This window comes from Brienomyrus brachyistius, chromosome 23, assembly GCF_023856365.1.
Source record: "Brienomyrus brachyistius isolate T26 chromosome 23, BBRACH_0.4, whole genome shotgun sequence".
NCBI lineage: Eukaryota > Metazoa > Chordata > Actinopteri > Osteoglossiformes > Mormyridae > Brienomyrus > Brienomyrus brachyistius.
In genome coordinates, this window is record NC_064555.1 from 11,683,750 (window position 1) to 11,906,303 (window position 222,554).

Sequence of the window (222,554 nt, forward strand, 5' to 3'; positions counted from 1 at the left end):
GGGCTCACCTCGATGCACAGCTTGGGCTCTGGAACCAGTCTCCTTGAAGGGGGTTGGACCCTTTTCCACTCTGGAGTTGCCCGTGGGAAACCCACCCTTTCTGGAGTCCTTGGAAGGGGTTTGTTGAGCACTCCTCCTGGGGACTCTCTTGTTCTGCTGGGGGACTTCAATGGTCACATTGGCAATGTCAGTGAGACCTGGAGTGGCATGATTGGATACCCTTATGCCTGAACATGATGTTCATTATGGACAATACGTGACGAGCACAGAATTCCAACAACAAAACACCGCTCAGGTTCAGATCGGAGGGGCTCCAACTATTAGGGGATCACACTCCAGAGCTTCCCTGGTCTATTCGGGGGTTCTGGAGAGGAGGGTCCGCCGGATTGTCGAAGCTCGGATTCAGGAGAAGCACTGTGGTTTTCGCCCTGGCTGTGGAACAGCTGACCGGCTCTATACTCTCCGCAGGGTTTTGGAGGGTTCATTGGAGTTTTCCCAACCAGCCTACATGTGTTTTGTGGACTTGGAAAAGGCGGGGAGTCTTGTGGGGGGTGCTCCGGGAGTATGGGGTGCCGGGCTTCCTTTTAAGGGCGGTTTGGTCCCTGTATGACCGGTGCTAGAACCTGGTCAGCATGGGCGGCAATAAGTCGGACTCGTACGATTCCGTCAGGTCTGTCTTTTGTCACCAGTTCTGTTCATAGTTTTTAAGGTTTGGTGACCTCAGGATTAGGTCTCTGCTTTTTGCAGATGATGTGGTTCTGTTGGCTTCATCGGACCGTGACCTTCGGCTCTCACTGGAGCAGTTCGCAGCCGAGCATGAAGCGGCTGGGATGAAAATCAGCACCTCCAAATCCGAGACCATGGTCCTCAGCCGAAAAAGGGTACAATGTTCTCTCCGGGCCCCCCCCCCCCACAAGTGGAGGAGTTTAAGTATCTCAGGGTTCTTAAGTATCTTGTTCATGAGTGAGGGAACGATGGAACGGGAGATCGACAGGCGGATCGGTGCAGCGTCAGCAGTGTTGCGGGCTCTGCATTGGTCTGTCATGGTGAAGAAAGAGCTGAGCCAAAAGGCAAAGCTCTCGATTGACCAGTCGATCTACGTTCCTACCCTCACCTACAGTCACGAGCTGTGGGTAGTGACCGGAAGAACGAGATCGCGAGTGCAAGAGGCAGAAATGAGTTTCCTCCGCAGGGTGGCTGGGCTCTCCCTTAGAGATAGAGTGAGGAGCTCAGTCATTTGGGAGGGACTCAGAGTAGAGCCGCTGCTCCTCCGCATTGAGAGGAGCCAGATGAGGTGGCTCGGGCATCTGATTAGGATGCCTCCTGGACGCCTCCCTGGTGAGGTGTTCCGGGCATGTCCCACTGGGAGGAGGCCCTGGGGAAGACCCAGGACACACTGGAGGGACTATGTCTCTTGGCTGACCTGGGAACACCTCAGGATTCCCCCGGAGGAACTGGATGAAGTGGCTGGGGAGAGGGAAGTCTGGGTTACCCTTTTGAGACTGCTGCCCCCGCGACCCGACCTTGGATCAAGCGCGAGATGATGGATGGATGGATGGATGGATGGATGGACATCAATTGCTGTTTGCAGATTTTATTCTACTCCAAGGCAATAAAAGCAAATACTGTTGTTGGGATTTCTGTGGTTTTAATTTATTGAAAATAATTTTTTTTTATCTTCCTTGGAATCTTGACCCGGGTAAGCATTTAGAAGGTGGATGAAAGGCTTTTCTGATTTTCTGATCTTCGCCTAGTTGCACTGTTCCGTTCTATATCACAATCAGCCCATCGCAGCGCCTACCCAGCCGGCAGACACCGCTAAGAGCGAGCACCCTGAACTCCAGCAGAGTCTCTGCTAAGCTCATTACTTTCTTTACACGCTACAGTTAACCCAGCGCCACTCTGGAAGGTTCTTACTGATTGGATGATCAGCAGTGCTGTAAATGTTGGAGGTGATCATATCCAGCGGTCAAACTATGCAGGCTGCTTGCCTTAAGCCCCGTTAAGATGAATGTCCACATTTATCTTTTACTCTTACATTTATTTATTTGGCAGGTGCTTTTGCCCAATATAATGTAAAAGTGAGGCAGATAATGCATTACCAAGCATGACTTAAATGTACACATAAATGGAATGGGAGCTGCTCTGCTATTTCTCTGCTTGTCGTAAACCATATCACCATAACGCTTTGCTGTAGTTCTTTCCATGACACAATCACCTATGCAAAGTACTGCAATTAACTATGCCTTGTAAATAAGGTAAGCAGCTGCTGATTGAAGTATCTTAAATGGCTAAAGCAGTTGTTTCCTAATAATCATGGGTTCAGCTCGGTCTGTAGTGAGATTTCCTCCTTGTGATCAGCAGGTGATTAAGCAGTGATTAAAGCTTCATAGCATAAAGGTTTCTGATTTAATGTCCAAGAGAGTAGATGCTGCTGTAGAGTTGAGCTAGCCTCAAATATGTTGAATATCTAGCTGCGTGCATCTATAATCTGTGACAGAAATCAAAGGTAAACATATACATATACCTTTGATTGTTACATGGCATTTGAAAGGCTTGATCCTATGGTTGCCAAGGAAATAGCGCAGTTAGAATTCAGGCAGTGTACTGATTGGTGGGTGATGAAAACCTTTGATGTGTTCAAAGGTGTGTACAAATAAACAGGGCAGATCTGAGTGGTTTCTAGTGTAAACCTGGCTCACATTTTGGTGGGAGGCACAGCAGCTCGTTGGGTATCCTCACACCCCAAGACTGGGGGTTTGACTTCTGCTCTGCACTATATGTGGAGCTCTTTGTGTTTCGTGGGTTTCCTTTAGGTACTCTCTTTCCCATTGCAATGGACTGTCATTCCTCACAGGGTGTTTCCAAGCTGATGCGACCTGTATTGTCTGGGATGGGCTCCAGGCAACCCTCTGATAAGCAGTTGGTTGATGGATGGATATAAATTTTGCAACCGCACTGTCAGGAACTTCAGGTGGTTTCAAAGAGTTCCAGACCACAAGCTTGGTTTATGGCTCCCTGGATTTTTATCCCTTGCATTATCATGGAATGTTTATCTGAGCTGTTTTCTGTTCATGCAGGTGAGTAAATCAAAGACTGAATGATGATGTTTGTCTTTTTTAGAAATCCAGGGAAATTATAGCCTGTTTAGAATAGCAATAGCTAAATCTATGGTGCTACCTGGAGCGCTAAAGGAACGCCTTCACTGAGGTGGGAGCGCTCACAGGCTCTGTGCTTCTGTGCTGTTTTTGTTCACTATGCTACTGTCCTGTCATGGCTGTGTCACAGGGCTACAAGGTGGACATCAAGGGCTCTCCCAGAGAGATCCCTACGAGCTGGGGCAGTGGTGGGAAGGGAGTGAAACCTCCCATCTTTCTGCTTCACTTCTCGGCCTTGGAATTGAGGTTCCTGCTTCTATTCAGGTGGAGGTAGTATGAGGATGAGGATGAGAACCCTTTATTGCTGTTGCAATACACCATGTCACTAGTCACAAGTACCAGCGAAAAAACTGGCCATCAACCCGACCATACATATACACAAACATCACAGTAGGGGGTAGACAGGTCGGGAGACAGGGGCAAACAGAGAGAAGAAAAAGAAACAGAATAACATGAGGAGAGAGGAGGAGAATAAAAAAACAGCCCCCAGACTGTACTCCAGTGGGGAGGACATTGTGGAAACTGAAAAAAAAACACCTCAGCAACATAAGCACATGGTCACTACACCTTACAACATAAAAAGACACAACTTGCAACAGGTGAGGGAAATGGGGAGGTGGAGGTAGTCCAGCACAGACAAACAGCCATCCGGTCCTGCAGCCACGAGGGCGCTGGTCACAGACCGGCCTGTTCACGCTGGGGGTATGAAGCGGCAAAGGCGTGGGATGGGGGGAGGGTGCGGTGAGTCCTTGGGATTGGGGGAGAGGAATGCAAGAGAGTCTCACTGCCTTGTTCTTCTGGGGGAGTTGCTAGTTCAGCAGCGGCCTTGGCTGAGGTCAATGCTGATTGGGGGGAGCCAAAACCTGATAGGATAGGGGTGTTTGGGTTTCCGGGCGAGAAGCTGTAATTTCCAGCTCCCCTAATGTCCACGCTGGTCTCCGCCATCCAATAATTTTTCCAAAGCCGTAAGCTTCTCCATGATGTTATCCAATTTGCGATCCATGGTCACAGTGATGTTATCCAGTTTGTGATCAATTGTCACAGTCTGAGTGCTAACAGCTCTGCCCACTCCATCAATCATTCCGGCCAGCCTAGTGGGGTTTTGAGCGGCTGTCACCGTTTTATTCAATCTTTGATAAACCAGGGCAATGACTAATCCAATCAGCATAAAACCTGTAATCATGGTTCCGAATAGGTAGATGTCTTCAATGTCCTCCACGGAAAGAGCTGCCAGGCACACGACCCTCCACTTCTCCCATCCGTCCATCGTGTAGCCAGCTGTGTATGTTCCTGCAGGACAGTCAGGTTCCCCCGAACCTAGGCTTCTCGTCGAGAAGATGGTGTCAATTGCGTTGAGAGGCCAGCTGATCAAATCCATCATTTTACTTAGTATGCTTCCGCTGTGAATTTGAAAAGCCTGGTCTCTTCCATATGGCCTGGAGCGTGAATCGAATGGAGATTGGAGTAGCAAAGCAGCCTGATTTGATTGTCATTGTCCTTTTTTGATCTAAAAAAATGGGATTTTTACTCTTACAGTGGATATGAAAATTCCTGGCATCTCTCTACCCCTAAATTCAGTCAACTGAACTCCTGTCATTTCAAGGTGGTTTTCTACATTTCAAAGCAGGAGCTGTTTTTACAGGAACGTTGGAGTAAATTGCATACTTTTTGATTAATGGCACATAAATACCCCTCCCACACACAGCTATCACAAGTCGTTTGTATTTCACCCACATCTCAGTCACTGAGCCATTGCAGTGTTCAGGTAAAGGTAAATAATGTCCCTCTAATCTAAACATTTTCTTTTAATCACATGTATGTGGAAGTTATTTTTAATAAACCATCCAATGAGCTCTAAGAGACTTCAGTGGTTGCAGAAACACAATTTCTAATAATGGAGGTATTCAAAAGTAACATTTAAGAACATAAGAAAATTACAAACAAGAGGAGGCCATTTGGCCCATCAAGCTCATCCATCCATCCAGCCATTTTCCAAACCACTTATCCTACTGGGTCGCAGAGGGTCCAGAGCCTATCTCGGAATCAATGGGCACGAGGCAGGGAACAACCCAGGATGGGGGGCCAGTCCATCGCAGGGTACACTCACACACCAGTCACTCACACACGCACATTTTAGTAACTCCAATTAGCCTCAGCATGTTTTTGGACTGTGGGGGGAAACCAGAGTACCCGGAGGAAACCCCATGATGATATGGGGAGAACATGCAAACTCCACACACACATGTGACCCAGGCGGAGACTCGAACCTGGGTCCCAGAGGTGTGAGGCAACAGTGCTAACCACTGCACCACCATGCCGCCCCCCCATCAAGCTCATTTAGGGAGAACTCAATTTATAGCTTAAAGTAGTTAAAATCTTATCTAGCTCTGATTTAAATAAACCCAAGGTTTTAGCTTGCAACACACTAACAGGAATAATATTCCATACCCTAACTACACACTGTGTAAAGAAGTGCTTTCTCAAATCCAGTCCAAAATATTCTCCCATTAATTTCCATTTGGTTGAACAGCATCCAGTCCTGTTAGAAACTTATATACCTGGATCATGCCCCCCCTTAGGGTTGTGATATACTTCGTGCGAGGCAATGCATATGCAACGTGATGCGGACACTATATAAACAGCTCAAAACATGTGAATTTTAACACATAGAATATGTGTAGAATACATGTTAACAACATGTAGTTAACGTGTTAATATGCATTCTACGCGTATTTTACTCCTTAAAATTCAAATGTTTTTCAGCCATTTGGCCACTTTTCCATTTTGAATGGGTGAGTATCATTGGCTGCTGAGAACTAGGATCTGACCATTTCTGTAGGCATAAGCGTTGCCTGCCTCTATTTCACATGCTAGGCAATCTCAGTTCTTTGTCCTTTTTGTGGAGCCTATGAAAGTAAATATTTGAATTGCAGTTTTGCGACTGTATTATTAAAATTATTATATTATTAGAGTGTGTGTGTGTGTTGGGGGGGGGGGGGGGGTTACTGCAGTCTCCTTTGCTTGAGGCTGAGCAGATTCAGCTCTGCTAACCTGGCCTCATAAGACATTCCTCACATTCTACACCTGCTTTGAGGTTTCCAGCACCTCCTCCAGCACCAGCTCCTACTTACACCATAGCCTTGTTTGCACCAACGCGGTACCGGTGCTGCTGCCGGACTTTTTCCCAATCTGGCACCAGTTCCACCACAAAAAATGGCCCTGGGCCAGAAAAAACTGCCCCAGCACGGCACCACAGAAAAGCTGGGCTCAGAATGTGGCGCCGTAACGTCAGCGAAAGCGGGACGATATAGTCAGTGTAATAACAGCGGTGCTGGCAGTGAAACAACTTGCCAGCTTATTAGTGGAATAAGGTTACATTGTGCTTTTTATTCTGTGAAAAACATAAAATCAATCTCCTGCCCAGATTTAATAATAAAGTATAAATATGTCACAGGTCGAATAAATAAAATATCGTGGCGTTCAAGTGGCGATGAGATCATCAGGTGGACAGCAAAGTTTAGTTATTACCAGACCCTTTTATTGCATGTTCCTTAAAAGGGCAGCGGTAAAACACACACAGACGGGGAGCTTTTAAGGAGACAAAAGTGGATACAGGTAATAGGGAGTCATACTGTGGAAATGTTTTTGGCTCAGATGAATATATCCAAAAAAAACAAATACAGATTAACCTTTACTCTATTTTCACTTGCGCCTATATAACATTTTGGTTTCATTCTTTTTTGAAACCGGTGGAAACGCAGGCTGGTTCTCAAAAGGCACCAACTGAGAACCATTACCGGCACCAGCACCAGGTCCGTGTTGGTGGTAGCGAAGCCCAGGTTCACACCTGGTATTGGCATGCTTCTTTGGCGGTCCGATCACAAATGGGCAGCGCTAAATACGTCTCTTCACACCTGGCATTAATATGCATCTCTGCATGCGTCTCGACTGACCGCTTTTAATCGGATCTCACTTTCCTGGAACTTACTTAGATAAATAAGCACGTAAATCACTTCCGTATGCAGAATCTGCCAAACATTAAAAGAAGGAGAAAAAGGAATCAAAAGCTATTGGCACATTCCACGGTAACTAAACTGCCTAAGATATTTCTAATGAATGCCATAATACTCAAAGTGAAATAAATAAATATGTCTATAAGTAAGCAAATGAATAAAGAAATATTTCAATAATTAATTTGTCCTTTTATTTTTAAATAATTCCATAAAGGGAATTATATTTTTAATAACATATAATCTTTAAATTGTATTTCGTAATAAGGCTGTGATTTTCATTCGTCAGTTGATCATTATTATAAAGTCTTATTTTGCATAATGCACATGTGATTTCATAAATAATTCAAACTATATTTCACAATAAAGTTCAACTTCTCACATTGCAGTCATGCATTTTTATACTGCGTCAACACGATACAAATATACATGATAAAAAGATCTTTCAGTATTTAGTTTTATACTTTTCTATTCAAAGGCAAAGGGGTCAGTCTGTAATGTTATGTTGGTTCCCATATGATAATATTTCAGCTCATAACCAATCAAGCTCAAATTTCATCGAAGAGGTTCATTGTTTTGTTTGATACACTGAATTATAGACTGCTCAAAAAATTAAAGGAACACTTTAAAAACACATCAGATCTCAATGGGGAAAAAAATCATGCTGGATATCTATACTGATATGAACTGGGTAATGTGTTATGAAGGAAAGGGTGGCAAATTGTTTGATGGAAATTAAAATTATCAACCTACAAAGGGCTGAATTCAAAGACACCCTGAAAAAATTATGTGGCAGCCTAGTCCATTTTGCCGAAATTTCATTGCACCAACTCAAAATCGTACTCAGTAGTTTGTATGGCCCCCAAGTGCTTGTATGCATGCCTGACGTGGGGCATGCCCCTAATGAGACCACGGATGGTGTCCTGGGGGATCTTCTCCCAGATCTGGACCAGGGCATCACTGAGCTCCTGGACAGTCTGAGGTGCAACTTGGTGGCATCGGATGGACTGACACATGATGTCCCAGAGGTATTCTATTTGATTTACGTCAGGGAAGTGTGGGGGCCAGTAAATAGTATCAATTTCTTCATCCTCCAGGAACTGTCTGCATACTCTCCCGCATGAGGCCGGGCATTGTCGTGCACCAGGAGCAACCCAAGACACACTGCACCAGTGTAGGGTCTGGCAACGGGTCCAAGGATTTCATCCCAGTACCTAATGGCAGTCAAGGTGACCTTGTCTAGCCTGTAGAGGTCTGTGCGTCCCTCCATGGATATGGTTCCCCAGACTATCACTGACCAACCATGCTGATGGGTTAAGGACCTTTTATGGCCCTGTCCAGCTCTCCTAGAGTAACTACCTGTCTCCTGGAATCTCCTCCATGCCCTTCAGATTGTGGTGGGAAGCACAGCAAACCTTCTGGACATGGCAGGTATTGATGCGCCATCCTGGAGGGGTTGGACTACCTGTGCAACCGCTGTAGGGTCCAGGTATCGCCTCATGCTACTAGTAGTAACACTGACCGTAGCCAAATGCAAAACTAGTGAAAGAACAGTCAGAAAAGATGAGGGGGAAAAATGCCAGTAGCCTCCACCTGTTAAACTATTAGTGTTTTGGGGGTCGTCTCATTGTTGCCCCTCTAGTTCACCTGTTGTTAAAGCAGCTGAAACTGATTAACAGTCCAATGTTAAACTAACTTTCCAGTAGATTCAAATTTATTTTTTGATGTTGTAAGGAAAAAAGATGGTGTTGTTGTTCACAGTGTATTTTAATACACAATGGCCTACTCTGTACTGACTTAGGTTCTGACATAAATCATATGTCAAATATCACTCGCATGTTTAATGAGTACGTATGTACTTTCGCCCACATGAGGATGTCAGCTGAGCAGGCGGTCCTTCAATGCAGCCCTGGACACATTCGCATTCACACTGCTATAAGAATGTGGCCATATGCGTCCCAGACCACCTCCGAATGTGATCGGATCTCGATGCGTTTTCAATGTGTTTTGGGTGAGTTCACACATGTATTTAGCGCTGTCCACTTACGATTGGATCACCCAGGATGCATGTTAATACCAGGTGTGAACAGGGCCTAAGGTATCAGTGTCCTCTTTAAGGTTATTCTAGGTGGGTTCCTACAAAAGAACTGTATCATCTTAGAATCACCTCCATCCCTGTTAAATCACCAGTGGGTCCCTCACATTATGACTCCCTTGGTCAAGTTACTCTTTGAATATAAGTAAAAATTTTATTTTCATTCATTTATATAGCAAAGTATTTTGCCGACCATTTAGGTTAGTGATTTAGGTTAAGCATCGTCCTTAAAAAGTGAGCTACCCGCAGTCACAACCTTAAGGTCAGCATCCAAGACAGCCAAGCAGCACAAAGGCCGCTATGACACACGCTTAGCACGACAGCCAGAGCTACAGGGCTGGCGTGGGGTAAAAGACCATGAAGGAGCTCTTACAGTGGGCACGCTAGCCCTGAAAGGGACGGGAATGCGGGCCGGTGCAGGAAAAGTGGGGCAGGAGAAGTCAGTGACAGGCTCAGCATATTAAACACGGGAACGGAGGGAGTGCTGATAGATGAAGGCAGGGGCAGGAAGAATGGAGTCTTACTGGAACGCTTTCCACAGAAGGGTGTGGGGCGGGCGGGGGGGGACACGATTAAAATAGCAGCAGCTCAACAACATAAAATATTAAACAATGGAGAGAGGCAGTGAGAGAGGAGCAGGAGTATTTAATCTATAAACAAAAAAAAAACACAATTATATAAATAGCGTGATGGAGTGTTTGCCTAACTTCTACTTTTCTGTTTGGGGAACAAATACAGGTGGATTAGCATCAACATTCTGGCGATTGAACCACATTTTCACTAAAGGATCGTTAAATAAGTGACGAGGGCACAGCATGGGCGTTTTCACGAAAAGGTGAGCTCAACGAAGAAGGTGAAAGACATGCCGCCCCCCCACACCCGCGTGCCTGGTGCAGGTGCCCTGGCAGCAGTGAGCCCTCGTGCTGGTGCTATGATGAAACATTTACAGCTCCGGCACTGATCTGGCTATAAAGCCACAGCTTTGATGCTGAGGTGCTCATTTGGAGAATGTAGCCTGAACACGAGGTTCAGTGGCACTTCTGATCATTAGTCTCGACAAACTGAGAGCCGAGGATGGTCATCGCTCACATGGCTGCGTACTTATTGAAATACAGAGAGCAATTTCTGTTACATGCATCACTCTTACATGCCTTAGAAATGAAATTTTAATCTGCAGAAGCAGGTCTGTTTGGCAACACTCTTGATTGATTGATTACGTCTTCTGGGAGCGGCCACAGCACTGCTGAGTTATTCACCTCCCTCACAAAGCACTGACAGGTGATCGATTGAAGCTGCCTGGACGGCGGCAACCAATATCCCATTTACCCAAAACTTCATTTGCCCCGGCCCGCTGTCATAGATCAGTAGGGCGGAATCTGAGGCTGGTGGTGGTGGGGACCCTTGAATAGCTACATTATTCTTGCATGGCGCGTAAATGTAATGCTAATGTTTCCACAGCTGGGCCTCATGAGTGGCTCTGGGTGGCGGAGAAGAGAGTGATGGCCATGGGTGCTGGCTGCTGCTTCCACACACAACCTGTTTGCGCACTTCAGTGGAAAATGCATCCTCCAGGCAGTGTGCCTGCACACAGATAGCTCTGTGCATCTCACTCTCAACTCCAGTGTTTAAAACAATTCTGCTATTTTACGGAGGTCTGAAGGGCTGCTTCAGGTATCTGAATTCCTGTAAACACAGGTCTCTACAGGATGGTCCGCAAACACAAACTTTCCTCCCCACCAACAACGGGGAGGTGGGGGTGGGGGGCTGTCAGTGCGGAAACAGGCTAACTGACGAAGTGGGACCTTTCTGACAGCCCCCCCCTCCCCAACCACACGCTGATCGAAGCCTTTTGAGGTCACACAGTTGTCGTTCCGTTTTAAACATTTGTGATTGTGTTGGGGCAATTTTTCTGTGCTTCGTGGGGGGGACAGACAGCTGCCTGACCTGATTAGACATTTAGATAATCGCCGAGTGCCCTGGAGGACAAATGTGGCCGGTTTGCTGACCGATGTGAGATTATCGCTGTCTACTCCCCGTGCTCTGCTGGCTGATCGATCCAGAGGCACAGTGTGGCCATCGGAACGCCTTCATAAGGACACTCACTCTTTGATTGCACAAACAGCGGCGGCCATTTACTTCGTTTTAGGTTCTGTTTCTGGGCCTTTTGCTCTCTTTCCTAGGAAATCCTGAATTTTATCATTTCAAAGTTAGCTGCAGAGTAGATTTTATTAACGAAGGATTCTAATTGATCTCCTGACTCACAGCCCGCCCTGCCAAAGGCTATTACCCAAATGAGGAGAGATTACCCTTTCTGATCCACGGCCAAAAGATTGAGCTCCTCCCTTAACGACAAAACAAAAATAGCAATGCTGCCTTTCAGCATCAGATTTGCAGTGGTGCAGCTGGGAAGCACATGCAGGTAAAGGGGCTGGGGGTGAAATATACCAGCAACTGCCATGTGTAATCTGGCCATATGCAGACTGTGTGCAGTTACAGTGGTGCAGAGTGCAGATAAACCAGTAGCTGCTGTGTGCAGCTACAGCCCGAATGGCCCTCAGACAGCGGGGCGCACTGGGTGTGTCCAGGCAAGGAGAACAGTAAGCTCCAGGAAGACTAGAAAGGAAATAAATTTTCCTTTTAAGAAAAAGAAGAAGTTCCCTTCAGGCACAAGAAAAACTTTTTCCTGTACACACAAGAAAAGCCACAAGAGAAACCATATTATTTTTCTGCAGCCCTGACTTCTTCTAAGCCAGAACTATTCAAATCATGGTCCTCAAGGTTCAAGCCTTGCAGATTTCCCAGCCTTCCTTTAGCTGGGAGCCAGGTGTGAAACCTCTGGTCAATCAGAATCAGTGAGAAACATGGGAGAATTGAAAACACAGCCTGGATCTGGAATCGAGGTCCAGATTCAAAGAGCCCTCTTTTAAGCTCACTGTAGACTTTTCTTCCAAAGCCCTCACACCTGATCATAACTGAGCTAGTGAGCCACACCCAGGTATGTATAATGCCTGCAGAGATGCCCCCTGCCTCCAAGTTTAACCAAAGCCAGCCTTGTGACACTGGCAGGACTGGGCTATGTACCATTGTTATCATTATGGTCACCAGCATATATTTCCAGGTAAATGCAGTGTGTATATAGCTGGAGGCATCAGCTGCTACATGTTTTGCATTCCACCTTCTGCCATGGTGATGGGGTTTCACTCATGTTTACAGGTTCCATCTATTTAACCGTGTTCCATCTGGTACAACAAAGAGAATCTATTGGTTAACCCTGAGAAAAAGATATGCTTAGTAATTAGGTTTGATACCTGAAACAGAAATATATAAATAGATTGAAATGTCAGCCTACTGTATTTGACTTTTTAAAGTAGTATAAAATTTCTGTTTTAGGCACAACCCAATTCTTAAAAAAATTCCACCCTGTGTTTATTAGTGATATTAACAGGCGTTATCCAGATTGATGGTAGAACTGCTTTTAAGTGTTTTGTTAAAAAAAAATAGCAAATTGCAATTGCAAATCCCTTCTAAGGGCTGCAACAAGCTGAGATAAGCTGTTGGATAAATGATAAATGTCTAAAAAGCATTATAAATGATGCATATAAGAGATACGATTGGTTATTGCTTTGAATTAGAATAGACATAAAATCAGAAATGATTTTAAAAGAAGGAAGGAGAACAAACTGAGATCCATTCAGCAGCACTGTGAGGTGCTGCCTTGCTCCTGTTAATATGGCTTGTCTGCCAGTATTTTGCTGGCTGAAAAAGAGTTGAGGGTGTGTTTGGGGATTCTCGCCTAAATGCACAGGCATGTTTAATCTGTGACTGCAATTAGAATGAATTCTTGAGTCACCGAGACTTTGTCTTCTATTTAGACCGAAAAGGGGCAGCATGTGTGAGTTTCCTTCAGGTTCTTTGGCTTTTAACATAATCCAAAGATTTAAACTGTTTAGTTGGACTAATAAGCCGTAGTGGAAGAACATGCATAGTTAAATGGGCTACAGTAGGTGGGTATTCAGTCCAGAATGTACAGTTTTCTTTGTCCACAGCCTCCAGTAGAGGCCTTACATGACCACAGCTCTGTTTGATAATGGATACTGAATCCAGACAGAGAATACCTGTTCCTAGTGTCTTTCTCTTTCCAGAAAACCCTAGATTCCTATCACAGCCTTCAAGATTATGGGATAGATATAATAAAAACAAGGTCTGAAAAGCTGCTGTACAATCTCTGTGCTCGAGTGCTGAAGTTCTCTCATGTCCTCTGCTCTCAGAGCCAGCAAAGAACTGGCCCAGAGCCTAAGTGCTGACACATGCACTATAGTCTCACTCCTGAGTAAAGTTCTTACCTTAAGTAGTTGATAAATGGATAAATATAACCTGTGTATGCTGCTTAAATTAAACCACGTCTTCTAATAAAAAATGACATTCTTCTAGAATATACGTAGCCAATACTCCCAAAATGTGAGGATATCAAGCAAGGTCACATGTCATTCAGTCAGTCTTTTATTACCCCCAAAGTCCTGGTATAAATACTGAAGATTATGGGGACTGGAGTGAATGAACGGGAGTGTTTTAGGGGGATTCATTCAGTATGGTGCGCCATCCTTCCACCTTGCTTTGAGATTCATTTAGCTTCCAATGAAATTGAGTCTCCTGTGTTCACATTTACATGGGTGTGGTAACTCAGTTTCAGTGATAAGAAACAAATACATATGAATTTCCTATACAGTGATACAAAGAACAATCAGTCTGTCACACATACACGTCTCAGACTTTATAATGTTTATCAACCAAAACCTTTTTTTTTTGCCACAGTCTGGCTTGTTATCCAGCACTCAACAGTGGTCAATGTCAAATTTCACTGGGAATGATCCAGTGAACCGTTCCAATAACAGCTCTTCAATACAGACACAATAAATCCAGCTCACCAGTTCTGTGAACAATATGCAACAAATCCAGCTTGGTTTTTGGGTGGATGGTGCAGGAAATGTATGAGCTAATCACAGTTACCAGTTACGCAGTTATCAGTTACATTTGGACATTACTGGTCCTTGTTTAGAAGTGTTGTAAGAAGTGTGGAATTGCATTCATGCATTTTTAAAATAAAAAGAACATTTCTTGTTAACACAGAAGTCCTTGCTTATGTCTCACTAACATGGGCCGCCAGTCCCTCATTTTATGAGAAGAATGAGCGACTACCAAAAGAAATGCTTGTGTGTTCTCACATTTTCACCTATGGTTCCTCTCTTCATAAGTCCTCAGTAATAAATGGAGGAATTATCATCACTAGAAAACATAAACAACTTTGGATTCAATTTGCCTTTTGTTCATGGCTCACTACCTTCAGTTTTTCAGATCCCTGCTGGGGAAATATCAGGAGTTAGCACGCAGACCGGGGGGAAATTACTTGAACATGGTCCAACTGTGCAGGCCTATCAACAGACAGCCTAACTCCATCCCCTGATTAGCAAATGCCAGTCAGAGGTCTTGCATACTGGAATGGCAGAGTCAGGATCTTGTTTGTTTATTGGAATGATTTTATATGGACAAAATCAACAATTACAATTGCTGGTTAGTTTGCTTTTGACTTATTTCCCCATAGCCTTGACCAGTATAGGTGGATACAAGACGAATGAATGGATTTATACTTATTTGTTGCAAGCCTGCATTATTACAACCCATTTTTTATTAACGTATGACTTGAGAAAGATTGTTGGCATGATTGTTGATGTTCAGGGCAGGCGGCCGTGCTGAAATTTTAACATGAAGCAAGGAAGTCATACAGAACGAACAGAGAATTGCGAATGAGTGGTTGCTGATGAATGCGAGTGTACTGTAAGTTATTCTATCCTCTGCCTAGTGGAGTGGATATAATAAATAGGAACTTTAAGTATTCCCATTGCAGAGTCTCTTATGTAACTGCATGAAGCTTGATTACTGTTCCTCAGACACAAGCACAGGTCCTTGGTTACTTAACCATATGTTTTTCCTTGATTCATTAAACAATGTATGTTTCATGTATATTTATGTGGGTTAGGGCTATTAGGCACCTAATTGGGCCATGTGGTTTGAGATCCATATTTACCTGAAACCTTTTCAATGATTTCTTGTACCTGTCTTCTATTCATCTTCCAAAGGCTAATTGAATTTAGGGGTATAGGAGGGCCTGGAGCCTATCATAAGCAACACACTCCTGGCTGGGGAACATCCTGAATGGGATACCAGTCTATCACAGGGCACAAGACTGAGGGACACCCTGGATGGGATACCAGACTATCACAGGGCATAAAACTGAGGGACACCCTGGATGGGATACCAGTCTATCACAGGGCATAAAACTGAGGGACACCCTGGATGGGATACCAGTCTATCACAGGGCACAAGGCTGGGCTACACGCTGGATGGGATGCCAGTCTATCACAGGGCACAAGACTGAGGGACACCCTGGATGGGATACCAGTCTATCACAGGGCACAAGGCTGGGCTACACGCTGGATGGGATGCCAGTCTATCACAGGGCACAAGACTGAGGGACACCCTGGATGGGATACCAGTCTATCACAGGGCACAAGGCTGGGCTACACGCTGGATGGGATGCCAGTCTATCACAGGGCACAAGACTGAGGGACACCCTGGATGGGATACCAGTCTATCACTGGGTACATGGCTGGAGTACATCTTGGATGGGATGCCAGTCTAACTCAGGACACCCATAAAATATTTAGTACTTTTTTAAGAAATATCAAGATATCAATATTGAATCTTGTTTCAAGTTATATTTGTAGATAATATTATATTTGGTGATGTAATTGCATCACCTATGCAAAAACAAGAAACAAATTCACTTATTTAACAAAGGAAATTAACCAAGATGCCAATTCCTACTAAGGAAAAAGTTAGGACACCCTGTGCCCTAATAGCTAGTATGGCCCCCCTTGGCTGAAATAACCTCAATAAAATGTTTCCAAAACCATCTATCAATCTCTGAAATCGCTGGCAAAAAATTTTCCCCACTCTCCAATGCAGAATTCCTTAAGCTGTGTGATGTTTGAAAAGTGTCTTGCCTGCACGGCTCATTTCAAATCACCCCACAGCATCGCAGCAAGATTCAGATCCAGGCTTTGACTTGGCTTTTCCAGAACTCTCCATTTCTTTCTTTTTTTCTAAGCCTTTTCTTGGTAGATTTACTGGAATGTTTTGGGTCATTGTCATGTTGCATGGTTCACCCCCACTTCAGCTTCAACTTCTGGGCAGATGATCTCACATTGTCCTCAAGCACCCTCTGATACGATGAAGGATTCATAGTGGATTCTATGATGGTGAGCTGGCCAGGTCCTGTTGCAGCAAAGCAGCCCCAATCCATGACATTTCCACCCCCAAGCTTCACAGCTGGTATGAGGTTCTTTTGCTCTAAATCTGTCTTTGGTTTACACCAAACATGTCCTCTGTTACTGTGTCCTAATTCAATTTTAGATTGATCTGTCCAAAAGTCCTGGTCTTTGTCTAGGTGGTCTCTGGCAAACTTCAGTCTTGCCAGACTCGTATGCATCTACAATCCTCTTTTTGAAGGCCTCAGAGAACATTTTGGACCTCACCATGGTGATACCACTCAAACCAAACTAAATGTCTGTGGTTTAAATAAGACAGGCTCCACTAAAAGACTCTGCAACAATCATCTTCATAATCATTTTCACCTGATTTTGTGCCCCAGAAATAGTAAATATTATTGGATGCGAGGGTGTCCTAACTTTTTCCTCAGTGGAAATTGGCATTCTTGTTAATTTCTTCTGTTAAATAAGTGAATTTGTTTCTTGTTTTTGCATAGGTGATACAATTACATCACCTTTATCTACAGATATGATTTGAAAGAAGATTTAATATTGATATGTTGATATTTATTAATGAAGAACTAAATATTTAATGGGATGTTCTATTTTTTTCACATGACTGTACACACTCACATAGTCACACACTGTGGGCAATTTAAGGACATCAGCTCAGTTGGGTTCTCCTGAAGGAAATCCATCCGTTGCTTCTAACTTCTTGTGTAAATATGAATCTCTGCACTGACATCTCAATTTGACTGAACCCAATCCTCAAAGTACATTACAGGCAGACTGTGGATAATTTAATACAAAGCAAGCCATATGTCCACAGCCACCTCAGATCTGCACCCAGGCATGGACACAGTATTTGAACCACAGCAATGTGGTTGTGGGTATATTTTGCATTCTGTGTACATGTCCAGTGGCTGATACCTAGCAGAAGACAATCTTTACACATCATTAGATATCCTGTAAAAACACACCCCATGGAAGGTTCCAGCTCTAGGCTATTTTTAACCTTGATATTATTTGTGGCATAGCTACAGTACAGGTTTACTTTTCCATGAATGGGCATTAATACTGTATAGCATAATACACATGCACAAGCAAAACACACTCAAGTCAAAGCCTTTCTAGCAGTACATTGCACCCTATTCCATAAATTTGCAATTAACCTTCCGGTACCTGTGAGGTGATGGCGGTCACCTCACCACAAGGCTATATGTTGCTGGAATCATTTTTGTGATTATGCTTATGAGAGGACAGCAGGCGTCAAATATAAACAAAAATGCTACAGTCAGTCATTTACAATAATATGGTTTGCTTTGACGCTAACAAGCTGCCCCCTTCAGTCTGTCTTCAGGAGGCAACACAGCACCAAAACAGCTTATTTTAGCGTAACTAATGACCTGCCCCTGGCTGCTGACGCCGGATTCCTTAGCATTTTAATTCTCCTCGACCTCAGTGCTGCATTTAACACTATTAATCACAGCATAGCATCTGACAGGCTTGAGTCTCTGATTAGTCTCTCTGGTCTCACCCTTTCCCTGTTCAAGCCATACCTCAACTTAAGCAAATGCTATTGTCTGGCATTGGCTCAGGTTTTTCATGGTGTTCCCCACGGACCTCCGCTGAGACCTCTACTATTCTTTAGGACCCATAGCCTGCATTAGCATATCTGTGTTTATGATACTCAGATCCACAGCATTATTTAGCCTTAATCTCTTTCAGTTAGCTGATTGTGTGAGTGGATACATCAAGAGTGCTTACAGGTCTGAACATACCATTTTTGATTTGCATGATTTAAATGTGCACCTGATATTTACTGTGATTAAAGGCTATACTTCATTTGGTTTGATGCATGTTGGCTGCATAAATTCCTGCATCCTCCCAATCTCCACATTCCTCTTACTCTGCTTCTCTGTTGTATCTCAAACTGCGATTGAGGGGTGCAGGACGTGTTTCTCTGTTACTCCCCCTTTGTAGGATACTCTACCTACTGCTATCCATGATGCAGATGCCATTATAAGGATGTAGGCAAAAGCCTTTTCATTCAAGTCCCGGGTCCTTTGCTTGCTTAATTCCCTTCTCATTTAATTGATTTGCTTATCGATCTTCCTTATTTACTTTTTCTGTTTTTCATTTTCTTTGTAAGCTAGGTAAGGTTTTGTTGTCTTATTGTTTAATTAGTTTCATTGTATGTGTGTTTTTTAAAAACACTTTATAAACACAACACATATTATTATTCATCATTATGCATTATACATTAAAGAACACATTATGTGTACTATGTTGCTGGGGACAGCGCATGCTGAGGCACATACACTGTAGACGTCACCAACTGCCTGCAGAGTCAATAGCTGCAGACCTCCAAACTTTGTGTGACCTTCAGATTAGCTCAAGAACAGTGCGTAGGGGATTTCATTGAATGAGTTTCCATGGTCAAGCAGCTACATAAAAGCCTTACATCACCAAGTGCAATGCAAAGCGTCGGATGCTGTGATGTAAGACACGCCGCCACTGGACTCTAGAGCAGCGGTGAAGTGTTCTCTGGAGCGACGAATCATGTTTCTCTGTCTGGCAATCCGATGGACGAGTCTGGGTTTGGTGGTTGCCAGAAGAACAGTATTTCCCTGATTGTATTGTGCGTGTAAAGTTTGGTGGAGGGGGATTATGGTGTGGGGTTGTTTTGGAGGGGTTGGGCTTGGCCCCTTAGTTCCAGTGAAAGGAACTCTTAAAGCCATTTCGGAAAATTTCATATTGCCAACTTTGCGGGGAGAGATTGAGGATGGACCCTTCCTGTTCCAACATGACTGTGTATCAGTGCACAAAGCAAGGTCCATAAGGACATGGATGAGCGAGTCTGGTGTGGAGGAACTTGACTGGCCTGCACAGACCCCTGACCTCAACCCGACAGAACACCTTTGGGATGAATTAGAGCAGAGACTGTGAGCCAGGCCTTCCTGTCCAACATCAGTGCCTGACCTCACAAATGCTCTCCTGGAAGAATGGGCAAAAATTCCCATAAACACACACCTAAACCTTGTGGACAGCTTTCCCAGAAGAGTTGAAGCTGTTATAGCTGCAAAGGGTGGGCCAACTCCATATTAAAGCCTATATATTAAGAATGGGATGTCACAGTTCATGTGTGTGTAAAGGCAGATGTCCCAATACTTTTGGCAATATATCTAAATGTGCATACATACATTTACTAGACGTGGGTCAGGTAGCAACTGATTAGAAACCAGCTTGCTTGCTACATCATACAGTAATATCAGTATTGCCACAGGGGCTTTGATTCCTGTAAAGATAGCATAAATGAAAGCTGGTGTTTTGCTTATTCATGGCCATCTTTAGCGAAGAGCTTTCCTCATTAGGTTAGAGTAAAGCATGAAGCAGGATGGTTGCACTGGAGATTCGTGGCCCTCTTCACAGAGAGCTTTAAACTGGGGTTTGAATCAAAGTAATAAAATATGTGGCTCATTTGAGATAAATAATCAGCTTCCAGCTAGTTAGAGCAGGGGGGTCATGATGACACAGTAGTGATGCTTTTGCCTTAATAGCAGTGAGAGCATTATGGCCAGTGATTCAGGTAATGAAGTGGACTTGAGTCTATCTCTGTGCCGTGCTGGACTCTGCAGGGTTTAAACAGCAGTTTTTTTGTGTCACTTTACAAGACAATGTGGGGGGGGGTGCAGCACAGCAGAGTGCTGAATGCTGATGAACAGACACATGGGGGGCACAGGTTGGAGAGACATATAGGGACAGACACATGGGAGGGCACAGGAAGGACAGATATAGAGGGACAGACATATGGGGAGCACAGAGAGGACAAACAGAGACTGACAGACACATGGGGGATACAGGGAGGACAGACAGAGACTGACAGACACATGGGGGGCACAGAGAGGACAAACAGAGACTGACAAACACATGGGGGCACAGGGAGGACAGACAGAGACTGACAGATACATGGGGGGCACAGGGAGGACAGACAGAGACTGACAAACACATGGGGGCACAGGGAGGACAGACAGAGACTAACAGACACATGGGGGGCACAGGAAGGACAGACAGGGACTGACAGACACATGGGGGGCACAGGGAGGACAGACAGAGACTGACAAACACATGGGGGGCACAGGGAGGACAGACAGAGACTGACAGACACATGGGGGCACAGGGAGGACAGACAGGGACTGACAAACACATGGGGGATACAGGGAGGACAGACAGAGACTGACAGACACATGGGGGGCACAGGGAGGACAGACAGAGACTGACAGACACATGGGGGCACAGGGAGGACAGACAAAGATTGACAGACACATGGGGGCACAGGGAGGACAAACAGAGATGGACAGACACATGGGGAGCATAGGGAGGACAGACAGAGACTGACAGACACATGGGGGCACAGGGAGGACAGACAAAGATTGACAGACACATGGGGGCACAGGGAGGACAAACAGAGATGGACAGACACATGGGGAGCATAGGGAGGACAGACAGAGACTGACAGACACATGGGGGCACAGGGAGGACAGACAAAGATTGACAGACACATGGGGGCACAGGGAGGACAAACAGAGATGGACAGACACATGGGGGGCACAGGAAGGACAAACAGAGATGGACAGACACATGGGGAGCATAGGGAGGACAGACAGAGACTGACAGACACATGGGGGGCACAGGGAGGACAAAAAGATATGGACAGACACATGGGGGCACAGGGAGGACAGACATGGACCATAAGAAGTAAAAGTTGTTCAGTTATATATTGTAATAAAAGGAAATGTATCCTTTTCACATTAGGCTGTTTTGTGATATAATACTCAAAATAACTGTGAGATCCTTGCCGGAATGCATGGAGTGCAGCGCCCTTAAACAAACATATATAAAAGTCTTTTTTTTTGCATTGTGCTATATGCCACAGGATGCTATCCAGGTACAAAGGTGATATGAATAAAGTTACCCAGCATGGCCACTAACTAGCAGTTAGTAAAATAAGCAAAGATGCCTTCTTGTATGGCAATTGATATTAATATTTCACATACTCCTCCTGTCCCATCATCCTAGTTAAGCAAGCTGCTTTTCAGTACCCAGTACTCAAAGACCAGCGATTTGCAGGCCTGGGAGGAAGCATGTGTCTCCAGGATGGGCACATGGTCTGTTTACACCTCACACCTATGTAAATGAAAAGGAACTGGCTGGCAGTGTGCTGGCTGTGTCAGGCTCCATCCGTGGCCGCCTATCAACAAAAAACCTGTATCAGTGTGTGTGTCTGTGTGGCGGATGCATATATATATATATATATATATATATATATATATATATATATATATATATATATATATATATATATATAAAAAATAGAAAAATGAGCTGAGACAAGGCTTGACCCAGATACACTATCATACACGCTGGCCTTCACACAAATCATACACGCTGGTGAAGTAGAGCACTTACACACCTAAGCTACCACAATAATTACAGTAAAATGTTGATTTACATGATTCCATCGACAAATATCTGTTATGGGAGTTGTGCAACCGATTTTAGCAACAACAAAAAAACCTTTAGAAAAGGAGGGAATGAGGGAATTGTGTTTGCAGCCATCTTACTGAAGAGTTTAATTACTTTATATTATCAAGGAAATCCATTATGACCTATTAGAGACACAGACTAAAACCTAAAGATAATCAGTTCATATCCATGGCAAGCAGTAATACCACTGTTGGGCCTTTGAGCAAGGCCTGTATGGACTGGCTGAACCTACATTCATATCTTTACTTGCAACAAAGCATCATCTCCATAGATAAATACAAGGTACGAAAGAAGAAGTTAGTGAAAATCAGTTAAAACCACATAACACCCTGGCGTCCCTGCCGGCAACCTACTCTGCAGAGATCTGAGCCTGAATGAATTAACATAGCTGCTTTCCTTACATCTAGAAGCAGGGCCTGATGAACTTTAGGTCATTAAAAAAGGTAGACAGTGATGCCAAACAATGAGCTGTTTGCGAGTTGTAGCTTCACACATTTTGGTCCAAAGTACCCAAACCATGTTTTCAAGTGCAATGCCTAATGTAAGGGTCGGGTTGGTTTCAGTTCACAGCATCGCTCATTACACTCACACCACACAAACAGTAATGAAACACAAATACCTCACAAATAACACTGATAAACACTTACATCCCAAACTGACTTTAAAAGTGTTTGTTTCCCTTTAAAACAAAGAAGTTCCTTCTATCCTTCGGGGAGTGCAGAAGACACCTGAATCGCATAATTAAATCTATATTCAATGAATATGAATGCATGATTTCAGCTGGCGATAAACAGTACCTCAATAAACAAGTTAGCGGCACGTTTGGCTCTGTTCACAGCCCCAGGTCTCAAGTCTCACCCTGCATAACAAAACAAGGCAAATTTGCTCTATAAAGGCAAACCGATGCTCCCACAGAAAAGGCAGCCCAACAACACTTCATTCTGTCGGAGCAATGCTGTCCAAGCAGCCACAGAGAGCACACAAAAAAAGGAAAAGGATGCGATATTTTCAAATGAGGGAAAACATTACAGAAAGTCTAACTGGTAAATTGGCTAGTTGATGCTAATAAGCATACATGAAATGGGAAAAAAACACCTAGTTAAACCTGCCTGCTTGCATACCCATGTCAAAGTTATTTTTCAGATGCAAAGAAGATCAGTAAACAACACATGTAGGGCTGAACTGCCGGCCTCCTTTCATCATTGAGTTCCAGCAAGGAGCAGCAGGCTGCTCATCAGATCAAGTTCAGTAATTGTGCTGCAAAGTTTTGCAGAAGTCACAACTGGAAGCTGATAAAAGGATTCTTCGACTGGTAGCGAAAATTACCGTTACCATAACCCAAATTAATTTCTGAGAACAGAGGGCAAATACTAAGAAGCACAGGGACAGGGAGGTAAATAGGGAGAACAGTGGCAGATGACATAGAGGCAGGTACAGAAAGACAGGGGAAAGAGGGGGAAGATATAAAGAAATACAGAGATCATGAGAGAGAAGGGAAGACAAATAAAAGGTGCAGAGAAAAAGAGATAGAGGGAAAGAGGCAGATTCAACAAAAACAGGGATAGACTGGCAGATAGAAAGATGGACAGGGACAGCTGGGGAGAAAGAGACTGACAGCAGGGGATAAGGTACAGATACACAGAAAGAAAGAGACCAAGGCATGTAGAAAGAACGGAGAAACAGACAGAAAGGCGAGAAGCATGGGGACAAAAAGAGGCATGGATACAGTAGGAATTACAAAGAGAGGCACTGATAGTGCAGGGCCAATACAGAGAGGCACAGATACCCCAGGGCTGTTACAGAGAGGCACTGATACCCCAGGGCTGTTACAGAGAGGCAGTGATACCCCAGGGCTGTTACAGAGAGGCACTGATGCCCCAGAGCCGATACAGAGAGGCACTGATACCCCAGAGCCGATACAGAGAGGCACTGATACCCCAGGGCTGTTACAGAGAGGCACTGATACCCCAGAGCCGATACATAGAGGCAGTGATACCCCAGGGCTGATACAGAGAGGCACTGATGCCCCAGAGCCGATACAGAGAGGCACTGATACCCCAGAGCCGATACAGAGAGGCACTGATACCCCAGGGCTGTTCCAGAGAGGCACTGATACCCCAGAGCCGATACATAGAGGCAGTGATACCCCAGGACTGATACAAAGAGGCAGTGATACCCCAGGGCTGTTACAGAGAGGCACAGATGCCCCAGAGCCGATACAGAGAGGCACTGATACCCCAGAGCCGATACAGAGAGGCACTGATACCCCAGGGCTGATACAGAGAGGCACAGATACCCCAGGGCTGTTACAGAGAGGCACTGATACCCCAGAGCCAATACAAAGAGGCAGTGATACCCGAGAGCTGATACAGAGAGGCACTGATACCGCAGAGCTGATACAGAGAGGCACTGATACCCCAGAGCTGATACAGAGAGGCATTGAAACTGGAGCATGTAGAAGAGCCTAGGCCAGTGAGTCCGACTGAACGTCTGCATGGAGGAGTAAATCGACTCCCAGTTGCATTATCTGGGTGTCCTAGTCCAACTTCAAAAAAATTCTATTTAGTACATTTTCCTCTGTTGATACAGAGGAAGCACTGATACTGCAGGACTGATACAGAGAGGCATGATACCTCAGGGTTGATACAGAGGAAGCACTGATACTGCTGGACTGATACAGAGAGGCATGATACCTCAGGGTTGATACAGAGGAAGCACTGATACTGCAGGACTGATACAGAGAGGCATGATACCTCAGGGTTGATACAGAGAGGCATAACACCTGCTGCATCAATAAGCAGCACTGATTGCTCACAGCATACAATGAGAAATCAGGTATGGAGGTTGGAAGAGTGGAGAGAATAGGGGACAGGTGGAAAAAAGAGCTGAAAACAGCTGGGGAGAAAGCAGGGAAAACTATGAAAATGGCACAACGTAGGCAGTTAACACGTTGAAGCTGGCGGTACTCGGCTTTGATTCCAAATAAAAGCCCTTCAACGTTAATGAAGCCATTTCCACACAAGGTTGATGAGTCCCTTAAAAATGATGAATGTTTTCCCTCTAGAAAATACCCTGAGCAGGACACTGAAGGATGACCTGGAAAGAGGAGGCTGACTCTCTCCTCTGGGGCTGTCTCACTGTAGAGTGGGCTGTTCGTGATGTGCGTGAAGGGGGGGCTATGCACAGGAACCAGTAAGGATGTGTTTGTCTCGGCTGTCTCACTCCCTCCCTACATGTGTGCCCTTTCTGCTCTTCTTCACAGCCCTTTTGGAGCTCAGCGTAGCCAGGAGTAACAGTCACAGTAAAGTCAGTTACCACACTTATATTTAAGTGACACATCAATATGTACTTTAGTGAAAACTTAGTGTTTTGTCAGGCTTTTTAGTCAATATTGTGATGTGTGTGTGTGTGTGTATTCATGTCATCTATTTTAAAATATCTTGCACACCATTTCCTGTATGGCCTTGAGCACACATTCCTTTTCCATGAGAGACATCATCGTCATCGTCAGCATGCTATAAGGCGTGTTCACCTGCTCCCTCTTTCGGTTTTTTTCCATTCACGTAAAAAGCTCCATCGCGCCCTCCCCAGCTCCCTTTACGCCGTCCTTCGCGGTGAGGTCACCCAGGTGACCCCCCGCAGCGGGTCTGACCCACCAGATGTTTGGGATCTCCCGCCTACTGGCTCATGCTCTGCTGGGGTCGGACGCGAGACTTGCCAAAGCCGCGGACCGCCTGCTTAAGTCCCACCAGATGTCTGGCTCACGGAGCATGAGGCCTCACAGTAAATCTGCATGTGAGATACCTGCCTCTTCCCCATAGTGACTCTCACTTTTCCCTGATTAATACATGCTTTATCCGTAGCTTCCCAGAGCTATTAAAGCCAGCATGCTGCTGAGCCCCACTCAGACTGTGCCCTTAACCACTACGCCACCTGCCAGGCCAGGCTGCACTGCTGACAACACAGCCCCCTCCACGCACAAGCCGTGCCTGGCACACCTCCCAGACAGGGCGGGCAATGGCAGCATTATGGGATGGCTGGGTTGTTTTTAGCGCCCAGCGGGGCTGAATGTGAGCGTGCCAGTGCTCCACGTGGAGGTGGGGGGGAGGGGAGGGGAGGGGGGGCATCAAACAGCCATATGCCTGATGAAAAGCATTGCGCCGCTGCTGGAGGCCGGGAGCTCTCAGCCGACAGGCTCCTCCGGTGTCCCAAGGCTCTGGCAGACACAGGCATGCAGTGCCGCGCAGGCAGACACAGGCATGCAGTGCCGTGCAGGCGGACACAGCTCATTCCTGGCTCTGCCAGCAGGACCATCCGATGGATATTGAGCCCTCAACAAAGAGAGAGATTCACCTGTTAAACACGCTTGTTGATGAGGGTTTACATATAGGCGGGCAAATGGCTGGCGTCCACGTCCAAAACTCAGCCAATCCCGACCCAGGGGGTACAACTTCCCGGGTATTGAGCAACCTAAATGAAACACAACCAATTTGACTGACCAAAATGAAAAGGCAATGAAATAAGCAGAATGCAGTTAGACAAGCGGAATAGGGGGGGGGGGGCAACGACACTCAAGGGACTATCATGGAGAGGGCTGAGCTGTGGCGGAAACGCAGGGCGGGCAGGCCGGGGTTAGGAAGGAGCAGAGCAGGTGCAAAAACAGAAGAATGGAAGGAAAAGTGTGGCAGAGAGGGGGCAGAAGGGCACGCTTTATATGCTGGTCTCTATAGTAACCAACAGGGTAATTTGCGGCAAGTGAGAGAGCTGCAGAGCAAAATGGAAGCCTTATTTACAATCACTGCTGGAGCCCAGAGCTGTAATTACTGAGAGGAAAGGAAGGTAGGGAAGAAACAGGAAGGGAGCCAGTTAGCGGCTACATTAGCATGGCGTGGGCCAGTGGGTGACTGTGACTGTGGCACGGCACCACAGACAGCACTGCACTCCTGCTCATAGCCGGCAGAGGAAAGGAGGCCAAGCGAAGGCTGATGATGGCATTCTCCTTACACGGACGGGTCACACTGGGCCAGGGAGACACAAACACCTGCATTTTCGGCAGGTATTTTAAGGAGGAGCGGTTTACATTACAGCACAAGTCCATGCCGTGGCCCGTAAGCACCGGCCTCTTCCTGCCTTTGGGCTGTTTATAGCTCAAAACACATTTCTGCTCAACATTTTGCAGCTTTTTCCACATTTTCTATGCGCGGCTCATGTGTGATACAGCTGGCTGCAGCGAGCTGAGCTGCGCAGAAGAGAGACCGGCCTGGGAAGCAGACAGCGTGCTTTCAGCCATGCCGAGCCGGCCACATGCTGATGATCCCCTTCCTGCTTTGGGACTTTAATGCTATAACATTATGATATGGTCTCTATGACTATGTCTGTGTATTTCTGGGTTTCCTGCACCCATTTTTCAATCAACTTTCGGCCCTGGTGGATATTAGGAGTCACTGGCCTTTCAGGATTTTCTTTGAGGACACTGAAAGAATTGGACCATTAAGTCATGTGATGTGCTGTGAAACTCACTTTGTTCCAGTCCTCCTGTGAACCACATACACTGACACCATGCCTTTGAGAGGACCATCGTCACCCTGAACAAATTCTTCACTCTTCTTCATCCCAGGGATGCCCTATTGTTCTGCTTTCAGCTACTGAAGGGAAGGTCTGCTGTGCTTGGTCAGGGACAGATAGAGTCAGAACTTATTCCTGATAGGAGTTAGGCTGAGCTGTTCGGTTTAGTTACCCCCCCACGCCTACATACACACTCCCAGCTTCCCAGAATGTCTCTACAAAGGCAGCCCCCTCCCCCCCCATTCCCACTGGAACCTCCATTTGTGTCTGGCAATGTTTACCCAAGAATAGCTGTGTTTGAGCAGCCCTGTTACACACAATAGAACACACAAACCATCTGAATGAGCTTGTCTAACCCCTGGTCTGTGTTTTTAAAAAGATCAATATACAAATGAGCAAGTACAACATACTGTAGATGTGCATTGTGGATGTAAACCAAGGCGATGAGTAACACAGAAATACACTGCAACATTAGGCAGGTATTGCAGCAATGTGAGGAGTGCATGACCTTCAGCGTTAGGAAGGAATTGCAGTGATGCGACATGTGTGCATGATCTCTAACGTTAGGCAGGCATTGCAGTGACGCGATATGTGTGCATGAGCTCTAATGTTAGGCAGGCATTGCAGTGACGCGATATGTGTGCATGAGCTCTAACGTTGGGCAGGCATTTCAGTGACGCGACATGTGTGCATGAGCTCTAACGTTAGGCAAGCATTGCAGTAACACGACATGTGTGCATGAGCTCTAACGTTTGGCAGGCATCTCAGTGACGGGACGTGTGTGCATGAGCTCTAACGTTAGGCAGGCATTGCAGTGACGCGACGTGTGTGCGTGAGCTCTAATGTTAGGCAGGCATTGCAGTGACGCGATATGTGTGCATGAGCTCTAACATTAGACAGGCATTGCAGTGACGTGACGTGTGCATGAGCTCTAACGTTAGGCAGGCATCTCAGTGACGGGACGTGTGCATGAGCTCTAATGTTAGGCAGGCATCACAGTAATGTGACATGTGCATGAGCTCTAACGTTAGGCAGGCATTGCAGTGACAGGACGTGTGTGCATGAGCTCTAACGTTAGGCAGGTATTGCAGTGACGCGAAGTGTGCAGGAGCTCTAATGTTAGGCAGGCATTGCAGTGACGCGACGTGTGTGCGTGAGCTCTAACGTTAGGCAGGCATTGCAGTGATGCGACGTGTGCAGGAGCTCTAATGTTAGGCAAGCATTGCAGTGATGCGACATGTGTGCATGAGCTCTAACGTTAGGCAGGTATTGCAGTGACGCGAAGTGTGCAGGAGCTCTAATGTTAGGCAGGCATTGCAGTGACGCGACGTGTGTGCATGAGCTCTAACGTTAGGCAGGCATTGCAGTGATGCGACGTGTGCAGGAGCTCTAATGTTAGGCAAGCATTGCAGTGATGCGACATGTGTGCATGAGCTCTAACGTTAGGCAGGCATTGCAGTGATGCAACGTGTGTGCATGAGCTCTAACGTTAGGCAGGCATTGCAGTGATGCGACATGTGTGCATGAGCTCTAACGTTAGGCAGGCATTGCAGTGACGCAACGTGTGTGCATGAGCTCTAACGTTAGGCAGGCATTGCAGTGACGCGACGTGTGCAGGAGCTCTAATGTTAGGCAGGCATTGCAGTGACGCGACGTGTGTGCGTGAGCTCTAACGTTAGGCAGGTATTGCAGTGACGGGACGTGTGTGCATGAGCTCTAACGTTAGGCAGGCATTGCAATGATGCAACATGTGCAGGAGCTCTAATGTTAGGCAAGCATTGCAGTGATGCAACATGTGTGCATGAGCTCTAACGTTAGGCAGGCATTGCAGTGACGCGACGTGTGTGCATGAGCTCTAACGTTAGGCAGTAGGAGTGTGACGGTAACATATTCATACTGAAAATTTTCGATACAGGTCTTACGGTTTGGTACACAAATGTACCGAACAGATGCAGCAGATGCAGAACTTTTGTGTGTTTCCTCCAAGCTACATTTAGAAAGGGGCAGGTGAAGTTGCGACACTACACACACGCGCATACCTCTAGCTGGAAGTAGTTAATGTGAATACAAGTATAGCGCAGGTACTTTTTAAATGCTGCACCATAATGGATATTTATTCCGTTATTCTTCGCATTTTTGAGGCAATACTTGTATTTGCACAGTTCTAATATGAAGCTGAAAGCTGCTAATGTGAATAACGTACTGATCAGGTGCAGTTAATTTTCTTAATGTGCAACTTAATAGATATTTATTTTATTTTTATTTACTTGTGAGAACATTTGATTTACTTTAAAGTAAATTTTAGTTTTTTATTAATAGGTTCCAGTAATATTGACAGAGACTTTTTATTTAATAAAGACAGTCATGCTTTGTTCAGTAAATCACTGTTTAATAAAGAAAAAAGAAGCCATTTACGTTTTGTTTCATTTAGCCTCGTTGTAATGAAAACGTACCGAATCGTGACTTCAAATCCGAGGTGCGTACCAAACCGTGATTTTCCTGTACCGTTACACCCCTATTAGACAGTGCAGTGATGCAACATCTGTGCAAGAGCTGAAATATTAGGCAGGCATTACAGCAATGGGAGGTGCACAGGAGCTGCAACGTTCAGCAAGCATTGCAGCAATGCAAGGTGTGCATGAGTTGCATGTCTTCTGCTTGCCAGTGAGACACACAACCGAGCCTCCTGGTAGAGTTACAACAACCCTGATGACGTCTGCTGTGAGGAGACGCTGTGACCAAAAGGTGTGGCGTTTCTTTCTGAAAACCCCTTTTTTCAGTGAATTCATCAACATCTGTGGCTCCAGATACTATTAATGTTGACACCAAGTGACTACTCTGAAGATCCTGAACGAAACGCAGGGCACTGCAGCCTGCTAGCTCACAGTTTTTCGCTGGCATTTTCTGGCCACACCTACAAGTCCCTAAACGTACCTCACTTGTTGCTGAGCAGCTTCAGAACGTTCTGATTTTTTTAAGGTTCATCATGCTCCCGTAAATAATGGCGAAGAATGAAAATCACTGGGAAAACCTAAAAACTGCTGTGAAGTGCTAAAAGCTATTTAAGGGCACGTGGAAGAATCTGGCAAGCAAGGGTAGCCAAAAATTCTGTATATGTGTTGGAATTACCCTACAATGCTTCCATCAAGTTTTGCATATCGAGAATATGAACACTTACACAATCAATAAGCTACTGAATTAATTCAATTTTCTCTGCTGAGCTTTTACAGCCATAACTTTCAGCTTGAGTGAGTTGCACTGTGGCTCAGTGGACAGCACTGTTACCTCACATCTCCAGGGCCTTACTCCAGTCTTTGCCCTGGGTGTGTGGCGTCATGGTTGATTTGTATCACGTAAGCTTCCCCCTATAGTCAAAAGACCACAAGTTTGGGTCATTGGTGCCTCCAAATCAGTGTTTCTCAAACCAGTCCTCGCGGACCCCTAGATGATCCACATTTTTATTTTCTCCCGATTCCCTTAGAGTTAGGAGGAAGCAAAAATGTGGACTATCTAGGGATCCCAGAGGACTGGTTTGATAAACACTGCTCTACATTGCCTGTTGAACATGAGCATGCTTTGGGATGAACTGGCATCCCAGCACTGTGCTCAGTGATGGTTAAAACAGATCAAACTGACCCTGAGCCATTAGATGATAGATGGAGTTACTGTCAGGAAACCCTTACAAGTCTTTAGCTCGAGCATTTGAATTTTAAATAAAACATATAACTACGAAAAAATATATGCACTCTTTATGTCATATTGCTACTGAAATAGATGTCTACAGTACTCACAGAAGAACAGAAATACTCTGTCTTACCAAAGCTACAGGTCATGTAGACCAGACATGCTGTGGCCTGCCCTTGATGTCAGCTTTACGCGCAAGATGATCTGCTAATTTCTAACCAAAAGCTCACGCCTCTGTGCTCCACTCCCTGTGCTACTGAGCCCCACATTACACCATCCTTGACCTCCATCCAGCTTTTGGGTGCAGTTCCTGTCATAGCTGCTCTGTGCTGTTAGGACACTTTCTAATCGTCACAACCACTTAGCTGTAATTCATGTCATTAGCAGTACTATGGCAGATATCGGTATATATTTTATGTAAGGCACATGAAATTAGATAATAAGCAGGTTGTAATTAATGCTGACAGGACTCTGTGGAATATTTCAGTTTTTTGTAATATTGTATACAGTATTGTTGAAAATGAATTATTTATGATTAAAGAAAGACTGTCCTTCTTTTTGTATTTTTACATATAGAAAGTTACAACACAAATCTTAAAAAGGTGCCACAAAGCCTAAAACATCCGTTAATGTCCACATGCAATTACGCACAATTGTACACGGGAACATTTTGTAGAGGAACTGGTGAACTAACAATGTAAGTGACATTGCACATGATCAGAGAAAATTATGGCTGAATGAATTCTTAATTTTCGATCCAAGAAACCAAACAGCATCCTTGATTTCAGGTCTGTGCAGGTGTGGACAGTGAATCGGTTAATATCATGCTTTGGTTCAAAGCTCCTCCCTGCAAAAACACAGAGAAGACACAAATTGCCTAGAGGGGACAGGAGGCTTAAAGGATTCCTCAGTATAAATCCCAGATTTTAGTTTTCCTCATGTGTCTCCTGTCAGCAATTCTCCCTTAATTACAATGATCCCTCCCCCTCTACACGTCACTGCCCAGTGGTTTGTGCAAAGCCATGAGCCCAGTCCGCTCTCACACCAAGGTTGGCTAATTCCCCTCTCGTTTACCCAGACAGTAATCACCTCCTCTTTGTAATGCTCCGCTTCAAAGGGAACTCAAATGAATAGACTTATTACGGATGACCGGAATCTCAAAATTTTAGTCATTATATCTACTGACACTGCAATCGGAGACTGGACAGGTTCATTAAAGTTTCAGCAAATGAAGATGGGAGTCAGCAGTGGCTAGATGCAGATAGGAACAAATCGGGCATTTTTAATCGTCACGAAAATGGTTTTTTGCATGTTATTCATTAGTCTTATTACTCACGTGGCTCCAGTTAATTACCATTAATATTATTATATAACTGATCATTAAATAGCCATCAAAAACAGCTCTGATTTTTTGTGAACTACTAGTGCTGAAATAGGTTTGTTTGCGTTAATGGTACATTTCAGAGATTGTCTTGGTGACCTTGGCCCGTAGCTGTAATATTGGTAAACCACATGTTCAGATCCCAATGGGAACATTACTGGGGTTACAATGAAAAAAGTAATTAAACTAAAATGGCTTTAGGGAATTTATAGAGGTAAACACAAGTAGTAACAGTTATGTAGGTTGCTCAGGACAAAGAGGACACTGTCCTGAACAATGATTGGTTAATAGGAGAAGGGGCGGGGTCTGCCCCCTACTCCAGCTGGGGATTCCAGTCCGTGTGGAGCACCTACACCTTCTCGGTGTCTGGCACAGGGAGCGTCAACAAATCCCCCTCCCAGCGCATCCTGTACCCCTCTCTGCTCCTGCACCCCCTCCCCCAGCAAGATCCCTCCCAGCCCGATGGAGAGGAAGGAGAAAGATGGAAGCAGTGTTGGCAGTGTGCCAGACAGACGCCGTGGGGGCATGCAGTGCCTCACCGAGGGGCTAATGGCCAAGGCTCAGAGAAGCTAAATGCTGTGCATTAATAATACCGTCCCGGACAGGCAGCACACGTGAAATATGTGACTGCGGGGACTCTGGGGTGGAGGTGGGGGGCGTCTGGTGGCAGGTCCAGATAAACGAGAACTGTGACCTAAGCTAGACCAGGGAGGGGCACAAAATTACCGAAAGGAGGTAAAACATGACCTTTTGGTGACACCGGGGATTAATTTAGACTTGTCCAGATTACTTAATTGAATGCTTAGTCTGATTACTCACTGACAAATTGGCTCGCTGCTCTTCAGGCCGTGACGGCCCAGGTAGCGACATCCAGGTGGGCAAAGTCACGCCAATGCCATTTGCTTCACACAGCTTGGCTGTTCTGCAGCTCAGTCGCAGTTAATTATCCTGCTGATCCATGATGCAGTCCAAAGAGGAGCCGCCTCGCCTCTGTAGACACTGCCGGCTTGATCACATCTCTGCCTGCAAGGAGTTTGAATGCTGTTGGCATGTTAATGACATTTCCCCTTTTAAATTTGCTGTCCTGCAGTTGTAGGTGATCGTCTTATGATCCTCAGGATAGGATAGATTCATGACCATGACTGGATAAGCACTTAGTGAAAATTGAGGGATTGAAGCTGGGAGTCACATTTTAGACGTTATATTTAACATCTACACGCCTGCTATAATTCCCATTACGTTACTTTCTGGGCAGACGACTAACACAGAATTGTACTTACTAATTAGCGCAGTGGTGTATGAACTGAGGCTTTCGTGACCAGGGCTGTGTTTATAAATGTATTTAACGTAAATTCCTTCGGAAATGTGTTTCATTATGTCATTTCAAAAGCTCAGAATATGCGTATGGTTAAAGGGAACAGCTACATATAAAACCTGCAGCAGATGCCTCCGTTTTCACTTTACGCCTGGTGTAGGTTTTGCAGTGATTGTTGTGAATCTTGATCGTTTCACGTCCGTCTGCTCCCACCTACTATCCCAGTGCCTTTACTTCGACTTCCTAATAAAGTCATTAAAGGTTGTTTTGATTTTATTTTTTACAACGCATGTTGGTGTGCAAAACAACTGGACACTCCACAGATTCCCGACTATTTCATTCGCCGGCAGAATAATGCGGAAAATATCTATGGCAGTACCAGTCTAAGACTATAATTTTCCCAAAAAAGAAAAAAAAAAAAAAAACTCAACCAGACTAGAAGTCAAAACAAGTGAATCAAGCAGTTACTGTAACGAAAAAAAGTATATATATAAAATTTAAAAAAAGAAAAAAACGGTAGTTTTTTATACATAGTCCAAGTTTACTTTGGTATATTTTACAAACGTGACGGCAACTCACAGGTCTCACTCTTTAAAGCAGCACTGCCTACCCCGCCCCTCTCCCCGAGGGTGAAGGCACTTTTGCCAGTTTTTTTGGGGGGACCAGTCAGAAAAAAAGTATCATAACATTCAAGAAGATTGCCTCAGTTTATGTACAATTCTTCAGCCTCGCAATGATTATTTTACTTCAAAGTTACGAACGCTACATGTATGGTTAACTAACACATACAATGCGGGCAACTTGACAGCGCTGAATAACCTTTGAGCTAGAGAAAGACGGAAGTATTTGTCCTTTTCGGCTTTTTAACGCGCAAACCCGCTGAAGCCCCGCAGACGTCGCCTGTCCCGGCACTATGGGTCGGCCGCCCTGGCGCAGATCGCCCGCCACCCTGAGGATCGCCGTCTTGCTGCTCCAAACCGTGTCCTCGGCGTTATCGAGGAGACACGTTGTCTACTGGAACAGCACCAATACAAGGTAGGAAAGCAGGGAGAGGAGCCGCGATAAGGAAGGGCATCATGAAGCCGTGTTTGCAAGCCATTACCCCCGGGTACTGAACTTAAAGAGCACTTCGGGAATTTTATCCACTGATGAGTTTTCAGATCCCGGTATTTCTAAAAGACACTATCACAGTTTCCAATGGCACAGTTTGGTAGGAAGGTTTTGAAATTCAGAACGAACCATTGCGTGGAAAAAGTTTAGGAAAACTTGGGTAGATACTGTAAGAGAGGCTGCGTCTTTCCCTTTCTAAACTTCATTTACTCACCAAACTCAGAACAGTTACACTGCAGTCTATGATGCATGTTTTTATATTTTACATACATTTTACAGTTCTAATTAATTGTTGTGTGCTTTTATTGCGTTGGTAATACATTTGATTAGTAAACCCGATGATGAGTTTAGACTTAGAGAAACATAAAAACACAGTTGCCTTATTTACCAGTTTTTACTTCTTTAGCAGTGTTCATTATTTACTAGGGATTTCAAACTCGATCAAGCCACTAACATCTTAAATATTAATACTTAAATGAACGGGATTAATCTCGAGTCAAGTAATGAAGGTGGGGCAATTCCTAATGCTCGAACTTCCAAGATTGCTGCCCCCCTCCCCGTTTTTGATGGCGCAACAAGCTTTAATACAGCTAATAGGGTGCATTGGTGTGTAATTGTACTGCCACGCAGGAAGAGTTGCTTTTTAGTAGTTTTTCAGATCCAGATGTGATTTTGAGTCCACCACCTCCATGGTAATTACTTGGAATGTACATCCCCACAGTTCCAAGTGTACATTTGGGAGTATAGTATGTAATTGACATAAGAAGTGAATGTATAGGCTAAATTGAATCATAAGTGACTTGTCTTTCTGTCCCATCACGGATGCGATGCACCCTGCCGGAAGTGATACTGAAGCCGGACCCCCCTTTTGGGAGTAGTTGATTGACTATGATGAATGAAAGGCAGCTTCTTTTGAAGTTGTCAGCGGGGGGGAAATGGTGGTTTCCACACCCTGTACACTACAGGGTGCCATTGAAGCAGACTTGCGCTTTAAAAGTACTTCAGAGTCTTGGCAGAAGCTGTTTTACTTACCCACTTTTGATACATTATCAGACCTGGCTTACAGTCACTGTTACTGGCAGAAGTAATGCTATTTAACACTTTCAAGGCATTACAGGAATCTTTGTTACTGAACACTGCTTCTGGAAAACTGCATGACCTTACAGTTCCAAGCACTGCTACTGCCTCTCCCTAACCTTCACTGATAATCTTTTTGAGGTATCACAGTTAGTCTTGGGCGTTATATAGATCAAATTTTTTGCAACGGCCACAGATCGCAATAAACAGTATTTTGATGTTATTTTAAAAGTACTGCTATTCTGGTATATTTAATTCTTAGTAAAAAAAAAAAAAAAAAAAAGATGTTGTGTGGGGGGGGGGGGGGGGGGTTGCATTCTACAGTCTTATCATGATAAAACCCACACCCACTCATTTAATTTTGTTGCAGAGGCGATTGTAGTCCTAATTTCACCCAAGCTTGTATCAGAGATTGGTCTACGGAGCACTAACAGAAACACGATTAAAACTGATTTTTTAAATCTGTACAGCTTGTGTCCATATCTCTCATTTTTATAACCCTTATTTATATTGAAAATGGGAAAGAGAGACATCAGTGATTAGTTTATGACTGTAGGTGGCCATATTATATCAAGTTCATTTTGCTTAATTTTAATAATGCTCCAAAATAAGGAGCTGTCAGTTATAGATTTATAGATTAAGTACTGATTAAAAGAAATAAAACCTTCATTGCCGCACTGTGTAATATACATATTCATATTCAGGGGCAAATCACTAGACTCTGCACAAAGTACTATGAACTGACTTTATTTTAGTATGCTGCTGGATAACAAAAATTTGCCCTGGAATTAGTATATTTTCTGTTTTATTCTACATCTGGATTTTATAAAATACTCCCAATGTCCTTATCAAGCTTTTTCATGTCTATAAATGTTTTATGTGTAGTTAAAGTAGGAGAAACGAATAGAAAGAGAATTAAATCATCCATGAAAAGGTGCAGTAGAGAACTAAGAGGTAAAAGCTTTAAACACGATATTTCAGTATCATGCAGTTAAAAATTCTCAATGTGTATTTCATGCATATTCTGGTTTTCCATCCTTCTACAAATAACTAACAATTTTAACTAACAATCAGAATGAGCACTTAATTGCTTTAAAGTCTGTGTACCTACTGGTCCACCAGCTCTAGTCTTGTTGTAAGGTTTTTGCAAATAGTTTATCATTGGATCTAAGGTCCAGCTGCGACATTGAGGAGCCAAACCTTTTCCAGAGCATTAACTTCAATGGCTTCTAGAATGACAAAAGCCAGGTATCTTTCACTGATATTGGGTGCAGTAGCTGCAGCCATCCATTGTTAAACGGTCTACACGTCCCCGGGCCGTCTGCCGTATTATACTGCACAGTTATTCCTCTCCTGTCTCTTCCTCTCCCCATCAAATTTGACTTTGGGAGCAGCTGTAGATGCACAAAGGTCGTCTCTACGCTTTAATGCCGCCCCTCCCTGACAGTATAGCGAAAGGAAAAAAAACAGACTGAAAGAAGCTGCCAACATCTCTGTGTTCCTGCATCGCTGAAGACTGGCTCTACAAGTTGGGACGCATTTGCAGCATTCAGTAGATGCCAGGTGGCCATTCCTTTCTTCATCTTTCCCTTTGTCTTATTCGGTGTATAAGGCCAAGCCACAATGTTCAAACTGACTCCACATGAAAATGTCGCTGCCACTTTCCCTTCTCTTCTCGCTGCCGTATTCTCATACAACCTCTTACTGGGTAGTAAAACAGAACCTCGCTTTAATCTGGCGTGCTCTGCTCTTCTGCCTTTCTTAAAATCTTTCTAATCCGTTGAGGTTAAACAATCAGGTGCCACCTAACACCTCAATAAGCAGAAAATACACTTAAAGATATTCAAAAGTGAAAAGGCTGTTCATTTAAGAATTAACTACAAAATTTGTGCGATCACTAAGGTTTCTTAATTCATAATATGTTAGTTTTTTTTTCTTACTGCTAATTATTCAGCAGTTCATTTATGATTATAAGCAGATCTTGGCACATACAGTGCCTTCAACGGCAGGCAGGTACTTGTACAGAAAAACAGTGGTTAGTCCCTACAGGGAGAGCCACTGCTGCCAGTTCTAGTCCTCAAAGCTGTATTAGCTGCCAAACAAGATGCAGAAGGATGGTAGGATATGTCATGCTGAAGGTATCCTCGCCATTCCTCCTGCTCACAGAGATCTGCGACGTCACATATTCCTAGATGGAAAGATCGATAGATATTTACTCCACTCACTCTCCCAGAGCAGCAAATAGACAAGGGAACATAGTCATTAATCTTCTTAAACAAAATACAAAATAAAGTAGAAATTGGTAATTAAAATATGAGTAGAATTTAAGAGTTACTGTGTATACCGAATGATTAATGTATATAAATAATAATATATATAAATATATTTATAAATATATAAATTCCTCTCCTCTAGCACCTGTGTAATTTTTGTTCTTGGGCAAAGGCTGGGAGAACTTTACGCTGAGCTGCAGTAGAATGTGAAATAAATACATAACATGTAAATAACTTCATAGAAGTGTTTGTATTGATCAGGTTTGAGTATTAGAGGTACCTTTTGATGCAAACTTGAGGCCGCGGCTACAAAGCCCTCCTTGTGTCGGATGAGAAACTTTCCCAATCTTACTTTTCCCTCCCTGCCGTGTCAGATCTGTGTTTCGTTGCTGGTCTCCAAGGTATCTGTGTGCAGCCACTCTGCTGTTTCTCCTCTGACCAGAAAATGACAGCCTGCTTGGGATAAGTGCCATTTCTCACCCAAACACCAGGCACTGCTTACTCCAGGGGAATAGAGGGAAATGGCCAAAAGATTAACCTCCTCCTAATCCACTCCATTATGAACATCCCCTTGGATACACACATAAATGTGGCAGTTTAAATTATCCTTTGCAGTTAAAGGAGGCTCGGTTATCAAGGTATAGAAGCCAATATAACAATATTATAACATTACCTGGATTTGTGTATTTTTTTTTTTTTATTATTTTTAGGCAAGGTACCTAAAAACAACTGTCCAGGGTACATAGTTTAACCACAGACTTCCTCATGGACTTGGCAAACACTCAGCTATGTAAATAAGTGCCTAAATTCTTTTAAACTCAAGTTCACAAAATGTTTATATCCAGAAGAGAACAGTTCTGGAATTTATACATGGAAGATGAAAACATCTATTCTGGATGTGTTGCTTAAACACCCAGAGTCAACAAATCAAGCTTACAATTAGTAGTAACTACTCTTAACTGACGTTGACTGCGACCTCAGGGACTGGTATAATTAACAGTTTCTCTGTTAATGAAGAGCAGTAGTCAGGGGCGCCGCTAGCAATTTTGGGCCCTATGACAAAATATGAGGTTGGGCCCCCCTACCACACCCATTCAGATCTCTGGGGGCCCCTAAAGGGCGTGGGCCCTTAGAATTGTCCCAACTTTCCCCCCCTTAGCGGCGCCCCTGGCAGTAGTTAGTCATGGGGATTGCAGGTCTGATGCTGCTGGTAGGGGTTGCGACATGCATTGCGACATGTGAACTTCTGCATGCATTTCCAAATGGAGCCTGCAACATTCAGGGATGGATCTGACTTTGTTTCTATAGAAACTTTAGTCATCCATACAAATTATCGTTGTTTTGATCCACAGGGTAAGCTGGCAGAATGTAGTACGTGCTCCTGACTTTTTAATAAGAGGTTTAATATATCTGCAAGACCTCACACAATTCCAAGATTAGCATTAATTGAGGAGTTTTACACAGATAATGTGTCTAGTCATATTTCAGAGTGTGTTATATGTGTGTGTTTTGCACACTGGTAATTATATATACAAAGCTTTGTAATTTCTTCTTGGATAATGTGAGAATTTAGTGTCACATTTTCGATTTAAAAATTTTATTCTAGTTGGGAACATTGTTCCAGATGCTATAAAGCATGTCAAGGTATTACAATTTAAAACGTTTTAAAACTATTATATACTTAGTGAAGTCAAAAATCAATTATATTTAATGCATACAAGTAGGTCATTGAAATTGTTGTAATGGAATAATCTGTGAATAATTAGGGTATTTTTTTATTTTTCAAATCTGACCACATTAAGGGAATTGCCTTGTACCTTTTTGCATAAAGAGTTATTTTAACTACTCAAAATGTAAGCAGTTTTTAATATGGTTTGGGGTATAATGGGCAATGGCGTGACCCATTTCTGATACTGATTAGGGTCTGGGGGTGAGGACATGTGCTGTTTTTAATGCAGGTTGGCATCTCGGAGGTAAAGATTTTTTTTTACCATTTCTGATATGGGTTGGGACCTCTGGGGTGGGGGCGCAGGGGAGCAGACTGTCAAAATGTATCTGTGCTTAGCCGCTCCAGCACTGACAATGAGGCACTGAGAATATTACTGCATATTAAAAAGCTACAGTGGAAATCAGGTTATAGCTGCAAGGAATTTGACATGCCGGCATTTCCTGGAATGCTTAGACAGCTGTCCGATCTGCCAAAATTCACACACTAGCAAGAATTTGCTCTTGAAATGTACTGATGAAACTAAGGGTCATTGTGGCCCAGTTACAGTATGAACGTCGACCGTCCTCCCAGCCGATGTTAACTGCAGTCAGCGAACCGTGAAACGTGTAGGTGGCCGGGGGTTAGTGCTGGATATGACTTGGAACCCCATAGCAAGTGGGAGTGGTCCAGTGCAGTCCTCTGCTACCTGGTTATTGCAATGGGAAGCAAGGCACCTGATGATTGACATTGCAGTACAACCCTTTTTGTGTTTTTCCTGTGTAATCGGAGGGACCTTAACACTCCATCTTGTACTTCTATGTCACTAAAATGGGTCATTCCATGTCAAATCATAACACTTTCAAACCTCATCGTTGCAGATTTTAACTAAACTTGCCATGCTGATTTGGTCACATGAGTAACTCATGAAAATGAAATTGGGTGAGTCTGGGACCAATATTGAGGGAGATTTAAGCGAACAAAGTTTAAACTTTTTTGGGGGGGAACTATGACTTTGACTGGCTATATTTACCTTAATATAAGCTGCATAAAAATGGTCCTTATATTGTTTTAAAGCTATTGTCCAGCTCTATATATTGAATGCCATTCCCATATGAATAATTGCTATGTAATAACTGATCAAAATATTAAAAATTCAATAACAAAACAACCTATATTTCAGAATTGATCAGTTTCTTACTAAAGCTAGTTCATAATGTCATGAACATCTCCAGAAAATTTGGTCTTTGGTTTTTAAGGTGTTGCTGAGATATCTTGACTTAAATGTTATGTCACATGGTTTCATATCACTAATGGGCCTTTTTAATGGCAGCCAAACTGACATGATATAGTATAACAAGCACAGGTGTAAGTAATAACATTGTTACAAACATGCTACAGTGAAATTTAATGGAAGCTTCATTAATGTCATTGCAGACACCTGTACTTGCCATACTACTGAAAAGGCCCACATGGGTAGTAAATATGGTTAATTAAAGTTAAAACTGTTCGCTTAAATCTCCCTCAATATTAATTCAAGTCTCGCCTAATTTCAGTTTCATGAGTTACTCATGTGACCAAATCAGCATGCCAAGTTTCGTTAAAATGCGTGACGGTGAGGTCTGAAAGTGTGATGATTTGACATGGAATCACCCAAATCCTTTGTTCACATGTTCTTCGTGTAGAGTGTGTCTTAAGAGGCCAGGACAGCATTTGGGTGTGAGGCTTCAAAAAGTCCATCTTAAAATTTGCCTTGTTTCCTACTTGCAATAATAAAAAAACAACTATTCTGTGTTATTTACTCAGCCTTGGAGTGGGCCAATGTTTAATTAGCGGAATCGGGCAAATCCTGACCCCCTCTGCTGAAAAATCAGTATTATTAGTGGTATGTATTTCAGTGTGTGTTGGCCTCAGCGAATGTGAAAAAGTGCTTATCTGGAAGAGCCAAGGGCCCTTTAATTCAGAGCATGCTTCTGACCTGAGTCATGCCTGGATCTGTTAGGGATTACAGGATTGGTAGATATCTGGTGTGAGGACAGCACTATTCTGTCCTGAATACGGTGTGCGTGATGCATTTCTACTTTCTGAAGGTTTAAAGGGTGCTTTTCCACCGTACCAGGCACCGTACTATCAGTACTTCGAGAAAATACCAAACGTACAGTACTTAGGGTGTTGGTTTTCCATTGGTGTAAAAACTAGTACCGGCCATGAATGACATCATAACGTGAGGTAGGGTATTTTCTACTAAATTTGACAAATGGCTGTAGTGTATTATAGGGCTGGAAAATGTAATACCGACATCGCATGCAATTCTTACATCGCCAGTCACTAGATTAAGGTCAGGCTTTTTCTTACTTTCAATTCTATACGAACATTATAGCACAGGGAGTTTTAAAGTTCGCTTTTTACTATCATAGAAAAAAAAAACTTAGCTAGCTTTGCAATTTTAATTATTATTCCCTTTATAGATTAAACTGATTTTTAAACATATATTAGATAAAGTTTACCTCCGCTGCCTTTGCAGGAGCTCTGCATGGGTTCTCAGAGACAATCATAATCATTTTCACCCTTGCTGGTTAAATCACTCTAAATGGGTTTGTGAGAAATTTATGAACAACTTTTTGCTTTATAAATACCCCAATATGTTTTACAACATAATCACACTGCTAGGATCGTAGTATATTTAAACGCATCCTAGTATATTAAACAAAATACTTTAATTTCTTTTCATTCCATCTGGATCTTTTTGTTGTATCTGTTCTTCGGCCAGATCTGTGTGTGTGTGTGTGTGTGTGTGTGTGTGTGTGTGTGTGTGTGTGTGTGTGTGTGTGTTGTTTATCATTGTTTTTTGAATTTGTAACTGTTTTCAAGTTGGCTTTTGTTTTGTGTTTCAGAGGTTATTTGCATAATCAATCGACAAAGAAAGCATTTCAAGTTCCACCCCAAAGACGTATCCCAGTACTGTTGCTCGACTGGAAGTCAATGGAAAAGCGAAAGTACAAAATGTATGGTACCTGGTGCAGTTAAAAGCTCCCTCAATAAACACGTGTGCTGTCTGCGTGGTGTCGAATGGGGGAGGGGGGATGCCATGGCTTTCACGTGTGTGCTGCGCTATTACAGACAGCCAAGCATGTGAGGAATGAATCACAGCTTCCATGAAACTAAGGCAAAGAAATGGCGATGGTAGGAAGTCATTGACCACGATTCTGCTGGTTTTTAATTAGATAGCAAAGCACACCATGTTTTAACGAGTACAGATTGCAGCACGTGTAATTAGAGGTAATTGCTATGGTGAAAGAAAACAGAATGAGCTAATTATCTCTGATTACTGCAGCGGGGCTGGTGATGGTACCTTGATGATGAGAGTGTAGAAGGGCTGAATGTGACAGAGGTTGGGGCAGCTTCAGTCTCCATAAAGTCTCGCACCTCACGCTCTAGCCAGCCAATCAGCACACCTGAAATAAGCATTTAAACCAGTTTGGTTATAGACCTAACGTGTAGATGTTGAGCCCTTTATAGCCTTTGAGCTCAACACTTGGACCTTTGGCATGTATTTTGAATGTGAAGTGAGCTTGAACCAGTCTGATGTAAAAATGACCTTAAATTGAAGTTGGTGTGGCAATTAGCCCTATAGCATCACACCGTGTGTGTGTGTGTGTGTGTGTGTGTGTGTGTGTGTGTGTGTGTGTGTGTGTGTGTGTGTGTGTGTGTGTGGTGTGGTGTTGCTTTCCTCACAAAGTTTTGTTGGGTTTCTTTGTACTACTGTGATAGGTCATTGCTACAACTTAATGGACACACAGTTACTGAAAATAAATGTATGGCTGGATCAGTCCGGAAGAAGCATAAAATGATGTTCTGCACTGCAGAGTAATCAGTAACTGTATAGCCTCACTTATGAAGTGCTAAGCCCTGGTCATCCCACCTAGGGCCCATACGTCTGCTTCATGCTGCTGCTTACACCACGCCGTTGGGCTTCTCAAATAATGCGACTGTGGGGGGATCCCCGGGGTACAGACATCCGGCCAGCAGTCGAGTGGGGGGCCCAGATGGGGCAGGACTTCAGCAGAGCGGCCCTCTTCCTCCTTTGGGCAGCCAACCTTTAACCTTTAAAGACGTTCAGAAAAGCTGAACAGCAAAGAATGTGGTTTTTGTTTTACTCCGCTTGACATATGTACCACATGTCTGAAGGTGAGCCTGACGAGTAGGGAATGAACAAACGAAAAACCCCAGCGGTATCTCATAGATGCCACTCTCCCAGTATCACAAAGGCCCCACCCACTCTATACCCCACCCACTTTTTACTTATATCGGATCCTGAATGGTGCCACCAAGCCCCAACCAGATTCTGGTTGTAACATAGGCTCCTCCCACACTTCCATCACCATATGACACTGCAGTGGATGGATAAAAGTTAATTCTCTGGTTTTTATTAAAAAGAACAAACTCCATAGATTCAAGTACCTGCTACCCTTGGAAAAAAAATGGACAAAAGCAACAATGCTTCCTGATCCCTTGGGAAATATCAGAAATGAACACACAGTGAACAAGAATGCCTTTCCTCAGAGCTCCATATTTTGCCAGGATTCAAGCTGTCTGAAAGCCAATGGGCCACATAAGAGCAAGAAAAACTGGAGTAAAAAAGCCGAGAGCAGCAGCGACCACAAGGGCCGTGTTTTACAGTATCGCCCAAGCCGAGGCATGCCAAAGTCCCCCCCCCCCCCCCCGGACACAAATAAAATACTGCACAAACTGGAGGGACTGGAAGCCAAGTTCTGAGGATCAGCAGGGGGTCAAAGTTCCGGAATCATCCAGCCTTTCAGGACGTATTTGCTGCAGGGCACTGTAGAGCGTCTCTTATTGTGTGCGATGGAACTTTGGCACTTAACGCAGATTCCTCATACTGTTCCTGTGAGGAACAGGCATGGTTTGTCCTCACCGGGTTGATTCTTCTAGGGCGCTGATTTTGATTATTTATTAGGTACGCCCCTATGCTGTGGTGCCTGTCTTAACAGAGCCTTCTTCAGGGTGACGGGAGGAGTCGATGGCATAGAGGCAGGCCGGGCTTTTGGCCGACAGGCCCGGGAGGTGGCTGAGGAAACTGGGGGAACTCTGGAGCTGCTACTGAAGCTTTCACCACAGCTGTGGGTTTCCATGGTTACCAAGAATACCATGATTTGTGAGTTGCTGCAGATTTAGCTAATTAGACCCCTGATTCTGGTCAGTTCAGATTAACGCAGGCTGAAGACAGGCAAGCTGGTAGATCATGGCTCACTGAGATGACTGTGCTGTGTAAGAATCAGCTTAACGGCAGGGTTAAGTGGCTCTCAGGTTAAGTAGCTGGAAGCCTCTACATTTCATTTACAACAGAATGAGCAATTTCTGACCTACTTAGTCTTGTAAATGTCCTGGCCCATCCCACCATTAAGGCATCACTTTTATATTTGATAAAGGATCCGTCGCTTAATATTTTCATTTGCAGTCTGATTAAAGCCCACCCCCTGGTACAGAGAAGCTCCTTAATACCCCCACCAGCAAACCATGCGATTGTGAGTCATTAGTGAGGTGTGATTAGTAGTGGAAACAGAGGTGTACCTGCAGGCTGGGAACGACGCGGATGGCAGCAGTCGACGAGCCATAAGGGCAGGGCTGTCAGCCCAGTTGCCATACAGCCCTCACCTCGCCTGGCATCGCCCATCAGAGCAGGCGGCAGCGGTGGTATCTTTCCCTGCTGGCTTTGCAGCTGTGAGTTACGGCCAGCCTGCAGGAACACCGTACGGCCTGGCCTGACAGATTGGATGTGGTTCAGCAGTCACCAGACACAGCTTACTGGCAGCCCAAAGAGGGTGTGATGGCCCTGGGCCCTAGCCAGCTTAAAGGGCACCGGCCCTCTCGAGCTCCTCATGCCTCTCTGCAGTCCCCTCTGTAGTTAATAGAGATGTAATTGATAAGTCTCCGGTTTAGTGTGCTGAAATTGTATGGATCGCCTCTGCTTTAAAGCCACACGTGAGGGAGTCCATCAGTCTCGTCAGGTTTATTGATGGTTCACACGGCCATGAATCTGCGTTTCTGCCACCATGCAGCGCTGACTCTGCTCCTCTACACTTCCTTGCCTTCTTCCTTTTCACTTCTCTCCCCATCTTATGTTCTTGACTTCGACACTGTGAACATGTCCAGTGCTTAACCCCGCCTTGTAACGTTCTCTCCTGTTTCTGACCAGACTGATGCAGGAAGGCTACACCATCCATGTGGACCTGAACGATTACCTGGACATCTACTGCCCTCACTACCCCTCCGGCTCACCCACGCAGAGCCCCGTCGAAATCCTGACCCTGTATCAGGTCCTGGAAGAGCATTTCCGTGGCTGCGTGGAGACCAAGCGCGCTATCAAGCGCTGGGAGTGTAACCGGCCCCATGCCCCCTTTGGCCCGGTGCGCTTCTCTGAGAAGATCCAGAAGTTCTCGCCCTTCTCTGTGGGCCTGGAGTTCCGGCCTGGGCACCACTACTACTACAGCTGTGAGTCACAGGCTGTCCTGCAGCTAATCTGTCTTCTCCACTCTCTCTTTCTGGAGCTGTCTATCTTACATCTCTGCTACAGTCCCTTCAGCTTTCTGTTCATCATAATTCAGTCTCATTATTCATCACCATATTCTGCTTTTCCATTGCCTCTATTCTGCAGCCTACGTCAGGGCACCTCAAACAGGGCTGCACAGAGGACCACTCGTATTGCATAATCGAGAAATGTTTGTGTCTGTTGAACCCAGAGTAGACAGTAACTGTTAGCGTTTAACGAGCTTTCATTCTCCTGTTCTTGTACCTCTTTCTGTTTTGTGAGTGATTTTTGCCCTGAGGTGAAGGATGCCCACTGCAGCAGTGGAACTACAGTCATTTAGTTTATCACTTGAAATAATAACTGTAGCTGAATCAGTTTTTTACCCAAAGGTTCTCTTAACACAGTTTTGGTAATAAGATGTACACCAGAGTAATGAATGACTGTCTGTCTGTCCCTTCAGCGCTGTCTGGGACGGGTGGGCCGCCCCTACCCTGCCTGAAACTCAGGGTCTCCGTTTGCTGTGAATCTGGTGAGTCCCCTTGTCTCTCCCCCAACGCTGGCTTCACATACCACATGCATAGTGGTATTTTTGACTATGGAATGTCTCCTCTTCTCAGTCCATTATCTGTCTGTCTGTCTCTCCCCTCTGAACTCTATGTTCTACAGCCTGGCTGTAACCATTTTGCACTAAGGGACAATGTGCCTGTTTTCTTTGGACATGTTTAGTTTCTCTGTCACCTCTCTTGCTCGAGGCTCCGATGCGCACTGTGTAGTTTGCTGACTGGCCTGCATGAATCTGCACAGCTCTGCTGAAGGCTTAAGTGCCTCGGCTACCTGCTCAGTGTGGGGTTCTCGGCTACTCCGCAGGGTACAAGCGCCCAGCTTATTCCACTGGAAAAGGCTCTCTCAGCACAGAGCGATGGAAAATACCTGAAATAATAAATAAAATGCCATATTGGCAGAGGATGATAATCAAGTCTCACACAGATCAGCGAAGTGAATACATTTTGTTGTTTATCCCTAAGTTCTTTATTTACAGTTCAAAGCTATTTTATTATTGTCACACATGGATAAAACCTATGAAATAGCGAATAATATAATGCATTAATGTTTAAATACAGCAGATGTATAGGCATTCACCTGGGAAGCACAAAGGTTTATTTTTAACCAGGATAATGTGGCAAAATAAAGAATGACACCCTAGAGATAAGGAAAACAAAGAAATGGCTACCAACATTAGAAATGTATACTCAAACAATATATTAGTGTTATGAGTCTTAAGGAATGGAGATAAGTGCTAGGAGTAGAAATTAGGAAAGAAGGTGACCGTATGTTACTGTGCTCGGTGATACTTGGCTGACATGTTAAAGGGACAGTGTGCAGTACAGGCAGCCCCAAGTCACTAATGACATCCCTTCCCCCTTAGTCCATCTTTAAGATGAATTTGTAGGTAAGTGGGAATGATAATACAGGGCATAACAATACAATAATAACCCAATAATAATGAAAGTAACTATATTTGTTACTGTACCGTACCTCAAGCCGATGAACCGCGGAAGCCGCATCATGTTTTTAGGATCCATCTGTAAGTACAAGTTGTCCACCATGGTAAATGGTCTGCATTTATATAGCGCTTTTCTACTCCTACGAGCACTCAAAGCGCTTTACAATTCATGACTCACATTCACCCATCCACACACACATTCACACACTGTTGGCAGAGGCTGCCATGCAAGGCACCAACCTGCACACCGGGAGAATTTGGGGTTCAGTGTCTTGTTCAAGGGCACCTTGTTGGGGTCAGGATCCTCCCCTATGCCCTACACATTCCATTATACTGTTCCCGTATGCCCTACACATTCCATTATACTATTCCCTTATGCCCTACACATTCCATTATACTATTCCCGTATGCCCTACACATTCCATTATACTATTCCCTTATGCCCTACACATTCCATTATACTATTCCCTTATGCCCTACACATTCCATTATACTATTCCCGTATGCCCTACACATTCCATTATACTATTCCCGTATGCCCTACACATTCCATTATACTATTCCCTTATGCCCTACACATTCCATTATACTATTCCCATATGCCCTACACATTCCCTTGTACTATTCCCGTATGCCCTACACATTCCATTATACTATTCCCGTATGCCCTACACATTCCATTATACTATTCCCGTATGCCCTACACATTCCATTATACTATTCCCGTATGCCCTACACATTCCATTATACTATTCCCTTATGCCCTACACATTCCATTATACTATTCCCGTATGCCCTACACATTCCTTTGTACTATTCCCCTATGCAATGCAGACGTTCTTAACCATCTGACTACTTTTACTAATTGACCAGTCTTTCTTTATATTGGACTTCTTGAAGATTTTAAGACCAATGTTAACAAGTTTTGCTGAAAAGCCCCCCCCCCCCCCCCCCCCACATGTCCCACGTTGCTCTGATGGTCCCCCCCACTCTGGTTCCTCCTCCCCCATGACCGTGTTCTGGATAGGCTGATGGGTAACTTATTGTATTAAGGCATACTATTCACCCTTCAGGCATTCATACAGTACAGAGTCGTGACCCAAGGCAGGGGTAAACCTGGGCAGGATGCCAGTCCTTTGCAGGGCACAGACATGGGGTGTTTCTCAATTCCAAGATCACAAAGATCATATTTGTGGTCTTGGCAAGAGCGATCTTGCTAACTTGCCTCCAAAATATGAACTTGTGGCAAAATGAATCATGGGATTGGTTTTGTTTGGTAAGGATGCAACTGATGCATCCTTGATATTTGGGGGCTCTGTACTTCTGTTCTTAATATTGTAACCGGTCTTCGGCAATGGAAGATGATATAAAATGGGTACGTGACAAAACAAGTACGCCGATTGAGAAACGGCCATTTTGTGGAGAGTTTAGCGACACCGGTTCATATGGAGAAATCCAGCGTCCCATGGGAAGAACAAGCAAACCTCACACACACATTCAAACCCACATCTCTGAAGCCCGGGGCGGTTATGCTGCCCAGGGAGCCACCCAGGACGGCCGTTTACGCTGCTATGATTACTGTGCGTCAGTCGTTTTATGAGAGTTCGGCTCTTTGCAAAGCACAGGATAGCATTTTAATGGCTGTGTATGTGTAGGTTTTTTTTTTTTATTAACTTGTGTTGGTCTGGAACAAGTAATGATTTTTCCTACAAGATATGATCCAGAATAATGTTGATTTACAGATATTCCTCTTCCAAACCAATTTTAGGGAAGGAATTAGATTCATAAATCAAAGGATGGGCGAACCCTGTGAGCATGTGCATTTTTATCTTATGATGGTGAATCCCGCCATGATTTCAGCAGCAATGCGTTAGGCAAATGGGTTGTACCACCCTCTGATTTGAGTATATGCAGAATCTTGCCGAAGCCAAGATTATTTAAACATATATCTCTTATATTTGGGTTTTCAAAAAGTTTGAGGAAGCCATGCGAAACAGATTAGGCTGTACTTTCCAAAGACGGAAGGATCAGGGGACCTAGAGACAGCAATAAGACGGCGCCTTGCTATGTGAACGACATGGCAAGTCCCTTGTTTAACGGTCTGATGATTGCTGATGCCTGCTGATGAATCTTTTTAGATTATTGTCATCAAAGTTTAAAGGATCTGCCTCCTTCTGTTTTAATGTTATGCTCCCTGAAAATGCTGCTGCTGCTTTTCTTAAATGCTCACCCATTCCTCCTCCTCTCAGCCCCTGTTTCTACACTAATCCCCGCTAATGTCCTGGGTCCTTCTCAGCTTTGTCTTTCCTGAAGACCCTGTAATCTTCCCTGCTCTCTTTTTCCATCTCCGCTCTCCTGTCTCTCATTCCTGCGATCTGTCACCAGAGCAAACCTAATCTCCTTTATATCCCGTTACCACCTTTGATCGCTTTTCTCTCACTCTCCACTTCTCTCTCCATCTCCAGACTACAGCCCCACTGTTACATTGGCAGTTTTTATATAAAACAAACAGTATAGCAGAGGAATGTAAAGCTGAGGAGGACAGGGAAGCCCCATGCTATTACAGAGTTTGTCTCTGCAGATAAAACATGCATCTTGTTTCCTGTCAGTTATAATCCCCCAGCCCCTGCCTGTCCCTCATGTCGCCGCGACAAACATTCCCCCTTCTCTCCTATTGGGAATGGCTCTCTCTCTCTCAATCTGTGCATCTCCCTATCTGTCTGTCTGTCTGTCTCTGTTATTCACTTACTGATCTCAGGACACATCGGACAGTATTTTGGTTGTCATTTGGTGTTTCGAGTTCTAGTCTGTCAGGCTTCTTCTGATTTTCTGTCGTCACTCTCCTTAAAGTACGGCTGCTCCATCATGGCAAAAATCAAAATCATGATTATTTTAGTCTGTAGTGAGATCACGATTATTTAACACTATTACGATTATTTTTGTCCCAGTTGGTGACGTAATTTTGTTTTTCTCTTTAGTTGACACTAGCTGATCGTCTGTTTGTGTTTTTAGGGTCATAGAATCAGTGACCTTGGCATCCAATCTAGCGATCCATGGCTTTTTAGGGTTTTCTAAGGTTGGTTGTTTTTTTTTTAATAGATCTAAATAGATCTATTACACATCATCCTTTATGGATGATTCCTTAATGATCCATTAATTCCTCTTGTGCTACATTAGCTTGATCACTTTTGATTATCTACATTTTTGGTGAACAACTCCCCATTTTTAAATGTGATTTTCAGACTGCATGTTTGGCTGCTGAATGGAATATTTGAGCCATATGGAGTTATTTCCAAACGCCTTCTCTCTTCACGTACTGCCAAGCTATTGTTTCCTGCTGGGTTTATTTTTCAAACCTGGATATCTGTAGCTGCCTATTCCCTGTTGGTGAAGTCAGCTTGCAGCCCACGCATGAAAATGTTTCTCCTTGATGGTGATGATGACAATGATATTTTAACATTGTGAGCTTGACTTAGTAATCACTGCATCAAAGGTTCGAATCCTCATTCATTACACCACCTGCTGGTCAGAGACATGCTCTACTCAACAGCTGCTCTGGTGCTCTGCATACTAGCCTTCTCATCTTAATTCACAGCAGGAGAGGAAATTGAAGTGTCAATTGTTTTTAAAATAATTAGCAGTAGCATATTAAAATAAGGCAGTATAAGCCATTGTCACGTATGTCATTCGTAAATGGAAATTTTCTATGGCACACGCACTGTTGTATTTACCTTCTGAAAACAGCTGCAGGTGTTCAGTAAGGGAGGATTTATGCTCCCTTCATGTGAAAATTAGAAAGCCCTACTTCCTACTTGTGAAGCTGGAATTACGAGTGTCATTCAAGCACTTTGTTGTCAGAGCAAAATGGAAAAAATGGAGGAAGCTAAATTTTAGCAAACGTGAGCTTTGATAATTTTGCACACTTGCTAGTTCATTTCCTATAGATAAACCGATAAATGGCATTGTTCTATATCAAGTATACTGATTTAAATATGTACACAAGCAACAGCCAATGATAGTTGTATTGCTAATGGTAAACAATTATATACCTTCCACAGGCTGAAAGCTTCCTTTTCTGTGCTACATTGAAAGGTTGAAGTTCATCCCAACTCAGACTCTGTTATTAAGATTCTGAATTTCCCTCTTGAAACTATGATTTGAGAGGGCATTTCATGTGCAGCTTTCAAGTTGTCAGTTTATATTTACCATAATTGAAGGCAGCATTGGAGTTGGCAAATGCCAATATATATCAAACCACATTGTCAAATGTTTGCTTTTTTGTTTAAACTGCTTTTTCAGTATCTGGGTGAGGTTATTAAACATCATGCTTTTTAAAGATAAATATACATAATAATAAAAATGATATATTTTATTGCAGCTTTGAATTTTTTTCCCTAGCTGAAAATCTGTGATGGTGTGCATGTCCTTTACAAACTATGGATCCAGATTAATGCAGAAGCTTTTTCAGGTTGTTAATAATACCTCAGGTAATGAATCATTGATCTCAGAGGGAACCACAGTTAGAGCCGATAAAAATGAATGAAATTGGCCAGACCTTTATCCCCTCAGATGAAGTACATTTATATACACCTGCTAAGCAGACAATTATCCCAGTTGTGATCTGACTTTTGCCCATTAATAGAGTTAGATATTTTACTGGTGTAATTCAGGTGAAGCATCTTGGCTGACACCCCCCCCCCCCCCCACAAGTCTGTCATTAATTGCTGCACCACCTGTAGTCAACCCTTAGTCCTTGTGTTGAAAATGTGTAGTTGCAGACTTGGCCTGAAAGCTCTATGATGAACAAATAACAGGCACCCTTTAGAACTGTGTTATATCTGATGTGGCGTGGAGGCCTGGGCTGCCAGTTGGGCAGGGCCCCTTCCCCTCACCACAACCCCCCAGCGTCACCCCTCCCCCCGGTATGCCCCCTAGCATCAGGCAGGCAACCCCTTTCCCCAGTGACCCGTGTCTGCAACCCAGAGGCTGAATCAATGAAATAACACTGGGGTAAATCATTAATTTTCCTGATTCCAAAAAGTCGAGCCCTGTTTATTTGTCCATTGTGTGGGGTAATGGAAACTGCCGGAACAGTGGTGATTATAAGGCTTTCCTTGTGTTCCCAGGGTGGTTTAAATAACAGCAAAGAACAGACCATTTTTTAATCACTCACTCTCACCCAGTCAAAAAATTAGTAGCCAGTAAGTGACCTAGGGCTATACTAGACTGCAGTGGCCATTAAATTTGTGGCCGTGCATTCACGAAATTGTACTACAATGGGAATGTCGTCGTGCATTCATCAAACTGGACTGCAGTGGGAATGGGGCCGTGCATTCATCAAACTGGACTGCAGTGGGAATGGGGCCGTGCATTCATCAAACTGGACTGCAGTGGGAATGGGGCCGTGCATTCACTAAACTGTACTGCAGTGAGAATGTGGCCGTGCATTCATCAAACTGGACTGCAGTGGGAATGTGGCCATGCATTCATTAAACTGGAATGCACTGGGAATGGGGCCGTGCATTATTGAACTGCACTGCAGTGGGAATGTGGCCGTGCATTCATCAAAATTAACTGCAGTGGGAATGTGGCCGTGCATTCATTAAGCTGGGCTGCAGTGGCAATGTGGCAGTGCTGTAGGATTGATACTATCCTTATGGAGCATGCAATTGAAACACAGAAGTTACATCCAAATGAACTGACTTTTAATGTGTTTCTCTATGCAGTACGAGTTATTTTTAAAGCAGTTGATAATTTGTTTTCAAAGCCACTGGCTGCCATGGTCCAGAGACTCACATTTGCTGGCTACACTAGCATCTCTGATTTTTGTTTTTTTTTCTTCTTTCTGAATTGTCCTGAAAAACTTCTAGAAATTATCTGGAGACAATTTTTAAGGAGTGACTTAATACCCTAGTCTGAGTTGGGATGAACTTCGGCCTTTCAACATGGCAGAGAAAAGGGAATAAATGTTTGTACTGTATTCCTCAAATAGACAGTTATGCTTTTTCTAGTTTTGATTCTCTTTATAAAGCAGTGAACAATGTTGGTGAAAATGTGCTGTTTTAAACTAAATCAGAGTGGCTGAACATGCTGCTGCTGTATCCGTAGGCACTCTGGGGTAGACATGCTCAGAATTGGGGCAAAGTGAATAATGTTTTTAAGAGTAAATTGAGAATGTGGATAAAATCTACGACTGCCGTAGGGATACAGGCTGTCTGTAAGGTCTGGTGGATGGGGGGGAATTCAGCGAGGAGTCTGCAGGATGGAGCCTCTGTAACGTCTGAAGATTAACCAGCAGGGAAGCATGACGGGGGGGGGGGGGGTCCGCTGATCACTCACATCAGCAGGGCGCCTCACCACGAGGACTGGAAGTGGGGCAGGGAGACACCAGGGAGCCCCCCCCGCCCCATGCAGACTGGGTGAAAGCCTCCCTCTGACTCTTGCGTGAAAGTTTCAGTGCTCGGCACTGGCGCAGGACTGGGGGGGAGGGTGGGGGGGCAGCTGGGACTGGTGCTTTGTAAAGGCGTGACACACACATCACTCAAGCAGACGGGGGCTCTGGCTGTGCAGGCTGATGTCTTGTTGCTGCTCCTCTCTCTCTGTCCCTCACCACTGTTTCAGTGCCAGCTGCTTAAAATGTATTGGAAGGAGCAAAGGCGAGGATTAACAGCCCCCCCCCCCCCCTAAACACAAGCACACTGTATAAATACATTCACCTACACTATATCTATAAGCTCACATGTATACATAGAATTTATGTATAGTATCAGTGTCAGATATTATATATCTGAGGTTTGTTTTTGCATACAAACTACTGACAAACCTCAGGACTTTTCTGCAGCCCTGTGGGGGGCTTCAAATCACTTTTCTGCTCTGCCTGACCCTTATAATGGCATCACAGGGGAGGCTTGCTGTGATAGGTCACTCTGACTGGAGCAAGCGTCTGGTGTGGGATACGGACAGAGATGTGGGGCAGCCTGGGAATATGGCGTCCGGACGTGTGACTGCACTGAACTGCATGTCAGATAGCAGCTCTGCCCCAGCATGCAAAGAAACATGTAGCAGTGTGAAAGGCATGATGTAATGCACGTAAGAGGCTGCATTAGAAGGTGCCAGTCGATTCTGGCCCCAAAGGTAGACGGGTCGATCCGGGTCCGACCTTCAGTCAATGGAACCGATGTGTAGTCCTGATGTGGATTTGCCTAAGCGATCGAAGAAGAGGCTTTGCAAGGTTCATTTGGTGGCCTCAGGTGAAACCCTCTGGCAGCTTACAGGACGCTCCTACCAGATCGCAGCTGAGAGAGCTCATTTTAGGCACCTTTTATCAGCATAATGTGTAATGCATGCTATTTATACAGGCTATAGGAAATGGCCTGGCATGTAGCCCTGCGCTAAATGCAAGTTAATCAATGCTTTCGGCGGCATTAGTGAAATATTAAAGTGAACGCTGTGCTTCAGCCTCCACTGCCTCCCAGTCTCCCAGATATCAGCCCCCACACCCAGCTCCCGCTAACTTTCTGTACCAAGCACTGGTTTATACTGGGTGTTTGTCCTTTGCTGGCTATGGCTTCCTCTGCATGAATGCAGGGGGGAGGAAGCATGGAATTTGGATTCATTCATTCCCCTAGTAAATAGACCTTTGTATTTAAATGATAAAATATAATGCTTTCTGTGAGTATATGTGTGTGGCTGTGTTATGGAGATAGAAACTGCTTCACTGCTTTTCATACTGAGGGAGGGTTGGCACCATGCCCCCCAGAACAGTTAAAAAATGGAATGGTTAAATTTATTAAATCTGATCACCAAGGCACCTTAGATAATCCTGTGGCCCACCCAGCGATTCAGAGTTGGAGCTATAATCCCTCCAGCATCTCGGGCCTTCCTCAGCGGGATGTGCCTGGATTGGCTCCCTTATAAGAGCTTGATCCCAAGGAGCAGCGGATCTATTTCGAGGTCCCTCTGGATCTCCAGGCTCCTCAGCCTATCACAGAGAGAGAGAGCTCCTCCTTCCCAAAGCCAAGGCCTAATCCGCCTGGGTCCTCCCCATTCGTTCCGGCCACCTGTTGGCATCGCACCCGGCCCCTGCCATTCGTCCCACAGGTGCTTAGTCCACAAAGCAGCCCCGCTTCCCAGTACCACTGTTCCCTGCGGGGTGCACTTGTTCTTTTTCAGCTTCCACCCATTGGGGGTCTTTGAAAGATTGTGGCTTGCCCCCCACAACTCCCCCCCCCCCCCCAACAGACCACGAGCACCAGATAACATTGCTATGTGTATCATTAAGGCATATAGACCCCCCACCATGCTAAGGCCGCGCCCCTCAAAGGGGAAATTGGGAATCATATACTGTATTATGGAGTCAGTTTGAGGGCCCTGTAGTGATGGGTAAATGTGTGTACACATGTGGATTATGTTTATATAACATTTTGGGGACCAAATGTTCCCCGCAATGTAATAAAGACCTGTTGTTTTGATATTGTGTGGACCATTTTTCAGGTCCTCACAAAGATCTGTGAATCCATTTTAAAAAACTAAAAATGCTGAAAGTCTCGTAATTTATGTGGCTACTTATGGTCAAGGTTGTGACGGGGTAGGGCCTAAAGTTGTCACAATTGTGATTAGAGTTATTTCCTCAGAAATGAATGGAGATTCCACAAAAAAATATGACTATGTGGGCTGTGCATGTGTGTGTCCAGCAGTGCTGACGGTGTCTCTCCCCCCAGGTGCTGAGCCCACCCAGAGTGCGGTACACAGCCCAGCAGCGGCCACCATCAGCCTGTCCTCGTTGCTCCCCTTCTTCCTGCTGCTCCTTCTTTCAGCCATCTGACATGGCTTGTTAACACAGCTCATTAAGACCACATCTTTCCCTCAATCTGCCCTGACCTACTTGCAGTCCTTTGGAGGCCCTCGCTGTCTCAAACGTGTCTTCATGTGAAGTTCCGACTGCAGTCCAGCCCCCGCTGATTCCACCATGGTGGCCAGCACCCCTGGGGGGCCCTTTTTTAGCTGACCACTGTCTCCGAAGCGGGTGGCATCTGTCTCCTGCTTTTGTGTCATGTTAGCCCCACCCGCCACACTGAGCTGAGACAGAGGGACACTAATCTCTCATCAAGAGCTTATTGCTACCCAAGAGGACAAGAGGCTGGCAGTCACTGGGCAAAGAAGCTGGACCACAGCAGTCAATATAATTACACGGGGTTTTACAGACAATCAGCCGGCGAGCGCCTTGAAGATAACCGAAGAATAATTCCTATAAGAAACCCGGAACCAAATCTGGCACACATCGGGTTTCCAGTGCACCACGGTGACCAGTGAAGGTGCTGGATATTTGCAGTCATCAGTTGCCTCTTCAACTTCTAAAACTTGAAGAAACACACACACACACACATATATCAACCAAAACTGGCAGTTCTGGCGAGTTGTATTTTTACGGCCTCAATCAAAGCGAGATTGTAGCAGTGATTGAGTAAGGTATGCACTTCTGCCTTATGGGCAAACCTGTGTCCCTGAATTGCCATGTCAGCTGAATTTGTATTACACCCCTTCCTCCTGACCTTCTGGTCCAATTAGTGGCTAATCTGTATGATTTATACCTGAAATTACAACACGGTTTCTCATGTAAAATCTGTATGTAGATCGTAATCCTTCGTGTGTGCTTTGGCATTTTAGTTAAGTTTTATTAGACAACTGAGTAAAAGAAGCCTAGTCCAGACTGAATTTGAGGGCATTTTCTCATTATGAAAAGTCCCTGGTTTGCATTGGGAAGAAAGATTCGAATGTCGATGTGCTTTGGACCCCAGCGGAGTTCAGATTCCTGTGTTTGCCGGCTTTTATTCCAACTGACCTAATAAATTAGGCTTCATTGCTCTCATGATTGAATTCTGACCCGATTTGTCCTCTATACCCATTAATAAATTCTGAGATGGTACTTTTTTAACTGATAAAAGCTATAAGGAAATATTTCATTTTTGCCTCTTAAAATAATAATACCGTGCCAAATCTAATTATGGTTAATTAAATATTAAACTACATAGATTACTTAATAGTTCATAGCCTTTGAACAATTCAATAACTGAATTAATCCTAATTAAGTTGAATAGTAATGTTGCATCATACTTGTAAATGAACTTGAAGGTCCATTCTATTGATTTATTTGGTATCTATAACACTGTTTCTGCTTTAGCTGCAGTTTGTAACTTACTAGACAAAGCAGAGAGATTAATACAATGTAATCAATCCTGAATACTGTGACTGACTAGAGGTTGCCTGGATCAAAAACCAGTATACACAGAGCTAGTATGGAACCAGGGTTGTACCCAACTCGTTTTGAATATGAGTACTGTTGAATTCATTGTGGTAATAAACACCAGAGATTTTGATTACTGCGGAATGAATTGTTGTGATAAACATAATTGACTTGGATTAAAATAACATGCATTGTATTACAGTATTTACTGCTTATGCTAATTATGACAGCCGTCCCTAGTTATGGTAGTGATTATGTAGTGCATATGGTTTCCCAGGGGCCAGAGGTGTTTTTCTATTTGTAATTTTAGCTTGTAATTTCCCTTAACCTCCGTTTTTCTGGTGTCAGCACAGCATATCTGTCGATACGGAATATGGTTGTAAGTTCCTTTTGGAAACTGCTCCAGATAAAGGTGTCCATTCAATGATAAATGATGAGAAAAGGCGAGCAAAGAGCACTTTGAATTGTGGGTCTGGAACCAGAATTCACACTTGATTCAGATCGAGCAGCAGGGATGATCAGGGTACTCGCATTTATTCTTTTACAATGTTCTCTTGTTCCAAGTTCTGTCATTTGGGGGGGGGGGGGGAGACAGATTTTTGTTTTGTACCTTTTCACATTTTTGTGAATTTTGTGCATCTTCTATGAAGACCTGAATTTTACCATTTTTAATCAGGCTAATAAACTCAATAAATATAATTTGAATAGGTGTATGCTGCAGTGATTGTCCAACTCTGTGACTGAATGTATTGCTAGTTCCTATTGTATGTTGGTAGTGTCTCACTGCTCAATGAAGCAGTTTGCAGCACTGCCCTCCCCTTACGGTTGACTGCGGAAACCAGTAACCAATATGGAGATAAACATTCTGGCCTCCTTTCTTGAACACCTACTTACTTTACGTGTTGCAGAGATCTCGTCTCTGGCAGCTCCATCATTGTGGGCTGCACCTGGAGCAGCCATCAGTAGGTCCCTGTTGGAGAAGATGTTGATGTTCCAGCCAGTTAACACAAGGTGATGTTCCTGTGTTGGGTAGTTCCAGGTTAATGATGTTTGGCAGCCCTACTCCACCCCACAAGTAGGTCAGGGAAAAATTCATCAGTCTGAACAGGTGATCAAAGTTGACACTTTGAACTACATAACAGTTCACCATTTTTGTACTTTACAGTTCACTTTTTTTTAGTTTTGTGTATTTATGAAAAGAACTTAACTAGGATTTAACATTTTGATACTGAAATAGTCTGAACGCCCACAAAAGCTGTGAATTTATGTATATTGTCAGAATAAATGAATTTCGACCTCTGTCTCTAGAGGTTTTGTAAAATATTGATATGGGCCATTTCTTTTCAAAATGATAAATTTTTGTATCGCACTGAACATTGTTGTAACCAATTATCCACATAGTAGCCATCAATATATTACATTTCAGCAAATAGTCATAGCTGTTTCGAATCCAAAGGAAACCATGGTTCCACAGGTGCGACACGACAATCTGTGGCAACAAAGCAAAGGCTGTTACCTCACATTTCTAAGTACAAAGTCTTTCAGTCTGACCCCACAGAGGCGTTCTTTAATTCTGGAAATTCTAACCCCATGTGAATGTGTTCCTGCTCTGCCCAGCACTAATGAAACCTTGCTGCATATCCTCTAGGTGGCACTTCAGGACAAACTGCGTGCAGAATGTGTGCTTCTCGCTTTACCAGCAACATTGCTGGAATTCTCCACTTAACAGGATTACTGGTTTAGTACATGGCTCAGATAGCATGGGAACAGTGTGAATGTATCTCATTCCGTAATTTTTTTGAATGTTATTTTAAAGCAAAATGCTCAAAATTGGATTTCTAAGGGCAAGAGTTTCTGCTGACAGTCACTTAAGCTGAAGAAAAAAATACATACAGAAACTGCATTAGTATTCAGAGCCCCAAACTCATATGGTGTGAGCACTTTTGGGAGCAATTACAGCAGCAAAAGTCTTTCTTACCAAGTACGACCAAATTCGCACACCAGGTTGTGGGCAGTTATTGTGGGTTTCTCTCCTCAGATGTTGCCCAGCTTCGTTACATAGCAACTGTGTACAGACAGTATTTCCCAGATTTTCAGTTGGATTCAACTCAGAAGTTGACAAACACAACCGGGCAAAGAAAATGATTACTGGGACCACTGTGAGGACATGATGCAATTATAACACTGGTGATCTCAAGCATTCGAGGCTACTGGGCCCAGTACTTACAAGTCTACATGTTATGGAACTGAGAGGAGAAGCATAGTAAAGCAGGAATCTGCAGTTTCAAATACATACTGCAGTGCTAAAGTGATATTTGGTATCTTAACCCCTTCAAGGTTACTCTCAGAAAAAAAGCAAAGGGCTCCATCCATCTCCTAAATGCACCTATACAACATAAGGTTAGAGTCCGAAGGCACCAACAGAAAACACAGGACACTTGGGCCAAAAGTCACCCTGGATGAGACATTGGCTTCTTACAGGCTACACACACATACATCATACCATACATACTATGAAACACATATACATATAACTACCCTGGCAGAAACATTCACCTTATCCCATTTAAGTATGGGGGTGATGAGGGCATCCAGAGAGAAGACACAGCCCTGGTGGGGCTGCAAAGATACCATCTGCCAACCGCCATGACAACCCAACTCGCCTTTCTTACAGTAAAAGGCAAAACTCCACACATTCAGAATAGTGGGAAAAATTGTAAAATTAAAAAAAAAAAAATTAGCACATAACTAAACTTCTGTATAAACATGACTTCAGACTCCAGTCTTTATTATGAATCAAACAAGAAACACTGGCAAAGGTTAATCACTGCAGTTCATCCAATGGAAAAAATACAATAAAAATACTTGTGTGTTATTTCAATTACACAAAATGTAAACAAACATCATATTACACGTTCATCAGTGCTCAAATGATCCAGGTAAGCAGCATCCCTCCAATGGCTAAACAATGCCCAGGTCTTTCAGCAGAGTAAACCGTGGGTCAAATGCTGTTTCCACCTCACTAACACCCAGCATTAGCACAAGTGCTTGGGGTTTAGCTGGCTTCCTGGAATGGGTTTGGGGAAATGGCCTGGGTCAAGACAAAGCCGACACGTCTGGGTACGCCCCACAGCACTGTGATTCCACAGGCCTGTCCCATCCACCTCGCTTACACTTGGGCCGCATGTCGGTTTCCTGTCGTGCATCACTGTGAGGCCACAGGCGGTCGAGGGCGTCTGAATAGCAGGATGTGGGGCTCTGCGCAAAGGGGCCAAAACAGGGAAGGAGGACACAGAGAGATCAGGCAGCCAGGCAAATATAGCACCAGCGGACAAAGTATCAAGGCACAATACAAATCACAGACATACAAAATGTACTTAGTTCAGCACCTGGCCCTTTAGTGTATAAGAAAAAGCATGTTACAAACAATTATTGCAAATGTAATAAGTGTGAATGAGGGGAAAAAAAACGTTTAAGTCAGCATGGACCTCTCTGCTCAAGGTAGCTTGGCAGCACTCCAAACACCATGTATTACTTGACAGTAAAAGAATGTATAATCATAATGGCTGATCTGTTCACAATGTATTAAGAACCTACTACATAATAGGTTAGCAGCTGAAAACTTAGTGAGCAATTGTCAATAAGGAATAGTCAGACCATCAGAATATAACATTTAATTATTTATTTAAATGACCCAAACAAAGCATTGGTACTGACCAGGCTGGTGAATCATGTAGTGCACCCAGCCCTGACTCTGCTGGACACCGAGGTTCCTCCACTCTGTTTCCGACATTAGGTGCGTCTTCGGAACGCGCTTGGCTATATCCTTGGGCAGCATCACGTGCCTGGGGGAGGGGCGCGCGCGCACACACGCGCAACATAGTCGCATTTCTGAATTAATAATGTACCTAGTACAGCAGAAGTTTTAAGCATTTACTGTAACTTATAGTCATGACATAACCACGTTATGTATATTTATTTAGTCCAAGCTCGCTACTCACCTGTACTCGAACTTTTCATCGTCGTATTTATCCGAGTAGTAAATCTGCTTCTGTGACATGACTAAACCACTGAATAAAGTTACACGTCGGTTTGTCAAAAAGAGACACTCCCCAGTCAAGCTAATGTCATGGTTGCAACGAAATACGCAAGTATGGTAAAGGGTAATTTGAAACTTAATAATTTGTTCGTTCAAAGGTATACCTTGGAGTGCTGCCGAGTCCTTCTTCATAAGACGGAAGAAGACAGATTATCCCTCAAGCCTATGCAGTATCCAAAATTACGTATTTGTATAACGATTGATGAGATATAATTTGATTATTCTTTCATTTATTCGTTTAGCTCGCTTTTACAAGTATTTCGGTTCCTTGCCACCACTCTATCCCTTTCTAGCTCTGTGGCTTCGAAGATTCCGCCCTTGAATTTTCAAACCATCTGACCAATCCAGTCAGCAGATTGACTAACCCATGTGACACTAAGGTGATCTGTTATTGGTTGAGCTGTGTAAGCGGGCAACCACCGTGACGTCATTTGGCCCACTCGAATATAGTAGCTAAGATTCTTAGATGCTTTGAATTTTGTTGAAATTTGAAAGACGAACTATTTAAGCGTGTATATAAGCAACGTAAGGCTAATTTATTATATTGAATTAATTAATGCGTAATCACGTAATACTTAAAGCATTATGAGCAGCTTTCATATTTCTTTATTTGCCTCAGTCATCCAGTCTCCAATATTAGCTCTTCACGGCGTGAACCACCCAGGGTTGTTGCAACTATAGATTTGAAAAGGTGATACAGAAATCAGTTGCTATGCTTTTATGGTTGAAGTTTTCTGTTCTGGATATAGAACTTTTGATGCCTAAGTGCAAAATTTCTCACCCTAAGCAGAACCTGTGTCCTCAAAATACCTGTGCAGTCTCTTGGCAAGAGAAAAGATTAACTTGAAAGACTAAGACCCAAGCTTCCAGCTGGGGAACCAATTGAGCATTTGTTGTTACTCCAGGGGGTGCTGTAATCATCATAGCAGATTCAGACATGCTCAGTGAGCATCACCACACTCTTACCTTTATAAAAACACCTGCAACCACAAAATAAGTAACATCTGCACGCCCACCCTATATCTGTTATACTGGCCCTCTCATGTGTAAGCTCTCCACAGTGGGATCTGTTTACTTATGGGAGGTCACATGATCAGTGGGCATGCAGTCTGCTTCACTGCTGCTCCCCACCCTACACCAGCATGTGTAGGCTTAAATTATGAACTATAATTACATTTACTTGGAGAAATAACTAATTGCACTGAGGTCCCCACAGCAACAGCAAGACCATAGTGACAACAGAGAAGGATATATCTGTATTATATTTTTCTCTAGCAGTTTCGCACCCTGAAAAGAAAAATCATCCTTGCAGAGATACACGTACACAGAAATACACTAGAGTGTGCTACATTATTATGAGTCTGTGTTATTACAATAACAGTACACGGTTATAAGTATGCTTACATTAATTTATTTAGATCACTTCTATCCAAAGCAACGTGCAATTGAGATAGCAGGGTCAGTCAGTCCCTTGGAGCAATTAAGGTTTAAGGGCCTTGCTCAAGGGCCCAACAGTGAAATTACTCGGCCGGTCATGGGACAAGTACAGTTACAATTGTCATGCTTTGGGATTTGCAGGATAAAGGTCAAGTGTCTCAGCAGGGCAGGAGTCTGTTAGCTCATTTCCACCAAAACTCCTGCCACCTCTGATGACAAGGAAAATTATGAAGAACGGCAAGCTGAACTGACAAAGGAAGGGGGGATGGAACGTGAAAGGTGACATTTCAGGTAAGATTGACTGAATGTGGATAAATACGAATGCACTTGTATTAGAAGTAACATGGTAATACACATTTGTACTCTAGCAATGGAAACACTGCAATACAGCAACACAGTGACATGTTTACATGCAGCACCAGGGATATTTATATACTGTCGTAATGGGGAAATCAATATGTTGCAACTGTAAATTGCAATGTGTCAACATGTTTAAATACCCTGATATTGATCTGTAATTTTGTTTCAGTTAAAAACAGAGCTCTAGCTTTATAACATAATCCACACAGCCTTCTCTCTCTGGCGAGATGACGGGGTGTGTGGGAGTGTTAATGTGGGAAATTCAGTAGAGAATTGAGGGAACCGAAATAAGTGGGATGAAGGTGTCACAGTGGCTCAAGGGCAATGCTTCTGTATGCCTTTGGGGTTCAGATTAAAACGTGGTACTGGCTTAGCATGGGGTCTCCTCTTGCAGTCCAAATATATGCAGTTCTGGTGAACTAATGACTTCCAGCCTTACCTTCGTGTACATTAGTCTTTGGGCGTTATGAGCTGGTGTCCCCTGCAATCACAGGTCCTGCATCACTGCATCCTTGATTAGACGGCTGCTTATTGAACATGGATGGTGTGTGAGGAGCCACAGTAATTCACATCACAGTACACATCTCAGCAAATGGGGGCAAACAAACATGGAAGAGGAAGACAAATGACCAAACACTGCTTGACAGCTACATAATAAAGAGCAACAGAGGATGAGCAGGAAAACAAAAGCATTGCAGAGGGGCAGGACTTCCAGTGGTGATCGAGTGAGCAGGATTGCTTGTAATGGGAGAGAGATAGGGGTCGCAGAGAGAGCAGGGTGGGGGTGGGGGGGGCAGAAGTGCTTCTGATTTAAACAGGTTTGTTCGGATTTCTCAAAGTGGAGATGATATTTGTAGGAACGAATAATTTAAGAAAAAAAAAGACTTGCAGCAGGCTTGATCACACAGTGCGCCAGAGTAAGAAAGTGCTATAGGTGTACAATGAATCAGAGTCATGTGACCTGAGCTTTGGAGGACAGATCTGGGACTTGATTTGTATACAGGAGGGGAGATGAGTTTAACTAAAGAGTGGAGAAGAAAGTAAATGAGAGACAGTTGAAGCACACAAGAAAACAGATGGGCATTGTGTGCTGGGATGGGCTCTCTGCTCAGCCATCAAAGAAAGGTGACAGCATCAAAACACAACAAATCTTCCATACCTGAGAATCAGGCACAGGAACAGTGATGATTTGGTCAATTAAATCTGTAATGATCTACAACTGTCTTTCTCAACCTAGTCCTCAGGGACCTGCAGACAGTGCATATTTTTGCTCCCTCCCAGCTCCCAAAAATGTGGACTGTCTGACAGGGAGTTGGGAGGGAGCAAAAACATGGGACCGAATATAATTTCTTGTCCTGCAATGGTTCATCAGCCATAATATTGAACAGAATGCTGGTCCTCTAATCTGCCATGGGAGAATGAGAGAGAGGGTTTAAGCCAGCCAGGGTGAATGACTAGACAGTGCAGAGGTGTGGCAATAATTGAGTCTCATAAAATTGGAAAGAACCTAAAAATTATAAAGGAAAAATGATGGGTTAAAAATGTGAAAAATCTCAGTGATCATGATTTAATCCCTGATGTGCAGCTGTGTAGCAGTGAACACTGCACACATTGAAACACTGACTGGCATGTGAGCATCCAAGCATAAGTTGGGGTACAGTACAGATAGAGAGTATTAGACTGAGTTCCACAGCACATAGAACAGAGAATGATTCTATGACAGCCTCTGGTTTCTCATTTATCTTTTTTCAAAAGCAGGCCTAGAGACAGACAGTGAGATAGCAAAGAGGAACACCCAATCAGAAAGGAGTCAGCCCTAAGATCTCAATCCATTTGTTATTTGTTAGACAAGAACAAAGCAATAAAATTTCTTTCTATTTTTGGCCCAAATTAAACATTATTACTAACACATTTTTTGCGTGTTGATTTAATATTATTATTTCTATTTAATAATCATTGTTTTATTTCCCAAAGACAAAGCATTGTTTGTATATTTTCCACCTCAAAACCTTTCTTGGTGCATTATATGCCTTCTGAGGGTCTGCTGCTTTGTGAGAGCAGCTGTGCATGGCGTTTGTGCCTCAGTATAAATGAGAGGCGGTGCCTAGGGCAGCCTCCGGGGGGCCTCCCTTAGCATTTATGCAGAGCTTGGAGCACCGGGCCAACACACACACCCCCAGGGAGCCCTATTCCTCAGCATCTGTCACCTATGCCTTTTCAAATCCTTGATAGTTTCCTTGCATTTCCATCCATCTTCCATGACTGCTTATCCAGTACAGGACCATTTTTAGCACAACCCACCCTGGACAGGATGCCATTCCTTCACAGGGCACCAGGCAGGGACACCCTGGACCACCATCCAGGGATATCATCTAGTTTTATTGCTTGGGTGAAATATTGTGCTGATACTGTGTTTTATGGACATTAGGTGTGTTTCCTACATCACACACTTACAAATAGAAGTTCACACAGAGGCGTATACCCACTGACTATACATACACAAATACAAGCAGCATACATGATCGGATTTACTGAGCATATGGGGCATGTTTGTGTGTCTCCGTTTGTTTAGTTTCTGTACAATATTTATCGGTTTTACAAACCTGATATGGTCAACTTTCCCATTCAGCTTCCAGTCACAGGGAAGCCTGCCCTGTGCAGTCGCCAAATTGCCCATAGGTGTGCATGTGTGAGTGACTGGTGTGTGAGTGAATGGTGTGCGAGTGAATGGTGTGCGAGTGACTGGAGTGCGAGTGACTGGTGTGCGAGTGAATGGTGTGCGAGTGAATGGTGTGTGAGTGACTGGTGTGCGAGTGAATGGTGTGTGAGTGAATGGTGTGTGAGTGAATGGTGTGTGAGTGACTGGTGTGTGAGTGAATGGTGTGCGAGTGACTGGTGTGCGAGTGAATGGTGTGCGAGTGAATGGTGTGCGAGTGACTGGTGTGCGAGTGAATGGTGTGCGAGTGACTGGTGTGCGAGTGAATGGTGTGCGAGTGACTGGTGTGCGAGTGAATGGTGTGCGAGTGAATGGTGTGCGAGTGACTGGAGTGCGAGTGACTGGTGTGCGAGTGAATGGTGTGCGAGTGACTGGTGTGCGAGTGAATGGTGTGTGAGTGAATGGTGTGTGAGTGACTGGTGTGCGAGTGAATGGTGTGCGAGTGACTGGTGTGCGAGTGAATGGTGTGTGAGTGAATGGTGTGTGAGTGACTGGTGTGTGAGTGAATGGTGTGTGAGTGACTGGTGTGCGAGTGACTGGTGTGCGAGTGAATGGTGTGCGAGTGAATGGTGTGCGAGTGACTGGAGTGCGAGTGACTGGTGTGCGAGTGAATGGTGTGTGAGTGACTGGTGTGGAGTGAATGGTGTGCGAGTGAATGGTGTGTGAGTGACTGGTGTGTGAGTGAATGGTGTGTGAGTGACTGGTGTGCGAGTGAATGGTGTGCGAGTGAATGGTGTGTGAGTGACTGGTGTGTGAGTGAATGGTGTGTGAGTGACTGGTGTGTGAGTGAATGGTGTGCGAGTGAATGGTGTGCGAGTGACTGGTGTGCGAGTGAATGGTGTGCGAGTGAATGGTGTGCGAGTGACTGGTGTGCGAGTGAATGGTGTGCGAGTGAATGGTGTGCGAGTGAATGGTGTGCGAGTGACTGGAGTGCGAGTGACTGGTGTGCGAGTGAATGGTGTGCGAGTGACTGGTGTGCGAGTGAATGGTGTGTGAGTGAATGGTGTGTGAGTGACTGGTGTGTGAGTGAATGGTGTGCGAGTGACTGGTGTGCGAGTGAATGGTGTGTGAGTGAATGGTGTGTGAGTGACTGGTGTGTGAGTGAATGGTGTGTGAGTGACTGGTGTGCGAGTGAATGGTGTGCGAGTGAATGGTGTGTGAGTGACTGGAGTGCGAGTGACTGGTGTGCGAGTGAATGGTGTGTGAGTGACTGGTGTGGAGTGAATGGTGTGCGAGTGAATGGTGTGTGAGTGACTGGTGTGTGAGTGAATGGTGTGTGAGTGACTGGTGTGCGAGTGAATGGTGTGCGAGTGAATGGTGTGTGAGTGACTGGTGTGTGAGTGAATGGTGTGTGAGTGACTGGTGTGTGAGTGACTGGTGTGTGAGTGACTGGTGTGTGAGTGACTGGTGTGTGAGTGTGCCCTGCAATGGCTTGGTGGCCCATCCTGGGTTCTCTGCCTTGCACCCGTAGCTTCTGCAATAGGCTTCAGACCCCCCACAAACCTGCAAAGGACAAGTGGTTTCAGAAAATTGATGGACAGACAAGTGCCAAGGAAACAATGATCCCGACTGCTGTGGGTTTCTGAGCGCTGCCTGAAAAATTTTCCTTAATGAAGCCCATCTGATTCTGATTGGGCTGATTTTCTCTTTAGGGAAAAGTTGTTTTTGAACGTGGACACCCTGTTGCTGCTGCCACATTTACCTCACAGCCCACAACCTGCCCATATATCCACATACATACCAAATAAATAAACGTACAGACAAAAAGAAGACAGTGGTGAAGTGTGTTTTAGGCCACTAAAATCCACATTTGCTGTGTAAGGTACTTGAATTTCTATTTACCCAAGGACTGTCAAGAAACATGATGCAGTAGAATACAGCTAACATCCCACTTAAATTATTATTTAATTATTTAAAAGCTTAACTGGAATGACAACTAATATGAAAACCATGCTTCAAAGCTAGTGAGAACACACACACACAGACCTGTACTTATATCATTTCTAGGGGCAAAACCATAATCCCAACAATGACACCCTTAAGCCCTTAACCTTACCCATACATAACCAAGAAAATATAAATGCTTTTGGCGTTTTACTAAGAAAATTTCCCCACAAAGGTTAAAATAACAGATCTGCTCAATGTAAGGTATACATGATCTCTCTCTCTCTCTCTCTCTCTCTCTCTCTCTCTCTCACACACACACACACACACACACACACAGTGCAGGACAAGATTTGAATCCCCAACCACAGAGGTGAGAGGTGATAGCACTGCCCACAGAGCCACCATGTCAAACCACAGTCTTTTGGTCACATGTGTGTATCATTTGCTGCATTATACTATCACAATTATTTAAGAAGTTTAAGCAATATTTTCACGATGCCTGTTTCATACTCCTGCCAGAGGAAGACACCCTTACTAGGAAAACAACATCAAAATAGGCTTGTGGGATGTTCTGTGTAGTTATAGGCTGCTGTAAAGAAATGGTTTAGAAGATTAAAGGATGGTGAATTGACAACGAGGTGGTGATGGTCATAGAGTTTGGTTATTCAAATTCCGGCAATTCTAAGTGTCATGTTAAAATTGAAAGTGGTTACATAACTACTAGGTTGTGATTGTTCTTTTTTCCCAGAGTGGGACAGGCAGTAAAAAGGGATATTTCTGGATGGAATGAATGAAAGAGAGAAAGACATGGGATCATGTGGGATTAGGATAAACAGCGCAGGCATTTATGTGCAGAGTCATGCTAGATGGAGAGTAACAGAACATGCTGGAAAGGTGGCTGAGGGCAGCCTCATTAGTCTGGCTCTAAACCTTCAACCAAGCGGGGGATAATTGGCCTGGGGGGGCAACTGCTCCTATGGTATCTTCCAGACTAGTGTAAAAAGCCAAAGGGTATAAAACGTGTCAGTGGAAATCAGAAAGACAAGGAGCAGACGCTGAAGGCTGCAGACGTGGGGCTGAGGTCAGAAGGAAGAGAAGCGGGAGGAAAATCTATGATCAGGGAGCACATGTTCTACCCTGAGCTTGCTGCAGTGCCAGGACACCTTAAGGTAACCCCCTCCCAGCTGACTGACGCTGCGGCTGGGTCACTGTGCCCCCCGTGATGCATGCCCGGGCTATACCTTACTCATGGGGGCAGAATCTCCGCAATGCTGCCCTTGGCATAGCAAGGGGCAAGAATTTCTTGGGGAGTAGCTTTGCATACAGCTTCTTCCAATGGCTGAAGGATTGCCTATACCTCTTGCTCTGTTGCTGGTGCATCAAGGAGGTCCTGGACTGAGCATCTTACGTACACGTCTAAGCAAAGGTAAGCGTGGTTAGCTTAGGCTTACTGCATCATCATCATACTGCGTGCGACCATCAGCCACCAGGCTTGTTAGGGATGGTCCTGGTATTTGTCTCTAGACCTGGGATGCCGACACAAGCCACAGGCAAGACAGGCAATGTCCCTGTCTGTGTCTATGATATGTAATAATAAGATGTGTATTTACGTAACCAAGTTTGCCTTTCCATCCAACTACATCAGTGTTCTCTACATATAAGGCAAGAGCTGTCTACATATGAGGCAAGACTCTACGGTAGACAGTCAATGCTATCTCACACACAGTGTACTGCCAGACCTTTCTGCTTTTCCTATCTTCCAGTGAGCCTGATTAGTGGAGTCCAGTTTGTCAGTGAGGCTGTGGTGCATGTCCCACTCCAAGCTTGCAGTGCAGTTGCAAAGCCCGACATCATTGCAGGGGGGGGGGCGTGGCCTCCCAGGTCGGCTTACACTGAATATCCTGGATCCTTCAGTCCTTTGGAGGGCATGCGGCCAAACGCTGGAGACACGCAACCACATATTGAAACTGGATTTCACCAAGAAAAAAGTGATGTAGTGGGAAGACAAGCACATGATGTGAATTGTAAAGCGCTTGCCAAAAAAGAATTGGCTCACTGATTCTACCAGTGCAGTGCAGAGAAAGCTTTTTTGTTTCTTTTATTTTCCATTCAAAACATAAATCTACAGCCGAAACTGAACTCTTTTAAGAATTATGGCAGAAATCAGAGCTGTGGTGACTGGTGTATTTGTGCCCCTCCACCCCATGACCAAACCACCAGCGAGCATGATCACTAAAGGTGTGTGTGTCTTTTTCACGGATCCAGCACCCTTAGTATGTGTGTGTCTCATTAGATTATCCAGAACCCATTAGTAGCTGCTCTTTGTTCTAGAACAATACGTATCACATAATTGTCTTTGTTTTGCTGTGGTTTTGCTGCCAAACTTGTATTTTCACATCACAAGATTCTTCCCATTCTAGTCTACCATCTTGTGGATAGATGGAGAACTGCACTGGTTTAATTAGTTAACTTTTGCAGTCCAACAGCTCATAGAAGTATGTTACAGAGTGAAGGACATTTTATTTGCTTCTCTAACAAGTTGTCTGATAATCCAGAAATGTGAAAAATGTGAATTTTATGTTGCTGGTTAATCAAGCTCAAGGCTTTAATAATTTGATTGCCCTTCATAACCCTACATATTATATTTTACTTTTAAGACTAGAAAAGAATTGCTGACATTAGCTTTTCAATGAAAAAATAACAGAAACCAAATAAAATTATGAAATGTTTTGGAAATAAGTGTGCTGATTTTTCATTCATGAATTTATTTTCTGTGGTGTCTTTGTCCATCCTACTGACTAATGTATTATCTGGAACTTAAATTAATCCATCCATCTTCCAACCTCTTAACCTGGTCAGAGTTTGAATCGAGGGCAGCACAGGGCACAAGTATGGGGTACACGCTGGATGGGATGCCAGTCTATCTCAGGGCACAAGGCTGGGCTACACGCTGGATGGGATGCCAGTCTATCTCAGGGCACAAGGCTGGGCTACACGCTGGATGGGATGCCAGTCTATCTCAGGGCACAAGGCTGGGCTACACGCTGGATGGGATGCCAGTCTATCTCAGGGCACAAGGCTGGGCTACACGCTGGATGGGATGCCAGTCTATCTCAGGGCACAAGGCTGGGCTACACGCTGGATGGGATGCCAGTCTATCTCAGGGCACAAGGCTGGGCTACACGCTGGATGGGATGCCAGTCTATCTCAGGGTGCAAGGCTGGGCTACACGCTGGATGGGATGCCAGTCTATCTCAGGGCACAAGACTGGGCTACACCCTGAATGGGATGCAAGTCTATCACAGGGCACAAGCCTGGGGTACACGCTGGATGGGATGCCAGTCTATCACAGGACAAACAGCTGGGGTACATCCTGGATGGGATGCCAGTCTATCACAGGGCACAAGCCTGGGGTACACCATTTAGAAATTAGCCTAAACAAAGTGTTTAATTAAACAGTGAGTGATTACTGAGCCAGTAGGGGTAAAAACAATCAGTAAGCACAACTGTTCAGTTTGATCAATGGTAAGTGTTCAGCAGGTTATTGCCATGATACACATTGTTTTTCCGAAAGCATTGGGACACCTCCCTTTACACATACATCAAATTTAATGACATCCCATTCTTAATACATAGGCTTTAATATGGAGTTGGCCCACCCTTTGCAGCTAGAAGATCTTCAACTCTTCTGGGAAGGTTGTCTACAAGGTTTAAGCATATCTTTATGGGAATTTTTGCCCATTCTTCTAGGAGAGCATTTGTGAGGTCAGGCTCTGATGTTGGATGAGAAGGACTGGCTCGCAGTCTCCGCTCCAATTCATCCCAAAGGTGTTCTGTCGAATTGAGGTCAGGGCTCTGTGTAGGCCAGTCAAGATCCTCCACACCAGACTCACTCATCCATGTCCTTATGGACCTTGCTTTGTGCAGTGGTGTGCAGTTATGTTGGAACAGGAAGGGTCCATCCCCAAACTTTGTCACAAAGTTGGGAGCATGAAATTATCCAAAATGACTTTGAATGCTAAAGCATTGAGTTCATTTCACTGGAACTAAGGGGCCAAGCCCAACCCCTGAAAAACACCATAATCCCCCTCCACCAAACTTTACACATAATGGCGCAATGCAGTCAGGAAGTACCGTCCTCCTGGTAACTGCCAAACCCAGACTCGTCCATCAGATTGCCAGACAGAGAGGCGTGATTTGTCACTCCATTTTGTTATAATACCACTAACAGTTGACTGTGGAATATTTATTAGCAAGGAAACTTCACGAATGGACTTATTGCACAAGTGGCATCCTATCACGGTACCACGCTTGAATTCACTGAGCTCCTGAGAGCGACCCATTCTTTTGCTAATGTTTATATAAGCAGTCTGCATGCCTAGGTGCCTGATTTTATACACCTGTGGCTATGGAAGTGATTGGAACACCTGAATTCAATGATTTGGAGGGGTGTCCCAATACTTTTGTCAATATAATGTATATACTTAGTTAAACCCAATCAGATCAGGTCAGTTTGGGGAGTATGTGTTGATGCAGCGCGTTGCCGCACCCACCACACCACGAAACTCTTTGGGATCCCAACCGGCCACCCCCCAGGTAGACACACGATCCAGTCCCACCCTCCCGGAAATGACCATACATCTGCTGCAGCCAGGTGTTACGTGGCCGTCCCCTTGGCCTGGTCCAACATTTCGTGTGGTGCAGTGATTAGAGAGTGAACAGTGGCCACATACTGCAAAAGCTGTGGTCTGAAATGGGGTGGTGTGTGTTTCTCCCCACAAAAACTTGTTATTTTGACCTTGTGTGGACCATTTTTTTTCTTTCTTTTTTTTCAATTTGATAAAAATCTGTGACTGCAATGAAATACTAAAAATGCCAAAAAACTTGTACTTTGCTTGGTTTGTTAAGGTTAAGGTTAGGGCTGGATAGGGGATAGGGCTATCCTTGAGTGGGATTAGGTTTGTGCCCATAAAAATGAATGGACGGTCTCCACACAGATGAGTACACGTGTGTGTGTATGTGTGTGTTTTTACATGGATGTTAGCTGCATTCTACTGCTTCGTGTTTCTGGACACTCCTTGGGTAAATGGAAATTCAAGTACCTTACACAGCAAACAAGGATTTTAGGGGCCTATTGAACATTTCCGTAAAAAGACCCAGAGTTTCAGCGCAAAATAATTAATATACAACTGAATTACTAAAACACACTTCACCACTGTCTTCTTTTTGTCTGTACATTTATTTATTTGGTATGTACGTGGATATATGGGCAGGTTGTGGGCTGTGAGGTAAATGGAGCAGCAGCAACAGGGTGTCCAGGTTCAAAAACAACTTTTCCCTAAAGATAAAATCAGCCCAATCAGAGTCAGGTGGGCTTCATTAAGGCAACTTTGTCAGGTAGAGATGGGAAGAATGACACTCAGAAACCCACAGCGGGCAGGATCATCATCCCCTGTCGATCACTGCCTGCTTGCTGCTCTGCTTACTGGTTACCTTATCAGTTTCCTGCAGGCTTACACATGCCGTGTCTGATTTGAAGCCTCATTTCTCCCATCACTAACACATTGTCACAGACCTGGTGATCAATTGCCATGGCAACGTGAAATCGCTGAAGCCCAGCTCCATGCAGATCCTTCACCTCCTGCCAGCACATAGTACGTCAGCATCAGGTAAGATTCTCAAGGGGCCGGCCGGCTACTCACAATCACTGCAGCCGAGAGGGGCAGGCCACATACACACATGCACAGCAGTCAAGGGGCAGGCTGGGTACACAGCTGTACCGCAGATGAGGGGCAGGCCTCGTATACACACATATGGTAGTCGAGGGGCAGGCCAGGTACACACTCGTATGACAGCAAAGGGGCAGCCCGGGTACACATGTGTATGACAGCCGAGGAGCAGGCCGGGTTTACACGCAAACCACTGCCAAGGGGCAGGCCAGGTACACACACGTACCACTGCCGAGGGGCAGGCCAGGTACAGACACGTACCACTGTCGAGCGGCAGGCCGCGTACACATGCATTCAGCATCAAAGTAGCAAGCCTGGTACACACATGTACAGGAGCCAAGGTTTGGCCGGATAGACATACATGCAGCAGCCGAAGGGCAGGCCAGGTACACACTCATACGACAGCCAAGAGGCAGGCTGGGTACTCACACACAGAGCACCCAAGGGGCAGGCCGGGTACAGATGCATACTGCAGCTGAGGGGTAGGCCGGGTACAAAGGCGTACTGCAGTCGAGGGGCAGGTCAGCTACACACTACACATCTTAATCAGCCTTTTGCTGCTGCATCTTTGTAAAAGGTAGCTTTTCTAATTCAGTACAATTTAGTAAAATATCCAGCTGGGTAAAAAAACTGTAAATATGTTTTTTATTTTTGAGGAAAATGTCCACTAAAATGAATTACATCCGTTTTCCGTGATGTGTGGGAGCCTTGCTGTCTTCCTTGACAGTTGCAAATGCTAGCCTGCTGGCCTTTTTAGGTCTACCTGGCCACACTTAGAATTTTATGCTTCTTTATAAAAATGACACTTTATTGATCGCCATAGGGAAATCCTCTTTTCACTTACACCATTTTGCTCTCCATGACGCACATGCACACAAGAGCAGGCTTGGCAGCCATCTGCAGCAGTGTCCATTCATCTGCAGGTTAAGGACCTTGCTCAAGGACACACACACATGACTATTCTGCAAGGGCTGGGCTTAAACTACTGTAGCAACTTTCATATCAGAGGCACAGAGGCTTAGCCCACTGAGCCACGCTGCCTCATTTGAGTGCCATTAGCTCTTAATAGTATTGGGCTCCCATGTTGTACAATATGTGACGCAGAATTATTCAGATTAACATATTAGAGTTCTATCCCCATTTCTGTTCCCTACAGCAGTGTTTAAGCAGAGGCGTGTAATATTCTCCCTATAGATGAGCTTATATGCTGTCAGGGTGAAAGCAGAATTTTCTCTATCCAGCATCAATGCTTTTAAAGGTTGTCATAGTAACCAGAACAGAATTATGATCACCCATCGCATTCCAAGCACATAATTGCTAAAATTTGCATATAAATTATGTTATCATCAAGCACAATGTACTCAAATACCAGGTATGCATTAAAGTGTGATGAGACAAGGATTAAATGATACCAAAACCTCTAGTGGATGATGGAAGACACTGGAGTTCTGACCCCTAATGACCTTACTCTTTCATGACTAAGCTGTAACTGATTTCGTTATTCCAATTATTAAACGCAGCCGAACATGATAATTGCGTAGATGCATTTCTGAGCAGTGAAAAAGGCGCTAAAATGTGCCTGCATGGTATGTTGAAACTCTGCTATGCTGCCTGCAGTCTTTTCATTTCTCCACCTCAGCTGATTATCTCCATTGATTTTCACTGCATGTTTCTTCAAAGATGACATTTTTTCTTTTATATTTTATGTCTGTCTTTGAGCGTATAGAATCAGAAGGGTGTGAGTAATAACTTGTCTAACCAGAAAGGTCTGAATAATGTGGATTGTGAGAGGAAAGATAAACATTTATGTGACCAGTTTAATTAATTAATTAGTTTGTTTATTTTGTCAGAAAAGTAACAAGTTGGGTCACTGATACATGTGTGTAACTCATCCACACATTAAAGTATTCGCATGTTTGTATTTGTCACCTTGAGTGATTATTAGTTAGGCAGTCTGTCCTCTCGCCTTTTCTGTGCTTTCTATGCATTACAGTGTTCAGTCTTTTTTTTGCCTTCGTTTTACTTTTTCCTCATTCCAACATAGAAATAGCTTGTCAGATGGAGTGACTGGGTCAGGATCAGGGGTCAGGAGGTAAGAGGGCAACAGGAACACAGAAGACAGAAAAGTTTGGTGATAAAGGATGAACTCAGATGACAAGAAATAAAAAGATGAAGTGGGAGATACCACAGAGACTGGAAGAGGTAGAAGAACAGCAAGGAACAGGAAAGTATAGACAATAACATTGACAACAACATTGTACAATCTCCAGAGTGAAAAACCAGAGTCCCCTCTGGTGGACCATAGAGGTACTGCAGAATGTACCAAAATTGAAAGGATGGATCTCACTGGGATGGTTCGGCTGATATTGTCTGACTTATGACCATTGGGGATGTTATGTTCACTTTGTTGCACATGTTTACAAATTCAACATGATGATATGAAGTTAGCAGGTGTAGTAAATGGGGATGCAAGAACCCATGGCAATGCCCGAACTCCTGTGTTGTCATGGTGAGTAAGCACTAACCCTGAGCTAATATGTAAAAGCCCGGGATATAAAGTTGAGGTATTTACATATATGCTTTTGTGTTTGTGATAGGCATTTCATTATTTTATGGCTGTGAGTGTGTTTTTTATGGGAAGGGCTTATCTGCATACTATGCTGAGTGTTGGTAATGTGGTCAGTACTCTTACCTGTAACCTGGATAGGAAAAGGGAAAGTAAAGCATTTGATGGGAAAAGAGGAATAAGGAAGAGGCAGCGAGGAAAATGAGGAAGAGTAATGAGGATGAGGCGGCGAGTAAACTGAGGAAGAATAATGAGGATGAGGCACTGAGTAAAATGCGGATGAATGATAAGAAAGAGGCAGCGAGGAAAATGAGGAAGAGTGATGTGGATGAAGCATTGAGTAAAATGAGGAAGAGTGATAAGGAAGAGGCTGAGAGTAAAACGAGTAATGAGGATGAGGCAGTGAGTAAAATGAGGAAGAGTATGAGGATGAGGCAGTGAGTAAAATGAGGAAGCGTAATGAGGAAGAGGCTGAGAATATAGTAATGACTTCCAACAAGAAATCTCAGCTTTAGGTGGGTTTGTCTGAATTTCTGTGCTTCAAAACTCATTTTCATGTCTTTCTGTTTAGGCATTATAACATATTATGCTACATTTCTTTGCCTTTTCAAAAACATAATATGTAATCCCGTCCATGGTGTCCCCTGCCTTATGTCCTGTCTTTAGTGGCATCACTTATAGGCTCTCAGCGCTGGGTAGATATTTATAATAAATGGAATGAAATAAGGCTGGCAATCCAGAGAAGAAAAAGTAGCTGGAAGACTCTCTTATTGAAATGAAAATTGTTATTTTTCCACTGCTTCCATGCAAATCAGACCAAAAATGTGATATTATACTACAGTGATGCTGTAATTCTCAGAAAGTGCACTGGCAGTGTATTCTGGCAATGTGCTCCTTTGCATATAAAATGTTTTGGATAAGGGAAAAATCAATAATAAAAGAAATAGCCATTTTGCAGCAGCCCTGTGGCCATCTGGACTTCATCTGGAGAATAGGCTCCACCCAGCTGAATGAGATTCACAACATTGAGCCTTAGGATTCCACCAGCTTTAACAGTTTGTGCTAATGGCCCTTTGATTCCAAAGGCTTTGAAGTATGGAGTCTATGCTACAATGTTTATAGTGTCAGCCAAGGCTGGAGGCTGGAGGGATACATAAGGATAGAAAAGCCGTCTCAGCCTTGAGATCAGTTCTCCACATCACTACACAGGACAGTGAGCCCTGCTAGCAACCGAGGCTTCTTTGCTCATGTTCAAGAATAAAACATATAAATTATGATTATATAAATTATGTAACAACGCACCTATTTTAGGTACTTTAAACCCTCAGTAACAAATACATACAAATATCACTTTGGTACAACATCCATGGTTCTCATATGACCCACATTCATTATCACTTCTACCCCCATTTAGATTTAAAAAGTGATCTTTCTGACTTGCTGGTTGCAATTTTAATGTATATTAGTGAATGGAGTATATTACCCTGCAGCAAGACATTTAGTTTGACCTTGAAATTTCCTGGATTTATACAGCTGAAAACTTAAAAAAATGTATAGTACTGCCGTTGGCCTCTAGGTCTAGCCAGCATTATGCAGAGGTTCTCTTGAGGTTTTACCAGTGGTGCAAAGCCAGTGATTCTGGGAAACTACACAGAGCTGATGTTCCTAGAGATCTAGATGTTAATAGTTTCATGCTGAACCACAGAATATGCTGCTATTTGTGTTACCATGGTATCTCTGATATCAGTTGAAATTATTCACAATGTTCCAAATAGGTTTTCATCTTTGAAATGAATGGGGTGTAGGTTCCAGCAGGTTCTGAACACTCTTTGACTCTTATGGTACTTTTCCACTGCCACCAAGAACCGAGCCGTAACCAAGCTGTACTGCGAAAACACGGTTTTCCACTGTAAATTATGCGAGTCATAACCATGCCGTAATTGTGCTGAAATGACAGAAGCGTGACCAAGCCACGCTGGTTGTGTCACCACCATCTGATTGGTTGAAATGCACGGAGATACCAGTGATCTGCATCACATTCATGGATAATCTGAAGCATATTCTATATGTTAATCCATCCATCCATTTTCCAAACCGCTTATCCTACTGGGTCGCAGGGGGCTATATGTTAATGATTTTTGGTAGTAATATCACACATCGCAATGTATTGATGCATTTCTGGTAACTTGAAAATTCGCCGCCTCTTATTTAAGCAAGTACTATAGAACTGCTATATACCTAGATCCAGTTTTGGTAGCTGACGATTGGTCCGCTAAGGCCCCTGCCTTTGACTTCCACCTGATCTACATTACACCCGACCCCCACAGCTCCTCTTGCAGGTGGTGGGCGCACAGCAGGGAGGACCCATGTTATTTCTTTGGGCTTTTCCCTGCAGGAAGCCATTGGTGCAGGGCCTGCCACCAGGTCTTCCAGCTTCCACCCCAGGCCTGGCTGTAGGGCAGGGTCTCAGTTTCCCCAATCCAGGCAAGGTAACATTGTCCCTTGTTTTATTTTTCTTCATGCTCTGAATCGCACTTAGTCTCGTCACTCACCTGGAACAAATTTGCCCACCAGGGCTAACTGCCCCGAACAACATATCCCGTAGGATCGTGGAGGCACACAAACCCCTCCACCACGATAAGGTGGCGATTCATGGAGGGGGAAAGATATGTCATGATTCATAAAAGATGACATCAGTATTTCTTTTGTGTTATTCATTACTTGTTCCTTAGTATTTCCTTCAAAAGTTCCTGCAAGGACTACAGACTATAGAATTGACAGATATAGTAACAAATATAGTAATTGCTTGGGATAAATGATGCATGACATTTCATTAACAATGAACAAACATGACATCAGTTTGTAACTAACCCTTCATTTGTGGTTAATTAATACACAACAGCACAAATACTACATTATTTGTCTGTTAAACATCACTGTCGCTTTCCAAACCCGGCAACACCTTTACCAAAATGACCCTTCTGCAGTTGAAAAGCAAAGCTAGCTGGAACTGCACTGTAGATAGTTTCTCTTTGCATTACGGGTCGGGTACAACCTGCTTCAAATTTTAATAATTGTCCCTTTTATTCATAAGAAATGATGATACAACAATTCACGTAGAATCCCCCCTCCCCAAGTCGGCAAATTTGACTGACACTCCTTCCTCCAGCCACTGTGAGTTGAGTCTTCACTATGTAGCGAGCTGAGCAACATTGTATTCCTATTCCCGGGCCCAGTGTGAACTGAGGCTTTGCTCAGTTAAACTTAAACTTAAACACAGCACATATATTTAATCTAAAACTACTACATCACTGCCCGGAGACCATTCAGGGGTGATTAAAAAACCTGGGAAGGCAGAGAAGCTGAGTGCAGCATGGACTGTCAATCACTGACTGCTTTCAGCTATTTGTAATCAATAATGGAGTGAAAGTAGTAGGTGATTGACAGCATGTAATAACCACCACAAGCTTGAGAAGGCACAGAGGCTGATGCTGTGTTCCATTTGAACTCAGGAGTCGGAATTTCTGAATTCCTAGTGAGAGATTTCAACTAGGAAGCCCGCTGAAGTTGCAATTATAACTTGGACGTCAGAGTAACCTCTACAACCCCAACCTCAGAATTCAAGATGGCTGCACCCTTAATCAACAGAAGTGAAAGCTATGGTTTATGCTGTTTATTAGCACCAACGTCTTATTTGTAGCTCAATAAATCAGTCGTACTCACTGTACCATCTAACTGCTATTTGTGGACATGTTGCTGCGATATTGTTATAGGCAAAATACTGTGCAATGTGTTATCAACTGAAATTGCTAACATTGGCTAATAATAAACCTGGCTGGAACTACAGTGTTTCCAAAAACAGGATTTCTTGCATAACCGGATAACTTGCCAAATTTAAGGTAGCCTGGGCTAAATGTAAGTGAACAAAGATAAAGGTCATTTAAACTGAGGTACCTTAAATCCAACAAGTTATCCGGCTAAGCAAGAAATCCTGCTTTTTGAAACAGATCCCTGGTATTGCTAAATGGCTTTCCGAGTTGTACTGGAATGTGGTTAACTTGGGTGTGATGTCATTCCCAGCTCCGACCTCTGAAGTAAATGGAACACAGTATGAGTGCATCATGCACTGTCAATCACTGACTGCTTCCTTCCATTCAGAATCGATAGTGGAGTTAAAGCAGTTGATGATTGGCAGTTCATAATAACCCCGCCCACCACATGTTTGAAAGCTTCATTTTTCCCATTACTGATATTCAGGTCTAAGATTGGCTTATGAGCACAGGTGTCAACCTCAGGCCCTTCTGGGCATGTTGGGTTCCAGTGTGAAATGTGTCCCCTCAGCAAAGACCATGAAACTGGGGTAATAATCATGGCCCACTTGGTCAGTACCTCAGTCATCACAATAAAATTTGCTGTTTTACAAACAATCATGTCTGAGTCTGGTGAGGGAAAGCCATGATCAGACACAAGCAACAAAGGGTGGAAGCCAGCTATAACTATTCTGACATTAGTGTATGTGAGAGTAACAAAGGCAAGCATATAAACAGGCTAGTTTACTTGAAACGAGTCTTCAATGGATAACAGTAGAATTTCAACAGGATACGTTAGAAAGACTGTAACGGCCAAATTGCTTATAACAAAGAACCTGTAATTAAAGAAGCATAAACACAGAGTTGCTTTATTACTGCCACACCCACCCATAATAAATCACTCATATACAGAAAATGCTTCACAGAAAGAGACTGTGGTGGTTAATAAGTATTTATTAGATTACGTCTTTTATTGAGATACAGTGTTTTCTGTGTCAGTCCCTTAAGCTGTGTGCAGATTTAGTCCTGGGTAAATACAGGACTCGGGTTTTAATCACACTGCTCTTGTCAGCAGACGTGTCCCTTACAGCCATGCTGAGGAGCTGCTGAGAGCTGCAATGTGCAGTGTGATATGGCTGACAACTCCTCTTCAACCCTGTTCTGGACACACTGACAGGGAAAGATGCTGCACCAGCCAGGAGAGCTTGATAGCAGCTTGTGTTGATTGAGTGATCAGTCCCATCCCCCACTTCCTTCCTACAGAGGACTGCCTGCTGTCACATAATGTCAGTATCAGTGTAACACACACCTTGCAACCTGTAGATGAACACTGAGGGATTTGTTATCAATTCTGGATAAATACATTATGGTGGAAGAATGATTTCACAAACCTTCCGAAACCATGAGAACTGCATGGAAATCCAGCTCACTGACATCAGCACACAGCCTTAGAAGCAGTGCGGACTAAAGCTTTTTTCGTTTCTTTTCTTTTTTTAGAAAAGAAAGGGTTGGCTGTCTGTCCTATCCCACTGCAGCCTGTATTGACATGCCTCTCTCCTTACAGTCCCTGCCTTCTATCCGTTGGGTCCTATCAACCCGTTGAACATTCCAACTTATTTAACAAAAGTTTAAAACTACACTTTACGGGCCCTTGTCCTAAACAATCGGCTTTGTAATCATACACACAATAAAGGCAAAGCGGTTGTGCGGCCCATGTTAAAAAAGATAAGGTCTCTGTGTGTCATTTTATTTTCTTCTGCTTTTCACTCTTCCAGGTACACGCCCTTATGACTTGTCGGAGAAAAGTTAGGGGAATAACGAAATCGCGGAAGAAATTCCTAAGGGCGTCTAGGCTGGCAAGTTGCTCCATTCCAGGGAGGGAAACTGGAGAGAAGGGAAGGCAGAAAGCAGCTCTAAAAATATTTTAGATTGCATCGTTTTTCCGATCTTTGTCGGTCATATTTATAGGGTAAGTTTTTTTTTATCATATAACTAACCACTACTAAAATCCATCAAGAACACGCAACTCGATTCGCAAGTTTAAGACACATTGCTGAATGAAATCAAGATGCAACCAAATGTTTATTGACTGCGTCTAATAATAAGATTATGTTAACATTACGTTAAGTTTGGTAATCTGACAAATCACGGGAGGCTGTTGTCTGCATTTGAAAGTTTTATTTCTTTCGTAACGAAAGTGCATTTAAAAAAAGATATGCCGCGTAAATATGACTTATGTAGTAATCATGTAATACGGCTTTATATAGGCCTATGTTAATATAATAGCGTACAAAGGGGATATATAAAAATATATTTAAAAAAAGAACGTGTGTATCCTGCTTGGGCCAACACTATACCATGCCGTAGCAGAACGCACCACAACACGCCCTTTTAATGGCCTCTGCTCGGAGCAGCCCGACACGAAGCGCCTTCTGGCATTAAGCACCGAGCCTTGTGTTGTTGACAGTGATCAATATTATGTGCACCGCTGCGTGTATCGCCTTCCTTGAAACTTCGCGAAAAAAACGGAATTAAAAATGTAGACCAATTTAGTGCAGTTAATATATCTGCCTAACTTGTTCCTCTGTTAATGTTTTATGGTATACGAGCGCCGGTATTGTTTTCGCTCCGGTAGGGTACATATCACATTCATTCCTCACGGTAACCGAACTCTGGGTATCTTAAAAGGTAGAAGGAAAACGGACACCGCCAGTCTATTCATATAACAATTTGCTATATTGTTTTTTTGTTTTACTTCAAGTGAACGAGCTAGTGATCTATTGGTCAGAGTGATGAAACGGTTAGACACAAGTTATCTGATGGCTCAGAGATATTACTGCTGAAACGCTACTTGATGTGAGCGTGGTAATGGATAATTAGCCCATCGATAAGATAGACAAGACATCCCAGTGCTGCTCACTTTAAAACCTACAGAGGACAGATAACGTAGGCCCAGATATTTCAGGCAAATACACTGTTAATAAGGAAGTGAGTCACACCCGGTGTTGGGCGTACCTGTGAATTTGTGTGCAGCCTTGCCTCACTGGGTGGCTGCCTCACCTCTCTAACAAATAGGCTGCCTACTTTCTCAGCAAATACTGTCGAAATCAGCGTGATCTAGCCAATCAGCAAAGACACAGTGACATTTTGTTCTTGGGAACAACAGCAGACTGTTAAGACAGCAAATGACCGTTAAAACAATAATTGGAAAAACTCCCTCATCATAATTAGCAATGTTGGATAGAAATGCTTCCACAGAGAAATCATGCTAAAATGAAGGCTTCCCTTTCAGCTGGATGATATTTGAGTGCTTACAATGCACACTTTTCACGTATAGGTTATTGGTTCAAGTGCAGTGAAGTGTTCTACAAGTAATTTGATTTTTTTTTTCCTAGTAACACATCCAGTTCTATAAATTAGTTTGTAAAAATGTAAAAAAAAAAAAAATTATAATAAAATGAAAAGAAGAATGAGGAGTCTCTTTGGATTAAAAGCCTGTGTGACATCTACACAGTGTGTGTGAGGCCGTTTGTGTTTGCGGGAGAGTGGCAGGTTGGTGGCAGATACTGGCGTAACATGAACACCCCCAGCTGATCAAATAACCTATCAAAGATCAGACCTTGCATTCTGTATAACAGGCGATGTCTCTATTTCTGTCGGGAGGCTCTCCTCTCGCACCCTCTACAGCATTCTCACATCACACCCAGCCAACCCCCCCACCGCCGCCACTTACAGACACACTGCTTACATTATTTACTCTCCCACATTATACCTTTCTTCTAATACTGCAAGTTTGTTTATAAATTTGCCAGTAGAGCTCCCCTCACATGTGCACATTCTGGGCTATCAGCATCAGTGTTGATTCAGATTTACTTTACCCAACGCTAGTGCTGTTATCCAAGGTGACAGATTGGTCTCACTCCCACCTCATTCCCTCTTTTTCACCTTTGCGACACAGAGAGAGATGGAATCGGCCATTAAGACGTTGGTGAGCGTCTACATAAAATCAGCCAAGGGCAAGGACAGCCTGGGAGAGAAGGACTTCCAGAACCTTGTGAAGAACAAGCTGAGCAACATCATGACGGTGACTGCAGTTTCTGCTCAGTGAATGTCATTAGTGCTAAACTGTGATCAAAGGCAAGCTTAAGAAGATTGCCACTGCTGGGGTAACATTGACATTCACCGAAGGAACCACCATTCACACTGGAAGGAATGAATGCTTACTTTATATGCAGTGGCAGTGTATCCATACTAGACAGCACTGAATCACAGATTATTTAAAAAATGTGTTGGCGACCACTCTTTATATTGAATTTTAAATCCTAAGGCTGAATTTTATTAGTAAGGAGTATCAAAACAATCTGGAGCTGGTTTTTTTTTGGTAACTAAAAACTTGGTATGAACTCAGAAGTCCTAATAGAGCTCAAATTTGTCTGTAAATCAAAACAAGCATAAAATTTTTAAAAATGAATTCGGTTAACAGTGTGTTTCAAAACTGGGGTCCTGGTTTGTGTGTATCTGGTACTGATATTGACAGAAACTATTAGAGTGTACCGAGGCCAAAAACTCACCTTTTGCCCTTCTCAGGACACGGACAGCAAGGACGCCATTAAGGAGATGCGCCAAGGGCTGGATAGCGATGCAGACGGCAAGGTCGGTTTCCAGGAATACCTGACCCTGGTGGGCTACCTTGCTAACACTCTGAGCGAGCAACGCACCGCCACCAAGGAGACACCAGCGGCAGAAGGAGAGCAAGAAGAAGCATCATAGATTCCCTCAACTGGCTTTATCCATGCACAGCATACCACCCTGTTAGTACACATCATGTGACTGCACCTCACACTATACATACCATGTGACCGAACCTTCACATCATACACACCATGTGACCGAACCTTCACATCATACACACCATGTGACCGCACCTTCACATCATACACACCATTGCACCCACACAGCAGTGTACACCATGTGACCGCACCCTCACAGCAGCGTACACCATGTGACCGCACCCTCACAGCAGCATACGCCATGTGACCGCACCCTCACAGCAGCATACGCCATGTGACCGCACCCTCACAGCAGCATACACCATGTGACCGCACCCTCACAGCAGCATACGCCATGTGACCGCACCCTCACAGCAGCGTACACCATGTGACCGCACCCTCACAGCAGCATACACCATGTGACATCGCCAGGTCATAAGCACACACCACTACTGTCCTGAATTACCATCATACAAGTGCACCCATAAAACATTATATGCCATCATATATTCACTGACACACAACAAATAGCAATCCTGTCTAACATAATACAAACCACTTAGCAAACATACACTACAGCATTGTGCATAATATTAATATATGTTTAATCCATCTCTTTGCTTTGACTTAAACTTGCATGCTTGTACGTTCTTAAAATCTCAAACGCACTGGTATTTAATACTTGTACGGATGTTGCAGCATGCTGACAGCACTAGTATTTAATACTTGTATGGATACTGCATCATGCTGACAGCACTAGTATTTAATACTTGTATGGATACTGCATCATGCTGACAGTACTATTATTTAATACCTGTATGGATACTGCAGCATCCTGGCAGCACTATTATTTAATACTCGTGTGGCTGCATCCACATGCTGACAGCATTAGTGTTCGGTACCTGTGCACACATTTACACGACAGTCTACTCTTTGCACACTTTTTAAACGCCTTTCAATTAGCAACAGATAAAGACTTGGAATATCAGGTGTATGACATCCCATCCATGTAAGGAACGGGGGTGAATTATTTAAAGGCGAGATGGAATGAACACCAGAAAGCCAGTGCCCTGGACACCTGGAGGCCTGGCGTGGGTGGCGGGGGTGTGTGTGACCAGCCCCACCGCGCTGGCTGGTATGCCCACCTTACACCTCGATGCCCCCACTAGTACTTCATCACAATACTGTGTATGTAGAGGTAGCATTAGGCAGTGTAAATCCCGGAAACACGGTGGGCTCCTCCCACGTATGTGAAAAGCTCCACACATAGACTGCTTCCTGTAAAAATGGATACATGTAAAATAATGACGTTTTAAGTTGTGTTCCTATAAAGCATCTACCAGGGAAATAAATAATTGAAATAACTTTATGCTTCTTTATTTTCTCGTTTATGTGTACTAATGATGCTGCTCATTAAACATAATTATAATTTCAAATCGATTAGTGTGACAGGCTAATTCAACACCTGCCTATATTCCTGCTGCTTACTCAGTAGAGGGCTGCATGGCTAATTAAATATGCAACTGATATATGTACATGTCAGGCTTTCTGACAGAAGACTCTCAGCATTCACAGACATTTGTGTTGTATTCCTTTGAATCTGAAGCGATGAGTAGCTAAAATATGGCCCTGTGGCTCAGAGTTGGCACGTTACACGTCTTGGGATGGGAGACAGGATTTGGGCCCTGATTCCACAGCTGCACTTTGCATTTACTCCCCGCTTCTGTGGGTGTCCTCCAGCTACTTCGGTGTTTTCCCTAAGATCAAATAAATGTTTTAAGGCAAATTGGTTTCTGAACTGGCTGTCATATGTGAGTGTTTGCACTGTGATGGTCTGGCGCATTTCCATGGAGTCCTCTACCCCTCCTGGGATGACCTCCAGGCCCATGGTGGTTCTGTACTGAATAAGCAGTTGGAAGGATAAGGATTACACCAGAGAGAAAGTTGCATGCATTAAAAGAGCATGATAATACAGTATGTATGCTGTGCATCCCTGTACATGATTGCATGCAATACGATGCTGTATATGTGCGACAAGATCAGGCGACTTGTGTTTGCACTGATGCATTGTGGGTCTGTATCAGGATGCTTCACTTAGAACTTTACAAAGGTTTCATAATTACTGACACGATATGATTGTTGTTGTGAAAAAATAGCAAACCTGGTTTGCTGAGATGGACGAGCTGAGCTCATCTGAGTAACATAGGTCCTGGAGGACAGTGAAGAACGAGTCTGGAATGTTTCACTTAGCCCCAGTATGGAACATGTTTTCATGTCACTTTCTCAAGCTGGATTTCTCAAACAGGTAAATGTATTCAAGCATTCTAGTTTCTTTAAACACTTGCTGCTTTTAATATGTCTTTCTTGCCCATTTGGCAACCACATTCTCACCATGTACCTGCAAGTGAACATACACTATATGGACAAAAATATTGGGACACCTAAGGTTTACACCTACAGGAAATTTTATGACATCCCATTCTAAATCCATAGACATCGATATGGAGCTGGTCCCCCCTTTGCAGCTAACCCTAACCCTAACCCTTCTGGGAAGGCTCTCTATAAGTTTATGGAGTGTGTGGGAAGTTTTGCCCTCTCATCCTGAAGAGCATTTGTGAGGTCAGGTTCTAATGCTGGACATGAAGACCTGCCTCACAATCACCATTCTAGTTCATTCTAACAGTGTTTGTTGGGTTGAGGTCATGGCTCTGTGTGGGCCAGTCAGTTTCTTCCACACCAAGCTCACCCAACCATGTTTCTATGGATCTTGTTTTGTGCACTGGAGCACAGTTAATGCTGGAGCAGAAAAGGTCCTTCCCCAAACTGCTCCCACAAAGCTGGAAGCATAGAATTGTCCAAAATGTCTTTGTTTTTTTAGTTCTAAGAGTTTCACTGGAACTAAGGGGCCTAGCCCAACCCCTGAAAAACAACCCCATACCATTATCCTTCCTCCACCAAACATTACAGTTGGCACAATGCAATCAGGTAGGTAACGTTCTCCTGGCATCCACCAGACCCAGACTCATCCATCAGACTGCCAGAGAGAGAAGTGTAACTCATCACTCCACTGAACACATTTCTACTGAGTCTAGTGGCAGTATGCTTTGCAACACTTCATCTAATGCCTGTGCTTGGTGATGTAAGACTTGCATGCAGATGCTCCACCAGAGACCCCCATCCCATGAAGCTCCCATCACACAGTTTTTGTGCTTGGGTTAATGTCAAAGGAAGTTTGTAACTCTGTTATTGAGTCAACAGAGCATTGGCACCTTCTACACGCTATGCATCTCAGCATTTGGCAACCCAGCTCTTACTTTATGTGCTCTGCCACTTCATGGCTGAAGTTGCACTTTGCAATAATACCACTTAACAACTGACTGTGGAATATCTAGCTGGGAAGAAATTTCATGAACTGAATTATTGCAAAAGTGGTATCCTGTGACACTGCCATGCTTGAATTCACTGCGTTCTTCAGAGTGACCCATTCTTTCACAAATGTTTATAAACCTGCATGACTAGTTGCTTGATTTAATACACCTGTGGCAATGGGTTATTCTGAATTCAATAATAAAGATACATATAGTGTATCTGTAAGTGTACATCCTCACTGTAAAGGTCACCTTACTGTAGTTGAGTACCGTTTAGTAGGCTGCTGCACTGCAGAGCTGTTCCAGTGTTTGTAGGGTAGCTCTATGTAGGCCACAACACTGGTACACTGGTTCTCACAAACTCAGACAAAATGCCCTGGCATGCTTCCACCAGAGCTAAAGTCTTCGCCCAACCAGAACACCATGGTGTTGGCTTCACCTTCCCAGCTTCAGTGGACAGAGCCGGGGTCACATCGCCACATGCCTAATAATGAGGTAATGAAGGAGCAGGAAAATGCCCAGGACATCCCCCCACCTGATACATGACCCCCAGTGTGTCTCAGTTGGGTTGTTGCGTCACCAAAAGGAGAAAGGTAGACCAGGGGGAAAGGACAAGTGGGGATGGTAATGGAGATTTGGAGGCTGAGGCGAGGTGGGGGGGGAGTTGATATTTAAGCCACGGACAGATTCTCCCCTTCATCAGTCTTCCTCTCTCTCTCTCTCTCTCTCTCGGCGACAAACAAAGGCATTGCTCCCTCACCAGCCAGGTAAGAACGTGAGGGGGGCCGCGGTGCCCATCCTCCACCGGCTTTTACCCTTGTCTGCTGATCCAAGAATTTCTATTCCTTTTCCTTACTGCTTTTTCTAATACTGAGGTAGAGAAACGGACAGCTGTCAAAGCTGAGACATGCTGAAAGACATGAACCAAGCTTAACTGTCTAGCTGGACACACACATGACACAATCCTTTAACTGGTTTTGCAGTTAATCACTGAGCTACATTTAATGTATTTTTTATACGAATCTATGAAATATAAACATTAAAAGAAGGTGCAAGTGACGATTGTGTTTTTTTTTTTATTCTTGGTGCAGTACCTTAATATTCTTTGTGGGCATTGCAGTATGTTGTATTATGTTTATTTGCTACCCTTGTTGTCATTGTGTAGCATACTGTTTTTGTGTTACCTGTAGTATTACTTTTTCTCCATTGTATGTGTTTGGGAATAGAAAGTTTTTTAGTTTTTTTTTTAAAAAAAAAGCTCTTGAAAGCTTCCTAGGAAACTTGGCACGGACAAAAAAGCGTTGTGAATTTGGGATTACCATGACAACAACTAAAACACTGACAACAGCATACATCCAATGGGGTCAAGGATGTGAAACGTGAAAGGTGTCTGCGGTTGTACTTCTGGTTCTCTTCTTCATAATCATTTGATAGTGAAGATGCTGGTTTTTTTCCTGGTGCGCACAAGAAAATTCACCATTAGAGACAATGCTTTTCTTCATTTATTACATGATGACTGCATTACAAACCCAGCTGTAGTATTTTTTAGCATGGGTCCCTGTGACTAGAAGGAGGTGTTTTTATGGATAGTTGAAGAATAAAAAAAATACAAGATTTTTTTGTTAATATGCTTGATTGGTTAAGTTGGGTTAGCTAAGTAGCTGTGTGGTCAGGCATGAGTAAGTTACTGATAGGCCCAGTAAGCAACGCCACTTCTTTTACTTGCTGCATGATCTATGATAGGATCTGCGAGTGTCCATAGCTGCATTTGATTTTCATTTTATTGTCTGCATTGTTCCTCCCAAACTCCTGCCCAGCATGTCCAGCACAGAGCCCACCACCAGCCTGGAGAATGCAATGCAGCTGATGATCCAGACTTTCCACAAGTACTCAGGGAATGAGGGGGACAAGTTCACCCTGAGCAGGGGAGAGCTGAAGGAGCTTCTCACAGCGGAGCTGGGCAACTACCTGGGGGTGAGTGACCTCACAGACACACATAAGCGTATTAACATGGGGCACACAGCTAATGCTAATACGCGCCAATGCACATCGTTCATCACTCACTGGCACACTCACACCTCAGCTCTGCCCATCCATCCCCAGAATGCCCAGGACAAGGACGCAGTGGACAAAGTGATGAAGGACCTGGACGCCAACAATGACGGTGAGGTGGACTTCACAGAATTCGTCATCCTGGTGGGCGCGCTCACCGTGGCCTGCAATGACTTCTTCCAGGACAAGCCTGAAAAGAAGGAGTGAAGGGGCGGGGCTTGGAGGGGAGGAGAGGCTGGATAGGTCGTCTGGGCTACACTTAAATATGTCAATCAGAAAACTGTACGAGAAGGAGGTGGAGAAGCACCACGTTTCCACAAGGACTCACCCCTCTGGCAATTGATATTAGGGGAATGAGGAGGAGAGTGTAGGGGAAGATGCCTCACAAATCCAGTCATTCCCAAAGAAGACCCCCCCCCCCCCCCCCCACCATTCCTACGAAATCTGAATCTTCAAGCTGGCTGGAAACACAACTGGAGTAGCATCAGCACATTAGCACAAGAAACAGGAATGTTTGGAGATCCATCAAAATAGTATTCAGTTGTATTTTTTTTTTGCTAAATCTGTCACGGTCATTTCTGTTTATTTAAAATGCTATAGCCTTGTACGAAATCATCCAGCTGTTTCTCCTCATTAGAATAAACATGGATTTTAACCAACTTGCTTTATTACACTGTTCTGATCATTTGATCCAATTTATCTTTATTTATACATGCTCCTAACTTCCTTTTTTTGGGCAACATAACATTAATATGCAAATATCCCATAATGACAATGGACTAACTTCATAGGTGTACCATAGGCATCAACTTAGCATGAACAGGTATTAAATTAATATGGATTTGCAATCTGCAGAAGTGAAAATCCAGTTACGAAGAAACAAATTTGATATAACTGCAGTGAGATCAGTATCCAGAGACAGATATTTGTTGTGAACGAACATAAAAGCAATATTAGCTGACATGAAACACATAAAAACATTATGGTCAATATGGACACAAAAGCTTAAGTGTATGATGACGTGGATTAATGTGAAACTGAAGTAAATGTAGGTGCCCATCAGTAATAGGATTGGTGACTGGAGAGGTGCTAAGTGACAGAAATGGAGGAGAGATGTATGAAGGGAAGAGGGGATGGAGAAGAAAGTAGGAGTGAGCTGGAGCTGGCAAAGCAGAGTGGACTAAAATGAGCCAAAAGATGGTGAGAGAGCAGAAGAGCAAGTCAGCAATCAGTGGAGACTAATAAAGTATGAGAAGAGCTAAGAAGCGTTCTGATATGTGACCGGAAGGTGTGTTCAAAATGCTGGTTTAAAAGTACATCAAACTGCCAAATGTCGGCTGTTTGACCTGTGTCAATGTCCATGTGATGTCTGTGAGTGTATGTTTGGTACAGACACTATTTTGTTAACCTGCAATATACCATAATCATATGCTAAAAACATAGATATGACAACAGAAATGCCCTACTGATACACCAAACTACACTAATCCAATGATGCTTATCTGTCTGCTTACACTCTTTTTGCTCTCATAGGTGTCAGTCCAGAAAGACAGGATGGTAACTATTAGAGTGGGGTGTATATTTTTGTTAAAGGGTGTGCATAGAAAGAAGTGATTTTCTGACGTCATGAAAGCAGTATTCCTGTTTGGCTTGTGATCTTTTTTTTTTTTTTAAAAAGACAGCTTAAAGTATAGGATATTTTGAAACACGCTACTTTCATTAGTAAAACTAAATAGTTCCTAAAGTTTATATAAATTTACTAACTTTTTCATCAAACAAAATCATCTGAATATGACTGGCAATCAGTCCAGTTCTACAGGACTTCTTCCAGGACTTCCAACCCCCACTCCAGCAGGCATTGGTCATTAGCTGTGTCCATCTGTGTGCCATGGCTTGTATTGGTCAGCCGGGCAAGTGGGGGAGAGTCTTGGTGGTGTAGTTCTGCAGGAGAGGCTGCACGAACATGCCGATGGTGCCGAAGATGCAAACGAACACAAAGATCCAGAGGAAAAGGCGGTCGATGACCATGGCAACATACTTCCAGTCCTCACTGACCTGTGGATGGCAGGAGAGGTAAGACACAGAGATGTGTGCAATTACAGAGAGGTTAGGTCAGGAAAAGATCACTGGCCACTCATACATCAACAGAGATAAACATATACAAGCTGTTAAAACAAATGATTATTTACTGTACAACAATAACTCAAAATAATTCAAAACAGGAAAATGCTGTTTATCAGTTAGGGTTTCAGTTGTCTCACTGGCCTATTCACCATAAACAATCTTCTGACAGCTAACATTTCTCTGTTTGACATTCAGTACACAGCTATGGATGTCTGGAAGGACATATGGCTCATAGCACGGCCAGAAATCCCGCTTGGTCAATTACACTGTGACAGGATGCAGGATTTATTTTCACGCCATCAATCGAGCTGCTTGGCTCCGGCCTGTTTCTCGTTAGAGTAGACTTTCGTGGTTCTCTCTAACTCCACATAGACCTGCACCAAACATCTGCTCTTGTTCTTGTGCAGCCTTTACAAAAATTGAGATACAAGAATCATGAATTTGCTTTAGAAAGACTACAAAAACATGTGATTTCTCGGAAAACCCTCTTCCCTTCCTAATACTTTTGATAATGACCTGAGGATTAAAACTGAATCCATGATTGTACTTCAATATTCAGAAACCAGAAAATAACATTGGTTATGGTGAAATCTAGGAACAAACAGATGTCTTTGGCCAAAGATGTAACACTAAGATAGACCAAATTTAGGTGTTCTCAATTCCCTCAAAACATAAACTTAAAACTCAGTGGAATGATATTATATATTACCACTATGGAATCTTGTACTTCGAATCAATAGTCTCCAGACCAATCAATTCCTAACCAATTATAGTGGTCAGGATTGAAGGGGGGGCTGGAGCTTATCCCAAGCAGCATAAGGTTGGGGTTGCCAAGCTATTGATCGCCATAGACTGGTTTATGTTGTGGAAAAATTTCACAGATCAGTAAAACTTGTCAGCTGGGGGATTGCTGCTGGCAATGGATAAATTAGCAGGCCAGATTAACCTTTTCCATCCGCACAATAAATTGCCAATTTATGCTAGGTCGTCAGATCACTGTACTGTTCACACTACACAACCTGATGTCTTGTAATCGGGAATCTTGTAGACATTGTGGTTTTCATGCTACATGATTGATCAGTGTCAGGTGGTAACAAATTACATGATGTTTCACCAGGAGGAATCCCCAACAAAGCTGTTGGGGTCCAAAGCAGGTCCAGATATTTAGCGTGCTCGATACTTAATGGGCATCTGTGACGCGTCACTGAGTCTGTTCGGTCGCTTCTTTGAACAGTTCATAAACAGTAATCAAGCACCATATAAAACTCCAGGGCCAGTCTGGGAGTGCCTGGGTATCCCCCTGGAGGAGCCTGAGGAGAGGGAGGTCTGGACATTGCTTGGTTGCCTAAGGGACCAAGACTCAGATAAGATGCAATCAGAATATGCAAATGCCAGGGGTCATAAAAGAAGGCTTGGCTTCACAATACATAGTTTATTTTTTGGAAATTAACCAACCACCCTCCTCAAAACCCCCAGATTCCTTGTGGTAGAATATTGGCTAAGGACTGGTGGGTTGGGAACCTCTGGCATAGGGCACATGACTGGGGTACGTCCTGTATATCAGTTCTTCACACAGCTAATACACGCATATACACTCTATGGGCATCCCTAGAAGTGTCAGCATCAGTGAGCCATCATTCTACCCCTCTGAGTTATAATTTGAGGATTCACCAATGATAAAAGAGTGCTTCTTGGGCCTAGATCACAGGTGAGTGTGAAGGGTCATTGCAACCTATTCCACTGCCTTAGGGTGTCCTTACACTAGGCGATCTGTACCTTGCCTGAGCACATTTGACCCCCAAAGTCTAATTTGTTTGACTAGTGTGATCCCATGCCCATGCCCACTTGAAGTGGTGGGTCTGGTTACGGTTCAACTGGACTCAGATACGGTGCATAGTGCATAGTGTGATCGCTAACCGTGTCCGGTTATGGAACACAGACATGACATCAATGATGATGTCAATAATGGCGCACTTACGCACACATGTACACTATATGAACTGAACCCATAAGGGACAGATTGGGTAGGTTGTACGGATCAGACAGCGACAACAATTTAACAAACATTTTTGCAAAGGGATCACTTTGTTCATTGGAGTTTTCTGGAAATTTGGGCTGATAGAGTATACAGGAAAAACTGGGTGCAACATAAAAACTCAAAAAGATTTGGTAAAATATGAGTTTGGATGAAAAATTTGGTAGAGAAGATTTGATAAAATCTGCAGCACGATTAAATGAAATTCACTGACTTGCATACTCGATAAGGCAACTGGGCCAAGTATGAGCACACCTATATTGTGCTCTTTCTATGATCTTGAGTCTGGCTAATTGAATAGTTCGAGTCTCAGTCACACAACAGATTACATGGTCAGACTGTGAATTGTAAAGTGAACTGAGTGAATTCTTTAACAGCATGATTGTGTAAGGACTGGTCTGAACAGGAGGAAGCATGAAAGTCTGGTAAGTAGAAGTAGGAGAAGGACAGGAGGTAGAAAAGGAAAAAAAGACAGTATGTGTATGAAGGATTGGAGAGATAAGGTGGAGGATCTAAGGTGATGCAAGGGGATAAGAGGAAGAAGAGGTGAAAAGCACAGAATTATAATAAATACAGGGGACATAAAAGGGGGGGTACAGGAAAAACTGGAGACACAGAAGCGGCACCTTACACTCTGATCGTCGTCCTCACTCTTCATGTGACTGGCGATGAACCTCACTCCCTCCACCGCCTCGTCCAACCCAGGGCATGCGCGTGTCAGCAGTGTGTGCCCAAGGATGTGGGGCGGCTTCCCTGGAGTGGGGGCCACAGAGATGCTGTCTGCCCCTGGCCTTAGCCCATTCAGCCCACCTGCCCCTGCCTCTCCACCAAGCTGCTTTACTGAGGCCTGGTTGACATAACAAGTGCAAGATTCACTATCCTCTGTAGCAAGGCCCCTGCCCTCTGTGGGCGGCCCTGTACCCAGCCGCGCCTGCTCCTGGGCCCGGCGAGCCTGGCGAAGCTTCAGCCGTTTGCAGGTCCTGCGGGGTTGCTGCATAAATAGCAAGGAGGGTAGCTTGTCCAGGAAGATTAGGCGCACCCAGGGGGGCATAGTGTGAGTGGTGGGGGAACGATGGTGCACATTGAGCACACACACGCTGGTGACAATGGAGAAGGTGACCAGCACCATGGTGAACATCAGGTACTTGCCCACCAGTGGCACATCCAGGGAGGTGGGCGGCACAATCTTGGAGATGAGGAGCAGGAAGACAGTGAGGGCCAAGAGGACAGAGATGCAGAGGGTCATCTTCTCTCCACAGTCGGATGGCAGATAGAAGACCAGGATGGCGAGCGAGGTGATGAGCACGCAGGGAATTATCAGGTTGATGGTATAGAAAAGGGGCTTACGCCGAATGATAAAGTCATAGGTGATATCCACGTAGGCAGCATTCTCATTGCGCCGGCCTGGCAGGGCGATGATATCCCACTCACCACTGGGCGTGAAGTCATCCATGCTGGCCACATCTGACCTGAGCACCAGGTCTATCTCAGTGCGGTCATAGGTCCAGGATCGGAAGCGCATTGTGCAGTTCTGCTGGTCAAATGGGAAGTGTTTGACCTCGATCTTGCAGGCGCTCTTGTAAATGGCTGGCGGAAGCCAGAAGACGCTGCCATCATAGGAGACCAAGGCGTTGGAGTAGAAAGACACCTCATACATACCATCAGCACTGCAACAACAAGAGTGGCACATGTAAAGAAGATACACCTCCAGCTCTCAGATATCACACGTGGCTTTGTACGAAAAACAGACATAGCAGAGCCCTGGGATATCCAGAATGACCACAAATGCCTGAAGTAGTCTGACAAATATAACAACTCTAAGGATGCATGTTTCATAACTTTGCAAGAATAACCCTTTTGATTCTCTCATTGAAGTTGTTACAGTTTTTCTGAATTGTTGAAACACTAAAGGTCATTCTTGGAACAAAACTGCTAATTGCCAAAACTGAATCAGTCGCTCATTTGGTGGAACTTTGAACATTGAGCCATGCGGCCGACGGGGAGCAAGGGAAACACTACAACCTAGGTCACTGGGACAACAGGAAAAAGGACATAGACTGGGACAACAGGACCTGACCCTTAGTTGGACACAATTTGCAGATCCGAGTCACTATTTTTGCAAAACAGAAAACACAGGCCACAAAAGCTAAGCACACCCAGGGTTTTGTGAGTGCAGCTTGAAATTTAGGGTTTCTGCTTAGTGTTTTGATTAAAAGAAAGGTGATTTTAAGAAATGCATTTTAGCAATTCAGAAAAACTGTAATTGGGTAGTAGGACACCTGTGCTGGTGTTTCAGGTGTCATTCAGGGTGCTAATTAAAATGCATTTGTACAGTTTTTATTGAGTACTTCGGAGCATTTCTCAAATGACAATTAACAGTTGCAAAACAGAAAACACTGGGAACACTACAGTACAAAAATAAAGGACCACGAGGGGTCAAAAGTAAACAGGAAATCAACAAAGACTAATTACAAATGGGTTGGGGCAGGCAGGAAGGCAGGCAGAACATACATCTAACATTAAGTAATATCCAACATACAATAGAGGGGTTAACAGATAGCCGCACGCTCAGCTCAATGAGCCATGCGGCCGACGGGGAGCAAGGGAAACACTACAGGCTAGGTCACTAGGACAACGGGGAAAAGGACATAGACTGGGACAACAGGAGCTGACCCTGACAAACAGGTTGTTTCCTATAGTAATAATATTACACCCAAAACCATATATGTATGTGATCATCGTGTAAGGCACCTCATGCAAAACAGTTCAGCAAATTTTCTGAATAATTAAAAAATATATTCTATAAATTGCAGTGATGCAGCATTGTTGTTTCTGGTTCCCACAGTTCTTGTTTTGCCATTTTGCAGTTTCTCTGTTACACTGCACTATGTGACTTTTTTCGCTATGATCCTATATCTAGAGAACTTGTACAAGTTACATGTGCACCTGAGTGCTTTCTCTTACCAGTGAACTTTACATACTGTAATGTAGAGCTTTGTAATGATGAAATTGCTGGTGTCTTTGACATAAATAAGTATCAGTTTGCTAAAGAAGAATGATCAAAGAACAATGAGAAAGCAGCAAATGACTATCATTCAGAATTGTGTAATATTTATGTTGACATACTGACAATATATCAGCTTTTTGACTGGTTAAAATGATGCTGATTGTACGTTTCATTTTGGTGGCACTGACTAATTCACGGGTGAAATTATTTGCTTTTGAGATAGAAGTTAATTGTTTTAATTGTGTAAGTTATGATCTTTTGCAACATGACCATACTGTTATGCTATATGCATGAGCTGTTTTTAGAAGTGCTCTTATAGTTCTGAGAATGTTAAGTATGTTTCAACTGTGAAGCAGCAGGAGTGCGGACTTCCTGGAAGAGCTGGGTATCCCGGGCCTGCTGGATCACTGCCCTGGGTAGGAGCACATGGGCAATGCTGCAGCTCAGACAGGCATACATAGCTGAAGTAGGGCAGGAAGGACGCCTGGGATACACAGGGGAGCTAGGGTGACAGAGATGTGCCGATTAGTCTGCAGCGAAGGGGCGGGGCCAGACGCCATGTCCACGGCTTGCGTCAGAGTGGTCAGATGCTCATGGAGATAAGAGACCATATCCACTGTACTCCTTCAGGCAACACACACCCCCGCGGACAGATACATAGCAAACACAGTGTTCGTGTCAATACTGAATCTGCCCCCCTCTCCCGATAAGTGGGTCAAGGATGGCAGGTCATGGCCCCCGGGCGCGGCAGACGGGTGATGTCAGCATGGTGGAACGAGGCAGATAGGATGACAGGTGTCAGCCTGACAGACTGCAGGCGACGCTGCCGGTTCCTTTTCAGTCACCTACAGGCCTAATGCGCTGTATTACCTTACACTGCCTTTACAGTAACGCCTAAATACCTGCCAGTAAAGCCTCATTATATTACAAAGGATGCTGCAAGGCCTGTCAATATCATTCACCACCTTCATCGTTACTACCCAGAGCTTGTTAGGCAGCATTCCTTTAACATTGAGTTTCCCTGCTGGCTTGTTTCAGCCTACCTTTAGCCCCGAAAATAGCCACACCCAAAATATCTACCTTGAGAGCAACGAAAGTCTTAAAATCAGCCTTATGCAAAGCAAACCTCCAACATGCGCTTCATTTTGCACTACAGTCTCCATTATACCCTCCAGTACCATGTGTTTCTCTTAAGGGCTGCAGTCAATTTCAGGGCTCCTTAAATGTGCATTTTTCCCCTTAATCCTTAAGGATTCGTCACACCAGAGCAAAAAATATCCAGTGTCTTTGTTGCAGACTTGAGCGAAAGTTAGAATGACTGGATAATACAGTGATACTGTAGCCAGTCATTGAGCAAATGTAACTGTGGGGACCCTCCCCAGCAAGGTAGTGCGATATCATTGCTGACAGACAGACAGACAGACAGACAGACAGACAGACAGACAGACAGACAGACAGACAGACAGACAGACAGACAGACAGACAGACAGACAGACAGATAGATAGATAGATAGATAGATAGATAGATAGATAGATAGATAGATAGATAGATAGGTGAGTTTTTGTATTAGTGTGACTGTACCTTCAATGACATTGTTTTACTCCCAGAAATACAGAAAACAAATTATAATGCAATGAACGGCACTAAGAACCCAGACATCTTGGGACTGTGTCGCCACTTTGACAGAATCCCTCACACAGGGAGTCCACACAGAGCACTCACTTGTTGTAGAGCACCACATCGGGCAGCCAGATGTGTTTAGAGGGCAGCCTGACCTTCAGCATCCCATCATATTCCTCTGGGTTCCATGTCAGCCTGTAGTCTTGCCACTCCTGCAGAGTGACTGAATGTTAGCGAACGACAGGCTGCTGGGTGTTACCACAGTGGGGAATGTGGGTATGCAGTGAGTGGTGCTACGGTTACCGAAGAGCTAGAGGCGAACATAGTGGGTGAAATGTGCTTATGGTGCCATAGTTCCATAGCTCTGTACTGAATAATTAGCTCAAGCTCTTCCTGGGGTTGAACAAGGCAGAATAGTGAGGAAGCCCGAAAAAAGGCAGTCATGAGAATCTTATTAAGCAGTCGCTTGAAGCAGAAGAAAATGTGTAGTTTATTTAAAACAGAAGGCTTGTACTATAAGAATCCACTACTACAAAAACAGCTGCTGTGAGGCTGCACACAAACCCAGGGCTCCGTATGGGCCTTGTTCTCCCTCCCTGCACCATTATCCAGCATACAGGCAAACAGCAGCCATGTCTGCTGCTATTTAGTTATGCGGATGGTCACATGACTACAATACTGTGACACACCTAGCAGCCCGTGCCAGGAGTCTGAGCTGTGACAGGGAGGAAGAGCTTGCCTGTAGGCTGGATCACCCAGAGCAGCTGTAACTTGGTGTGGGCACTAGGTGGTGCTGTGGGACACATCATGCCCAATTATTGTACAATGGGCTCTCAAGATGGCAGTTTACTGGGAAATAGAAGTAACCTAACACTCACCTGTGTTAACCAGACATTTGTAGTCATGATCTGTTCCCTTTCATGCTGTAATGAGGATAAACAGTACGACAATCAAAGATTGCACCAGGTTAACACAGACAGCTAAACCTCAATGGGAGAGGTGGAGAATGAGATAAAACACATCATAAACTACCTCACAGTTAAAGACCGAAAGTCTAGAACGTTACATTGCTGCAGTAGCCTGATATTTACCCTAGAGGGCAGCAGAGAGTAAACACAGCAGCTTGGCTCGCAGAACACCAACAGGGTGAATCAACCATTCACTTACCACACTGATTAGCTGTGCCAGGGACACCGTTAGCTGCACCGTTACCAGTTCTGACCTATTGGTTGCCGGGCGAATCAGTTTGTTGTAATGGGCAGGATTAAGGAGATGCTCGACCAACCGCTCCTCTGTGTCTGCTGCCAGGATTCCTGAGTACAGAGGGACAGGTACTAAACAACATATTCCTCTTGTTTCATAAAAGAATAGTACATAAGTTACAGATTGAGCATGGTTGGGTAGCACCAACACAAGCACAGCAAATGTATGTGTTTAAATCTATAAATCGAAACTCTGAATAAATCCTGGAATTAAGCAGCATCAACCTTGATGAGCACAACATCCGGTCAAACCCATTGAAGTGTGAAAAATCAAGTGGAAAAACTCCCTCTCTCACTTTCTGGGCATCTTTTCTATCTGCACCATCTCAACCACTCAGGTCCACCACTTGACAACCCTAACTGATGGTTTCAGGGTCTGGATCAGCAAGGACCTTTGCCCCATGACATGAGCCCCCCACCACTCTCTCACATAAACCAAACATAAAATCACTGATGATCATTACAGTCCTGTCTCTGCCATCCTGACCTCTCTATGAGAATCTGCATACCGTCACTCTAAAAATGTTTCTAGGAGATAGTATGTAGCACTTAAAATAAAGATGTTACTCTTTACATTGGTTACATCATCCCACCTTAGTTAAGAACGTATTTTTATAAGTTGGTCAAAATAAAAAAATAAAGAACACGCTGTCAACTTAGTCATATACGTATCTTGAACAAATATTTTTGCCCTCCCTTAACATCTGAAAAATTCTAAGTATCTCAACTTTTGAAGTGAGTTTCATCTGCGCAGCTTTGGGCGTTTTTCTACCGCACCAGGTACCGTACTTTTGATACGGTACTTTCTGTGTTTTCCCTTTTCCATTGACTTATTGTTTCCGGACAGAATTTAAAGTAAGAACAAGCCTTATCTGGTTAATCTAACTGACTAGCGATGTAAGAATTGTTTCACACATCGTCCATCGCACATCGTCCAGCCCGATATTATTGTATCGTCAGTGAGTTGCGCTGAGCATGCTGGGACATTGTATATAGCCCCCGTTTGATAATGTTAATATTTGCTGTATTTCCCAGTTGTCTTGTGTGTTTAGCCATGTTTTACGTGAACGTCGAAAGATCCTCACACGTCTTTAGGGTTGTATAAATTACTCATAGTGTGTGTACTTCACTGTCCAGCGTCAGACCTCCCCGTGTTTCCCAGTTGTGTGGGGTTTATTGAGTTTTTGTGTTACTCCTATTAAGAACTCAATAGAAAGACTTCGATCTTCCCCGCGAGCGACATAAGTAGTTATTAATATTCAGCTGCCGTGTATTTTTTATGATAATAAAATCCCACACTTTCTGGTCTGCTTTGGCGTAGAGCGGCCGTAAGATGGAAATAAAATAAAGACGGAAAAACAGTGAAGCTAAAATAATGAGTTATATCCATTCATAAGCTGTAGTGATATAAGTTGTTTTAACTTAATTAGATTTGAAGTCGTAAAGGCAAATCGTTTTGGCTGTACTTAAATATTTAAGTTAGTCTAACTTTAAAATACTCATATAGTTTACTCAGTAATTGAAACCGGGAAATCTTAAAAAGCATGCAATTTTTTTTTAAGTTGAGCCAACGATTTTTAAGAGTGTAATAGGTCCGGACAAGCTCATAACTTAAAAACGCGCTGTAGGCTTGAAGCATTTGGGGGCTCTGGTTTTATGAAGCTTCATAAATAATTGTCCTACATCATCTGCAAGGTGCCTAAATTAGTGGCAGCCATTAGTGGCTGTGTGAGAAAATTATTAGCCGGAGATGCGGCATTAAAAAACTATGAATATTTAATGTGTGCTGCTTGTTTTAGCCTTGCTGCATCTAATGCTCTGCCCTTAACTTCACCCAGCACAGATCCACTACAATCACAAAGTGGATATGTACTACGCCCAGAAGACAAGTACTGATGTCTCACTACATTACACCCAATGAAGATCCTCTAAGCTCAGGAGGTCTACATTACAGCATGGGGAGGGTGTGGATATTTTGGGAGGGGGCATGGCTGGGGGTGAGGGCAGGTAACTGATTATGGTAAGAGGATAAGAATTTGAAAGAGCAACAAGCAGGCAGTATTAGGGTCAAACTTGTAGCAACAACCAAGTTCTTAAACTAAACCTGAAATAAATTCACTCATTTAAGAGCAAAACTGTTTTTGATGCTGAGGTTGCTTCACATGAAAAAAATCTATGACATTTCACGCAGCAAAGATCCACTAGTCCCAGCAGAACAATAGCCTAGTGGAGAGCTACTAATCCTGCAGACTTCTCAACGCCACTACAGCCACACTAGTCGCAGTAGGTCCAATAATAATGTGCAGCGGGAAACACCAATACAGCTCCAGTAAATCCAGCACAAAGCTAACATTCAGCAGCATTAAACACACAGGTAGACTGAGAGGATACACTACAAGAAAACACTGTCAAGCAAACCGACTCATCCTGTTAACAAGTGCCATTGTTCAATACATGCATGAAGGAGCATGACAAAGAACCTGGGGGGTGGGGGTATGCACCAAGCTGAAAAATATTAACCCTTAAAAGTGAACTTGCCTTGAGGCGGCTGCTTGACTCTGGTATACAGGTGATCTGTTTGTGTCACGATGAAAAAACGACAAAAAAAAATCAATAATACAACAATTGAGAAAACAAACGGAAAATCAGTGGTGGCCAATTTGGATGAATCAGGCGCAATTAATCAAAAATGGGAGCCATCACCTGCATGCACGGCTTGACAGTGAAAGGATGGTGGATGGAAGAAGTGCCTTGACATTTTGGAGCACTGTGTTGCAGGGCCCTACCAGTGTAACACGAGTAGCCATGGGAACATTGGCTATAGGACCTCATAGTATCTGCACAGCACACAGCTAGTAACATTTCCCCAAGCCACCTTCAGACACAGCTTCCATTCAGCCACAGAGATTTAAAGGGTCATAGGTAATTGTTCTTCGCATAAGACTTGCTTGGTACTGCAGGTATCTGACACGGGAACATAAAACTGAAAATAAATCCAACTAAAATGTATTTCTGAATACTAATACTAATATCATGAATACTGAATTCTGAATACTGAAGTACTAATATCATGCTCTATCGTAGGGTGGTTATGCTCTGTATTGGGTACACAATAATTTGCCTTTACCGAAACACAACTTGAAGCAAATATTATCAGTGCCGGACAAGTTATTAGTTATTTCGTGTTATGAGCTTTTTGTTTTACCCGTTATCATTTACACAATTAATCATTTTCCCATCCTTTGGGTGTCAGCCTTAAACCTTGGGGCTATCAGCCGGACAGCGGTAAAGCTATTAGAGGTAGAAGCGACCCCCTGCCCACGACTGACGGACGGCCGACCTGCCAGCTGATTCCGCTAATTCATGTGCAGTAAGTGCGGTAATAAATCGTTCTTTAAAAAGGGAGACGCCTCATTAAACGGCATTAAAACACGACCGGTGCCCATGAGCCGGGGAAGTCGTTTGCTTATATCCGTAAATGCGCTTTCATCTTTTTTTTTGCGATTGAGGGTTTGCGTGTGTGTGTTTGTGGATTAAGGTACACTAGATGGTACTGATATGGAGAAAACAGAGAAAGAATCTGGCCGCATTTTTTTGAATTACTATAGGCCTAGTACAACCCTCCAGTTTAAACGTCTAACGAAACCATACTGTGTTCTGTCTATAATTAGGTTATAGAACTGTAAATATAACACTCACCTTTATCCCCTTTATATACAACACAGCGTGATTACTAAGTGAGATTTACACTAGCAATAATTCTGTTTCATCTGAAGAAAAAATATAGGCTATACGTTTTGCTTTACAACTGCTGTAATATCAAATAAATGAAGCAGGTTATATAAACATCAAAACGTGCACTAATTAACCGGTGTAAAGACGAGCAGAGCTGTATTCCAATAAATCCGCATGACACAACGCTGCACAGCCCGGGGTGCTTCGCGTTTAGTTTTATCAGTACATAATTACCATTTTCATCATAAAGCAGCCATAAAACATGTTCGTAAAGGTGTCTTCTTGCTCTTCTGGTTTGCGTACCTGTCCATTTACCTATCTGTCCCTATTACCAACCTTGGCAGCAAGCCTAGAGGCCACGGAGAGATAGGTGAAACAAATAAATACGTCTTCTGATATGTCAACAAATTCCCTTAAATCCAAACGATCGAGAGGTTACTCACTTTTCGCAATGGCGAGAAGGTACATCAGCATCCACGGACCCATCGCTGCACTGGGGAAAGCCCATTCGCAGTGCTGTATATGTGTGAAAGGATGCTATCCAGGATGATCGATAGTGAGCTCGTGTCGGCTTATTTATAGCAACCCACTAAAGCTCGCCGCGGCCGGGCCACCGGTTTCCCGTACCTTTGGGCAAATGTCCGAAATCTGAAATAAATCAAGTGCAAATCGGAGTACGCTGGCAACGCTACGCAACAGAGGTGGTGATGATACTGGGGGGCGGGGGAGGGGGCTATTGGTATTCACTGTAGAGGTTAGCACTTTTTTTTTACCAAAGCTATCAACATTGTGACTAAATCGCACTGAGTGACTCTTGCTGAAATATGTTAAAATTATATTAAAATTGAGAACATTTTGGAATAAAAGCAAAACATTTCAAATTTCTACACTGATTATAATGAAGTTTATTTATGATTTAGTGAGATTTTCTCACAACCACAACAGAACAATCGCTTAATTATTTGTTTAGGTAGGAGGAGGGGGTAGAGGTGTTCCGCTATGCTAGCTGTGCTTTTAAGAGTATCGGCGGACCAGCAAACACGTAATTCATCACCAAGATCAAAGACTCTGTCACTGTTGTATGTGGACCCCGTGTGTATCACACCATCAGTGATAAATTGCATCATGGTCTTTGTCATTTTTTACAGCAGCTTCTAAGGTAGATCAGCACAAATAATCGTGCCACAATCAGGGCCATCTAAGAGCCTGCCTTTCTTCTGTGTAGTGTAACCCTCTAGAACACTGTAGCCGGTCTTTTTGCTACCTGTTTCAGTCACAGTGTCCCCCAACTCCACTTTCTAACTGAAAAGCTACTAAACAGAAAAGAAGATAAGGCACTCCTGTGAGTCTGTCTGGTGGTGGGACCGCAGAGTTTGACAGGGGGCTTCAAAGGCAAAGGTTAAATTACCTTGCATTAAATGAAACTACATGGTCAATTAGATACTTGAATAATTAATATATGAGAAACAGAGGAAGAGTGTATTATGAATACTGTGTGATACAGATGGGTATCAAAGGATATGGGGGGGCTGGTGTAAATAGCAGTTACTCTGAAAGAAAGCTGAAGGAGAGGGAGCAAGGGCAAAGGATGTGAGACGATGAAGCCTCACTCTCTTTCTCCTTTGCTTCTCTATCCATTGCTATGCAGATGATCCTAGTGCTGCATCTGTGAATAATTGAACAGCTGGGACCTCCCCAAGTGCTTCCACCTTCCTGTAAGGGCCACTGCCCATTACTGAGGAACTGCATGACTGACGGAAAACACTACCACAGACAGGGCGACTGGCTGAAAACACTACCACAGACAGGGCGACTGGCTGAAAACACTACCACAGACAGGGCGACTGGCTGAAAACACTACCACAGACAGGGCGACTGGCTGAAAACACTACCACAGACAGGGCGACTGGCTGAAAACACTACCACAGACAGGGCGACTGACTGAAAACACTACCACAGACAGGGCGACTGGCTTAAAACATTACAACAGACAGGGTGACTGACTGAAAACACTACCACTCACTATGACTGACTGGAACACAATTACAAAGGAAACGACTGATTGAAGAGTGACTACCATTTGCACAGAATAATAACACTGTCACAGACCGCAAGAGACTGCAACTGTCACACCTACTGACATTGACAGGCTAGCAGAAAAAAATATTTTGACTTATGGACAGACAGTACTGATAGTTGCACCTTATGTGTACCTATTGAATTCTGCTCATAACAGTCATAGACTGAAAGCTCATCCCCTTATGAGGAATGTACACACAAAATCAAAAGTCACGTCTATTTAATAACTTCATGGTAAACCCGATATGTTTGCAGAAGTTTGTATTGTTATGATAAGAATTATGTTTAGCTGAGAAGCACAGATTGAACTCATGTTAAAGAAAATACACTAACGTGCATTGTTGTGGCATACAGACCCTGTCTCACTCATTAGAAGTCAGAAGTATTCATCAACACATTTCATTCCTAAAATTCATTAAAAAATACATGTTTAGGGTACTATGAATATCAGATGTTTTGCACATTAAAAAATGTAATTTATTGTAGTTTAATCTCTAACAAACATTTCTAACATATAAAATTCCCATTAAAAAGCTTTCCGAGCTCTTAGTGAAGGAAGATGGATGAGAAATAAGAGAGCGAGTGAAGTTCAAAACGGGGACACAAACAGCAAGACAGAGCCGGTCCCTTGCATATGGCCTGAAAATACCTTGTGAACATATTAAACTGACACACTTACACTGGGCTAGAGAACAATGACATGTTTTCCATATGATTAGGCAGAACCAGATTCAAGGCCAACTGCCCATCTTTACTGCCCTTCCTCTCTGGCCCCATATTAAAGAGGGTGGTGCTCTTAGGGGGTCTAAGCCACTGTCTTAGCCCTTTTCCATTAATACATTGCTGGTGCCTAGCCGGAACCTAATTTTCCACTTCCAATTATCTGGTGCCATGCCTGAAAATCTGCCTCCGGCACAACGCTACAAAATTGTCGGTTTGAAATTGCGAACCCGTGATGTTGGCACGTGTGTGGGGAGGGGCTACGATGCACTGTAAACTTCACCAGTGTTTGATGTTTTTTTTACACTTTAGTGTTTGCTGAAAACATGCAGAAATTAAAGTAGAGCTGGAGAAAGTGGGTGACATTTGTAGTATGGAGCAAATTGTTAGCAAATTAAAAAAACTCTCACAAGGCAGCATGGGATGGAAGACATTTAAATGCCCCACAGTAGACAGCCTCCAATGTGCAAATGTAACACTTTTCCTTACAGGCACACATAATCAAAAACTGGTGTTTGCTCTCCCTTGTATATGTTTGAGACAGTAATATATGTAGTCAAATGACTGTAAGAAACTGATGTTTTGGACGAACAGTGTCCGACTGAATCCACAGACTACTGTATCCCATCAATGGCTTGTTCGTTGATATCTGGATGATGGGTAATGCCCGTCTTCTGTACAACTGCGAAATCTACACAGCAAAAATCCAGCAAATAATTCATTATAAATATTAATTAGTAATGGTTTGTAATATAGCTAGCTAATGTTCTGTTATAAGATTGTTTTAATCACTAACTTAAGTATCACTTAAGTTAGCATTACCCTAAACATTCTCCATCAAAAAAACATTATTTAACAAACTCAAAACTGTTACGTGCCCATTGTTGTGTGAGTAATCGGCGTCTGTTACAAATGTTATTTTAACCAGTGGAAACGCGGGCTGGTTCTCAGGTCATGCCACTTGAGCCTGAGAACTAGTTCCCTGTTGGCACCCAGACCAGAAATAGCACAGCACTAGTGGAAAAGAGGTATCTGAGGCAGTGGGTGTGGTAAATGTATGAAGGACATACAGAGTGGGTCTAAAAGATAAAAGCCACAGCCTTGCATTTAGAGTCAGCATTCAACCTACAGAGACAGACAGGGAGATAGTAAGTGCAGCTGCTTTTGTGAGATCCAGCTGCTTCTGCAGGCACGTTAGTGCAGACGGGGAACCGGGTGCAGCAGGTTCATGTGCTCGGCCCCGGTGAAGGGCAGCTGTTGGGTGCAGTAGTGGTGGACCATCTCAGGAATGTTGGGAAACACACAGCTGCTCTGGTCCAGGGTGTATCCACTCTCCTTGGTCTGAGCCACAATGATATGCACACAGCCCTGACTTGTCCTGTGGGACAAGTAGAGCCAGAAAAAAGAGCATTAGGAGAGAGAGAGAGAGAGAGAGAGAGAGAGAGAGAGAGAGACCAGGGCTACAGAGAGGATGGTTAAGGCCGGACACAGTACAGGTGAAGCCGCAGAGAGGAATTTTAGGGCCAGGCGCAGAGGCAGTGGAACCACAGATAGGAATTCTGAGGCCTAACACAGGACAGCTGAGGTCACAGAGAAGAATTTGAGGGCCAGACAGAGAATCAGTGAAGCTACAAAGAAGAATTCTGGGGACATGCATAGTCACAATGAAGGAATCATTAGAGGCGCTTTCCAATCCTGATGATTTTATACAACATTGAGGCCCCTCAAACACATCACACAATACACACATCCTAATCAAGGAAGGAAAGATAATGGAAAAATCTCATGCAATACCAACAGTCATTAATGCAAGAAAAAGAATCTTCGAGGATAGGCATGTTGATAAAGGGTACTGTGAAGATAAGAACTATGTAACAGAGCAGAGTCACTCACTTGAGGGCGATAGAGTACTTGCTGGTGCCTGACTCGCTGTTTCTTACAAGGAAACTGGCCTCCTTGTAGGCCTGCAGCTGGGCCTCAGCCTCCTGACGCGTCATGCAGCCATGGTACCAGCTGGGGGAGCATGAGTATGAGCAGAGTCATGTCAGGAACATGATCACGAGCAAAGTAGTGTCAGGAGCATGACTGTAAGCAGAGTCATTTCTGGAGCATGAGCATCAGCAGAATCAGGTCAAGAGCATGAGAGTGAGCAGAGTCAAGTCAGGAGCATGAGAGTGAGCAGAGTCATGTCAGGAGCATGTGCAGAGTCATGTCAGGAGCATATGCATGAGCAGAGTCATGTCAGGAGCATATGCATAAGCAGAGTCATGTCAGGAGCATGAGCAGAGTCATGTCAGGAGCATATGCATAAGCAGAGTCATGTCAGGAGCATGAGCAGAGTCATGTCAGGAGCATGAGGATGAGCAGAGTCATGTCAGGAGCATATACATAAGCAGAGTCATGTCAGGAGCATGAGCAGAGTCATGTCAGGAGCATGAGCAGAGTCATTTCAGGAGCATACGCATAAGCAGAGTCATGTCAGGAGCATGAGCATGAGCAGAGTCATGTCAGGAGCATGAGCATTAGCAGAGTCATGTCAGGAGCATACGCATAAGCAGAGTCATGTCAGGAGCATGAGCAGAGTCATGTCAGGAGCATGCCACAGGCATCATCTCCTGGTACACCAGATCACACACACTGGACGATCAGCATGTTCTTATCATATCACACAGAAATTAATTCAAGAGCCAGAGTTACTGTCAAACTAGAAAGGACGTTTCATGTAGAAAATGCGGGATTGCTGCGTGCATAAAAGTAGAACAAAAGACACTGAGAAAGAAAGGAATTATAAATATTTATGCTTTGTTTCAGCAGTTGAGTGGTTGTTTGGTGCTTTTAATCTGCTGCTGAAAAAAATTAAGAGTCCACAGCACAATTTTTATTTTTTATGGGTGTGCTTCTGTGAATAATGTACTTTTTTTTTTTTTGCAAACTGCAGCCTGGTTCATCCCAGTTTCTTATTAATGAAGAGCTTGTTCTTTGCTTTATAGGGCATCAGTCCTGCTTCTAAGTGCCTGATATGAGCTGCCCTAGCAGTGCACTTCACACCTGCACTTAATGTTTCCCATTCCTTTTGAAGGTCACTTGATGTCATTCTCTGATTCATGAGAAATTCTCGGATAAATTACTGGTCATCTCTGGCATTAGAAAGTCGCTTCTGCCCTCTACCTGGCTGGTTCTGGGTAATTTTCAGTGCCTCCTGCTTCACCTTATTTTTGTATACTGCTGTATAAGAAATTTTGAACCTGGAAGCAGTCTGCTGCTGCGCGTAGCCTTCTGCCAGCCGAATCATAATTTAACCTGGATTTAAAAATGTAGATTTGTTTAAAAATATAGAGCGGTCTCTTAACTTTTTCTGTGGCTGTATATACAAAGTTTGATTCTGCAGTCCTAAAAACCATGAGAATGGAAGTATGGAGGGATGAATGAAAAAATGAAAGGGTTTTTTTCTGCACAGCAATCACAATTAACCCAATAAGAATTTCAGGACAGGTGGCATAGAGGTTAAAGAACACGTTTAATTGCACATAAGTTACAGCAAACACCCATCCATCCATCCGTGCATCTATCTATCCATACATACATCCATTCATCCATCCATCCATCCATCTTCCAACTGCTTATGCTGGTCTGGGTTTCTTAGACGGTAAAGGGCACAATGCCGGGATATGACATGGACTGGCTAACAGCCTTAAGGTAATCATTTAATTTTTTTTTTTAATTAGAAAGGATGTTGGAATGTCAGCATTGTATTCCCCGGACAGCCCCGTCACTCCCCCACCCCCATCTAACTCTTACTCCTCCCACACCCTCCGCTCTCCACTGGATCAATAAACTATGTAAAAAAATGATCAACTTTACATTAGCTCCAGTTAGCTACAAGTTTGTGTGTGCCATTTTTATATAATAAAGCATTTAAATATAACATAACTGTTCATAAAATGGCTCAAAGCATGCCCCAAAGTAAACCATGAGCACCATCTTGTGGGGTCAGAATATACAGCCAATGGTTCATGAGTTGTCCTTTTGACCATCACTACTCCTGACTCAATCAACAAGTTAGCGAGTTCGGCACATTGAACTGAGGCGGTTACCAGGCAATTCTCGTGAGACTCATAAGACGCACAGCATATGTCCATCCATCCATTCATTTGAAACCACTCATCTGAAACCATTTATCCCATTCAGGGTTGCGAGACGTCCGAACCCTGCACCGGCGGTCCGCCAAAACGGTGATCACTGAGGTGATCACCACTTCTTTGACGTTGTATTGCTATAAATATGTTGATTTTGATTTAGTCTAGAGTCACTTTCAAAGAATACAAAATTCATCATCCACAATACAACAGGATATATTTGTGAACAAAATGATTTTGTCATACTTGATAGCTGAACACACATTTTGAATGACTACATGTGGTCAATCACACTCCCTTTCAGACATACACACACATACCTATGTTCACAGCTAAGAACAAAGTTTGGGGTTAGAGTACATGGGTAGGCTACTTATCTGTCACCTCTGGAGCACTTGGTGTGACTTGTCTCAATGTGATCAGGTTCACCAGATCTGTGGCGGGTCTTTCATGTGCCACCACTGACTTGGACTAGGGCACAATTACATTACCCCTAAATTTAAGTTCCCCCAATGAATTTTGCATCGACTGTTGGACTACTGCTGAAAAAAACTGTCAAACGGAGGTGCTGACAACAGAAAAAATATATAATTTGCTTTTGCGAAGTTTGGAAAAGATCAGACAAATAAGTTTTGAGTTATCATACTGACAAGACCAAGCGTCTGGGGATGCCCTTCTCTTTGCCAACATTTGTGGCACTGCTTCAGTTTTGGTGCAATTTGTCCTAAAATTGAGAAGTGTTTCAATGGTTGAAAAAGATCTGACAAAGAAGATTACTTACTCGATACTTCGTATCGAGATTATAATTGCAGCTCCCCATTGGATTGCAACATCTTACTCATACATGCAGCCACAGCGTAGCCTGTCGTACAGCCTCACCACTGCTTCTCCAAAGGCAGAGTGGGGTTGACCGGGTTCGCCTCTGACTCCGAGCCGGAGGTCAGCGAGCTTTTCAAGATCTTTTGGCTCCAGCTCTTCTGCCGCAGGTGCTGGTGGCGGCCTGGATGTGGAAGCTCTTCCCTGACAGTGGTGGGGCTGCCTTTGGGAGAGAGAGAGACAGACAGACAGAGAAAGAGAGATAAAGATAGAGACAGAGACAGAGAAAAATAGAGAAAGAGAGACAGAAAGATAGAGAAAATGAGAGGCACAGAGACAGATATATATATATATATATATATATATATATACACACACACACACACACACACACTCCAGGGTAAAACAGCATGTTCAGTTTCATGGTCCATACGAAGTGCTTTAACAGCTGTGCTTCTGTACCTGGCTGTGTCTTCATTAGCTGTTCCTTCGTCCACTCCCAAGGTAGCTCATACTCGCCCGCACCTCCTAGATCCTCTGTGTCCCCCTCGTACGGGACATCATATATCTGGGGAGCTGGGGGTGGCCGAGCCTCCTCAGTGGGCCCCTCCCCACCCTCCGTCTGGACACAAATCTTCAACAGGTCCTTGGATCCTCTCCGTCGAATTTCTGAAGCAAGCAAAGCACATAGGGGAGGTGTTAGGGGTAGGCAGTAAAGTTCAGTGTGTTGACGTCAGAGGTCACAGGTAATCAACCACTAATAACAGATACATGCTACCCACTGCTACATATGACATCAGATTTGGACACACCTTAATCTCCCACAGCATTTCCAGATTTTCACCTGAACTGTTACTTTAGGGTAAGGGTAAGGTAAGGTAAGGAGCATGCACTGGTTACAGTGCGTTGCCACACCCACCACACAACAAACTACCTCAGGGATGACAACCTGAATGCAGCCATGTGGCAGGTGATACCTCAGCACCAAACTAGTTCGAATGGACCAGTTTTTTTTTTCTTTTTTTCCAGTGGCTGGGGTGCCAATCCTGCCACCAACCCCCAAATTTTTCCCTGCAAGTTGGAGGTCCTCCTGATAGGCCTGAATGTAGATTAATGTCAAGAGCCCAATGAAACAGAATCACTCCAAGCATTCATGGGCTTTGAGGCAGCAAATTTCCAGTTGCTGGCACAGATCCCTAGCACACAATCATTTCTAATACACCTCCATATGCCAGCTATGAGTTCTTCCTGTTTTCCCATAACTGGAACAAAACAATAAGCAGTTGTCTACATGTATACATTGCTAGTAAAACATACAAATTTTATATTACCATGAAACAAAAAAGCACAAAATTAACTTTTCAAAATAAGTTTAACAGACCACATGCCTGCATAATGGCAGAACGCAGTGGTTTCATAAGAAATGCCATGCTTAACAATATGTGTCAGACCTATTGTATGGCTTTTTAGCCTGAGACAATGGGCTGAATGGAGAGAAAGGTCAAGCAGCCATGTGATTGGACAAGTGATTGGCTTCTTCCTGAATTCTGGAAAGTTATTAGAAGTGTAGGGTATAGATGGGCCTTCCCACATGTGGGTGTACTTACAGTAAGAGTGTGAGGACTGGGGGGGCAACTTCCTACAGATAATAGGACTGGGAAACAGAGACAGGAAACAGGATGCAGGGACAGGAAACTGCACCCATTGTCCCAGAACAACACGGTTGCCATGGCAATTTTGGAGGAGCCTGAGCCCCGTAGAGTTTTTCACGCTGCAGGTTGCTGGCCATCTGAGTTCAGTGCACGTGCATGCACACACACACACACACACACACACACACACACACACAGACATGCACCTGTTATCATCTGCTGGGCATCGTACGGCTCCACATATCCATCATTTTCTCCCACGCGCTCTGCCTCCCTCTGTTCCCGGGTCTTCTGAGCATCAAAGGGGTCAGAGTAGTCTTCAAGGATGATCACCTGGATGAGAGATATGGCCGCAGGACATGGGTCTTTACATACCCTAACATATCCCCATAGGTCTCATACTGGGCCACCAAGTGCTGAATGCATTCAACAGCATGTAAGCATTAACAGATCTAATATAGCCTCTGGCATCTCACAGGCTCGTGGCCACGAGCAGACTGAGATGGTCGGAGACAGGCAGAGCATCAGGGGATGGAGATTTGGGAAACAAACAGAGCTGAGATTACTTATATTTCAGATGTGTGTGTAGCCCCAGAAAATATACGCCGGTCCTGCTGGTCCTGAGGAAGAAACTCTTTTCACATGAACTCACACTCGTTCTTAAGATGGATGCTCAGCTCTAGAAAAATTTGCTACCCTTATCTGCACTAGTTTAGTTTTTTCAGTACTGGTCCAAGTTGATGTGGCACCCTAGGCAGGCATATCTAGCAGTGCCCCCCCCCCCCCCCCCCGAGGCAATGTTAAATTGGCTGGCAAGTCAGTGCCTCTATGACGCCAATAGGCTTGACCATGCAGCCCTCAGTTTTACCTGGAAGTACAGATATGCCTTTTATTTCAAATTTCAGTCTTGCTCCAGGGTCCTTTACAGTCATTTGAAATTTTAACCTTTCACTTACATGGCAAGTTCGTTGACCATCAGACTGAGTAACCTCATCTGCTAAGCTCGAAAAAGACACTGTGATCGTGCTCAGTAAAAAAAAATGCAAAAAAAATAAAAAAAAAAAACTGAAGAGAAATGAAAGAGGTATGGGCAGACGGAAACCTGACGCCCGGCCATTTATCCCTCTCCTTTATGTGCCTGTCTCTCCCCCATAGCAGTAACCCCCTCCCTGCATCTTCAAAGCACAGCCAGAGGCAGCTACTGCGGAACAGTCACGCACCTGAGCGGGGCGTCAGGTGACACGACAGCCTTCTGAAAAAGGAACTTACGACTAGAATAAAAGAAAAAACAATGACAGAGAAAGCGGAGGAAGAGCTTAACTATGTTCACAGTTTTACTGTGAATGGGGAAGCTATCTAACATTTGCAGAATTATTTCACAGGTTCACTCTGATTTGAAAGGATTGGATGATGAGTGAAATGAGGGCGAGGAATGAGAGAGAGATGAGGGAGGTGGAAGGCAGACAGGGAGGAGTCTGTACAGTATGCCGGAGACAAAAGATGAAGAAGAGGAGGAGGAAACAACAATATCAGCTTTCATAGCTACACAACTTTCTTTGGATGCACTGAAAAATATTTTAGTCATACAACTTCTTACTTTACAAGGTGCTATAATGTATTTCACAAACAGGCTAATGTTAATGTTAATATCTGGCTTCTGGTAATAATTAAAGAAGTTTACCTTGGTATAAAATGGGATTCTCTAAATTGCCACACCTAAAACAACAAATTCTGTTCTGCACTAGCTTATGCCAAAAATAAATACTGTGTATTTTATGATTGTGGTCCAACCCAAAATGATCGTTTATTTGGTTGAAATTTATGATTCTATGTTAAATCTGGACTTCGGATTAATGACAAATTTCGCCACTGTTTTCACAGTTGGACGTTTTGAAAATCGCTACAGACACTTCCTTTTGGCATTTTACGCTGCTGAGGTAATGATTATATATGTTTTGAAATAAGAAACACATCTGCACCTGACTTTACAATCAATTCACTCACCGTTTCTGATTTGCGAGTCCCCTTTCCTTTTTCGTTTTCCTGTACCACTGGACCTCCGGTACCGCTATTGTAATTCAGGTTTTTGTCCAGTTTGTCTACCTTTATCAGCCGACTAATGTATGCGTTTGATGAACTCAAGCTTTTAAGTGGCCGTTGTTCCTCCGTTCCTGGGTCGAGTTTGAGCTGGTTTTTGCGACTCTTCCCGGGTATGAGACTCTCCCAGACCTTCCCGTCTTTAATCGAACCGCCGGTATTAGCTCCGTTCCGTCCCAATTCCACTGCCGAATTTTTCCGATTTCTGACGGACAGAAGCGAAGCCATCCCGCCGCCACTCTCAGCTCCGGAGTACTTGCGCTGGCTGCCCTTAGTGCCCGCTTTGGTGCCCAAGCTGGCTGCGGCTCCAGGCTTGGACCGAGCGTGCGAGCTTGATTCCGAGGCAGAGCGTATCCTCTCGTTACCGTTCTTCAGGTTGATGGGGAAATCTTTGAACCACTTCGCCATCGTTGCTTATGTATCTGTCTGCAAAGTTCGACCTTAGCTATATTTCTCAAAGCCATACACGCTGTCCCGCACTTTAAAGAACTAGCTGTACTCAATTAAGCAAACACGTGCACAGATGTTTTAACAGTTAAATACAGTCTAATGTTATTTCATAGGTGTAAATATTTTAATGCATCGTTTAATGGGTAAGTTTTATTGCATATCGTCTTATTCGTACACTAATAGAACTACTCTTATGAAAGTAGGAACAAATTGTTTAAATAATATACAAACAATGCAAAACCGATATAAAGCAATTTCTCATGGGCCACAATCTAGCTTCTAATATCCTTTCTTAACTTCTAACAAGTTATAACTGCCCATTAGAATAGAATCTCGTTTCCTTTATTTTAAATCTCTTGCTGTAATACAACCTGCTGTTCAAACGATAGACTTGTAAAAGAAAAGAAATAGCAGCCTTATTATAATCACTGCCAAAGATTTCATCCCGGAGGGTCCAAGCTATGCGACTGTCTTCTTTCAACTAGGAGCCCAGGGTGCGAGGCAGCGGAGGTGGGAGAGGGGGTGGGGGTACGTAGTGTAACAGGACGATAAAGGAATCTAAGGGGACGACTTCGCATTGTGTGAAAACTGTACGAATCCTTGCTTAAAGGGTTTTACAGCTCACCTTCTTACCAAAGTGCTGTAGTTATAAAAATGCGTAGAAAATCATATTTTTTTAAGCAGTTCTCATTTTATCTCCCCAAATAAACGTAATATTGAATTGTTGTTATGGTGCTAATCAGCAGCCTGTTTTTAAATATTCCATATGCATTATTAATAACCACCGTTAAAAAATATGAAAATGATTATGACAGTGTTCTATATTATTGTGCATATTCTTGTTAATATACATTTAAGCTCACTGAAAAATACGATATTTAAGTATGTGCCAAGCATTTTTTAAAGGCTATAGTTTTTCTTGTTTTTTTACTACACGTACATTTGCGTATGACCGATGTTTGCCCTTAAAAATATATTCATGTGCGATTTCGTTTGAACACTTCACTTTCTTTTCCCTGTCCGCATAATGTGCTGCGTTTTAAATGGTTTCGGCAATTTACTGAGATGTAGTTAAATTAAATTTACGGAAAAACTACAGGATCCTACGTGCCTTCTGTGTGTTTTAACTGGGCATGCGTACAAATAGTGAAGCCGCCAGATAAAGCAATATTATGGAAGTGTCCACCAAAGGCTTCTGGAGACATAACATAAAATTATGTTGGACTTTTACAAAAATGTAATATTCGTTTTAGTGAAATTTACGTTATAACTGCCGAAACAGAAACACCGCAATGCAGACCTCATGCATTCCGCCCCTACTGTAATGTTTAAAAGTGATCCATCCTCGACTGTTCCAAAACTTCAAAATAAAGAAGGGGTCATGATTCGGGTTGAAAGGCAGCTACACACATTGTATTAAAAGTTATACGATTTATATAAATTAAAAACTAAAATATTTTTCGTGTTTTAATATATTCCAGTAAAGAAATAAACATGTTCTCGAAGTCATAAAAAATACACGAAACGCCAGAGTATCATGGAAAGGGTGTACCCTACAATTTGAAGCGATGGTATTGCTCCAGGGTGCAAGTCCCTCCCGTCGGTCCCTCTTTGTCCGGTGGCGACTGTAGGCTAGATTAAGCTGCGGTTTGTATTCAGTTTTGAGTTCATTATTTAGCTGGTTTAGTCGCGACGTAAATTTATTGTCATCCGTGAGGAGCGGGGTATCGGGTATGACGGTGAGGAGCGGCGCGTTTTGACTAGCAGGCAGAAGGGAGGGACGCTCACGGGGAAATGATGGTTAATGTTGCTTAGCGGGTGAGGCTCGCTAAGCCAGCGGCCCCCAGGCTGAGTCGCGGCGGCTCGTGCGTTTTGCCGATTCGATCGACTGACGCGGCTAATCACGTCGAAGCTTTTGCAGCAAACACGCGATTCGCTAACACTTTTGTCGGTACTACAAAAAAGCTAAACCATGTCTAAACGCGTATAGCGGCGTTTTAACTAAAGGTAGAGCATCTGTTAGCGATTATGTTTTAGGAGGGGGTGTTTCGGCGGCGCCCCGGTCTCCATTACCCCCACCCCCCGCCCCCAGTTTTCACCGCCGGCCGGCCTCCTCTTTACCTTTTTGAACTGGTGTGCAGCCCGCAGTTTCGCCGACGTTAGCTGTGTGATCGCGGCTTTCGTGGCAAAGGGCAGAGGGTGAGTCCCAGCCGTTTGACAGCTGAAAACCTGGCGATCTGGACACAGCCGCGAATTAAACGGCAGTCCGCATGATATGAACTGATATCGCAGTTGTCTTGATCGTTCGAGTCCAATCGCCTAATCTAAAGGCAGTTTTAGTTATTTAGGTTTTTTTCTTCTTTGTATACGAACGGTGACATGGCACCGCACCGACAGTCATATTAATGGCTGCCGAATCTGGGAGGCTGCCGGCAGGACAAGGTCAAGGAAAACGGGGCAAAGGTAGGCGTGTGTCCGTCCGTCCCTTTGCCTTCACATCTGATTGGAAATTCTCCTGTAAGCCTCAACTTGTACGCACGTACCTGAATGTCTGGTTGTCTGTTTTCCAATGGGTCTGTCTTTGGCTATCTGTCGAGCTTTCCGCCTGCCGGCGTCTCCGCTAGTCTGTCCATTCTCGGTCTCTTATCTTCTTCGGTCACTCGCCAGTCCGTAAGGTACTGTCTGTTTCTGCAGCTACTGATATTGTTTTGTCTTTTTTTATTTATTTATTAAATTAGTTTGTCATATCTATCTTATAACCCTAACAATTTGAATAGCTGTCAGCTTCTTTTGTTTTTGTTTGTTGTTGTTTGTTGTTGTTGTTTCCTAAAATTTCCAGTTAGGTGTTGGGTTTAAGGTTTTCAAACATGTCTAGATATCTTTTGTGTGGGTGTCTGTGTCTGTATGCCTCGTCCACCCGCCATTATGCCCTGAGCAAGGGCAAATTTTATGCGGAGGACCCGGACGATTCATACCATACATGGGAGCATGGCAGTCAGATTTACAGAGGCAGATCGTCACCAAAGGCATGGGGATAGGGAATGCACCATAGACCGGGTGTAGAATCCCCCTGGCACAGTTTGCCATTTGGTTTAGTCTGCTTCTGCAAACTTGATGCTGGACTGGTTGTATTTCTAGTGTGGAAGCTTGCTTTTTGAATCAGTGATGTCCTAGCTGTTAAAACGTGGAACCTGCTCCATGCTTGTCAGACTCTTTAGTGTTAGCTGTAGTAGTATCTTAAGGGTAACTGCTCTGAAAAGAAACTGTAGGAGTTTCTCTCAGTTTTGTGTGTGTTTCTGAATCCATCATTTTTCTATCCATTTTCTTCAGGTGCACAGATGAAAAGTCCAGAGAAAAAGAAGAGAAAATCCAGCACTCAGGTATGGGCGATGCGTGGAATGTATCAGCTTTTCAGGTCATCCTCTTGCACCATTTGTCCACATGTTCTAATGTCTCTCTTCTTGTCCCTACTTTTTCTTCCCACAAGGGAGCTGCATTCTCCCACCTTTCTGAGTTTGCGCCCCCTCCCACTCCTATGGTGGACCACCTTGTCGCTTCCAACCCTTTCGATGATGACTTTGGCCCACCGTCACGTCCAGGAGCAGGGGCTGGGGCTCCGTTCCTGCCCAGCCCGGGAGGTGGCGGTGCTGGGGGCTATGGAAGTGGGGGCCGGATGGGAGGGGGTATGGGGTTCATGGGAGGTCCGGGGGGGCCAGGTGGCGGGCAACCCAATCGTAGACCACCTTTCGGGCCCCCGCCACCCAACGCAGGGCCCCATCACCAGCTGGGCTTTGGGGGCATCCCTGGCTTTGGGGGTGGTGGGGGAGGTGCTGGTGGGGGAGGCTTCCCCCCTGGTGGGCCCTCGCAGTTCAGCATGCCCCCTAACTTCAGCCCCCCCATGCACCCCGGCCCTGGTTTCAACCCCATGCTCTCTCCTGGAGGCATGGGTGCTCCAGGAGGGGGGGGTCCCCCACACCCACGTTTCGGAATGCCACCACAACAGCCCCAGCATGGACAAGGGGGTGGGCACCCGTTCAACAGCCCCCCCTTACCTGGTGGGGCAGGTCCGAGAGGGCCCCCACATGGCCCCCTCACCCCCATGGCTGGCATGCCAGGGGGAATCAGCTTAATGGGTGGCCTGGGAGCTGGTGGAGGAGGTGGAGGAAATATGGTGGGGGGGCTTCCTGGATTACCCCCGCCAGGGCCGTTTCCTCCCTCTCAGGATGGGCCCTACCCAGGTCCCAGCCCTCCTGGGGGTGATGAAGGGAAGAACTTTGGTGGAGGAGTGGGACCACAAAGCATGCCCCCATCTCAGCAGCAGCAGCAAAACTTAAACCAGCCACCCCCTAACAATGTCACCCCGGGGCCGCCCTCGTCCGCTGGGCCCCCGCCCCCTCAGCCCGGCGGAGGTGGCTTCCCTGGTCACCCTGATGTCCAGCCACCCAACCCAAATGCAGCCAACCAGCCTCCGTCCGTCCCGCCCCCCTCAAATCCCAACTCCTCGCCATCTGCACCGCTGAATGGCCCCCAGCCTCCTCAGCAGCAAGTGTCCAATCAGCTGCAAGGCCCTAATTCTGCAGGTGCTCCCACAGGAAACCCTGCCCAGCAACAGCAGCCCACACCCCCCAGTTCTGCCCCTGGTCCCACCCCTTACAGCCAGCAGAACAGCGCACCGGGCCCAGCTCCCCTGCCCAGCCAGCCACCGGGTTCCGGTCCAGCCGCCATGACAAATAACGGCAACGCCAATAGTTCCAGCAGCAATCCCAACCCCCCCTCAAACTCTACTCCCACCCCGAGTACCCAGTCCCCACTGCCCCCTGGTCCCACCCCTCCATCCGGTGCTGTGCCTGGGCCCCAAAAGCTCGGTGGCGGGATGGTTTTCCCATGCGGCTTCTGCCTGTCAGAGGTTCACGATGACCAGGAGGCCATCTTGTGCGAAGCGTCGTGCCAGCGCTGGTTCCACCGGGACTGCACGGGCCTGACCGAGCCGGCTTACGGGTTGCTGACTCGTGAGAGTGCCGCCGTCTGGGCCTGCGACTTCTGCCTCAAGACCAAGGAGATCCAGGCCGTGTACATACGTCAGGGCCTGGGCCAGCTAGTGGCTGCCAATGAGGGCTGACGCTGTTTCGGGGAGCTTTCCTCTCCCCAGCCCAGTGCCATGGGAGTGTTTTTTTTCTTTTTGTGTTTTTTATTATTTTAAGAAGTCTCACAAATCGCTCTTTCATTTCTTTTCTGGATCAAGAGACACCCCGGTCACTGCCTTGGCATCCTTTGCATGGTGTCCTAACCCACTGACGCTGTCCCAAACCGCTACCTCACGTGCGCTGTGACTGACTGTCGTGCCGCCTGACAATGTCACAGCATGCACAACCAAGGCCTCCACTACACACTTCACCCACGGCCGTCCATGCTTTACCCATGGTCCTTATAGACCTTCAATGTGTCTGGGAAAGACCAGGCTGTATAAAGGTGTAGATATGAACATGTGATGTTTTTTCTCCATTTCACATGGATTGCAGGAAAATCCAATAAGATGTACACTCCCTGCTTTATTTTTTTTTGTATTCATTAGCTGGACACTTGAGAGCATTGCATTAAATGCTAAATGAATCACATTGTATAGCAAAGTGTATTGTATCATATCATACTTGTATGGTGTTTGTACACTTCAATGCAGTAAGATGTTTGTTTTGTGTGGTCTCTGCTTGAGGCTGTAAGGTAAACTTGATAATTTGAACGAAAAAATGTTATCGCCTCGGTAAAGGCCTCTGTAATAGTATAACTTTTTTTTTAACATAACTTTGTTAAAGTTGCCTTGTTTTTAGCATCTCTCCTTATGTTGTGAATTTTGTACCGATATCTGTGCTGTTCTATGTACTGTGTTGGTGACTTTCCAATGGAGGAGAAGGTACTGAACTGAAGTAAAGAGGACATTTTTGTACTTATTTTTGGTTTTTATTTCTAAATTCAAATGATCAAACTCTCGGTTAAGTAGGGCTTCATGTTTCTGTATTTTCATAGGATGCATGTAGCATTTGTACGGTAGACGCATTTATCCCAAGTGACATGTTGTCGAGCCCATAGACCCCTCTCAGTTGATTTTGCTAATGCGATGTTGGTGGAGGGAATGCAGCAAATTTTCTAGCTATAGAAAGCGGGGTCAGCTAGTCACAAGGTGTGGATTTGCGTTTGGATAATAGGGACATATCCCTAGCAATATTGTGGAAGTACTTTGCATGCTTAGCCTATGCCCTTGTCCAGTCACTAGAGCAGTGGAGTACAGAGCTGGTCCTGGAGTGCCGCTGTCCAGCAGGATTTCTGTCCTACTTGTTCCTTGATGAATCACACCTGATCTCAGGGAGATAGTAACTCATCACAGAGGATAGAAAACTGGCTGGATACCAGCACTCCGGGGTCAAGGTTGCCTTCACCTGCCAAACAGCGATGGAGGTTCAGAACCCAACATTATTGCAACTACCAACCATGGGATTTCAACAAATGACCTTCTGAATCATGCATCTTATGCTAGAGTGTCACATTCTGCACTTGCAATTTCTCTCAGGAAAATTAAGCTTATCTATAAAATCCTGTCATCATTTTCTCACTTGCACTGAATGATAAGGGGGGGGAAATTGTTTCAAAACCCCTTTTGAGAAGTAGCCAATGTTCTGCTGATGGTTTGTTTTGGCGAATGTATTGGATTGATTGACAGCCAAAAAGGAAACAGAGAGCGCAGCGTCTGGTTGTCAGAGTCCTATTGAGGCCAGTTTGAAGAAGGACTCTGCAGCCTGTTGTTCCGCCCCCAGGTCCTCTCAGCCAATGAGGGAGTGCCGTGGGCAGGACTTAAGTCCAGCCGTCGCGAAGTAACAGGTTGCATCCGCATAGTGAATTTAATACTGCCGTCGCTGTGAAATACGAGCTGCCGGCTGCTATATTAACTTATATATATTCCTCTGCAACCTTGAGTACGATTCGAAGTGTAGTTTGAGAGAAGAAGGACTTTAACTTGATTTTGAAAGTTAAGAGCCTTTGGATCTACAGGTAAGCGATTTGTAAGTAATAAACAGGTACAGTGACGTGTTAACCCTGTTTCAATTCTGCCTTCATTTGTTTGTAAATTCGCAATTATTCCGTCTGCACAGGAAGGCTCACATACTGCTGATTGAGTTTATCGTTGAGTTACAATGGCCAGCCCATCTTGAAACAAAGAACAGGTGCAACACCTGTGGCTTTAATCTTAAACCCGTGGGTGTCGAGAGCCCTCTTAGGCTATGTTCATTTTCTTCATGCAAGTACAAATCTACACCTTGAATATTTCATTACATATGTTAATCTCCTTCCCACGAACATCTTTCGTTGCCTCTGTTAGTTTTCGTTTTCTTTTCCTAGCACGTACTCCCTCGATGCTGTTTAATTGTAGTTGCCGTAATGGCACTATTATCTTGTTTGTGTTGTATAATCAGCCTCGTTTTCGGTGTGGGAAACGGGTGCCAGTTATAATATTAATTTCCGCTATACTTTAATGCCGTTTAACGAGCACGATATGTTATTGCTTACGGACAGAATTGGGTCACTTTCCGATCTTACAGGGTTCGTAAACAGCTTAAAGGATGATAATCAACTCTGCTTTAGCACTTTCACATTTTTAATATTTGTTTATCTACTGCGTCCGTATTCACGTCTTAGTTTTTAAAACCAGAAACTTGGGTAACCTCAAAGGTACGCAACGTGAAGAAGTTTTCCCAGTTTATAAATTTATCCAGCAGCTTGTGTCGGGTCGGTTCTTATGTAAAATTAAGTTACTTAATATCCTGTACTTTTAATCATTGTTTTATTGAAAAAGTAGCTGGTCTAAGTTGCAAGATAATTGAATGTGGTGTAATGGCCATAGTAATTAGTAATTCTTCTGCTTTATTCTATTATTGTGTGTGCTGTGTCTATCATTGCGTTTTTGTTACTTTATGCCTAAATTTCCTTCGGAATTAATAAAGTATCTCTATCTGGTAACTGATAAATACATATTTCCAGCTAGGGGACAATTCAAGTCTTTTTTTTTTGGGAATCTTTCTGTAGTTGAAGCCTCTTACTGGTTTTAGTGAATTGTTCTCTGATTTAACATGATCTTGTAGGTCTGACTGTCACAAATTCATCTGAAAATACGTCTTGGAAAAACACAAACTTTTTTCATATATATTTTTTTCTCTTGTCATATTGTTCAGGGGAACTTGCCATGTAGTGGTTTGCCTGATTGCTTGGTTTCTTTGTTTTTGCTGTGTGAAATGGCTTTATGGATGTAAGTGGTATCCTTCCAATAATGTAGATTTTTAGTATAGGCTTAGTAGGAACTTCTAGCAATGTTACCATAGAGGTATGGGATAAATCTGCTGTTTACTTATTAATCATGAATGATTACAGGAAGTCATCTTTGGTTGGCATTACTTTGCATTTAGGAGCAATGCATGGGCTCTGGGTGCTTTATAATCAGTCCTCATGTGAGTTTTGGTTGGTTCAGGAGAGGGGCAGGACCTGAAAATGCCTGTGCATGGGGGCTCGGAGAAATGAGGTCAGGGTGGTGTGGATGGAGCTCGCTTACTCTAAGCGCCACACCCTGCTCTGAGGTCCCAGCCTTTCAGCTTGTTCTGTTGTCGTGCTTTTAACCTTTCAGAATTGGAGAACTAGAAGATTAATGAATACCCCTTTCAGTATTTTCTCTTATTTATGAAAATTCTTATTTGTGCAGTTTGAAGTTTAATCACCATGGGTCCTGAGATTTGGGGAGAGCAGATCAAACTTTATGCATCCTCATGGGCAGCCACACAGGAGGGCAGGTTACTGCATTAATGCCGACTGGAATCACGGCAGGTTAACAAGTCAGCATCGCACCACAGACGCTTGTGATAGCGGTAGCCTGTTAGCACTAGTGACGGCAGCAACAACACCAGTAGGTTAATGGTGGGGAAGGGGGTGTCAGCAGCAGGTTAGCGGCAACAGCTGGTGAGGGTGCAGGTTGGCAGTGCTAAAGCAGGCCGGGCTGTCTAGGGATGGCTCCTGCCTGAATAAACCAGCTTGTCTCGTATTCCAACAAACATTCTCGCGTTACACATGGGAGTTCTAGTTTTTCTAGTCTTCCTGTGCATGCAGGAGTTCCAGTCTTCTGACCACACTGCTGCTGTTTAGGGCTTTTGCACATAAATGTGTGAATGATTCCTGTGGGGTGCCTGAGATGTACTGTGAGCGAGTGTCAGGCTAGTTAACAATTTAGGTGATTTCTAATGTTCTCAATTACTTGGTAAGGCTTCCTGCTCTGGTCATTTAATCTACGATTTGAGTCGTTCATCTTTGTTTGGTGTTTATGTAAACATTCCTCCCTTACGGCAGAAATTCCACTAAACGATTGCACTGTTTATGAAGGTCAAATGGCTGAACCAGTTATACCGAGAGCTCATGTACCATGACAGGCTCGGAGGTGGCGCATGCAGCCAGGTCGGTATGGTGAGAGTGAGTTCCTAGCATAGCTGCCCCTGTTTTCTGCTCTGCATCATGTCGACAATAGGATCAGGAATGCCGCCCCCCATGTGTGTTGGCAGTCATATACTGAATGATATGCAGCAAAATACCTCCGGGAAATATGAAGGCCTTTCATAGAAGATTTTCAGCTGTTACTCGCTTCTGCTGCTGGTGTTGCGCTTGCTTGCTTCCTTCAGGGTTCACTTCCATCTCGAGACTTACCTCCCCTGTCTAATATCCCTTCTCATTGCATTGCCTGCTATGTCCAGAATTGGCCCATTTGTAATTTCTCCATATAATTAAACCCACACAAGAGTTAAAGGCACATTAACATAAGCGAATATGCTGTGCTGTGGAAAGAGATCATAGTATGAAGAAAAACTTGAATGGCATTTTTGATTAAATAGAAAAGTATAATAGTATATTAATGTTTAATGCAGACTCTGAGAGCACCCCCACACCTTTCTGAAATGCTGGATGAGCCACATGTAGGCTGCTACCCCAACACCAGCTCAATCCATCACTAAACCTTCATTTGAAATTAAAAGCTGAAACGTTTGCTTTTGATCTCAAACTGGTGGACTTCTCATGACTAGTAAACAAATGAAATGCGGACACTACCCAAGGCTGGCCAGCTGTGCACAAAATATTTTGTAAAATGCTGTTAAATTTAAGCATCAGAATTAGTTTTTGAATTTTAATTGTTAGTCATTTAGTGAAACACAAAGTATATTCTTCCTGTTAGCTTTATTTAATTTTCCAGTTTTTAAAATAGACCTTTTAAAATTCTGTATTTGGCTAAGGATCAGGGTTTCCACTGTGGCTTCATGTGTGTGGAGTTTGCATGTTCTCCCAGTTATCGTGGGGTTTCCTCCGGGTTCTCCAGTTTCCCCCCACAGTCCAAAGACATGCTATCAGGACTTGGAGTTGCCAAATTTCTGTAGGTTTGAATGAGTGGTGTGAGAGTCTGCCCTGTGATGGGTTGGTGCCCCGTCCTGGGTTGTTCCCTGCCTTGTGCCCGTAATCTCCAGGATAGGTTCTAAACCCCTACGACCCTGCATGGAACAAGTGGGTGTGGAAATGAATGGAAGGATGGATAGCTAGATGATTATGTGTGAAATACGGAAGTTGTAACATGAAGATTATGCAGTAAAATGACTCTTTACCTTGAGACGTGGATGTTGTAGAACAGGGGTAGGGAACCTGATCCATGGAGAGCCGGTGCGGGTTTTTGGGATGACCTCTCAGTCAGCCAATAATAAAGCAGCGATTCTCAACTCCAGTCCTTGGAATCCACTGTTATTGGCTGACTGAGAGGTCATCCCAAAAACCCGCACCCACACCGGCTCTCCATGGATCAGGTTCCCTACCCCTGTTGTAGAATGTTGGCATTACTGTTTGCTCCCTATGGTAGTGTGATGATGAATGTAAGCAGGGGTCTAGTCTGTTCTGCTGTCTTTGACATGTGGGTTAGGTCCCCCACCCCCCATGGCCTGCTGGTAGCTGGGTTGTGTCCAGTGCAAGTGGGGCACCAGTGTAGAACAGCCAGCTATAAAGTAAACTCTACTAAGCAAACATGTTGCGTGTAGTCAATGATTTACCTAGAGCAGCAGTGGGTAATGAACTGTGCGCCTTTATTGAACATGCACCGCCTGCTGGAATGGGTCCCTTCTCCAGCATCCCCAAGACTTTGGGCGAGCTAGCTTTGAAGCAGACTAAGTTTGGCCATTATGTGGGTCCCGATCCAGAGACTAGCACAGGCACAGACACCATGCAATGGTCAAGGAGCCCCCCCCAAATTTTACATTATAGCTTCTGTCAGGTTTCATATACCAATGGCATTAGGGTTACAAAGGCATGACATACTCACCGTATGATAATCTCAGGAAATATCACGGTATCATAGTGTAGGATAGTTAATAAATTATTTTCCATTAGAAGGACCCTTAAAAGAATGAAAACAAGGATTATTTTGGTTGAACAAGCACTTTATTATAGCTAAAGCTATAATTTTTTTAATGGAAGCATAAAAAGTGTCCTTTTTGGAAATTAGCAAAACTGTACAACTGTTTGAACAAAGGAAAATAGGAAGAGAAAACGAGCAGAGTCTTTAGATAACTCTGTATTTTATTAATATTTATAAACATAATCTAGCAAAATGTCATCAAGCTAAAAAAACCTTAAGCCTAATTTATAAAAACAAACCATTTAAAAAATAGTCAATGCTGAAACTTTTTTTTTTTTCCTGATCCTACTGATTTGGAGTGAAAAATATGGCTGCAACATGCAAAATACACCAGTATTTGAAATATACATTAATATTTCAGATATGGGATATTTAGGTAATGGTGTTATCTATATCCAGTTCTTGGATCTGCACAAAAAACTAGAATTTTAATTTTTTCCCCAATCAGCAGAATCATTAACACCCCTGCTCGAAAACAAGAAATCAATCACCGTAGTTTGTTACAGTAAACAACGTCTTTGTGAAGTTTGCTGATCTCAGGTGGAGATGAGTCTGCCTACATGGATGGGGTCCAGGAACTGTCTGAGTGGTTCTCGGCAAACAACCTAGCTTTGAACACCAAGACAAAGGAGATCATCCTGGACTTCAGGAAAAACAGGGCAGATCCACTGCCCCTCCACATCAAGGGTGACTGTGTGGAGAGGGTCCCCACCTTTACCTTCCTGGGCACCACAATCTCTTCTGACCTCTTCTGGACTGAGAACACAACAGCTGCCATCAAGAAAGCACAGCAGCATCTGCGTTTCCTGAGTGCTCAGGAAGAAGAACATCCGTGAGAAGCTGCTGGTTACCTTCTACCGCTTCAGCATTGAGAGCATTCTAACCTTCTACCTACAGTATTCAGTACAACCCCCCCCCCCCAAAGAGTGTGGTGTACCTGAGCTGCTACACCCTTGTGTCTCCAGTTTCACTCTGGTGCCCTTTATCTTCAAAGAGCCCATGTTACATTCCTACACTGGATACACAAGAAAATGAGGAAGTAAAACCGAACAAGGAAATCTTTCTTGCTGCCTGTAACCCTGCTGCCGAAAGTGCCCCTTCAAGGGTGTTGAGAGACTGAGAAAGAGACAGAGAGACGTAGTAGATGGTGCCTTGGGATCAGAGGAATTGTAGACGAGCAGCAGAAATCTCTGCTGGAGTCTCTGCTTAAGGGCTTGGCTGCGGGCTTTGAGTGAAAGCTTTACACTGCCGCCCACGCAGGCGGAGTGACAGCTTGCTGGGGGCTCATTCTCACAGGTGGGGTGGGAGGTGGGCCGGTTAGTTGGTCCGAAAGAGCCTGGAAGGTCAGTACTGCTGTGGGCTGTTTGCTCAGTTCATGGGTTATTTTATTTGTATGTGACAGCGATGCTACTGAGATGTAAAGAGATGTTACTGTTTCAAGTACGTCTGCAGATTATTATTTTTTTGATCCAATTACTGTTGGATATAATGCATAATTGAATTTTAGTGTAAAAGGTATCAGTTTAATCTGTTTAAATTATTGAAAATTCACGAGCTGAATTGCTGTTCTGGCATTCAGTTAATTCATATGTTAATCAAATTTTTCAAAACGCCATAAACTATTTTCATATGAGAATATATGAACATGACTGTAGTGTGTAATCCATATACTTGTTTTTATATTAACCTGCAATAAGATCTTTGCACGGTGACAAACCTTCCAACTTATCTTTCACAATTGCAGATGTGCACATGTCCAGATGTAAATGCAGCGTAAGGTCAATGTGCTCCTCTGAATGTGCACCTACTGTATAGTGACCCCTCCTCTGGATCGCGGTGAAGTTCAGTCTCCTGACTGAGCGTGTGCCACCTCGCCCTCTGCGATCCATGTTTTATTTCTGACTTCCTAGCTTCTGGAAGCTTAGTTTCCTTTATCAGATTATAAATGGGCTGTTTTCCTCTTGTCTTCATGCAGGTCCTCTTCAGCCTGGACGCCCTGTGCAGGGATGAGCTCTCTCTCTGCAGACAGGAAGGCACCGCTGGACTATGGTGTCCAGATCCGCTTCATCAAGGACCTGCATGAAACCGGAGGGGTGTATCAGGGAGGCAGGAGCAAGGGCAACAGTCCCAGCAGCACCACCTCTAAGTATGGGGTGGCCGTCAGAGTGCAGGGGGTGTCCGGACAGCCCTACGTGGTCCTGAAGGAGGGCGAGAGGGCAGACTCATATGGGGTCCAGCTGAAGGCCCCGCCCCTGAGCCCCGGGGTAGAGGAGACCGTGAACCCATACATGTCAAAAGGGGAAGGCCAGCTCCTGCGCCGGGGCCGTTCTCAGGACTCCCTACTGGAGGGGGAGGTCCAGGGGGTCCCACTGAGCAGGCCCCCAGGGGATGGTCGCTCTGGGAGCAGCGGGAACCTGAGTGGGGGGACTGTGGTGGAGGCAGAGCAAAAGTACAATAGAGAGGACAGCGAAAAGAACGGGAGCCATCCTCTGCTGGCAGATTCCTTCCCAGAACCACCTCCTCCGGTCCACTTTTTGGAAGACCCCACCCCAGCTGTCGACACAAACTCCATCAGCCCTGTCGACAGGCTCATCAGCAAGTTTGATGGTGGTGGCCGTAGCAACAGCACTAAGTGGCGCACTGGAGAGCAGGGCCCTCTGGAGAGCCGCAAGTCTCCTTCCAGTCTGCTCTCTAGCAGCAGTGAGTCGGATGCCTCCTTGTCCTGCTCTCTTCCTGCTCCAAATCCATACGCTTCCCTGCCTTCCTCCTCCTCTGCCTCATCTGTCAGCAGCCTGGGGAGGAGGTCTGGCTCCCTCTCCAGGTCAAAGGCCGCCTCTTCTAGGCCTGCCTGCTGGTCTCCAAACAGACCTGAGTCCAAACAAGTACAGTCAGTTGCAAGTGAGATGCAGGTGAGTGACTGAGCAGTGGGTGCAGAATACCTGTGTTCTTGCTTAAATTGTTGCTCTGCATAACCTTTGGCCTTGTTTTGCATGAAGGCCACTCCTGACCTCCTGAGGGACCAGGGACAAAGTGCAGAGACAAACGGCAAGGAGGACCAACGGAAACAAGCCATCTACAATATCTTAAAAGAAGGGTAAACTGAAGGCTGTTTCTGATGCTGCATTTGGGCTGTGGGGTTCACATTGACAGTTAGCCTGTATGACAAGCTGCCCCTTGGCAAAGTGCACAGTAGTCGGCACTGGCGTCCTCCCCCAGGCATGATCCCACGCGTGACCAAGCAAATTCATTAAGTATTAGTTAAGATGCCTCTTATCTATGTCTTAACTTAGTCTTTAAGTTTGTGTTAAAATGTCAGTGGCACAGTGACTTCATTTTTCTGTCAAATGGTTGCTTCCAGCTTACAGTAGCTTGTCCCTCTCTTGCTCTGTCTCTTTCTATTTCTGTCTCTCTCAGGACCAATGAAAATGATGCATCCCTCAAGCGCAAAGTGGACTTTCTTTTTGAAAAGACGCTGAGCCCAAAGGTATGTTTCGACATCAGCGTGTTCCCGCTTGAAGCACCTTGATTTGAATGCCTCTAGGACAGTTGCATGTAGAAAACTGAACGTTTATCCCACGTCTTAGAAAATATATTGAGTTATCGTGAATCGCTATTTTGCCTAAAAAAATCTAGATGTGGTTCTTGATCCATATCATCCAGCCGTGTGTGTGTGTGTGTGTGTGGCCTGTCCTGATTTTAATTATAATCCTAGGAGGGGGTTAATGCTAAAGGAGGAGTTGGGGTCCTGTACTACCAGGAAGAAAAGAAAGAAGTGGAGATGGGTCTTCTCCATGAGAGACAGAACATTGTCCTGTGCTGGGGTCTACTGCAGTGTGCCTGTAACTAGGCAGTGGGCAGTAGATTTTCATGACTATAGCTGGCCTTTGCCTTGTCCAGTGCACTAGTTGATGCAGGATGATATCTTACTCTGAAGAACTGTTCCACTGTGAGACATCTGAATTCTCATGCCCGCCAGAGCCAGAAGGGTGGTGGTGATCAGTTCCCCAAGGCGGAGCTGGAGGACTTTCTGGAGAAGAACTTGCGACTGCAGGAGCAACTGGACAAGATGAAGGCTGAGCTCCAGGAAGCCCAAACTGAGTGAGGGGCGGGAGGCCTGGGGCGGGGGGTGGAGATGTGTGACCATGTGACAGGGATGTTGAAGGTGCCCCGCCCCCCCCCCCAGGCTGACGCAGCTCCGGATGGATAGGGAGGAGGCTGAGGCTCGCGCCCGCGTCCTGGAGGACCAGCGTGCTCAGCTGCAGGAGGAGCTGCGGCAGCTGTCTGAGGGAACGACCCAGACGGACTCACTGAGAACGGTGTGCAAGCACACGCCTGGCCATGTTCCACTGCCGCTGCCACGCTAACGTGATACTTTGAATATGTAAATTGGGGAGACCGTAGCTTCTACTGAGACCAGGGAGCTTAAAGGCCACAAACTGGTTGTTTATTGGGGGTGGGTGCATGAATGTAGGAGGTTCTGGGGTGGGTGGCTGCTCACCAAGCAGTGTCCTCATGGTGCTGGATAGCTACTGTGGTCCAGTCCCACATCTTCCAAATGTCTGTAAATTTATGTAACTGGGCTTTGCTAAACTCTGCAACATAACTATTCATGAAGCATCTGTAAAACAAGCTTGTACTTCAGAATCCTTAAATCACAATTATCTTGAATCATTACCAAAAAACATGAGTCTTTTTTTTTTTTTTTTTTTTTTTTTTTTTTTTTTTTAACCGTGGGTGGGAATGGGGAGAGATGGCTTCCTGCATGATCTGAAATCAGCATCAGCTTGGTTCTCTGCCATTCACCGTTGTTAAGTGATACTTGTCTGAAGATGCAAGGCGCTGCCTTTTCCCTGCATCCCCAGGATGTGCTGTCGCTGCAGGCAGAGCTGGCGGAGGCAGCGGCTCTGCGTCAGCGTCAGGAAGAGACCCTGCGGCAGCGAGAGCGCGAGCTGACCGCCCTGAAGGGGGTGCTGAAGGATGAGGTGGCCACGCATGACCAGGAGATGGAGGCCCTGAGGGAAGAGTACAGCCAGGACATGGAGAAGCTGAGGAGAAGCATGGAGGAGGTCACACAGGTACATGCCCTCATATGGACATGTGCGGTAGCCTCAGGCACACGCTGATCACCATGGCTGCGTGTGTGTGTGCCAGTCTGTGGGAATGGAGGCGAGTACCCAGTGTACTTCCTGGCTGTTCTACTGCTGAAGGGCCCCAGTCAAATTTCTATGCAAAGCACCCTTGACTTTTAGTACTGCATCCCTCCCTCACACCCTCCCCCCCATGCCCGCCCCCCAGTCACAGCTGAGCATCGAGGCCGAGCGTGAGCGGGTCAACGCCACAATGCTGTCCCTGCAGCAGCAGCTAGATGCCTGCAGAGATGAGACTGACCACTGGAGGGCGCAGTTTGACTCCACCAGGGATGAACTTCTTGGCACCAAACAAGAGTGAGTAGCTGCCATGGTTACATCTAAAACACTGTCAATTTTTTTTCTATTGTTTTTTACACCACTTTGGTCCACTACCTTTTTTTTTTTTTTTTTTTTTTTTTTTTTGGACACCCTCCCGCAATATCTGTACAGTTATGTGTGTGACCCTCAGATTATCAGTAATGAGAAATGAAGACATGAAGGTAACCAGTGGAAGTGCCTGGGCTTAGTGCAGTGGTGAATGGCTGAATGGTGTTAACTGTGTGCTGGTGATATCTAGGCTCATGAGTGCTCAGCTGGAGAAGGATGAGTTTGAGGAGGAGCTGAAGGACCTGCAAGACAGACTAGTGGCCATGAAGAAACAGATTCCAGGGCCAGGCATGCAAACGCAGAACTCGGTAATGTGCACACATGCGTGACACAAACTGACATGCATGCGCAGTGGAGTAATACAAAAGTGAATGGGCTGGAAAGCCCCATGTATACAGGCCTGTCTTTATAAGCAGGGCTGCATACAGCTGCATTCCTCACTGCACGCTCTCACCCCCAGTTTACTCGCGCTTAGTTTTTTGCACATTTCACCTAGTTTACCCAAGAACAAAGCATTCTAACAAAGTTTGGAACAGCATTGCAAAACGAAGAGGTGTGTGATCCAGCAGTGATGTTTGTAGCATTGAGTAATGGCCACTCTCAGCTCTAGCTGTTTATTAGGTCAGCTTGTCTTGACTCTGCAGGGCAGCCCTGAGAAGCTGAGATGTTGATCTTGTTCATTCTCCATGATTCTCCATGTTCAACCCTGGGCTCCCTGTGTCAGGACCTGCAGACCAACCTCAAGCAGGCCCACCTGGAGCTAGAGAAGAAGCAGGAAGATCTGGAGAAGACTAAAGCAGAGGTCATCTCATTGAAGAAAAACTGTACGAAGCTGGAAGCTGAGCAGTCTGAGACGAGGGCTGAGATGGACAGACTGAGGGATCAGTCACAGCGGGACAAAAAGGAGCTGGCAAAAGCCCTGGAGAAGATTAAGCAGGTATGACCTCAGCATGGCCACAGGAAGCAGGAAGTTTATGAGCTCTCCTCTCACGGTCTTCATTTTGGTATATGTGGACCAGCCCCCGGAGCTGCAGGAGCTGGGCACTGTGCGCGTGGAGACGACCCGTCTGAAGGACAGCCTGGCGGAGAGCGAGCGGGAGCTGCAGGCCCATAGGGACCAGCTGGGTGCCGCACAAAAGGAGCTGCTTGCCCAGAAGGAAGCCCAGCAAGCAGTGGTGGAGACTAACAGCCGGCTCAGGGAGAGGCTCAGCCGCCTGGAGGTGAGGTGATCTGCCATCCCTGTTGACTGCTCCTGTTTATGGACCTGAAACTATAGAAGTTAAAGGTGAAGCCTGGGGTCTTTTGGCAGGTGAACTTTGTGGGTCTTTTGGGTTGTGAGAGCACTTGCACATGCGCACTCTCTCACTCTTTGGCTCACTGGCATCTGGCCCCAGACGCAGCTCCAATCCAGCGTGTGCTTGAACTCGGAGGCTGAGCAGGCCCTGGAGGAGCAGAACCAGAGCCTGCGAACCCAGCTGGAGGAGGCGCGGCGCGGAGCAGTGCGACTGAGCCAGGAGCGTGAGGAGCTGAACCGTCGGCTTGAAGAGCGTGAACGTGAGAGGGAGGCACTGCGCCGGGGCAAGGGGGACCTGGAAGAGCAGAAGAGGCTCCTGGACAGAGCGCTCGAGAAGCTCAGCAAGGAGGTATCTGCCTGCCTCCCTACAGCTCTACGAACTGTTGTTCCTGTGGGGAAGCTTCTATAAATAACACCTACAGCATGCAGATCATGGTTCCACCCCCCCCCCCCCAGATGGAGCAGCTGAGTATGGACTCCAGGCAGGGTGTGCAGGGCCTGCAAGTGCAGCTGGAGGAGCTGCGAGAGCGCTCACGCCGGGAGCAGCTGGAAGGCCAGCGGCAAGCCAAGGAGCGGCTGGCCGAGCAGCAGCGGGCACAGGCCTCCCTGAAGAGCCTGCAGGAGGAGGTAGGGAAGAGGGTCGTGCTACCTGGGCAGTTTCCGTGTCTTTAACCAGGAAGCAGTGGTATGCTTACAGGTCCCTGTGTGAGATTTTTGAGATTCCCTACAGCCATTTTGGTTCCTACAAGGAAGGATGCATTGAGCTTCAGTATATTTGGATCAGTCATGTGCTTTGGGGGTGAGGGAGACTCAGCTCTTGTCAGTCATGGGTTTAACTACCTCCTAGAGTGTGACGTTTTCTATAATCTGAGAACCAGTAAATGAGGGGTGTCCTCTGGGTTCTCCAGGTGTCTCGGCTGAAGAAGGAGCTTCTGGTATGCAGTGAGGAGAGGGACAGTGCCCTGCTGGATAAACAGCTTCTCAGCAACCGCCTCAAACATCTGGAGGAGGAGTTGGATGCGGAGCGGGCCTCCCTGTCTGAGAGGGCCAGGGAAGTGAGAGGCCTAGAGGTGAGGGGAGCAGAACATGAGCAGTGTCACTTAGATGCACTCATACTAACTGATCCATACTGTGCCCAAGAATGTTCCAGTTCTTCTGACTAGCGTGATCGCGCTGCACCATGCCCAGGCGCAGTACACAACCGTGCCCTGCCCTGCTTGGAGAGGTGTGCTAGAGCACCATTAGTCGGACTCGGGCACAGTATGGATACATTGTGTTCACCAACCGTGCTCGGGTACAGAATGCAGACATGGCATCGATGATGTGATTGACACAGTGTACATGCACCCATGTACACTATACATGAACCAAACCCGGTAGGACCGGACTGGGTGTGCTGTTCAGATTGCATCATTTTCTTTTTTTTTTTTTTTTTTTCAGAATTGCATTGTGAAAAAAGTGTGGTGGAGAGTTTTGGGGGCTGGGGGGAGAAGAGGATCAGTATGGATATGATTTGTTATATGGATTCTGAGAGGGTGCTACTCTGACAAATGGGAGGGGGGGGAAGCTATGCAAAACTGAAGTATCTCTCCTCTGATCAAGAATAATCTTTATTTATATAGCAGCACTTCATACAAGGAATGCAGCTCACAGTACCTCACACATCAAAATAAACCCAAAGACATTGAAGCAACTAACATACAGGTCAATGAAATGATACTCGGTGACAGAAGTCGTCATAGTCCTATTTGGATGTAATTTGGTACATGTGCAGACCAATAATGTGTATGTAAATTATTCAATTTTTAAGGAGCTGGCACATCTAGTCACTAGACGCAGAGGATGCCTCGTAGATGCAGTAGACAGCATTATCAGCACATGATGGAGTTCGCATTGTGGGTTTACATGAGGCCAGGTGGTCGTATCTTGCGATTGCCCAACATGTGGGACATGCAGATGTCAATCACCTGATGTTGGAACAAATGGGCACGTGAGGACACCCACACACATTGTGAAGCTTTTAGTCACCCAAGACAGACACTTAGGGAGGATTGTCATATTGTGTGACAAGCATTACAGAACCCCATGACATCTGCACCTGCCATTCGGACACAGATATAGGAACACCCTCTGTCACCCCGCACTGTGTCTTCACTGGCATCAGCCGGACCATGCATAGGCTGGCGTCAACACCAGTGTAGAGACGGCTGCATTTGGAGTAGTGCCGTAACCGGGAGGCATGAACTGATGAATAGCGTCGTACCATGATCAATGATGAATCTTGGTTCTGCATTACCACGGATGACCACTGTGTATGCGTATGGCAGCACCGAGGGGAGAGGACCAGTCCTGCCAGTGTTGTGGAGAGACGCACTGGCATTACTCCTGGCATCAGTGTGGGGAGCCATAGGGTATGACTTCAGGTCATCTCTGAGAGTGATTGGGGGGACCCTGACGGCACAGCACTATGTCAGTGACATCCAGCATCCGCATGTCTTGCCCCTCCTAAGATTGGTGTCTTGTTGAAAGTATCCTGGTACAGTCTACATACGGCACGTGTGTCTATGGACTGGCCTGTGGCCAGCCAGGTCCCCCGATTTTTACCCCAATTTGAATATGTGTGGGATGAGTTCTAATGTCAACTCAGACCCAGTGCCAATCTGCTGGATCTCGAGGGCCAGTTACACCAGCCACGAGAGAGGATGCAACGGCTGTACGACTCCTTCCGCAATGTATCGCCGCATGAATTCAGGCCCGGGGGGGGGAGCCACACCCTACTGACGTGGGGCCAGCAGTGTGTCCTTACTGGCAACTCTGTGTTCCATTTTGATCTGATATTGTATTCATTGTCGCCTGACCTTTCACCACATACAGATTCATTTCATTTCTACCGTTATGTCAGGGTGCTTTTTGTCACTGAGTGTAGAAGGATGGAATCAGACTAAGTAATATGGAATTAAACTCCTCACCATTACTTTCTACTGTAAAAAAGAAATGGAAAATGGATAATATAAGCGCCCCTAAAGGTTACAGCAGTTTCTTGTTTATCTGTTCACCAACATTAAAAAAAAACTCCATGAGCAGCACATTATGCTTGATTATCTAACTGCTTAAAACAGAGTAGCATAATAACCTATAGTTAGATACTAGTATGATGTTAATGTAGTCTGTTTCTATAAGTTCTTGCAGTTAGATCCCTTGCATAAATTGACTTGAAGCTAGGACGATCACTTTATTGCAATTAACTGTGATTTTAGCATATAGCATGATGTGTGCAATTCTGACATGGTATGGTTGAGTTTCAACAGTGGTTCATGCACATTGAGTCCATGGTTATGATTAGATGCTTACTGTTGGCGATGTCTGTCTGTAACAGTATAGTAAGTACTGGTGCTAAAGAAAAGTAATACCGCATTTTCGAAAGCTATTCAGTATCATGGTACCTTTTCAGTACCAATATTCCTTGCAGCACTAGTCTGCACTGAATTCCCAGTGCATGGGTCCCATACTTTTCCAAATCATCTTGTATGCATAGCATGATTAGCAAAATTCATGGCATTGCATGCATGGTTTACGCATGGCGGTGTCTCCGTCATGACCTGGCTTTGTGTGTTGCAGGACAAGGTGAAGACCCTGGAGCTGGAGCTTGATGAAGAGAAGAGTAGCGTAGAGCTGCTCAGCGAGCGAGTAACTCGCAGCCGTGACCAGGTGGGTACCCGGGCTCTGCCCACTCTGCAAGGGGAGGAGCCTCTGGCCTGTTTCCTGTGTCTCATGTGACCCGTCCTTTACACTCAGGTGGAGCAGTTGCGGTCGGAGCTGATGCAGGAGAGGTCCTTCAAGCAAGACCTGGAACTAGACAAGGGAGCTTTGGATAGACAGGTGCAAACCATCAGCTTTCCTACTTTACTCGCTGGATCTGCATGTCAGAGCAGTAATTCAGTATCACTGCAGCTCCTGTCCACCTTTCCCCACTAACATCAATTTTAAAGTGACGTAAACGGGCAGGTGTGATTTCTGTAAGATCTTCATGGCAGGTGATGGTTTTGAGAGGTTACTTCTCTCAGTGTTCACGAGTATGGTGCGGTATGGAGACCACTCTCTTGCCTGTGCCTCAGCTGAAGGACCTGAAATCTCAAGTGGAGGAGCTGAGAGACCAACCACGCCCCACCTCTGGGGTTTCCCAGCTAGAAAGCAGAATCCAGGAACTGGAGGACAGGCTGCACAGTGAAGAAAGGTGCTGGAGCTCCCTTTCTCAGTCACACACAGATGCACCATGGATACACTCATACTGTATGCTTGTTTGGTTGTATTTGAGGGGATTTTTCAGCCTGCATCCACATGTCTTCCCCCTCCTAGAAGAGAATATCCTTGTACAGTCTTAGAACTCAACCTTGTTGAGTTAATCAAACATCCTGAACGATCAAAATGGTTTCTGTTAGGGAGAAGAGCAGCATACAGTCAGCACAGCGCCGCTTGGAAAGGAGGCTGAAGGAGGTGAACATCACCCTGGATGAGGAGAGGAACCGGCACGCCGAGCAGAAGGAGCAGGTGAGAATGGCCCTGAGCTCATGGCCACACATGGGTCAGGCCGCTGTTGGCAGACTGGGGAACGCAGTGCAGCCTTTTCATGGTGTCCATGTGTTTGATTGCAGTGATATGTAATGCCACTGCGCCTTGAACAGTACTAAAGACCCCTGAACATTTGCATAATATACATGCACATACACAAATGCATGCACACTCTCTCACACTCTGCTCCCTCTGGCACCCTGCAGATGGCTCTACGTGTGAAAGCGCTGAAGCGGCAGGTCGACGAGAGTGAGGGCGAGGTGGAGCGTCTTGAAGGGCTGCGCAGGAAGGCTTTAAGGGATGCAGAGGAGCACCTGGAACAGAAGGATGTGCTGCAGGCCCGTGTGTCTGCCCTGGAGACGGAGCTTAGGTGAGTATCATTCTGCCTGCTGGCCCAGGAAGACAGGCAGTTTACTCTGATGGTTCAAGACCTTGAAAGAGAGCTGTCTGTGTATGTGTATGTGTGGCATGCATTGAGTATGGCGCTTTTGTAATTATTACATTGTGGGGACCGGATTTTCCCACAGTGTGATTTTGAAAACCTGTACATTTTTACCTTGATGGGACATATTTTTCTGGACTCCACAAGGATGATAATTTAATAGAAATCTGTGACCAAACGGGTCAAAACTCTTGTATTTAGTTTGATTATTTATGGTTAAGGTTAGAGCTGGGTTAGGGTTAAGGATGTCAAAGCTGGGATTAGGGGATGAGAAATGAAATGATTAAGTAGTGATTGAACACACGGTGTCATCTGCTTTCAGACGGAAGGCTCAGCAGTTGCGCCGGCCCACCCTGGACTCGACTCTGAGCTCCGAGGATGACGCTGAGGATGGCTGCTTCAGTGCATCCAGCCTCCCCTCCACCCTGATCGAGCCCCACCTCCAGAACAGCAGCTGCTAGGTCAGGACCAGCGCAGGTTCCCCTGGGCACCCTCTGCTCTCTTGGGTATTTCCTAGATACTGTGGTGTCAAATAGCTTTGGAAACACTGTATTGTATCATTTTAATTCCACGTAAAAGTTCAAATATGTGTTTGTATTACTTAATCCGTGACAGGCTGGCAGCGCCTAGTATAGTCAGCCCTGGCATTTTCTGTGCATTTCCACCAGGCATCACTATGCTGAGAACTCGCCACACGCCACTGATTTCTCAGTCTGTGGCCCTGGGATATGAACTTAAGCATTAGGTGTGTATGAGAAATGCAGAAGACACTCGGTTTTCTACAGAAGGCATTAATCCAAAACAAATTTCTGTGTAACATCTTGGTTCCCCGTCCTGCTTGTCAGCACTGCATTGTTGCTCTGAGATGTAATGGTCCACAGCATGAAGCCCATTCTCAGGCCAATATATCACCTCTTCAGATAAGTTTAATTCTAACCAATGTAACACAATGAGTTTTTGTATGTTTCCCTACTAATTGGCCTATTTATTCACATTTGTTTCTTGGTGTGTGGCGTCTCCACGCTGTTCTCTGTTCAGTGGCAGTTCTTGTTTGCTGGGGGGTTCGGGATGCACACTGGCGGTTTGACACGACTACTGTGGTGATATGCTGGGAGGGAGACACACGCACACACACACAGATCTATATTAAAGGAGGGTTGGAAGCTGGCTAACATTAAGGATGTTATAGGACAGTCCAGTCCTAGTAGGTCACAAATGTACTGGCTTTACTTCTGAGGTCTTTGGAAATTTAACAGTAGTCAGTCAGTGACTGAACTTCAACACTAATTCCACACCAAATGAAGCTAATCCAAAGAAATTCATCTCGTGATGCTTCTATTAGGCTGACACTTAAACTCTTGCTTTATATGGGAATTTCTCAGTGAAAGAGGCACCACCAGTGTTCATTTCATGGATAAACGTTTTATGGACATTAACTGAAGTTAGTGAGACCCTCCTGTTGATCTAAAAACAGGTTTGACGTGCCCTGTTATGTATATATAACCACACAGCCGGATGAGAGAACCCAGAATATTCAAGCCTACCAGAATGTCTGTGTTTATACAACATTCCTGCACACACTGACACCTGTATTCATGGCTTTTCATCTCCTTGGTTTTGATAAATCCTGATGCCTTAAAATTGTGAAAATTGTTCCTATTACGAGATCTGTGCTTTTGAAATTAATTGTACATATCTGTTCTGTTTGTCAGTGATTTAATTTCAGTGTTTGATTTAAAGACGCTAAGCTGAATATATAATATGTATTTTTAATGGAATAATTCATCTTGTGGCAAAAGATGGCATGGTTTTACAAAGCTGTTGACTTTGTGTTTGTTTTTTTCAAATAAAATTTTACATTCTGATAATACTGTCCCCTCTGTCCCATTATGACAGTGCCATTGTATTTATTGACACAGTGAAATATTCTACGGCAAATGCTGCCGAAAATAAAGCAACAAACATATAAGGGATAAATGTGAACTGCGTGTGTCTCTAATCATTACTTATAATAGGTTTGTAACTGAGTGCTGTACGTGGCCCTTCTTCCCTAATCAGGACTTTGTGCAAACGTACTGCTCAGCTGCTATAGGCACCAGTGTTAGACTGGTAAATCAGACGATTTTCTTTGATCTGTATGACCCTTTGGCATTTGTACATTTATCAGATGTTCTGGGAATTTTACAAGTGCAAGGGAATCATGCACTTAAGTTTGCCTGTGGATTGTCACTGTCAGGAGTGTTGGATGCTCTTATATACTAGCCACTGTTTGCTACATTTCTCATGTCTTGTGCACCAAGGTTTCATAAATGTACAAGTGGATGATTAAAGTCTTGTATTGGTTGCTTGGAGTGGGTGAAATGGATGGATGGATGCTAAGAACCTTGCTCTGTTGTGCAAGGGCAGTGCCAAGTGGTAGCTTGGAGTAGCTAAAGAAACCCCAAGATTCAGCCTAGCTACTTCAAAGCAACCCTAATATTTCATTATGAAAACTTTTTATGATCAAAAAAATCATTCATAAACTTAATGATTTTGTGTTGTACTTACTGAAAATGAATGAATATATTTTTTTTCCAAAGCTAATTGGTAAGTCATATGAGAACGAGTTAATTATCTAGTCATTGCGCTCAAGCAGAATATAATTTGCGAATTTGGCAGTGCAAACGGAAAACTCCAGAAACTGCAACCACTGCTATCTCCAGTGAAATGATGGACTGAACTTGCTTAAGGAATTTAATTCCAGTTAAGGGGGGTGTCTCAAGTTAGACAATATACAAACAATGAACAAAAAATATACAAACAATACAAAATATATAAGCTATATACAGATTATGTATATCCCTTGTCTTTTATTTAAACTTCCAACAGCAATAATGATCATTACCTATGGGAATGACATTGTACAATACAGTATTTGTGGATGTGAGGCAGGACGTAAAGATGAGTAGCTGAGGCACAGCAGATGACATTGGTCAGCTATGAGCCCAATGGTATAAGGAAATAAATTGCTCTTGTTTCGACGTTTTGGAAACACTGTATTGTATTATGCCTGTTATTCTTAGGCTGCAGTTAGTGCGGGTTGTGAATTTTGGTGCCTTTCTCCTGCCATACTGGGAAGAGGGGCTAGTTGCAGCACATTCCAGCTCAGTTTGGTTTTCTAGTGCAGACGGTCGGCTCCGTAAAGATGTTGCTGTGTTTGGAGAGCAACAGCAATGTAAAACCGAAGAGACATTTATTTACTGATCTCAAGGTGTACATCATGATTTACTATCTGCAATTATTATGACGACTACTACTGTTATTTATTTTGTATTTTTTTATTATTATTATTATTTATTAGGGTGGCACAGTAGCGCAGTGGTTAGTACTGCTGCCTCACAACAAGAAGATCCTGGGTTTGGTCCCGGGTCCTTTCTGTGTGGAGTTCACATGCTCTCCATGTGTTTGTGTGGGTTTCCTCCCACGGTCTAAAAGTGTGCAGGTCAGGTTAATTGGCAAGTCTAAATTCACCCTGTGTGTACCTGCAGTGTGCCCCTTGTTCCTGGGATAGGCTCTGGTACCCCCCCCCCCCCCCCCATGACCCCAGTAGGGATTAAGCAGTTATAATGATGAATGGATTATTATTCATTTATGTATTTTTACTATGTGCTAAAATCTACTAGCGCACCTGTATGAATTGCTGTGTTATGTAAGTATCAATCACTAGCAGAATTAGCATTTGCTTGCATAAATTTGCATTATGAATCCATTCCGTTCAGCTGTTCTGTAGTACTTTTTTAATAAGAAGTAAATTTTCAAGTTGCGAGCTTTCGGGAATGCATCAATACATCGCAATGTGTGATACTATTAGTAATAAACAGTATGCATATAGACCGTGCCCTTTTTCCTTCAGATAATCCATGTGGTGATGCAACCAGCTTGGTTTGGTCACACTTTCGGCCCTGCTAGTAAGCAAAGTTATGTCTGAGTGGTTATGGCTCAGGTATGACTTGCATACTTTATAATGCAAAACTGCCAGTTCACTGTATGACTCAGTTCTTGGTGGCAGTTGAAAGTTCCTGCCATTCAAACCTGCAGTAGAGCATATTCAGGTCATCAGCCAGGAATTTGTTTTACCCTGCAGTGGGGGTGGTCCTCTATAATTTGTGATGTCTTGCAGACCTCTCCACAGACCTCTCCACACTGATGCATGATCATTGGATGAAAAGCTGTTTTCCAGCTTTTCAATGTAGCTTCTTTTAGCCACTTTGATCTCCTTTGTCAGTGAGTTTCTAGTCTGGTTGTATCAGGCTCTATCCCCTCTTCTGTAAGCATCTGAAAAAGTAGTCTGGCTGTGAATCATGGCTTGTTATTGCAGTACAGTATGTGCAGAAGGTCTTGTTTGGCACACATCTTCACAAAAGCTGATGTAAGAAGTCATAGTCTCAGTCAGTTCATCCAAGTTGCCAGATGCAGCTTCAAAAACACTCCAATCGGTGCAGTTCCTGCTTTGCCTCTCTGGTCCATTTCTTCAGTGTTCACAGGTTGTACAGATTTTAGTTTCTGCTTGTAGGTTGGAATAAGATTAACCAGGCAGTGGTCGGAGTGCCCAAGGCTGCCTGGGGAACAGAATGATGTGTGTCTAAGAATTGTGCAGCAGTGGTCCAGGATGTCGTGGGACAGTTAGTATGCAGTCTATATTTTGGTAGCATGTGGTTTAATTCGGCTCTGGTAATGTCCATGAGGATTATGAAAAGTGATTTTATGTGTTTTTCCCAGGACGGTTATCTGGTTGGTTAAGGTTAGCAAATTGCAATGCATCAATCAAGCTGGCCTGGGGTGGGATGTAAACACTGACCGGGTTGAAGGATGAGAACTATGGTGAATAAAATGGCTTGCAGTTTATGAACAATGTTGGCAAGTGTGGGCTACGGTATTTACTCAGCGCTGTAACATCTGTACAGTGACCTTCATTACCGTAGAAGCAAATTCTGCTGCCTTTGCCATTGCGAGCACAGGTGTCTGTGTCGCTCAGCATTTACCCCCCAAAATGCTAGGTGATACACTATTTTGGACGTTGCATTTATTATCTTCCCACCCTGTGATATATTCAGTTGTTGAATCATACAGTCCCCTGTATGCACACTGTCTTCCACATTGTGAGTCAGCCAGCTGTTTCACTTCCGGCGTTCATAAGCTGTACTTAACTGACTAACAATGGCGTCTTTTACTCAGGTCATTCATTACTAAGTCAGTGATGTACACAGTCAATCATGCCACACATCAGCAGCAAAACAGAAGGGCTCTAAACGGCAAGTTTCAAGCAGAGGCTGGATAAGGGTTTTTTGTTATCCCTGGGTGACCAAACATCCTAAAATGCCTAGAAAATTACTTAAATGTCATTCACTTTCACTTTCTTTGGTTGACATTTGCTTTCTACCTATTTTGCAGTGTGGCATTGTGCAAAATTACATTTTTTTAATTTCTTTCCAAGTTTATCAGTATAGTTGAAAAATGTGCGTTGTAAAGAGTTTTCATTGTTAGTTACAATTAATACAGAGTTGAACTGTGTTATTGGATTTAAAAAAAACACACAGTTTTTTTTCTTGCAGATCTGTGACAAACACACCCCACCAAAAACACAGCTAAACCCTAACAAAGTAAACATGCTTGTGTTTCTTGTGTAAACTGATTACAGCAATGGCAATTTCATTTCATATATGTGCACTGTTTATTTGGGCAACAATGCATATTAACAAATGAAATGTGGTTGACCAGACAAAACATGAAATATTTTGGGTTCATACTGTCTGCAATGAAATAAAAGTCAAAGCAAATTTCAGAATCACTGCAGTTTTTTCCCCATAGCAACCCAACTGTTTCTGATTTGGGGCTGTATTTAGCAGCATTGGTAAGCATTTTGAACGATGATCTGTGGGGAATTGATTCAACACTACAGCTAGGATTTCCCACCAAATGAGTTCTGGACAGGTGAAGAAGGGTTTCGTCATATGTAACAATATGGACTGAAAGACCACTCCACAGTGACCAAGCCACTCATCAGCCAGTACAATAAAGAGGCTAGATTACTCCTTTGCTGAGGAGTATGTTGTGTGGACAGAGGAGAACTGGTCCAAATGCAAGTTTAATTTACTTCAAATGGAAAATATAAGTGTTGAATTGAGAAAAGACTCAAAGACTCCACACCAAAAGTGTGTGAAGAATTCAGTAAAGTTTGGAGGGGTAAGTAATTTCTTATCCACATGAAAATAGATTTTAATTTTGGGATACAGCACTGGGGCAGACAGCAGTGACGATCAGCCTGGCATTTCTAGCGTTTGCTATGAGACTGCAATTGGGGATGGGCTCTCTGCTAGACCCTCTTACTCCTCCTATACCAGCTCTTCATGCATGGCGCATCAATTGGTGAGGAGTCTATCAGGAACAAGCCAGATGTATTAATAAGCAGGCTTGCCTAGGCTTACTATCTTTTAAAGTGATTCTTTATTGGTCACTTACCTGTTTGGAAGTTGGCGATTGGTTAAAACTGAATGGGTTGATGCTCTTTTTATACTGCTGTATATTTTCTGGTATGCGCATGCAAAATCATGGAGGAAAACATTCTAATAGTAAGAATTTGCTTTGCTTCACTGTTTTTATCAGCAGTCATGATAGCAGATCAGGCATGTTTTTTTTCCTGCAGTGTGAACCACCTTTAATTCATACAGTTGTAGCCTCAGAACCCACTGCCCTATCTGCGCGCATAGATTAGGTTGGGGACCATAGATTAATTCTCATGGTTTATGGTCTGTGACTAGGTCAAATTTCCTCCCATAGAGGTCTGGATGCAGCCTCTCACAGACCCAAACCAGTGTTTCTCTCTGAGAGTATTCCCTATAAAAGTCAGATAGGCTATAGCTCACATAGCATACAGGATCTTTAACACTCTTTTGCATTTATGCCAGCACTGAGCCAGCCCAACTGGACTTGAATTTACTATAACGTGTGTTGGTGCATCTCTATAAAAGTATGCTAAATTTGTAGCTCTGGCTAACTCAGTTTTGAGGGCATTGAAAACTTCTTTCTATTCTGGTCCAAATTTGAAAGGTGAATCTGCTGCTATAACCCACAATCCCACGGAAGCTCCTCACCTCCACGGATTTTCTGTGGCTCCCCTGCCTTTGGTGCAGCTGTTCTCAGTCAGTCTGATGCATTTCTCTGATATTGAAATTTCCCATGAAAATCTGTCCATGTTGAACTGGCACTTTTCCAGATTCAGTGTTAGCTCTTCTGAATGAATGGACAACGATTCCCACAGACACGCCCAGATACCAGATACCTGGAAAGCCTTCCCAGAAGAGTGCCAGCTGTTATAGGTGCAGAGGGTTCTGTCCCCTCCAGCATGTGTGCCTATTTTCTTATTCTGTTCAGCTACTTTATGCCAGTTGACTTAGCAGTGTGGAAAGGAAGATGGGCAGTTTAAAGCCTTGAAGTATGAATACACAATACCACACTGCAAAATGGGTAGAGCAGTTTCTCAAAGCTGAGAATAGTGATGAAATGACCAATCCAGAATCCTGATTTGAACCCAATGAAAAATCTCTGGAATGTAATTGGCAACAAAGTCATGGAAAAAAAACCCCACTACAGTTCCTGAATTGTGGAAGACCCTGGACAAGGAATGAAACGAAGTTAAGTCAGAGCATGGCAAAAAAATTGATTATGTTCTGTGGATGGACCAAAGTCATTGAAAGCAATGGCCTCTGCAATTCTTACTTTTTGAAAGTTGTAACCATCAAAAAAGTGGTTAAAATCAGTTTTTAGGCTTCTTCTGCAATAACATGTTCTCTAATTATGACTGCAGACCTTCGTGTCTTATTTAAACCCTTTATTTAGTAATGTCAGAAAGTTTTCATTGATGAAATATGATTAAAAGTCAAGTCAAAATATTATCCCACTTGGTTGCAGCCAAGAAAACATAAATAATAATCCATCATAAATACAACATACTAGCACACCCGATACAACAAAAGTACATTACAGTACAGTACAATATAAGCTCACTTCATGCGAAGGTAAAAAAGCCAAGTTGCAGAGTGCAAAATGTGCTTGATGACATCATTTATGCAAATTTAGCCTACCAACTGCGGTACACATAAAAGTCACATATTGTAGTATACATGAGTGAGAACTGCGTATCTTCTGGTACGGATGGGCATGCTGCAGCTCATACAAAACAAGGGCCTTAAAGGAAGGAAGATCATGAAGGGTCTAAAACGCAGACAATGCCGGCAGGCAACAATGAACTAAAGCAAGGAGCAACACAGGCCCAACTACACTTTAAGAATTACAATGACCAACTGAACCCTAAACATAAATGTCAATATATAAACATAGTTGAGGGCTCTGACCAGCCTCAAACTCATAACAAATAAGAAGCCTGGATGCATAGCCACTCACTCTGTCCATTGAGCCATGGACATTGAGTCTGGGGAACAGGAGAAACATATAAGAAGCTAAGGAGCGACACCTGCTGGCCAAACAGGGAACTGACATGTAGAAGGGGGCAGTACAGGGCAATCTGCTAGCTGTAAGGGGTGGTCATTACAATCTGAGAAAGCTTCCTTATGACCTGCCAATCATGAAGGTCAGAGAGCTGAGTTTGATTCACCCCGGTGACTTTACTGACCATTCTAACAAGCTGACCAAGGCTACTTATTTTGGCCTGACTCAGGTTCCCAAATCATGCCACCATACAAAAAGACAGAACCAATTCAAGAAAAGTTCTATATAATATAGTCGCGTGTGGTTTTGGTGCACATGTTAAAATAATGCATTTTTCTAAAGAAAAATAAATACATTGTTGTACCCTCTTATAATTGTTCACACTGGACCGTGATCAATCCCCCCCCCCCCCCCCCCAGTATAACTATGACCTAGTCACCAGCAAACTTTATAATGTATCCATTAAAAAACTTGCTCCAACAACTACATGTATAACAAATAAAAAGAGGAGGGAAAAAATCCTTTCAGAACAAGTTTGAGAACAGTCATGTTACCTTTCCTGATGTGCTCCAAAATTTCCAAAGTGTTTTTCAGCAGGTTTGACACTAGCTCCTTCACCCCCAGGGCCCCCTCTTCTGCTCCTCTGTGCAAAAACTTCAGGACACTCTCACATCCCCCACAGCCTCATCTGACATGACACTCGCCCTTTCAACATCAATCTCATGCGCTCACACAAGAAATCTTAGGCCAAATCTATTCCCATTATAAGCGGCTGTGTGTCTCAGCATTTGACAACATTGCAATTTGCAACCTTTCGACTTTAGCACACTCCAACTTACGAGGGCCAGAAAACTAAGAGAAAATACTACCCTTTCCCTGCTTAATACTGACCCATGCCTCCAGGTCCATGGCAAGTCAAATTGTGTTTTATTAGTATAAGGCTATATTGTCATAATTCTTAGTAAAAATAATTCAAGATACCTACGATGCAAATCCTGCTAGTAAGAATGATAATTTTTGCTAGTAAGAATTGTATTTTTACTAGTAAAAAGAAACACATGATATATATGTCATATATAGCTTTATAATAAAAATTTTACTAGTAAGAACCCCTATTGTAGATATCTCTAATTGCATTGTGACTAGCAAGAATTCCAGGTTCACATATCCATAACTGAGTTTTTACAAGCAAAAATGTAATTACTGACGCAGTTAGCCTACAACAAAACTGAGGTCAAGGGGCGTGGTTTACTGGAACTGGAAATCGTGCACACATATCCTTACATGTCCCATCCTTGATCATATGCGATCAGGATAATCGTAACTTGCCCTCCCCCCATTACCTGCCGATGGGTGTAGCCTGAATGTCCATATTCCGACATACAAGGAGCTTACATGCGGATTCTGCGTGTTGGGAACCGAGTACCCCGCTTCATTGAAAGCGAAGAAAGCCTGCCGATCAGCATCGGCATCCAGGTTGGTGACATCTGAACGCGAGAGTGCTGGTGTCTGGACAACCAGGTCGGGGTTAGAAACTGTCACAAGAAGTGCGGCTTCCAGATCGATCTAGCTTCACCTGTAGTCTTCAGCATTAAACTATAATTTCAACTGCATTTAGTCTGTTTTACCTTGCCCAATTTGACAAAATAGGCTAACTGTGGTCGTTGTTAACATAGGTAGTTAGATATGTGTTTGAGACCCAGTTAGATGGGTCATGTCTATCTACCATACGATGATTGAAAAAGCTTCTTTATATACATATATCTCTGTAACAAAAGCAAGGCTAAGACGTTTCCCTTGTATACATATGCGCTTTCATTTTCGTTGTATGGAGGCGGAATATCGAAAGTATAAAAACAGAAGCGAAAACTTCGTTAGAAACCTGTACGTATATTGCTGATTATTATTATTAACTTTGAATCTGGAAGTCGCACATGGGAAATTCGTTTTTGTTTGGAGTTCATCATTGAGACCTTTTCTAAGTGAATTTAAACATTGGAACTTATGCACATAATGAAAATGATTTACCATTATTGGTAATTTTTCTTTTACCGTATGTAGCTTTTTTGTAGCTGGACATGCATTCAAAACTGCGCGGTCCACACGTTAACGTTTTTATTTAGATTTTTATTTATTGATTGATTTATTTTGATATTCTATATATGCACCATGTGGGGCCGGCGTGAAATGGCATTTCATGACGCTGTATACCGCAGTATATTGTTGTATTGACAATAAACCTCTCTTGGAATATGACACCTGAATAAAACATCATATTCTTCTCAATACATAGCAGGTATCTCACTATATAGAAAAAAATGAAATTGTGTTGACCCAGATTGATTTAACACCGTAGAAATAGATATTGTACTCGTTACTTTAAATCAGCTGCCAGATTTCCAGTCATTTTGGAGGCCTAAACCTCTCTTAGCCAGGTAAATATCAACTTTTCAATACACATCAGGTATCCAACTATATAGATTATACATTATACTTATAATAATGTTTTCATTTCTAAATCGAGTATACCTTCGGACATATTAGGATTAGGTTTTATAATAGATTATAATTAGACCATGTATATTTACTTGTTAAGGCAAAAAATCTGCATTTAATGTAGAAAGGGACAGCAGCTGGCAAAGGAGTCCTGAGTGAGAGAGACTGCGTCTGCGCGTCTGCACGTCTGCGCATCTGCGCCCGGACAAATACAGGTAAGAGAGGCAATAGGGTGTCCTACAAATATTAATATAGTATATCTGCAAAAATTGTTTAATTCCCCTCCCCAAAGTGTCCTGGTTTTTCACAAGTGATAGATGGCAACCCTAGTCACGATCCTATATGAAGTATAGGTTTAAATTAACATTATGACCATGGAGTGCACTCTGCAATTTATGTTAATCAGTACCGTTTCGCACAAATCTGATTGGATGTGCCAGTGAATCTTAAATTAAGCATGTGTGTGCTGGCTTTGTGGATTGGTTGAGTGTTCACTAGTTTTGTGCTAAGCAGTTGCAGACCCAAGACCCATTTATATAGGTTAATTCTAGGATTGGGGCTGGGAAATCTGATCGTGAATCAGCATAAGAGCTTGCTGGTTTTAAAATGCTTACATTTCCAACTATGCCTCACGACCCTTTCAAAACTTGCCATGACCCAAATTGGGTCGGGACCCATGGGTTAAGAATATCTGCACTAAAGTATACACTGTGATCTACCTCAAACATGGAAACAATATCATGTTTCATTGTCAAATGTTTATTCCCCACAGTTTATATATTTGAATATCAACTTCATATTTAGTGGTTTCCTAATTTTCTGGAATTATAACAATACTTAACCCTCAAACCTTGAAAATGGGGCCCCTATTCAAAGACACATCAGGCTTCATGGTTTTCCCTGCTGTGGCGTTGCTGGTCTTGGGCTCTCCTCATCGCACCTCTTCAGGTAGGACTCAGCTCTGGATTGACATTAGAACTTCACACAGGAGCTCTGTGCATGTCATGCATATAGAAACCTTTCTTTAAAGAGCACCTTAGACTAATTTGCTGTACATGATCACAATATTCAGAGCCAGATGGTATTCCACTCGGTGTACTCGAGCAACATGACCATGACCTAGGAATCACAATATGCAGTGCAGACTAGTTATTTGTGGGGAGTACAAAACATATATAGTGCTAACAAAGAGATTCAGAGATGAGTTGAGCCATGCAGCCGACAGGGAGCAGGGGAAAACACAAAGACCACAGTCAGAGAACATGGGAAAGACATAGAATGGGGCGTTTAGGGTGGATTTGGTCCCTACCAAAGTTGAAACCAAACCAACATCTGTGCAGTACAGTATGTACATTCTACATAGTATTACATACAGTGGGGAAAATAAGTATTTGACACATCAGCATTTTTATCAGTAAGGGGATTTCTAAGCGGGCTATTGACACAAAATTTCCACCATTGTAAAAACCTGAGTGAATATAGCTTGTTGATGTAGTGTGATGCTTGGCCAGTTATAAGAATTTGTGCTGGCCAATAAACAGTCTTTCCTTGTTATATGTACAGAATCCCATTCACTGTCACTCATGGCGACATTCATCTATGGAGAGACCCCATTCCCAGAGCTTACACTGGCAGTGACAGTAAACAATGTCCCAGTTGAGTACTACGACAACAATATTAAGAAAGTTGTTTCACGGAGACACTGGAGGGCCAACAACTCTGTTGAGGATACTAACGGCCTATATTTTGTGGTGGAAAATGTGCACAGAAGTATGAAAAGTCAGACTCATAGTCTGAGGAAGCGCTTCAATCATACCAACGGTATGTCCACTGTTTTAATTTCCTTTTCATTTATCCCTATTCCAACAAAGGCACTTATAATTGAAAGATTGCTGGTTCAAATCCCCAACCACTGAGGTACTCTAAGAAAGGTACTGCCCCCAAGCACTGCTCCCCATGCGCTGAATTAGCTGCCCCCTGCTATATTACTATGTCACCTATGGGTTAAATACAGAGGACACATTTCGTCATTGTTGTGCACTGTGAAGTGTCAGCAATGACCATTGATCACCTAATTCTAAATTATTTTTTGCTACTTTTCTCAGATGCAGGCTATTTGCGTAACCAGTTGACAAAAAAGAAAGCATTTCTAGTCCCACCTCAAAGTATCTAAGTACCAAAAAAGGTACTGGAACTTTTGGTACTGGTACTCGACTGAAGGTCGAGGTACCGAAACTACCATACCAAAAGTACGGTACCTATTGCGGTGGAAAAGAGCCGAAAAAGTCCGAAAAATGTTTTATCTGAACGAATGCGACTTGTCGCACTGACTGGTACATGTGTGATTATCAGACCGATGCATTATATCAAATAACCCCATTTTCCATACTGTTTCAGTTGAAACCAAAAGTTTACATACACTGTATAAAAATACATACAACTTTTTTTTTTCTTACTGTCTGATATTAAATCATACAAAACTCTTTCAGTTTTAGGCCCGTTCGGATTCCCAGAATAATTTATATTTGCTAAATGTCAAGATAATGTGTGAGAGAATTTTTTAGAGATTTTTTTAGTACTTTCTTCAAAGTCAAAAGTTTACATACATTTGCTTAGTATTTGGTAGAATTGCCTTTAAACTGAATGACTTGACGCAAACGCTTTGGGTATCCATCCACAAGCTTCTCACAACAGTTTAATGGAATTTTGGCCCATTCCTCCTGACAGAACTGGTGTAATTGAGTCAGGTTTGTAGGCCGCCTTGCTCTCACACGTCTTTTCAGCTCTGACCACAAATTTTCTATGGGATTGAGATCAGGGCTTTGTGATGGCCACTCCAAAACATTGACTTTGTTGCCCTTAAGCCACTTTGTAACCAATTTTGCAGTATGCTTAGGGTCATTGTCCATTTGGAAGACCCATTTGCGCCCAAGCTTTAACTTCCTGGCTGATGTCTTGAGATGCTGCTTCAATATTTCAACATACTGTTCTTTCTTCATGGTGCCATCTATTTTGTGAGGTGCACCAGTCCCTCCTGCAGCAAAACACCCCCACGACATGATGCTGCCACCTCCGTACTTCACAGTTGGGATGGTGTTCTCAGGCTTGAAGGCTTCCCCCTTTTTCCTCCAAATATGACGATGGTCATTATGGCCAAACAGTTCAATTTTTGTTTCGTCAGACCACAGGACATGTCAATTAGGGTCTTTGTCCCTGTGTGTGTTTGCAAAGTGTAATCTGGCTTTTTTTATGTCGCTTTTGGAGTAATGGCTTTTTCCTCGCTGAGTAGCCTTTCAGCGCATGTCGGTACAGGACTCGTTTCACTGTGGATAGTAATACACTCTTACCAGCTTCAGCCAGCATCCTCAGAAGGTCTTTTGCTTTTGTTCTGGGATTGATACACACATTCCGCACCAAAACACGTTCATCTCTTGGACTCAGGAGCCGTCTCCTTCCTGAGTGGTATGATGGCTGGACATTCCCATGTTGTTTATACTTGCGTATAATTGTTTGAACAGATGAACGTGGCACCTTCAGGTATCTGGAAATTGTTCCCAAGGTTGAACCAGTCTTGTGGAGGTCCACAATTCTCTTCCTGATGTCTTGGCTGATTTCTTTAGACTTTCCTATGGTGTCACAAAAGGAAGCAGTGTGTTGAGGTGTGCCTTTAAATACATCCACAGGTGTGCCTCCAATCAACTCAAGTGGTGTCAGTTAACCTATCAGACGCTTCCAAAGCCATGACATCATCATCTGGGCTTTCCCAATTAGTTTAAAGGCATAGTAACCTTAGTGTATGTAAACTTTTGACTTTGAAGAAAGTACTAAAAAAATCTCTAAAAAATTCTCTCACACATTATCTTGATATTTAGCAAATATAAATTATTTTGGGAATCCGAATGGGCCTAAAACTGAAAGGGTTTTGTATGATTTAATATCAGACAGTAAGAAAAAAAAGTTATATGTCTTTTTATACAGTGTATGTAAACTTTTGGTTTCAACTGTATATCCCGTAGAATGTTATAGTGAGTGTGGAGTTTTTCCCACGAACCACAGGGTGTGGAGAAAGCGTACATGGGATGATGGTCCGTTGCAGGGCACTCAGTGGATGGTACAGACACATCAGTTTACTTAAGCATGTATTTTGGACTGTTGGCAAGGGTTGAAGTGGGCCGAAATGATCCTGAACAGTGATCTAGCACCACTGATTAATATACAAATATATACATGTAATTGTCCATTTCATATGTAATAATGTGCAGCAAATTCATTTTTTTGTGTGCTGCAATCTGACATTCCTTCCAGCTGATGCAACTGAGATACTCTACAAATCAAACAAAAACATGCTTTATTTGAACAAGTACATTGAAATGCTTCTTTACTGACCCCATCTTACTCTTCATAGCTTGGGGGTCACAGTACAAGGTCAGCTAATGTGCAGAACCCCTAGAGCTGGGGGTTAAGGGCCTTGCTCATGGGTCCATGGACATGTGACTCTTCTGCCTAGGCTGGTGCTCGAACAGGTGACCTTCTGATCACAGGCACAGAGGCTTAGCCTGCTGAGCCACTCACCACCCCCACCTGAAACTAATGTCACCCCATGGCCCTGTCCCCACACTCAACATGTCTCCTTTTTCCATTCTCATCCCTACCTTAAGTGGATTTAAACAGTGCTCAACAAATATCACCAAACGCACAAGTTGCTTTATGATAAACTAGGCTATCTGTCTTGCTAGGTACTGGTACAGTCGCTAACACCTTTGACTAGCACTTTGGCTAGCTTAGCTATGGTAATGTTAGGTCCTGCTCAGAATAGGAGCTACCATAGGGATGAGGGGTGCCATTGCTGTAGATGACTGTCAGAAATTCTCTACAAGGGCCCTCCTACCCTGGTCTGTCTATGCTCGCTGTCAGTTCTGGCAGGGAGTGATTTTAGCTCTGCTATTAGTCCCGTTGCTGGAATGAGGCTACATCCACACTGCTATGTTTTCGTTTAAAACACAGGTATTAGTCTCCATTTTCGCTTTTTGTTAACATTCCTCTGGAGTTTTCACCCCAAAAACTTTTGTAAACACTGTTACAGCCATATACTTCTGAAAGCCCCATTTCACAGTTGCAGTCTGGATGAGTAAATACAGAGACTTTTGAAAACAGACTCTAAAAGCGTGCTGTTTGGCCCCAACTCACCACATGGCCCACCCCTGAATCTCTATTTAAACTTACCTAACCTACTTAGCTAATTATAAAAAGTTTTATATTGATTGTTAACACTAATACACATACGCAAAAGCACACATACAAAAGCGATAAACGAAAAATTTTTTTTTAATAAATAACGGCCCCATACTCTGAAGCCAGAGCAGACACACATACACCACCTTCAAATCTCACTATAATTTCCTTTCTAAGTTTGACATTTATTCTCGCTACTTTCCTTTGATTTGCTGCTATCACTGTTCACTTTCTTTGGGGCCATGATTACTGTATGACTAAATGTACTATAGATAAAGTACAAAAACATAGGAACACGGCTTTCATAAGTCGAACTCGGTCAAGAGTGATGAGTGATTCATAGGCATAAACATCCCAGTAGGTCTGTTTGCCTTTGCTTCACCCCTTCAGAGACGCATCTAGATATATACAAGTTTTAGCAGGTTTGTTTTGTTTTGTTATGTTCTTACTTTTGGTTGAGTTGCGGTTAGATTTCTTTCGATCTATAGCTTTCAAGCTCCAAATAGGTAGATTTGAATGTTTTTAGCAGGAAGCAATTTCCAAGATTTAGGTCAAAGTACAAGTTGAAAAAATTCAACAGACCCGTTTGATATCGGAGTTGGTACAGGAGTAACGTTAGCAGTGGGTTCAGTATTCGCCAGACATTCACAGATCTCTCTGTGCGTGTTTGTGAAATTACATGCACCCCCAGAAACGTTTGTAAACACTGTTACAGACCGCAAAGGGAAGGCCTTTTACAGTGCCCAATTTTAATATTTATTGGGGCTTTCCGTCTCTCCCCACCTATATTCTTAACTAACCTCCCTACCCCCCTAGTCCCTAGTTTAAACATTCCTCAACTACTCTACACATACGCCTCCCGCAACACACTGGTTCCCCTCTGGTTCAGATGCTACCCATCCAGCTTGAACAGGTCCCACCTCTTCCAGAAGGTCTTCCAGTGCCCCATAACCCTAAACCTCTCTTCCCTACACCACCCTTTTAGCCGCATTTAATCCCCTTATCTCAGTTAACTTAGCCTGGCTTGCACGTGGCACAGAAAGTATTCCAGAGAATACCACAGTGGATGTTCTGCTTCTAAGCTTATCCACAACTCCTATAAATTTATCCTGCAGAACAGCCCTCCTCCCCTTGCCCATGTCATTGGTGCCAACATGCACCACGACCACTGGATCCAGCCCTCCTGGGGCCAAAAGCCTATCTACACGTCTACGTCTGCAACCTACGGCTAATGGCTGCCATACTCATGGAGTAGCTGTTACTGTAGCGGATCAGCTTCTCCTGATGGTGTCTAATGTCACTCCTTTCAAGGAGCGTATTATGAGACTCGGGCTAAGGCACTCTTTCGGTGTCTTGCCTGTTGTCTCAGTGTATACTCCGATCGCGGTGAGTGATGTCTCATTGAGGGAGACGTTTTACTCTTAACTTCACTCGGTGGTTGATGGCAGACCACGAGGTGACAATCCTCTGGTCTTGGGTGACTTCATTGCGAACACTGGCACTGACAGAGCTGGCTATGAGGCTTGTGTTGGTCCCCCTGGGTGTGGAGACTGAGGTGAGAGTGGCCCCATGTTCCTTGACTTTGCAAAGGTCAGGGGCTGTGGGTGGCTAGGTCCTGGTTCCAGCGTCCTGAGCCACATCATTGGATTTGGTACTCCAGTACTGGTGGTGCAGCAAAGGAGATCGATCACATCCTCGTGGGAAGACGTTGGAGGCTCCTCCAGAACTGCAGGGTCTACAGAAGTGCCCAGTTAGTGAATTCTTACCACAGGCTTGTTGTTGCTACTCTGCTGAATCAGCTTAGATCCAGCAGGCTACCACCTTCTAGGAAAATGAGGCTGGACTGGGCCAGGCTCCAAGATCAAGCTGTTTCTGATGCATTTGTACACAGTTTGTACAACTGTGAACTGAGGAACCGGGAACTGAGGAGGATGGTTGTGAGGGCTCTAAGGGTAGATAAGGAAGCGTTTTTTTAGATGAATCAGTGAGCAGATGACACACCATCTGTGGTCCAGTGACCCACTAGGCTTTTAATGCAAGTTGGACAGAGAAACACATGCATACATGTACACTATAGATCAGTGGTCACCAGCCCTGCTCCTGGAGCTCTAACACCCTGTAGAGCTTAGTGCAGCACTAATTCAACACACCTGATACAGATAAGTATAGGAGCCTGCTATGCTGTAGCTAAGCTGACTGTAACACTGAGGTATTACTGAAGGGCCTACTTATCTGTATCATTTGTGTTAAATTAGGGCTGTACCTAAACTCTGCAGGGTGCTAGATCTCTAAGAGCAGGGTTGATGACCACTGCTATAGAAAAACTGGAACGGATTGAACTTTGATCACAGACTATAATATACAGAAATAGCAGTATGTCTAGCCTAATTATTACAACTAATTAAGTCCCTTGGCAATAAACAGACCTTTGTATTTAAATAATTGGTAACGCATTTACTGCACCTTCATAATGCTTTTATATTGCATTCATAAAATGTTCAGTGGACCTTCATAATGTATTCATTAAGTGTTCATAAAACATTCACAAACATCATGTATGTATACCTTAACATCCTAAGATCCCTTAACAGCTGTAATATACATTAATAACAAGCACTGTATAATAATAACATTGTAATTGTATAATCAAGTAATGTTCGTTATTAATGTACAGTGGTGCCTTGGTTTGCGGCATAATTCGTTCCGGAAATGTGCTCGTAATCCAAAGCACTCGTATATCAAAGCGAATTTTCCCATTATAAATAATGGAAACTTAGATGATTCGTTACACAACTCAAAAATATTCATATAAAAATTATTAATACAAAGTATAAAGTAAAAATACATAAAACAAATTAACCTGTACTTTACCTCTGAAAAGAATTGTGGATGGTGTGATGGAGGCGAGAGAGAGAAGAGGAGGGTTATTTTGTAGGACGACTTTCACTATAACGGAATCACTGCTATCTGTCGGCTCACTGGAATCTTTTTCTTTTTGTGCATCTTTAACAAAGAACCTTTCCAATGACAGCTGCTTTTGTCTCCTTTTCGATTTCACGGAAATGTGACATTGCATTGTCGTTAAACAGATTCATTGCTCACACTGCTACGCCCTTATTCGGGTGGTGCTTTTCTACTAAATTTTGACTATACGAGTGAGGCACACCAACAGACTAAGCATGGGAAACGATTACCCACAATCCCACAGCAAGAGAGAGAGAAAGAGAAGAAGCATTGGCTCAGTTGTGACTGCGTTACGCTACACTGTAAAAAAAGACAAATTTTTCAGAATTTTAAACGTATATTTACGCACAGTTCGTAAAATAACAGAGAAATCCCTTCAGTGAAACTGGACAATTTCTTTTCTGTATTTTTACAGAAATTAGACTTATGGTTACATGCTTTATCTGTAAAATTTTAATGTTTTTACTGTACCAACATGTGCTCTTGTTTTATTAAAGCGCAACAGCACTTTTTTGTGAATTTTCTTTCATTAACTTTAATTTTGCATTCAATGTATATAAAATCTACATTGGTTAACCGTTCTAAAACCTGTTGCACATTTCATTCTTAAACATATATCCACCACAATTGTACTGTGTTGTTGTATATATATTAAATGGTTTGTGTAGAGTTAAGGTTACAAACATTACAAAAAATAATAAAAAAAAATAGATAATATGGGGAATGTACGAGTCACCGAATTTGTATTTAGTGTAATTATATTATTAAATAATTACTCATCGAATGCTTAATTCCGAGTCGGCAAGTAGATAAAAGTAGATTGTCATAGCTCAGTTTATAGCGTGCTTATCTTAACATGAACAATCAAGAGCGTTTATATTGGACCTAAAGAGATTTATAACTTCTACATTCACAAAAGGTCTATACTGTGATGGACCGGACGCTTCCGGTCGCAACTAGTTTCAAACTTGTGCGCATACGCAGAGGTCAGTGGAAGGCTCTATTTATCTGTTTAAAGAAATAAAAGGTTTGCAGATCAGAACTGATGGGATCATCTGAGAATTGATACAAGAAAGCGCTACAAAGTCAGAGAAGGACTAAGACACATATTAAGGTATGTATATTTAGACTTTTTAAAATATATGCTTTGTTTGACAGTGTTGCCACCAGGCACATTTCGCGTATGCACCGATTGCAAAGGAACAGACCGTTGGAAATCATAGAAGTTTTAGATTTGAATGGATTAGATAATTCGCCAAATAATAAAAGCACAGCTAAACTCACAGGTCAGATAAGGACCGGGGAAAACTGGTCAGTGTAAGATATAGTTTATTCCTTAGTATTAACGGTTGGTTGCGTTGTTTTATTTTGCAGATAGATAATATTATATTAAGACTATTGTAGACATAGCTAATGTTAAACATGTTATAATTAGCTAACGTGAAATACTAGCGTATCATTTGTAATATTAACATAAACATGTAACATTATGTAAATATTTTTAAGAAAGTGTCTACCATTACCCTGTTACGAAATATATATTCACAGTTGCTAATTATGCATTACAAAATGGTGATTTCTGCATTTGGTTTCTGATTTCGATTTTTTTCCCCCCTCAGATACTCAGATTCCATCAGATACCATATTGACCATCTTGTCTGAAGTAAGTTCAATGTAATGAGCAACTGTTCCTTCAACATTTTGAGATGTCAAGTTTGCAGCATTCAAGTGCCATTTTTGTGACAGTGCATTTATGTCCTTGAAAAGATATGTAAATCACCAAATTAACCCAGAAAGGGGCTTCAAGGTGGAGAAAGGAGCAAAAAGACAAGCTGTGAATTCAAATGTTCTGTCTCTTATTTCAAAAATAGCTGACTTTGAGTGGAGGGAGTAACATAAGTTGCCCTCACTATGCGATCTCTGAACATTGTAAATAACAAAAGTGATTATACTTCTTTTGTTCTGCACAAGGCTTTTGCCAGTTTATGTAAGCATCTTTCTGTGCTTGGTATTTTTGAGCTTGTTTATGTGAGCATTTTTATGTGAGTACTTTATTTAGATGTTAAAATGTATTAACACATTTGAAGACAGTTAATGTCAGTTATAATGTTTTTGAAAGTTGTTAATAAACTGGACTTAACTGAATATCTGTGTAATGTGTCATTCATTTCCCCAAAAACATGTAATTTTTTAATCAGTATGCTACCAATACAACAAAATGCATTGTATTTTATTGGTAGCTGAGCATTTGTAGGTTTATGTACACAAGAGGGGGCAGCATGTGGGTGCAGTGATTAGCACTGTTGCCTCACACCTCTGGGTTCCAGGTTCAAGTCTCCACCTGGGTCACATGTGTGCAGAGTTTGCATGTTCTCCCCATGTCGTCGTGGGGTTTCCTCCGGTTTCCTCCCACAGTCCAAAAACATGCTGAGGCTAAATTGCCCGTAGGTGTGCATGTGTGAGTGAATGGTGTGTGAGTGTGCCCTGCGATGAGCTGGCCCCCCATACTGGGTTGTTCCCTGCCTCGTGCCCATTGCTTCTGGGATAGGCTCCAGACCCCCCGTGACCCAGTAGGATAAGTGGTTTAGAAAATGGATGGATGGATATATAAGTAAGTCGTGATCTCGAGAAAATGGGAATAAAATAATGAGTATCCTCTCTGGACTACATTTCAGTATGTATGGAAAAAACATTTAAAAACAACGTGAAAACGTTTTAACATAGCAGGAGGTATCCTGAGTCATGTGTCCTTTTTCCCCACTACACCAGATCTTAGAGTTCCTCTGCCTGCCAGATCCCACTTTAACCCCTGGGAGAATATGCCCATTAAAAAACCCTGCATGCACATGGACCTGGGAGTGAGAATCAAACCTAATCCGTCCCCTGGGGCGTGAAGCGCTTGTGCTGCTTACTGCTAATGTCCTGTTTGTTTTAATCTGTTCACATTAATTTAGCCAACATTTAGGCCTATTTCAGAGCTTGTCAGGAGAGGAAACCAATGTACTTTCTAGACCCTAAAACTTTTTGCTTCTGATGCAAGTTTTCTGTGCAAAGTTGCTGCTGTCTGCTTATATCACAGATTTTATCTGCATCATTGAAATGATTTTCTTGTGGATCTGAAAAACTAAATATTCTTTAGCACATGTATTTCTTTTCCGTAAATGAACATGAAATCACTGAAATCTGAACATCAGATCTGTAAATTGTATTTCCATTAAATGCTCTTCATTCAGCTCTATCTTCGTAACAGCTGCCAATTGCTGAAAGAATAACTGGGAAAATGTCCCCTTCTGTTTGTTACAGGGATTTGTATTTCTCAGAAATTCGCTGCATGTACCTTGGAAGGTGACAGCCTGAGCCAGTTCTTCCTCCGAGATGCTTATGAGGGCGAGGAGACGAGGACCTATGACATCCTGGAGCAAAGATACAATCCACGTGTGCCAGAGTTGATCTGGACCAAGTTAAAAATGGAAGCTAAAAAGCTGACTTACATAAATGTATACCAGCCTCTTTGTCTTAAATTGTTAAGGCAATACCTCCAGCAGGACAAGAATGTGTTAATGAGAAGAGGTACAGAGCACAGAGGTCTTTTTAATACCTGTCAGATGCCAAAAAGTGTTTTTTCTGATGTGTCTGTTAGTCTGGATGATGAGAGCATTAGGGGGTGGTTCATGGGGCAGAACTGCCCTCTCACGTGTCTTTATTTGCAGACTTAATTTTGCTAGTAGTTCTGTTTATGGCTTTGTAATATCTAAACTCTGTAATAATAACACTTCATCCAAGTGAAAACTGGCACAGAGAGAGATGGTGACCTACATTTTTCATTTTAAATATTTTTTTTTATTTTTGAAATTGGCTCCAGTTAACGTAATTGATCAATTACTGAAAGTGTATGCTATTGATGTTTCATACAGTTGCTGAAATTTTCTGTAATTTTGCAGAATACTGATTTAGTTATGTATCTTAATGCCTTTACTACTAAGTGGACAGTTATTAAGTATCACCGGTACCATGGAAATGCTCATGTACTCTGCAGAGCGACCCAGGATCAGGGTGATCCAGAAGAGCGATCCAGGCACTGGAGGAGCACAGGTGTGCTGCTTGGCCACTGGCTTCTTTCCCCGGCACATCAACATGACCCTGCTGAGAGATGGCCAGCCCCTCCCAGAGCAGGATCTGACAGGCGGGGAAGTGCTGCCCAATGGAGACGGAACATTCCAGATGAGGAAGAGCCTCAGTGTCAGTGAGCAGCAGTTGAAGGAGAAGCACCTGTACATCTGTACAGTCACACATCTGGACAGGAGGGAAAACTTTGGATTGGGTGTGTTTGTTTAAAAGAGCAACTCCCACATCTTCTGGTCTATGACTTGCCAAGAGTGTTTGGTAGAAGAAACACAGGCCTGTTACCATGGCAATATGGCTGTTTGCATATGACATGTGACTCTGATGTGTGTCAGCAGAACCAGAAGATCATCCAGATATTATCCTCATCACTGTCCTCGTAGTGACTGTCCTTGCAGTGATTGTTCTGGTTGTAGCCATCATACTTTATAGGAGAAGACACAATGGTGAGTAGGCATTAGTTAAATCTGGTATGTAGCTGTTCTGGTTTTTTACTTGTCTAGTGTATTTTAAATTTCCTTTATACTGAACACTTGGTATAATTGCATTCCAGGTGCACCGGATCCATGTCAAACCTCTGCTACTGTAAGATACACTGCAGCCCACAGTAAGTGACTCATTTGTAGTTATAGACCTTGATGAACCTGACAGTTCTATTGTCATCCGCCATCTTGTCACCTTATTGGGCTTTTTGTGGGTCATCTCTTCTCACACTCCATAAACACTCCTCTCTTTCTCTCTCTCTAATGACCATTGAACAATATTTATGTCTTGAGTTGCCTGGAATTAACTCTACTTATTTTCGGTGTCGAAGACCATGCGGGTCTAACAATGATTTCTGTTTGCTGCCAGTGAAATCTCCATAAAGCCTCTTTTCCACATTTGAGTTCAGAGCTAGCATTTACAGACTTCAGTACATGTTGCACAATAGCATGCTGGTTATCAAGAATTATATAAGATTAGACAAGACAGAAAAGTGAATGGCTCTTTGGCTTTTATGCAGCTGACAACAGATATAAAACTTGAGGCATATGATGTCATTGCTATCATTAAAAAGGTGAAGTATACTAGGGATCTGGGCTAGTAGATGTCAGGTGCTTCAACTTTCTTTCATAAGAACATAAGAACTATACAAACGAGAGGAGGCCATTCGACCCATCAAGCTCGCTTGGGGAGAACTTAACTAATAGCTCAGATCAAATCTTATCTAGCTCTGATTTAAAGGAACCCAAGAATTCAGCTTGCACTACGTTATCAGGAAGACTATTCCATACTCTGACTACGCGCTGTGTAAAGAAGTGCTTCCTTAAATCCAGTTTGAAATGTTCTCCCGCTAATTTCCACCTATGGCCACGAGTTTGTGTATTTGAACTAATGCTGAAGTAACTATTTGGTTGAACAGCATCCAAACCTGTTAGAATCTTATATACCTGGATCATGTCGCCCCTCAGTCTCCTTTGCTTGAGACTGAAAAGATTTAGCTCAAGTAACCTTTCCTCGTATGACATTCCTCTAAGACCAGGAATCATTTTTGTGGCCCTACGCTGCACCTTTTCTAAGGCCACAATGTCCTTTTTAAGATATGGTGATCAAACCTGCACACAATATTGTAGGTGAGGTCTCACCAAGGACTTGTATAATCTTAGCATTACCTCCCTTGACTTATATTCCACACACCTGAGGGTATATCCCAGCATCCTATTGGCCTTTTTTATTGCTTCCCCACACTGGCGAGAATGGGACATGGAAGCATCAACATACACACCAAGGTCTTTTTCATGATCAGCTACCTTCATTTCAGTGGGACCCATAAAATACCTGTACTTTATATTTCTGCTCCCTACATGGAGTACCTTACATTTGTCTACGTTAAATTTCATCTGCCAGGTATCAGCCCAGTCACTAATTAAATCAAGATCCCGCTGTAGCTTCTGAGCCGCTAATTCAGTATCTGCTACACCACCCACCTTGGTGTCATCTGCAAATTTCACCAGTTTACTGTATATATTGATATCTATATCATTTATGTAAATTAGAAACAATAGTGGTCCTAAAATCGAACCCTGCGGTACCCCACTATGGACACAGGCCCACTGTGACATTGTGCCTCTTATAACTACTCGCTGTTTCCTATCTGTTAAACAGTTATCAATCCAGGTCGCTACAGAACCTAAAATACCTGTCGCTTTGAGTTTAAGTAGGAGCCTCTTGTGGGGGACAACATCAAAAGCCTTTTGGAAATCTAAGTAGATGACATCATAGGCCTTCTTATCATCAACTTCCTGAGTAGCTTCATCTTTGTGATTCCAAGCGTACACATAGCTATTAAGAAAATAATAACCTAAGATTATTATTCAAGGGCCACTAAAGCAGCAAATAGTTATTAGAGGCACAATGTCACAGTGGGCCTGTGTTCATAGTGGGGTACTGCAGGGTTCAGTTTTAGGATCACAATTGTTCTTAATTTAGATTAATAATATTGACAGCAATACATACAGTAAACTGGCTAAATTTGCAGATGACACCAAGGTAGGTGGTGTAGCAGATACTGATCTAGCAGCACAGAGGCTACAAAGGGATCTTGATTTTATTAGCGACTGGGGCTAATACCTGGCAGATGAAATTTAACATAGATAAATGTAAGGTAATCCATGCAGGGAGCAGAAATATGTGACTCGTCGCCACGAAATGAGTCTTAAGTCGCACTGGTAGAACTGCACCCATAAGACTCATTTCGTGGTGATGGGTCACATATAAAGTACAGATATTCTATGGGTTCCACTGAAATAAAGGTAGCTGATTACAAGAAAGATCTCGGTGTGTATGTTGATGCTTCCACTCTCACCAATGTGGAGAAGCAATAAAAAAGGCCAATAATATGTTGCCTTGGAAAAGGTGTAATATAAGGCTATAAGATTCCTGGTCTTAGAGGAATGTCTTATGATGAGAGGTTAGCTGAGCTGAATCTGTGGCCTGTACTACGAAGGGGGGGGGTAACTGGCTTATCGGGGTAACTTTACGAGTAACTTGATGACGTGTGGTGTAACTTCGCGATTAACCCGTACTACGAAAGGTAGGTAGGTTTTAGTCGAGGCATGTTGCTATGGCAATTTACTCTAAGTCTCAAAACTGCTCGGAGCAGTTTTTGTTCTTGGTTAAGTCGATGTTTCCGCGTAAGCCAGCCCTACAGTATATGAGCACCGCCCCTCCCACTACCGGCGTAACTGGAAGATCCATTGGCGCACGAATCGTGAGGGGATCTTTCTGTCGATATGTATGAAATGGAGCAATGGCATATAATCTGCATACAATGTATTAATTAATAACTGTTAGAGAGAAAGTTATTCTGAAAACCCAAGGGGTGTGTATTGTTCCCCGTCGTCCATGGATCAAAGCATACTTCATTACATTCATAACATCATTGCAGCTGACAGGACATATTATATTATCTATAAATACGATTTTGCACAAATCACGAAATGGTTTGAAGCGCAAAAATAATCGGTGTACATCGTTGCCTGTGTACTGGACATCACAATTCTGTAATTAAAAACGCCCCACCTTACTTCCGTTAAATGTTATTAAAGCCAGAAAACTGAATATCGAATATGTTAACCGCGATGACAGACTCCTAGTCGTTTTTTCATTACACAAACAGTATTTCAATTCTTTTCAGACAATACTTCATAGTCTAATACTTGGTTGTGAGATATTTTAGACCATGTTTTATGACCATGAAAATGTACTTATGCATTTACTCGGTCGTCAATACGTTGCCAACAAGCCTGCTTGCTTTTCTTGGCTGCAGTGGTATTGGACCTTCTTTGCAGCATTGATTTAAACTCCTCATAACCCTGCATAATGAGCATGCACTCTGCCTCAGTAAAGTATGGAGCTCGCGCCATGACTCAAACAGTGCCTTGCTCTGCGATCGTGCTCCATTTATGTGAACGCGCACAAGCACCGATTAAGTTTACACCGATTGAACAAATCAACTTCTTAACTGGCATCATAGTACTGATTAGCCCCGATTTATTCAACCCGATTTTGTCAACCTCGCGTTCACAACTTACCTCGGGGTTAAGTCTGATTTGGTAAAACCCCCTTCGTAGTACAGGCCACTGTTTAGCCTCAAGCAAAGGAGACTAAGGGGGGACATGATCCAGGTATAAGGTTCTAATAGGTCTGTATGCTGTTGACATGGCTATTTCAATATCAGTTTAAATACTAGAACTCTTGGCAATAAGTGGAAATTAGCGGGAGAACATTTTAAAATGAATTTGACGAAGCACTTCTTTACACAGCATGTAGTTAGATTATGGAATAGCCTTCCTATTAGTGTAGCGCAAGCTAAAACCCTGGGTTCTTTAAATCAGAGCTAGATAAGATTTTAACAACTCTGAGCTATTAGTTGAGTTCTCCCCAAGCTTGATGGGCTAAATGGCCTCCTCTTGTTTGTAAATTTCTTATGTGTCATGCCCGGCTCGTCCGATCCTCATGGGTGCCACGCCCCCTAATTATCCGCATGTGCTTCCCCAATCATGCTCAGCTGTACCTTGTTGTTTCTCCATGTCTTTGTTCTATATCAGTCCACGTCTTGCCCTGTCCGAGGTCCGTCATTGATGTTAGTATCGTTGCGATGTCCTGTTCTCCCTGTAGCCATCTCCCCCTTAATAAATCCCCAGGTTTCCCCGTATTCTGCCTGCCTGCCTCGTCCTTCCCTGCCTCCTGCCCACCTACCTGCCCGTCCTCACCCGTGAAACCTGACATTATGTTCTTATGATCAGAAATCTTCTATCTGGTTTTTGTTTAAAACAGGAAAATGAGATGCAATACAAATTATAGCAGAGATATAATTATGTTTTTTTTATCGCCTGAAAAATATATACAATCGCTGTAATAAATTACTGGTTGTTATAGTTTTGATATGACATTTTTTTTCCATCTAAGGTGGTAGGCCAGTGCAGTAATAGAACTTCTGCTTTTCAGAAACTGAGCAGAGTGACTCCACATCCATCTCCTCCAGCTCATAACACATTCCCTGCACATCGGGTTCATTGCTGGTCAAGCCTGGAAATTCTGTGAAGAGGAGCTTCAATCTGGACAGTATCCTAATCAAGCCAGCAGCCTGTGTGGCCCAGGCCTTGTAAGCATCGCACTTTAACAGGAACGTGACCGACAGCCCTTGCTGAGTGGATGTGTATCATTCTGTAACATACAGAATGCCAAAGCTCGCCTCCACATTTTTTCATGTATCATATAGCATAACTCCGGGGAGGAAACCTGTTACAGAAATGAAGTAGCTTGATGGTGCCTGTGAATAAATCTGTTCTTCATCCACCTAAGCCTGAATTCTGCTTTTAGCGAATACAGCTGCATTCCATAAAACGTGTTTCAGTCTCACTGTTTCACAAAAGAGCCGTTTGACTGGTCACTACATATGAGTGGCTGAAGCTCAGCACATTTCTATTAATATGCTAATTAAATGTGTGACAAAACAGAGTCTCCTTTTTGTTCTCACACCATGCTTATTCAATATTGTATGCCTCACCACTGTTAAGTTAAAGTTGGAATTATATTTTGTGGAACTGGTTTCCTTGGAGTTACAAAAAAAAATCATCTTTTTATGACAATTTAGCAGAAACCTAATTTCCAAGACTATCAAATCAAATGATCTTATGTTGTATTTTTGTAGCACAAAATTTCAAATTTACGTTCATCATGACATCCAGATAAAATAATTTTAACCAACAAATATGAAGCACATTAGCAGTTCATTAAAAGAAGCAGAAGTATGTTCAACAATCTCACACTATTACAACTTCATGATTTAAACGTTGCAGATATCTATTGACCTTACCATATGTCCTGTATTGAGGTTGTGAGGGAGACACATTGGCAGCCAATGGTATTTCTAATGATTGACACAACATGCAGGACATTAGTAGCAGGGAAGAGTGATTTTTTTTTTGATCCAAGTAATTCTATTCTCCAAAAAGTCACTGATATTTTGTTGAATAGCTAGGACAACATAATTTCAGTTCCCAAACCTCTTCTCAGGGGAACCACAGCCATTCCGTTATTTTGTCAAATTTTACTCCCCAGATGTTGCAGCTGCAGACGAAATGGATGTTTCTGTGTTCTATAATACAGGAAGTTATGAGATAAAAATGCTTCTTCAATAAATCAAACAATATTTATGGTGACAAGAATCATGGGATGAAGACGGTGCTGAGAATGACTTGAATTTTACATTCAATGACACAGAAAAGTGAACTTTTATCTGCTTCCGAGCGTGATTGGACAACCTGCTAACGCAGTCATGCAGCAACTTGAAGACCATGCTGTTGCCTCCACTCCTGCTTTCGCACATGCATAACTGTCCCCGCTAGGGTTGCAATAGTATGAGATTACGGTGTGATAACTTTCTCAGGAAATATCAGTTTCACGATATCATGAAAATGGTATTTCACAATTATTAGTTGTCCAAAGCATGTAATACTATGGACCACTATTGTTTTTGTTAGGATTTTTCTCTTTTATTATTCTTTTCCTTTCCCAAAATTGAAATGGGCAGCCTAAACTGTAAACCTAGACCTACCAAATCTGATGAGGTGTTGATTCCTGCCCACTATTCAGACAATTCTACCCAACCTTGACAGTCAATGGCACAGTATTTTACGTTCTGCCCTTTATTTCCTGACCCGTTAGGCCTAGACTTACACTATTTATCTTCACTAATTATTATAATAACTAAAATTGTCCTGCCCCGATCATCCATTCCTTCCGTGTGCCATGCCCCCTCGTTAACCCCGCGTGGATTCCCCGTGTTCACCAGCTGTTTCCTGCTGCCGTCCTTAGTCCAATGTATTTAATCCGTGTTTCAGTTTGTTTCCCCAGTCTGGTTACTGTATTGTCAGTCTACGTTTGCTTCACCTTTCATTAAAAACCCCGTTTCCTCGACTTCTGGTGTCCTGTGCTTCTGTCTGTGCTCCGGGCACCTTATTGCATGACAAAAATCTACAACCCCAAATCAGAAAAAGTTGGGACAGGGTGGAAAATGTGAATAAAAAAATAAAGCAGTAATTCACAAATGTCCCTTAACTTTTATTTCATTGCAGACAGTATGAACACAAGATAATTCATGTATTTTTTGGTCAACATCATCTGATTTGTAAATAAACATCCATTCTTGCCATTCAGGCCTGCAACACATTCCAAAAAAAGTTGGGATGGGGGCAATTCAGGGGTAGTAATGAGGCATAATAACTAAATAATGATGTGATTTGAAACTGGTGATGTTAACAGGTGATTGCAATCATGATTCAGTACAATAGCAGCATCGAGGAAAGGCCTACTCCTTTAGGAGCAAAGATGGGCTGAGGATCGCCAGTTTGCCATCAAGTGCGGGCAAAAATCCTTGAAATGATGAAGAAAAACATTTCTCAAAGAAAGATAGGAAGAGATTTGGGCATTCCTCCCTCTACAGTAAATAACATAGTGAAAAGAATCAGGGAATCTGGAGAAATCACCGTGCGCAAAGGCCAAGGGCGCAAGCCTAAACTGAATGGCCGTGATCTTACTTTTGTGAACCAATCCTAGGTTTTCCAACCAATCAAAACAAATATGTTATCTGACCGATCAGGTCCCTGAGCTGATTAATAATTAATTAAAAAATTCTCTTGATCTGGCAGCTGGGACACATGGTCCAACATTTGCCTACCACATGCCTACTAGCCACACCCAAATTGTACCTTAATCACCAATTTTCATCAGACAGCTGTAATTCAACAAAGCCTTAGTCTGTCTTCACAAATTTTAAATCCTACCTCCCATGGTCATTCTGGGGTTGCAGTAAAGGACTTACCACATCTCAGCAATAGGGGTTGCTACAATTAAAAATTGCTTATATTTCTTGACCTCCTTGTCCAGTGTCATGCCCGGCTCGTCCACTCCTCGTGTGTGCCACGCCCCCTGATTACCCACATGTACTTCCCTGATTGTCTCCAGCGTTGTCTGATTTCCATGCTTAGTCTTTGTGTATTTAAGTCCTGGTCTGACCTGTTCCCCTTGTCCGTCATTGTGCTGTTAACTGTGGTTAACTGTGGTTTGGTGATGGCTGTCCTGTTGATGTTCCCAGTTCCCGTATTAAACCCTAGTTACCCCGATCTCGACCTGTCTGCCTGCTGCTTGCTTGCCTTACCCGCACGATCGCCACATACTACCGCCCTGATCGTGACATCCAGTCCAAGTGAAACTTAGCACATATGTTCTACCACCAAGCCTGAGGTGCAGTCATATATTACTGGCTACAAATACCCTTGTATATGACTGAGAATCATGAAATCTGGTGTAATGATATAATATTCTTTCCATTACTCAGACCAGAGTAAACACACAGGTTGGGCTTTTGGTGGTGCTACACACGTGGACAAAATTGTTGGTACCCTTCAGTAAATGAAAGAAAAACTCAAAATGGTCACAGAAATAACTTTAATCTGACAAAAGTAATAATAAATAAAAATTCTATGAAATTTAACTAATAAAAGTCAGACATTGATTTTCAACCATGCTTCAACAGAATTAATAAAAAAAAAAACTCATGAAACAGGCCTGGACAAAAATGATGGTACCCCTAGAAAAGACTGAAAATAATGTGACCAAAGGGACATGTTAATCCAAGGTGTGTCCACTAATCAGCATCACAGGTGTCTACAATCTTGTAATCAGTCAGTGGACCTATATATAGGGCTCCAGGTAGTCACTGTGTTGTTTGGTGACATGGTGTGTACCACACTCAACATGGACCAGAGGAAGCGAAGGAAAGAGTTGTCTCAGGAGATTAGAAAGAAAATTACAGATAAGCATGTCAAAGGTAAAGGCTATAAGACCATCTCGAAGCAGCTTGATGTTCCTGTGACTACAGTTGCACATATTATTCAGAAATTTAAGATCCATGGGACTGTAGCCAACCTCCCTGGACGTGGCCGCAGGAGGAAAATTGATGACAAAACAAAGAGACGGATAATACGAATGGTAACAAAAGAGCCCAGAAAAACTTCTAAAGAGATCCAAGGTGAACTTCAAGCTCAAGGAACATGAGTGTCAGATCGCACCATCCGTCGTTGTTTGAGCCAAAGTGGACTTCATGGGAGACGACCAAGGAGGACACCATTGTTGAAAACAAGTCATAAAAAAGCCAGACTGGAATTTGCCAAACTACATGTGGACAAGCCACAAAGATTCTGGGAGAATGTCCTATGGACAGATGAGACAAAAATTGAACTTTTTGCCAAGGCACATCAGCTCTATGTTCACAGACGGAAAAATGAAGCATATCAAGAAAAGAACACTGTCCCTTCTGTGAAACATGGAGGAGGCTCTGTTATGTTCTGGGGCTGCTTTGCTGCATCTGGCACAGGGTGTCTTGAATCTGTGCAGGGTACAATGAAATCTCAAGACTATCAAGGGATTCTAGAGAGAAATGTGCTGGCCAGTGTCAGAAAGCTTGGTCTCAGTCGCAGGTCATGGGTCTTGCAACAGGACAATGACCCAAAACACACAGCTAAAAACACCCAAGAATGGCTACGAGGAAAACATTGGACTATTCTAAAGTGGCCTTCTATGAGCCCTGACCTCAATCCTATTGAGCATCTTTGGAAGGAGCTGAAACATGCCGTCTGGAAAAGGCACCCTTCAAACCTGAGACAACTGGAGCAGTTTGCTCATGAGGAGTGGGCCAAAATACCTGCTGAGAAGTGCAGAAGTCTCATTGACAGTTACAGGAATCGTTTGATTGCAGTGATTGCCTAAAAAGGTTGTGCAACAAAATATTAAGTTAGGGGTACCATCATTTTTGTCCAGGCCTGTTTCATGAGTTTTTTTTTTTTATTAATTCTGTTGAAGCATGGTTAAAAATCAATGTCTGACTTTTATTAGTTAAATTTCATAGAATTTTTATTTATTATCACTTTTGTCAGATTAAAGTTATTTCTGTGACCATTGTGAGTTTTTCTTTCATTGACTGAAGGGTACCAACAATTTTGTCCACGTGTGTATAGCACCCATAGTCCGTAGGCCTTTATACAGTAATGTAGATATTATAAAGTCATACATACACAAAGTGCTTCCATACTGACTACACCTTAATTTACAAACATTCTAATGGAGCACTGGATGTTAAATGCGGCCAAAGCGTCTATTTAGGTCATAGTACTTGAACCCCAATTATTGGCGCCTGTGGCTATATTTATTATTATTGTACAAATGCCCCAGTAATTATTATACATATACATTGTCATGCCCGGCTCGTCCGATCCTCGTGTGTGCCACGCCCCCTGATTATCCACGTGTGCTTCACCAATCTTGCCCAGCTGTGTCGTATTATATTCGCCCAGTCTCGTCTATTTGAGTCCACATCTTGCCCTGGTTTTGGTCCGTCATTGACGTTGTGTCCTTTATGCTATGTTTCCTAGTCGCTGTTTCCCCGGTCTCCCCAATAAATCCCTGGTTTTCCCCGTCCTTTGCCTGCCTGCGTTGTCCTTCCCTACCTTCTGCCTGCTATGCTGCCTGCCTTCACCCGAGGTACATAACATATATAATGTTTTAAATTAGATTTTTTTTTACATATAAACAAGTAAACACAAAAAAGAGGAAACAACCAGGGTTGGAAAACAAATACAAATCATAACTCTAAACAACATGCACAGTAGGGATGACATATAATGGTTGCACAGAACAATTATACAAATTGAAGAATAGTAGCATAGAAATCAATGATGATGATGCTAATTTGTAACATTGTATAGATTAAAGATATACGTCTTAACTGGTCTCTGATTTTGCATTGTGTTTATAGAATTGTTTTTAGAATCTGAAGAACCGCAGAGGCCTGTTTACCGCATGGAAATAAAATGCATGTGTATTTTTAAACAAAAAAAAACGTAAACATAATACATATTATGCTCATTGTGAAAATAGAAACTAATAAGCCCTGCATGATAACTATACGCTGCATACTGGACTATCGCTAAAGTAACACTTCAACATATAAATCCTGTCAGGGCCCGCAGCCATGGTAGAGGAAGAGGTACTCTTCAGTCCTACTTTCACTATGTCCTTGGCCCGGCCTAAAAGGTGACTCGGGATCGTGCTTGCCTTTTCTGACTCATGGTCTTCTGTAAGTACCATTACATCTATCCATTCCTGGACAGTGTACTTGTCACTTCCATCCCCTTTGAACATAGGTGGCTCTTTTATATCTGACCTAACGATCCCACTGACATTGGGAAGGTCAGAGGAAACTGTCGGAGTTTCACCTTTAGCTTGACTCAGCACTATAGGTTGTGTTGACCCACTAGTGTCCTGAAAAGCTAATATGCGACTAGCTATAAACTCACCAATCTGACATCCCGGCTGTCCTATCAGCTCCCGCAACTGATCTACAACATTATCATCACCACAAGCTGGGGTGGAGCAGCTTGGTTTTGGTTGCATACAGTTGGGACTAACACCTGGGCCTATGGCACTAGTTGGTATCTGCAACATTGGTACAGCACCAGAACTTACATCCGTTCTAGGCTGTGACCCACCTCGTCCTGCTAATGGAGTGAACACATCAAATGTCGCTTGACCTCTACCAGTCATAATGAGCGGTAATGATATGAGATCACAACAGAATACAACTGAATACAGAGAAAAAGGGAAAAACATATGTATATAAACCAAATCGCTCTTAACCCAGAGATTGCATTTACAGGTGTCCTTTAACTGCCATTCAATCTGCAATAACGGTTGTCCAGTCACACAGCAATACCTTCAGCTTCATAAGCTCACTGCTTGATCCGGCGATCTGCAGCAGCTGATCAAGAAGAATCCGAGTCACGGCACCAGTTTTATGTAGCAGATTTGAAATGGCAGAGACCAGAACCTCGGCTGGATTTGCCAGCGATTTCCCAGGCTTTGCCAGAAAGGGGAAAAATAAGGCAGAAGCGCAAAGGATGGGAAAAGATACCGGAGATCTTCCTTGGGGCTGTCTCTATCTCCACTGCCTGCCCTGCTACATGTCGGGAGGAACCCCTCCCTTTTCTGAATCTGGAGGTGTTCACGAATGACGTCATCACCTCACTTTCATCGGAGCGATTGCCCAAAGTCTGTTTTGCTGCCACCACCTCCGTGAGCATCACCGAAGCTCGCTCTGCTGCCGCTGCCCCCGAGAAGAAGCCAGAGGCTCGTCTGCCTGCCGCTACTGTTGTGGTTTTTCCTTCCCCGCTAATCAGGAGTCAGGAGCCACTTGTGAAGATCTTCAGATTCAGTCTTTATTGCAACAATGAAGTTACAATCAAGGCTGGACACTTAAAGTGTGTCCAATACTGTTTTACGCCAATTTTTATACATTTTCTTACTGTGTAACAATATCTCGTCACTTAAGCATCATCATTCCCTCAACCATTCACCATCGTTGTTTTCTCCCTTGATCCACACCCCTAGATGATAAGTTTGTCAATCATCTCATTTACTGTTTGGTGCCTTGGCTGAACATAATGGTGGCGTGACCATCTCTACTCGTTTATTTTTTTTAAATACCCAGCCATGAACTTTTGGTGAACTCAGGCGAATTCCTTCCTTCAGTAGCAAACCTTGGCAGCTTCTGCTTGTTGCACATTGTCTGGCTAGAGGGCTAATAATATATTTGTCCTTCAACATAGTGATTATCACGATCGGCGGTGAGACGGGTGATCGCTCAGGCAGGAGAGCGAGCAAGGAACAGGCAGGCAGGCACACTTCGGGGTAAACTAGGGGTTTATTCAACGGACTCGGGACAGGAAACATCAGACAATAACTAACCTCAATGATAGGCAAGGAACTAAGGTAAGACACAGACTGAAATAGACCAGACAACAGGGTACAGCTGGGTACAATCAGGGAAGCACACGTGGATAATCAGGGGGACGTGGCACACACGAGGATTGTACGAGCTGGGCGTGACATAACACCTCCCCCCCCAAACCCCCCTCAGGGAGGCGACGGACAAGACGAGGGGACCAGGACCTGCAAAACCAGAAAAAAAAAAATCAATGAAGCACAGGGAACAGGACGGACAGACAGAATTGGCACAGGGGAAGAAACCAAAACAGGACCTGACACAGGACAGGAAAGGCGGGCAGACAGACCAGGAATGGGGACAGAGAGGGAACAGGTGGAACAAAAGGGCCAGGAGTGAACGGAGGGAATACAGGAGGACGAGGAGCAGGGATGGGAGGAACAAAGGGACGAGGGACAGAGACAGGAAACCAGGGAGAGAAGGAGGGGGAATAAAGGGGAGCTCGAGGGAGCCCCAGCGGACGATGGGGAGCAGCCGGAGGGGCTGCAGGCGGCCGAGAGGCCGGAGCTGGAGGGGACCTTGGAGCGGCAGAGGAGGCAGGGCAAGGGACTGATGGAGGGGCCGAGGAGGGAGGTGGAGGGAGACCCAGGGAAGGGGACGAGGGAGCTGGAGGGGACTCTGGCGAGGGCAAAGAGAGGGGGGGAGCCGCAACAGGCGGCGACGTCCTTCGACGCACTGGAGTGGGGGGAACCGCAGGCGGCTGAGGAGCCGCGTCCGGGGAACCCGCAGGCGCCCGACGAGGAGCCGGAGGAGGGAGCGAGGCAGGGCGATGAGGCTGTGGAGGGGGACCTACAGGCGACAACCGAGCCCCAGCGCAGGCGAGGGAGGGCGAGCCAGGGGGAAGGGTAGGAGGGATCCCAGCCCTGCGTCTATGTCCTCTCCCCTTGTGGGACACAGACATATGGACCCTTGGTGGGGGTTGAGCCCGCCGGGGCGAGGGCTGAGGAGTCATTAGGAAGGTCCCCGAGGGGTCCCATTCCAGGTCCTCTACCTCCAAGGAGGGAGGAGCGGTGGTTGAACTGTCCGGGACCTCCTCGGGGACTGGGGCAGGAGGGACAGGAGTGGGGTAAGGAACAAGAGCCCCAGGGGGGACAGTCACTTGAGGCGGAGGGAGCGCCTCGGGCTACTCAGGATGCGCAGATGCAGCATGCAGAGGAGGCGGCTGCTCGGGCTGCGTAGATGCAGCATGCAGAGGAGGCGGCTGCTCGGGCGCTGTAGCAGGAGCCGGGGATCTCCGGAGTTGGATCAGCTTCCGGAGGCCCTCTACTATCCTACCAGGTCCCCCGGGGGAGAGGCAGGAGAGAATGCGGCGAACTCCCGCCTCAGCTATACGGAGAGCTGGTCCTCCTCCGGGGAGCCCTGTACAGCCGGTTCGTCCGTTACCCTCCAATAGAGCTCCTGGAGGGTGAAGAACTGGTTAACCATGGCCTTAGGCATAGCCAGAACCTCCATTGGGGACTCAGTGGTAGCGGTAGGTAGTTGCGATGGGAGCGCCTCGGTCCGGGCCGCCGTAGGCGGCGGGACGGGCAGGTCCCGCGCAAGCGAGACGGGCATGCCCCTTTTTTTGGATCCGGGATACCCCGGGGGATGGGGTCTCGCACCGCACTGATCCCTTTACTGGCCAGTCGCTCTGGCCGGAAACAATACCACTCAAGGGACGGTGGTAGCTCCCTGGTGAGCGACACCGACTCTCGGAGCAGGAGGGGTTCCTCCTCCTCCTCAATATCAGTCGGGTGCCAAACCTCGGCGAGAGCGTAGGCTCCCAGGCTGATCGTCGGCTCTTCTGGCTTCCTCCTTCTCCTCTGCTTTTCCCTCTTGTTTCGGTCTATCATTCTGTCACGATCGGCAGTGAGACAGGTGATCGCTCAGGCAGGTGAGCAAGCAAGGAACAGGCAGGGACAGGAAACATCAGACAATAACTAAATTCAATGACAGACAAGGAACTAAGGTAAGACACAGACTGAAATAGACCAGACAACAGGGTACAGCTGGGTACAATCAGGGAAGCACACGTGGATAATCAGGGGGGCGTGGCACACACGAGGATTGTACGAGCTGGACGTGACAGTGATAAACTGCAGCATTAATAAAGTACATATTCATACATCAAAAACTAACAAAATAGCTAACAGATACAAAAACCTCTAAGCCAACACAAGGTGCTAATTCATACTTGTTTTTCGTCACATTGTCCACAGCAGTAATTGCTCTGCATTCTCTAAAGGTCACTCTCTACACAGTTTACATCAGCTTCTTAATAGAGTCCTAATATTTACATTCTCTATGCGTTATGAAGCGCTAAATAATATTCTATACTACATCCCTGGCTGGGACGTTCTTCACCCTCCAAGGCCTTTTCTGGAAGGTGATGGATTTAACAGTGCATGACTCCCCAGAGGCTGCCCAGTTGTGCACACAGCTTCAACGGGAGTTTGCAGCATTCACCCCAACTTCACCACCACACAAGCTAGACAAAATAGCAGAGAACCTGCGGAGGCTACTCCGGTTAAGGACAGAGCAGGCTCCCTCGACAGGTGAGGCCGTGCCCGCACCTGAGACACCTTCCCTTGCAATTGCACTTGATGCTCTGCTCTCCGCGGTTTCTGCACCGGCGACTAATGATCCATCCTCCGTGGTTCCTGTGCTAGCGGGCCTGGCAGCACCCCCTGTAGTTCCTGCTCTACCTATCCCTGAGGTTCCTGCGCCTCCACCGCCCGAGGTCCCTGCACCGGCAGTTCCTTCTGCAACACTACCCGAGGTCACTGCGCTGGCAATTCCTGCTGCGACGTTGCCCAAGGTCCCTGCGCCAGAGGTTCCTGCTGTGACGCCACCCAAGGTCCCTGCTGAGTCGCCAGTTAATGTTCTTGACCTGCCCATGCTTGATGTTCCTGACCTGCCCGTGCTTGATGTTCCTGACCTGCTAGTCCTGGCAGCTGACACACCGCCCTCAGAGGCTCTGGCTGTGTCACCGCCCATAGAGGCTCCGATTCTGCCCGGCCCTTCTCTGCCCGTCCCAGAGGTTCCCACTCCATCAATGCTGGCTCTGGTGTATGTACCTCAGGCTCCAGTCCCGATGGCTAACGCGCTGCCCACAAAGGCTCCTGCTCTGCCCATCCCTGATATTCCAGCTTCACCCATCCCTGATGTTCCAGCTCCAGATTCAGTCCCCCCAGCTCCTGACCCTGCTCCTCTGGCCCCAGTCCCTGTCTCCGAGGAGGTACCTGATTGCCAGACCATTGTTCCTCCTCCCTTGCTGGAAGAAGAGGAGGAGCTTGAATGGGACCCCTCAGAGATTTCCCTCATGGCCTCATTGGACCCCTCCGGGGGAGTGACTCGCCTGTGTGGAGGTCCCCTCTGACTTCCTCCTCGCCTCCTCCGCCTGCCTTCTCTGCCTTTACAAGGTCCCCTCCTGCACCTACCTCACTGTCGCTGACGGTCCCTCCGACTCCGGTCTTGAGGTCGCCTGCTGCCCCTGCGGCTTCCACCGCTCGCCCACAGGGGTTTCCTCGGGCTCTCCGTTGTCCCCTATCTTTTCCATTCCGACCTCCAGTATCTCCTTCTCATCCCTCTGTGCCTCCTGTGTTCACTCCCGGTCCATTTGTTCCTCCTGTTAGTGTTCCCCCTGTGTCTCCTTTTTTGGTGCCCCTAGGCCTGTCTATATTTTTAGGGAGACTGTGTGTACATCACAAGGGGGGAGGGAGGAGAATGATGAACAGGTAGGTCGAGAGAGCTGAGTGAATGTAGGTCGTAGACGTAGAACAGGGCGTAACACAGTTCATAGAGGCGGCATCACCTGAAGTGACGGTGTCTAACCGCTTTCAGGTGCTTCCAGCTTTAGAGCCGGAAGAAACTGGGGAGGCAGGTGGGCTCTTGGGCACCAAGGAGCCACCTACCCCCCAAGAAGAGGGAGGTTACAGTAGTAGGGGATTCAATTATTAGAGCTGTAGTTAGTGTAGATAGTTATGTGTGCACCTGTGATAGAGGGTCCCGTATGGTGTCTTGCCTGCCTGGTACCCAGGTAAGAGACCTTCCGAATCGTGTGGACAGGCTTTTGGCCCCAGTCGGAGTGGATCCAGTGGTCATGGTGCATGTTGGCACCAATGACATAGGAAAGGGCAGGAGGGCTGTTCTGCAGGATAAATTTATAGAAGCCATGGATAAGCTTAGAAGCAGAACATCCACAGTGGTATTCTCTGGAATACTTCCCGTGCCACATGCAAGCCAGGCTAAGTTAACTGAGATAAGGAGATTAAACATGCTAAATGGGTGGTGTAGGAAAGAGTGGTTTAGGTTTATGGGGCACTGGATGACCTTCTGAAACGGGTGAGACATGTTCAAGCTGGGCAGGTTGCATCTGAACCAGAGGAGAAACAGTGTATTGGGGAGGTAAATGTGTATAGTAGTTGAGGAATGTTTAAACTAGGGACTTGGGGGGGCAGGGAGGTTAATTAAGAATATAGGTGGGGGGAGACAGAAAGCCCAAATTAATATTAAAAGTGACCACTATAAAAGGCCTCCCCATTGCAGTCTGTACTGCAAAGGAGTACAGTGTAACACTAGTAGTACAGTGATACACTGAGCAGCCTAGCCTAGCCTGCAGGACTTGGTCTCTTTCATGTACGGCCATAGCGCAGATTTTCTGCATTTAAAGATGAAAGTGTGTCTAATATTCTAAAAAATATGATATTCTCAATTAATACAACTTATATTGTCACTAAAAGCTCAATTATTTTTGCCTATAAGTGTTTTGTATGGGGGTATTTTAGGGCTGGAAAACCAATTAATCCCTTTCCCATTATTTCTTATGGGAAAATTTGTTTGTACCCAGAAGAAATTGTACCCACGAGCTGTGTCTTCAAACCAATTACGCTCGTGGGTACAGGTATCACTGTATTAGAAAAAAATCCATGATTTACAGGCTTAATTTCATCAGACTCTTATGACATTATAGGAATAACAGAACCATGGATGAGTGACAATGATGGAGAAGAATATAATATGGATGGTTACATGTTGTTCCATAGAGACCGGATAGAAAAGAAGGTAGGTGGTGTTGCAGTATACTTAAAAGAAAACTTGCAGGCAAGGGAGCTCACTGATAAAAATAAAAGTACAGAAGCTGTATGGATAAATAGATGCTAAAATCTCAAATAGCCTAATTGTCTGTGTTTGTGAAAGAGCACCTAATGTAGCTGCAAAGGAAAGCAGAATGTTATATGACGATATCAGGATTATGAGTAATAAAAATTATGTGGTGGTTATGGGTGATTTTAATTTACCTGGGATGCAATGGGACACAGTCTCTGGCTCTTCGGTAAATGAACTTGAGATGGTGGAATTAGTACAAGAATGTTTTTTGACTCAGTTTGTTAATACCTCAACCAGGGGAGAAGCCCTTCTTTATCTTGTTTTCTCTAATAACCAGGATTGGATTAGAAATTTAGAGGTTTTAGAACCACTGGACGGTAGTAAACATGGTTACATTTAAGGTTAATTTTAGTGTCTGAAGACCAAAGGTCAAAACAAACCATGTTAGGAAGACTGACTTTAATGGTGTGAGACTGAATCTATAAACTATAAACTGGATGGAGTTAAATAGCAAAACAGTTGAAGAGGCATGGGAATTTTTTAAAAGCACATTGTTGCAAGTGCAAGAGGACTTCATCTCTGTTTCCTTCAAAACTAAATCTAGGAAACTACAACCAAGATGGTTTACTACAGAAATTAAGAATAAAATCAGGAGGAAGAGGGCGCTCTTCCACAAATGGAAGACAACTAATGATTTCAAAATAAAGCAGGAGTTTCTAAGTCTACAAGTTGAGTTAAAAATAACATTAGACTCGCTAAGAGGAATGTAGAAAGGAAGATTGTATTGGAGACTAAGGATGACATTAAAAGTTTCTTACAGTATTTTAACTCCAAAAGAACTCTAAAAGCTGAAATCACTAATTTTCAGGATAGTAAGGGCCTTATAATTGAAAATGAAATTGATATAGTAAATGAGTTTAATGATTATTTTACACCGGTGTTCACAGTAGAGAACATGAGTTACCACCATTCAGTACGAATACAGCGTCGTCTTTGACCAATATATGTATAACAGAGGCTGATGTGGTACTAAGCCTAGCTGAGCTCAAAATAAATAAATTGCAGGGCCCTAATGGCATCTTACCTATAATTCTAAAAGAGATGAGAGATATTATTAGCCAACCTTTACTATTCCAGAAATCCTTATCTGCTGGTGTGATACCTCCTGATTGGAAGCATGCTAATATAACGCCCATATTCAGAAAAGGGGATAGAAGTAATCCAGCAAACTACAGGCCAATCAGTTTAACTTGCATAACTGGAAACGTGATGGAAGCTATAATCCAAGTGAAAATGGTAGATTCAGATCTGGATTCAAATAACATTGAGAGTTAGCCAACATAAATTTAGGAGATGTTTGTCAGGGTCAGCTCCTGTTGTTCCACTCTGCGTCCCTTCCCCGTTTCGCCAGCAGGTGTTGCTGGTCATCCCGTCCCTCCTGTTGTCAGTCTTTGTGTTTTCCCCTGTAAAGTCTGTAAGATACTAGAAGATGATATATGTAGTTTGTGTTTAGTTCTTTACTTGCCTGTCAACCTGCTCCTGGTAACCCTAATCCTTTTGTTGTTCAGCCTTAGTTATCCCTTTTCAGTTTTACCCCTCGTGGTCTGATTTTTTTTTTGTAGTTATTTCTAGTGTCTTTCTGTTTAAATAAACCCAAATTTGGCTGGTGAGCCGCAACTGGGTCATCCACCATCCAGCTGCCTGCATCATGCCACGTCCACACACCAAATCCACCCGGATCTCTAACATGTTTAACTAATCTATTTGAGTTCTTTGAAGAAGCTACAAGAGCAATTTATCATAAAAAGGCCTATGATGTGATCTACTTAGATTTCCAGAAGGCCTTTGATGTTGTCCCCCACAAATGGCTCTTGCTAAAGCTCAAAGCTGCAGGGATTTTAGGAACTGTAGTAGCTTGGATCAAAAACTAGTTAACAGAAGCGGGTAGTTATCACACAGTGGGGTACTGGAGGGTTCAATTTTAGGACAACTATTGTTCCTAATATACATTAATGATATTGACACCAATACATGCAGCAAACTGGTTAAATTTGCAGATAACACCAAGGTGGGTGGTGTAGCACATACTGATCTAGCAGAAAAGAGGCTACAACAGGATCTTGATTTAATCAGCAACTGGACTGATACCTGGCAGATGAAATTTAACATAGATAAATGTAAGGTAATCCATACAGGGAGCAGAAATATAAAGTACAGATATTTTATGGGTTCCACTGAAATAAAGGTAGCTGATTATGAGAAAGACCTCGGTGTGTATGTTAATGCTTCCATGTCCCACTCTTGCCAGCGTGGGAAGCAAATGCCAATAGGATGTTGGGTTATGTCTCTCTGCATGTGGAGTTTAAGTCAAGGGACGTGATGCTATGATTATATAATTCCTTAGTAAGACCCCACCTAGAATATCATGTGCAGGTTTGATCACCATACCTTAAAAAGGACATTGCTGCCTTGGAAATGGGGCACCGTACGGCTATAAGAATGATTCCTGGTCTTAGAGGAATGTCTTATGATGAGAGCTTAGCTGGGCTGAATCTGTTTAGCCTCAAGCAAAGGAGACTAAGGGGGATATGATCCAGGTGTATAAGATTCTAACAGGTCGGGATGCTGTTCAGAAGAATGCCTACTTCGATATTTGTTTAAGTACTGGAACTCGTGGCCATAGGCGGAAATTAGCGGTAGAACATTTAAAAATGCACTTGAGAAAGCAATTCTTTACACAGCGTGTAGTTAGAGTATCGAGTAGTCCCCCTGTTAGTGTAGCGCAAGCTAAAACCCTTGATTCCTTTAAATCGGAGCTAGATAAGATTTTAACAACTCTGAGCTATTAGTTGGATTTTCCCCAAATTTTATATAATATAATTTTATAGAATTTATTATTATTTTGAACTTTGCTAAGTTCTAGATCTCCACTTTTCGTCGTTATATTGGGCCCCAAGTCACATTCGCTGTCTTAGCTGGATTTGAACTTATGTTTATATTCTTTTAGTCTCTTGTAGCTTCTACTTCCATTTCTGGCATTGTCAGCTCAGTGGAGGGTTCACAGAAATGTAAAATTTTTACATTTTACAAATGTTATCTTGAAGCAGTTATAAGAGTTTACTATAGTAGCTTCCAGACAATGTTGTACAAGTCAATATAACAGTTCAAATATCGCAACAAATAAAATTTATGATATGCTTGCAGTGGAATATTCAACTGACATTGACACATTTGAGGGCAGTTAACATGCATCCGTAAGACGTGCAACAGGAAGACAGCAGAGTGAGGAGGCAAACAGTCACCACTTGGGAGGCTGAGTGTATAGTTTAATTCATTTAGTACGTTAACTTTGTTATTGGCAGTCGAAATCTCCCTTTCTGTTCCTTATGAGAGGGTGTATGGATATACAAGTAAGTGTTGCATTACTTGTGCCCTTGAGAGGTAAAGTGGGCTATCCCACATTTTTTAGCCCTACCCCCTTTTTATTGAATATTTTCAATTGGATAAGTTGTTATTATCTAAGTCATACCTCTGTGCTACTTATGATATATATCAATTGTAGGGTATAGGCACACTGATTTTTTTTTTTTTTTAAACTTCAACTTTCTCAAAACTTTGTTATGCTCCCTCCACTGGCTTCCTGTAGCTGCCCACATCAGATTCATAACACTTATGCTCGCTTACAAAGTCAAAAATATCACCTTCTACCTAAAAGAACTTCTCACCCCAGAATGCACCATGTTCTCTCAAGGCACAAGGAAGACATGCACCTAGACTCTTCTCTGCTTTGGCACCTATGTTGTCCGATCAGCTGAGTCATTGGGTGCCTTCAAATGATGACTAAAAACCTACCTCTTTTGGAAGTATTTGGATTAGCACTTCCAGGATTATACTCCTTATTATAAAATAAATATTATTTTTAAAATGGTATTACGTGCAAACAAAGTGTTTTAGAGTGATAGTATTCTTAGCCAGGTTCTATTGAACTAGTATCAGAATGCATTCACTGATGTGACTTATTAAAAGTCGTGCTGGCTAAGAGCACATGCCAAATGCAGTAAATGTAAATGTAAATATTAATCTGAATAAAAAATTAGGTGAAAATGTCTCTGGGTGAAGTACATCCTTAACAAAGTTCAACATTCAAGAGATTTATTTGCCATTTGTACATGCACAGACAGTATTGGTACATAGGAATTTTCGTGCAAAGCTCTTAAAGGTGCTTCACTCATTATGCAAGACTGTATTGCAACAACTCCATACAGGTCACAGCGGAATTGTTCACATGAAAGAATTAGCAAGGAGCTACTTCTGGTGGCCAGGAGTGGATTGGGAGATTGAGAACGTGGCCAAGACCTGCCACACATGCCAGCAGGTTTGGAACGCCCTACAGTTAGCTCCCCTGCATCCCTGGGAGTTTCTAGAAGAACACTGGCAGCGAGATTACATAGCTTTTGCGGGACCTGTAGAAGGGCGTATACTACTAACAGTGGTAGATGCCCACAGTAAATGGCCTGAAGTGGCAATCATGCAGTCCACCACTACTGCCAAAACCATCGAAAAAATAGGCAAAATGTTCAGCCGTTTTGGTTCGCCCCTACAATTGGTGTCCGACAATGATCCCCAGCTAGTGTCACACGAAATGTCCGCTTTTCTACAGCCACTAATGGATTGGCTGAAAGGTTTGTTCAAACCCTAAAACATGCGCTGAAGGCCTCTCAGGGCAGAGTCCTGTACCGGGTCAGGTACACAGATAGTTGTTGAAACGGGCAGATTTTAATGTTACGGGCAGGTATGCAGGCAGGTAATTCATTACACATGGGTGGATAGCAAGTCAATCAAAACAGTATTGTAGCCTGCAAAAATAACATATAAGTTATTAAATAAATATCTATGTATTAGACTATCATGTACAATTTGTCATCATCACAGTGTGTTCAGTATGTCGGGGGTACCTTAGATAACCGCCTTGAAAAACATTCACATACACCTAGCGAGCGGCACTACAGGACTCGTGCTCCCGTGAGGCATTGCAGTAGGGACTAAGTTGCATTAATTGCGGGTATTTGTTTATGTTTTAGGAAAGATTAGAGGAGGAGTAGTTGCTTTAAAATAGAAGTAGGGAATTGTTGAAAAATTTTTGTGTTTGTGTTTTAATAAACAATTGATTTGGGTCCTTCTCGCCAATCACCCTCCTCCAGAACGTTAGCAAGTGGGGAGCTGTTTGATTGTTTGTGGCGTGTTCTGTATTCTCTGTGTGCAAAACTGCTCTTCGAGGCTCGTTGAGCTGAGAAATAAAGAATCCTAGCCGGAGCGTGTCGTCGTATTCTCTCTTTCACACTCGTCACAGTATGGATAGCTTAGATCTATCTGATTTGATTTTGTGTTAAATGGACTATTTCGTTTCATTTCAAAATTCATGTAGGCCTAGTGCTGTTGAGAGGTGCATAGAAAAAATAATTGTGTGTAATTTACCACGGGTACGGGCGGGTAACGGGCGGAATGTTAACGGGCCCGGGCGGGTGCGAATTTAATTTTGAAATAATCACGGGTGCACAGGCGGGTGTGGTGCTGTACAGGCGGGTGTGGTGCTGTACTACTGGGTGTGGGCGGGTGCAGGTCTCCAAAAGTGGACCCGTGCAGGACTCTGTCTCAGGGTAATGGAACATTTCATCAGCACTTGCACCAATTCTTGTTAACCTAACGTAATACTCCCGATGCCACCACAAAGGGTCTCACCAGCAACCCTGATGTTCAAAAGGGATCTGAAGACCAATTTCGACCTACTGAAACCAGCAGTGGTGAAGGACACTGTTCAACGTCAGCAGGAAAACCAAATTCAGCAAAGGGGGATGCAAGCCATGGACAGAACCTTCTCTCCTGGCGACCACGTGTTGGTGAGGAATTATAGTATGGGACCATGATGGGTTCAGGGGACTGTTGTGGCACAGACAGGCCCTGTTTCATATACTGTCCAGACTATTGAAGGCCGCATATGGCATGTCGACCAGCTTCTGCAGTCTGTGGCGGCAAGAAAACCTGCGTTGTTTCCGGGTGAGTGTGCTGGAGATTCAGCAGGAGACTATGCCACTGGCCAAAGCTCACCCCCGGAAGCTGCCTCTATTCCCGAGGTGCCTATTCCTGACTCTACACCAGAAGTGGTAGAGCCTGCACCTCTGTCCCCAGCGATTGTACTGTCACACCTTAGTGATGGTATAGCTGACGTCCCCAGTGGGTGCCGATACCTGGACAGGAAGCGTCAGCCTCCCAAACGCATGGACTTATGAACTTTACAGTAAACCGCACCCAAATTCTTGGGGCAGAATAATCTCCATGGGTGTTGTTATGGGATGAGGTAGTCTGCCATCAACTCTTAGGTTCACATTTGGTTTGTGTTTAGTATGTTGAAGTTAAAGAAAAAAAAAGGTGGGTGTGGGCATTGTTTATGGGGTTTCTGAGTGTCTTTGTTGAAAAGTTATTTTATCTGCAGTAGGAATGTTTATTTAGTCACTTCATTTAGGCAATTGTGGCTGTATCTAATGTTGGTAATAGTAATTGTGGGGACATTTGTTTTAAGGGGAAGGAGATTTTATGTCTTACTGTGCTTACTGTAGGAGAGGTGAAGTGCATGATGGGAATTTGGATGTGTGTGTTAGTTTTCCGGGAAGTCGAGTAAAAGAAAAAACACGTTGGAGATTGCAAGTGTTCCGAGTGTTTATTCGTGCTCATTACAAGTTCCAAAACTTTTTCCGGAACATAACACACTCATTCAGCCGTATCTACGCGCTCGTGTCTGCACAGTACTCACTCGCTTGGCAGGTTGAGTTTTGAGACTTTGAAGGCAGGAACAGTGGCTGATTTCTCCACTTTTTGATTGGTCACTTTGAATCCTGTGACTGGCTATTTGGCTTTGAAGAAGAAGAAAATCACTGAGCAGTCAATGACAGATCAGCCAGATTTACACTCTTTTACAGTCTACATGCCAGAGCAAGGAAGTCTTACAATAAGCTAACATCTTTAAGAGATCCTATTTTAATATTGCACATTTGAGGTGGCATTCAGAATCATATGTGTGTGTGTGTGTTTTTTTTTTTTACCTTACAGGGACATCATGAGATGCTTCTTGTGTGACACCTTGGTAATGAGAAACCTTTTTATAAGCCATCAATTAGGACTAAACCAGCTGATATTAAATTACACTGATAGAGGGCAGGATTTCTTTCTAAATACTGATAGATTTAAGTTTCTTGGCTTTCCATGCCTTTTTGCACCTCCCTTTCGTCACATGTTCAATACTTATTCCCTGTGTCATTTCACTTTATTACAAATAATTTAATTTACATGTCAGGAGATGTAAGCCAAAACGTAAAGCACTGCACTGTATCACCCCCCATTGGCTATCTGGGTTGGATGGGATTTGTCTGAGTAGTGGGTAGAAATCAACACTTCCCCACCAAATTTAGTAGGTCTAGCTTGTATAGTTTAGGGTGGCCATTTTGTTTAGGGAAGTAAAAGAATAATAATCATAAAAGAGAAGAATAAAAATAGTGGTCCATAGCATGTAAAAACTCGTGACTAAAACAATAGTGGTCCATAGCATTATGTGTTTTGGACCCATAACTAATAATAATAAATAATAATAATTGCATATTTTGTATGTGTTAACGTTAGGTGCAGCGGTGTTAATTTGCATATGCCATAATACTCTGCATAGACTTTTAAACAGCTCCATGTGTTTAACAAATAAGCTAAAATATGTAACTGAAATGGTGTGGATCAAATAAAATCATATACTGTGATTTTACGTGGCCTACCACTTTGTGGCTGAGTTGCTGCTGTTCCCAGTTGTGTCCATTTTGTTATAATACCATTAACGGTTGAATGTGGAATATTTAGTAGCGAAGAAATTTCATGAATGAACTTATTGCACAGGAGGCATCCTATCATGGTACCACGCTCCACAGAGCAACCCATTCTTTCGTTAATGTCTGTAGAAACAGTCTGCATGCCTAGGTGCTTGATTTTATACACCTGTGGCTATGGAAGTGATCGGAACATTCAGTGATTTGGAGGGGTGTCCCAATACTTTTGGTAATATAGTGTATGTGTCCTTGGTATTAAATTGTTTGTATTTGTACTGTAATATTATGCAATGAAGTTCTATTAAAAAAAAGAAAGAAAAACATGCTCTTCTTATTATGATTGTACCAATTGCAATCGGTTGCTCTCATAAAAATGGCACTGGCTGTTTGGATGGGTTTCCTGAGAGGACACCTCTGTTTAAATCTGTAATCATGTTCGCTTCGAATAAACCCCACTCCAAGCATACTGAAAAAAAAGATTTGGATAGATTTAATTAATTTTAGGCAAGTGGATGCATGAAATTAATTTATCTATAAACAGATATAAATAGTTTGTTGAACTTAAAAATTTGGGTACTTCCAGCTCAGAAATTTTATGTCATATAAACTAATTTTAGGGGGCAGCATGGTGGTGCAGTGGTTAGCACTGTTGCCTCACACCTCTGGGACCCGGGTTTGAATCTCCGCCTGGGTTACATGTGTGTGGAGTTTGCATGTTCTCCCCATGTCGTCGTGGGGTTTCCTCCGGGTACTCCGGTTTCCCCCCACAGTCCAAAAACATGCTGAGGCTAATTGGAGTTACTAAATTGCCCATAGTGAATGGTGTGTGAGTGTGCTCTGCGATGGGCTGGCCCCCCACCCTGCCTTGTGCCCATTGCTTCCGGGATAGGCTCCAGACCCCCCGCGACCCATTAGGATAAGTGGTTTGGAAAATGAATGAATGGATGGATGGATGGATGGATGGATAGATGGATAAACTAATTTTACTAGAATGTTATTAATTTTAATTCCCATGTTCAATCTACTTAAAAGTAATATATATATTTGATTGCTATTAACCTATACCCATCCATCCATTTTCCAAACCGCTTATCCTACTGGGTCGCGGGGGGTCTGGAGCCTATCCCGGAAGCAATGAGCACGAGGCAGGGAACAACCCAGGATGGGGGGCCAGCCCATCACAGGGCACACTCACACACCATTCACTCTGACATACACACCTATGGGCAATTTAGCAACTCCAATTAGCCTCAGCATGTTTTTGGACTGTGGGGGGAAACCGGAGTACCCTGAGGAAACCCCATGATGACATGGGGAGAACATGCAAACTCCACACACATGTAACACAGGCGGAGACTCGAACCCGGGCCTCAGAGGTGTGAGGCAACAATGCTAACCACTGCACCACCATGCCGCCCCGTAAGTGAGTCTTTAATTAATATTAAATCTTGCCTTGGCTATGCCATGCATTTTTGTTTTGATAACCAGCCTCACTTACATGTTAGCTGTCTTTATGACTGTAACTTATAAGCTAATTAGTGCTTAGTAATGGGTCCAAAATGTAGTGCTGCCAGTGTGTAGAGTAGTAACTTTATACATAATGTAGCATAATTTAGATGGTTTGTATATTAGGCCTGTGTAAAAAGTCTGAACGATGTGTGAGTGTGCCTAGTGATGGGTTGTGCAGTTATTCCCGGCCTTAATTGCATTTGGAGCGTTTGGGATAGGCTCTAGACCCCTCGCAATCACAAAAAGGATGAGCAGTTTTATAAAATGCATGGATGAAAAAGTCTAGATAGTAAACGACAATTTGTCATACAAATCATATAGGACAGTATCATTTATGCATATATTAAAAAGACGTGGTTTGGCATCCCTCTACTTTGGACACTAGAAAGTCTGCAGTTCACATTCTGAGAAATTCCTGTTTTACCCTTTTGTTTGTGGCTCTATTGCAAACGTAGGATGTGCACATTTATATAGACATGGTTAATTCACAGGGGGCTGGCTAGGGTGGCCCTGGCCCACCCAATCAAAAGGCTGGTCCATCCAGCCAAGAGGAGGAAGAGAAACAAAAGTGTGTACTTAGAAAAATGTGAAAAAAACTGTTATTTTCCCGAGGATATATTTTTTCGTTTTATTTTTTGAAAAAACGTATCGTTGATTTGCACATGGGGGCAGCATGGTGGTGCAGTGGTTAGCACTGTTACCTCAGACCTCTGGGACCCAGGTTAGAGTCTCCGCCTGGGTCACATGTGTGTGGAGTTTGCATGTTCTCCCCATGTTGTCGTGGGGTTTCCTCTGGGTACTCCGGTTTCCCCCCACAGTCTAAAAACATGCTGAGGCTGATTGAGTTGCTAAATTGCCCATAGGTGTGCATGTGTGAGTGAATGGTGTGTGAGTGTGCCCTGCGATGGGCTGGCCCCCCATCCTGGGTTGTTCCCTGCCTCGTGCCCATTGCTTCCGGGATAGGCTCCGGACCCCCCGCAACCCAGTAGTAGGATAAGCGGTTTGGAAAATGGATGGATGGATGATTTGCGCATAAACGTAACAAAAATATAAATATTCTCGGACTCTGTACATACAATCACCGTTCATATGAATTGAGGCAATCATCCAATCAGTGTTAACCTTGATATTTTTATGTGACATTGGAGTGTAACGTATAATTTCAGTGGTCACCCAGTTTACTATATGTATTTCTGTAAGTCTATCTACAGAGACTTTGCTGTCTGTACATAAACTGAACATAATATCAGCGACCATTTTCCATCTTATTTGTTATCTTAATTGTTCGTACCAGTTTTCGATTTTTTATTTAGCTAAACATTTAGACATTTTGATAGGTTGCCAGCTAACTATATTGATTAGCTGAACACACTAGTTAGCTAGCCAGTCACAGGAGTTTAGCCTAAATTTATGAGCTAGAGATGTAGAAATGTATAGATTTCTGGTACCTATAAAAGCTACCACAGATACTGTGAGAGCCTCTAATGTTCATCTTAGTGGATTGGACTCTCACTCCAGTTCGGTCAAAGCCAGCCGGTTTTAAAAACTTATCCACGGCGAGAAATCGGAGGTAGAGAGAGTTTCTCTGCTGCGTGGTGTAAGTCTAGACCCTGGCTTGAATATTCCTTCAAAATAGATGCTTGCTTTTGCTTTCCCTGTCGGGTATTTAGTAGTCCCGCGTGTCATGACATGCAGTGTTTAGGGTTCAGGGCTATTCTGTGTATAATATAGCTTAAGGGTAGCCAATAAAGTAGTTAGGCAGCATTTTGTGCAAGTTTTATTTCCTGTCTGAAATGTCCTGTTTTAGTAGAAATGTTGAATTAATTAAAGTTAATTAATAAAAATTAATAAAAAAGTTTTAATTACTAAAAGTATATATGATGAAGGATGATCCACACACATGCTCATACATGCATGCATGCACACAGACACGTAAGCTACATACACAGGTGTGCACACACACAGACCCATGCATGCATAAAAACATACACACATGCTCACATAACTACACTGCACACGTGCACACACTAGATAAGATGTCAGATAACTTTATGGTGTACATGCTTGGAAATTAGGAGCTCCATAGAATGCTTCACTGTCAGAGGACTTCTGTCTCAAACATCCATTTTTTATGTATGTAATTACCACCCCCCCCCCCCCCCCCCCCCCAAAAAAAAAAAAATCTTCCTGGCCCACCCTGTTACCGAGAGCTGGAGCCGGGTCTGCACTGGTTCACATTACATAGGCAGGAAATAATACTAAATTATAAAACCCACTTAAAACAGCATATTTTAGGAGAAAAAACACAAACCAAAACACCATGTGAATTACAAAACCAAGTTCACAAGATGTTGCCTTGCTGCTCTGTTCTAAAGCGGAGCCGCCCCTTCCCGCTCAAGCGAAACCAGAATGTCTACCTTACGACATACCTGCAGTTGCACCTGCGACTTGCAACGGTGATCTGCGTGCTGGGAACTGAAGACCCCAGGGCAAGGAAAGCGAAGAAAGCCCGCCGGCCCCGAATCAGCACCGGCTTCAAGGCGGGTTACATCTGAACGCGAGAATGACGGTGCATGAAGAACCAGGTCGGGGGAGGTAGTGACACGAAGAAATGAAGCTTGAAGATCGATGTAACTTATGTTGTCGGCTTCGGCATTAAGCTATATTTTCATCTGTGTCACCATTGACAGCATGATCAAGAAACTGACGTGATTGTAAAGGTAGGCAATGAAACATGTATTTGAGACCTAAACATATGGCTCATGTTTATAATACGAACTACAGGTATCCTGTAAAAAGATTTATCGTTCTTTTCACTAATAATAATAATAATAAGGGCCCCAAAAAAAAACCTGGTTTAAAGTTAATGGTGCAGTATTTCACTGTTATTTTAAGGACAGAGGTTCCCCTTTACAGTAATACTAGTGCTTTCATTTTCTTTGCAGAAAAAAAAGGGAATATTCGTTGAGTTAAAGATGCAAAGTATAAAAAGACAAGCAAAAACTCCATTAGGCAGTGGTGTGTATATGTTGTCCCTGAATAAAGTATCAATCCGTTTTGATAATTCAGGGTTAATTGGTTGCGTAATTAAGATCTAGATGTGGGAGGGTTTTATGGTAAGTTCAGTGCATTTTGTTAAATTGAGGCTTCAAGCCAGTGAACCCGCATGAAGGTCACCTCTAGAGTCCTGAAAGAGCTTTGCTCTGAAGTGTTGTAGAGCAGTGGTTCTCAACTGGTCTGTCTTTGGGACACACCATGACCCCTTAATGACAAGTCGCGACCCAAAATTTTCAACTTCTTAAATTTATTGAATGAAAAGAGGGTGCAGTTTGAACCTGAGATAGTAAAACAGAATAAAACAGTATGCCAACACAAAAAATCTGATAAACTTAATGATAAACCAAAATGACCAGCAAGTGGCGAAGCTAGAGGGGAATATTCCCTTTTATACTCAATTAGCTGCATTTGAATTAAAACCAAACCTCTTCAGCAACTGTTTTTAACAGACTCAACAGTGCTTACCAGAGAATCCTCACTCATTGAAAATATGACAACCAATAAGGCACTATGGAAAAAATTCAGTTTCTTCATTAACCGTTTTTTTAACAAAGAGAAATAAATTAAACAAAGTGAAGACCTGTCATGTATGTCAAGTTACCGGCAAGCCGAATCAGTTGATTCCTCCTGTTCCATTGCAACCGATACAGGTTTTGTCTGAACCATCTGAGCACATAACTTTGGACTGTGTTCTGTTGCCGCGAACTAAGTCGGGGAATCAATAGCTACTTACAATCATGTGTACTTTTACTCAATTTCCCGAGGCTATACCAATCTGAAAAATAACTGCTACTGCCATCATTAAAATTCTTCTGGGATTCTTTTCCCTTTTCGGCATTCCGAAGATTGTGCAAACAGATCAGGGCACTAATTTCATGTTCCAAATGTTTAAGCAGTCTATACAACAATTAGGCAATAGGCACATTACTTCTAGTAGTTGATGGACTACCACAAACCTCAACTTTATAGTGATCCGCAACCATAACCAACTCATCTCGAGTAGCGGCTGATGAAGCCTCTTTAGTGGGAGAAGTAATAAGCGCGTCTAAATTAAACATCACAAGAAATCAGCCAACGAAACAGTGAGTGAGAAAATATATATATAAAACCACCAGGCTAAAATACATAGACAATGCTGGGCACACTTAACTGAAGTACTGCGACACAACCCGCACCAATAAGATACGCCAAAATACAGTGTTATGCAAAAGTTTGGGTACGCCTGATAATTTTCATGCTTTTCCTTTATGAATCACTGGTTATTTGGATTAGCAATTTCAGTTAAATATATCATATAGCAGACGAACACAGTGATATTTCAAAAGTGAGATGAAGTTTATAGGATTTACAGAAAGTGTGCAATAATTATTTAAACAAAATTAGGCGGGTGCACAAATTTGGGCACCCTAACAGAAAAATTATATTAATATTTAGTAGATCTTCCTTTTGCAGAAATAACAGCCTCTAAACATTTCCTATAGCTTTCAGTCAGAGTCTGGATTCTGGTTGAAGGTATTTTTGACCACTCTTCCTTACAAAACATCTCCAGTTTAGTCAGGTTTTATGGTTTCCGAGCATGGACAGCCCGCTTTAAATAACACCACAGATTTTCAATAATATTCAGATGGCCATTCCAGAACGTTGTACTTGTTCCTCTGCATGAATGCCTAAGTACATTTTGAGCAGTGTTTAGGGTCGTTGTCTTGTTGAAGTATCCAGCCCCGGCGCAACTTCAATTTTGTCACTGATTCTTGAAAACTGTTCTCAAGAATTTGCTGATATTGACTGGAATCCATGTGACCCTCAACTTTAACAAAATTCCCAGTACCTTCACTGGCCACACAGCCCCACAGCATGATGGAACCGCCACCAAATTTTACTGTAGGTAGCAGGTGTTTGTCTTGGAATGCTGTGTTCTTTTTCCACCATGCATACCGCCCCTTGTTATGTCCAAATAACTCATTTTAGTTTCATAAGTCCACAGCACCTTATTCCAAAATGAAGCTGGCTTGTCCAAAAAAAACGTACCACACAAGAAAATCAGATCCCGGACGAGTATATGTAAACAAAATTTGCGGGTCTTCTTCTATGGTGTGAAACGGCAGTTGTCAGCTCATCTGCGTTACAGGGCATTATCACCACCTACTGTTAAGAAGTGTGAACAGATGACACTTTTAATTTTTTTCTCAACATTTTTTTGCCCACTGAAAACCAGTTGAGAATCACTGTTGTAGAGTTCAGAATATGTGGGCACTGAAGTATGCACCGTGAACTACCTCAAACAAGGAAACAATATCATATTTCATGTTTGTTTTCTTTTTTTTCCACTGCATTTGAGTATCAACTTTCCAATTAGTGTTTTCCTAATTTTCTGGAATTGTGATGATAACTGAAGCTCAGAAACATGTTGAAAATGAGGTTCCCCCTGAAAGAGACATCAGGCTTTATGGTTTTCCCTGCTGTGGCGTTGCTGGTCCTGAGCTGTCCTCACCGCGCCTCTTCAGGTAGGACTCCGCTCTGGGGTTGTTTCACATTAAAACATCACACAGGAGCTTTCCACACTTCACGCATATAGTAGCCTTTCCTGAAAGAACACTTCCTTATTTACTGTATAATTATGATATTCAGAGTAAGCATGAACATGTGAGGGTCGGTTCCTTTCTGAGCCTGCCCTTCTTCGTTTGTTTGTTGTCTAGTAATTTTCCCTTTTTGTATTCTGACCCATCATGGTCCTGTTCCTTTGTGCATTTCCCTAGTGTTCTTTATTTCAATAAAGCCTCATTAGTCTTAGAGCTGCAAGAGGATCATCACCTTCTTTTCCCACACGCAGCATGCCGCGCATGACAGAACAAGGAACTTCCTTCGGTTTGCATGTAACCTAGAGAACAGTCTAAATTATTGTGTTGTGATGTAGCACCTTTCACAACAGAGTCGCCCCAAGGCCCTTTAAGACAAAGAAAGGAAGAAGGAATAAAGAAAAAGACAAACATACACAGATAGAAGTATAGAACAGAGGAAACCTCTGGGGGTCCAAGGTCAACTGTTTGCATGCCTAAAAAAGCGAGGTGTAAACTTGATCATGGTCAAAGCCAAAGTCCATCATGTGAGTTGGCAGATTGAAGCTCCACCCACAAAGAACAGCCCAATAGCCGAATACGGTATTCAGCAAAGCACAAATAGTGGGTTTTCTAGAAATATATAGTATAAATATTTTTTTAATTATTTAAAGAGGCAAAAAAGTAAGTTAAAAAAAAGCATATCAAACAGCTGGTGTTCCTCATCACTCTGGGCACAGTGTGTATTTGTGCTCAATATCGCGACATGACAGGAAGACAACAGGAGACTGAAGGGGGAAGAGCAAAGACTGAAAAGTAGTGCAGTCTGATCAAAATGTAGGCAAAATTTAGTACATTGCTACGCAAAAGTGGAAAAATAATGAAATTTTTGTTTAGGTTGTATTTTGCAGGCAATTTAAAAATTACATAATATTCCACTTCAGTAACAAGGCTGTATCTTTCAGTTAATAATAGCATTGAAAACTATATACATTTTTGTGTCACTTAATGTCCTTCCGCATGTTTGACCACATATACGTCTAAGGTCCCATATGGTTAAAGTGGCTGCATGCGCTGCCAGCGATTATAGTGTTACAGTACATAGACTATTTAACCTATAACATCAACAATACTTGATGATGATAATAAACATGTATTTTACACATTTATTTTAATGTAATTTTAATCATTATTTTAGTTATTTATTTAATGTGTATTCTCTCTCAAGTATAAAGCTTAGCTTTTTAAGGGAGTACAGGTACAGAGTAGATGTGGTATACTACATAGGTATTTATACATTGCATATGATGTTTGCATAGCCTCCAAATTACCTAACGTCCTATTGCACAGAATGTAACACGAATGGTATAGAATAAAGCTTGTGTTCTGCCAGATCTATCAGTCAGAGGCTAATTAAGGTTTTGTTTTTGCCATAGAGTACTTGAGAGAGAACAGTTTTTATCTGTAATGATTGTTTTGTTTGCTTATATTGTGTCTGTTCACTGCCCCCCAGTTAGGCCAGGGGGTGATGGGGATCGCAATGCTGACAATTAGGCATTAGGCACATTACTTCTAGTAGTTGATGGACTACCATGAACCTATTCCTGGTATTTCTTAGTTTAGAGTCTATTGATTTGAGTGTGGATTGGGAACTGAATGTTTCGTTTAAAATTATTTTCTTTTCAATGATGTTTATATATGTTTATTATAATAATCATGAACACTTAAGTGTAATATTGGTTTATGATTTTCATAAACCCTACAATAGTCTATTGAAGAATGTCACGATCGGGGCAAGCAGAACGGCCATCATGCGGGCTGGCTGGCAAGGATAAGGCAGAACAGGCAAAGATCGGGGCAAAACAGGGGTTTATTCGGGGAACGTGGACTAGGAGCAGGGAACAGGACACTGACGCACAGCAACATCAATGACGGACCAGGGGAACAGGTCAGACCAGGACTTAAATACATAGAGACTAATCAAAGTAAGCAGACAAAGCTGGAGACGATCAGGGAAGTACACGTGGGTAATCAGGGGGCGTGGCACACACGAGGAGCAGACGGGCCGGGCATGAGAAAGAATACTTATATTAACATTTTAATATTCTAAAATTGGATGTGTAATAAAATCAAAAATTCTGTCACACCTATTTTCAACTTAATTTGAATAAAAATACAAATACAAATAATTTTGCTGCCTTAACAAATACAGACACAAATATTGGGCTCTGCACAGCCCTAGTACACTGAACAGACATGCTGTTTTTGGGGAATACAAAATATATATCATGAGAGATACACCACACTCAGAGACCATGGGAATCACACAGAGGGTTATGGAGATTTACTGTAATGTACAGCACAGTATTACTTAAATAGGTGAGTGACTAAAGCTTGTTTTATATGTAATGTAATGCTTGGGCAATTGTGGGAATTTGTGCTGTTGTGGTTTTTTCCTCGATACCAAATCTGGAGTCAGAAGCTGCTTGTGTAGATCCAGATTCGTTATTGTTACACTTTTTGTTATCGTTTAACAATATCTGTAAAGATTGTTTTGTTTGCTAATATTGTGTCTGTTCACTGCAAAGTATAACTAGCTCTGGGAAGATGGTGACGCAGGCGGTAGTGCTATCGTTTGGCAACTGGAGGGTTGCAGGTTCAAGCCTTGGTACCTCCTGATCCCATCAAAGTGTCCTTGAGCAAGACACTGAACCCCAAATTGCTGCCGGTGAGCAGGTTGCCGCCTTGCATGGCAGCTTCCGCCACCGGTGTGTGAATGTGAGGTATAAAATGTAAAGCGCTTTGAATACTCATAGGAGTAGAAAAGCACTATATAAATGCAGTCCATTTACCATTTAACAATATCTCGTCACTTAAGCATCATCATTCTTCAACCATTCACCATCATTGTTTTCTCCCTTGATCCACACCCCTAGATGATAAGTTTGTCAGTCATTTATTTTACTGTTTGGTCCCTCGGGTGAATTGTGGCCTGACCATCTCTACTCAGTTTTTTTAAATATTCAGTCCTCAGCTTTTGTTGAACTCAGGTGAATCCCTTCCCTTCGGTAGCAAATCTTGGCATCTTCCGCTTGTTACACATTGCTTGACTACAGGCTTGATAATACATTTGTCCTTCAACATTGTGATAAGCTGCAGTGGTAATTAAGGTGGATATTCATTCATTCATAAAATAGCTAACAGATGAGACTAACATAAAGTGCAGATACATACTCAGTTGATTACATTGTGATGATTACATTGTAAGGATTACATCATGAGTATTTGGCATGCTTTTTCATAATATCATAATGATTATGTTCTCTCAACGTTATATAGTGCTAATTAATATTCTATAGTACTGGCCAATATCAGTAAACAGTCTTTCCTTGTTATATGTACAGAATCCCATTCACTGTCACTCATGGCGACATTCATCTATGGAGAGACACCATTCCCTGAGTTTACACTGGTAATGACAATCAACAATGTCCCAGTTGAGTACTACGACAGCAATATTAAAAAGATTGTCTCACGGCAACACTGGAGCCCAAACGACTCTGTTGAGGATACTGAGAGGAAATATTTTGTGGTGGAAGAGACACACAGAAGTATGACAATTGCTACTGATCTTATGATGAAGCACTTTAATCATACTAACGGTATGTCCACTGTTTTTGTTCCCTTTATTCTACTGCTGCTTATTCTGGGCCGGGTCATGGGGAGCCCAGGCACAGTGCATATCACTGGGGCACATCCTGGATGGGAAGCCAGTGTATCACAGGGCCCATACATGCACACATTGGCACTCTATGGCTATATTCACACTGTCATGCTGAAGTGACTCAAATCAGATTTTTTTTGCTTTAATGTGACACAGATCTGATCTTTTCAGGGCTGTGTGAACATGCAAATCTGATCTTTTCAAATCGGATTTGTGTCACTTTCATATGTGCAGATACGTATCCGATTCGCGGCCATACGACCTGAATATGAACGCTCAGATCGGAATTCATGTGGCTTTTTGCTTATATGCATGCTGACATCATCAGCCTGCACCATCAGGCTCGTACCCACACATCTCTTGGTGCAGCAATTCCAGCAATAACTGAGAAAACAGAAAAGACTTTTTTTCTCCTTTTAGATCTGCTCATGTACAGCTGATTCACTGTTTGTTGTCTTCCAGAGCAAAGTGCGATACAGTACATGCGTGAGCTACTAACGCCTCCATTTTTATTGCCATGAGCCGTCCCACGTTTTTTGTTGTTGGTGACGCAGTTGACCCGTGCAAAAACGTATCAATGTGCGCATGCGTGACGTTTCAGAGAACCGATTACATTGCTCACATTGTTCACAGAATGCGTTCACATTGCAGTCAGATACAGGTCACTTATCTGATCAGCTCCATCACCTAGTGGGGGTTCCCTGGGGATGGGTTGCTGGGGTGGTTCGGCGCTGGGACTGTGGTCCTGGCCTGGATGGGGCTTTGGTGGCTCTTGGGTGGGGACCTTATGAACACCTGCGCGCTCACACACACAGGTGTGCACACAGGTGTACAAACAGGTACTCACAGACACACACAGGTGAACAAACAGGTACTCGCAGACACACACAGGTGAACAAACAGGTACTCACAGACACACACAGGTGTACAAACAGGTTCTCACGGACACACACAGGTGTACAAACAGGTACTCACAGACACACACAGGTGAACAAACAGGTACTCACAGACACACACAGGTGTACAAACAGGTTCTCACGGACACACACAGGTGTACAAACAGGTACTCACAGACACACACAGGTGTACAAACAGGTACTCACGGACACACACAGGTGTACAAGCAGGTACTCACGGACACACACAGGTGTACAAACAGGTACTCACTGACACACACAGGTGTATGTTAGGGTTATCTTCTTCTGGAACCCAACCCAACCCTCTCTCTCTATCTCCCTTCTTCTCTGTTCTCATCCTTCTTTCCCCGTCTCTCTCCCTCTCCTTCTCTATAGGAAATAAAAATAAATAAATAAATGAATAGAAATAAAGCAGTCCACTGCAGAGGGGGGGTGGTGGAGGGAAAAAACAGATACAGGTCACTTGTAGTTATGAATGTGAACCGTCAAGAACCGTCCAATCTGAGCAAAAATTCGGAATTGAACAATGTGGCTGGCAGTGTGAACCTAGCCTATGGAAAATTTTGAAATGCCAGTTAGCCCACAAAACACAAGGAGAACATGCAACCCCCAGACACAGTGGGATTCAAACCCACAGACTTGGAGGTGTGAAGTGACAGTTTTGCCCACTGAGCCATCACGGGTTGCAGTGTAGTGGAACGAAAGTGTCTTATCAGATTAATGCAATTGACTCTCTACATCACACTAACCGATACATTTGTAATAATTTGAGAGATGCATGACATAACACCATTTTCCATATGATTACATCCCATACAGTGTTGTGTTGAGCCTGGAGCTTATCTCAGAAACTTCAGGTTGTCAGGGGAGCCTAGATGGGATGACAGTCCATTTCAGGACACTCAATAGACAGTACAGACACATTGGGAAAAACCTACACAAACACACAGTCCGCAAAGGTGTGAAGCCAATGTGTTACCCACTAAGCAACCTTTTTAATGTCCAATTTTTTTTATTGTTTGCATTCATTCAGGAGAGGAAACCAGTGTACTTCCTAACTCCAGACAACTGGAGTTTCTTGTCTCTGATCTAGGCTTTCTATGTAAAGTAGCTGCTTTCTGTTTAAATCACATATTTTATCTGCATCAGTGAAATATTTTTGCAGAAAGGAAAAAGATGAATCTGTAAAAAATGTCTGTAGCACATGTATTTCTTATCAGTAAATGCACAAAAAAATTACTCAAATTTGAACATCAAATCTATGGCATTTGCATTACATACTCTTCATTCAGTCTTTGTGACAGCTGCCAGCTGTTGAACAACTAACTAATAAATTGTTCTTTTTTATGTTTCGTAAGTCACAGGGATTCGCGTTTATCAGAAATTTGCTGCATGTGAATTGGAAGGTGACAAACTGAGCCGGTACTTCCTCCAAGATGCTTATGAGGGCGAGGAGACGAGGACCTATGACATCCTGGAGCAAAGATACAATCCATGTGTGCCAGAGTTGATCTGGAACAAGTTAAAAATGGAGGATGAAAAAAAGATTTTCATAAATGTATACCAGCCTCTTTGTCTTAAGGTGTTAAGGCAATACCTCCAGCAGGACAAGAATGTGTTAATGAGAAAAGGTACAGAGCACAGAGGTCTTTTTAATACCTGTCAGATGCCAAAGCAAAGTGTTTGGAAGATGAGAGCATTAGGGAGTGGTTCATGGGGCAGACCTGCCCCTCACATCTTTATTTGCAGACTTCATTCTGCTGGTAGCTCTGTGTATGACTTTGTGATATCCTCACTCTGTAATAATGACACTTCATCCAAGTGAAAACTGTCAGAGAGAGAGTGACCTACATTTCACTTTTATATGTTTTAATTTATTTTTGTAATTGGCTCTAGATAACCTAATTAGACAAGCAGTTACTGAAAGTGTATGCTATTGATGTTTCACACAAAGTTGCTGAAATTCTTCATAATTTTGCAGAATACTGATTTAGTTATGTATCTTAATGCCTTTACTACTAATTAGACAGTTATTAAGAATTACTGGTACCATGGAAATGCTCATGTACACTGCAGAGCGACCCAGGGTCAGGGTAATCCAAAGGAGAGACCCAGGCACTGGCGGAGCACAGGTGTGCTGCTTGGCCACTGGCTTCTTTCCCCGGCACATCAACATGACCCTGCTGAGAGACGGCCAGCCCCTCCCAGAGCAGGATCTGACAGGCGGGGAGGTGCTGCCCAATGGCGACGGAACATTCCAGATGAGGAAGAGCCTGTGTCAGTGAGCAGCAGTTGAAGGAGAAGCACCTGTACATCTGTACAGTCACACATCTGGACAGAAAGGAAGACTATGGATTGGGTGTGTTTGTTTAAAAGAGCAACTCGCACATCTTCCGGTCTATAACTTGCCAAAAGTGTTTGGTACAGGAAGCACAGGCGTGTTACCATGGAGATATGGCTGTTTGCATATGACATGTGACTCTGATGTGTGTCAGCAGAACCAGAAGATCATCCAGATGTTATCTTCATTCCTGTCCTGGTTGTGACTGTCCTTGCTGTGATTGTCCTGGTTGTAGCCATCTTCCTCTGTTGGAGAAGACAGACCAGTGAGTGGCCTTTGGTTAAGTCTGGGAAGCCATTGTGGTGGTTTCTTGTTTGTTTGGTGTATTGAAGTAAATTAATTGTATTTGGGGAACACTGAAATTCTTGTGCCACAGTTGCAGGGAAAAAAGCAAACACAAAGGGTATGTAGTGGGTGGACAGGTACAGGTTGTTTAGTTACTTGACAGCTTAAGGAAACTCAGAAATGGGGGGTGCAGGTGGTGATGCACAGGTAGCTTTTTCCGCAGGGTAGGAGTGCAAAGATGGTGTAAGCTGGTTGGCTGGCGTCCCTCATGATGTGGCAGTGGGAGAGGTATAAATCCTGGCCATGAATGAGTCCAAAAACCTGTTATTTATGGTGATGTCAGGAGGATGTGATTGAAGTGTTTAAACATGTAGCTGGATAAAGCCATTTTAAATTTCCTTTATACTGAACACTTTGTATAATTGCATTCCAGGTCCACCGGATCCATGTCAAACCTCTGCTACTGTAAGATACACTGCAGCCCGGAGTGAGTGACTCATTTGTAGCAAGAGACTGCAATGGGCACAAGGCAGGGAACAACCCAGGATGGGGGGCCAGCCCATCGCAGAGCACACTCACAGACCATTCATACCTACGGGCAATTTAGCAACTCCAATTAGCCTCAGCATGATTTTGGACTCTGGGGTGAAACCGGAGTGCAGTAGTTAATCCCCACACCATAATCTAATTTCTGTACAGCATGTCCTTTTTGCTTTAGTCTTGTCAAAATAGGTTATGTGGTTTCCTGCTGTAATAATTTTACACAACTTAAACTATATATGTGTGTGTGATTATCGTGTAAGGCATTGCATGAAAAGCAGTTAACCAAAATTACAAAATAATTAAAAAATATATTCCATAAAGTGATGCGGCATTGTTTTTGGTTCCCACAGTACATGATTTTGTTATTTTGTTATCCTTGTGTTGCCATTTTGCTGTTTTTGTTATACAGTACTGTGTGACTATTTTTGTTTTGCTACTGTACTGTCTTGAGATTTGAAGAAGTTACATGTGCATCTGAGTGCTTGCCAGTGAACAAACTGTAATGTAGAGCCTTGCAATGGTGAAACTGGTGTCTTTGCCAAGAATAAGTATCAGTTAACACTTTTTCTAAATAAAGTTTTTATGTGAACAACTTGACAGTGCCATGATTTCAATGTTGCAAAGGTAACTGAACCGCATGCCAAGGAAAGGGAATATTGCTCTGTTTGAACATGGGAAAATCCTAACTAAAGTATCCTGGATTTCGCAGGTCTGCAGATAAATTCTGTTTGGCTATAGTTCATTTTGGATACATTTTCAATTCTTGTTTTAAAAATATCACAACATTTATTACCAAAATTTCAAATATCACAATGTGATTTTTTCTAATAATGTGCAGCACCAGGATAAGCTGTGCTCACATTAACAACCACCTTTAAAAGGAGACAATCACTGTAAACAGAGGAGATTTTCTCACCTGTTTCAGTTCAAATAAACACTTTATATCAAGCCATATTTACACAAACATCCATTGAGCTATTACACCATCCAGATTGTACAAGTGATGTTTAAAAAAAAAAAAAAAAAAACCTTATTGGTAACATTCCAAAATAAATTTCACAATACAAATCAAACTCTTCAGACGGCAAAAGGCATCAACTTTGGTGCGCTCAAGAAACCCCACCACAATGATTAGTGCTTCCAGTACCTCTGAAATGAACAACCTCTAATGAGGGAGAGAGAATCAAAAAGCACTTTAAACACCAGATACCCGGGGCTGACTTGTCTTGAACAACCATACAATGTTAAAACAAACACTTCAAAGCAAACAATTTTTTGGAGGAAAACAGTAACAGCAAAATTCTTTTTTTAAATGTCTATATTCACCAGTCACTGACGGATCTTCATAGTTAAGTCAGGGGTAGATGTTGACTTGTACATTGTTTGCAAAACCATAGGTATATACCGGGTTATAAATCTGTCAAAATCTAAAAACTATGGTTAAGTCATTTAAAATGTTAGCCAATGAGCACTAGATTTAGTGCAACTAAGCACATCAAATAAACGTTGAGGACAAAAGCCCTGCTCCAAGAACCTCAGTCAAACCCTTATCTTTGGACGACTGCATGTAACATTAACCGTCCTGGCAGTTTAATTTCTACAAGGCTGTTGCTTATGAAATGTCACCACCCCATGTACAAAGTAAAATACATGCCATAAATGTAGGATTTCTGCAAAAATACATGTCAGGTCAACAAATTGTATAACATCCAGGCCTGTCCTACAGTGAGGGCTGACAGTACTGAGTGAATGTGGGAACGCAATGATGTGTGGATGCTAAGCAGCCACACGTACTGGTCATTGGTCTATGCGCAGGGCCAATGTGTGCTGTGCTGTCAAAGTTTCACATACACGAAAAGAGGACTCGTGGGTCTGTCAGTGAAGCAGGGTATGTAGTGATACCAGCCATGGGCTCGTCACTTCCAGTGTCCTGGCGGGGTAGCTGCGTATGTAACCAACGGCACAGCCTATTCCATGCTGTCGGGATCCGCTTGAGCCATGTAGGCATCCAGCTCGGCATCCAGGTGACCTTTGGTCTTTGACATATAAGCATCCAGCTGATTGTCAAGCTGCTCTCGAGTGACGGGTGGCCGGCCCATTCCTCTGCCACGTCCCCGGCCACGTCCCCTGCCTCCAAAGCCACCGCGGCCTCGGAGACCGAGTCCTCCTCTGCCTAAGGGGAGGAAGAGACTACTAATCACAACAGCAGTCACTCACAAGTAGGCAGCACATGGCTGGTTCAGGGGCCCTCAGGTAACTGAGGGGGGAATAATGACACACCTCTCAAGCCCTGGCCTCCTCGTCCGGCCCCAGTCAGAGGCCCTCCGCGGACACTCAGGCCCCCCCTCTGGCGCATACCTCGACGGAGGCCCAAGCGATTAGGGCCACCTCGTCCACGGAGTTGGCCCATACCTGCAGAAGGAGGACTGGTGAGTGACCGCTAGTAACAGACTCACTAGTACCAAGTGTCCTGCCAATATTCACCATTTCCTGTGATAAACCAGTTAACACTGCATTTTATATCAATGACCCAGATAAGTCATTTAGCATCAGTCAAGTGTTTGTCATAAAAACACTTAAATGCTTTCAAATGCACTAAAACATCTGAAAACACAATACTACAGCTCATAATACAGCAGTGATAAAAGTATCTACATACAGTACTGTACTGGAGAGTGAGTGAAGAGAGCGTGGAGAGCAAGGAGAGATGAGAGCAGGTGGAGAGGACAAAGAAGAAAGCTGTGTAAGTGAATGTATGCATGCAGGTACTGCACTTCCAAGAGTCCAAGGAGTTCAATAAGCTCTCAATTCAACATCAGTAGCAAATTAAATCACCAGTGATCTATTAAGTTGTTTACAGGATCATGTGTTATTTTGCGTGAACCTTGACATGTCTGGCCTTCTGCCGGCTCTCATCTGCTAAGTTTATTTTTCCCCGAGGCACAGCTCTGTCTGCATTATTAATGGTTGGTTAACATCCATGGAATGAGGCTGAGGGTTTTTCCAATCTCTGGTGCAGTCAAATATGTTGACAGGAAAATGTATCGTTTTATTTCCAAAGTGCCCAATGATTGAGTTATGTACACTATGTCCATTTGTGCAGTGTATGCTGCCTCAACTTTTTGGTAAATGAAATGTGCTCACTGTGCTCATCTTCCCTGTAGCGGAGCCTAGCTAAACACACATACACACACTGCAATGACATTACAGCAGGTGTCACGGACCAAATGCAAGTTGTCTGTTAATTTGGCCATTTCTTGCAGAAAAGCTGTGGTAAATTTGAAAGACTGCAAGCTCTTGCAAATACCCCAAAGCTTGCTTGATTTTGCCCTAATTTCTGTGATAAGTTCTGGAAGGACCGTCTTTCTGCTCACTGCTGCTGTATGGATTAAGCAGCACCTATACGATGCGCTGTGTACATTACATATGGAGAACGGTTCTAAAGTTATAACCAATAGTAAGAAGGGGATGCACAATCAACAGGGGTCCCCTTCAATTCTCTGCACAGCAAACTATAACGCATCTAGTAGAGAACAATATTATATCATTTGCAGCCAATGTGACTTTTAATGACAATGTTTCACGTTATGGATTTAGTCTCAATATCAGGGTACCAAAGCTGATAGAGTCAAAACATTATATCCAACTCTAGTGCAGATGCCTCACATTTCACTTCTTAGAGCCCACACTCACCTCTGAGGGACAGAGCCCCCCTCATGGCACCCCCACGGCCACCGCGGCCCCTAAGGGCTCCTCGAGGTACTCCCCGCAGACCCCCCATGGAGAAACCCCTGGCACCCGGTCCACCCCTCATCAGGGGTCCTATGGGCCTTCCCAGCCGGGCCTGGATGTTGCTCTTCCCCAGCCGCTGTTTCAGGCTCTGTGGGATGAAGCGGAAGTGTGCATTCATGTGATCGTGGCTCTGGCACAGTGCTCTGGTAAGCCAGAGGTTCATTAAAAGGAAAGGAGATAAAATTTTATTCGACTGCACCAAGGCATAGCTCTCACTGTGCAAAATCAAACAAGAGCTTAAAATGCCAAAAAGAATACAATACAAAATAAGGAATGCAATGCAAGTACAATGGGAAAAAAGAATTAAAGCTGAGGTATGTAGAGTGTGTGTGTGTAAAAGGTAAACAGGGTACCATGCAAATATGCAACAATGCAGAATAACAAGTGCAAAAGAATGGACAATTAATATGTATTATAATATGGGACCGCTGAATGCTTGAATCTGATTGGCTGACGAACGTTCTGAGGTGTGCAATTATTTTCAGGGAAACGCATGGCGAACGTAGTTCCAGGCAGCTCTCTTGACCGCATTACAGTTCCATATCACTTCGCATAGTTAACTGTAATAATATTGCAATAAATAGAAAAATGCAACGAATGAATAAATAATTAAATGAATACATGCACAAGCTTTTCTGTCTCATTACTGCAATGACACATCCTTGCACACGCACACTACGGTTACACACTCACACAAAAACGTATTGTCAGCGCTGCCCTGACGATTTTATCAGTTAGCCTAGTGTAGCAACTTAAAGGCTACACATGACATTTCTCACTAGCGAGGTAATAGCGCTGCATCTTAAAGCAGACTTACAGTTTAGAGACGGTGCTTCAGAACACTGTTGAGGGACACACAAAGGTAGCCTAATTCATACAAGCTCTCTCTCTCTGTTTCTCTTTCTCTGTGTCTCTGTCTCTCTCGCTCTCTTTCTAATAACTTCATTATTAACTGCATTAGTCTGCTATCAACGGCTGAAGCCTCCATTGCCAGCTTTAAAATGATGTTTTGGAACTAGCAAAAGAGTCGTTGGATGAGATGCGGAAGAAATAATCCTACTCACAATAGTGATTTAAGTAGAAAAACCGGACGAATCCCTTGAAATATATCATCTGATCGATGTCTTGAGGTGTGGCAACCGTAGTATAAGCGGAATAATTGACTCCGGACCGTTGAATTATTAAAAAGTAATGCACACCCGAGGTGGTGATGCGGCCACGACGCGAAGGGGCCCATCGTCAATTATTCCTTACTTATTAAAATCAGAGTCCAACTGTGTCCAGAAAGCAGAAAGACCATAGTACTTCCAGTGCAGATGTGCAGAGCTTATACAGTTTAATGGGCACAGGGAGCCAGGGTCTGCTCTGGTGCTCAGTGGAGTACCTTGGGGACATGAGTCTCCTACAGTAGGAGTGACCAACACCAAGCGGGATTACAACAAATCTGTTCACATGGATCAATAATCACACTGAAAAGGGAGCAGGCTAGTGCTGGAGAGCCTAAGAGGAAAGAGGGACATGAAAACTGTCTGTTTACAAGAAAAGTGGCCTTAGGAACTTCTGAACAATCAAACTGTTATGATGACCTTCAAATTGCTTATATTCTTCAGTATCACCCAGTATACTGCGTTGCTCTGAATGTTTGTGGAGAACTGTAGATTAACATCTCCCTCAGCCAGTAATATAAATTCCACTTTTACTGTTCAAAAAAAATATCTGGGTTCACGTGAGGCAGTGTCTTACCCATCAGGATTGTGGCAGGACAGGAACAAACCCTTTCTTGCCTGTTCTGCCCAAACTCTGCAGACTCCTCACCTGCTTCTGCTGCAGTGCTGCCTGTACTGAAGGCCGATTCTCCATCTGTTGGGCCAGACGGCGGTTGCGGGCGCTGGCCATGTGCTGCTGCTGCATGGTGGCCCGGACACTCACCGGGGTGGGCTGCTTGTTCTTCAGCATGTTAGTGAAGCTTGGGGAACAAAGATGGGGTGGGGGCAGTGCAGAGAGGGAGGGAGGGAGGGAAAGGGGGACAGGAGGTTCCAAAGCAAATAATTTAACACACCATGGCCGTATCTACAGCCACCCAGAAAAACGTGAATGCCCACTTTTTTGATGGGTTTTTTTCTCTCTCAAAGTGCCACCAGATTTTGGTGGCCATGCTCAGCATTTTAAGAGACAAAAAGACAGTTTGGTGTTAGGAAGAGGGGCAGGGGGAGAAGAGAACAGAACAAAGATGTACACCATAAAATGAAACGAAACGAGAAAGACAACCAAAATGCAAAGACAACACATAATGCTCCACAAGAGAGTCTGAACAAATGCCTCTTACAAGCCTCGAGCCTCCCCACAGGTCTGGGCATCTTTTCCCAAATGTACATGGGGGCATCAGAGGCTAGGGGCAGTGGGCACGCCCGGGCAGCCAGCCTCTTACAGCCCAGACCGTGACATGCTGCACAGAAATTGGAGGAACAGGACAGGGCGCGCAGAGACTGTGACAGAACAAGGAGGCCTGAGCAGCGAGACGGTGGGCTGGATTGGCTCACGTCTGGGCTTGGACTGGGCACCCGGTTTTTATGTTGAGTAACACAAACAGGACATGATAGTGGTGAGAAAGAGAATGACATCATGTTCACACTGTTTATGTGATTAGAGAGAGAGAGAGAGAATATAAGAGGGCTGGAGAGGCAGCTTTTTAATGTACTCAGGTGGAAAATGGGTAGCATTTTTGCCCCCTAATCCTCCAAGCGTTTTCTGTGCTCTGAACAACATGAACAGAGCAGAGGCAGGCTTAGGTAAAAAATTGTCACCATACCACATACCAGCAACACTCTCCTTAAGCCCAATTGTTAAAAGGCTCACAAAGGGGGATTATAATATATTTTCCCTCCTCTTTTACCCACTCTAGCGTGAGCACTCTTTCTTGGTTCCTCTGAACCAGCACCTCTGCCTCTTTCTACATGTGGGGCAGTCAATATCCCGGTGTGTGATCAGCTCCCCTTGCGCCATTTCCACTTCCGGTTCTCGCGCTACGTCACTGTACGTCCCCTCCTTCGCTATTCGGTCAGTGTGGGGCGCCTCTCACCGCTCGTTCAGGGACACCTTGGTGGTGCTTTTCAGCACGACTTTTTGAGAGGATGGGTTACTCATCGTCGCTGTGCCGGGCCACTCCTGATGCGAACAGACCAAAGAGGAGAAGAACAGGGGCAGAAGACAAGCGAAGGAATGATTATTTGCGCATAAAACAAACTCAAAAACGTAACTGAGGAAACGTTAATCAGACAAGAAAATCACAAACAAGAGTTGTACATACACCATTACTTTAAACTCTGGAGCTCAAATACCCGTTTCAGTTAATGTGCAACGCGTTAATCTTAATGAGCACACTACACACGAAACTGTGCCATTTATATTTAGTCACTGAGGATGTATCAAGTCCCCCAGATAACCAAATACTGACGATACTTCACAGCAAATGACACAAGCCGCTGTATAATGTGATACTGTATTTGGCGTTATGGACACGGTTTCCTCATTAGCTAGCAGCTCGCCGCTTTGTGCTGAGAAGCACTGCGTCCAGACTACTCACCTAAATCAACTAGCAAGACAGCCTCCCCTCTTTTTCGTTCTTCAAGCTTTTTGAAAATACAGATTTTTATTTAATTTTAAAAAACTGGGTGGTTGTGGCCTGTTGTTTCGTTAAATAAGTTGCGATTTCGCCTAAGCTATGTAGTCTTCGAGCGCTGAATTGAAATGGCGGAGGTAAGAAAAGGAGGAAAATGGAGCCGCCCAGGGCTGTGGGTGACGTCACGTTCCACGTGTCTAGCATCTCAGGAGGACGACTCGCGAGCAGCATGGCGGCGCTGGCCGTATCGGTAGTGGAGACACCGTCGGAGAAGGATGCTATTGGCGAGGGACTGTTCGAGCTCTTGAAACCTGCCGTGCAGCAGCTCGACCTGCACGTGCATTCCGTGAGGTGAGTTTCAACTGCAGCGGGCAGGTTGAATGATGGGCAGGTTGAGGCTAAGGTTGTATTTCCGTGTCCTCGGTGTTGTGACGTTCTCTTTACGGCTCTTTCGTGCCTTAATGCAAGCACTCCTCTGTTTCGCCCCATCAGGCCCCCTTTAATGCATTAGCGACAATAGCATTAACCAGCTTCATTCGCCAAACTGAATGAAGATTATCTAAACCTATCTAAAGATTATCGAAATGACTTCGTGATTCGTCTCTGGGGAACTGCAGCTGTAATGTTTTGTAGTCTGCATTCTTGATGATAATGTGCGCTCCTGGTTGGGTTGCTGTATTAATGTGGCTTTGCATCGTCATGACAGAAGAACTTGTATGCCAGTGGTAGTGAATGAATTGCGAAATACCACAGTAAGAACGACACCCCGTTTTACGGATCACTAAATATTAAGCGTAGGGAAATAATATGATCGATTTTGAGTATATTATTATTAAGTCTTTCGTTAGATGATGATGGGCTGTCAATCCAGCCACGCCTATTGGAAGCCTCCAGACAGACTCACGTGTCTGTGGGTTATTTAAGGTCAGCAACAAGCCAGCTCAGTTTGAAAGACCTTTTAGAATTGGGATGGCTCCTCTATAGTCTTCAAGATCTATCCGCAGTGCTGTGTTTAAGAATATTTATGATTATAGGTATTTGTCAGGCTTTTTGTTATTAAAGACATGCCAAACTATTGCTGAAAGTAATGATGTAAGTTGCTCTGAATAAGAAACGGGGCAGTGTGTGGTTTATGACTCTGTGCCTGTGATAGAAGGTTGCTGGTTCAAATCCTGTGGTTGATAGAGTGATGTCACCATTGGGCCTTTGAACTAGGCCTTTAACTTAAGTTTTTCCAGGGCTACTGTCTGACCCTGCTCTCTGATCAGGGTCACTTTGGACAAAAATGTTTGCTAGATGAATAAATGGAAGTGGAATTGAATATCAGTGTTTCCCCTACCATTATATTAGGGGGGTGCCCGGCACCTCCCGCCCCCCCCTGCAGGACAAGTTTATTTTATTTTATTTTATTTTCTATATAGCGCCAGATCACAACAGAAGTCATTTAAGGTTACTTTTCCTATAGAACGGGACTATACACTGTCCATTTATTAAAAATAAATAGCCGTATGTTATTTATCTTATTTACACAACAGCTTGTCATTTTTGTCTCTACACTGTCACGCGTTTACAATTCTCCTCTGCTCTCTGTATCGCACATGGCGGACTTCCGCCCCAATGCATGCACACAGACACTTGCGCGCACACAGACACGTGCGCGCACACACAGGTGAGCAAACTCCCACCAGCGGACAGAGACCGCGCGTCGGAAAATATGTCACATCAACCACCCCGTCAGCAGTGTAAGTTGTGAGAGGGACTTCTCAACCATGAACAGGGTAATAAATACGTTTTACAATGGGATTTTCTGCTTCAAACTATCACTATTTTAAACTATCAGCTATCACTATTAAAGCATAACAGTTAATATATTTGCAGGTCAAGACAAACATCCCCAATAGGCTGCAAGAAGACCATCAGAACATAAGAAATTTACAAACGAGAGGAGGCCTTTTAGCCCATCAAGCTCATTTGGGGAGAACTTAACTAATAGTTGTTAAAATCTTATCTAGCTCTGATTTAAAGGAGCCCAGGGTTTTAGCTTGCACTACACTAGCAGGACAACTATTCCATACTCCAACTACATGCTGTGTAAAGAAGTGCTTCCTCAAATTCATTTTAAAATGTCTTCCTGCTAAATTCCACTTCTGGCCACAAGTTCTAGTATTTAAACTAATATTGAAATAGTCATTTGGCTGAACAGCATCCCGACCTGTTAGAATCTTATACACCTGGATCATATCCCCCCTTAGTCTCCTTTGCTTGAGGCTAAACAGATTCAGCTCAGCTAACCTCTCCTCATAAGACATTCCTCTAAGACCAGGAATCATTCTTGTAGCTCTACGTTGCACCCTTTCCAAGGTAGCAATGTCCTTAAGGTATGGTGACCATCTTGGGCCAGACGTTTCTGACTTCCCATATCAAGAGGCTCTAGAAAATGTTCTTCCAGAAGCCCAGAAAGGGTCAAACTCCAGTCCTGGAGGTCAGCAGCCCTGTGTAGTTTAGTTCTTTCCCTGTTCCACCACAAATTATTCAGCTCAAGAGCTGTGTGGTAATTAGCACAAGGAGGTGCAAAGAGTTGAAACAGGTGTGTTAAATGAGGGGAAACCCATAATTGTGCAGGGCTCTGCCCCCCCCCCCCCCCAGGACTGGAGTTTGACACCCCTGCCCTGGATTATCTTTCTTATATGTTGTCCCCTTCTTTTCATTTCAGAGAGAGCCAAGTGGAGCTGCGGGAACACATCGACAACCTGGCCACTGGTGCGGCTTCTGTCAACACAGCCAGTCACTAGTCAGTTAATGGCCCTGGCTGTGCTATTCCTTAGATGAGTTTTGTTTCACTTAACTCTTTAGTGAATTACATTGTGTTAGTCTTTTGGTTGAATAAACAAGATTATACAAATATGGTAATCGAAGGCCCTGTTTACATTTGGTATTAAAATGCATCTTGGGGAATCAGTGGACAGCACTAAATGCAAGTGTAATTGACCACCAAGATGCACTTTAATCCAGTCATTCAAACCACTTGCCGTGGGGGTCTAGGACGCATTTGAACACATATCTTTTGTAGTGTAAATGCTAATGTGTCATCAATACAGGACGTGGTGGTTGGTTTGGTGACAGTTGCCAATGCTCCAAATAATGCACTGCGCTCTTCAGCAAGTTGCATATGACTTTGTGCAGCCAATCTCAGTAATTGGAATAGCTGTACATCCATTTTCCAAATCGCTTATCCTACTGGGTCGCAGGGGGTCCGGAGCCTGTCCCGGAAGCAATGGGCACGAGGCAGAGGCCAGCCCATCACAGGGCACACTCACACACCATTCACTCACACATGCACACCTGCGGGCAATTTAGCAACTCCAATTAGTCTCATGTTTTTGGACTGTGGGAGTACCTGGAGGAAACCCCACGACGACATGGGGAGAACATGCAAACTGCACACACGTGTAACCCAGGCGGAGACTCAAACCTGGGTCCCACAGGTGTGAGGCAACAGTGCTAACCACTGCACCACCATGCCGCCCTATAACTGTGCATGTATTTTCGTTCTTGAATCATTTTTGTTTTCTTAGCCTGGGGCTTGTCAGACAACAGAGACTTGTGTACTGACTGAGCATGGGGGCATTTCATTTCTAGAGGCAGCAACGAAAGAAAAATGACATAGACAGTAATAGGATCTGAACCCAAGTTGTCTGCTGGATACTGTGGAGGTGCTTGGTAAACGCAGGTGTAAACCTCAATGCGTCAGCGGTCCACTTATGATCACCCAAGATGCATTTTAACCAAGTGTAAACCAGGCCTAGATGAGTATGACGCCTTCTTAAAAATATAAACAGTGTTTATCTGAATTTCTTTAGTAGTTGTAATGATGTCAAAACAAATCCCTTATTTAAGCGGCTTCCTTTGTTTTTGAAAATATGCATAAATAACCACTGTCCAGGTCAGAATATCCACCTGTGAAGGCACTTTAACATCTGAAGCTCTTGTTATATGTGTAGTTCACATGTTAAAACCCAAATACTTGATTTGATTTTGGATGGCGTATTCTTTCTCGCCGGTATTTTTACTCCCAATCTAATCTCCCTGTGATTTCCCAGAACTCTGCCGAATCAATGAGCACCAGAAGGTGGCGCTGGACCTGGACCCGTATGTGAAGAAACTGCTAAATGCTCGACGCAGGGTGGTTCTGGTGAATAACATACTACAGAATGCTCAAGTATGTACTCAGGACCTGTTTCTGCATATGATACTAAGTTTGTGAATTGTGCTTACACAGATCATGTTAAAATGTTGCTAAAATGTTCATTTCAATCTATGCAATTTTAATATTCTATTGTTTATACTGATGTTTGTCTTATAGTGTGCTTTGGTTGCCATTTGCTAACTACGACTAAGTCTGTAACTAGCTGTGGCAAGTAGAGGTGTATGACCTTCATGTAAATCTAATGTCACACTGTCATTGATCTTGAGAGTGCCCCATAACCAGTGAAGAGGGGAATGTATTTTATTTGGAAAACAATCTGGTATTATTATTGTGTAGCAGGTATTATGTCATATACATTTTTATAAGATATATGGGGCAAAACAGTCCTGACTCTCCTGAGTAGTAAATCCTGAAAGCTCTGTGCCTGATGTCCATATACTGAACACTGCACTGCCCAGAACATCAGGTCATTATACTGAGGCCGACGTGCTTCTGCTTTACAAACCAAAGGATGGCTGCCTTGTGCAGATAGTATCTCTCTCCTTCTTACCCCTCTCCAGGAACGTCTGCGGCGTCTTAACCATAATGTTGCCAAAGAGACAGCCCGCAGGAAGACCATGTTGGAGGCTTCCGGAGCATTCACCCCTCGTTCACCCAGCAAGCCATGATACGTCTTTATGGGTATATCCAGTGAAGGAAGCCGGAATGGCCACGGTGCTCTGCCTGCCGCCTCGTTTGTCTGCGTCACATCTGAGTCACAGCACTGCTGTAGGACAGAGACACAGTCAGTCACAGTGATTAACACGGGAGCATTGGCATGTAAGTCTTCACCAATAGACTGCGCTGAAGGCACACTGCTCTGCACATCAGTTTTAATTTTTTTCACAGTCTGATTCAATCCATTCAAGCATAATAATGCATAATAAAATACATTGTTGACTTACATTGTTCAGGCTATATTGGTATTGATTATTCAACAAATCTATTGTTCTGTTCAAGGAAAGTAAATAGAAAAAGGATGAAATTCTCTGCTCATCTTTTAAAATAGCAATGCCTTCACTGCAAGGGTGACCTGACCTTATATGGCAACAGAGATTTTCATTGTTGCCAAGTAGCACTACATTTTTTAAGGCTAAAATTTTATTAAGTTTCAAACTTCTTTGTAATTAGTGTTACATAAGACAAGGATTTGCTCCATTAAATCATTCTCTTAATCCAAGAGCTAAAATTGTCCACTATGCTTTTGCTTTGTACAGTCATGTTGTTACTGAATATGTGCATATTGTCATAGTCTCTGATGAACTTGTAGCTTATTTAAATACCTATTTGGGGACAGTAGTATGATGGCAGTTTATATAAATGTACACTGAATACACCTATTTGGTTATTTTTTGTCCTATTTTTAGTCCTTTTATTAGCTGATTGGTGTTAAAATGATAACTGGTAATAGGAATTCACATCAGAACAGAGTTGTTGGGGAGTTGAGGAGTGTGTTGTAAATTAAGGGTAATAATAATTTTCTGACTATGAACAGTAGGATGTTTCATATTAGGTGTCACAATGACAGTGGCAGTATTGCATAATTGCTTCAGGGATTGGTCTTTGGATTCCTCTTCCATTATCTCACTTATTTTATTTAATTGAAAGGTTTAAATCGAGGGTGACTAATCTTATTCGCAAAGGTTATGCAGGTTTTTTGGGGTGACCTTTAGGTTAGCTGTTCAAATCCAGGTGTGAGGACTCTTCAGCCAATCAGTCCTCTGCTTAGTAATCTAATTAGGGAGTTGCAGCAAAAACCTGCACACACAACAGCCCTTTCTTTTGAAAGATTGGCCATCCCTGTGGCCTGTACTATGAAGCGGGGTTACTGGCTTATCGGGGTAACATGTCAGATTTAAGGTAGTCGTATATGAAGTCCATGTAAACCGTGATACCTTAAATCCAACAAGATACCCCGATAAGCCAGTAACCCCGCTTCGTAGTACAGGCCACTGGTTTAAATGAAATCCTTGGTCTTGCAATATTCTTTGGAAGTTCCTCATCATGTCAGCCTAGGATTTATTTCTCCCCCTCGAGAAATTCAAAGATGGCCAGGAAGGGCAAAGGCCCAAGTGGCCTCTGATGATTTTACCCATTCTCTCCCATTCCTTATGCCGGGCTGACTGCAGACTTTGGTACTGGGTTTCCGGTATTTAGCTCGACCTTAATGGAGGGACCCAAGTAGCCCTGATATTTCAAGGCCATGTTCTGAAAATACCATCCATTTTGGTGTGGTGTTTAGCTCTTCCCCATGGTATAGTAATGTAGAATCGCACGGTTATATATACTCAATGACAAAAAAAATTAAACACCCAGAAGTAATGGTGCAATTTGAATGTAATTCGGCACTTGTGCAGACCAGTGATGGGTATATAAATGATTCGATTTGCAAGGAGCTGGTGTGTCTAATCACCAAACACGGAGGATGCCTCATAGACACATTAGACAGCATTACCAGCAGCTGGCAAAGTTTGATAGTGGTCACATTGTGGGTTTGCATGAGGCCAAGTAGTTGTATCATTCAATTGCCCAGCATGTGAGAGATACAGATGTCACAGTCGCCCGATATTGGAACCAATGGGCACATGAGGGCACCCACACATGTCATGAAGGTCCTGGTCGCCCAAGACAGGCCATACAAAGGGTGGATCGTTATATTGTGCTCCAAGCATTACAGAACCCCATGACATCTGCACCTGCCATTTGGAGACAGGTATTGGACTCGATGTCTGGCATCAGCCGGACAACGGGTTCACTGTCCCATGCGTAGGCTGCCGTTAACACCAGCACAGAGATGGCTGTGTTTGGAGTGGTGCTGTAACCGGGAGGCATGGAGTGATGACGACTGGAGTTGTACCATGTTCAGGGATACATCTCAGTTCTGCATTAACATGGATAACCATCGTGTGCCCGTTTGGTAGCGCCAAGGGGAGAGGACCAGTTCTGCTAATGTTGTGGAGAGACACACTGGCATTACTCCTGGCATCATGGTGTGGGGAGCCATAGAGTATGACTTGAGGTCATCTCTGGTAGTGATTTGGGGAACCCTGATGGCACAGTATTACATCAGTAACATCCTGCATCTGCCTGTACTTACCCCTCGTGAGACAACACCCTGGAACAGTCTTTGAACAAGACAATGCCCGTCCACACACAGTATGTGTGTCTATGAACTGTCTGCGTCATGTTGAGGTCCTCCCTTGACCAGCCAGGTCCCCTGATTTGGGGGGGGGGTGCCACACCCTACTGACATGGAACCAGCAGTGTGCCTATACTGGCATACTCCGTTTGATCTGATATAATTAATGCGATACAGTCACATGGCCTTTTACCATGTGCAGATTCATTTCATTTCCACCACTCCATCTGGGTGCTTAACTTTTTTTGTCAAGTGTAGATGTGACTAGCAAAATGTCATAAATGGGATATTTGATCAGAACCACTTTATTCTTTAACTATGGAAGCCCTTTTCCACAATATTAATTTATTGTGGCTACATTTTTCACAATTCTTACTTTATTTCTCATTTTTTATTGAAGCTTTCCCATTTATTTTTCCCCTTTATTAATAATAAACCACACAATAATCCATAAAATCACCACAATAAAATGTCAGAATTCATAAAACCAAGAAATGGGCAACCATTTAAAATAACTATGGCCATTAGAACAATGTGCAAGCTGTTAAAAAGTAAAACCTCTACACAAGGTATGGGCTACAACAGTGGCACACCCATGTCTAAAACATGGAAAATCAGCAACTTCAGGAATAAACCTACTCAATCACACATTGTAAACCACACAAATACACACAAATATTGCTAATAAATGCACTACCACTCAGAACGTTTCACACCACAGGTTTTACCACTTTTCCATTTATTTCATAAACTGCTGATTTTTTTTCTTATTAAGCATTGAAAAGTTGAGTGAACAGAGTGAATGAAAATATTTCAAATAAAACAAGTTTCCTTAATAACAAGAAAAAGAATGTGCATGTCTGACATCCTATTACTTGGTTGTGTGATGATGGCAAAGTCAAATTCTGGGCTGTCTTTTAACTTTAAATGCACAAGATTCCATGAAACAGAGCAGTGTTTAATGCCCCTTATTGAAAGGATGCCTCTGCTGTTACAACTGCTTGATGAATCAACTATATGATATTTTCTTGCTAATAAAGATACTCAAATTGTGAACTAAATTTGTTAATAAAGAATATTGAGTGCAGTTTTTAGTAAATGTTAAGTGAATAACATGCAAATGTAGAAAATTTCAGGGCGTACGAAAACTGTTGACTAGTAGTGAAGTAGGGCGGCATGGTGGTGCAGTGGTTAGCACTGTTGCCTCACACCTCTGGGACCTGGGTTCGAATCTCCGCCTGGGTCACATGTGTGCGGAGTTTGCATGTTCTCCCCATGTTGTTGTGGGGTTTCCTCCGGGTACTCCGGTTTCCCCCCACAGTCCAAAAACATGCTGAGGCTAATTGGACTTGCTAAATTGCCTGTAGGAATGCTTGTGGGAGTGAGTGGTGTGTGGGTGTGCCCTGCGATGGGCTGGCCCCCCATCCTCGGTTGTTCCCAGCCTCGTGCCCATTGCTTCCGGGATGGGCTCCAGACCCCCCGCGACCCAGTAGGATAAGTGGTTTGGAAAATGGATGGATGGATAGTAGTGAAGTTTAAAAGCTGCTATAAGTGATTGACCGAAATATAGTGATCTGTAAAATTAGGTATTAATGCAATTATGCACTTAGGTCATGCAATTAGTTTGAAACAGGAAAAGTCAAATAAAAGAAAAACACAAAAAACAAAGCAGAGGGTGAGTCAGGTCAGGTTGGGGAGCATGTGCTGATGCAGCACGTTGCCTCACCCACCACACGGCAGAACTCCTCGGGATCCCGGTTGGTGACCCCTCCAGGCAGATACATGCTCAAGTCTTCCATGTGAAGTTCTCCATGAACTGTTCTTGAGTTAATCTGAAAGCCTCATAAAGTCTGGAAGTCTGTAGCTATTGACTCCGCTGATAGTTGCCAACTCGGAGGGGTGTCCCAAATGACACAGGGAATAAGTATTGAACACACTTACTGAAACGTATTTAGTATACAGTGTGTACAGCCGCGGGGTCCCTTCCAGTCCCTGGCCATATGCCCCAGCTCCAGGCAGTTCCAGCCTCAAGTTGGTGCATCTCTCCAGAGTGTATCCAGACTGCCAACAGAAGGAAGGTTATCCTGATCAAAAAAGATATCCCCTATGCACGTTGAGATTAAAATAGACTGGGGGGGTGTCTGTTCGGAGATGGTCTACCAGTCCAAACCTCTAACTCATCCCTGATCTCCCAGTGCCCAGGAAGCAGAAACATCCCAGGAAGACCCAGATAACATCTGTGGTCACATAGGGGTTAAAAACATGTACAGTCATCATCCTCTTGTCTCCATGCCACAGGGGTTCAAACCTGCTGCACCTCAGCAGGGGGTGTCCATCCTTCTGGCACCACTCCAGGACGTTGGTATTGGCATCATCCTTGGTCAGGTTAACGTCAAAGAATTTCAGGGGACCATTTTGCGGCACTCAGATGAAAACACAAATAGCCTACAGTATCCAAGCCTATTAGTCTGGTGGAAATAATCCTGTAAATTGGTATTACAAGTAAAACATCCTGCCAGTATATTGTACCTCAGGGCAAGACAAATAGGTGCAGACTTCATATGACAGACAAATGTATTTTTGCTTCTGTTTTCTTGCAAAGCTAAGGGGGTGCGGTCTTCACTCCTCTTGCATTCAGCTTCTGGCAGTTACATTTGCTAGTTAATTAGTTACAAATAAAAGAAATGGCACAGGAATTAAACATTGGATCTATGTTAACTACATAATTGATATAGTGAATTATGTAGTGATCCAAGTGTTCAAATACTTAAGTTAATAAAGAAACATTAAGCATCATTACTTTGTGTTCTGCCACCTACTGGTGTAATTTGGTGTAATATATTTTAACACTTCTATAACTATGATCGCCCACAGCAGTTCTCATAAGGCAAAACAATCAGAAATGGTCAACATTACATTCACTCTTCTTTCAGATATATTTGTTTCCATAGATAAAGTTAAGAATTACTAATGAATGACAACACGTACAGACGCTCCTCTACTTATGAACTTTCAACTTACAAATTTTCAGGCATAAGAATGAAGAGGACTGTAAGTCCAAATTGTGTTCATTGGGCTCCAGTTTCCTGTCCGCAACATCATTTTTTTTTCCAGAGAACACTTTATAAACCCTTCTTTCTAGGTTCAGGGAGGAGGATGATTGGTAAAACAAAACCACCTCAAAAAGCTTATTTCTTTAACATATTTATTTTGAACTGTAACCATTTACCTAATTAATAATATGACAATAAGCTAACTTCTCTCAAAGGCTCAACCTGGTCCATTCTGTATACAATCATTTCTAAATCCCTTCCCATTCCAGTTTGGATTTCCG

The 222,554-nt window shown here is 43.7% G+C and overlaps 13 protein-coding genes and 1 long non-coding RNA gene across 23 annotated transcripts; 10 read left to right on the forward strand and 4 right to left on the reverse strand.

Annotated features, from left to right (window-relative positions):
* The first annotated feature begins 34,695 nt into the window (after positions 1-34,695).
* On the forward strand, positions 34,696-59,255 carry LOC125718982 (ephrin-A2-like). Its single transcript, XM_048993347.1, has 4 exons — positions 34,696-35,115; positions 46,463-46,758; positions 47,256-47,324; positions 57,020-59,255. Exons 1-4 carry the CDS (start codon positions 34,994-34,996, stop codon positions 57,121-57,123), a joined length of 591 nt encoding a protein of 196 aa, XP_048849304.1. The 5' UTR covers positions 34,696-34,993; the 3' UTR covers positions 57,124-59,255.
* A 2,041-nt stretch (positions 59,256-61,296) lies between these two features.
* cks1b (CDC28 protein kinase regulatory subunit 1B) lies at positions 61,297-62,981 on the reverse strand. 4 transcript variants are annotated; one of them, XM_048993352.1, is made up of 4 exons: positions 62,544-62,981; positions 62,260-62,387; positions 61,716-61,800; positions 61,297-61,609 (listed from the first exon to the last, which is right to left on the reverse strand). In XM_048993352.1, the coding sequence occupies exons 1-3, from the start codon at positions 62,771-62,773 to the stop codon at positions 61,748-61,750; spliced, it is 411 nt and encodes a 136-aa protein (XP_048849309.1). In that variant the 5' UTR covers positions 62,774-62,981; the 3' UTR covers positions 61,297-61,609; positions 61,716-61,747. The 4 variants fall into 4 exon arrangements, with proteins under 4 accessions (XP_048849309.1, XP_048849311.1, XP_048849312.1 ...); XM_048993354.1 differs by having other exon boundaries at positions 61,297-61,800; positions 62,544-62,604; positions 62,746-62,980; XM_048993355.1 differs by having other exon boundaries at positions 61,297-61,800; positions 62,544-62,612; positions 62,746-62,980.
* A 7,229-nt stretch (positions 62,982-70,210) lies between these two features.
* LOC125718993 (lens epithelial protein) lies at positions 70,211-70,440 on the forward strand. The gene has a single exon (XM_048993367.1). It carries the CDS (start codon positions 70,264-70,266, stop codon positions 70,438-70,440), a length of 177 nt encoding a protein of 58 aa, XP_048849324.1. The 5' UTR covers positions 70,211-70,263.
* A 12,514-nt stretch (positions 70,441-82,954) lies between these two features.
* LOC125718990 (protein S100-A16-like) lies at positions 82,955-87,278 on the forward strand. Its single transcript, XM_048993358.1, has 3 exons — positions 82,955-83,114; positions 85,104-85,229; positions 85,733-87,278. Exons 2-3 carry the CDS (start codon positions 85,110-85,112, stop codon positions 85,913-85,915), a joined length of 303 nt encoding a protein of 100 aa, XP_048849315.1. The 5' UTR covers positions 82,955-83,114; positions 85,104-85,109; the 3' UTR covers positions 85,916-87,278.
* Positions 87,279-89,897: 2,619 nt separating this feature from the next.
* Positions 89,898-91,993, forward strand: LOC125718989 (protein S100-A1-like). The gene is made up of 3 exons (XM_048993357.1): positions 89,898-90,049; positions 91,100-91,256; positions 91,386-91,993. Exons 2-3 carry the CDS (start codon positions 91,101-91,103, stop codon positions 91,539-91,541), a joined length of 312 nt encoding a protein of 103 aa, XP_048849314.1. The 5' UTR covers positions 89,898-90,049; position 91,100; the 3' UTR covers positions 91,542-91,993.
* Positions 91,994-92,016: 23 nt separating this feature from the next.
* Positions 92,017-105,814, reverse strand: LOC125718957 (neuronal acetylcholine receptor subunit beta-2-like). Its single transcript, XM_048993302.1, has 6 exons — positions 105,562-105,814; positions 101,289-101,434; positions 101,000-101,044; positions 100,224-100,333; positions 96,125-97,160; positions 92,017-93,389 (listed from the first exon to the last, which is right to left on the reverse strand). Exons 1-6 carry the CDS (start codon positions 105,602-105,604, stop codon positions 93,237-93,239), a joined length of 1,533 nt encoding a protein of 510 aa, XP_048849259.1. The 5' UTR covers positions 105,605-105,814; the 3' UTR covers positions 92,017-93,236.
* A 1,837-nt stretch (positions 105,815-107,651) lies between these two features.
* LOC125718961 (SH2 domain-containing adapter protein E-like) lies at positions 107,652-117,041 on the reverse strand. The gene is made up of 6 exons (XM_048993308.1): positions 116,526-117,041; positions 114,728-114,854; positions 113,332-113,538; positions 112,933-113,092; positions 109,811-109,930; positions 107,652-109,295 (listed from the first exon to the last, which is right to left on the reverse strand). The coding sequence occupies exons 1-6, from the start codon at positions 117,024-117,026 to the stop codon at positions 109,112-109,114; spliced, it is 1,299 nt and encodes a 432-aa protein (XP_048849265.1). The 5' UTR covers positions 117,027-117,041; the 3' UTR covers positions 107,652-109,111.
* Positions 117,042-119,397: 2,356 nt separating this feature from the next.
* On the forward strand, positions 119,398-123,013 carry pygo2 (pygopus homolog 2 (Drosophila)). Of its 2 annotated transcripts, none has more exons than XM_048993295.1 (3): positions 119,398-119,531; positions 120,399-120,448; positions 120,556-123,013. In XM_048993295.1, exons 1-3 carry the CDS (start codon positions 119,474-119,476, stop codon positions 122,185-122,187), a joined length of 1,740 nt encoding a protein of 579 aa, XP_048849252.1. In that variant the 5' UTR covers positions 119,398-119,473; the 3' UTR covers positions 122,188-123,013. The 2 variants fall into 2 exon arrangements, with proteins under 2 accessions (XP_048849252.1, XP_048849253.1); XM_048993296.1 differs by lacking the exon at positions 119,398-119,531 and adding an exon at positions 119,613-119,743.
* Positions 123,014-123,932: 919 nt separating this feature from the next.
* cgnb (cingulin b) lies at positions 123,933-142,345 on the forward strand. 3 transcript variants are annotated; one of them, XM_048993257.1, is made up of 20 exons: positions 123,933-124,120; positions 130,517-131,450; positions 131,538-131,635; positions 131,956-132,025; positions 132,518-132,639; positions 132,725-132,857; positions 133,404-133,616; positions 133,837-133,985; positions 134,248-134,365; positions 134,782-134,994; positions 135,077-135,277; positions 135,452-135,700; positions 135,808-135,978; positions 136,260-136,421; positions 138,970-139,059; positions 139,147-139,230; positions 139,467-139,585; positions 139,791-139,899; positions 140,127-140,290; positions 140,685-142,345. In XM_048993257.1, the coding sequence occupies exons 2-20, from the start codon at positions 130,548-130,550 to the stop codon at positions 140,821-140,823; spliced, it is 3,507 nt and encodes a 1,168-aa protein (XP_048849214.1). In that variant the 5' UTR covers positions 123,933-124,120; positions 130,517-130,547; the 3' UTR covers positions 140,824-142,345. The 3 variants fall into 3 exon arrangements, with proteins under 3 accessions (XP_048849214.1, XP_048849213.1, XP_048849215.1); XM_048993256.1 differs by having other exon boundaries at positions 123,933-124,109; XM_048993258.1 differs by lacking the exon at positions 123,933-124,120 and adding an exon at positions 128,859-129,884.
* A 7,743-nt stretch (positions 142,346-150,088) lies between these two features.
* Positions 150,089-170,623, forward strand: LOC125718963 (major histocompatibility complex class I-related gene protein-like). 4 transcript variants are annotated; one of them, XM_048993312.1, is made up of 9 exons: positions 150,187-150,322; positions 151,471-151,557; positions 152,115-152,290; positions 152,906-153,163; positions 162,842-163,108; positions 163,575-163,859; positions 163,996-164,106; positions 164,214-164,267; positions 168,650-170,623. In XM_048993312.1, exons 3-9 carry the CDS (start codon positions 152,200-152,202, stop codon positions 168,691-168,693), a joined length of 1,110 nt encoding a protein of 369 aa, XP_048849269.1. In that variant the 5' UTR covers positions 150,187-150,322; positions 151,471-151,557; positions 152,115-152,199; the 3' UTR covers positions 168,694-170,623. The 4 variants fall into 4 exon arrangements, with proteins under 4 accessions (XP_048849272.1, XP_048849269.1, XP_048849271.1 ...); XM_048993314.1 differs by having other exon boundaries at positions 163,999-164,106; XM_048993313.1 differs by having other exon boundaries at positions 150,276-150,322; positions 151,467-151,557.
* Positions 155,259-161,683, forward strand: LOC125718998 (uncharacterized). Its single transcript, XR_007384999.1, has 2 exons — positions 155,259-160,652; positions 161,158-161,683. It is a non-coding gene; the product is annotated as an uncharacterized LOC125718998 (long non-coding RNA).
* A 25,050-nt stretch (positions 170,624-195,673) lies between the features above and the next one.
* LOC125718966 (major histocompatibility complex class I-related gene protein-like) lies at positions 195,674-205,021 on the forward strand. Its single transcript, XM_048993317.1, is given in 7 exon segments — positions 195,674-196,563; positions 200,019-200,276; positions 202,614-202,886; positions 203,332-203,530; positions 203,532-203,614; positions 203,754-203,861; positions 204,315-205,021. Coding segments are annotated over 7 exon segments (1,083 nt in total). The 5' UTR covers positions 195,674-196,463; the 3' UTR covers positions 204,377-205,021.
* Positions 205,022-205,343: 322 nt separating this feature from the next.
* On the reverse strand, positions 205,344-211,972 carry LOC125718977 (chromatin target of PRMT1 protein-like). The gene is made up of 6 exons (XM_048993337.1): positions 211,800-211,972; positions 211,296-211,381; positions 210,032-210,182; positions 208,118-208,304; positions 206,705-206,836; positions 205,344-206,597 (listed from the first exon to the last, which is right to left on the reverse strand). The coding sequence occupies exons 2-6, from the start codon at positions 211,358-211,360 to the stop codon at positions 206,392-206,394; spliced, it is 741 nt and encodes a 246-aa protein (XP_048849294.1). The 5' UTR covers positions 211,361-211,381; positions 211,800-211,972; the 3' UTR covers positions 205,344-206,391.
* Positions 211,973-212,012: 40 nt separating this feature from the next.
* Positions 212,013-217,429, forward strand: snapin (SNAP associated protein). Its single transcript, XM_048993349.1, has 4 exons — positions 212,013-212,186; positions 214,549-214,595; positions 215,936-216,054; positions 216,603-217,429. Exons 1-4 carry the CDS (start codon positions 212,065-212,067, stop codon positions 216,708-216,710), a joined length of 396 nt encoding a protein of 131 aa, XP_048849306.1. The 5' UTR covers positions 212,013-212,064; the 3' UTR covers positions 216,711-217,429.
* Positions 217,430-222,554: the final 5,125 nt, after the last annotated feature.

Bases quoted from the DNA above. Each gene is read 5' to 3' on its own strand.
- LOC125718982 (XM_048993347.1), top strand. From the start codon at position 34,994: ATGGGTCGGCCGCCCTGGCGCAGATCGCCCGCCACCCTGAGGATCGCC. The intron at 46,759-47,255 runs GTGAGTCACAGG...CTGTCCCTTCAG, and splicing joins GCACCACTACTACTACAGCT to CGCTGTCTGGGACGGGTGGG. The intron at 47,325-57,019 runs GTGAGTCCCCTT...CTCTCCCCCCAG, and splicing joins CTCCGTTTGCTGTGAATCTG to GTGCTGAGCCCACCCAGAGT.
- cks1b (XM_048993352.1), bottom strand. From the start codon at position 62,773: ATGAAGAAGGACTCGGCAGCACTCCAAGGTATACCTTTGAACGAACAA. The intron at 62,388-62,543 runs GTGAGTAGCGAG...CCCCTCCCCCAG, and splicing joins GATGAAAAGTTCGAGTACAG to GCACGTGATGCTGCCCAAGG. The intron at 61,801-62,259 runs GTCAGTACCAAT...CCCTTTGCGCAG, and splicing joins CTACATGATTCACCAGCCTG to AGCCCCACATCCTGCTATTC.
- LOC125718993 (XM_048993367.1), top strand. From the start codon at position 70,264: ATGCATGCCCGGGCTATACCTTACTCATGGGGGCAGAATCTCCGCAAT.
- LOC125718990 (XM_048993358.1), top strand. From the start codon at position 85,110: ATGGAATCGGCCATTAAGACGTTGGTGAGCGTCTACATAAAATCAGCC. The intron at 85,230-85,732 runs GTGACTGCAGTT...TGCCCTTCTCAG, and splicing joins AGCTGAGCAACATCATGACG to GACACGGACAGCAAGGACGC.
- LOC125718989 (XM_048993357.1), top strand. From the start codon at position 91,101: ATGTCCAGCACAGAGCCCACCACCAGCCTGGAGAATGCAATGCAGCTG. The intron at 91,257-91,385 runs GTGAGTGACCTC...ATCCATCCCCAG, and splicing joins AGCTGGGCAACTACCTGGGG to AATGCCCAGGACAAGGACGC.
- LOC125718957 (XM_048993302.1), bottom strand. From the start codon at position 105,604: ATGGGTCCGTGGATGCTGATGTACCTTCTCGCCATTGCGAAAA. The intron at 101,435-105,561 runs GTGAGTAACCTC...CTCTGTACTCAG, and splicing joins CCTTCTCGCCATTGCGAAAA to GAATCCTGGCAGCAGACACA. The intron at 93,390-96,124 runs GTAAGGTGCCGC...TGCCATCCACAG, and splicing joins GTGAGGACGACGATCAGAGT to GTCAGTGAGGACTGGAAGTA.
- LOC125718961 (XM_048993308.1), bottom strand. From the start codon at position 117,026: ATGGCGAAGTGGTTCAAAGATTTCCCCATCAACCTGAAGAACGGTAAC. The intron at 113,539-114,727 runs GTGCATGTCTGT...TGCTTGCTTCAG, and splicing joins TGCCCAGCAGATGATAACAG to AAATTCGACGGAGAGGATCC. The intron at 109,931-112,932 runs GTGAGGCTGTAC...ATGCTCCCCCAG, and splicing joins CTGCCTTTGGAGAAGCAGTG to CTGGTACCATGGCTGCATGA.
- pygo2 (XM_048993295.1), top strand. From the start codon at position 119,474: ATGGCTGCCGAATCTGGGAGGCTGCCGGCAGGACAAGGTCAAGGAAAA. The intron at 119,532-120,398 runs GTAGGCGTGTGT...CATTTTCTTCAG, and splicing joins TCAAGGAAAACGGGGCAAAG to GTGCACAGATGAAAAGTCCA. The intron at 120,449-120,555 runs GTATGGGCGATG...TCTTCCCACAAG, and splicing joins AGAGAAAATCCAGCACTCAG to GGAGCTGCATTCTCCCACCT.
- cgnb (XM_048993257.1), top strand. From the start codon at position 130,548: ATGAGCTCTCTCTCTGCAGACAGGAAGGCACCGCTGGACTATGGTGTC. The intron at 133,986-134,247 runs GTGAGTAGCTGC...GGTGATATCTAG, and splicing joins CTTCTTGGCACCAAACAAGA to GCTCATGAGTGCTCAGCTGG. The intron at 135,278-135,451 runs GTGAGGTGATCT...ATCTGGCCCCAG, and splicing joins AGAGGCTCAGCCGCCTGGAG to ACGCAGCTCCAATCCAGCGT.
- LOC125718963 (XM_048993312.1), top strand. From the start codon at position 152,200: ATGGGGCCCCTATTCAAAGACACATCAGGCTTCATGGTTTTCCCTGCT. The intron at 163,109-163,574 runs GTACAGAGCACA...TGTACTCTGCAG, and splicing joins GAATGTGTTAATGAGAAGAG to AGCGACCCAGGATCAGGGTG. The intron at 164,107-164,213 runs GTGAGTAGGCAT...ATTGCATTCCAG, and splicing joins TTATAGGAGAAGACACAATG to GTGCACCGGATCCATGTCAA.
- LOC125718977 (XM_048993337.1), bottom strand. From the start codon at position 211,360: ATGAGTAACCCATCCTCTCAAAAAGTCGTGCTGAAAAGCACCACCAAG. The intron at 210,183-211,295 runs GTGAGAGGCGCC...TTGTTCCCCAAG, and splicing joins AAGGTGTCCCTGAACGAGCG to CTTCACTAACATGCTGAAGA. The intron at 208,305-210,031 runs GTGAGGAGTCTG...TTCATCCCACAG, and splicing joins CAGCACTGCAGCAGAAGCAG to AGCCTGAAACAGCGGCTGGG.
- snapin (XM_048993349.1), top strand. From the start codon at position 212,065: ATGGCGGCGCTGGCCGTATCGGTAGTGGAGACACCGTCGGAGAAGGAT. The intron at 212,187-214,548 runs GTGAGTTTCAAC...TTTTCATTTCAG, and splicing joins CTGCACGTGCATTCCGTGAG to AGAGAGCCAAGTGGAGCTGC. The intron at 214,596-215,935 runs GTGCGGCTTCTG...GTGATTTCCCAG, and splicing joins CATCGACAACCTGGCCACTG to AACTCTGCCGAATCAATGAG.